This window comes from Acinonyx jubatus, chromosome A1, assembly GCF_027475565.1.
Source record: "Acinonyx jubatus isolate Ajub_Pintada_27869175 chromosome A1, VMU_Ajub_asm_v1.0, whole genome shotgun sequence".
Classification (NCBI taxonomy): domain Eukaryota; kingdom Metazoa; phylum Chordata; class Mammalia; order Carnivora; family Felidae; genus Acinonyx; species Acinonyx jubatus.
Window position 1 is genome coordinate 30,177,961 of NC_069380.1, and position 288,358 is coordinate 30,466,318.

Here is a 288,358-nt window from a genome sequence, read left to right on the forward strand (position 1 = left end):
GATATCCTTTAACAGAGTGAAGGGAAGACTTGATATCTTTGTAGACTAAGATAAAGTAAGTGAAAATATCATAATGCCTGACCTGAGAATGGGGGCCTCAGAAGACACTTCTTCCTTTTAGGCAGAGCAGGATGAGTTTTAGAAGAGGCAGGAATATGTTAAAGGTTTTGCTCTGTATTTTGGGTCAGAATAGCAGAGATTTTGTTCATTGGTAGTAATGACAGAGAGACTCCTATAAATAGGACTTTTCTAAGGCACTGAGCCTTATACCTCAGAGGGGCGAAATGGCTCAAGGGATAACTTCGGGAGAGAAACCTGGCCAGTATCATCTGAAGTGAGGAGTACTTTGTTACTGCTCAGCACCCTATATGTGCTTCTGACCTCTGGCTGATTAAAACCCAGCAAGAGGTTTACTTACCTCAGGACCCTACTATGAGGCTTGTATGGCTCTAATACTTTTGCATGTTATAGAAAAAGTTCCTTTTAATCAGTCAGAAAAAAAAATATCATCATAGTATCCTTATCCCCTTCGTTCTTGTTCATTTGACGTCTGTGTCTTGGCCTTAAAGACCTCCATTCCCCAGTGACTTCCCATGGCTGACCAGTTCCTTGACATGGAACATTGTCCCTTGATGACTTATTGACTTGGTTCCTTTGGCATCCATGTTTTGTTATAGCTCAAGTTAGGCTGTGTGCCTTGCTATTCACTGGGCATACAATAACTTTTCTTGGAATCGTGACTACACACACTGCTTTTTTTTTTTTTTTACCTCTGTCAGTCTTCCACCTTCACATTTACCTACCTCTTCCCATCACTTATTTTTTAACTTGGAGTTTCCCTTACATGCTGTCTCTTGACTTTCCCACCTTCACCCTTCTGTTAAATGGAGCACTCTCCCTTGTGTTCCCCTAGTGCTCACTTTTACCATAATATTAATTGTATGGTACCATTGCATTATACATACTTGTTTTCTAGTTTACTTCTACCATTAGCCCTGGAAGATTTATGAAGTCAAGGACAGAGTTTCAGTCATCATTATTCATTGGATTCCAGACACTCAGTAAGCATTATAGATGTTCACGGCATCACAGTTGAATGAATACACAAATGAATGAAGGCAGCAGAGCCAAGAAGCCATATGTGTTTGAAGAAGTGGTTTGAGAGGGGGAAAAATAGTCATGAGCGAAATTGGCACAGTGGACAGGACCAGAATATAATCTTCTACTGATCTGTCTTTCAAAACTCTGCTGTTTTCTTACCTTTAAATAGAAACTGCATTCTTCATTGCAAAAACCAAAACCTATCCCATTTAAGGTGAAAGGGATCTTATAAAGGATATTAGGAGGCATCCATGTTTTCCAAAAGGAAAAAGAGTTAAACTTAGGCGGTCAGCCAGGAACTATGCCCGTATTACACATTAGGCTGTCCCACAGGAAACTCTGCTGCCATTGACCCAGGCACAGGTGACTTACATCAGGGCCTCTGAGCATGAGAGTCCCTGCTTAGACCTCTACCGTAGCTGCCTCTGGGAACTGAACACCCTTCTGCCCTTTGCCCCTTCGCACGATTCTGCCCTTTTTACATCATTTCCTCCCTAAGAAATCTCAGGAGCATGTTTCTGACTATCCCTCGTACAGAACCTGCATATCTGTGTCCCAGCTATAAGGGAGACTGGCAAAAGTCTTCCAGGAGGGAATCAGGACTCACGGGTAGAAAGTTACAAAACCTAGAAGATGTGAATAAGACAAATGTCCACTATAATACCTTGACATGCAGGGGAGCTGGAGGTTACATTAAGTAGCTTTTTGTAATCCTTTTCTTGTAGGGCTCTGGGGCATCCATTAGTTTTTACAGCTGGCCTTCATAGAGCCTGTTTTTGAGTTTTGAATAGACAGTTTTTTTACACAGATTATTGCATCTTTTTTTATGGCTCCTAACATCTCAGTGCTGATGTTCTCTCCTCTATTGCTCTTTGGAAGACATACCAGTAAGTATTTTGCTCTCATTCTGTGATCTCTTAGAATGCCCTGATAACCCCCAATTTTTTTTTTATTCAGTTTGAACAGTGTTATTGACATTTTAAAAGTGAACAAGTTGACACTGAAATTACATAAATGATGGCAAATAGCAGAAGTTCACATTTGGTCATATCCCAAGCACTTGATGGCTATGTCTGAACCTAGGATCTTAAGGGAATATAAAGGCCAAAATTAAGGGCTGACATAGGTAAAGAAGGATTGGGTGGTAATTTTAGCCTTTAGAGCCTCTCAAGGAGTTCCAAGGATGCCCACTTAAAAGGTGAAATTAGAAAATAAAGAAGAAAGTTCCACTAGGTTTGATTTTTTTTTTCTTTTTCTTTTTTTTTTTTTTTACTTCGCTTTCTCCAAGCAGTTTTGTGTGTTTCACTTGGAGTTAGTTGCGTCTCATGATAGCTGTTGAAGTCAGTGGAGCTGGGTTACTCCTCAGCATGCTCACCAATAAACATTTGCTTTAAACAAACACACCATCCTCCAAATTACCTTCTTTCTCCCTATGCAGTCAATATTCTGGTAAGATCATAAATCTGAAGAGAAATTATTTAGCCAAACTCTTCTGTTTTATTAGCTAAAGAGAATAAAGGGTAAGATGGTGGGTGGGGGAGGCGAGGAGGCATTATCAAATCTCTCAGCAGAACCAGATTTTCCAATGCATTGTCTGCAACACCACTTTTTCCCTTACAAATTGACATCCATTGTCTCTACTTTATTGTTGCCTACTTACCGCTCTCGATAGTGCTCTCAGGTCACAAGAATGTCAAGTACTGTGGCATTTTCTTAGGACTCAGGCCACTTTACCTGTGAACTACATTCCTGTTTTGCCTTTTACCCAGAATTGTATGGCATTTGCCTTGCCTTTATTTCCAATTCTGTACTTGACTCTGCCTCCTTCTTTTGTTTCAAAAAGTGGGTATTTCCAGAGTTCTACCCCTGGTTCTTTTCCCAGCATTCTGTGCACATTGACAATCAGATATTGAACTGTCTACAAGTCTTCAATAACCACATCTACTTAGATGATTTCCCAAATTTATGCCATACCATTACTATCGGAATATGGTTGTTCAAGATTTAGGAGATTTGTCCAAGCTGGGTGGTTATTTCCCAGATCTAACCATTATTAGCTGGGCAAGCTATTCAGCCTCTTTGGGTCTCAATTTCTCCCCTGGAATATGAATATTGAAAAAGTACACCTACCTTATAAGTTGTATGAAGATTCACAGTACCTAATAAAATTGTTAATGCTTAGACAAGTGGTTAACATAGTTAAGTGCCATATACATGTTTGCTGAATCAAATGAAACATTGATGCGGAAGTCATAAACGTATAGGTGATAAAGTGGTAGACATGGAAGGAAAACAGACCAGGAGAACCTCAGAAATAAATGTAAGGTCAAGGAGTAGAAGGGGAGACCACATAGTGAAATATCCTATACTGTACCCTATAGTAATGGATATTCTCATGCTTTCCACCCTCCTGACAGCTTAGTTCATTCTGCTCCCTCTGACTGGATTATCACTCACCATCATGTGCACTTGTTTGACATAATACAAATCCTGCTTCTTCAGAGGTCATTCCAACTTGTTTCCTCACTAAAGGGCTTTGTGCTGAGGTCACCATCCCTGTTTTTAGAACCATCTTCACATTGAAGCCTATTGCTGAGTATCTTCCTAAGTTATATGGAAAATTTCTTTGGGCATAAAGTTCATATCCTACATAAGTTTGTCTTCCTCGGGCCCCCTGATGTCCTATCTTCCCTATGGTTGGCATTTAGTTTTCAAATAACCATCAAATAAATGAGTCACATTATGAATTGCTATAAGTTATGGAGGATGGAGTGGGTGAATAGTGAAAATGAGCAAGTCAGGCCACTGTCTTCCTCTCTACAGTCAGTAGGTGATATAACACAGCTGAAATAATTTAACACAGGTGACTATGTCAGCCAATATTTCCATGTTTTCCTGACAACTATTACTTAGTTCTTATAAAGAAATCTTAGAGTTCATGCCTTAGAATTTTTCTGACTCAGTCCTCTCCTTTTTCTGAGGAGGAAGCTGGGTGTGGAGAAATCAAATCCTATGTGAAGTCCCCCTGGGGAGTTATTGACAGGCAGCGGGAGTCATAGAGACTGGGCATCTCAGGTTGCTTCAGCTACTTCATAGTGTTTAAAAATCTCTGAGCCTATTTGTTTTTACTTATGGTAGTTGTCTATTATCTGTGGAATTAGCTGAATATCTGTGTAGTCTTGTAAGCAACTGAATGGGTGTTCAAAGTAACTATCATGGGTTTTTCCAGTAGTAGGATTCAGCAGTGGTGATGTTGTCTACATGAAGCTCACCTAAAGTGACATTACTGATGCTGACTGTGTGGGAGATGGTTGGTCCAGGGTGGGGATCTAGATCTCTTGCTTCTTCATCTGGGGGTGTTTATTATACTATGTTACTGGTGACTTGGTGCATCTCCTAGACTAAAGATTAGGCTACTTGATGTAAACCCCAAAATTTCAGTGGCTTTATAAAATAGCACTATTATTTCTTGCCTCTGTCCCAATCCAATGCAAGGCAAGGAGGAGGAGCTATAATCAATTCAGTCCTCTGTGGACCCAGGTACTTACCAACTTGTCCTCTTGATCCAGCTACAGGAAAGTTGAGGGTCACGCCAGAGGATCTGTGGGAGTAAAGTGGCCAATTGGAGGATCTTCCTCTAGCCTTCATTCCTCCAGTCAGATTTTACCCCCATAGCCAGAATTGTCCAGAAACGTATCACAGCTGGGTGCACAGGAGGGAAATGGAAGTTGGTGAATAAACAAGCTGTTTCTCTTACAAATGCTATTTTTTAAAACTTCCAAAGTGCAATGCCTATAAATGATCCTGTTTGATCTTAGTCTGGGGGAGATTGCAGGTCAGGGGAATTGTATTTGCCTATATAAGGCTTTCTCCAGTGCTGTTAGCATACATTCTTGAAACAGTTGCTAAAACAAGCTGTACCACAAATGATATCATAAAAACTTTTAGCTACCTGGCTTTAATTTTTCAGTTTTTAATCAGGGATACCACATTTCTTTCAGGAGGTCCTATTAGTAGGATGATTCAACTAATGTTCTGCACTTTTTGTGTGTTAACACAAATGTGAAACTAAAAATGTGTCATTTGCCCATTTTTCATCGCGTTCAATGATTTTAGTTCTAATTAACTACATTAATTTATTTGGTTTAAAATTTTTAAATGCCAAACATTAAAAAGTAAAAGTTGGCATGCCTGAAAATGTCTTGAACAATTAGGTTGGTTCTTAAAACCATTATGTCTGTTAGATGAATGTAAGTGTTTCATATGACTTGGAAAACATAGCAGAGAAAATACAACATTGCTTAAATACCTGAGTGTCACAAGAGTATATCAGGACCACTATTTAAAAAAAAAACAAGAAAACAAAAAAACACCGCTACATCCCATATTCGGACAAGAATTCAAAGTGTTTCATCATATCATTGGATATATACACTAGAAATTCACAATTCCCACCTTAACTCTTTATGGAATTAATGTGTTAAAAATGTGATAAGTAATGCAGGAAATCATAAATGTTGCTTTTTAGGAAATGAGTTGATTTAAAATGACAAAGTGACTTTGGAAGCAGAATACGGAATAATTTAGAGCTTATTAAAAGGATGATACATTATTTAAAGAATATAAAAATGTACAGAATTTTTAGAGAGAAATACAATGAAGATATGTACAGTTAACATACAAATTTTACTTTTACTAGTAGTCCTGTAAAAGTGATTTTCATTAAAACTCCATGTAGTTAGCATTTTTCTTTTTAGAATACCAAAGAAAATTAGAAAATAGGATAGTTGTACTTAGGTTTTGTATTAAAGTAACACTAAGATGTTCTTAAAATTTTAAAAGAAATTAAAATGATGCTTACAAAATACCCTAAAATCAAATTTAGCGTTACAAAAAGATATTGGGTCATGGAGAACAAAATGCCTTGTTGGGCTTAGTTACTTCAGTAACAACATTGTATTTGGATTCTAAAAAGATGTTAATTCCCCTTAGTGAACAAAAGTTCTTTTGAATATGATATTGCTTCTATTTTTATGCTGTTAGAGGCCAAAATATTTTTTTTTATTCTTCATTACAAGCACTATTCAGAAAGTTAAGAGCATGAGCTCAGTGTTTGAGTATCTTCCAACCAACAGAGCACTATCATTATCCACCTCCTGAGGTATTTCTTTTTCTCACTGAAACCCTCTGCCAACCAAGGAAGGCCTATTAATCTACTTCACAGACCCAACAATGTTATTCTTTTTGAATCAATGAGGCAGAGCTACATTACATGTGTTAGTAGTTATATATGGATTTAGGCTAAGTAGCCTATTTATCTGTGTTCTCATTCAGCCATTTTGTGTTATGGCATTTAAAAAAAATGAGTAAAAAAACAAATTCAGGTACTGTATAAAAATACAAATAATTAAAAGTAACTTATGTGGGGTGCCTGGGTGGCTCAGTCCATTAAGCATCTGACTCTTGATTTTGGTTCAGGTCATGATCTCAGGCCATGAGATCAAGCTCCTTGTAGGGCTTCATGCTGGGCATGGAGACTGCTTAAGATTCTCTCTCCCTCTGCCATTCCTCAACTCACACAAGCTCATACTCTCTCTCAAAAAAAAAAAAAAAAAAAAAAAAAGAAATGCAACAAACAGCAGTCTATTCAACAACCTCCCATAGCTGAAACAGTTATTTTTTTAAATATTTACAGCTCTCATATTGCTTCTATAACTATAAATAATCAACATTTGATCTTATATTCTCTTTTAAGGAAGGTGAAGATATAGCTTACCAATAATTACCCCATCCATCTCTCTACTTCTTTTCTAAATATAAATTTTTAGATCCTTGTCATCAGTCTGTTGGTTTACTAAGCATACTTAATATGCATAAACTTGAACTTCTTGTCCCAGAAAGCCTAGGCTATTTCTCTCCTATAGTATAGATGAGGATATTAAGTACTTGCATTCTTTCTCCCACCTTTCATCAATGATCAGCATCTATCAGCCATAACTTGACACACTATTAAATCAACACCTTTTAGATTCTTTTCTGTTCCTTTTAGATTATAGAGTTGAAAACTATTAAGTATTTACCTTATGATAATGGAAACACTGCTCCCGAGGAAGCAAGCTGGTATGCCATGATGAGATATTCTTATTCTGTTTGTCTAATAACATAAGCCCTGTGAACTCTATGGAGATGATATCAAAGATCAAGTTCCAACGGATTGTCTTTTCTCACTTTCCATTAATTGATCAAAACTGTGCCACATAGTTTAGCTTGGTTAACATTGGGTAAAGTTAAATTCTCATTTGTTTCATTTTATTTGTTTTTGTTAAATTATAGATTTCCACATTGGATAATGGTTGAGAAGGGTTCCTTGTACCTTCCCTTGACGATAATTTTGCCCCTATCTTACTGATTTCCTGTTGTTTCTTTCTAGACTAGCTGTGTAGGCATCTTTTGGAGATTGTTGTTTTTTGTGTGTGGTTTTTTTTTTTTTGGTTTTGCTGTTGTTGTTGTTGTTGTTTTTTTTTTACCACATACTTACATCCCATGTCTGTTTCCATCCTCAAAAGGTATATGAGAAGTAAGCTCACATTTTTATATATCTTATCTTATATCATATCTTATCGCTCACACACACGCAAAAGTACAAATTGATACATTTGTGTGTGTGTGTTGGAAATTTGTCACTTGCTTATTTTGTGACCCTTCCTCTGATGGAAGTGTTGCAGCTCCCTTTGAGCTCAAGGAGTTGTCAGTGTCCAAAAAGATTCTTCCCAACTACATTACACATTATGTTCCCAAAGTATAAATCCCTGATATTTTTTCTTTCTTTAAACTTGCATCCCTACATTGTTCAAATAAAATCATTATAATAATTTTAAAAGTATTTGACAAGCATTTCAGATTATACATGATTCTCCTTATATTAATCTCATTTTTTTTAATGGTCAGTGACAACCTTGACTAAGAGAAATTTTAACACAGCACTACATCATAACCACTAATTTGCCAAATGTTTCTATGAATAGCTTATTAATGTTCTCAGATCCTACCCCGAATCCCTGAATTCTAATCTCTACGGGGGATATCCTGGAAATAGGTACTTTAGAAAATCTCCCTAGCTGTTTCTAAATATTAGCCAAATTTGATAGGAAAAAAAAAAGGCTACATGATTTGCATCACCACTCATATTCAGACTTTTGGTTATTACTTTATATTTCATGTTTACTTGAGTATTGATTTTTATGTTGATTATCTGATTTATTTACATTGCTTGATTGCAAGGTATGTCATTTTGTACATTGATTTGCTTTACTGTGCCACGTGAGTAGAAGGTGAATTTAGTTTTGTGAGCGGTCATAAACTACAACTCATCAGGACTCAGTATCTATATCTATAGTTATAAGCAATGTGTTCTTTTAGAACCCACAACCAGTGATCAACATTTACTATTTTTATTTCCCTAGTAAAATACTTTTATTATTTAAGAAACTGAAGGAGGGTCTACATAAGTGCAGCTGAACCAGATGGAGCTCAGATATTTAGACCTTAGAACATAAGAAATTATCATAGTTCCTCAGAACAGAGGTACATTCTGATTTCCTATCTCCGACAGGGGCAGCAAGAAGATTGGGGGCATCAGTTGGTGGTAGTTCCTCATGAAATGAACCTCGAAAGTGACAGGACAGATCCTGAACTCTCCTCTTTCTTAAATACTGGTCATGGACTAATTGTATCCATGTATTTACCAAATGCCACTTAATTTGTTTCTATTTCTTAGCTCTTCTGCTCTGCACTGTTAATGAATTCTGTATTTTTATTACCTACTCTGTAAAATAATAGGCCTTGATTTTTGCCCTAATTTGTTTTCTATAGCTTCAAGGACCGTTCCCTCATGTAAACATCCTGGATAATCGTGCACGTTTGTGTCCACTTTAGTCATGCTGTAATGATCTTATAGATACCAATACAGCCTTTTCAGACATTTTCTGTAGAGAAGAAAATTGTTTAGGGATGGAAGCTACTGCATCTCTTTGGCTATTTTAATTTTCTCTTCTGTGGATCTTTCTAAGTCATGTATTTCTTCATTAACGCACTCAACTAATAGGTACACTGAGTCTTTTGTGTAAGGCTTATTCTTTGGGTTTTATGATGATCACTATTAATGCGTTTATGAGCATTTTATATTTATATGTTCCATGTATTTAATCAGGAAAATAGCTAGCTATGATTTTTGCCCTCTAGAAGCTCTCAATGGAAGACTACCATCTTTTAAAAATTTTTTTTAATGTGTGTTTATTTTGGGGGGGGAGGGAGAGAGAGGGAGGGAGGGAGAGGGAACTAGTCGGGGAGGGGCAGAGACAGAGGGAGGCCCAGAATCTGAAAGCAAGTTCCAGGCTCTGAGCTGTCAGCACAGAGCCCGACATGGGGCTCAAACTTAGGAGCCATGAGATCATGACCCCAGCTGAAGCCAGACGCTCAACCAACTGAGCCACCCAGGCACCCCAAAGTCTTCTAAAAACTTTCTTGACTAGGAAAAGAACCATTCGTTCCTTCATTTTTCATTCTACACATGTCTTTTGAGTGTCTATCATGTGTTAGGTCAGTATTCTAGTTGTGGGGATGATGAGGTCATTGATGAGGAAAAAAATGTCCGCATTGCACTTATATTCTCTTTGTGCGGGAGACACAAAAATAAAATTGGACACGTTAACTAATAGTATGATAGGTACTGACAGGCACTAATAGTATGATAGGTACTGACAGGAGAAAAAGTAAAGCAGGGAGAATGTGAAATGTTGGAGGGAGATTGAGGTTTTTGGTAGGTGTCAGGGAAGGCTTCAGAGAGCAGACTTTTGAATGAGGGCCTGCAGCCACTGAGGGGACTGACCTGAGTATTTCAGGCGAAGGAGAGAGCAGGTGCAAAGACCCTGAAATGGGAGCATGCTGGTTTGAGTGATCGGGATGGTATGGTCTGAGCACAGAGAAGGACAGGGAGTGAAAAGAGGTAAGGTTGGAAAGATCATGGGAAGTCAGATCACACAGACCTTCCACATAAAAAAATTTGTATGTTGATTGAGAAGAGAGATCTCTGGAGGATTTTGAGAAAACATTGTTGAGCCTATTTGTAAAAGCATTAGCTTTGCAGTCCCATTCAGGCAAGGATCCAGGGAGTCCAGGAGAGTGGCAAGAAAAGCAGACCATTGTATTAATCCACGTGACAGATGGTGATGGTTTGACCAAGGGGACAGGCAGTGGAGTGGTGAAAAAGAGTTAGAATGCGAGTATATTTAGAAAGCAGAACTGAGTAGGCTTTTTGAGAAAAAGATTTTTAAAGGGATTGTCATGTCTTTTGGCCAAACCAACTAGAAATAAAAGATGCTAACTGAGGTAGGGAGGATTATCGAATCGATTGGTTTAGTAGGACATTTTAGGAGTGACTGTATTCAAACCATAGCATAACTGTAATATAGTGAGTATAGCAGGATTCTTGCATAGAGAGTGATGACACAGAGGCTTTTCTTTCCAAGATGCAACTTTATTCCTGCTGGCACCGCGTAGGTGGGTTCGTACCCAAAGAACTGAGCCCCGAACGCCACGTGGCTTAGTTTTTTTATATATATATTTTTTTACTTCTTTGTCTCCCCAAAATGGTAACACACAAGCATGTTGTCTGATTAAGTGGTCACATGTTAGAAGGTCATGAGGGAATTTGTCACATATGGGTATAGCCAGGTTGCCTTGAGGGTTTTTATTTATTTATTTATTTTTTCCTTAGGGAAGGGACCCTACCACATGAATAGTCTTTTTTTTTTTTTTTTTTTTTTTTTTTTTTTTTTTGAGAGAGAGAGAGTGTGAGCAGGGGAGGGACAGAGAGGGAGGGAGACACAGAATCTGAAGCAGGCTCCAGGCCCTGAGCTGTCAGCACGGAGCCTGACACCAGGCTGGAACTGATGAACCCTGAGATCATGACCTGAGCCGAAGCCTGAGCCACCCAGGTGCCCTGTAATGAAGAGTTTTAAACTGAGAGTAGAATTGTATTCTGCAGATGCTTGTTGGAATATAGTGCTGTTAGAATGTGGGTCTAAGCAAAATCATCACAAGGTAAATTAAATTACAGGCTCACTCTTTAGAGTATCAAGTCAGTTCCTGGAAATGACCTGGAGATACCTGCCGTTTCTGTTTGTCTCCAACTGCTGGGACGTGAGAAGCCTTTCCTTAGTCATTCCATAGATTCCAGGAAAGAGAGCCTCAGGGGATCTTTGAAGTACTGTAAGGCCTTTCTTGAATCCTACTGAGCTGCTTTCGCCCCAGCTCCAGGGTGGCCTTATGCTGGCTGCAGAGATCCAGGTTTCCAAGGAGCTTCTGCTCTCTTGCTACAGATTCTTAGACTATCCAAGAATTTCTCATAAAAGTTCTATTGCTGACACCGGCCATAGCGGCCAGCAACCTGAAGGCTGTGTTGGCAGCCATTAGCCTTAGTTCATGGCCATACCCAATATAACACCACATTGAGTGGCATTCTGGCCCTCTCTGCATTGAGGCAACAACAGAACTCCATGCGGCAATATTTTACTTCCTCAGAAGAATATAGTTTATATCTCCTTCAAGACTTTTCCTATTAATATGCAAATATTAATCCTTAGGTATTATGGCTTCACAAATATAAAGTGACTCTGGGTAAATGCAGGGAAGAAGAGAATTTTAAGAATGTGGGTCTCCCAGAGGGAAACTGAATTCTGAAGAGCAGTTCAGCAGGAGAGAAATTTGGTTTTTCTGGCCCTGCAGGCAGTGGCCTGAAGTAGTAAACTCTTATGGGATCATAGATGAGATAAATGAACTCTAATCATTTTCAGTTCATTACAGGTCTCAAGAGTCCAAATCTCAGAAAACACGTAACTCATTGGATCCATTGGGCGAGTCAGTCCTTATGCCCACACGTTGGGCATGTGACTGACCTTTGCCCGTCAAAAGGTATTTAATAAAATGGTGTTATCAGCAAAACGGAGGAATAAAGGCTGAAAAATCTCACAGGTGTCCACCACAAGGGATGTTTTGAATCAGAGAAGAAAAGTATAATTGTTAAACATATTATTGAGGGCTTTTTGAGGAAGAAAAAAAAAGAATCGCCTAGTAAATGAGAAAGCTTAGAGCCCTATCTTGGACTAGAATGACTTTCAGAGGAAATGAGGTGAAGTATGCAAATTAATTTTTTTAAAAAATCAAGGTAGGGAAAGGCATCCAACATGAAGGAGAAAGTCAAGGAAAAAGCCAGAAGAAACAGAAGTGGCAGAATTCATTATTTTAAAAATGAGTAGGATTAGATTTGTCAAAAGAGGACCAGAATAACTAGAAGGCATACTATAACGTTGGGGAATGTATATTATGTTTAGTAGTCAAAGAGTTAATATTTCTAATAGCTCCTACAAAGCAATATGAAAAAGGTGAACACCCCAATAGAAATATGAGCAAAGAACTTTAACTGACATTTTACAAAGAAGAAATGTAAATGGCCAAGTTTATATGTGAAAATATATTCCATCTCCCTAACATTCAAAGAAATAAAATGAAAATAACAATGAGATGTCATTTTCACCTACTAAATCGTCAAGGATATTAAAAATATTATATCAAGTATTTAGGTGAATACAGTGAAAGGGAAGCTCTTAGTAATGGTTGGGCGTTTTGGGGGCTCAATTGTAAGGACGTCTTTTTAAACTGAGATTTTAATAGTAAAGATTTTGTGGCAGTTTTGTTGTTGAAAATAAACCAAATTTGGGCTACTGAAGCAAAAGAAATCCTTGTTGGGAGGGATCGTGGTATCTCCTGGAATTTAAGATGGTGCTGAACAGCCAGGCCTTGGCAATAGCAGGAATCCGGAAGCTCTAAGAAACAGTTGGAACAGAAGTCTTGACCCTGGGAAGAATCGAGGCAGCTCTCAGGATCTCTTCTCTCTAGAATGCTCTCAATGTCACTCTGCCTTGCTACATAGCCAGGTGCCTTGATGAGATTCCTGGAAGGTTGTTTCCAACCTATGCTAGAGGACTCTACACTAGAGCTTTGTCATGTGTGAAGTGTAGTTTCTAGAGAATTGTGCTGTCTGACATGTCATTTTTAAAAAATATTTTTAATGTTTATTTTCGAGAGAGACACAGAGCTTGAGTGGGGGAGGCACAGAGAGAGAGGGAGACACAGAATCTGAAGTAGGCTCCCAGCTGTCAGCACAGAGCTTGATGCTGGGCTAGAACCCAACAAGCCATGAGATCATGACCTGAGCCGAAGTCTGAAGCTTAACTCACTGAGCCACCCAGGTACCCCTGGCATGTCATTTTTATGCAAACTAAACTAGAGCTAGGAGAGGGGAAGGAATATCTAGAATGATCAGTGGCACTGCCCCTGATAAATCTTAACTCCCATCTGAAAACCAACCAATCAGTATTTTTTTGGTGCTTATTTTATGTTAAGAATTATGGCAGGCACTAGAAATTAACATACTTATATTATGTATAATTGTTAGTCTTTAAGAAAAATTGCCTCTTGATCTCTTGCTAGCTCAGTTCATTAGATGTCTTCAGGCATGCTTTTTGGTGTCCTGTTTTTGTGGTGGTTCTGCATGATTTAACTTGCAATTTATAGACAATATATCATATATGCTTTATACTCTACAGATCCCATTTGTAGTCTTTTTTTAAGAAAAATATTGGAGCTTTATCTTGGCTTGCATATGTTAGGAAATTTTCAAGTTCTCTATAATTCTCTAATAAAAAAAAAGCCACTTGAGAGGTCAGGTTTTTTTTTTTTTTTTTTAATGTTTATTTATTTTGAGAGGAAGAGAACGAGCCTGAGTGGGGGAGGAGCAGAGAAAGAGGGAGAGATAGAATCCCACTCTGACTCGGACAGGGTTCAATCTCCTGAACTGAGCCAAAATCAAGTCAGATACTTAACCAACTGAGCCACCCAGGCACCTGGAGGGGTCAGTTTTTAGTCAACATACATTATTAGTCAACTCTAAGTTACTTATTCAAATATCTGTAGGTAGCAAGCCTATGTTTCTGAATATTTTATATTTCAAATTTTTTATTAATGAAAGCAGCCCAAATCAATTTTTAATGAGATATAACAGAACAATATTAGAAAAGAAGAATGGGGTGGTAATCTATATATGAAAAATGATATATAGATATAAAGCACAATAATTAAAATCATGGACCCTGTCATTTAATAGCTGGATGACCAAAGGTAAATTGTAAACCTTCTGTGGGTCTAATTTTCACTATGTTAAATATGGAGGCATTAATAGTTTATACCTCGTAGTTTTATGTGATAAGTGAGCTAATATATATAAGGAGTTAGCAAAATAACCAGCAATAACTTTAATCAGTGGTCACTTTATTAAATATCAGGTACATTGGAACAGAGATACACATAGATGACAAGTAGGAAGTACAGAGCATATGTATTCTCCTAGGTTAATTTACGATCAACTCATTGTTTAAAGAGCTGGATTAATATGATGGTTCAAAAAACTTGAAATATGACCTACAAAAGTTAGAGTATTGAACTCAGAAAGTGAATATAACACTGATTTAAAAAAAAATTGAAGACTTTATTACATTCTTAGGTAAGGTAAATTGAGATAAATTTGAAAAAAAGAAGGCAGAGATTTTCCATATACTCTCACCCCTACACATACATAACTTCCCTCATTATCAACACTTCACGCCAGATGGTACATTTGTTACAATTGATAAAACTACCTTGAGCCATCGTAATCCCTCTAAGTCCATAGTTTACCTTAGGTTTCACCTGCTGTTGTTTACTCTGTGGATTTCGACAAATGTACAATGACATGTGTCCAAACCTCTAGTTGTTAAGAAGTGTTAGTTGGCATTGAGAATGGTTAAAAGATGGTCTAGAATTGATTGTAGGCCATATTGTCCAAATGGACCTTCTGGTCTTTGAAGCATTCGTTTTCAGCATGAGTAGCATTTGCAATGACCGTTGTGGAGTCTTAAAGATAAGCTATTAAAAAGGCAAGACTTTATTTATTCAACCTTTGTTTACCTAGAAGCAGCTGTTATTTTCCAGAATTACCTCAAAGAGAAGCAGAGCAGTCAGACTGGGAAAGGGGAGAGGAAAACCTGAACAGAGTGGTAAGGCTGTGAATTTAAAAGTGATGAATAAGAAAGACCAAAGATGGGATAGATGAATTTTCAGAGGACTAGCTTCGTGGGGGGATGGGAGGGGCGGTTGTGGAGAGGGTGGAATAAAACTATGAGATCAGATATTCTCATTTACATGTGCTTCCTGGCATTCTTCTGACAGAAGAAAAAATATATATAATGGGAAAAGAAATGTAAGATGTCATCCCACATCAACAAATTTGATATTCAGGGGATTCATCTGAATTCCCATTTAGATGTTGCGTTTAAAAAAATATCAACAGCAAAACAACAAACAGGTGGTAGTGGAAAATTAAAATATCCTAAATTGAGTGAACTCCTGTAATTATAAGATCGGCTTCAGGCCACCTATCAATTATACATTTAAAGTACTGGAGGACAGGGATTGCAGCTGACACATCTTTGTATCCCCCGAAGCAGTGAGCACAGTGACTTGCATATAGCAGATATTCAGCAAATATTTGTGGAGGGAATTCTTCATGGAATGCAAAATAGGTGGGGGACCTGGTCCTTAACATTTCTAGAGCTTCCACTTTTCAGGGACAGACCAAACTAATGAACATCCATTTACTGAACAGCATTTATAAAATGCAAAATGCCTGACGATTTCGGTGATCGTAACTTAGAGTAGTACGTTTCATGGTTTTGCAGAGTCAACAAACACAATTTTGAAAAAAAAATCAGGGGCGCCTAGGTGGCGCAGTCGGTTAAGCGTCCGACTTCAGCCAGGTCACCATCTCGCGGTCCGTGAGTTCGAGCCCCGTGTCGGGCTCTGGGCTGATGGCTCGGAGCCTGGAGCCTGTTTCCGATTCTGTGTCTCCCTCTCTCTCTGCCCCTCCCCCGTTCATGCTCTGTCTCTCTCTGTCCCAAAAATAAATAAAAAACGTTGAAAAAAAAAAAGAAAAAAAATCAGTGTGATTCGGAGTATGTACAAAGGACTATGGAGAAGATAGACACGGATGTGGTCTTTGAGGAACGGGAGTTTTAGAAAGGTGAAATGAGAACGTAAGATACGTAAAATGCAGTTTTAACACTATCGGCTTCAAGGTAAATTACAAAAATATTAATATTTATAGTAATTGAACAGAAAGGAAACAAAGGAACAGTAATGAATGGATATATACTGAACTTTATGAATTCCATATGAAGCTGCTATTTAAAGACATCATAATTTATTTCTGCATGATGGAAATAGTGACTGGCACACTGCTAAATCTATTAGAAGGAAATATGTCTTTTGGTTCAGTTAATTCAATTCCGCAAGTATTTATTAAGCACTTATCTGAGCAAAGCACTATAGAATCATCCATGGACAAGCAATTAAAATTTAACTGGTTCAGAGAATATTTGCTACATTATTTCACTTTAAAAAGAGTTAACTGTTACCATATTCCCTTCTTGATCTTCTTCTAGAAGTGCCCTAATTTAGAGGTTTGAGATTAGAATAAATATAGTATCACTCAAACTGAGCATCTCTGTTTTCATACCCACACTGGGTTTAGAGAAATGGCATTACTAAAAAAAAAATAGCTTGTCTCCTTAGAATGCCATTTACAATATACTTTTACACTAATTACCTCATTGGCTCCTCAGAACAAACCATTAAAAATGACTGGATAGATAGAATTTTTTATTTTGCATGTCAGGAAACAGAGGCTGAGATAGTTAATTTTTCAAGAGCTTTCTACGGGTTGGTTGGAAATCGTGCTTTGAGTGTAAGATCTTAAGAAAAATAAAATTTTCTTTCAACTATATAATGCCACAACAGAAGTAGCCATGTTGCCACATTATCCAGAGGAGTTTAATTTACGGAAGTTTTTCCACTGTTTGTGAGAAGCTCGAAGAGTACTTTGTAAGAAAAACTCAATGGCCTGGTCCTCTGAATGGTCTGCTAGGGTCACGTGTCTAACTATTCAATAACATAGCTAGGTGAATAAAATGGAGAAAAGGACACAAAATTTTCAAAAAAATTGATCAGCGTGGTCTGGTTCTTAGCCAGGAAATTTTGCCCTGGCCAGAGAAGAGGAGATAATCTGTGGACATTTTTTTTTAAAAAAATCATTTTTTTAGTTTTAGCTAGAGGGAGAGAAAGATTGAGAGAACACAAGCAGGGGAGAGGAGCAGAGGAAGAGAGGGAATCCCAAGTGTGGAGCCTGATGTGAGCCTCAATCCCACAACCCTGGGATCATGACCTGAGTTGAAACCAAGAGTTGGATGCTTAACCGACTGAGCCACCCCTCCCCGAATTAAAAAAAATAATAATTTTTATTTTTAGAGAGTGAAAGAGCATGAGCAGTGGACAGTTTTGGTAGTCACAACTGGAAGGGTAGGTCCCACTGACAGATAAAGGCCAGGGATGCTGTTAAGTATCCTACAATGCACAGGACAGCCTACTACCACCACCACTAACACACACACAGCAAAAAAGTATCTGGTTCGAAACATAAATGCTAATGCCGAGGTTAGCAAAACCTGGAATAGACCAGTCCAGGTAAAAATAAGCTAACGTTTAAAATACATGAAAGAGACACCTGGGTGGCTCAGTTGGTTAAGCAACAGACTTCAGCTCAGGTCATGATCTCATGGTCCATGGGTTGGAGCCCCACATCGGGCTCTGTGCTGATGGCTCAGAGCCTGGAGCCTGCTTCAGATTCCGTGTCTCCCTCTCTTTCTGCCCCTTCCCTGCTCTCTGCTCACTCTCTTTCTCTCAAAAATAAATAAACATTAAAATAATTTAAAATTTGTGAAGTATATGAATATTGAGGTGCTTCTAATGATTACACAATCTCTAACTATCACGGTGTTTTTGTTTTTTTTAAGATTATTTATCTTGAGAGAGGGTGCAGGTGTTTGCACGTGGGTGAGTGGGGGGGGGGGCAGAGAGAGAGAGAGAGAGAGAGAGAGAGAGAGAGAGGCAGACAGAGAATCCCAAGCAGGTTCCTTGCTGTCAGCACAAAGCCCCTTGCAGGGGCTCCATCCCACTAACTGAGATCTTGACCTGAGCTGAAAAAAGAACTGGGCACTCAACCCACTGGGCCGCCCAAATGCCCCTCATATTCTTCTTGTTAGCCTTACATCATCTGAGATTTGGGAGTTGCCAAATTCACCTATTTCCCTCCATAAATATTTACTTCCTCTGTAGTGACAGTTTGAAAAATAAAGAAAACCATTCCCTCATGATTCTTGCCATCATATTACCGTTGTTACTATTTCTTTGAGCATCAAATAATGCTGTAGGCTTGGTGTACCACTTGCCTTTGTTCAGTTAAAACAGGCATTCAGTAAAATGATTGCTAGTCAAGGGAGGGCAAGTCACCAGACTCATGACACAAAACAAAGGAAACACACATGTCCTGGTCAATCCATCGCTTCTTGTTTGGATTTCTTGTTGAAATAGTTTGAGGGCAACTTGCTTTGGTCGGGTCGCTTCCATAGTGCATGGATACATCTAGTAAAATTGCTTAATTTGGGAATCATCAAACAACTGCTGTTTGTTCCCATCAATGTAATCTTTACAAGCGTGGATTTGGAGGACAAAAGGAAAACACCCAAAATGAAAGCAGAAGCCAGTTTGTGGAGATTCTTGTACAACATACAAAGGAGTGTGAACTTTATCCCATAGCTGGCAGAAGACACAACTTGGGTTTAATTACAAGTGTGTCCAGGGTGGTCAGCTCTGTTTTTTAGAAAATCAATTTGATGGTTTATGTGGATGATGGATTCTCATCATCAAGATGAAAGAGGAGAACAATGAGCGAATTCTAGGTCTGTTATTACACCAATAAATATTTGTTGACTATATTAAATGATTAAATTGTATGCAGTGAACTTGTGTCAAAACACATTTGGCTCTTGAGCAACACGGATTTGAACAGTGCAGGTCCATTTATGTGTATATTTTATTTGATAAATATAGTAAGAGTACTGTAAATTTATTTTCTCTCGATTTTCTTACATTTTCTTTAGCTTTATTGTAATACCGTATATAATACACATAACATGCCAAATATGTGTTAATTGACTGTTAGCAGTAAGGCTGTTAGTAAAGTTTTGGGTGAGTTGGGTTATACATGGACTTTTGATTGCACAGGGGAGTCAGTACCTTCACCCCTGCATTGTTTAAAGGTCAACTGTATACAGTATACATACTATCTCAGCTAACTTTTACTTCATTCATTCGTATAAACAACAAATATCGAGTGACATATTTTGCGACAGTCTCTGGACAGTGGCTGCATGCAACTCGTTGTAGAAATCTATAAACTGAAAAAAAAAATTACCATCCCACTACATTTTCAACACACAGTACAAAGGAAAGCCAAATGTAATAATCACTCCTATTCAAAGAGGGGAAGAAAGGGAATCACACAGTAGTCCTTGATACACAGCTATTGTGAAAGGCCACTGGGTGGATGCTGTGAGACCCTTTATTCTGGGTATCAGTGATATTCTTTGATAGGCTCCACTTCTGTCCTGTGACTAGCTCTCAAGTTCATTGTTCTCCAAGGCTTTGACTCAACCCTCTCGGTGGTCTTTCCTGTTCTACGATACTTCTTCCCGACATCTGAGGGAGGCATGGAAGAAAGGCCTCCTCCTTGGTGCTGAGCTGCATTCTCAGTCTGCCACCTGTCCTTACAAAAGTTGGGGGCCAATAGTTGTTTTACTTCAACACTCAGTCTTTTTTGGTCTAGCTTTACAGCACTTTTGGCAATATAACTCTCTCAAACTTTTTAATATATTTGATTCTACTCACCACCATGTGCCAATATATCTATAGACTTACAGACATTTTGAGATTATTAGACTTCTATAGATTGTGTTCTTAGCTACTTTTCGCTGAGCCATTTTGTTGGGGGAAAAAAAAATACTGGAAGACCTCTTAATCCAATCAGAGGTCTTAACAAAAAGTCCCCCAGACTGGTATTTCTTCCCAGCTCTCTCTCAATGTGAGTCATTTAAAGTCTTGAAGAGACTGGAGAGGAGAATCGGTTGCATCTTTGAACTTTGAAAGTTCAGGGATATTTGGATTCTCTCGTTTGCTTCTTATGCCTTCTTGTAAATAGGCCAATCATTTCCTGAGCTCATTTCCTTCTCTTGATGCTTATCAACTGCAGCTAGTAACAAGCTACTTGCACTAAGAGTATTCTGTCTCCAAATCTCCTTGCCCAAACCTGCAGATTCCGGAGTCTTCCTTCTGAGTTACTTTGGGTGACAGTGTTGCCACGTATCTGGCCATAAAATGTCACCATTTGCCTGGCCTCAAATAAGTTCCTGTGCTGCTTTCCACTCAGCCGCATAGCCACATGACCCGTTCCTCAGGTTTTTGCTCTGCCAGCACCCACCTCCCGGGTATCCATTTCGATATACCCTATTGCTACAGTGGTGCTATGAACCCAGTACTCCTCAGATGCCAGTGGTTTGCAAAAATCTGTATTGCTTTCTCATCCACAGATCTGGATTGGCTGCAGCAGCCCTACTCCAGGCTGTGGGCCAGTTGCTGGTTTGCACCACATACCCTCTCGCTCAAGAATGTAGTCTGAAGGAGCAGCTCTTACGTGGGCACACTGTTGTCCTGCTACAGCAGAGAGGCCAGGAGGGATTTCAGTGGACCTTTTCAGTGGATCAGTAAGCTTGTAGTGACCCAGAAAGAGTCCACTCAAACATGGCTCTTGGACTTTTACCCCTGTTCCATTGGCCGGTGCACATCGTGTGGCCAAGTGCAACATCAATGGGATGGGCGGTGAGTATTCCTCCCAGGGCAGGTGCACAGGGGAAAGTGGATCTTACTCTAATATACTAATACTCTAATATAATCCTCTATAAGAATTCAGTGTGTGTTGGGGTGCCTGGGTGGCTCAGCAGTTAAGCATCCGACTTCTGCTCAGGTTATGATCTCGGTTCCTGGGTTTGAGCCCTGCGTCGGGCTCTGTGCTGACAGCTTACAGCCTGGAGCCTGCTTCAGATTCTGTGTCTCCTTCTCTCTTCCCCTTGTCTCTGTCTCTCTCTCTCTCTCTCTCTCTCTCTCTCTCAATTAAATATTAAAAAACAAAAGTCTGTGTGTGTGTGTGTGTGTGCGCGCAGGGTATGTGTTGGAGTCTATGTGGATCCATAGGAATCAATGTTTCCCTGGATTTGTAAACACTTGTGTTTAAAGACTATACTTTCAGGGATCATTTCTATAGTTGGTAAACACTTGGGTTTAAAAAAGCAGTGGTATTTGAAAACACCAGCATTTCCTTTCTTCTGAGTATTCAGAGTAGGCATATTCACAAAACAATAAAAAAGAATAATTCACCTAATTCTTTTCATACACCATAAAATATAATTCAGAGGGTGAGGATGTATCCACTTTCTGTCAGCTGTTTAAAAAATATGGCCTGGAGTTATTGTGTGCTCTTTAAGGTCACTTAGACATTATGAAACTCGTAATTAAATTTAAAGTTTGGTTTGCTAGCTTGATGCTTATTCTTAATTGAAAGAGATTAATTACCTTTCAAAGAAAAGTTTTAGAAAAGACTGGTTCAAATTCTACACGTCCATAAATATGGCATGTTTGCTATGGAACAAAGAGCATAATTTGCCACAGATTTTGAGAAATAATACTTAACCTGAACATTTCTTTGATGTTTTAGCTTAATTCTGGCGCATCAGCCAGGAGAAAAATAGAGTACTCAAGTATCAATTTAACATGGAAGAGAGATGACTTTGTCATTAAAAATCAATCAAAAGTAAACCTTCAAAGTTCAAAAAGGAAAACTATTAAAATGAAAAAATGGCTTTTATAAGTAATTTTACTTTAAAATTTTAATAAACGCATTAAAATAAATATAATTTAATGAAAGAATAACACTGATCTGTTGCCATGGAAAAACCTCTTTGATACTATAATGACAAAAAAATTTTAGATTAAAAGAAAATCTTCACGAGCGAGAAGAAAATGATGTATTGTTGAGGAAAAAAAAACACGGGAAGGAAGAAACTCGCATCACAGGAATAAGTTACTGTTCACCAGACATCCGAGGGGGCTGCAGGGCTCCACAAGGAGAGCAAGAATCCTCTCCTAAAATGGACCTTAGTGGAAAGGACTTTTTTCTTCCAGCTCTGGGAAGTGTTCTAACATAGGTTAAGTCTCCAGCTTAAGACTGGAATGCACAGACAAGGGTCTGTGCCAACTCCCCGATTTTGTTTAGTAGAACATCCAAACTAAATGTGCTTGAAACTCCTGCTGTAGGTAACTGTTCACTTGAGTGTGACGGGTTCTTTCTCACTAGGCTTTCAACTTCTTTTCTCGTACATGACCTCCTCCGTGTTTGGCCTGATGCATTCGCCTGCCACCAGGAGCCTGAGGAATGTCACGGCATGAATGCAAAGACAACAGGAGAGAGGCTATTCCACGGATGCCCAAGATGATGATTTTTCAGGTCCCCAGTAAGGCCATAGGCTTGGGGTTTGGTTTTACCTGAAGGGAAAAGTATTGTCTAAATTTCTCCATTGACTTCTCTAACTTTCTCCAAAGCCTGGATTTCTTAATAGTAGAATTTTCATACTTGAGGGAGCGGAAACAACAGCCCAGAGCCCTCTGTCCCAGTTCATCTCGGTATGGAGGTGGAGTGAGGAAGGAGAGCTTGTTTGACCCCTGTTCAGGTCTTCCACCTTGTGGGAGTCAAGTGACTTATGCCATCTGGCAGGGTGGAGGGGAAAATGTAGACAGGAAGGTCTTTGATCTCATTTCCTGTCAGGACACTGTGGGGAAATCGCTGTGGGGGCTAGAGTACCGGCTGTAGGGTGGCTGCCTCAGGTTGGAAGAGGCAGTTCACTGTGGGAAGACAGCCGTGTGCAGGAGGGTAGGCTCCAGTGTTGGTAAAGTGATTCAAAGGGAGGGTACAGAAGGAAGCCAGGTGGGCTGGCTGATAAGCATGTTGGGGAGATGTGGGGGGAGGACGGTCATTGTAACTGAGTGAAAAGGCTCTGAAGTCAAGAGCTGCCCTGCAGCTCACCTGGGTGAGGAACCACATGTGAATTATTGCTAGACTTTTAGAGCCAGAAAGAGCTAAGTGGACTTTGTCAGCAAATGACGACTTCCCTTGGAACACTGCTTGAGTCGGTGGGCACTCACTAGGGCACCAGCCAAAGACTCAAGAATATCTTCGGGGTGTCCACTTACCCCTATTGGCAAATGGCATCACAGCAGATGACCAGAGAGCTAGTGAAGAATATCTAGAGAGAGCCAGGCCCTCCTCATATAGGCGCCCTTCACCATGTGATCAGATACCATCTCAGCAGAGCTGGGGGATGAAGAAGTAATTGATAAGACAGCATTAATCTTCTTAAAGATGAATTGTCTAAAGAGTTTGCAGTATTAGATCGGAATACTTTATTTTTTATCTATACTATCCGGTTGAATCTGCTTCTGTGAGGAATGGTCAGACTGGTTACGTGGTAAAAAAAATTTTAAACACCACATTTTTCTTGCACAAAGGACTATGTGTGAGTAACTCATGACCCCATAACTCAAAAGTATCCAACCTAGTCTATGTGAAATTTAAGATGTCAGTCATATCAAATATGAAAGAAAACAAAATGTCCTCAAGGGCTTTCCGGGAAGGCCAGTGCAAATGTGTCTGATTCTTTGTGTTCATAATGGTTCCAGATAGCCAATGAAAGTTGAAAGCAACGATTATAAATGTGTGCTGGGGCCTGCATTTGGCTTGTGGATGTGTTCTCTTTGGCCTGCACTGTGTTGTAAAGCCTTGAATGGGTATTTATCAATACAGAGGTTTGAAACAAAAACTAAAATTTCTGGATTTCTTCTGAAAGCATACAGAAATGGTGGCAAATGGCTGGAGGGGAGGAGAACCTGTCCCTTTGTAAGGAAAAAAATGCCTGTATTTTCTGCAGTCACCACTACTTTTTCTAGGACTTGTTTTTTTTTTTTTTTTTTTAAATGTCCAGCTCAGAACACTCATTTGCATTATTTGCCTAGTACCTTATACTCTTTTAAAATTGCGGACCTTGGCTTAAAGCACATGGAGAAAACAAGGGCTCATGGACCAACTGGCACCACTGATTTTTATTTCAGATTGTCGTTCTTGTTTCTCAGAAGTATTTCTGAAGGGTGGAATATTTTATTTCCCTTATTTGCTCTGAGGTTTGTCTAATTAACTCAGCTTCACTTTCCAAGACGTGCCCACTTGAAAGTTATTATACCTTGTAGGGATAGGGTTTGGAATCTGGAGTATATTAATGTAGTGCTGCTTAGGTTATAATTCTGTATTTTACAAATGCGGAATTTGCAAATAAGAAAAAGTATGATTTTTGCCATAAAGAAGAAACAATCTTAGAGGATAACTTATTTTTGAATCCAAAGAGAAGTTGAATAATCTCAATGTCCAGGGCATAGGGTTGCAGTCCCACCTTGGGAGTGTCTGAAACTAGAATGGCCAGCACTCCAAGAACTAGGTATCTGCCCCCACATCCCAGGTCCTCCATATTTCTTCTTCCTTCTTGTTTGTATCTTTCTGCATGAGGGATTCTTTTTTTTTTTTTTTTTTTTTTTTCCTTAAGTAGGCTCCCCACCCAGCATGAGCCTAATGCAGGGCTTGAACTCACAACCCTCAGAGCAAGCCCTGAGCTGAGATCAAGAGTCAGACGCTTAACCAATTGAGCCACCCAGGTATCCCTGTTGTTGTTTTACAGAATGATTCTTTCCATGTAACTGAAAACCAACCTAGTTGTGTGTTCCTTCATAGCTTGTGATATTACTAGTTGAGGTGATTTCAGAGGAAGGGCAGTGATTGGCTAAGCTTAGACAACTGTGCAATTTCAAACTGAATGCAGTCAGATTGTGAGGTCATGGGTAAATATACCAATTCCTTCTAGAGCCGTGTGGATGATAGAGAGCTGTGAGTTACCCAGTGAAGGGAAGAATGCTAGGCAGTAAATGCCATGGAAGTCCACAAAAGTAACCAAAGTGGCAACAGGTTTTAACCAAACAGATCACTAATTGATCATTGAAGAGTGGGGGCAAAATCTCAATTGGAATGGGCTTACCACAAAATGAGAGCAGAAGATTTGGAGTGGGTAGGTTCAGGTGACTGTTAGTGAGTTTTGATGCAAAAGAGGTAAAGAGATAGGATAGTAGATGGTATAAAGAGGAATATATTTGTATGCTGAAGGAGATGATTCAGTAGAGAAAAAAACCTGATGTAGAAGAGAGAGAGAATTTTTGGAGCCCTGAACATTCATAGGTAAGAAGGGATGGATTCACTCACGAAATGGGATTGTCTTTATATATTTAGAGAGGAGTATAAATAATTGATCTACATATCTAGGATAGATGGCTACCTACTGAGCAGTGAGAGTCTATAAAACTTCTTTGATTTCTATTGATTTTCAGTGAAAGAGAAAGAGTGAGGACAAGAAATCATTCTTAAGGAGAATAAGAAAGAGAATGAATGGCTCAGGGAAGTTTGTGGTCATGGATTTAAAACGGTACAAGTTGTGAATTTTCTCCAGCTGTGTTCCATGCATGGGGTAAGGGCCAGAGGAAGTGGACATTCAGAGTGACCCACAGTACACTAAGAAAAGGAGTGTGTCAATTTCCAGGGCCTGCTGTAACAAATGGCCACAAACTGGGTGACTTAAAACAACATAAATTTATTTTCTTCTGGTTCTAGAGGTCAGAAGTCTGAAATCAAGATGTCAGCAGAGCTGAACTCTCTCCAAAGGCTCTAGGGGAGAATCTGTTCTTTGTCTTTTCCAGCTTCTGGTTGCTGTTGGTATTTACTGACTTGCAGCTGCATCACTTCTGCCCCCATGGGCACATTCTTCCTCCTCTTCTCTCTGACTCGTGGCCGCATCATTCAAATTTGTCTTCACATCACCTTGTCTTCTGCGTGTCCTTTCAAAGGACCCTTGTCATTGAATTTAGGGCTCATCTGGATAATCGAGGATGATCTCCTCTCAAGATCTTTAACATATCTGCAAAGATAGTTGTCCCCACAAATAAGACAACATTCACAGTTCTTTGGAGTTAAGACATAGATATATTGGGGGCCACCAGTTCAGTCACTCTGAGGAGCCAAGGAGCTGAGATTGGGTACAGTCACTCACATGATTACATAAACTATGTGAAAAGGAAAAGAAGACTTCAAGGGGGTGACTAATATGAGAACGATGTTGGGATCAAATGACAGCATTTATGTGAGGTTGATTGGAACCACCATGCAAGAAAAAATGACATCAATAATTGAGGCGGCAGAGTGACATATATCAAATTGAGACCTATGTTCATTAAAGAAAGATAAAATACTGAACACAGCATAAATTAAAGAACTTCCTACTATAGAGTAGTAATTTCTCTTCCTACACTATTTCACTGCGGCTGTCACAAAGACTCCATTTTGCCTGACTGTTACTACAGCAGTATGTCTTAGCAAATGTGGCCATAGGAATGTGAGAGCTTTACTCTTCAGGAGCTTAGAGGCCTAAGTTAGATTGGATCTGTGTTTAAAAATACAATTAAAGGCATTCCCACCTGTCTCTCAGTGGTTTCTCTCCTTGAGCTTGTACTCTAGGCAGGTGCTGCCTCAGGAGAGTGTTTTCCCAGCTCCTTTGTATTTTTTCCCCTCTACAGTCCTGCTACACAACTCGTCTGCATTCTCTCCATGGTCTTTAATAACTACATGAAGATTTTTTTTTTTAATTACAACTCTTTCTTTCTCTCAACTCAGTTTTCCCCCAAGAAGTTGAGGTCAAATGCCCTTAATCAACTTTCTAAGAAAGAGCTTCCATTTCTGGTTATTCCAACCCTATATATGAAGGGAGTTTGAAATTCATTTTTTCATTCCAATTCTCATTTAACTGGTCCAAGCCTGGATTTATTCAGCAAACAAATGTTTACTGAGCACTCACTATGTGCTAGCTCTGGGAATACTAACACCAAGAAGACATGACTTCTCACGTCAGCTTACTCACTGTCCAGTGCAGGGATCAGCAAACTGTGACCCTCAGTCAAATCTGATACAGCCTATTTTTGTACAGCCCTTAAGCTAAGAAAGTGTCTCACGTTTTTGAGGGGTTGGTTGTAGAAAAAAATGGAATATGGGACAGAGACCATCTGTGACTCACAAAAGCATAAAATATTTGCTCTCTGGTCCTTTGCAGAAAAAGTTTGCTGACCCCTATTCTACAGGGAAAATATGTGGGGATGATAATACCAGTCTCACAAAATTGTTGGAATTTGTCATGGACGGTGTGCTGTTTTTTGCCTAGCCAGCATAAACCTCTCTCTTTCTGAGACGACTTTATCTTTTGGTGACAAAGCCTACCTGCTCTCAGACTGTGAGCTATGGGTGGGCCTGATTCCATTACCATTTGCTTAGGGCTGGGTACCTCGCCTGGTTAATCTTGCTTTTCATCATCCCTGGTCACGAAAATTATTCACATGGCCCAGGTAGGTTCGGTAAGATTCAGTCATGAGACTTTTGCTACAATTACTAGGAAGAAAAACTCTTTATTTCTCCTGGAATTAATAGATGAATAATAATGGTGAGCTTTAGCAGTTCAGAGCACTGTTTCTAAGAGATTAACGCTAAGGAATGTGGAGACAAAAATGAATCCTAGAACAAGTGCTGAAGATACTGACTGAGCCCTGGATTCTGTCATACCTGGAGCTAATTCTTGTTTCTAGAGGCTTCTTGTGTGTGTGTGAGATAATAAAGTTATTTTTTCTTAATTTAAAATATTTTAAAGTAAGCTTCTGTTAACTGTAACATTAGGTATTCCCACTGGTATCGAATTAAATGAGATAATGAATGTTAAATAATTTATACATAATAAATGTTTAAGAAAGCAATACTCTTCTTTAAAATCAGTACTTAGTATGCTATCAAAAATATAAAATATTTACACTCTGAAGGTATGTTGAAGGTCATCTAATCCAATTCCCTTGTTCTGCTGAATTGGAGACTGTAGGGCCCCAGCAAATCTAAAAGAAACTGAAAACTTAGCTTCAGAATGGAAAAACACAGTGCTGTGTACTAATTACGAATTGAGATGTATTTAATTTTGTATGGTAACTGGTATGAGCCACATCTGATACATCCGTGGCAGTCAGAGAAGGCTTCCTAAAAGAGATAGGGCTTAGCTGGACTTGAAGGAAGAATGTCTTTGCTCAGTTAAAAGGGGTGGGGTCAGGTGGCAAGACCTAGAGAAAGGGAGTTTATCCCCCATTGAGGGAATATGGTCCATAAAGGTCTGAACATGAAAGACAGCACATAACCTTCTGAGAACTGCAGGGAGTTAAACGCAGGGAGAGGATTGAGTGTGGAGCAGGAGGGCGGGGGGTGGGGGGGTGCGGGTAACCCAGGGTCAGATCATGACAGTCCTTATGTAAAGAATGTGGGCCATGAGAAGAAATCCAGGTTTCTTTCTTTAAAAACAATGAGTATGGTTGACACAGTGTTCTATTAGTTTGGGGTGTATAACATAGTAATTCAACTTCTGTCTACATTGTGCTATGCCCACCACAGGTGTGGAGAAATTCAGGTTTTAAATTTATGTTTTAGAAGGAAAATGGCGAGGTAACAATTCGGCCACTGTTCTAATACAAGAGAATAATGTGAAAGATCTAAGGTGTGATTGATCTGGGGATAGAAGGGCGGGGAAAGGGTAGGAGCCCAGACGGAGATACGGAACATGGGAGAGGTATTTAGCAGATGAGCTATGGTGGCTAATTCCACGTAGGAAGAAACCTGGACAGAAGAATTGCTCCAAGAGCTTAGGCTTTGGGCTGCTGTCTAGGATTAGAGAACAAAGGAAGAGAAGCCTGGCCTGAATTTTGTTTAGTTCGTTTTTCTTGTAAGGTGTGGGTGTGGGAGAAACATGATGCGTTCTACTTTTGGTATTTGGAGTTTTAGGTGCTCACAATCCTTAAGTGAGGGCTGGAGTCCCAGAGAGAGGTTTGGGCTGGAGATGCAAAGTTTTCAACAATCATCATGTCAATGGTAGTTGAAAACATGCTATGGAATGAGATTTTGTAAGGAGAGGGAGTTGCTTCTGTTGATTTATTCCAGATCTTTCTCTTTATAAAATTGAATATAATGAGCAAAATACTTATTTTAAATATAGGCTATAACAATGAATTTTGAGCAAGTTTTCAGTGTAGTTTCTCTCTACATCTGTACACCTGGGAATTCTAAAATTTCTGTAAAGAACTGTAGATATTATAGCAATTTTTCTTAGGGACTTTGAATTCTGTAAAATCCACAGCAATGCTATGTTCCTCTTATTGAAGAATGAAGAAATAGCATAGCATTATGGAGAGAGTCCCAGACTAGAAATCACTACAGGCATACCTCATGCTATTGTGCTTTGCTTTATTCTCCTTTACGGGCACTGTATTCTTTACAAATTGAACTTTTGTGGCAACTGTGTGTAGAGCAAGTCTACCGGTGCCATTTCCCCCATAGCATTTGCTCACTTTGTGTCTTTGCGTCATATTTTGGTAATTCTCACAATATTTCAGGCTTTTTAAATTGTATTTGTTATGGTGATCTATGATCTGTGATATTTGTTGCTATCCTCATTGTTTTTGGGTGCTATAAAATGCACATACAGGATGGCAAACGTAATAAATGTGTGTGTGCTGACTGCTTCACTGGCCGGCCATTCCCTCCTCTCTCTCTCTCTCTCTCTCTCTCTCTCTCTCTCTCTCTCTCTCTCTCTCGCTATCCCCTAAGACACAACACTAGTGAAATTAGATCAGTTGATACCCCTACAATGGCCTCTAAGCGTTCAAATGAAGGGAAGAGCTGTATGTCTCTCACTTGAAGTCACTCACTTTAGAAGATGGGAATGATTAAGATAGTGAGGAAGCCATGTCAAAAGCTAGCATGATGTAGAGATAGCAAGACAAATGGAATTGGACATGAAGCCTAAAGATGGGACCGAATTGCTGTGATCTCATGGTCAAACTTCAACCGATGAGGAGCAGCTGCTAACGGAGGAGTAGAGAAAGTGGATTCTTGAGATGGAATCTACTCCTGGTGAGGATGCTGGGAAGATTGTTGGAATGATAACAAAAGACTTAGCGTATTACAGAAACTTGGTTGATAAAGCCGTGGCCGGTTTTGAAAGGATTGACTCCAGTTTTGAAAGAAGTTCTATTGTGGGTAAAATGCCATCAAACAGCATCACACGCCACAGGGAAATCGTTTGTGAAAGGAAGAGTCAATGTGGCAAACTTCTTTGTTCTCTTATTTTACGAAATTATCACAGCCACCTGGCTCTCAGCAGCCACTACTGCAACCAGTCAGCAGCCATCAACATCAATAGTGACTGATGGGTAATTTGTCTTTCTATAATTTCATCCTAGTAACACTCTTGACATTGACATGTGGTAAGCAGATCTGATGAGCTCAGAGTTGGTGCTTTAAAAGCAAACGAGAGATAGGGGTGCCTGGCTGGCTTAGTAGGTGAGGGTTAGGTGTTGGACTCTTGATCTAGGCTCAGGTCATGATCTCAAAGTTAGTGAGTTCGGGTCCTGCATCAGGCTCTGTGCTTGCAGAGTCTGCTTGGGATTCTTTCTCACTCTTTCTCTCTGTCCCTCCCTTGCTCTCTTTCTCTCCCAAAATAAATAATAAACTTAAAAAAAAAAAGCAAACTAGAGATTGGTAGAAATTACAAACAATTTTAGACCAAAATATAAGTGCAGTTTGTGCTGGTGTATCATTTTAATACTTAATGTTGAATTGCCTTTATTGAAGTTCTCAGCTAAGGGAGTCAGTATTGGTATAGCCTGAGAAACCATTGTCTCTCTTAACTCCATGCTGCCCCGTTGCCAGTGGCTCAACACCCAGTGTTTGATTTTAGGGCTGTTGGGTGAGACAGCTTTGACGTTTAGTGTTATGTGAGTTCCTTGAAGCCATAATTATAAGTTGTTCAGAATATTGAAAGCAGAATTTTTGTCTTCTGTGGATGGATTTTTAGCCAAAATGTTTAATATTCAACTGTAAAAAAAAAATTCCAGTAACTCCCTAATTGGGTATACAGTGCATATTCATTTACACTAAAGTAATTCAATTACAAAATGTATTTTCATTGTGAAAAACTGACAACATAATGGATAGAAATTGTGTAAGGAAATGAATACATTCTCAAAGAATGATTGACTTTTTAGACGTCACAGAACCTGAAATGTATGAAACATTATAGGTAAAATGTCATTCACTTTTGCAAGTAGGCAAGCAGATTCAGTTGGAATATTTTACTCAAATACATCTAATCCTGTCCTTAGTAAAGTAAAATAACAGATTTTACAGAAAGACTTATGTGGAAACTCAAGACAGCCGAGCGTGACTCCTAGATGTCCTATGTAAATTACAAAGCACCTGTTTGTTTCCAGGTCCCGGCAGAACTGCGGCATTAGTGAATAGAGGCCATATACTGGATGTAATATGTATTGATCTCAGTGAGGCATTTGATGTAGTGTTTAATGAAATCTTATTCCCCAAATAATTTAAATTGGCTTGGCTATGAGAGCAATCACATGCGTTGAACACTGGCTGAACAAAAAGGAATGGAAGGTGGTGTGAAATGCCCACCTGTCGGTAGAGAGAACTACATTTTCGCCAGCTTTTTGTTAGGCCTGCAAAAGAAACAGAATGGAGGAACACGTCTTGGAAAACCTTTCAGAAATAAAGTGTATGTTTGGTAGATCTTTTTTCTTACCAGGATAAATTGAAAATCATACAATGCTCTAATCTGATGTATTTTTTTTTTCCTATTAACATTTATAGGAGCCTTTGCCTGTGCTTTAAATAGGAATGGAAGGAGGACCAGCATAATGAAAGGGATCTTTTGTTCACATTTTGAGATACTGAAGACATTGTTTGTGTTTACCTTTTGGCATTTATAAAAATCTGGCTTGTATTAGCATTGTCTTACCTCTGTACTTTTTTTTTTTTTTTTAAGTTTCTTTATTTTGAGAGAGACAGTGAGCAAGCACTCAGGGAAGGGACAGGGAGAGAGCAAGAAAGAGCAAGAGAATGAATCCCAGGCAGGCTCCATGCTTTCCGCGCAAAAGCCCCACATAGGGCTCGAACCCCCAAACCCTGATTTATGACCTGAGCTGAAATCAAGAGTCAGATGCTTAACTGACTGAGCCACACAGGTGCCCCATCTATACTTTCTTTATTCAAAGAAGGTTCTTAGTAATTATCCATTGAATTACCACAGCCATTTCCTGCCCTCATTTGTAGCTTTAGGTAACGTTAAATAAAAAAAAGAATATAAAACCTTTACTGAATTATTTTATAATCTTAAGCATGGTTGTAAATGGAAAAATTGGTGGTGCAAAGGAATAAGGAATCTGGTTTAATTTATTATGCAGACATCTTGTATAGCACTAAAATTTTAAATGTACAAAGGTAATTTTTTTAATCCTTCAACCCAAGTACATACTATTGTCTTTCTTGATATCCTAGAAGAAAAACTGTTTGAAATAATTTTAAACAACACATGTTCTGGTAATAATATTCATGAGACTGAAATGTAATGTTAATAGAATGAAGGTCTTAACATTTATATAGAATAAGAGAACTACATTTTTGAAATCAGTGATGAATTATTCATGGTGTTAAATTTATTGTGTTTTCCTAAAATTTTTGCACAGAAGATTCATAGCTTTTGAGCCTATGAGTTTTTATTTCTTTCAAATATAGCAGTATTCTTTCCATTTTATAAAGACAATTGGACATAAGATGAGTAAGCTCATAAGGTATTTAGAAGGACGGTAAAATGAGGCCTGAAATTTACATATAATCTGTAATTTTTTGATATTGTCAGGAAAGTAATCTTTCAAAAATCAGTAGGTGCGTTTCCTTCAGTGGCCACTTCTTTAACAGTAGTCTGTTTTTATTTTTCTTAATGTCTATTTTATTATTTTTGAGAGAGAGAGTGTGTGTGTGCAGGAAGGGGAGGTGTGCAGAAAGAGAGACAAAGAATCCCAAGCAGGCTCCAGGCTCTGAGTGGTCAGCACAGAGCCCGGCGTGGGGCTAGAACCCACGAACTGTGAGACCGTGACCTGAGCTGAAGTTGGACGCTTAACCGACTAAGCTACCCAGGTGCCCTTTGTCTATTTTCAAATATTTGAGTTTTGCCTCTTTGTCACGGCAGCCCAATATAAATTGCTATTAAGTTACCGTAATATTTTCAATCAGTAAAATTCTATTTTGGTCCTTTGAAGGGCTACTTGTTGGGTTAATTTCCACTGTTTAATTTTTGGCAAAATTCCAGGTGATCCACAAGGTAACAAGAACTATTATTGGAGCATAAGACATGAAAGAAAATGCTGTTGTCTTAGAAACAGACTTTGCTGTGTTATTTTCCTGTAGTGGTTGGTACACAGGCTGCGGGAGCATACAGTGCTAGCATGGTGTTGGGAGAGCACTTTGGAAGCCAGAAGAACATTCTTTTCTTGTAACTTCTATCGTGTTTTGCATCTCGGAGAATAATTTTTTTAAAGCGGTGAGATAAAATGTGGTTAATTTTCTCTTAGTGTTTTATCAGCTGTATATCCTCGCTCATGAATGCTTCATCAGAGACTGTAGGTTCCAAATGACACGCTTGAGAAGATTTTTGAATACTGCAGTGATATTAGGATATCCTGATGCAGATGCTTATCATCAGCGAAGCTGTGGCAACATTTAGTGGAGATGAGTAAGAATGCCAAAACCATTTAGAGAATGACCACTGAAGGCACTGACCATTTCAACTATGATATGTTTAAAAAAAAAAAAAAGTGTCAAGAAAACAAAGCAGGTCAGAGGTCACAGGATAAAAAGGTCCTATTTTGAGAGAGTCTCCAAATCAATGCAGTAGAAGACACTCATGATTTTGGCAGTCTTTATTGAGTACCTCCCACTTGCTAGATGCTGTTCTAGGCACTGCTAAGGCACATTAAAATAACCTAAACAAAAACCTGCCTCTCCCCTCATGAGACTTAGACTTTGAGAAGAAGAGAAAGGCACTAAGTCAGTCAACAAGTAAAATAAATGGGGTGTTATTTAGTGTTGTGATGCAGGGATGATGATGTAGCAGGAAGGCATCTAAAGCCGAGAAAGAAAACGTGTGAGTGTGTGTGTTGGAAGGGGTAGGTCCGGGGATAGGAGCTGCCATTTTAAATAAATGGTCAAGAAAGCCCTCTCTGTCAAGGTCGGCTTTGAGGGGAGAACGGAGTATGTCCACTGTTTGTATCTACATAACAACATTGCTCTGATCCTTCTTAAAATCCTCAGACCTGAAAGATGACTCAGATTTCACTTCATTCCAACTATTAGGATTTTTCCCCACAAAAAATCACTCCATATATACTACCATATACTGAGTAGAATCGAAATGCACAACATTTCAAGGTGTAAACATACGAACGTAGCATTGATTAAATGCATTGAAATATAACCAGTTACAAAGTCAAGGGCTTAGCGCCTGACACATATACACATCGTGAAGTATAAAGATGTTGAATTCCGTTTTATAACACGCTGAAAGTGTAGAGGTGATGCTTTGTGATCCCTTTGTTTCCTTCCCATCACGTTTTCACATGTTACAGGGAAATATACTCTGAGTTGTACAGTTGTTGAATTTCTTGTATTCAGTAAGCACACGGAAGGATATTAGCAAACCAAAGAGGGGCATGAGGATATTCTTTTTGAGTCTTAGCCTTGCCTTTAATCATTTCCATGGATATTGGTTTCACTGGCCCTTACATTAATCTTCTTAGCAAAAAGAGATGAACAATACTATTACCCCTGTTTTGTAAATAAGAAAGAGGATGATAGGAAGGTTAAAAGATCTGCCTCAGGCCATTCTAACTATGAGGCTTTGGTAAAGTCCTTAGAAGAAGCTATTTGTCTTAAACGACAGTTCTGAGTTTTAAACACTAAGGTCCAGAGTAAACCTAATCTGAAACAGTATATTGTAATAAAAAGATAACAGGACTGGGAATCAAGAGTTCTCAATTCTTCTTGCGTTTAGACCACTAACTAGTTCTTTGGCTTTTACAGTTGTTATTATTTTTTAAGTTGGAAAACCATTAGATACTGTTTTATCGGAACCATTTATTGACAGCCTCTGCGGTACTGGGCACGGTGTGAAGTGTTGATAAAGTTATGTTCCATATCCCGAAAGAGCTCATGTACTCGTGGAGCAGACTTACAAACAAGAGCGGTGTGCTGAACAGTACATCAGAGGCAGGGACAACGGGGAAGGGGAGGAGAAAGACACAACCAAAGCAGAAGTTAGGACAGCAGAGAAGGCTGCTCACATACTCACCCACAAAGTCACCAGCTGAGATAAACTAGACTTGCAGTTGATTGATGCAGGAACATATCACAGACAGAGGGAACCAAAGTGCAAAGGCCCAGAGGCAAGAAATAACAAAATTTTAGACGCATAGTTATTTCGCTACGGCTGGACGATTGAGGATAAAGACAAGAAGGGTGAGAAAAACTAGATTTTTCAAGGATGGGTCAAGAAATGCCTACCGACCATGCCTGCAAAGGGATGTTGAGGGACGCAATTGTGCACAGACAAGGGACCCATTGCATTTGAAATTTACAAGGCCCTGCTACAGGTGGAGTAGAGGATTGATTTGACATAGAAGAATTAGGAGGCTGTAATAAGACTTCAAGAAACCAAGTTATGAGGGGCTGAAGTAAAATAGTGCATGCATAATAGTTTAGAAAAGGTTGATTCAAGAGATTTGTCAAGTAAGATGCGTACGATTTGAGAAGAAACCGTACGTAAAGGAGGACAGGATGAACAGTGAGGATAGTTAAGGTAATTTTGAGTAGCACCATAGAGAAGGTTAGGAACTGGAATTAGCTGGTGGTGGGAGAGAGCAAGGTCTGGAGGCCTCTGTGCTTTTTCAGCGGAACGTCATTGAGCAAAGGCATAGGTTAGGATGCACTTGGCCAATGTGCTGATGTTTATTTAAACGTCAGGGGCTCTGGGATTAGTGGACCCCATGGTCTAAAGTCATCATTGCAGGCTCAATTCCCTGCATCCCCTACAATCATCCTAGAGGCTGCTGGATTGTCATAGGAATCCGGAGTTGGCACCCTACTTCTTTAGCACACCTCCCGTGACCTTGGGAACACCTGGGTTGTATACCCATCCTCTAATCAATGAGATGATGATGATTAGTTTTGGCAAATTGAGATTTAGTGCTGGGGAGAGGCTGGCTTTGTCTTCTGAATTAAGTGTGAGAAGAGAAAAAAGAAAAATCCGGGCTCTGCCCATAAAAGGAGGGGAAATTAGCATTATGATAAAATCGATATAGCTTAAGAATACTTACCTTGAATGTGTATGAAAATAGGGAAAGTGAGGAGCCCCTGGGTGGCTCAGTCGGTTGAATGTCCAGCTCTTGATTTTGGTTCAGGTCATGCTCTCAGGGTTGTGGGACTCGAGCCCCAAGTCGGGTTCCATGCTGAGTCTCCAGGAAACTGCTTAAGATATTCTCTCTCTCTGCCCCTTGCACTCTCTCACTCTAAAATAAAAATTAAAAAAAAAAAAATAGGGAAAGTGAATCTGATTTGCCAAAACAGATGGGGCAAGGTTGTCTATCTCTGGGCCTGGGGGTGGAGAAGGGGGACAGAGAGGAGAGTATCAGATGAAATTCAAAATAAAAATGAGATTACTTAAAGGTCTTTGATTTTTTCTCCTTTGTCACTTTCCTCATTTCCCTAAAACAGAAGGGAAACGGCGTTTCTCGTTTTTAATCTAAACGTGAAGAGATCTCTAAGTGTGAAGCAGATCCAAGGGAAAAATAACCCTCTTAGATATAGATGTTATTGCCATTAAATTACCACCTTAAGGAGATGTACATATAGGAGGTACAGTTAATTTCACATGACTCTGGGAAGGGCCACTAAGGTAATGAACTTTATTGAGAGTGCTTTTAATCCCATTATGCACATTTGAGAAGCTTTCTAAGCAGGGAAGACCACTGAGTTGATAAAAGAAGCATTTAGTTAGCAAATACCTTTGTGCTTCCCTGCTCACTGGTATATTTGCTTTAGAAATGGATGTTACTCACATGGTAGGTACAGACTGGCTTCTCTGTCTCGTCTCAAAGAGTGAATGAGTGTGTGTGTGTGTGTGTGTGTGTGTGTGTGTGTGTGTGTGTGTGTGTATACCCAAGGGACCATCAGTGTCATGAAGTAACTAAGGAATACATTAAGCAACTTTTCATGGATATGTGGATTGCATAATTTAAGACTATCCTGGGGCATCCATAAATGATGCATAGGTTTTGTTTTCTTATTTTACATTTTTAGAGGGGAGAAGGATACTTGATTCTGCACTTTCTACACCTTTAGCATTATCTAAATCTCTCTCCCTGTTGAACGTTGAACATCCATAAGGAGCCATGCCATCTGCTGTTGACACTGTTTTCCTAAGATCCTTTTAGAGCATTCATTCTTCCTCAAACCCGTTTGAAGAGGAACGGTTAGGATGCTTCCATTAGACCTCACCCTTACCTGTGTTAAAACAGTGCTGGAGATCCAGTCAGCAGGGATTTGGAAATGACTTAACTGTGTTTTTGCACTATTTCTGTAGACTGTGTTGTCATTTAAAATCTTATGAAAATAGGATTCAGTCTTATTGTGCATTAGTTACGTAGAACCTGAATTTTCCAGTGGTTTAGGACGAGTGACACCTTCTGTGGCTGTACATACTCTGTGCTAGGACGTGAACTGTGTGTTTGTGAAAGCTAATCTCCTTTCCACTTGTAACCGCACTCCGAGCCTTCTCTGCACGCTGGATCAGTATAGAGCTAAACAACAGATGGTAAAACAAACAAACGAGCTAAAAAAAAATAACCCTGAGAATCTGGAGAAGGAATTCAATATAATGATTTTATTTGCTTGGGTCACTTTGTTTTATAAATCAACGATTAAGAATGCTATAATTAGTTACCAGCAAGAGGGCAATTTTGTTCGGCCGTTTCCTGTTTAAAGATCTGGTATCATTAAAACATTACTTTTAGGCCCCTTCTAATCGCGACACTCGAGGACACGGGGTATATGTCTTAATTGTCCCCTTTTAAACTGGAGCCAAAGTTGAACAAGTTGATACTCTTAGCCCTACAGACAGATTTACGTTTTTTTCTGGTGAGTGCGGCCCTTGATGCACCGCTAGGTGGCAGCAGAGTTTTACAGTTTCTGACTCCGGGAGGCAGAAGCTACCTGCGCTCTCGCTCTCCGGGTCTCTGTTCTGCAGCAGCCGAGGCTGATATAAATGTATAAACAAGCAGAAGCTATGTGTGACACACACCACTATTCTTAAAGCAGAAAGCAACAACTCCAAGCCAGGTGTTTGGCTTCCGATGGTCTGGTGAAGGCAAGGCTTTGCTGATGGGCTGAGTCAGAGGAAGGAAAAAGACGAGTGTTTCTGGAGGTTAGGTTCTCTGCGAGTGTGGTTTTGTGCCATTGTCCAGGGCTAGTGCGTCAAAGCGAGGCGGTTGGCGACTGCTCCCCGCTGCTGCCGGAAGGGCTGCCGGTGCCTCCACCTGGCTCTGCTGTGGGCCCTTATTGCCTGACCCCCGTTGGCAGAGGAGCAATGAGGCAGCAGAACGAGGAAGAGTAGCGACACGTGGAAAACCCAGATCTTTTACCTTGAAAGCGCGTGGCTCTGAGGCGTCTTAACAGCGAGAGGTTAGTTCCAGAGTTGAGCAGGAGTAGAAAGCGAGAGTAAAAAACATTTGTGTATAAAAAGACTGGCTCAGTTGCTATGCAGACTATTACCCGGGAAATCTACAAACTCTTGCAACACGTGCAACGTTCATGGTAAATTCAGAGAGATGCTTGGGTCACGCATAAAGATATTTGCGATTAGAGGCGATAGATTTAGGAGTTTGGGAGAGGGTGGGTTTTCTTTTCTGAATGAGACCACTGTATGCCAGGATGAGCAAAACTTTTCCCCTTAGGAAAGCACCAGAGGTGGTAAAAACAGAGGGCAGAGTGTGTCCCCACAGGTAGGGGAGAGACACAGCAGCTGCATTGTTCTAGAAAGGCAGTAATCTGTAGGTTGTATTCTGAGTTGATCCACCTACATCTGCCATCGCAGCCGGCACCCGGTACGGGGTGAATGACACACGATACTCCCCAAATGTCACTGTCCAGCCGTGTCCACCAATTAAAACTAATAAACATTCCTCCCCATGCTGAAGATGTGCTGCCAGCCCAGCAAGCAGCAGGGCAGGCAAAGGCAGAGCATAATAACAGCAGTCGCAACAGCGGCAGCCAGAGCCCTGGGCAGCAGGTGCACTTGGCTGGGAGCACGGAAGGGCACAGTGTGGCGCTGGCATTGCCCGCTCACATATTATGCAGGCAGAGCTGAGTTGTTTACAAATTGATAGCAGAGGGGATTTGGTTGGAGACAGAGCCGAGCACGCTGCATTCTGTGCTCAGAGAAACCTGAGTGGGGTTCCCTGCTGGTTGGTTGGGTGCCATTCACCAAAGGGGGGGACCTGCCTCCCATCCCCCATCCCCTTCTGCGCCCCCCCCCCCCCCATACATACCCTTACCAGGTAGCACAGGCCCAGTTCTACAGGCAGAACCTGGTGAGAAACTTAAGGACGTTTGATGTGGAGGACCAGGAAGTCTCTTTCTCAATGACTTTGTCTCTTCCAGGTCCCATGGATGTGCCAGATCCCAGAGCAGTCCACTCGGAATGTAGCTGGAAAATGGGAAAAGAAAAGACCTAGAATAAACAGGGGCCACTGAAGAAGGTAATAAACCTCCAAGAAGGTAAGGGCTACACGAATGTAAGAGGCTACGAGAAGGTAAGCAACCTGCTGAAATGTCTTTGTGTTCAGCGTACCATGTCTTACCCACTCCTCTGTGCTGGATTGGAGCTTCTCAGGGAAAGAACTGGAAAGTCCTAGGAGAGAGACGGTGTGTGTGTTGGAATCATGGGTGCAGGGGTCTGGAGTGCCAAGTGTCACTGGGTGGAATGGAGGGGCCGGAAGCACAGGTGATCAAGCTTCCCACCCACAGTCAGTTCTGGATGGTGTTCACACCCAACAGTGAGGTACCAGGGGTTTTTCTGGGTTTCGGTGTTATTTCCACCACTTGCAGTAGGAGTGTGTCCTCTTTTCCATCTTGTTAGCGGTGCCGCAACCTAGGTCAGTCTTTGTTTTCACCTCTGCCGGTTTCAACTCTGCTGTCGCATGGCGTCAGTGCTGTCACGTAGAATCGTGCCTCTTTGGCGAGTGCTGTTATGATACAGGACACCTGAAGGTGTCATTTTCCAGTGGCTAATTAACCTTGAGACCAGAGGCACACCAGCGTAGCCCCTTAATTACTTTTGTGTGTAAACCTGCAAGCACAGAGTGACGAAGGGCCGGGAGCCCTGCTGTCATGGTCCCGTCCCGCCTGTCTGACCCATAGTCTGGGGACTGTTACAGGACACTGATTTCTGTCTTCGCCATGGGTTGTGCTGCATTCTGAGTTCAGATGGCAAAGCTTTGAGTGTCCGAGTGGAACTTTTGGACAGGTGTATGCAAACACTTGTAGTGTTTTTATAATAATAGAAAAGGGGGGGGGTCGCGACTCCTTTGCCTCTGCCTTCCATGGTTGCTTGACCAACAGCTGGAAAAAACAGGATGATCATGACTGTGGTAGCAGAAAGCCGTGAGAATACGTTTCCGGTAGCACTGCTTTCATAGGCTCTAAAATGGTGTCTGTTCCCTAACTGATGCCCTGGTCTCTCTCTTTCCCACAATCTGAGTGAACTGAGCCAATGCTTTTTTTTTTTCACAGCGTTAGCTGCCAAAAACATTTGACTCCAGCCCGCTGTGTCTTGGGCCACAGGGATGAATTGGTTTGAGGCTGGGGATTGGGGTGATGTGGAGGAAAAAGAGAGGAGAGTGTCACATGTGGTGTTCGAACCTGAAAAAAACAAAAAGTGGGAAAGAGAACAAAGAAAGCAGATGACAAAGACCTGGAAGTTCTAAACAAGACCAGGGAACCCGAGCCCCGACTAGTAAACCCGAAGAGATAGATTGAAACTAAGGATAGAGGAGCCAGAACCAAAACCTAATCGCACACACTCGCACGTGTGCACGCGCACGCGCACACACACACACACACATGCGCGTGCGCACACACACGGTGGTTGGTTCAAACCTGGACAAGGGTCTAAAAAAGTAAAGTGGGACGTAGAATCAATAGTGGAGACTGATGTTATCAAAGGGCATGGTCTGTTGACACCTTTTCCTGTGACATGTAAAGTAGGTTCGTCCTTCCTTTCAAAACCACAAAAAAAGCACTGTAGGCTCACTACACGTGTAGAAAATAGAAACAAGAAAAATTAAATTCCACGAGGTGTAAACCAGTCAGGTTTTCGGACTTCACCGTTACTGCCACCAAATTGCTGTTCATCTTCGGCTTAAATACATGCGGTGACAGGGTCCTTTCTAGTTATTGGTGGTTTCTGTGTACTGATGGCAGTTTCTTTTGTTGATTCCAACATGACCTTTGCCGTGTTTCCCCTTCCGGGACTCTGTTCTGATTCTGGAGCTATATAAGGCAAACCCACCACTCCATCATGCAGAAGTACTTAAAACCATTGAAAAGAGGGCTCATGGCCCATGCTGTAGCTCATTAAGTACCTCATCAATGCCAAGTACTTTTCTAAACTCTGGAAATATGAGATGAATAAAGCGGGACATGGGTCCTCCCCTCCCGCCATTTGTATTCTGGCTCTGGAGCGAGGAATGTGTCCACACTGCAGCATGCACAGTTATCAAGACTCACAGGTGAATCTAAGAAGTCCTAGGGGGACATAGAGAAGGGTAGGACTGACTAGTTCTTACTTGGGAAGACGATGCAGGGGGACATCCACCTTAGAGGATAAGAAGGGGTTCCTTAAGCCTAACAATGGAAATTGTACATATTTGGAGTTCCAAGGGAGACAGGAGGAGAAATGCCTTCTCCTCTTGAGCAGAAATAGAAAAATAGTCCCGGTTCTCTGTTCGAAGACATTAACCCTGTGAGCAGCGCACAGGCTTTTCCCAGAGGAGCTTGAGCTGACCGCCCACTTCTTTTGGCTTCTGAGATCTCTTTACAGAGTAGTGATTGCAGTTGGTCCTCTGGCATAAAATGGGGTTTACTGGCTATTAGCTCTGCTCCAAAAGGAAGTTTGGGGAGAAGGCAGAGAGAGGCTGGCACGTTTGTTAGTTTTACTTTTTGACTCTGTTTTGATGGAGCTGAAATGAGAGAGTAGGAGAAATTCATAAAGGTTTTTAGTCTACACATTTTGAGGGTAGGGGTCATATCTTCGGTTTTCTGTTGATGTGAGAAATTGTGCACCAATCGCCAACAATGATATTTGTTGAATGAATGTTTTAATAAATTAAACAGTAAGGTTAGTGCTGTCATGCTTCTTTTATGAATTGAACTGGCTTTCCTTAGAATTGTAGTTTTATTATATGAGTTATTACTATAAAACACATATGCTGCTCTCACATGCCTTTGTGATTTAACTTTCAAATCTACCCCTCTCTGTGTTACAAATGGATCATGTGGAGATAGTAATGCTGGCTAATTTAAAGAGTATAGGATGTTAAACTGTACAGGGTTTATCCCAAGGAAATTCAGAAGGAGTCATAAATCACCATGGTGACATAGCACATTGTGGTCCTTAGGGGGATAAAATACTATAAACCTTTTCTAATGATTTACAAATCTCTCAAATGAATTGTCATATTGACACAACTCGGGCCACAGCAGGGAATAATTATTCTCAGTTACGCATCCTAGAACAGAGGGGAAACCTTACACTAAAATCATGCCCGATAGCTCAGACCATGCTTTCTGTACTGTTGGCTCTTAACTTGCCTAATAGTTTTAAAAGAGAAATACCATCCCTTCCTGCAGGGATTCTGACTGAAACCAGATTTTCCTTTACAATGAGGCGATACAGTTCACAGCATTTTAAACAGTCCTAGTAATTTCTGCTTTTGTAACACTTCTTTTTTTTTTTAACGTTTGTTTATTTTTGAGAGAGCGGCAGAGTGTGAGTGGGGCAGGGGCAGAGAGAGAGGGAGACACAGAACCCAAAGCAGGCTCCAGGGTCGGAGCTGTCAGCCCAGAGCCCGATGATGGGCTCAAACCCATGAACCGGGAGATCATGACCTGAGCTGAAGTCAGGCACTTAACTGACTGAGCCACCCAGACACCCCTTCTCTTGTAACACTTATCTGATGATCCTCACGTTCTTAAACATTAAAATTTTATTAGGTCTGGATCCTGGAAGCATCAAAGATCCTCTGCACATCAAATCACAACCAAATCCATTTCAAAGATAGCTACGCTGAGGAAATTTATCTCTAAAACTACAGCCTGTAACTTCTACGTTTTTCTTCCCCCCAAAGCACACTTAGAACCTTTTCGTGATACCCAAGTTGCTTTTAGGTCTCCGGTTACGTAAACGTAGCAATTGACAATGGGAAATTTTCAGTTGTAGAAATGTAAGGAGATTGTAAAAACCAGTTCATCATTGAAAAAGTAGATCATAGTTGAGGGAAAAACTTCTTTACTTAATTTTACTAATTAGCAAAAATCAAATCTGTAGCAGATAACGAAGGCTGTCAGGAGAAGCAGGGAAGTGTTTTCCTGGAAAGTGTGGTAAACTTACAGAAATGGTCCTGAATATTTGTAGAGAAGGGGAGAACGAATGATTAGCTTATGTACCAAATCGTACAGCCTCAAGTTATCACAGTGGTCCACAAATACAGTTTCACTGTAGCTGATATACAGCTGTTTCCTGGCATCCCTTGGAATTATTCTACTTCTTTAATAATGCAAGGTACTCTGGGGACCTAATTTCTGCCTTAAATAATTCATAATGCATGCTTTGTATTAAATGAACAATTTTAATGAGAAAACCGTATCTATTTGACTGGGGAATAACTGTTGATTCGATTTGAATGTTATTTTGAATGAAGCAGCATTGGATTAACAAGATTTTACTATATTGTGTTCTCATTTATACCCTAGCCTTATTTTTTGGTCGTAATTATTTATCTTACATCATAGTCAGTTGAGAAAGTGACAAGAAATCGAGAGAATGAACTTTAGACGAAGAGATAGAAAATGTACAGGGGAGAATCATCGAGGAGAATAAATAACATGCAAACACAAACTTATTTAATTGGGTTTTCCTTCAGTTCTCTCTAACCTTGAGAGTCTCTGGATGATAGTTGTACGTCAGGTCTGTTTCTCCACACAGAGAAACAATGAGGTCCTTGTAGCATGAACCCACTCTTCTTTGAACCACTTATCAGTCAAAATTTTATATTTCCTTGTGAGATAATCGGAATAATGGCATTAAAACTGTAACACAATAGAAGATATGGTTGCGAATGCATGGTACGGAGTTAAGAGTAACAGTAGAAATAGGGTAATTAACTACAAAATCCCCGAGAACAGAGATGTATGCTTTGTGCGACTAGCACCTAGGTCAGTGCTTTTTTACATAGTTGGTCCTCAGTAAATATTTATGAAATGAAGGAATAGTGGGCAAAAGTTAAGCAGCATTAAAGAAAGCATTGATAATAGGCTAAAACTATGATTCTCAGTACTATCAAATGAAGAATAATCATGTGCAGACACTGGTCAAAGCGTTGCATATACATTAATGTACGACCTTTGCCGGACATATCCAATGAGATAGGCGCCATTATTGTTCCCAATCCATAGAGGAGCCTGAGGATTAAATGGTTGAAGTAGGTTGTTTGTGTTCACATAAGAAAGTGTGATTTTGAACCTAGGTTTCCTTAACTCTAAACATTACACTCTTAACCCTTGGACAGTACTGTCTATCTTAAAGTCCTATAGGATTTGGCCTTCGCGTGTTGTCTCCCAGACACATACTGGAAGATGCAAGTCTATGTATCCCTCATCAGCTGAGGCAGATGGTGTGCGTGTTCTGAATCGTGTGAATTAGACGTGATTCCTACTTAATATCAGTCCACTACTGAAATGTTCTTCTGCTTAGCTCTTGACTTCATAAAGTATGAGGAGAACATGGAGATAACTAACTAAACTGCCTGTGAGGTACTTACAACCTACATGACTAAACTCAGACAACCGTGTTTTACTAAGATCTCACTGTCTCCATCTCTCAGTACTTATATTATGAGGCATCGCAAAAAAGAAAAATATGGTTCCCATCAGGAAGGTGTGTACATGCTATTTGAAATAAAGAATGAAGCGTGTGGAAAGATTTAAGAACATTCACAAAGCAAATTACAGATTGGGGTTTATGCTGATGAGTGATTAAAATTGTTACACATTTATCAAAGTTGACAATTTACATACGGAAAGTTGAGGTTGAAAGTAGGTCTGTGCTGAATTGTAAAAATATTGTTTAATTGTGAAAAGTGACCCCAAGTCTTAATTATTGGATGTGAAAACAATTCCTTTGTTCTAGATGTGTGTATACATACTTACTAACGATTCAGATAACTCGAATTCTTTTTATTTTAACTATATCTCTAATTACTGCCAATTAGACAAGGAAATATAGTATGGAAGTAATATAGGACATAAAGAAGCTCTGGGTTCTTGTCCCAAGTCCTTTGCTGTCTTCTGAATCACCATTAAAATAAATACACTTGCACATATATACACATTTATAAAGTATGACCATCTTACTATGATTATCAACACTAAATAAAAACAATGACTAATGTCCCTTTCAGAGTTTTAATTTAAATAGCAATGTTACAGATTGTCTGTTCCTGTCTATTTTCAGGTCACAGCAAAGGAAAAAAGCATGCCTCCTACTTCATTTCTCCTTTCAGAGAAAATTAAAAAAGAAAGGAGTTCTGTGTAGTGTTTCTGACAGCAAATTTCTCAGAATCCAGAAATACTTCTCTCTGTAATAAGTTGCTGCAGATACAAAGGAGCACTTATGATTGATTACTATCTCTGTTTGCATGAGCGATAATTCCTGAACACACAGTTCTCGATTAAAATACAAATGCATTTTCGACTGCATTTCTTTATCTGTGTTTTATTTTTATATGACAAAATATGAAACGAACCAAGTGAAGTTGGGTTCGAGTATATTGCAAAAACGAAACTAGAAGCTGAGGGGATTTTTCAGTGGTGAGGCAAGTTCTTTGGCCATCCATCCCATCGGCTCCTGGGTCCTGATCTGGGTGTAGTTAGGGGGCGCTGAACGCTGGGGGAAGGGGAGAGTCTTTATGTGGCTGAAGTATCTTATTTCCCAAATTGCTTTTTAAAATACAGATGATCTACATTAAAGTCAAAACATTCTTGTATGATATTTTATTTAGAGATTTGAAAACTTGGTATGTGTGCATTTAAGAACATTACCAAGAGGACCACCATTGCCTCCTACATTATAACATGCTGTGCATGCTGAGCTTTAAACAGACTTGGCACTTGATGCACTCGAAAGAGGGTGGTGGCTTTCTCAAGGAAATCAGCTTTAATTTTAGCACTTGTACATGGAAAAGCAGAGATGAAATTAAAGAAAACAGAAATTAATATGTAGTGGAGCATCAGAAACATTGAACATACCATTCCTATGTGAATGACCAAAATGATTACTCTTACGTATAAGAATCTTAGACTTTTTCATCTGATCCCTTTAAGAACATGTAGGATGTACTGCTATCATTTGGAAGTAGACAACTAAAACCCAGACTTGATGAGTGAATGTACAAGGTCTCAGTGCCAGCAAGTGTCAAAACGGAGAACTAGAAGAGAGGACAGTGTGTGCCTGACATCGTGTTGGCAACATCTGCATCTACCATCCATTTAATTTCTACTATGACCTTGTGAGATGAGCTACTAATTCGTAAGTGAGAAACAAAGGCTTGTATAAGTAGAACACCTCGCTGTAAAGGTAGTAATCAGTCAGTTTGGGGGAGGCATCTGTCCGTTTGACCTTGTGAGTTCCATTCTTCCCACGGCAATATGCCACCCTTCAGATCTACCTGTGCTTGGCTTTGTGGCCCTGCTAAAATATGGAACGTGTATTAAGGCTCATTCGAAACTATTTACAATATCCAATACCATGAACAAAGTAGACAAATGTGAAGTTGTCCCTATCGAGACAGTGCTTGTGAAATTTTAGGCTGAGAAATAGCTTCCGTGAATGGAGGAGGCAAAGAGAAGGAACATAGACGTTATTTGGGTTCCTTTGAGCTCTGAGGTGACAGCCCTTATGTGGTGGAATGCCTTTATAAATGTCTCCTCACATCTTATAAAGCCGTTTGGGTTGTTTGCACATAGGTGCGACCATTTGCATACTTCCTCACTTTTACATGTGGAGCATTTGCTACCCATTTGAAAACACTAGAGAAAAAAAAATACGCGTTGTCTTATTTACCTTTAAATTCTGAAAGATATTTAAGAAGCCCTGCCTTGATTAGGGGACATGATTGAACAGTGATTATTAAAAATGTGTTCGAATTCTTGTATGTTTGCGTTTTATAAGTCTTGTCAAGAAACCAGGTTCGCTAACTCTACCTTTTGATAACGCTTGCAATCAAACTTCACTTCCTTGATAAGCAATGACTGAATGAATGTAAATAGGAATTGAGAAGAGTACAACGGGTAAAACCTCTGTTCCACATGTGTACCTCAAACAATGTGACAAAATAAATGATATCTTAACATATTTTATGAAATATTAGCAATACATAATACGGGGTTTTATTTTAAACCTAATGATGAAAATGTTTATGGCACATCTTTTTCTTCCTCCTTTATCTCTTACATCGTTTCTCATAGGTCACTTCCATTCATTTACTCTTTGAAAAAATGCTTACTGATCGCTGCTGCATGTTATGAACAGTCCAAGGCACCGGTCATAACAAGTTAGCAAAAATGACCAACTCCTTGATCTCAGGGAGCATATCCCGGAAATGCATATCCCAGAGGCAGACGACAATAACCAAGTAAAATGAGCAAGATTATGTCAGAAAATAAATGTAATGATAAAAGTAGAACAGAGAGATGGATAACGGAATGACTGATTTAGAAAAGAATGTCAGGGTAGGTCCCTCAGAAGATGCTTTCAGAGGAGACGTGGGCGGAGAAGCCAGCCATGCGAAGATATACGAATGGTAAGCATCTACCTGGCAAGTACAGATTTCGAGTATTCAAAAAGGTTTTAAAAGCCAGCATGGCCAGGGAAAGTACTAGTCAGACAGGCAGGGACTAGAGCTCAAAAATCAGGGAAGCCGGGACAAAGAGCACAGATTTTATTGGGAGTGCTATGCAGAGAATGGATGGTAGTGAGGCGGTCGTCAGCAAAGCGACCAAGGCAAAAAACTTTAAGGATTTGATGGACAGTATATGACAAATCAAGACTGACTTCACACGTGGACCCTCTGGCTAGGGAAACTTGATGCAAGCTGATGCCACTTATCAAGGAGGGGAAGGACTCCTTTTATGATTTAAAATTCTTTGACCATGATGACTGTGTCTAAATCCTTTTTCTTTCTTTCTTTCTTTCTTTCTTTCTTTCTTTCTTTCTTTCTTTCTTTCTTTCTTTCTTCTTCCTTTTTTTTTTTTTTTTTTTTTTTTTTTTTGGTATAACAAGACTGGACTATAACTAAAAGGTTTTCAAGGATCCCGGTTGTCTTTGTTCATCATCCTGAAGATTTTGCCCTCGTAGCCAGCAACTGGCTTCGCTCTTTATGGAGAGTGTCGTGTGGGAGGTTCTTGGAATGCATGCCTGTGAGAGATGATATTGGCAATGAATCATATGGTATCACTAGCTCTGCACAAGAAGGTTATGAAGATATTTCCAATTTGTTTTTTGCTTAGTTCCATAAATGGTAAAGAATTGATGAACAAGCCAGGGAATAAATCAGAGATAATATGCAATTAGTCACTTTAGGCACTGCTGTTTTACAATGGGGCCCGCTTTTCTGGTTCGAAGCACTATCTATATCCTTCTGGATGTAGTGAAAGTCAAGGGTATTATAGGATAAATTTATAAGAAAGCGTAAGACACATGCACCACATAACTTGGTGAGGTAGGAACCATCTGTTCGTAGAAAAATCTTCGGTGCTTTGCAGCCACAGTTGTGAGACTGAGCGCACAGTTGGGTTGCTGTCTACACCTACTCAGAGCTCCTCAAGGCTACTTAATTGTAGCTTCAGTGCCCTTGTTACTAGACTGTCCTACTCAAAATTCCTCAAGGACCCTTGACTCTTCACCTTTTTGACTCTGCTCTGTATCACGGATCTTTTTGAAAATCAGTCCAGCATTTAAGATGAAATATTCAGGGTGAAGAAGACAGGGGTCAGCAAATGGGCCGACCCCACCATGACACTGTCTCAACACAGACAAAACCGCTGTCTGCAAAAAGCCAGCTTGTGCTCCTCATCGGAAAGGAGCTGTAAGGTTTTATATTTTGGGGTGTTAAACCTGACGAGGCTGGCGTGTCTCTCCCCCGGCCATTGCTCTACTTAGTGTTCACCTAGCATTTCAGCCCAGCCCTCTAGCTCAGCTTCTGCAACGTAGGCACAGGGACCAGAGAGGCAGCAGGCTCAGACGGCCGCGAGCGCTGCACTTTGCAGAGCAGGGTCGCCTGTGACACCCAGTGTGCCTCTTGTGGTCTTGGAAGGGCTGTACCCAGCCGGCTTCGGCAGACCCTCGGAGTGCAGCCATTCTGCCCAAAGCGAGGGTGTCGAGCTCCTGGAGGCTGAGCGGCCTGTGCAGGAGGGAGAGGCGAGCAAGCCTTGTACGCCTTATGTGCGTGAATGGAAACGCGGCCATCACCAGGAAGGGTAGGGAAAGGAATAACGCAAGTGAGATTATACTGATGTGTCCCTGAGAATGAAGGCAACATGTCAAGACCGAAACTAAGTACGGGGTGCTTTACACCGACCCGTTTGGGACAGGTGTCTGTTTTTTATGCTTTGAGATGAGTTGAGATGTCTTGGGCTACTTTGTCATGTTGCTTTGCCAGCCCTCTGCCCCCAGCAAAGTTTTCTGTTTGCTCGCTCTGAAAAACAAGAGCCCTCCCTTCTCCCATCTCTTAAGGGGAGGAGTTTCAGTTGGCCGTGGCCCCATTTAGCACGGCCAATCCATGAAGGTTTGCATCTTCTGTAAAGGTCCGAGTAAGCTCCAGGGTGTGGGAGTACAGACTGGTCCCTGCCCAGAGGCAGTTTTGTTCCACTGGCTACATAACCTTGTCGTGTTGGCATCAGTGTATGGTCTGTTACGCTCAGACATGATTACTCCTTTAATTACAGAATACTGGGATTTATAATTTTTATTAAGAATGTCCTAATTAATTATATGTGGTGCGTTGCCACACTTACCATAGTCCTCACCCCATCAAAATAACTCGCTTTGTAGATTTAGAATATGAGGAATAATAGATGAGAAAATAATGTTGGTGATAGAGACATAATTTATTCATTTGGTTCCGTTTTCAAGGTATATTAAAAAGAAAGGGCACCAGAGAAAGGTCTGTGCCTTTCCTCATTGAATATTTTATTATCCTTTACAAAAATTATGCTTGGAAGAGAATTTCAGAGAACAGAAAAATTTATTACAGAAGATGACAAGTATTTTTCCTCTTCTTATTAGGCCAGAGAACAGAAAGACGGTCTAGAAATGCATGTAGCACATGAAAACATATTCACAAACAGCTGGTCTTGATGAGAACTTACTCTTAAACTTTTAAAAACGTGCCTTCTAAGACTCACCCATGAAATGGCAGTGCATTAGTTGTCTATTGCTGCCTAACCAATCACCACACGACTTAGTGGCTGAAAATAATAATAAACCTTAATCATCTCTGCTGGTCTCTGTGGTGGGGTTAGGAATTCAAGGGCGGTTTGGGTGGTTCTGGCTTAGCGTCTCTTACGAGGTCACAGTCCTAAGACTTCTTCCTTCTCCTATGTGGTGCCTTGTCTGGGACAATTCAAACGACTCTCTCTCCAGGTGGGTTCCCCACGTGGTCTCCCTCCCCTGGTAGACTCAGGGCACCTGGACTTCTTACATGATGGCCCAGAGAGCCATATGTTCATGTCGCTTAGGGAGAGATCCAGGTGACAACTATATCACCCTTTATGGCCTGATCTCAGAAGTTAGGTGATGTGAGCTGCACCACACTCTGTCTGGAAAAGCAGCCGGAAAGTCTCGTGCGGGTTCAAGAGGAAGGTAAATAGATTGCCTCTTTATTGCGAGTAGCAACATTATAGAAGAGCATGTAGGACCAGAAATATTGTTGTGGCCCTTTATGGAAAATACAATGTGTCATGGGTAAGCATGATCATCTCTAGAGATAAGCTAACCTAGGCCCGGTGAGCTAGAGAGACCCAAAGTCACCTGGTAATACCTGGCTAAGGTATCTCAGACATGCAGTGCTATACTTCTTTGACTCTGTCAGTCACGCTCTCACCTACACTCCCTGCATCACTGAAATCCTTTCTCCCAAGGACCACCTCAAAAGGCGTACGACCTCTCCCATCCCTGACCTCACGAAAGAGCACCTTTGGAATATTTAGGTGACTTCACTTCTGTTTCGCTAGCCTTTATCTGAGCCAGAGGCCCGATTTCATCATCTTCCTTCCTGCTGGCTTGGCTGATGGGGAGCAGTGAATAATAGTGTTCGAAAAATTTTAACTTGTTCTTTGTACCTCCAAATTTACGTTGGTAAGTGTGCCCCACAGGCTTATGTAGAGGGATTATCTGATGTGCGCATTGTTGCTTAATGAAGGATGCAAATGCTCCTGGATGAAATTATAAAAGAGGCTATAGGAGAGAAAATGAGAGTCCAGTGAGAAACAAAGAGAAATTAATTTTTAAGGGATGCCAGATTATACCTTATATGATTATACTTTATTTTAATAGAAAGAGAAAAACTGATACTTCCTGAAAATAGATCTTTTTAACAGTAAATAATCCTATGAAGTCTGCCAAGCTATTTGCGTTTTATTTTAAAAGCTTTTGTACCTTTCTAAGCTAAACAAAGTACTTTAAAGATTATGTGGACATTTTAGAACACCGGGCTTAAAAACAGAAGAAAAATGGAAATCAAGAATTGATTCAAATAGATGTTGAATTTAACGTTCAGATGTTATTTAAATCTGCGACTTCTGTATAAATCTTCATAGTCTAAAAGTAAAAACATATTTGTTAATGAATTCTACCTAAAAGTTTTTTTAGTATCGTTTTTTTCCCCAAAGTTCAATTGGCTGCTTTTATGTTGGTGATGAGTTAGAAAAATGAAGTCTGTTTTTCTCCCAAAGCCCCATCAGAATGGAAGCCATTTATAAACTACAGAAATGTCTTACTAACTTACAGTTCCTGGTCTCTCATTCTGTGACCAAGAGTAATGAGAAGTTCAGAAAACCACAGATTATTTGACTTGTTCAAGTGTGCCGAGGTAGATAACTCGTCCTTGTCTGGGGAAGGGAGTGATACTAAAGAAATAAGCCACATACCGTCTCTCTTGAGAAGTTCACCACCCAACAGCCAACAGGTAAAACTCCGTCAGTTTCTATCAGTTTTCCTACCCTGAGATCTCAGGATCTCACAGAGCTACACACGTCCTCGCCCCCTTCCTCTTGCTCCAGAACAGATGATTTGTGTGACCACCTACCTAGACTCAATCCCTTTATCACGGTTCTGAAGACTGTGGATGAGGTACAAAAGACAGTAGAAGAATACCTACTGGGTGGTGTATCCAAGGTGGTCCCCAGCACTTCAAAAAAGGCATTGTTCCTCGTATTGATGACACACACTGGTATCACACGTTATGTTTTTCAACGCACCTTATTGCATTTAGTATTGCTTCTGAGACTAACGCCACGTCCCAGCTTGCGTGGAGCCTGTATCTCTGCCTTTATTTGCTAGTTCTGGTTTGATACTGTACCTAGCGTCTGAGAAATCTCTTCCCACATTGGATGAGCTGCATAACTATAATGGTGTTTCGTACGCTCCGAGTAGGTACTGGGTGTGTCGTTGTGCCTAAGCACTTTCCTGGCGTGACATGACGTAAACTCGGCCGTGACCCTATGAAGTAGGTGGCATTATCCCTGTTCTACCAGTGCCGAAGCGGCAGCACAGGGAAGTTTAGTGATTTTCGAAGCACATGAAAGTAGTGCCAGAGCCAGTGTTTGAAACCATTTACCCCAGAACTCACGCTCTTCGTTACTGTGAATGGCATGCTGAATGACAGAGATGTAAACAAAGTCAAAATGGCCGGAAAAGACAAAAATTTTCATTTACTGTCAATACGTTAAGAGGCGAAAGCGCTAAAGTGTCTGTTTCACTAGTTGCCCCCAGCGTCCCTTTTCTCTCTATATATAATCTATTGCTCCTCACTCAGGGCTTTCTAGGTGTCAGGGATATTCCACAAACTGTTTTTAAGCAAAATAGAATTAAGATAAACTGCCATGTGGTAATCAGGCTTTGCACAATCTCCTTGACCATAGTTTGATTTTTGGATCCCTTTGGTGTGTGCTGTCAGCTTAGGCACAGGCTAAGCCATCTTGCTAACAAAATTAATGGTGCCCAATGTCACGAGGCATTCACAAAGCTCATTTTTTTTTTTAAATGAACTTATTACAAGGTATCTGTAGATGCTGCCTTTGTGTTTTTAGGTTACGGAGAAAAGTGGGAAAATATGATTGCTTCGAGCACTTTGGTAGTTCAAAACTGTCCCACGGAATATAACATTATTATTATTTTTTTTTGGTGGGGGGGCAGAAGTGTTAAGCCTATAAGCCAACATTATTAAACCATGGTAGCACAGATTTTTTTATGAATAGAAAACATGGTGATGGATATAGAAGTTTATAATAGTGTAGCCAAAAAACTTCCAACTTTGAGGCACTTTCACACTGCAGAGCAAAAATCAATATTCAAGGCTACACTTCGGAGAATTTCGTTTATTATGAGTCCTATAAAGTGTCTTATTCTAACATATCTGTGAATTAATCTTTGTGCAAATATTCAATTTAGTTGTACTGGAAGCACAGTATCAGGAGGAAAAAAAATGATTCAGCCCCATATCAGATTTTTTATTTAATTATTTTTTTAAAGAAAAGGATCATTTCCCACATAACGTATTCCTTCTATTTTGTTCTTATTTCAAGAAGTTATCTCCTGAGATTAGGTATTGAAGTAATGGGTAGAATGGAGGTGTCAAAGATGGGAGACCTGTCAATGGACATTTCTTGAGTTTGAATGATCAGTAGTGCTATTTTAAAGTATTTTAAAGATGAAGCCAAATTAGGTATTTAGTTTAAGTTCAGTGGACACACGGTTTATAATTTTAACTGAAAGCTAGATGTAATAATTGATGATAGTCATTAAACGTAAATTATTTCTCCAGAATCCTATGGTTAGGTCTGTGTTTTAAATCGGTCCCTTTGTGGGGTGCCTGGGTGGCTCAGTTGGTTAAGTGTCTGACTCTTGGTTTCAGCTCATGTCATGATCTCATGATTCCTGAGTCTGAGCCTCCTCACTGACCCTTTGGGGCCTGCTTGGCATTCTCTTTCTCTCCCTCTGTCTCTGCCCACCCCCCCCCCCCCCCACTCTCTCTTAAAATAAATAAACTTAAAGAACAATAAGTAAATCGGTCACTTTGGGTATAAGGAGGAAGTTGAGAAAAGAAGAGAGAAAAGAAGATTTTAGGGTCCAGACAAGCAACTGATTACCTTTCCCATTCTTTAGAAAAGAAAAGTGATTATATTAACTACAGGTTGCAGAGAGAATAGATGAGGTTCAGGAGAAAGTGTGAATGAAAACGAACAGGAAATATAAAGCAATATGGTTATGAGGATTATACAGATATGAAGGAAAGACTTTTGTCTATCCCACATCCATTTGTTTTTCTTCTGAAAACAATAGCTCAAATAACTCATGAAAAACGACTCTCTGTCTTCCACTAGGTGAAGTTCAGTTTACCCTTGGGGGTCAGCTTATTACTCAGACTTGACATACCATGGGTCCAACTGAGATGGACCAGTGCCTGTGTTGAATAAGCCTGGTTGAATAAAATGTAGATCTGCTGAGCCTGTGATGTAGCAAAAGTCTGACAAATTATGTTACGAAGAGAGCTAATTTAAGTATGAACATTTTTTTTTTTTTTTTTTTTTTTTTTTTTTTTTTTTTTAGTTCCTGGACCCAGCCCTTTCTGGAGCCATTATGCCCCAAACATTATTTTCCTTGTTCTTTTTTAAAGGTAGTTGGAATGATGCTTTTGTCACTGGGAATATCAAGAATCCTGACTATTCCATGATGCTGGTGGGTTTTAATTATTTCCAAAGTTGCTGATGTAAAGCATTATGGGGAACGTAATAAGGTGTAGGACAGAGACCTATAATAGAAGACTTTGATAAGTCTTGGGGTTTTTATTATTAACATACTGCAATACACAAGATTTATTTTGCATTTTGCTTAAAGGTTTATAAAATCTGAATTGAAATTTCTTATAAGAACATAGTGTTTGAGGTTTTGCTTAGTATATTATATATGTCTTCATCATAAACTTTTTGTTCAAGTAACTTTGTAATCATGCTTTTTAAAGACTTGCATTTATGTAAAATATTCTAAAATTAATGCTGATGAGAATGAATGGAATTCTCACTTAAGTTCTTTTCTATTAGAGAAATACAATGTATACTAGAAAGGTGAACTGAGAAATACTAACCAGTAATGTTACTTTGTTGTCTTTGTAGATAAAGAAGTGCCCTAGCCATCACAATTAGTATAAATGTGAATGCAACCAAAGTAAATTTGTATTGTGCTTGACTAAAAGACAGGGGACCACTTGAAAATGGCTTCCTGTAATCTTTGTGTTTTCTTTATATTTTAACATATACAAAAATGAACATGGGCTATTGTTCTAATTTGTATCAAAAGAGGAGTCTGTTGACATATTGAAGATTCTCCTCTACTTATGGCTATTGCTTACTTATTTAATCCAATACTGTGCTGGGAGAAAACAACTTTTTTGTTTAAGCAGTATTTTAAAGATGAAGCCAAATTAGGTATTTAGTTTAAGTTCAGTGGACACACGGTTTATAATTTTAACTGAAAGCTAGATGTAATAATTGATGATAGTCATTAAACGTAAATTATTTCTCCAGAATCCAAAATCCTCAAAATGGTTAAGGTAGTATTTCCCTGTCCATTAGTAAATTCTTCCCTGTAAGTAAGCTCTTTGTCTACTGCTCTTGATGTCCAGGTGACTTTTTACATATACAACAAAAATAGATATTTGCTTTGGATTTTGATTTTGATTATGACGGAGTGTCCAATGCAAAGTGTTTTATTAATTTTTATGTAGGATAAGTTATTAATCCTTAACTTTATGACCTCTACATACAATTTCATACTTAGAGAAGACATTTTATTCTAAAATTATTCAGATTTTCTTCCAGATTTTTCCAGCATATTTTCATTTACTATACATTCGAATCACTGGGGTGTGTGTGTGTGTGTGTGTGTGTGCACGCACGTGCCTGTGTGTGTGTGTATGTAAGATAGGTTTCAATTCAAGTTTAGTTTGTTCTGGATTGCTAACCACCTCTTCTAGTGTCATTTATTGAATAATCTGTCTTCCCCCAACTTACTTGACCCACCATCTCTTGCTACTTAAAAATGGCTTTCTGTAATCTTTGTGTTTTCTTTATGTTTTAACGTATACAAATATGAATATGGGCTATTGTTCTAATTTATATCAAAAGAGGAGTCTGTTCTCATATTGAAGATTCTCCTCCCTGAGAGGATGCACACAGGTGAATATATGCTTCCAGAACAGAAGGGTGTCTTTTCTGTTTTGTTTCTGTTAATACTCTATCACTACCATCCAGGACAGAGCCATGTCTGGCTCATAGAAGATGTTTAATAAATACTGAACGAACATAGGCTGCTTGTGTAGGGCACCATATCATCTGATGTATTCAACTCCCTTGAACTTCCTCATATGCCCCAGAATATTTCCAAATGAGGATCCACATGAAAAGCATACAAAACAATGAATGGGGTGAGTAGATTTTCTGGACCTCCACGTGAATTTTCTTAAGCTTACCTTTGGGTTCTCTGTTTCACTGTTTCTGCTGAAATATTCTTCTCCTATTTTCCAAAGTATTAAAAACTCAGGGAAATTCAAGGACAATCCATTGGAGATGTGTTTGCAGCCTCTGGAATGCAGTACATACACTTAAGTGATATTTGTGTCTACTGTGAGAGACTCCCTTGGAGGGCACAGGGCTGTGGGAACTCCCAGTGCCAGGGCAGTACTGGTAACTCAACCCCTTGCATTCCCATTCAAAGTAGCGTCTTCCAAGTAACTTGCTCACACCTAAACCTTGAGACCTTGCCAATGTATTATCAAACATAAAATCACTCACTGGTATTGGTACTTTCATCGTTAGAATCAAATTGCATAAAACATGCCTGACAACAGAATGAGAGACCCTTGCAAATACGAGCAGAACAAGACGTTAGCCACTGTCTGTGAGACGAAGCTATAGTGAACCCCCTGTCTGTAGTTAGGCATTCCGATGCAGTATATTTACTGACATTTCCTTTAATTCCCACAACAATCTGCAAGGGCCAAGGAAGATTAAATTGCCTGAGATGGTTTACCTTGAAAGGGGTAGAGTCCAGAACTGGGGGGCGGGGGGGGGGGGGGCTTTTCTGATTGCAGACACCAAGCCCAGCATAGTGGGCTATCCTACGGATCCCTTTATATATTGGCAGTAGTTCTGGAGGTTCTACTCCTTTTTGACTCTTAGCATGGTTCTCTCATTAAGATAACGAAGCTCTGAGAAAGAGCGTGTCTGGAGCCCGAACATATTTCTGAGTTTGATATAATGCATTATTAAAGTAATATATGAAATACTAAATAATCTATGTATTTTGTGATGTAAACGTACATGTAGAAAATGCCCAGTTCTTCTGGATTGTGATTTTTATTTGTATGTCTTTGAGGAGTACACAAGGTTTAGGCCAATGCAGAACACTCATTTTAATTCTTGAACATGTCCTGCCATTCTGGAAGAAAGGTTCCAAAATGCCAGATCGTTTTCTTGGTCTGGGCGTGGTGATGCTTCTCAGCTACAGCACATGGGAGCCGTGAGGTTACCGGTCGGACTGGCTGTGAAAAGTGAATGCACAAAGGATTGAGCTTCAACAGGAAAGCAAGAATGGTAGACCCAATATGGCCAAATAGCAACATTTTTAGTATTCTAGAAGTGTCTCTGTATTAATTTTTCTGAGAACATATAGATAATTTTTAGGGAAATTGTAATGAAATTAAGTATATACCTTTGAAAAACTATTATTGACACTGAAAGAAATTCAGTGTTTAATTTCTATTAGATACAACGGAATCTGTATCATGGGGGCTATAAATTTCCAACCCCAGGAATTAAAAAAAAAGATAAAGTCTTAAAGTGAGTGCAGTGTATTTATTTAGCATCCATACTGCCCTGGATAGCTGCAGTGTGTATTTATTGTTGGTTCTATACAATTCCCTTTACATGTTACAAGAGCTTTTTTAAAAAAAATCTATAAATGACCCTTTACAATGACATTACTGAACACCTCTTCACATCTTTTGTCGTATTCACAGTGTATCTTTGGATATATCTATTCAAAGTTGATGAGAATACCTTTTCCATCTACTTCATTCTGTTTCTCTGAAAACATCTCATCACTGAGCAGTACATTCGCATTCATCAGTAATTACTTGTACACTGTCCAATTTGTATCCTGTGAAGGCTTATGGGAGAATAATTGCTGTACTATGTCAAGAGAAGGATTTAGCCGATGCTAGCTTACAAAAATCCAAGCATTCTCCCACTCACGAATGACCCCGAAATTCTTACTGGCTTTAAGATGTCTAATTATATCACCGCCTTTCTATAGAGATCATTTTGACTGCAAATTATTCACTTCTTTAATCCAGCCTCTCATAATTATTCCATTTTCATAGCTGCTCGCACTTTATTCTTCCCCTCACCTCTTCCTTGCAGTCACTGTGATATCCCTGGTAATTTGAAGAAAGCAGTCAGGCCAGCCATTCAGAGCTTCATGAGCAAAAGGAACTTCACTCTCTCTTCTGCTATTTTAGTTTCATTGAATTATGTTCTTATTGTGTTGGAGGAATATTATTCAGGCTAAGGAATATAGTCACAATAACTTTTCTTTTTTCTTTGGTGTGAAACATCATTTAGATGTTTAATCACCTGAAAAAGCCATTTACCGCTTTATATATACCTTCCCTATGAGCGTAATCCTTTAATTATTAATTGAATTCATAATTCTGGACTTAAATATGGCTTTGCGTTTGACTGTGCCAAGTGTTATGGAGTTTCTATTTCTTAATCTCAAATAATTATGTGTAAGTTTTTGTTTTTTAAAAAATGTTGAAAGCATACTAGGTTAACTCGTCGGTATTCTTTATGGATCATCAGTAACTTATTTTATCCTATAGCTGAATTTATTTTATAGAACTTAGTAACTCAAAACTGCCTTTTCAAATTCCGATAAAGCATACCTTGCTTTATACTATGGACTCTCCGTGGTGTTAGACAAAGTGCTTCCTTTCCTGATGAACTTTGGGGAAAATTGGGAAATGAGAAAAACTACTCAGCGAGTGCATGAATTCCCCAAAGATCACAGGAGCTGCAAGTTAAGGGTAAGTCGGAGGACATCAGGGAGAGGGCTATTGTGAGCCTGCCTTCACTCTCCTTTTCTCCCACTCTCCAAATTGACACAGTCTTCCTGAGGACAAGATTTGAAATTTTAGAGCAGTGACACAAACCACCAATCCACATCATTGCCTCTTGTTGGACCAAGTGGGGAGGAAGAGAAAAAGGGAAATCTCTGTGCTCAGAATGTTTGACAGGTTAGCTTCTCCCAGAAGAGAGATGTGGACCAGTATTAACTATTAGCAACCAACCAACCCTTCACTAAGGTTGGAGGCCAGGGGTGGTTAAGGAACATCATACCTCAAGGAAACAAAGAGTTTTAGTAAAGCATTTCCCTCAGAGTTTGTTTTGAAAAGGTTTCAATGAATCAGTGTTGGGCACTTGCATTATAGAATAAGTATAGAGTGTAAAATATTTCTCTCATACGTATGGGTGTTTGTAATGGATTATCTCTAGGGAAAACTAATTCTTTATAATTGGGCTTCCTGTGAAGTGAAGTCGTTTTTACGAATAGTGGAATGATTGCTCCTAGCTTTTTCCAAACTCTGGTGTCCCCAAGATGGCAGTGCAAAAGATGCCCCCTGCTGTGTGTCTGGCTAGGGGCATCTGGCCTTTATCATTCACAACTTGAATTTAAAATGTATTTTTCCAGAGGACTATCTTGCAACACATCAGTCAATCATTGATAGGCTTGAAAATTAAGTTCCACACATTTCAAACATATGCTCATTATAGTCAGGTAGTTCGAGGAAGAAATGGGTGAATTTCATATAGCATGCTATCATAATCAGGGTTTGGAGGCCTAAATGTCTGAGATTTCTCTAACAAAATAAGTATCTGTCTCTTGGAAAAACAAGGAACATGGGCTCACCTGAACTTCCTGGAGATTGCTGGAACTTGTGAGGATCCTGAAGATCTTGATGGAATCTGGAGTTAGAGACCCTCTGAGGCCTCCCCTCCCCCTCTCCCATTTCTCTATCTCAGTCTTTCCCTGTCACTTGCACGCACTCTACACACATACCCCATCATCATCTGTGACTTGGAGTTTCTTTTTCTATAAAATCTGACTTCAAAAAATGGATTTTGCCTTGTCTCACTTCTTCCCTTTGCCCTTGATGAAAACCATGCACTGTAGACTCTTCCCTTGAAAAGCTTGACTTTTAATTTTCACAAAGAAAAAGTAGGCCACATAAGGAAGAAACATAGCCAAGTTACAAAGCTTTCAGAAAGCTTCCAAAGTTTGTGTGCTTATCTGTCTGTAGACTTACTTTCTTAGGTTGTGTATTTTAGTCATGAGGTTATAATTCATCATAGCAGCTTCTCCTCTTGGTGATTCTCTAAGTAACATAGGTCGTTCCTGAATGAAATTCTTTAAAGACAATGTGAAGACCCATGAAAGAGCTGGATTGCAGTATTTTGCATACACATGGTGATGGGTACACTGTGTGTGTAAAGAGCCGTAAGAGAAGGGTATACACATGTCCTAGACATGGCATATTTATGTCCAAATAATTCTAAATAGCTTATCAAAAGGGTGCTTATTTTAAGCAAACAGCAGTTGACTCCAAGGAAGAGAATGAAGTTCATCCATGCTACAGTGAGGCTGGAAGTAGAAAGTGAGAAACTAAGGCTATATTTTCCCTGGTCTATAGAGACACTTGGCCACGTTCTTTGTTTTCTATTCTCTTTTTCCCCTCTCCCACCTCTCTTCAGTTAACCTGAATTCTAGGGAAGAATTGTACATTTTTTTAAAAATAATATTTCCTTTTTTATTTTTTATGTTAGAGAAAGAGCAAGCGAGGGGAGAGGGAAGGGAAGAGAGAGAGAGAGAGAGAGAGAGAGAGAGAGAGAATGAATATCTCAAGTAGACTCCAGACTCAGCACAGAGCCCTGTGTGGGGTTCAATTCCATGATTCTGGGATAATGAACTGAGCCAAAATCAAGAGTTGGACGCTTAACTGACTAAACCACACAGGAGTCCTTCCAGAATTCAGTTTGTATATGCTATTAGCTGACCATGGCTCTACCTTTGATATGACTACAAGACCTTTCAGTTAGGGATGTACCATTATATAATAGTCTTAGTTTTTCAGTATCCTCATTCCAAATTTCTGGCAGAATCTGCCTGAGAATTTTTTAGTGTGATCACAGGTCCATACCAATTAGCTTTTAGTCCATTTAGTTGAGGTCATTTGATACCTCAGCTGTTTGTTCTACTAGCTTTGGACGATGAACTTTCTGCCCACATGAATGGTTAGAAAGTTAATCATGTCTGCCACAGAGTTTGACACAAGCTTGACATCTTTCTTCTGATTTAATCCTCTCCAGGACTCAGTCTGCTTACTTCCCTGACCGGGCAGTTTCTTTTCCTCCCTTCTGCACCATTTAATACTGAGTATGGTGGGACTACTTGTGAATAACTCACATTTATATGGCACTAATAATATTTAAAGTCGTTCCCTATTTGGCCTATCTTTTTTTAATAGCACTTGAGGATTTCAGATTTCTCCAAATGGGCTATTTGATTTCTACAAAGAATCCCACCAAGAATCAGTGGCCAAGACACTGAAGTTTAGATGAAGGGCAAGATGGGACCAGAGTTGACTTTCCTTCCCCACTCTTCTTATGGAATCTGGCATGATTCTAGAAAAACATGAGCTAGCATCTGGTGTCTTTTTATAATAAAGAAGCATCTAATAATTCTCTTCATTTCTTCTCTTCCCTTCACTTTAATTATGCATGCTTATCTTTTTGTGGAAGTGAAAATAAATTAGTTTAAATATATTTTTAAGTATTATCTGAGCAAAGGATTAAAAATATGAGCAAAGATTTATGACTCCTCCTTGACTGCTAGTGTATACTAATCTGAAAGAGTGTTGCTTTAGTCATGCTGTATTTCACAGATAGATGTTGAGGACATGGCACTTATAATATTAGCTTCACCTCAAATGGCAGTAAGTGCCCAGGGCAATGGTTCCTACTCTACCCTAGGGGCTGGAGTATCACAACAAAGTAGGTTTTAGGACAGTGAGTGACCCAGAGTCCTTTTTTGCCTTCAATATGCCTTAGTGTCTTCTCCTTGAATACTTTCTGGCAGGTTGACCTAGAAATAACCTGTATTTTTCATTTGGAGTGGGAAACCATCAGTGGTTAGGGGGAAAAAAAAAGAATGAAGAAGCTAAAGAGAATCAGCTCGATCTCACCCCCAGGGAAACAATAATAATGCATAGTTAATTTAGTGTTGGCATCCATAAAAATCCCCTCCTAAGGTTGTTTTATTTCCCTATGCATGCACACATGAAATGCACTCACAGTCACCAGAGAATAAGTATTTTGGAACACACGTTGAGTTCCCCTTTTCCCAGAACCTATAAAAATGCCTTCACTGTAAAAATAATTTTAACTTTTTTAGTGCAATCTATAAATGTGGCCTTTGGGCCCAGTGTTTATGGCAGATGGAATGGCTCTATTTGGACTAGCTACGAAGATATCAGTGTTCTGTAGGTATTGACATAGCAGCCATAAGCTTCCATCTGGCTGTATGCCTGTGCAGCCAGGATGATTTAGCGTAAAATTTGAAAACATATCTTAATGTGTAGTTGCACAGGGATTTCCCCATTGATACAACAATTTAGTCATTACAAGTTCTGGCTACATGTATATGCATATGTTATATGTATATATATATACACACATATATACATATATGTGCGTACATGTACCCATATATACGTGTGTAGGTATATAATAATTTAGAATTCGTCTTAGCTTGTTTTTCATGTCTTGTCATATATTTTAGAATCTGTGTCTATTTCTTCTTGATATCTCATGTCTTTAAGTGAATTTAATATCCAACTTTAAATCATCTCCTGTTTTTAATGAAGTAATTGATAGTGGACTTTCATAGTCTTTTATTCTTGGGATCATAGTAGATTCCTTCACACCCCTAGCAAATTGACGTACAGACAAATGCATTTTCATTTTATTTTTGTATTTCACTTACTGCATTGAGCATATTTCTGACATGGTTAAACCTAATTTTCCTCCCCATTGTTATCAAACCCGCTGGAATTTAGCATCCTTTATCTATGTAATAAATAGAATTCTCCAAGGATGTGATCAGATAAGGCTCCTTTCAATGTATTTCTAGAACTAGCTGCCCTCAGAAGAAAATATTGCTGTATGGCTAAATATTCATTAGGCAATATTAACTCACATTCGTTTCTTAAACCACAAGTCGTTAGACAGTTGAGAAATTTGGGGTAAAATTTAAACCTTTACTCAATTGCTTCAGTCTTCTTATCTGTGAAAGAACACATGTCCACATAGGCAATGAACTGGTAGACATAAGAACATGCGAGGTTGTACTGTCTTGGTGCTTGCTGAAAGATGGAAATTCGTTACTCACTAATACCCAGTTTTGTCACAAAGAATGGTCTCTACTAGATAATCTTTCTCCTCTCAGCTAGATTTTGCTCACCCATGCCTGCTCCCCCCAAACTGAAATAGTCTGTAGCGTATAACGCAGTTAGGTATCCTGACTGGGAGAGGGGCTGGAAATGGACTTGAACTGGCTTTCGAGTCAGCCCCAGCAGAAGTACGCAGAGGACCGTGATTGCCTTCCCAGTTAATTTCTCCCTGCTGCTGCCTCTCAGGAGAGGGAGGAGAGTTAATTTTCCCTTTTCCATTTTTAACATTTGATAGCCACAGACTTAAAGATTCTCTCTTTCTCTCTCTGTGTTTTGTTTTGTGTTTTTGGTTCCCTTTTCTTTCCTTCCTGCAGTATAAGAGAGATTGCGTTTGTCAAAATAAACAGCACGGGACTGTAAACATTCCCTCTATTCTGAACATTATCTGAGGCTGGATTGACACAGCTAAAATGTACTGTGGTGTTTTTTTGTGCTGAAGACCACCCTGGAAACTATGTTTAGGAGGCATTAATGAGTTACATGTAGGCTTTAAAATATGCTAAACATTCAAAAAAAAAAAGGTTATAGGATATCTGCAATAAAAGCCAACTTTTGTTGAAACAGGTCTTTACTTAATTTTGACTCTAAGATACATAAAGTTGAATTTTAATTTTCACCTGCAACTCCCATGTCACAGTTACCTTGTGAATACGTGTTGAGGTTGAGACCTACAATGATATTTTTATGATTTTTATTTGTAATCTTAACTATGATCATATCACAAATCTCTAAAATGAGAATAGGGTGGAATAGGAAAAGAGTAAAGGAAAAGGGTATTTCTGGGGGAGAGGCAAAAAGAGAGGCTATCCATTTGATGACCAATTTTTTTATTATCAGGTCACTTACTAGGCTACTGGGCTTTGTGGTAATTTGTTCATTCTTGTTTCATTAAATTGTAATTACTTCTGATATCTCTGGCTTTATCACTTTGGCTGGCTCCTCTATTAATTAAGTCTTAGGATCCTTTAGGAGATGAATAATTCTCCACTGGACAGTGTTAAGTTGAAGTCAAGAGGTGATAAAAGAAAATTAAGAGTAAAGTTAGAAGTTCTTAAAATAGTTTAAGATGTAAAAATGAGAGAGGACAGTGTACTTTCTTCTCTTTCCTTATTCATTTTTTCCATCATTTTCATTCTTTCTATTCTCTTATCTCTGAAAACACCTAGAGCCTAGCCTCTGATGAGTAGTGTGTGTGTGTGTGTGTGTGTGTGTGTGTGTGTGTGTGTGTGTGTGTGTTTTGCTATGTAGTTTCTTCTAGGAGCCAGATGAATTGCCTTAGTGCATTAACTTGGAACATCTCTCATACCTAATTACTAAGACCTTTCTGGAGATAGAATTTTAACAGTTGAATAAACACCATGGTAGGTGGCAGATCTAAAATCTGATACCAAGCTTTGTAGATTAAATGATATTGTTCTACATGCTTGAATGTTGATTTACTTGGAAATGTGTGATGATAATTTTTCATGGTTGTCTACTTCGTTTATTTTATAGTATATATTATAGGGCTTAGAGGATTATACATAATCTTAAAGGTGTAATTTCATCTATTTTCATGTTTTTGGTTTATTTCAATTTATAGAACTCCAGACTTTGAAAGGCTCTTGGTAATTATCTCATTCAACTCTTTTATTTTTGAGGAGAGGAAATCAAAACACAGAGCTTAAGTGGTTTGCCCTAGTTTTAAGCAATCTGAAAGTTCATGACTAACAAATAATAACAACAACATAATATTTAAGATTTTTAACTCTTGAATAAATGATCTTTCCATCCTGCCTCTTGGAAGGATGATGTGACAGTCATAAGCATCAAGAGCTTTCAATCAAACTATAAATGCACAGCAACTCCCTTCAAGGAAGAACTCCTGACCACAATGTAACCTGAGAATTCTTGAATATGCACAAATGTTTGGGACACAAAGATGAATTGTCCTGGGAAACTTAAGTGGGTAGTAAAGAAGGTGTGCTGATTCTAGAAGATTTCTTTACCAGTGACCTTTGATCAGATTTTTTCTTACCTGGTTGGTATGTTGTCTTAATATACAAATGAAGACCATGAGATCATTTCAGGCTTAAAAAGGAGATAATTTTCTTGGTGTCTATTCTTTAATTCCTCACTCCTTCCATCAACTTGAATACCATATACGTGAAATCCCAAATTCATGTTAAAACTCCCAAGGCCCTCTGCAATCTTCCTACTTCTCTAGTCTCAGTTGATATTTTAAGGTATCTCCTCTCTACCCTCCACACTCAAGTTATACTTGGTTATTTTAGTTTCTCAAGTGTTTATTCTTTCCCCTAGAATCCCTTGCATATGCTACGTATTTCGCATCCACGGTTTACTCAGGCACCTGTTATTCATCTTTTAGGACTTAGCTAACATATGCTTTCATCTGGAAGAACTTAGCATAATCCCCAGACTCAGTAAATTCTTCGTGTATTCAGTTTCTATAACTCTTGGTATGGACGTTTTTGCCACAGTCATCAGGATAGTGATGGTGACAGTGAACAGGAGCGGGTACATTAAATATTCATTACGAGATGTTATATAAGGCACTGTGATCAATTTGCTGTATCTAGTGAGTAAAAGGGGAGTGAAGGATAATTCTGGGTTTTTGGCTTTGATGATTGGGTGGGTTCTGGTGTCACTCAGTTTAAAAGAGAGATAATATAGAGAAAGTAAGTAACGTGGGAAGAAAATGACTTCAGATTTTGTGATGTTGATTTCAAGAAAGAGATACCCTTTCAATAGTTGAATGTATGAGACTGACCTTAGAGAACATATTCATAATAGAGATACAGATTGGGGAATCACCAGGATAGGAGTAATAATATAAGCCGAGTTGGAAGAAAAGAAGGTGCCAGGGTCAGGAGGATGTTTAAAGAATGTGAAGTGAGGACGATTCAAATTAGAACCCTGGAGGAAAACCACCACTTAAACATAGAGGCTGGGAAGAATGTCTTCTGTTAGCTCCTTCAGATTCAGTCTCCATTCCTCTCCATTTTTCCCTGTGCCTTGAGAAGCTGCCTGACTTGTTTGGACCACATAAAATGGCTCCTTTAGCTGTAGCTTTTGATATTGTTCACCCAGTTAAGGAGGAGGCACTTAAAATCAGAAGGAAGAAGAGTGAGTGCACAGCTTTTGTTCCTCACATCCATCCTTGTGGGTTCTCAAAGCATTGACACGACCCATGACCAAAGGTCACCTTTCCTGTGGGGCTCAACCAAAGCCTCTCTGTCTCAAGATTCTGGCAACCTTTTCCTCCCTTTGTACTATATGCATGGGAGACATGACACCCACAGATATTAAACCTAGAGAACTGCACTATCCCATTCGTCTCCCTTGCTCACATTTCTGTAAATAGTCCCTGTATTAAGATCTTCTCAAATTATCCAATTTAAGTGTACCATCTGTTCCCTGCCATGACCCTGCCTGACACATAAGCAGAGATGCAGAAAGAAGTGTGTCATAAAAGGCGAATGTGAAGTTTCCGAAAGATAGGAATGGTCAACAGTGTCAAATACTATGGAAAGGTCAAATTGGACCTGACAATTGGGAGGTTCTTGATGATCTCAGGAAGTAAGTGTCCAGTTGAGTGTTACAGTAGGATTATGAATGAATTAATTAGGCTACGAATTAGCAGAAAGACATTGAAGAAGGGCAGACGGAAGCTCAAAGTACTGCTTTGAGAACTGTAACTGCAAAGACCTGGAGAGAGCAAGAGAGCGGAGTTAGAATAAAAAAATGGTACATTGGAAGGGACTGGAACATTTTCAGATGTAGAAGGAAAGGGGCAGATTGAGAGGAGAGGTCGAATAGAGTAGAGGAGCAAGGAGATTTGCAGGGAACCCCTTGGGTGGATCAGGTGGGAAAAGGTAGGTCTTTGGACTCTGCTGGAGGCAGGAGAAAGTGAAGTGGACTGAATCCAGTTACATTTTAGAAATAGAAGCAGAAAGCAGGGGAATGGCGACTTGGCAATTTTTGCACATTTCTCCAAATTACTATAGAATCGGCTCCCTTCTATATTGTTAATTTAGACAGGCAGTCATTTATTTCGGATTGGAGTGCCTCCTATTTTAATTGCCAACTTTTCAAAAAGTTAAAATTACATTTAATGTTGGTTTACGTGCTTAAGTTATCTATAGGCGGAGTTGGTGAAAGCTCTTTATGTTTGTATTTCAACACTTGATTTTTGGGAACTTCTGCAGCTTATTCTGGTCTTTAATGAAAAAAGTACACATTGATCTACTATACAGAACTCTATAAATCAAACTATATATACTAGCTGTGCTGTTAGCCTCCTGTATAGCTTTTAAATAAATTCCTGTGTATTTTTTACTATCGTTCCTTGAGGCAAAAAACCCTCAGCAATTCTCATTTTACTAATCTAAGGGAATAATATTGTTAGTAATCGTGGCTGCGGAGGCTAGGCTGGAACTGAATAGCACCATGTTAAAAGCAAAATTGCGATCTAAATAGACTACTGGCATGAGAAAAAAGTTCAGGCTGCTGTTTTTCTCCCCTCAGATTAACACTTGGGAAGCTAGATGTTGAAGGAATCATGGATCGTAGGACTAAAAACACCGCAAAAATAACGAAACGTCTTGAGAAATTCTGGGAAGACTGAAGGCTTTCTAGAATTGGCAAGTGATTCTTTCAAGAAGAAATCCTGTTGGGGGATTTTTCAGAGTGTTATCTCTGCCTCCTCATAGTTTGAGTTGGGAGAAAAAAAAATCCCAAATTTTATATAAAGACATTGATGATAAACATTTTTGACCAACACCTAATAAAGATGGTAACAGCTTTGAGTCAAAGAAAGTGAGAGATGATTTTTCTCCTCCACATGGCTTAGTTGAAATCAACATATGTTTAGGATGGCAAAGGTGACTGCAGACAGTGATTGCAGAAATAATGTAGCATTTGACGGTGCTCAGAAAATATTTCAGTGCGTGTCAAGAGTTTTGGAAGTGGACTTCTAAATTTTCAAAATACAATTGTAATAAAGTATTTCCCTAAAGGCAAACATGGCCGCAATAAAAGTAATTTCTATTTACCATGGGGAATACAGAAAAAAATACACTTGCGCCATTTAGAGAAGTAATACTCTTTAGACTTCTGGGCTTTCTCTGTTCGTTTCCTGTATGTTTTCACACAGCTTTGATCACGGGTCTCACATTCGTGCGTATTGAGCAAAACCTCTTTTGCCAACTTGATTATTTTAGTTAACTGGGAAGAGACTAACCCTGAAATAATTGACATCTGGTTCATTGATGTTGGCTTAATGAACATCCAGTCATTGGGCACTTTAAAGTTTATCTGAAATGACTAACATTGTCTGTGAACAGATAATGCCAAGAGTGTTCCTTGGGGAACTGCCTGTCGTAGTTACTGCTTACTTGGTCCACTCCCCCGCAAAGACTGCCAGATGCTAGATTGTTGGATTTTGATTATTTAAGTGGCTGAGAATTTTGGGAACAAGTACAGGGATAAAGGGCAGTTAAATCTGCCACAAGCATAAGATCTATAGCGTGCATGAAGCATGAGAGACTATACCCTTATTTAGTAGAAATCCAGTGTGTTACTGGATATATAAATAGAGCAATATAATATAATCAATTATTATAACAAATAAATAATAGTTATTATAATTAATAAACAATAATATAATAAATATAAATTAATTACTATATATACAGGGGTGCCCGGGTGGCTCCCATCTTGACTCTTGATCCTAGCTCAGGTGTTGGTCTCAGGGTTGTGAATTCAAGCCTCATGTTGGACTCCATGCTGGGCCTAAAGCCTACTTTAAAAAATAATTTAAAAAATAAATAACATACAAAGCAAATTAAACAGCAGAGAAGAGAATATAATGAAAAAGATCCATTCTGAAGCTTTACTGACCTAACTCCTACCTCCACAGTGTCTGTAACCCCTTACCAGTCTCACTGGGTTTTACGTTGCACTTTTAGCCTGTTTGAAATATTTGTAAACTCTGCTAGTCAAACTAAAGGAAATTTAGCAGAGAGTGTTATTATTATGATTATTAATAATAATAACACTTAGCATTACTGAAACGTTACTATGTAATAGACTGAGTTAGTTCAAGCACTGAGTTTCTCCATAATCTTAAATGCAAATTGTGGATATTACATTCAAATTGCTGTTTTTTTTCTATTTGTGATATGAGTGAAGACCGCAAAGTTTATTTAAGTTGCCTCATTAGCCAGAATATTTCACATAATTGCCATTAACTATCACAATCTCTTCTCTATAACATGGCTGAAAGAAAAAATTCATTCTTTTCTCAATTATTAATCAATTTCAGTACTCCTTTCTTAATAGGGAATGCTTAATAGAGCCCTGCTTCTCCCTTCCTTGACATTTTCCCCTTTCGCATCACTGATGAATGGGAATCAAACTACAGACCACTTACTGATTAGCTGAAAATTTCTAATCGTGTCATTTTGGAGTGCGAGTAATTTGTGCAATGGGATAATAATTTCTCCATAGTAGAATGAATATTGAACAATGATTGGTAGGGAATTAAAAAAAAAAGCCTAGACTTAAAAGGAAAATAAGAGAATGAGGTTTTTTGATTTTATCAACTGCCTGAAAGTTTGCATGCAGCTGTGCTGGTTTTTGGAATGATACTCCATAGCAGCTCCTAGAAATAAATTTTATATGTATATATAAATAAATATTATATATATATATAGAGAGAGATAGATATAGATAAATATAGATAGATATAGATACAGATATAGATGTAGATATAGATGTAGATATAGATATAGATATAGATACAGATATATAATGACCTAGGTGTAGGATTGCAGGGCATGGGGCTAGAACAGAGAAATTGGAGTCATTTTGCCTTTCCCTCATCTGCAGTTTTATTCTTTTGCCTCCCATATAAGGGCAGGGCAATCTCTATATTATTCCTGCCATGTTCCCCGATGTGTTCTGAGTCTAGCAGATAGTAGGCAATGAGCAATTATTTATGATTAAATGAGTGAGCTAATTAATTGGTACCTTGGATTAAAACTTAGTGTGTTTTTTTTCTTTCAATTCAAAGCACAATTAAGTTTCTTTTGTGTTCAATTATTAGATTAATAAGCGTGTTAAAAAAAAGTTACCTAATTTCAAAATACTTCAATCTCCTGCTCCAGAAGAATGAAATCTGCCTATTATAAGATGGTAGGGAAGATACAATGAATCTTTGATAGATTTTAAAGGGAAAATTGGCCATAGGTTCTCTGGTAGCAATGTTTGAAAGTTTCATGAAATGTGATGTTCCTCTATCAAGGGCAGTAGAAGTGATTGTGAGAGAGTTGAACCTGATTCTAGAAGACAGATGGAGTTAAAGTTTCTGGAATGAGAGAATATTGCTTACAGAATAGTCCCAAGGTCATCTCTTAGAACTCTGGCAAATGTTTTTTTGTGAATAAAACAGTTCAGATAAACCTGCTTTCACCTTCATTGAATGACCAGTTTTATGCAGCAACCCTTTTGTCATGTGCCAATGGAATCGATCTTCTCTCACAGTTTACACTCATTTTAATACCAAAAAAAAAAAATAATTGACAATGTCAAATCTGATTTGAGATCATTTTCGGGAGAGTGCCAAGTTATTTCCTGGTATCAGTACCAATTACTTTCTGATAATTTAGAGAACTTTATTCAGAGGGGTTCTGATTATCAGGTCCAGGAAGTTTCCATATATATTAGAGATTATTATTTATCCAAAAGGGTTGGAATATATATACTTCAGCACTTACTTATCTAAAAGGCTAGTTCTGAATAATTTAAATTGATGTCTTTATTTGACTAGCTTTCTTGGTATTGAATCACAAACTATAGCGTTTTTATAGTGGTAGGGTTATAGTTAAGGAAAGTTCACTCAGGGCCACAGAGTATCCAGCAGTCTCTCAGGTAGTGATGAAATACACTGGTCTTTTGCAAGTGTATCCTTGTACTTTTTAAAGCACATAAGGAGTAATTTAGATGCAGGTAAAATAGCTAAACAAATGGGTTTTTTTTCCTAAAGACTTTCCAGATGGCATTTTTCCTTTCACTTCAGAGAAAACTGAGGCAATAGGACTTATTTTTTTCCAAACTAGTCCTTGAACTACAAATTTAAGCATTATATGGTACAGTAAACACTATCTGATAAAAAGAAAATCTCTTTTTGAACCGATAACTCTTTCAGGTTTTCAGGGTGACCATATATTACCAAATCTTTATTATCCCACCTAAGACATTTTGAGAATGAAAGAGTGCTTTTTATTTTCCATTATTTTTTTTCTTTGAGAGAGAGAGAGAGCACAAGCATGAGCAGAGGAGGAGCAGAAAGAGAGAGAGAGAGAGAGAGAGAGAGAGAATCTTAAGCAGGTTCCACACTCAATGTGGAGCCCGACATGGGGCTCAGTTCCACGACCCTGGGATCATGACCTGAGCCGAAACCAAGAGTTGGATGCTCAACCAACTGAGCCACTCAGGAGCCCCTAAAAGAGTGTGTTTCATTATTAGTTCAGGACAGCAAACCTAAATGAAGACCTTTCTGTAATTAGAGATGTATCCCCACCCTGTGTTTTGTTGGAGGCAGGAACTTACATGTAATCTAATCATTACCCCACAGAATAAATGCCCAAGAATGAGATACAAAATTTGGCTTGAAATCTCTATCCTGGTTGATTTCTTTCCTCCATTTTTGTTGCTACAGATCAGTTTCAGGGCATCTGGAATCTGAGAGGGAGAATGTGTTGCTGAATCAACGGGTAAATGTTAAGACAATAGTCTGTTTTAGTTTAGCCGAAGAAGCACCTTAAATTTGCTTTCATCACTCTGAAATGAAAATTGGCTTCTTTGACTCAGCTCTGAAGTAAACAAAAGTTCAGAAAAATCCAGCTTCATGATTAAACTGTATCCTTCTTCTAACAATGTGGGCCTTCACCTCCTTTTAGATTATTTTTAAGAATGCCCTCAAACAGAACAGATTACATCTAACTCCTTGCAGAGCAAAAAAACAACCATTTGTCACAAGTCTTTTTCCTCCTCCTCCTTCCCCCCGCCCTCGTATTTTGTATTCCACTGTTTTGTTTCAATCCCCCTTTGTTTTATTTGGCTGCTGAAGCCAGAGTGCCTTGCCTTTGGCAATAAAAGCTTATGAGTAAACATTCTCTGTGCCTTGGAAAGCAAAAGCGTCACCCCAGTCTGCACATCCAACTGTGCCCCTCTCTAAAGTCCTGAGCCTGTTCTTAAATTGGAACCTGAGGAGCTCTGCCAAGATTGCGTGCTGCCAGGCGGGTTCCATCGGGCCGGTCTGTATTGATCCGCGTTGGTTCCCCTGTTTTCTGTCGGTTAGCGAACCTGTCGTAAGCTTTGATTCCTCATTATCTCAATTGCAAATTCCATGAACACATCATCATGCTGCCAGTGCACCCAGGATTTGAAACTGACAATACTGGATCAATGTTTCAGGGGCGCAGCCCTGAATTTCAATAATACAATTAAATTCCTTGACTGTGAGATTTACCCAGATTGTTGATTCTGCATTTTCTGCACGTTCAGTATGTGAAGCTACCCACCCACAGAACCTGAGCACGGTGTTCCTGTCAGTGCATAACGAAGGAAAAAGACTTGATCGTGAACCTGAGGGAAAGATAATCAAATGTTGAACCTGCTGAGCCTGTTAGATGAAACTGTTAACAAGGCTTGCTCAAATCACCAGGGAAATCCTGTGCAGGGATGAAGATTGGGGTTCAGTTCTGAAATATGTAAGCAGGGTTAGGCTGGATAAGGAGGTCTCCAGGCTTGTTGCTGAAGCTGTATAGCAATCCTTTCGAAGGATTTGTATTTTCCCTCAGGAGTCACTTCACATGGATTCACTGGAATCGGTTAAGCTCAATTCTGAGAAACGTGCTGACAGTGAAAGTGTCATAAAAGGCTACCACATGTTTAAATTCTAATTCTCACCAATACAAAACAAAATAACAAAGTAACAAAGCCAGAAAGATTACTTCCCTTTTTGTGAATTTAGACAGTAGACTAGGGAGCAAGAGATGTGCAAAGCAATAGTTACTCTGAACAGGTGCTGTGTATCCTTGATAGAATCGGAATGGGAAGACTCAAGTAACATAAAGTGTTTCTTTCAGTAGACTTGACTTTCAATTTACTTACATACTTCAGACAATGAGAACTTTATAAACCCGCATCCTGCCTTTACTGCACAAAACTCTGTATTCGTTGCTTTTATTTCCCTTGCTATCCCCCCTGGAGCTCCTTCCCTCCCTACCTGTGACCTCACTGAAGGATATTAATGAATACAGTCGAATTTCTGCATCTGGTGTGAGGCGACTAAGCCTCTGGGACTGATAAAGCATTTCCAGTCCTGGAGTCATTATCAATTTTTATTCGAGATAGCACACCACTGAAACCAGAGCACGTGTTAAAGTTCCTCTACCTCTGAAATTCCTACTCTAAGAAACCTTGGCCATTCAGATTTGACATCCAAGGTCATTTGAAATAGACATTTAGCACTGAACTGTAAAACTATCTATTATGGAAACATGTTAAAATTTTATTTAGGCTATGAGGCTATGGGTGCCCGGTTACTATTGAGAGCAGTGATCTATTTTCATAACATTAGAATATTTAAAATATTTAACTTCTCAGGTTGGATAAATGATATAGAAATGTACTTTAGTACTATGCTACCATATCTTGAAATGTCCCTGGCTTATTTTTAATGCATATGTAGAATACTATGGGGGGGAACTATTTTCTAAACAACATCCATTCTTAATTTTTATTTATCCATATCCAAGCATTGTGTGTGTGTGTGTGTGTGTGTGTGTGTGTGTGTTGAAAAATTCTTGGAGTTTAGGGTGAGAAAATTTGGCTTAAAATTCAGTGATGGCACTTTTATCCTACATGATATTGAGAAATAACCTTTACCTCTTATTGCCTCAGTACTCATATATGCAGAATGGAAATAATAATATTTATCTGTCTTGCCCTTTCCTACGTTGTATGAATTAAATAACATAATTCTCATGAAAGTGTTTTGTAATTTTAAAGTACTATACAAATGTCTGTCTTAATATTAAAAAAAAAATCAGGAGTCACACTTCATGTGTTTTCCCAATACTGTTTTCTTCATTATACGTTTTTGACTGAGGGATTGCGTTGCACCCTATTTGTACCTGGTGAGTTCATTGACTGATGGAACAGATTGCCTTTGACATCCAGAGCTTCCTCATCTGTGACTTCTGAGTACCCATGAATTCTGACCAAATCAAATTTCTACCATCTTGATGACTTCTTGAATATTTCTCTGCTTTCATATTTAGATCTTAGTCCAGAATTTTTCATCTCACATAGCCAACTGTCTACGGACACTTTCAAAGGTGTTACACAGGTTTCTGGCTTACTATATAAAAAACTGAAATTATTGTCTCTTCTTCCCCCAAAGCACCTCTGATATTTTCTGTCTCTCTTGGTGCCAGTGTTTCCTCCTTGTTTAAGTCAAAAGAAGTCCAAGCATAATCTTTGACTTATCCCCATGTTCATGATCTCACAGCTCCGTAGTGGTATAGTTGTATCCAATTCTACCTCCTAAACATCTTCTATAATTAGCTCACTTCTCCATCTCATGGACAATATTTTATGCCCATCCATTTGTCTGGAGCCTTACAACAACCTCCTATTTGGATTCTGATTCTGTGCATTACATTATATATGTGTCCACTACAACTATAATCTTCCTAAACACAAATTTTGTGTCCATTGTCAAGCTTAAATTCTTTGAATGATTTCTCTTTGCCCTTAGTATAAAGTCCCAAGGCATGCGTATGTTTTAATCTGGTTTATACTTCTACCCTGATTTGTTTGTCCTTGGTATCTGAAATATTTTATGTACTTACTTCAATTGGAAATTTAGAAATCCTCCTTTTATTTTTTCATGAGTCAATGAATGAATGAATGCATGCATGCATGTCTGAATGTGTGAATGAAATTTGTAATTAAACCTATGAGAATTTAGACGAGTAGAAAGCTAAACGATTATTTTAGGCTTGGAGAATAGGGTTTAGCAATATAAAATAATGTAACTCTATACTATTTCCCTTATTTTTGTTCACCTACATCAGAATTTCTCAACCTTAATACTACTGACATTTGGGGCCAGATAATTCTTTGTTGTTGGGAACTTTTCTGAGCATGGTAGGATGTTTAGCAACATCTCTGGTCTTTACCCATTAGCACAATACCCGCTCCCCCAAGTAGCAATAATTTTACAGGTCTCCAAACATTGCCAAATACCTCCTGGGGAACATACCCCCAGCTGAGAACCACAGCTTTACCTGTTTAGCTCCCCAAAGTAAAAAAAAAAAAAATAAAAAGAGGGGGTAATAGGAGAAGGAATTCTATTGCTACACCTGATTACCTGATTATCAGTGATTATTCACACTGATGCCCTAGCTATTAAACTCTCATTTAAAAGATTTAAAAGACCCTAAAAAACAGAGTGAATATGGCACTGTGCAAGCTTAGTCTTCTCAGCTCTTTTTTGGATCAGTCTGTTGGATTTTAGAAACTCCCTGGGATCAAAGACATGAAGCATAGGTTCTGAATCAAAATTATTCTATGTTAGTATTTTGAGCAATGGGCTTGAGAATACCACCTTCGTATGATATGAGAAAGATAAGTACTTTATGTTTTACAAATGACATGAAAACATAGACAAATTAAGCTAAATGGGCGAACATGTCCACAGAGCCTGCTGTCTACTAAATAATGTCAACCCTCCACAAGGTATAGAAATCATAAGGAGAATCCTGAATACATATTAAAAACAAACAAAAAGCACTTTAAGCAACTCATTTAAAAAACTGAGCCAATTAGAACTCAAATAGTTGTGAAGCCTCTAAAATTATAAAATATTTATAATCTTTGAGAGGGATGTGCACAATGCAAGAAATTACATTGGTGGTGGTCCTTTAACTGACCTACCAAGTTGCATTCTAGGATCTTATCATGGACGAAGTTTACTTTTTAATATCTATGCTCTGTGACTGCTCATCATATCAAGAAGAATTATATTGCAAATAATCATGATCTGGATTGCTTTTGTCTGTGGCTGAAGCTGAAGCCATCCAATTAAAATATGGTGTTCAGGGAAAATAGCTCATTTTAAACCAGGGTCTTAGGCAAAGGAAAGGACAGCCTTTTATTAACTTTGTCCCTTGTCTCTAGACATATTTATTGCATTCTTCTGGAACAGAAATAATAGAAGCTCAGGCATAAGGCCATGTGTGCAAAAAAAAAAAAAAATCTCTCAGCTGCCATGAATGTTAATGGCTCTGTCATTTGATGGGAAACACCATGGTTTTAAAATTCGAAATGACTCACAAGATTTAGAAATCTCTCCTATAAAATGTAGACATTTGATGATTAAAAGAAGATTACATGAAAATGATAGTATCTTGTTTTTGTCCTTGCACATAGATGCATATTTGAGTTTGGTTTGTATCTCTGCTGCCAGCCATTGTGGTCAATAAATTTTTGTTCTTTAATTTGTCTGTCTATGAAATGGAACAAACATTCCCCTGTCACTGTGAATTTAAATACGATTTTAATGTATTTATTTGTCACAGGTTCACAGTTATCTGTGCTCCAATTTCACTTTAGATTTTTGTGTGTGTGTATTATGCAATGCAGGTCTTTATCTACTATTATTTTTAAAGATACTGTATCAACTACTGTAATCAATTTTCTGTTTTTCCCAAATGTGTCAAAAGTTTTCAAATATGTCTGGATATGGGACTGTAGAAGAGAATGTTGATGTCAAAAACCTTAACATAAAGTGTTGTTAACATATCTCAAGCAAAATACTGCCTAAGTTGTTGAGTATGTGGGTGCAGAAGCCTGGGCCAAAAATTGTAGAGCTAAAGGCAGCTATCTAAGAGGCAGGATGTTGTGAATAATTTTAAATCTACACCAGACAGAGTAGGAGACTAGGAATACATTCTTCCTAGTTAAAGTTATCCTGATAGTAGATACAGTTAGCGAAACAGAGGCCCTACACCTGACACACTGGTCAGACATAAGTCATGTGTTAGTAATGGACTAGTGGGTGGGATAGACGGACCTATAGGATGAGGTCTCTCTTGCCCAAACAATATGGCTTGAAAGGAACTGATTCCGGGTGATATAAAACAAAACAAACAAAAAAACAAAACAAAATGATGGACTTGAACAAAGGAAATGTCATTTTTTCCTTTCCACTGCCACAAATTTAAAAAGGAAATGTAAGAAATATTTCGAGGTTGGTTCCTTACCTATACTTTTTCTTTTTTTTTTTTTATTTATTTTTATTTTTTTTATTAAAAAATTTTTTTTTTCAACGTTTATTTATTTTTGGGACATAGAGAGACAGAGCATGAACGGGGGAGGGGCAGAGAGAGAGGGAGACACAGAATCGGAAACAGGCTCCAGGCTCTGAGCCATCAGCCCAGAGCCCGACGCGGGGCCCAAACTCACGGACCGTGAGATCGTGACCTGGCTGAAGTCGGATGCTTAACCGACTGCGCCACCCAGGTGCCCCTACTTTTTCTTAAAGGATTTGATGTAGCTCCAGGAAGGAGATAACCTACATCAATAAATGTATCCAAATCTGCTTGGTTTTAGCTATTTATTAATTTGCTACTTTCTAGAAAAAGTAGAAAATGTCAGCAGGGGTTAATTGTGGGACATGAAGGAAGGGTATTTTACATTTCTATTTTGCAGCCTGCCATGTTGCTTGAAATTTTACAATAATTTTAATAAATTATTTATGAAACATAACTGAATGAGATATGGAAACAAAACAAATAGAAAACACCTAGAAAATTATTCTGGTTCGTTGGCTTTTATTGGAACAGTGAATAAAACTTAAAAATAATGCTAGTTATCCATTTCTGTTTAACCTTTAAGACACATAAGGACAGATTCTCAGAGATGGAAAAAAAAGAGATTATGCATTGTACTTGCTTCCTTGTTGAATCAGTTTGTTTTTATTATTATTGTTATTACTCTTATTTTTTATTTTATTTTATAGAGAGCGCATAAGTGGGGGAGAGAGACAGAAGGAAAGAGAGAGAATCTTAAGCAGGGTCCATGCTCAGCACAGAGCCCTTTGTGGGGCTTGAACCTACAACCCTGAGATCATGACCTGAGCTGAAATCAAGAGTTGGATGCTCAACCAACTGAGCCACCCAGGTGCTTCTGTTGTTGTTGTTATTAATTATATTAGAAAGAATCTTGAATTTTTTATGTGAGGTTGTGCATCATGAGGTCTTTTCTAATGTCATCAGAATTTGGCATCAGTCTTTAGGGATGAGTCATGAGTTCTAGATCATACAATGATCACAGGCAGATTCAGGCATATTGAAAATGAGATCTTAGCTCCATCACTTAATGGTCTTGGTAGGGTATAAAGGGAAAGTTATCCTTTTTATGCTTCTAGAAAAAGACTTGATTCCTAACTCACAGGATTTGCTGTTAAAACACATCAGTCTTTTTTGGTGGAATGTTTTCTCTCCACCTTGCCCCCTCAATTCTTGGTTCTTTGCAATCTGTCATCAAATAATTTTTATTATTTATTGTCAGACAATAAATATGGGAATGACTACTGATTTCTTGAAGAAATTACCCAAAATATTTTCTAAGATCAAAGAAGCATTAATTTTCTACTTTTACCAAGGGAATATTTGTCAAATGAGTAGAATTCAGCTGGAATTGTTGCAACTCCAGTTGAAACAAATATTTGAAGATAGCATGCATCCTAAAATAGAATAATTTACTAAATGATCTGAAATATTTATGGAATATTTTTTTGTCTGTGTGTAATTTAGAGAAATTGGAGAGAGTTTAGCTTCTTTTTGTTTGTTTGCATGCAAAGAAATTCCAGTCATGAAATGTTAGAAATGAGGACATTGTATACTTAACCTATGATTTTTTTTTCTGATTATAATAGTCAATATATTATGAAATGAATACATTGGGGAAATTTTAAAAATTTCCAAGGTTTTGGTGTATTTCACTACCTAGGTCATATACTTTGTTTCTTACAAATGGACTATTGTTATCAATATTATTTGAAAATTTTTTTCCAAGAGTGTCTTGCAATTAGATATTAGGAAATCATGTGATTATGAATATTAAGATTTTCAAAATTAGAGCAAAAACATAAATAAATTCATCTTCAAATGAGTCATATTTTCATAAATATAAAGAACAGAATCATGTAGGGTGAAGAAAGTGTAAGATTCAACCTGTTAAAACCTCGAGTGAGGGGCGCCTGGGTGGCTCAGTCGGTTGAGCATCCTACTTCAGCTCAGGTCATGATCTCACCACTTGTGGGTTCAGGCCCCATGTCAAGCTCTGTGCTGACAGCTCAGAGCCTGGAGTCTGCTTTGGATTCTGTGTCCCACTCTGTCTCTGCCCCTCCCTTGCTCATGCTCTGTATCTCTCTCTCTCTCTCAAGAATAAATAAAACATTAAAAAAATAAATTTAAAAAACGAGTGAAACAAATGCAATGTTTTTTTCCAATTTCATATTTTAAATTGATCAAATGAAAGTGAAGACATGTGATTAGTAAAAATAACACAATGTACCAGAGTGCTTAGATACCAGAAGTGACTACCTACTAGGAACAAACGTTGGGAAAAAGTTATTCTGCTGCTGCATACAACTAATGTTGTAACTAAATTATTATGTAAGAAAATGTTAATAGAAGTACACTTATTTTTAGAGAGGGGGCAAAATGATATTAGAAATCAAATATACCTCAGAGCATTATGACAGCTGGAATATGAGGCCTTCCAGAAAGTATTTGGTTTTAGTTTGCACAGTCTGAAAAGTGAGACTAAAAAAAAAAAAAATTAAGAATAAAATTTTAAAAACCTTCAAAAACATACTGGAGGACTTTTTTATTTGTGAATAACATAACAAGATCCTTTGAATCCACATGATCAATCCTATAGTAGAGAAATTCTGAATTAAGTAAAACTAGGAGATACAAAACCCAGAATAAAGTTTTTGGCAGAAAATTACCATCTAGTTTGAGAAAGCGTATGTAAACCAATTAATGGTCTCATTTTCTGCACTCTAAAATCCTATGGGAAAATTTCTGATCTCTCCACTATATGTATATGTAAAAGGTAGAGCTTAATCTTCTCCATTAACATTCTTAAAATCTGTAAGACATGATGAGTGTCCCAGTTCCAGGCAAGTTGGAGTGAAGTTTCTAGATTTATTCTCTCTTCTAAAGCAATTTTAAAATGGACAAAATATATGAAACTATGGTTTTCAAAACACTGGACTTCAGGCAATGAAAGACAGCTATAGCTGAGAAAGAGGAAAAAAAAAAAGAAGGTACCCCAGTTCAGTGATTTGAGAGCATTCTCAGGATGTGGCACATAAAGAGACATTACAAGTGGAGCCTGGGAGAATCCAGAAGTTGAATGTTCAAGAGAATCTGAGTAGAATGAGGAAGCTAGAATTTCCAAAACACAGAGAAAGTACACTTACACTCCAGTGAACTGCAGAGTTGCACTTGAATATTCAACGGAATACTGAGTAGCACATGCTTGTTAGAAATTTATACAAAGGTGGGTAGTGAAACACCCCCCAGAAAGAATTATGAGGAAATAGTACCCTGTGCTCACACAGGACCAGGATTAACCCCTGTTCCTGCCAGCCAGGCTGGAAACCTCATTATTTATGTGGAATTGGATAGGTTCCTAAGACTGTGTTAAATCTCTAGTCTTTCCTAACAAACCTTGAAGACATTTCCAAAAGGATCAACTGTTTATAAGTAATCTAATCACATCCCAGAACAAAGCTCAAGAATAATTATAGAAATATAAACATATTCCTCACATTGGGGGGTGGGGGGGAGTAAAATCCACAATGTCTGGCACTCAAAATTACCAGGCAGGCAAGGGAGGTAGAAAATCTGGCTAATAATAAAGAGAAAGAACAGCCATTTGAAACTAATGTAGAATTAATCCAGATGTTAGCATTTGCAAACAAGGACGTTAAAACAGTCTTTATAACTAAATTCCATATGTTCAGAAGTTCAGAGACATGAGTGATTAAAACACATATAGACCCTGATGAAACTTCTAGAGGTGGAAATATACTAGATGGAATTTAGGGCAAAGTATGCAATGCAGAGAGCAGAACAATTAGCAAAATTAAAGATACAGGTAAAAAAATAATAAATAAATCAATAAATGATTCAAACAAAACTATCCAAAAGAAAATATTCAGAGAGAAAAGAATAAAAATTAAAAAAAACCCAGAATATGATCTGTGGGTCAGCACAAAGCAATCCAGTGTTCCTAAAATTGGAAGGCAGGAGAGAGGGTGTGTGTGTGCATGATGTATATATTATTTATATAACATATGTACATGTAATTTGTAGTTATATTCATATATAAAAAACATATTGTCTAAAAATATATGTTGTATGTGTATACCAAATGCATTTTAAATATAAAATATTAAACATAGAAAATACTCATAGTTGATATATATTAAATATATATATTTGAAGACATGTATGATATATACAGTGGAACAAATATAAGAATGATAGATTTGTTGCTGAAACAATGCAAGGGAGAAGAAAGTGGGCAGCAATTTAATGCACTGAAAGAAAAAAAAGTGTCAACATGAATTTTTATACCTAGAACAAATATATTTCAGAAACAAGGGCCAAATGAAGGTGTTTCAGGCACAGGAAAACTGAAATAATTCATGTCTGTCTGACTTACACTGAAGAAATGTTTAAGGAAGCCATTTAAGCATAAGGAAAATGATACTGGATTGTAATCTGTATCTTTTACACACAAAGTAAACATTTCAGACAATGGTAACTCTGTAGGTAAATATATAACATTACATATAACATTACCTCTTATTTTTAAATACCTTTTGTTTTAAATTTTTTAATGTTTATTTGAGAGAGACAGAGCATGAGCAGGGGAGGGGCAGAGTGAGAGGGAGACACAGAATCTGAAGCAGGCTCCAGGCTCTGAGCTGTCAGCACAGCAGTCAAACTCACAAACCATGAGATCATGACCTGAGCTGAAGTCGGATGCTTAACCAACCAGGCACCCCTAAATACCTTTAAAATACAAATAGAAATGTGAATAAAATATGATAATGTGTTATGAAGTTTAGTAACATATGCAAATGCAAAATATATGACGCTAGAAGCACAGATCAGGACTGGAGAAATACAAGTATGCTATGATAAAGTTCTTGTATTCTATGCAGAGTGGTATAATAGAACTTGAAGAAACATTGTGCTAAAGTTAAAGATGTAAACTATATCTAAATACAAAAACTACAACCAAAACAACAAAATAAAGTTATACATAATAAACCAACAAAAGGAATAAAATGGAATTTCAAACATACTAGATTGCAATGATGGCAGAAGGGAAAAAGGTAACAAATATGTGAAATTATCAATGAGATAAAAAACCACAAAAACAATCTATGTAGACACAGATAAAATAAAAATAGATTTAAAAGATAGGCCATTTAAACACTAGTCAAAAGAAAGCTAGAGGAACTATATTACTATCAAGTAAAGTAGATTAAATACAAAGTATTGCCAGGGACAAAGATAGTTAAATAGAAACGGGCAAACAACAGAGAAATAGCAATGAAACAAAAACTTGGTTCTTTGAGAAGGTCAGTAAAACTCTAGCAAAAGATTAGGCAAAGAAAGGAGGAAAAAGATGACACATGACAAATACAAAGAATGAGATGGGGGGTAGTATTAGAGATTCTACAAATATTAAAAGGTAAAGGAATCTCTTGAACAAGTTTATGTCAACAATGTGTCTGCTTACATGATATGGGCACAATGACCAGAGCTCATAGTTACTCCACATTCTTGTCAAAACTCGTTACGCCAGGCTTTTTAATTTTAAGCCTTGTCACAGGTTTGGTTGCGATGATGTAAACCAATTGGAACTCTCATATGTACTGCTGATGGAAGGGAAAATGGTTCAGTTACTTTAGAAAAGAGTTTGGCAGTTTCTTAAAATGTTAAACATAACTTTCCTTATACCCAGCTATTTTTCTTCTATGTCCCTATGAAACCCTATGTCCATGCAAAGATTTGAAAACAAATTGATAGTGGCATATCAAATTAGGTAGACATGACAGACTCTTGAAAGAGAAGCATATTTGGTTTTTTGTGGGTTTTTTTTTAATCTATTCCAAGAATGGGGTTTTTTTTTGAAATTTTTTCACAAACAATTTTAATTTAAATTTTAGTTAATATACAGTGCAATATGCTTGAATTAATGAGGATAGACAACTACATTCCCTCCACTGTGGAGACAGTTGGGCCTTCGTGTGGGCCTGGTGCCAGATAGGATGCTCAGTAATCTCTCAGTTGGAGGGAAAGCACATAAACAGTGGAATCAAATGATACCTAAGATCCAATATTTGTGCATAAGCCCTGGCGCCCGAATTGGGCCTCTCTTAGAAATGTGGCATGCAAAATTATGGAAAGAGCCCAAATGTCCATTGACTGATGAATGGATAAAGATGATGTGGCATATATATATAGAATGGAACATATATATGTATATATATGGAACATATATATATATATATATATATATATATAATGGAAAAAGATGATGGGGTGTGTGTGTGTGTGTGTGTGTGTATATATATATATATATATATATAGAATGGAATACCACTCAGCCATCAGAAAGAATAAAGTCTGGCCATTTGCAATGATGTGAATGGAGCTAGAGACAATTATGCTAAACAAAATAAGTCAGAAAAAGGTAAATACCATACGATTTCACTCATATGTGAATTTAAGAAACAAAACAAATGAACATGGGGTGGGGGCCAAGAGACGAAAACAAAGAAACAGACTCTTAGCTATGGAGAATAAACTGATGGTTACCAGAGGGAGATGGTCATGGGGCAGTGGGTGAAATAGGTGATGGGACTTAAGGAGGGCACTTGATGTGATCAGCGGTGGGTGTTATATGTAAGTGTTGACTCACTAAAGTTTATACCTGTAACTAAACTTATACTGTTTGTTAGCTACCTGAAATTTAAATAAAAACTTAGAAAGGAAAAAGAAAACAAATTGATAGTGGTTTTATGTACAATAGTCCAAGCTGGAAACACCCCAAATGTCCACAAGAGGCGGATGAGTAAAACTCTGGAATACCCATATAATGCGGTATTACATAAAAAAACACAAAGTGAAAAGAGCCTATCTCTATAAGCAATAACATAAATGAATCTCCAGATAGTGTTTATGGAATATGGAGCTAGACAAAAAGTAAGTCTATTCATTTACATAGATTTCTAGAACATGCAAACTAATCTATAGTGACAGATCAGTGGTTGCCCGGGTAGTAGCATGAGGGTCATTACACAGGGACACTAAGAAACTTTTGTGGGTGGTATATATATTCATATCTTGCACAGATGGTTTCATAGGATTTGCATAAGTCAAATCTTATCAAATTACAAACTTTGGACATTTGTACTTTATATAGATTTTTTAAAAGTTGTTTAAAAAACTAGTACAGCTCTAACTTACGGAGCCTTCAGGTGTTTGCAGTTCTACAATTTCCAAATTTATAAAATAAGATCTGGAAATATTTTTTCTTAATTGAATCTGGTACAGGTCAGTCTCTCCAAAATCTGGAGCTCTTCACATAGTCTTTATTAAAGTGAAATAAGTCAGCAATTAGATGTTCAAGAATGAACGATGTTAGGTCATTAATAAAATATACTATTTTATATGTTGATTTCAATTTTTTTTATTAGTCATTTTTTCTTATTGTAATTCTTAAATAGCTTTTGTTTAGTCTTTATTCTGTTATGACCAGTTAGTTGACATATTTGCAACTAATGCATGACTGTGGGTAGCAGTTTGCCTGCATAAAAATATTCCATTACTGCTGTATTTTATCTTATTTTTTTATTTATTTTTTATTTTTTATTTATTTATTTCTTTACTGGGTTTTTTAATTAGATGCTTCGTAAAGCACTTTGGAATGTATGTTTTTTAAAAACCCCACATTACCAGAATTATAGCTTATGAAGAGATATATATCTAATTAATTAGTGTTTTTTTATCCATGTTGCATTGTTATGTTCAATGATATACTTCTTAGTTTTTTTTCTGCTATAATAAACCATAATCTAATAGTTTGCATTTTTAGTTTTTATGGTTAAAATGATCTTTGATAAAGTTTTTATAACAAATTATACCCACAACTCGGGTGTTCTCATCTTTTCATAGTAGAAACACATTCATAAAGATAACTGATGTCAGTGTTTCCTCATGATATGTCTCACGTGACCTTAACATGGACTTGAGAGCAAAGGAAATTACAGCGATAGTACCCGATCTTCGCAAGTTTTCTAGGGGCTCCTGGATGGCTTAGTAGGTTAAGCGTCTGACTTTAGCTCAGGTCGTGATCTCACGGCTTGTGGGTTTGAGCCCCGCGTTGGGCGCTATGCTGACAGCTCGGAGCCTGGAGCCTACTTTGGATTCTGTGTCTCCCTTTCTCTCTGCCCCTCCCTGTGCCTCGTGCTGTGCGCGCACGCGCTCTCTCTCTCAAAAATAAATAAACATTAAAAAAATTAAAAACAAGTTTTCTGGTTGGCATTGTACATTTCTCTGTGGTAATTCTTAAAATAGATTAGAACAAGGAGATTATGGCGGCCATGATACCAGTTCTTGTGTTTATGCAAGCCATAGCATGTTACATACACGGTGCTTTAATGGTCTTCTGGTAGAGTTCAGAGGAGAGAACTGGGAGAACTGGGATGACCTGCTAACCGTGCTTTGGAGATGAGGGGGAAGAGAGGGATCTTTTGTGATTTGGCCAATAAGTATTTCTTTCTTTTTTGGTGACACTTGAGGTCTGGCTTTTAAAACATGGGGTGTGAAACGCTTGGTTAGAAAACGACTCCTTTTACAAAAATATTTGGGAAATTAGAATGGAATGATACTATTTTGACCTTTAGTGTTGTTCTGAGAACTATTGTCATTCTGAAATTTCACAACAGGGTGGAAGGATTGAGGGAAGACACCAGTTAGGCTGCTGAATTGTAATATGTATATTAAGTATAGCAACTAAGTCATGTTGCAAGTCATAAGCCTCTAAACTAGCCTTTCAAATCCTTTTCTGTGTCCTTCCCTATTGATGTCACTGAATCCTGGGAGACCATAAAAATTTGGTTTTTTTAAAAAAAGGCGATTTGAATTTCTAAGTATTGACTAAATCTGTTTTCTCTAATCTCTCAATCTCAGTGAAGACCTTCGTATTTTCTTCCTATAATTTTGCCGTCATCATTTAATTAGTCTTACTTTGGGTTTGCCATCTTCAGTTTATCGTACGTGTTTCTAAAATGACAGCCTTATCTTCTTGATTCCCTACTTAACACTCTTCCATGATTTACAGTACCTATGCACCACCCCCCCTCACATTCTTCCACCCTTGTCTTTAGCTAATTTAATAGTCTCCTAATTGGTCAGTATCCGCTCTGGCCTCATTCCAGACCTTATGTCATAGCAAAGCTACTGTGATATTGTGCAATCTGATTAGGTCAATGCTTGCTTAAAACTTATTCATGCTTTTAAGATAAACCCGAAGTTCCATGGCCTCTGGGTCAGGTTGGGTGTGGCACCTGCTCCATCACCTACCCTTCTCTCCTGCCACGTAGCTCTTGCTCTTTTTCCTTTTTTTTCCTGTTCTGTTCTCTTTTCTTCTGGAGCGTAGTTGACATACGATGTTACCTTAGTTTCAGGTTAACAACATGGCAATTCAACGACTATGTATGTTATTTATGGTGATCACACACATAGCTATCACCTGCCACCATATATTATCATTACAGTATCATTGACTGTGTTCCCTATGCTATACCTTTTGTTCTCATGACTTACTCATTCCGTAACTAGACATCTGTAACTCCCATTGTCCTCACCCATTTTACCCACCCCCAAACCCCCTTCCCTCTGGCACCCATCATTAAGTGCTCTGTTTGTATAGGTCTGATTCTGACTTTGGAGTAGGTCAGACAGACAGAGACAAATACCCTGTGATTCACTTACCTGTGGAGTCTAAAAAAGAAAAGAGTGAGCAAATCAAAAGGTATTTCATTGGGTGTGTGGGTGTGATGTTGAGTTTTTCTCAAAAAAGGAATAAATGTAAAGTTTTCTCATGATTGCCAAACTTAGATATACTTTTTGTTAGATGGAGAACAATGCTGTTCTATTTTTATAGAGCATTCTGTAATCTTTTTGACCTTTCTTGAGAGAGCAATAATTGTCAAAATTACATTTATCCAAGAAAACTATGTAGAAGAAACCAGTTGAACACTTACAGTACAAGGGAAATACTCAATGACAAAAGTAAGGATTACACTCTTAGAATAAAACCTTATTTTATTCATCAGTAAACCTTATCGTATTCATACAATATGTCATTGAATAGTTAAGGTATGTGGGAGTATATATATCAGCTGACATTCTTTAGTTGTTTTATGGTCATAGCTACCAGAGGAAGCCACACTGGCACATTTATTCACACAAAGGCATAGACCCTGAGAGTCACAGAGCTCACAAGTTTCGCACTCACTTGTGCCAGAAAACGTAACGAGATTTTCAAGATTTTCTGCCAGTAAAATGTAGCAGCTTCCACGTGCATATTTTGAAAAGGAACATAAGAAAATGTCATCTGAAATTATAGGCCATCTGTTAAAGAGATAATATATAACCTATGGATCCAGAAAACACAGATTCTATTTTACTGTATCAACCAAATGTGGTTGATGTTAGTAAAGACAGAATCTCTGGTGAAAGGACTGAGACTAAAATTCGTTTTGTACTTCAGAATGCCTAGACAATTTGCAGTTGTCACATTTTCTAGACAGCCACACCAACTAGCTGGTTGGAAGATAGTTCAAGGAACCTCTGGAATCCAGAAACAATGTATATACTTTTGCTAAAGATGTGAAAGCACAGTGTGTCCTATTTATTTTAGTAAGTATGTTGAATTTTTTTTTTCAGTTCCAGAACTGGGTTATTTGCTCATACTCTGCGTGTATAAATAATAACTGTCATATAATTTCTTCCATGCTATCTTAAAGTGACAGGCCTAAAAATAGAATATCATTCCTTTCTATTTTGCTATTTCTGTATGCAGGTAAAATCAATATGCTGGCCTCCACTCCTCTAGATAATCTAAATTTTACCTTGAGATCAGAAAGTCTGTATTCTTGGATGATATTTATCTTAGGCCCTTGTAGAATTGCTACTGGGAGTGTGTTTGGTAATGTCATATTTTCACCTTTTATCTGGTAACACTACAGGAAAATACATTATTACTACATTTGTTGCAGAAATATTATTGAGGCCATTGTTTGCTTTATGATACCAGACTGCTCTCTGACATAAAATTCAACCGGAGAAGCTTGAGTCAGCTGCTAAAATGCACATTACTGCCTCTTACAATATCAAATGTTTAACAATTTTTTTCAAAAAATCAAAAATATGTGGATGATTACCTCTCATATACATTTTTAAGTTTCTTGTTAAAATATTGGCATAATTAATCTATTTCTTTAGTTTATCTTAACTTAATTTCCAACTCTTACTTATAGCCTGTTAGATTTTGGCATAGTGGAGATCTACTTATGTGCCACTTTGTAAGAAGTCATGACTGATTTTTGAGTACTAAGGTTTATGGAAAACTGAATCCAGAGAAACTTAAGAGTTGTGGTTCTTAAGATGGCTCACCTATAAAACAGGGACATATTTTAACTGCTGTTTCTTTAAAAATTCTTACTGTTTTGGTTTTTTTTTTCTTCCAACATCTTAATTATTTGAGGTTGTTTTTAAAGGAGCTGGTAGTTGTATAGAGGGTATTAAGTCAAGTAATCTTTTCTACATTGATAAAGATTATTTGTTGATTTGTTTCAACAAATGATTGGGCCTATCAGCTACTTGGTTTTTTTCTTTTATAGTAAATGTTATTTATTAAGGCATAATTAATTTATACATAGTAAAATGCTGAAATCTTAAATATACAAGGTGGATTTTAACCTATGTTTACACATGTATCAAAACTCCTATATCTCCCCATCTTTTCAGTATTCTCTCTGAAAGGTACCATTATTCTGACAGCTATCACAATAATTTTAATTCCACCTCTTCTTGAACTTGATGTACACAGAACCATACAGAAGTTATTCTTTTGTGTTTGGCTTCTTTTACTCAGCACAATTGTACTATCTGTATTGTATTCCTTTTTATCTATGAGTAGCACATTTTACAATTAAATTTATTTAATCTGCTAGTGATGGACATTTGGATTGTTTACAATTTGGCAATGTTATGAATCAACCTACTGTGAACATTCCTGTAAAGGATCTTGTGTGGGCACACTTACTTTTACTTAATATATATTCCTAGCAGTGGGTTACCAACTGGGTGTGTGTCAAACTTTATTCGAAATTTGTAGCTGTGTGACATGATGGATGTCAACTAAACTTACTGTGGTAATCGTTTTGTAATATATACCTATATCAAATCATTATATTGTACACCTTACACTAATACAGGTTATATGTCAGTTATCTCTCAGTAAGACTGGAAAAAAACGAACAGAGGTGATTGTACCATTTTACACTCATATCAGTAATATATGAAAATTTTAGTTGTTTCACATTTCACCAACATCTGATGTTAATTTGTAAAATTTGAGATATTTTGGTGAGGGTATCTTATATTTATCTTAACATGATTTGAATTTTGCATTTCTCTGGGGGCACCTGGGTGGCTCAATTTGGTTAAGTGTCTGACTCCTGATTTCAGCTCAGGTCATGATCTCACGGTTCGTGAGTTCGAGTCCCATGTGTGGTCTGTGCTGACAGTGGGGAGCCTGCTTGGGATTCTCTCTCTCTCCCTGGCTCTCTGCCCCTCCCCCGCTCATTCTCGTTCACGTGCGCGCTCTCTTTCTCCCTCAAAATAAAAAAAAAAAAAACTTAAAAAAAATTGCATTTCTCTGATAACTAATCTTTGCATATATGTGTTGGCAGAAGATATGGATATCTTCTTTTGTGAAATGTTTCTTCACTTCTTTTGCCCATTATATTGGACTGTTTGCCTTTTCATTACTGATTTATAGGAGTTAAAATTTTTTTCTTAGATATATTTTAGGTAAGAGTTCTTTGCCAGGTGTGTGTGTGTGTGTGTGCGCGCATGCGTGCGTGGTGTAAATATGTATGTATGTTATGTATATTAAATATATTTATATATTAAGATTTTGTAATGTATATGTGTATACATACATGAATATGAATATGCATGTTATATGTTACATATATGTTTATATGTATACGTGTTATGTTTATGTTGTGTTTATATACTCATTCCCCATATGTTTGTAAATAGTAAATACCAGGTGATATATATGTGTGTGTATATACACATATGTAGACACACATGCATGTACATGTATACATACATGTACACAAACATACATTCCCTATAGGTCTGTAAATGGTAAGTTCCAGGTGATTTTGTTTTAACAATAAGCAATTTAGGAAAATCCCATATATCCTGCTAAAAACCTTTTTTCCCCCTAAGATGAAGTTCCCCTGTATTTTTCTTTTAGTAAATAGTACTATTAGCATGATTACAAATAGGTTTGGTCAGAGTTAATCATTTCTTTCAATATTCCTCAGTGGAGGAGTTAGGAATTCATTAGTAGTTCTTTCCTTCCAGGTTCATTGTTAATTCTTTCTAATTTCATTTTCAGTTTTATTCAATTCAAAACATTTCCTAATTTTCCATTGTAGTTTCTTTTTAGACCCATTAGTTACTAAGAAATTCATTACTTAAATTCCAAATACCTGGAAATCCAGGTATCATCCTGTTACTGATCTATAATTTAGTCTGTTGAGATCAGAAAGCATACTCTGTATGACTTAAAGCCTTGAATTTATTGATTCTTGTTTTAATGACCTGGTATCTGTCTCTCTCTTTCTTTCTCTCTCTCTCTCTCTCTTTTTTTTTTTTTTTTTGTGAATATTCCATGTGCACCTGAATGTGTATTAAGTAATTATTGGGTACAATGTCAGACAGATATCTATTCATTCAAGTAAATCATTAGATTGTTTAAATATTTTGTAAACTTAATGATTTTGTTTGCTTGTTCTGTCTATTATTGAGGGAGTGGTGATAAAAATCTCCAGCTCTGATGGAGGATCTATTTCTGCTTTCAGTTTTTTCACTTTTGTTTCATGTATTTAAACCTATGCTAGTAGGTATACACACATTTAAATTATTATGCATTCAAGAAATAATACTTTTAATCAGGATGATCTATGTCTCTCTCAGAATACTCTGTCTTAAAATGTATTTGTTCTGATAATATTATAGCCACAGCTGCTTTATTTTTCCGTCTATTTGTTTTCTGCATATCCAAACTTTATATTTGCCATTTATAAAAAGCATGTAGAGGCAGTTGGTTCTCTTTTTATATCAATTTAACAGTCTCTTTGAGTGTTGTGTTTATCTGCATTTAATGTGATTTTTATTTTGTTAGATATAAGTCTGTTGTCTTATGTTTGTTTTTATTTACTCTACCTTTTCTTTAGTCCTTTTATTCTTCCTTGCCTTCCTGATTTTGGATTAATCAAGTATTTTTTCTCTGTTTATTTTAAGCATCCAATCTTCTTTTCTTTATTGATTTTCTTTAGTTATCCTCTTATCTTACAGTACTAGAATTTACACTGTGCATTTTTAACTTGTCCCAGTTTATAGTCAATAGATATTATAATAAGTCCTGAAGTATGTAAAAATTGTATAATGGTGGGATACCGGGGTGGCTCAGTTGGTTAAGTGTCTGACTCTTGATTTTGGCTCAGGTCATGATCTCATGGTTTGTGGGTTCAAACCCTGCTTGAGGTTCCGCACTGACAGCACAAGGCCTGCTTGGGATTCTCTTTCTCTCCCTGTCTCTGCCTCTCCATCCTCTCAAAATAAATTAATTTTATAAAATGTATAATGGAATAATAACATTTAGCCCTTCCTCTCATTTATGACATTATTGATATATTTTACTTCTCCACACATGTCAAAGCCCACAACACATTGCTAGTCTTGCTTCAAATGACCAATAATTATTATTCAGTTTATTTTTTCAAAACAGTATCTTGTATGTAACTGCATACGTACTGTTTCCAATGTTTTAAAATTTCTTCATACATGTATGGACCCCTCTCTCTGTAATTTTCCTACAGCCTGAAAATATCTTAGTATTTTTTAAAGTACAGATCTGCTGGTAATGAATTCCTTCAACTTTCTCTGTCTAGAAATTTCTTTATTTGCCCTTTATTTCTTAAAAACACTTTATCAAGTTATAATTTATGCATATACCATGAAACTTGCCCCTTTTAATTGTATAGTTCATTAAAGTTAGTAAACTTAGAGTTGTACATATCACCATAGTCTACTTCTGGAACATTCCCGTCACCCTGATAAAATCTCTCATGTCCAGTTGTCACTATTCCCACACCGAGTCCTAGACAATCACTCTTTTACTTCCTGTTCCCATGGATTTGCCTGTTCTACATATTTCGTATAAATACAAGTATGAATATGTGGTTTTTATGTCAAATGAATCTCTTAGAATAATGCTTTATGAGTTTCTTCCATGGGTAGTATACATCAGAATTTCATTCTTTTTTATTTAACATTATTGCATTGAATGGATGTACCACTTAGCTTTGAAATCCACTTACCAGTTGATGGAAATTTGGGTTATTTCTACTTTTTGGCTGTTGTAAGTGCTACTATGAAAATACGTGTGGAAATTTTTGGATGGTCGTATGTTTTCATTTCTTTAGTTAGGTATACAAAGCTGGAACTGGTAGGTCATAAAATATACTTATGTTTAAAATGTTAAGAACCTGCCAAACTGTTTTCCAAAGTGAAAATGCAATGTAATATTCTCACCAACAGTATATCAAGATTATTGTTTTTTTCCATGTTTTTTTTTTTTTTTTTTTGCCTCAATGTTGTTGAAGGATGTTTTGATGGATTTAGAACTAAATATCGGAACTTTTCCCTTTCAGCATTGAAAAACATGTTCCATTATTTTCTGTCTTCCATTTTTTCTTAAAATACATCAGCTGTTTTCTTGTTTTCTGGCATGTAATGTGAATTTGTTTTCTTTGGATGCTTATAAGCTTTTCTGTTAATTTTCAGTTATTAATGGTTTTACTCTAATGTTGCTGGATGTAATATTTTTGAAAAATTTAACGTTTTCGGGATTTGCTGAACTTCTTGAATGTATAGATTGATTTCATTTATTAAATTTGGAATTTTCAGTTTTAATCTCTTCAAATATTTCTTCTACGTAGGTTACATTCCCCTCTCCTCCTGGGACTACAATTACACATAGGCTAGATCATTTGATAATGTCACTCTGACATTGTATCCTGTATATACTGTGCATTAGTTTTTTCTCCTTGTTCTTCACTTTGAATAACTTCTGTTGATCTGTCTCTGAGTACACTGATTCTTTTGTTTCACCCTGTGTGCTGTTCAGTCATCCAATATATTCAGCATTCCAGATATCTTATTTATCAAAGTTAGAATTTCAATTTGTATTCTTTTAGTTGAAATTTCTCTTCTGAAATACTTCATATTTCACCCTATTTCTCTATCTTTTTCCACTTTATTTTTCACTTATTTCTAATAGGTATTGCATTAAATCAGATGCTTATGGTAACTATGAAATCTAAGGAAAAGTACCACCATTTTCTAGCCAGTGTCATTGCAGACAAAGTTCATGTAACCTAGGAGCTTGGTGAATCCATTGGAGTATCTTTGGATATAAGCAACAGAAAATCTAAGTCAGACCATATGCAGCAAATGGAATTTATTGACTTAAAAAAAAAGTCCAAAAATATGCAAGTATCAGGAAGGTTTGATGAGGTTGTACAGACACTAAAGTTCTACCTTCTCTGTTTCTATTTCTTTGTTCTTCTGTGGTGTCAGTGCATTTTTTGGCAGACTGTCTGCTCATGTTTGACAGGTGGCTGCTAGGACATTTGTAGCTTTCTCATTTACATGTAGAAATTTAATCAGTTTTCAATTGCTGTGTAACAAATTGTCACAGACTTAATAGATTAAATAATGCAAATTTGCTGTCTCACAGTTTCTATAGGCCAGATGTCCAGCGTGGTATGTCTGGGTTTTCTGCTCTGGGACATACAAGGTTGAAATTGGGGTTTTAGCCAGACTAAGTTCTCATCTAGAAACTCGAGGGGAAAACTGGTGTCTAAACTTCTTGTTGGAAGAAGAATTCAGTTCCATATGGTTGTATGGCGTGAGGTTGCCATTTCCTTGCTAGAGGTCAACTAGTCTCACTCTTTCATAGCCTACGCATATTTCTTACCACATCATCCCCTCCATCTTCAGGCGAGCAACAACATGGCAAATCTTTCTCATGCTACTCTGATTTTCTTTTCTTCTACCAGCCGGAGAAATCTCTTTGCTTTTAAAGGACGTATGTGATTAAGCCACGTCCACCTACATAATCTCCTTACTTTAAAGTTCATCTGATGAGTAACCTTAATTACATTGCTGCATGCTCTTGTATCCTGTCCTATAATCCTGGCAACAACACTAGAGGATGGAGATTGTGGGGGCCATATTATAATTATGCCTAGTACAAGAAGGGTACTACTTTGGTAGCTCATTGTGTTCAATACTGAACCAATCCTGGTTGCCAGAAAAGTGGTATATAGTGATTTTCTTTGACCAGTTAAAGCCCATCTCCATATATGTGGGAAAGTGAGGGTCCTGTTAAGCTTGGGAAATAGACCCTGAGAATGCAACCAATCAATGTTCACTGCACTTGAGTTCTGGTCCTTTCACTGCCATTTATCAACCATGTGAGTTTTGGCAGAAAATGCTCTGTTTTTTCATCTGTGACATAATGATAATCCAAATGTAGCAGACATTGTGAGTGCTCTGGTAAACATCACATCGCTTTTCCCATTCTTGTATGGGCATTCCCCAGGTTACATGTGTTTCGCTTCTAAAAGCTGTAGCTGTCACTCTCATCATAAGACTGAATTTGCACTACTCTTTTTCCCAAAAGGCCAGAGAGAAGCCGTACATTCCCGATGTTCTTAGTGTTAAGAGAGAATCCTTCATCGCTTTCTATATCCTAGTGGTTAATGGGCATAAATTCAGATGCTTTAAAATAAAATCATTTCATTTTGCAGATATTCTTTTTAAACATAATTCCCAAATAGAATTTTAATTTTCAACTCATTCATTTTGGAGAATATACCAGGAAGTTAGAATATTTTTATTAGAAACACGATGGGGACTTTCTTGAAACAAACACACGACCATCTTTTTTTCTTTAAAATTGTGGTTGTTTATTGATGATACTAACCTTCAGAAACTTTCAAAGTAACATTGATGATGCTTTGTCCTAGTCAATTGCTCAGTTACCTATTTCCTGTTGTAGACCCAGGACTAATTTAAAAAAAAAAATGTAAAAACTTCATCAGGTGTATTCCTCTAAAATGGTTGGGTGGAGATCCGTTCAGGCATAAATCTTCATTAGAATCCTTATTTTGTATTTAGTCTTCTCAGTTGGTTGGCAGAGCATGTGAAATGTGCTTTGATCAGAAGAACAGAAGACGTTCTCTTCTCTAGATACCTGCCAAATAATATAATCTTGAAATTCTGCTGTCAGGTAGTTATTAAATGCCTATTGTGAGATATAATATTTATGGAAAATTTCCTAAAGGCCATGCAACATAGGCTCTTCTGGCTGTCCTGAACGTTACCTTTGGATAAAGTCCAACCATCAGAGGTCTATTTTACTGTGTTGGACAGTATTATTTTGAACCCCATTAGGTTTACTTTTACTGAATTCTGCTTTAGTACTGGGTCATTGACCTATACTGAAAGACTTTATTTGAAATGGCTATGTGAAATGCATTTATTATTACAGGAAGTATAAGGAAGCATAGGAAACATTGAGTTCTTTATCACAGAGAGTCCTCTTTATATGAAAACAAAGTAAAAATTTTCCTTAGGCTTACCAATCAGAACAGCGCTGTTCTACTGGAAAACTGATGTGATTTCATATTATGGGCCCTGTGAATCTGGTAACAGATCACGCTTTAGTCACTAGGAATGATATTTATGGACCCTTACCCTCCCCCCTACTCTTTTGTGATACAGCATAGAAAGCTTTCTTAGTGTGCTTATCCAACCCAGGGTATGATTATTTCCTCTTTGTAATGATTCTCTTGACTATGTATTTCATCTTTTGTGTTGAAACATTTTTGTAAGATGCTTCAAATCCTTTGTGAGATGCTACTGCTTTATTTGCCTTCTTTTGATTTTCTGTTTCTTTTTAAAATTTGGTAATTACCTATTACATATGTTGCATATATTCACTATTTAAAACCTGTTGTTATTTCAATAAATAGTTCAAATATTTTTATATGGCTCCTGTGCCAAGCTCAGTGCAGGGAAAAAGAAATGAAAGATATAAATCCTGCTTGAAAAAAAAAAACCACAAATTTCCATGGTAGAGGAAAATAAGCAAAAAAGCATAATGTGAGAGGCTATGAGAACAGAAAGCGGGGGGGTACCTGACTCAGAACTGTGTTTAGCCAAACTAGTCTCCACAAAATATGTTTGAGGTGAGTTTTGAAGGATTTCTTGTAGGCAGGCCAAAAGGGGAGAGAGGGAAAAGCCTATGGAAATTCACCAAGACATAACAGATGACTGGTGGTCATTTCAGAATAACTTGAGAGCAAGCTACAAGAGACCTGACAGTAAATGAGACTAGATCATGAAGTGCCTTCGTGTCAAACTAAGGAGTCCCCCCTCCTTTTTTTTTTTTTTTTCTTTGAAGCACCAGGGAGCCACTGGAGGATCCCATGGAAAGAGATGAAGTCAAACAGATAAATTTCTTGTATCCTCCCCAACAGTTGGCATTGTGTCTTGAAAATATGAGGTATTCAACCAATGTTGATGAATAAGTTGGGTACTCCAAGAAGTATAACTGCATATCTCATTCATAATCTTCTCAACTTTGTTTCTTTCATAAGCTTTCCCGTTCATGAACTTTGTTAGAAAAGGAAGACTGTTATTCCTCTCCATTTGGTCATTTTCCCCTTTCTGCTCATTTCTGTAGGTGATTCCTGGTGAAGGTGAGCTCTAGAATCACGTAACCAGAAGTTGTATCCTGGCTCTGCCACTGATAAGGTGCACAGCCTGGGAAAAACAACATACCCTCTCTGGGCCTTCCTAATAAGGCAGTTGAGAGATTTAATGAGATAAATATGTACTGAAGGACGTACCTAGTACCTGGCCTACAGTGAGTTTACAGAGTTAGTGCTTTAGCAGGTTTATCCGATTTCCTATCACTAGTTTCACAAAATGTCTTTTCCTTGTTGATGCGTTTGCTTTGCCAAAGTGAAGTGCAGTCTCTTCTATAGAATGTCTGCAGTAAGGAAACTGTGTCGGCTCACAAGCTTCTGAAGGAGATATGTAGTCAGTGAAATTTTTAGCATACATGACACAAAGACAAGCTTTTGTCTCAGGATCTCTACGTTTTGGTCTGATTCTAAAATTTTTACATTGTTGTTTTTCATTTTCATTCTGAGGATCTGAATCGTTGCAAATATTTCCCAGTTTTCATTTCTACTAGGCATATCATAAGTATTCCCTCAAAGGAAACTTCACGTGAAAGCAGTTTCTCATCTTACACAACTGACTCATGAAACTAATGGTTCTTTTTAAAGGGGGTCACCCACCCACCCTTTTCCTGTGAGAATATATATATTGATATACGCACATATATTTATATTTAATATATTTTATGTAATAAGTATTGATTTTAATCTCGACTTTCACTAGCTTGAAAAACCTAGGGAACACCAAGATTGGACGGTATTTAAAAAAACATATTATTTATACCGTGCTGTTTCCCAAAAAGGATTTCAGGTCATTTACAATAAAGAAAAGCATAGTTACATAAAACCCAAACCCATAAAAATCAGTATAAAACAACAAGAGCCCTGTCATAAAGGAGAAAGGAGAATATTGGGATCTGTGGAAAAATACTCTTTAAACATTTTCTTGGAACAAAGAATCCAGAAGGTTCAGTGAAATGTATTCTCTGGAAAGCCTTCTTTTATCATCACTAACAGCTTGTTTTAAATTACCCTTGTGCGGGGAGTTTGGGAAGAACACTTTTTTAAGATTTTTGCTAAGTCATTATCTCATGGACTCCGTTCTGTCCCACCCCAGCTTTTAGAGGCTAGTCTTTTTTTTCCTCCCTGACAGGCCCACATTTCATTGCTCTCTGAAGGGGCCTCCACCATGCTTCTCTCACTAGACTTTTGCCTATCAATCTTGACTCTCCTTTCTCCAGATACAAAGTGGTATTTCCCTTCTAGAACAGGGATCTATTGTCCTTGACAAGATACTTTTGTTCAACAGTCTTTCTACCGGCATTTTCCTTTGTCTAAAAGAGAAATAGGATACGCAGACAAAACTGGGCTGGGAACTATATTTGCCAATCCTCTCTATGTGACCCTTCCTTTAGTACTCATCCCTCGTGTCCATACAAGGGTTGTCCATTTCCTGTTCCCACTCTCTGATCCTGGACTTTGGGGCATTTTTCTTCTTGGTCTCAAGTCCGGGCTGGAAGTCTGATTGGATAGAAAGACAAAAGGGAAACATATACAACTCATTATATGTAAATCTTCATTTTGCACGTGGGGGTCAGAGATGCCATAGTTGTTATTTACTCTAACACAGTGATATGAATGCAGAAGCTTCTGATAGATTCCTGTGCAGGTTGGTGCCAAGATTGGACTTTCATGTTTAGTCGTGCAATATATCACTCGTAATGATTGTGTCCAACTCAGTACTTTTCACACTGTTTGCTGCTCCCTGATCTTTCAGCACAAGCAAACAGTCTTCTGAAAATACCTCTCTCAGTTTGAAGGGCAATTAATGAGAAACATACCAGAAAGGTTATTATGCCTATTTTCTGGCCAGAGCCCTTTGAATCACCCAAAGGGAAGCTAAGTATTATTTTGACATTCATTATTGGCTGAACACCGACTATGTGTTTCTGAAGATAAGATTGGCAAACTGCTTCCACAGCCGGATCCACACAGCATGGCATGTGCTTGAGAAAGGGACTCATCTGGTCTAAGTTCTCCTGCCCTTATAGCATGCAGAGTTCAGCTGGAATTTGAAGCTTGAGTAGTATTTCTTTCCAAAGGCCATTAACTGTCCATGAGACCCCTAAGTTATTATAAGCTGGAATATTCCATCCATCCTAGACTATTGACTTATTATGTGACTAAGTGCATAGTAACACAGTGGACCACAACTGTTAGGATTTCACTTGGTAATTCAGGGATTTTCTTTTAGGTGAAAAACATCAAATCCAAATCACTAGGTAATAATAAAATAAAATTTTAAAGAATGCTTCAAAGAGAGAGAAGAAAAGCATTCAAACTAAAATTTGTTTCACAGTCCTCAGGTTCTTTCCAGATGCCAGCCCTTGTTTTCTATTCTTGCTTCCTCCCCGCCCCCCAGGTTTCTAAACTTCTGTGACACTTCTCCGTGTTTACATTAATCCTTGTCCTGCATGCAGACCCCAAGGAACCTCTACTTTCTCTCATGCTGCCTTCGGAATATTTAGGATAAATCCTGCGTGGTGATTCTCCATGCCTCACCGTGTCACACGCTCATTTTGCAGAGCCCTTTTACCCCACAGTAAATAGCCCAAGAGGGTGCTTGGAACAGGTGTGACAATTTAAGCTTTCTTCCTGTTCCATTGCCTGCTTCCATCATTTCTCATCTTTTTTCTTAAGCTGATACTCCGCTCCATCATGCTGCTTTTATAGCTGCTGTTCAAACTTTAATGAGGACAATCAATGCTTGCTCTGCCTTACAAAAAAAAAAAACAAAAAAAACCCACAAAAAACAGATTAGAACTCAGAAATTACAATGTCCAACAACTCCAATTGAGTCAACACAATTATATTAAAACTGTGAATTAAAAACAGTATCTTACAAATTTAATACCTTAATTTACAGACAACCAAGGACCAAATGTCTCTGTTTGACTGTTATGCATCCTGGATTGCTATTCAGCCGTGGTGACCTTGCTTTGGCAAATAGCATTCCAACCCATTTATTCATTTTCCACCCTGAGACCAGTTACAGTCCGTCTCCCATAGGGATGATCAGTATCAGGGCAGTTCACCTCACATCTGTCATTATAAACCTTTTGAAGCCAGATCGTCCATGTCTGAAGCACCAGGTATAACCATAGAGATCTATGGCATGAGTGCTTTTTTCTACCGGCTGTATTTCCCAAACAAAAGACCTACGACAAAAATAAGTTGAGTGCACTGGCATTTGAACATCACCATATACCCACCTTACCTGGTAAATGGACATCAGTTATAGTTGTCATTTGTTCCTGTCCTTTTATTCTGTGGCCTGACAACAAAACAAACGCAAGAATGGAGGTTCAAGTTAATCAGAAACTGTAGCACCAGCTCTGCCTTTTCTGGGCTTCGAGCCAAATTACCCAGGGATGGCCTGGGGGTTTGATTCAGGTGAGGGTGAAGGCGGCTTCCCCACCTTCGATCTACAACCGCTTTTTGATAGGGAGCGCTCATACAGATGTGGCGAACCTCTCTTTTCCTTTCTGAAGTGTTGAGGATGGAGGAACCCAAGTTTCCGAACATCATGACTTTGTCTCCAGTGGCAGGGATGGCGCACCCTGATTGCCGAGTGGTTGGAGAGAGCCACAGGTTTGTTTGACATTGTGAGGATTAGATATAAAACCAGGACCCAAACACTAGCACTCAGAAAAATGGCCCTGCATCCCACAGGATGCCTGCTTTATTGGCACAGTGTGCGGAGCATCTTACCGAAGCATAGCTGAGCAGACAGTACACGTTATCAAGTACAGATCCTTCAATGAGGGCTAGGGAATTGTGCATGAGCCTTCCCCTTGCGTGCATCTGTCTTGGCCTTCTGACTTAGGCTGGCTCTTTTGTGTCTCCCTGATTTTTCACGCTGTTTAAACAGGGCCTCCTGCTTCTCTGGCCGCTCTTCATATGATGATTAGAAGGGAAGGCAGTCAGGCCCTGGGAGAATAGGAAGAGACTGAAGCGTCCCGTAATCAGCACCACCTTGTTAGACAACCTTGCATCCTTCTCTTCTCCATTAGGAAGAGTGTTCTCAGAATTTACTGGCTTCCCTTCTCTACACATGGTAGCTGATTTCCACCCTTTGATTGTATTTTTGCTTCTGTCTAAAACGCATTTGCTGCTTTTCTACTCCATTTGACTCTTTCACATCCCACAAAGTCCAGTCCTATCAGACATACCCTGCCCACACCTAAATTCAACAAGCCCTAAATCACATCATTCCTCACACCTACCTTGTAAACTGTCTTCTCCTTGTCCTAAATTTCACTGCCAATCCTGCAAGGTTCCCTTGGTGGCCTCCTTTTCCCCTGTCCCATCTTGCAGATGGCGAGGCCTCTGCAGTGGGTCTCATCTCTTCTTTCCTTCCTTCCTTCCTTCCTTCCTTCCTTCCTTCCTTCCTTCCTTCCTTCCTTCCTTCTGCTCCCCAGGTTGCCAGTCCGATGATACACCTCTGGTTCCATTTGATGTCAATTACCAGCTTAATATCTCAGAAGAAGGGGTAGAAAATAGAGTTCAAGTTTCCTACTCGTATTTTTGTGTTGGTAACAGCTGCCTGTGTTGAGATAGATTTAGAGAGGCTGGTGGGAACGAGCCTTGACTGATGGGCTGTGGGAGCCACAGGTCTGGAATCAAAGAGGTGACATTGGCATCACCTATGTGGGATTCCACCCTGAATCACAGGTATGATCATGTTAAAAAGAAAACATAAATAGCCCTCAGCTGGAGGTATGCATCTTCTGCCCTCCCCGTGGATCTTGACTAACATTTTTCTCTCCCCCCCCATAGCTTCTCTCTTCTTAAGCCAGATTGAAGCACTGCCATTACCTAAACACATTTTGTCTCTTTGTTTCTCCTCATGCCTTTCCCTCCAAATCCCCCACCCTCCGCTACAAGCAAGAATCCTGTATTACACTGGTTTAAATCTTCCTCCATGATGTATCACACAATACACTTTTTCTCTGCTTCCCTGTTCTATGGCATGTATACAATGCCCTTATGGTGTTCTGTACTTTCTGTCCCTATTCTGTCATTGCCAGATGTTTGTGTCACCATGTCACAGAATTTTTGAACCTGAAATCTCTCCTCACGCAGCTCCACCCTAGCCCGTCCTTTGCCCAGCACCAATTTACAGTGGAGGAAACCAAGACCCAAAGGAGTTGCGACATAGGCACATCGGATGGCTATTGACCGGTTGGAATGAGAACCAGGTCTCCCGACGGTTGCTTTTCCCAGTGGTCTTACTCAATTGTGAAAGCAGACCAGTTCACAACAATAAACAGTAAATGACTCCTTCATCAAATGATCAACTCCTGAAACACTTGGGGTATTTTTCTGCTTTCTTTTGTGTAGGGATTTGTCAGTACAGCTTTTTCAAACATCAGTTTCTCAGGTATTAACGTTTCAGGATAAATCTGCTTTTATTTATGCATATTATTCTTTTCTACTTTTTGAATTTGCATATTAATATCTTGTCCACCATTGTCCTTTGTTCCTGCCCTTTCTTCTGTCTCCAGCTGTTCTTGCCTGTTTTTTAGGTCTTGGTCTCCATGCTTGCCTCCTAGGTTTGCCTCTGTTCCTTCATTGTCTCTGATCTTTCCCTGCCCAATATGTTGACTAGTCCCCAGCTCTGATCTCCAATGGTGAAATGGATTTATCAATTGTCTTAGATCCATGTTATAGGTATTGTGAGATAGTGTTTACAATTTGTTTTTCAGTTAATTGTTGTGCTACTGCTTTTCCACTAAATTGACCTAAGGCGGTGAATTATAAACTTTCTGCAGAAAGGGTAATTTCTTGTTCATCTTTGAAAGACCCAAAATACCTAATAGAAAATCTAGTAAATGTGTCCAATAAATGCTTGTTGAAATAGGAAATAAGTGCAAGGCCGAATTTTATAATTATGAGGTCTTTGACTTAAAGGAAGATCAACACAAATTAATGCCTCTTAATAAAAAGAATTTAGAATATTTCTCTTCTAGCTTAGTATAGAAATGTGATATGAATCCATTCTTATTTTATTTGTTGATTTAGCTTTGCCAAACAAAACTATACCTAAATTTGCAAATCAGCTTGAACAGTGTTGAGATCATGAGGTTAAGTGCTTTAATGTTTTGAAAAACTCATGTCTCCTTTCTCATTTGAAAAAGGGAAGGAATAACGATAATAATTACAGAGAAAAGAAAAAAACTCTGATTGAATTTACCTGACCACCATGCATCCACTCATTAGTGTTGAAGATCAGCCATGCTTCTAAATCTATGTGCAACTGAATTCAATATGTGCAATGAGGGAATAGGTAACATCATAAAACTTCAAAGCTTCGGTTCCTGGAAGCCTCCTGGGTGCAGACAATCACATCAATGGTAGTTCCTACTTCTCCGGACAACACATTGGCCGTATTTTCCATTTATTTCCAATATTGCTACCAGACAAAACTTTGGAACTAGCTAAATTTAAATGTAGAGGAAAGCAGCAACCAAAGTAATTAGTATAGTTAGTGTATCTGTAGAACAAAATCCTAAAATAAGTGCTAGAACTCAGGACTTTGTCTTTCATTTCAAGGCAAGGGAAATTCCTGTGTCCAAAGTTAATTAATGTCTTGTCTAATGTTAATGTTCAAATGAGCAGGAAAAAAGGGGCACCGATTAGTATAAACCGTACCAATTTTATTTCCTGTGCAATACTGGTTTTGGTTGAGAATTAGTTCTTGAATTGTGGCTCTTCTGCTTGTTGTCAAGTCCGTGTTCCTCACACTCAGGGTAAACAGTGGAGAGATTATGAGAATGTCAGACTAAACACTTAACTGGAAGTTTATGTGATGGAACTATGGTACTTGGTACTTAAATAGCTCTACAAGTGATTCTACTGCACTCAGAAGTTTGAGAACTCTTGATGTGTGTGATTTGGGGAAACTTTCCCAACCTTTTGAATCTGTTTCTTTGTGTGATATTGAAGGAAATAATACTGATCAGGTTGTGGGAAGGCCGTATCAGATCACATATGTAAAATATGTAAACGGGTAGTAAAAGGTGACATGTGCCCTTTTCTGCCATCCTGTAGCTTGACCATGATCTTCCAAAGTATATATATACCCAAGCTGGACTTATGGTCATGCCCTACCTCATCAGGGTTTTTTATTTTACTTTATTTTATTTTACTATTTTTTTGAAGTCCTGGCCTTTATTTTCAGTTTGACTTTGTCATCTTCTTTTTTCAGTCATTAGTCTATTCCTTATTAAGAAGAAAATGCTTTCCTGTTAATGGACAAAATATTACTCTATTTCCAAAGCTATTAAATTGAGACTTTTTCATTATTGGAAATGTACCTAGGAAAACTCAGCAGAAATCCCAACTGATAGAAAAACCAGGAAAGAGAAATTTTGAGCAAGGGACAGTAACTCTGCAAGCCTTTAGAACCATTTATTTCTTAACTTATTTCTGTTCCAATATTGTTAGTTTAGTAGGTATCATTTGTGTTGAAATGTTCTCAGTGAGAAAATCTTGATAAATGCATTCTGGTTTGTATATCAGGTGGATAAAAGTTTACTTATTATTCTTTATCAAGGTATTACTTTAATAGCCATAAATTAAATGTAATAACTACTAAATGAATAGTATTATTAAATTACTACTAAATGAAATAACAAAGAAATCCTAGTCATATCATTTCTTAAGGACAATAAAAGAAACTTAACTAAAGGTTAAGGAAGAAGTTCTAATTTTTGTTTCTAAATAGTTGCATCTTTAAAAAAAAATTAGATGATACTTCCTAATTTGATATTTAACTTTGAAATCATGAGATAGTGTCACGAACACTTAGTAACTGCACTTACCAGAGTACCCAAAGTAGAGCTAAACTGTGTAAAACTCTCCTTTTCATGCCCAAAGTTACTGAAAAACTAGCTTAAGTAGCAATCTCATGAAATATACTTGCAGGTTTAAGTTTAGGGTCTCTTCCTGTGTCAACAACGGAGTGATCGGTACTGAGTCATGACTTCAAAACATGGAGACCAATCCTTCATACGTCCCTAAAATACTATGTTTTTAATTCACAAGTAGGGGTGTTAGGGAATATTTTGTTTACTGAATAGGCCTAGATTTCCAAAGTTGGAACATTACTGTTGGGACTTAACATGTTTAAGGGGAACTTGCATATTCAACCATCTAGCTATCTGGTCATTTCTTCTTAGGTCAGTTCTATGTCCATAGTTGTGTTGAAATGAGGAAGTTAATGGTAGCTCTGCATGGTAATTTGAAATGCAAAAGCAGATTCTCTTTTACTTTATGGGGAGAAATCTAGCATGCATGCCCCTGAAAGCAGCTTAGATAGCATGCTTTCCAAAAACTAAGGAAGGAATTTGTTCTCTCTTATGTTCTAAGCTACATTTACCTCTGAAGAAGTCAGTATTACTCATTGCACATCTTCAGTTCCACCACTATCGTTATGAAGACAGAACCTCAACTTTCTCTGGGAGGGTGAATCATTGTCATTGGTGATTGTATATCCTGTGAGTTGTTGGTAATAGAAGTCGGTTATTTACTATCCAGCTGACCACACTCATAATTCACAATTTAGCCATTGTTAGAGCAGCTTGTGCAAATTAGTTTTCAAGTTTTGTGGGATTTCTTCACAGGTTAGATTCTAAGCATGCAACACTTTCTCTTATATGTTTAGCAGATCTTTAATAATTTGTTATTCAAAGCTGATCATTCATTCTAGGCAGCTACCTAATCTATCCACAAGCTAACATTATATTGCTAATTAAAAGGAACAAAACAAAATCAATACATGTGTTTTCCTGGAAAAGAGAAATGTATGTAGTCATTGTGGCCATGAAATATGGATGTGTCCATTTTTTAAAAAGTGGGCTATAAAAAAACACATCCTAGGTACTGTTCTATTTTCCTCTGACTTCCCTGACTCCTGGACACTCAGCCTCTTGCTCCTTCTCAGCAGCTACCCTGACCTCCTAACCTTCTCTGGGTCTACACAGTTTCTCTGCCTGAGGCCAACCAGACTTGTGTCTTTGGCTCCTTGAAATACTAACAAATTTAAATAAAATACCACACCACAGGATTTAAGATCTGACTTTTCAAGCAGTTTCAGAAGAACCAAATAATGCAACCAGAAAGTTCAGGGGCATCAAATCCCCAAGCAGCTAACTTTGACCAAAGGGAAACATGAGATACGAACGAGCAGAGTAGATCAATTTGCTTCCTTTCTCCCTCTAATAGATTTGAGCCAAGGTAAGTTTTCTCCATTTGGCCTTTCAGGAGATGTTCCATATGCTGAGCAAAATCACCTATGAAACAGTCCTCTGGGTCTTTAAGCAGCTCTTTGCAAAGCAATGGAGAACACTGTAGGACATCACCATGTATGGCTTCTCATAATATTCTCATTCACTTGATTCTTTCCTCATTATTAATGAAGATTAGACCTTCCATATGAAGTATTGTTACTTCATGCTTCCCCGAGTCTCTGTTCTAGGAGATTCAGGTTACAACATAAATTATCCCAGTCAGTTGAATGCAACTGAAGTTGAAGAGAGACAATCCCTCTTTTAAGACTTAGCTACTTTCATTCTAGATGTTATTCATTGAAACGGTGTTTGTAGGACATCTATATAAAGCCATTGATGTAGGTTTGAGGAGGTAAGCTGTCTTCATCGAGGGTATATTCTGGTGTGAAAAGATTCTCAGTAAATGAGTTATGTACGGACAGCATATCAATCTTATATGTCATAGATACTTGTAAGTGTTATGGTGAACAGTACTTAAGGGAGGTGTATAGAAAGTGGATTAGTGGATGGTGTACAATTTATAACAAGATAGTTGAGAAGGCCACATTTAGAAAGTGTCATTTATGGAAAGATGCAAAGATAATGAGGAATCTAAGTGTATTTCTGGGGAAGAACATACAAAAAAATGGGAATAGCATATATAAAAAGTCCTAAAATTGAATGGTGTCTTGTGTGTTCAAGAAATAGCCAGGAGGCCAATATGGCTGGCACAGTATGAAAGATTAGAAAATAGCAGTAAATGAGGTTATTGAGGTGTTACAGGGCTAATCCTCATACTTTTTAAAAAGTGTTTATTTATTTTGAGAGAGAAAGGTAGCATGAGTTGAGGGAGAGAGAGAATCCCAAGAAGGTTCTGCACTGTGAGCATGGTGCCTGATGTGGGGCTCAATCCTACGAACCATGGGATCATGACCTGAGCTGATATCAAGTCGGATGCTTAACCGACTGAGCCACCCAGGCACAACCCCCTTTATAAATTTATGTTTAATATAACCCATCACACTTTTGAAAGTGAAAGGAGATAAGCCTAATGATTATATCTAAGCACTGCCCTAGCAAACTGGAATGAATGGTCACCCTATTTCCAGGCTATTGTAAGAATTTTAGACATTTGTTAAATAGAAAGCGATTGAAGAATTTTGAGCAAAAGAGTGGCATGTTCGAGTTTATGTTTTGATAATATGATACTGACCTTTGAAGGAGAGAAAAGGGTAAAAACAAAATACAATGGAGGAAAGCAGTTAAGACCCTATGGCAATCATATGTGTGCCTGGAGGTCTGTAATGACCACATAAATCTGAAAGTTGTGTTAATCAGTATAGACCAAGCTATATGCTATGATAGCAAGGAAACCCCCATATCTTACTGGCTTAAACCAGAGCTCAGCAAACAATGGTCCATAGGCCAAACTTAGCCACCACCCTTTTTGGTAAGTGTGATTTTATTGGGACCACAGCCACACCTATTTACAGTTTATGTATGGCTGCTTTCTCTCTGTAATGGTAGAATCGATACCTGCAACAGAGATGGTATGGCTGTAAGCTTAAAATATTTATCATCTGTCATTTTGCACACAAAAAAATTTGCTGACCCTGTGCTTAAAGAAAACAAAGCATTATTTCTTGTTCAAGGTCTGTTATCCAAACACTCTTCTTGGAGCAGCTCATTTCCAAGCACTGGATTCGGACATTAAAGTCAGTTCCATCCCAGAACTCCACTCTTCCAATATGAGGCCATCACTGTCACCAGGTATCACCACCATCATGAGCGGGAAGATCTCAGACCAACTCTTAGATGCTTTGCCTAGAAGAGATAGACATTCCTGTTGATGATGGTCAACCCAATAGACTCACGTAACTGAGAGGGGTCTGGGCAATTTGAGGGAGAACATAAATGATTGGTTGACAGTAAAAATTTTTGCCTAACAGTCATAAGTCCAGAAATGAGCCTAGATTAGCTCACTGAAGGAGAGAGTTTTGGTAGACGAGAGAAAATGTTCAGGAACTATGCTGGGCCATTCCGTAAACAACAGCAAGAACTCCAAAGATTAGGAGCTAGAAAGGAGAATGCGGTGGAGCAAATGTGTAAAGCCAGTTCCTTGCAAATGTCTTGCATGGCAAGTGAAGGAAATGTATCAAGAAGGAAGGAATTATATATGCCAAAAGCTGATGAGCCATGGAAGAGGAGGACAGAGATTGGATGACGGATTTGGAGATCCCATCGACTACCCTGACAATAGTCATTTCAGTTAATTGGAGTGATTTTGAAAGTCTTATTGGAGAGAATTTAAAATAGATTGAGAAGCAAGGAATCAGAGACTGGAAAAATACACAAGTATTTTGAGGAATTCTGCTATGAAGAAAATGAGTAAAATGGTGTGGAAGATAAAGAAGTAAGGAGTTAAAAGGGTGGGTTTTTCCCCTTTTTTAAATGAGATTAAAAATTTAATGCGTTAATGGATTTTTTTTTTCATTAAACTTTTGTTTTAATGGGTCTCAAAATTCTGTGACAGATTTTTGGTCAAAGTTGTTTCCATTAAAAAGTACTGATTTTAGGGGTGCCTGGGTGGCTCAGTTGGTTAAACATCCGACTTCGGCTCAGGTCATGACCTCCTGGTTCATGGGTTCAAGCCCCATGTTGGGCTCTGTGCTGACAGCTCAGAGCCTGGAGCCTGCTACAGATTCTGTGTCTCCCTCTCCCCTGCTTGTGCTTGCTCTCTCTCTCTCCCTCTCCCCTGCTTGTGCTTGCTCTCTCTCTCTCAAAGGTAAATAAAAATTAAAAAAATTAAAAAGCACTGAGTTTAAAAACTAATAACTTAAAACTGCCACACACACAAAAAAACAAATGGTCCAAAAAACATTCTCCTTTCCTTCTGAAGGTTTTACGATGCATTGTTACCATTAACCAGTCTTTTACTATTAAACTTAAGTGGCCAATTGACACAAACAGTTCTGAGACCGTTCTTCCACCACTGATTAAGACTGGGGTGGCAGGTATTGGGGGCAGTTAAGTAGCCTTCTGAGCTTTCTGGGCAGATTTGTTGACCTTGCCAGGTCCAGCTGCCTTCTTGTCCACTGCTTTGATGACACCCACAGCAACCGTCTGTCTCATGTCATGAACAGCAAAATGTTCCAGAGGAGGGTAGTCAGAGAAGCTCTCAACACACATGGGCTTGCCAGGAACCATATCAATGATGGCAGCATCAGCAGATTTCAAGAATTTGGGACCATCTTCCAGCTTTTTTCCAGAATGACGGTCAATCTCCTTCAGCTCAGCGAACTTGCCGGCAGTGTGAACTGTGTGACAGTCCAGCACAGGTGTATCCGGCACTAATTTGGCCTGGATGGTTCAGGATAATCACCTGAGCTGTGATTATCCTGAACCAGCTGCTTCCATTGGTGGGTCGTTTTTGCTATCAGCAGCCACATTGCCACGACGAACATCTTTGACAGATACGTTCTTGACATTGAAGCCCACGTTGGCCCCAAGTAGAGGCTCACTCAAAGCTTCATGGTGCATTTCAACAGAATTTACTTCAGCTGTAACACTGACTGGAGCAAAAGTGGCCACCACGTCTGGCTTAAGAACACCAGTCTCCACTCAACCCACAGGACAGTACCAATACCACCAATTTTGTAGACATCCTGGAGGGGCAGACGCAAGGGCTTGTCAGTTGGATGAGTAGGTGGCGGAATGCAATCAAGCGGTGTGGTTCCACCGCCATTGCCGTCTTTACAGGTGTCTTTTCATCCCTTGAACCAATGCATGTGAGCACTTGGCTCCAGCGTGTTGCCGCCATTCCAACCAGAAATGGGCACAAATGCTACGGTGTCGGGTTTGTAGCCAATTTTCTTAATGTAGGTGCCGACTTCCTTAATGATTTCCTCGTATCTCTTCTGGCTGTAGAGGGGCTCAGTGGAATCCATTTTGTTAACACTGACAATAAGCTGTTTTACACCCAGTGTGTAAGCCAGAAGGGCTCATGGGTCATGCTCACGGGTCAGCCCTTTCTTGGACATCCTGCTTCAAATTCGCCAATACCAGCAGCAACGATCAGGACAGCAGTCAGCCTGAGATGTGCCTGTAATCATATTTTTGACAAAGTCTCTGTGTCCTGGGGCATCAGTGTCACATAGTACTTGCTGGTCTCGAATTTCCACAGGGAGGTATCAGTGGTGATGCCACGTTCACGTTCAGCTTTCAGTTTATCCAAGACCCAGGCATACTTGCAGGAGCCCTGTCCCATCTCAGCAGCCTCCTTCTCAAATTTTTCGATAGTTCTTTTGTGGATCCCACCGCATTTAGAGATCAGATGACCAGTAGTGGTAGACTTGCCCGCATCTACGTGTCCAATGATGACGATGTTGATAGGAGTCTCTTGCTTTCCCATTTTGGTTTAGGTTTAGCAGTGGTGTTCATAACACCTGTGTTCTGGGGGCAAACCCATTGTGAAAAAGCTGGAATTTTGTTGATCCAGAAAAATCTTGTTGCAAATATGAGAGAGTGCAGTTGTGATGTCCCTGAGTGCCAGAAGTGGAGGATTATGGGAGACAAGTACAGGGGCTGCCCTGAGTAGGGGCTTGACTAACACTCTAAAAGGAAATGAATTAACACTAGGAATGTCTAATCTCTGTTACAAAACAAAAAACAAACAAACAAAAAACCTCAAAATACTCTTACTTCTCAACTCAACTTTCAGAGATTAATATTCTCTCTCTCTCTGTCTCTTTTTCCTTTAAAAAAAATTTTTAGTCTTATTTTTGAGAAAGATACAGCATGTGAGCAGGGGGAGAACAGAGAGATAGGGAGACACAGAATCCGAAGCAGGATCCAGGCTCCGAGCTGTCAGCACAGAGCCTGACGTGGGGCTCGAACTCAGAAACTGTGAGATCATGACCTGAGCCGAAGTCGGACGCTCAACGGACTGAGCCACCCAGGCGCCCCATCTCTTTTTCCTTTTGAGAAAAGTTAATTCCAACATATTCCCTTGTTCTGAAACATTTTGGGAAAAAGCATCTCCAATTAGGTCAACAGATTTCTGACTTTTAAACAAGAATGTTTTAACCCTGGTAACACTTTATAATTAGTAAAACATTGACTGGATTTCTTTTAATTACTATAATCCTACTTCCATCCCCCTGGTGCTAAGATGGCCAGATGTTCAGCTTATATTTTACAATAATTGTGTAACTGAACCTCTAAAGATGGTTTAAGTTATTTTTTTCTGTGGAAAGTAGCTCTTTTCATGGTGAGCTATAAAATTTCAAGTGGAAACTACGTATTCCCTCTCTGAATGCTATTTAATTTCTCCAGTAGCAATGCTTAGCTACTGTATTTATTTCAAACCATAACTTTTCCTTTTAGTCTAAATATGAAAAAGTAATTTTTCACAATAAAGAAAAAGTAAAATTAAAAGTCAGTGATAGTACAGGCCTGTAACTGTGCCTAAATTTTTTTACCGTGTTTGTGTGTGTATGTGTGTGTGTGCACGTGTGTTTTAATCGTGAATAAAACAAAGGGTAGAATTTAACAAGCCCTTTTAGTTAGTATGTTAATTTCTCATTTTAACAAGACTTTTTTTTTGAGAATACAATAGTTGACATGAATCCCATAAGTTTCATTACCTTTTTTCTTGCCCTTTTTTAAAAAACAGCTTGCACATCTCCAGCATTGCATAAAATACCCATTTGTAATTATGCTTAACCTTTCCAAAGCCTCTGAGTATAGTCTGCTCATTAATCTTTAACCTGACAAGCCTTGGGGGTTGTGAAATTAGTACCTCCATGTATTAGAGACACAGAGACCATAGACAAGGGGTACAAAAGGGGTAATTAAGAGGAGGTAAGAAAAGAAATAGAACAAAACTAGGGGGATATGATTGTATTACGGTAGGTGTCAGTGAACAGCAGGGACCATGGAATGCAAATCATAGACAGAGTTCAGGAAATAAACCAAGCTATACATTTATAGAACAAAACCAATTTAATCAGATCCTGTCCTGTTCAATGAAAATAACTTGTACCAAATTGATCTAAAATAAAGATTTACAAATATAATCATACAAAGTATGGACTTGGTGTGCTTTCATAGAGCATTCCCCATATGCATTTTCCCATGCTATACTGAAGTGTAACAAAGGATGTATCTTAAGTAAAACTAACACTGTTGCCTGAAAAGTTACCCTTTTGTGATGAAAGAAGTGTCATATTTTTATCCATACAGATATTCATTAGTTTTGTATTAGGTGTTGATGAAAAGAGCTAGTATGAATAAGATTTCTTTGTATCCTATTTTTCTACATAGCAAATTTTACCTAGGAATTTTTGTGTTAACTGTTGAAGATTTGTTGCTATAAAGATGCATATACATTTATGCAAATATTTACACATATTATACTATTGCATCTGCATAATAATGCAAGATTTTGAAAACTTTTGTTTATTTTTAACAAATGTTGTTCTTCAGAAAAGGGAGAGTCACATTATGATAGTTTTTATAGTCATATACAAAGAGAAAGAAATGGGGAAATATCTTTGTCTTTATGTTAAACAAAAAAATAGTATAAGCCAACCATGTAGTCCCCTCCTCCTTGAATTTAGTGGTGTTTAGAATAACAGCTAAGTTGCTATAATAGACTATAAAGTTTAGTGAGTAAAATAAGTTAGAAATTGATTTCTCTCTTGTATCATGAATCCAAAGGGGAATTGAGAAGGGATGGCAGGACAGCTCTGTCAATGTCAACCAGCCACTACTGTGCTTGACATTTCTCACCCAGGGGTTAGGAAGGATATGCAGAGGGGTGCCTGGGTGGCTCAGTCAGTTGAGTGTCTGACTCTTGATTTCGACCCAGGTCATGATCTCCTGCTTCGTGGTTTCGAGCCCTGCATCAGGCTCCATGCTGATGGTGCAGAGCCTGCTTGGGATTCTCCCTCTCTGTCCTTCTCTCTCTGCCCCTCCCATGCATGGTCTCTCTCTCTCTCTCAAAATATATAAACTTAAAAAATAAAGGAAGAATACACAGATTCCTAGACAAGCTTCTTTAAGGACATTTTCTCGAGTTCCATTGCTACTATTTATATCCCATTGGCCCCAGTTTAGGCACATGGTTAAATCAAACTATAACAGGAACTGAGAAATATTGTATGTAGATATCCAACTAAAACTGGAAGATACTATATACCTAGATATTTTTAAGTTTCAACTCCTTAGGTTTGTATAGTGCTGTGTATTAATAATTAGAATTTGGTAAAATTAGAGAAGTAAAGAAAATACAAGTTGTACACCTAAAAATAAACCTGGTTAAACATATGGATGTATTTCTGGTGTTCTTTATAAAATATATCTGTGTATACTCATCTAGTCTGTGTGTGAGATAATTAAGTATTTAGACTGACTTTTTATGTTTTACCTTTTCATTGTCTGCAATTATCCCTTGGAGCCTTTTCTTGCCTATTCTGTGTCCTTTCTTTCTTTTTCTTTTTTCTTTTTTTTTTTTTTTTTGATTTCTTCATCCAGTAGAATATAATTTTCGGACTCTCATATATTCATTCATCAATTTGATAAATATTTAGTGAACATCTAATATATAGCAGACATTATTTTGAGAACTTGGGATATTGTAATAAATAAGACAGATAGAGATCCCTGCCCCGTAAACTCCTGTTCTTGCCATGGAAGACAGAGTGGAGTGGTAAATTTAACAAATAAGCAGTCTATAGTCAGAAAGGCTAGAATAGAAGTTCTGTCGTTTAAATCAGCCATTGGCTTGCCAGAAGAAAAGAGAGCCCAGAGTCTTGGCCAGGTGGTTGCTTGGCCAGGTGGTGAATTACTCTGGCCAAGAAGGACCACATCTCAGTTCCATCCAAAGGTCATTGACAAGAACTGTCATATGGTCCCTTCCAACCATAAGAGCATCAACCAGAAAGTATAGTTTTATCAATTGCTTCATAGCAGGGGGAGAAAGAACTGTATGGTACCTGCCATGGCAGGTATATTGGATGCTAGAATTCAGGTTTATTGGGAGTTGGGCACAGATCTCATTGAGAGGGTGACATTTGAGAAAAATTAAAGGAAATATTGAACTCAGTCATGCAGATGTTTAGAAGAAGAATCCTTAAGGCCAGTAGAAACACGTCAAGGCCAGACTGCACCTGTCCCATTTGAGGACATTTAAGAACATTTATGAGTCCACTGTGTCAGGTGCAGATTGAGAGAAATTTGTGGAGATGAAGCCCAAGATGTACGGAGGCCAGAACATGTTGGGCACGATAGGCCACTGGAATGACTTTGCCTTTACTACAAATAAAATGAGGCATTATTGTGGGGTGTTGAAGAACCGTGTGGAAAAAACTGTCTACTGTTGTATTGAAAATAGAATTATAGGAGGGGTGCCTGGGTGGCTCAGTTGGTTAAATGTCTGATTGTGATCTCGCAGGTCGTGATCTCACAGTTGGTGGGTTTGAACTCTGCATCTGGCTCTGCAGTAACTGTGCAGAGCCTGCTTGTGATTCATTCTCTCTCTCTCTCTCTCTCTCTCTCTCTCTCTCTTCCTTCCCCCCTCTCAGTCATTCTCTCTCTCTCTCTCTCTCTCTCTCTCAAAAATAAATAAACTTAAAGGAAAATGAATCATGGGAAAGCAAAAGTAAAGGCAGGGGACCAGTTTAGGGGCCAATTTCACTCATCCATGTGCTGAAGAGGAGACTGTTGTTTTTCAAACTGCCTTTTTTTCTGGATACTCAGCTAGACCACATTCCTCAGTGTCCTTTGCAGTTAATATGGCTGTGGCTTGAGAGTGAAAGTAACATATACCCATGTTAGGTTTGGTCTATAACAAAATATACATAACTAACCACTTCGTTTCCCACTGCCAGCTGAGTGGGGAAGATGCCAAGGGTAGGACCAGTAGGTACAAGAAGCCTAGATTTCTCAGTGATTTCATGGATTTGATAGTATCCCTTTCCCCAAACTTGCTGTCTAACATAATTAGAGTACGACATAAACCTTTCCTGAATGTAGCCACTGAGATTTGGGGTTGTTTGTTGTAGCAGGTAGGATGACACTACCTACATTGGAGTAGAGTTCTGCTTAATACATGGCCCTGGGTTAGCAATTAGGAGACAGGTGACATGGAAAAGAGCCTAATATAAGAGACAGAGAATCTGATGGTTCATGTTATAGAGTTTTAAAAACACTTGGTAAAACTCCCCCATGAGTAACATGGAAGCTAAACCACACATCTCCAAGCATATAGCTCTAGAAAGCAATTGGGGGAAAAATTTTTTTTTAGGATATGTTGGCCATGATTGGTCGCTTTTTGCCAGTGTGTTACAAGAGATAAAGTGAGGCAAGAATTGGGTGGAGTCAGGCAGAGATGGGGTGATATAGGGGAGGTCAGATGTCAGGAGTAGGCAAAGCTATTGTTTGTGGACTTAAAAGAGTGAGACAGATGTTTAAACATGGTTTCAAGAGATGAACACCCACTAAGATTTCTCTGTCGAAGAAAGAGTTGACTTTGCAGCAAAGATCAGATTAATGATGTTTCCATCCCATCAATGCCAACCAATCCACATGATTACAGGGTCTTATACATTAAGTTGAGAAAGCAGAGGACATGATAGAAGAGGGATGATTTGAGAACAAAAAACTGCAGATTTGAGAACTATAGGAAAGAATGTTGGTTACCAATAGGAATGAAATTGATAGGAATCAAACAGATAAGAAGCCTGCTCATTGTTTTTAGGTACAATATTACTGAAGAAATGACAAGCCTAGACTAAAAATGTATTTAATATTAAAAAAAAGGTAGACCTTGAAACTTGCACAAGAAGGAAATATTAAAATATGTATATTAATTTTCCATCTAAAAGGAAAATTAAGCTTAATCACCTTTTAATGTATTGATTAACAACTCTAGTGCTGTCAAAGGTCCTGAGGTCAAACCATTAGTCATCTGTCACCAACAGCACCTGAGCGATCCTTTGGGAAAAGGGGGAGTTTTGCAGTGTGGAGGGATGGACACTGGTACACCTGTCCGTTTGCCTTCATTGTATTGCTTCATATTGCAATATACATGTGATCATTTGAGTGGATTTATAGTAATATTTAGTTTTGATAAATTCACGTTGCAAGATGAAAAAGTAGCTTTAAATATTCTTGCACAATTTTTTTTCAAATTGAAATAATGTTAATCATACAAGCATAAGGAACCAATAAGGGAATGGCCGATACTTTTTATTTTAGTATAAATTCTTTGTAAGTCACATTATAAAATAAATAAAATGATGACCTCATTAGAGCTGATATATGGCCAAAATTTTGAAAATTAAAATTATCAACAATGCTTTTGAAAATACAGACTTATATACACCATTCACTATTCATTACATATGACCCTTATATGTGTATATTGCACCTTGAGACATTAGCTAAATATTAGTATATAAATGTTATTATGAATATATGTGTATTTGTGGGGGAAGGCAGATGGAGGGGAAAGACAAAAAAATTTTGGAGATTACAGCTCTATATAGGATGTAGGATGTTAATTTTGTATTGTGTTAAAAAAAATTGACCACTTTAACCATTTTAATGTGCACAGTTAAAGTAGTGTTAAGTATATTTACATTGTTGTGAAACAGATCACCAGAACTTTTTCATTGCAAATCTGAAACTCTGTACCTATTAAACAACTCCCTTTTTCTGCCTCTCGCCAGATCCTGTAATGACCATTCAGTCTACTTTCTGTTTCTGTGAATTCGACTACTTTAGATACTTCATTGTTAAGTTGTTTTGTGACTGGCTTATTTCACTTAGCACAATGTCCTCAAGATTCACCCATGTTGTTGCAAATGGCAGGATGTCCTTCTTTCTCATGGCTGAATAGTATTCCATTGTTTGAATATACCAGATTTTGTTTGTCCATTTATCTGCTGATGGATATTTGGTTTGCTTTAGTGTCATAATGATTGTGAATGGTACTCCTGTAAACATGGGTATAAAAATATCTCTCAGCAACCCTGCTTTCAATCCTTGTGGATATATTTCCAGAAGTGTGATTGCCTGATCATATGTTAGTTCTATTTTTTATTTTTAAAGAACTTCCATACTGTTTTTCAGAGGAGTTGTACCATTTCACAATTCTACCAACAGTGCATAAAGGTTCCAATGTTTCTACATCCCTAATACTTTCTGTTTTTTTAATGTTTATTTATTTTTGATAGAGGGAGGGAGGAGGAGCAGAGAGAAGGGGACAGAGGATCAGAAGTGGGCTGTGCGCTGATAGCAGTGAGCCAGATGGAGGGCTCGAACTCACAAACTGTGAGATCATGACTTGAGCTGAAGGTGGAAGCCACACTGACTGAGTCACCCAGGTGTCCCTGTTGTTGTTTTTAAATAATAACTATCATAATGGGTATAAGGTGATATCTCATTGTGGTTTTGATTTGCCTTTCTCTTATGATTAGTGATGTTAGCATCTAATATGCTTGTTTAGTCATTTATATACCATCTTTGGAGAAAATCAAGTCCTTTGCCTGTTTTTAATTGGGTTACTTTATTTCTTTTGTTGTTGTAAGAATTCTTCCTATATTCTGTATTTTGACAATTTACATATACGATTTTGCAATGTTTCATTTTATAGGTTGCCTTTCACTCTGTTGAGTGTGTCCTTTGATACACAAATGTTAAGTTTAATATAGTCCCATTTGTTCATTTTTGTATCCATTGCCTATGCTTTTGGTGTCCTAGTCAAGAAATCATTGTCAAGTCCATTGTCATGGAGCTTTTTTCCTATGTTTTCTTCTAGGAATTTTATAGTTTTAGATCACATTAATCCAGTTTTAGTTAATTTTTGTACATGGCATAAGAGAAAAAACTACCGCATTCTTTTGTATGTGAATATCCAGTTTTCCAAATAGTATTTATTGGAAATGATCCTTTCCTCATTGAATGGCCTTGGCACCTTTGTGGAAGATCATTTACCATATATACGAGGGCTCTCTATTCCACTGGTATATTTGTATGTCTTTATGCCAGTATCACACTGTTGTTATTACTTTAGTTTTGTGTTATGTTTTGAAATTAGAAAGTGTGAATCTTCCAACTTTGTTCTTCCTCAAGATTGTTTGCCTCTTTGGGGTCCTTGGGGTTACATATGAATTTGAGGATTTGAGGATGAAATCCTCAAATTTCTATGAATTTGAGGATAGAATTTGTCTATTTCTGCAGAAAGTATCATTGGAATTTTGACAGTGATTGCACTGAATTTATACATCACCTTGGGTAGTAAGACCATCTGAACATTAAGTTTTCTAATTTATGAACACTAGATATATTTCCATTTATTTGTTCCTTTTCTTTCAGATTTTGTAATTTTCAGTGTACAAATCTTTCTTACCTCCTCGGTTATGTTTATCCCTAAGTATTTTATTCTTCTTTATGCTATGCTAAATGGAGTTGTTTGTTAATTTCCTTTTTGGATGTTCATTATTAGTATCACTGATTTGTGTGTGTTGGTTTTGTATCATGCAGCTTTGAGAAATTTGTTTATTCTAACATTTTTTTGTGGCATCTTTAGAGTTTTCTATGTTATAAGATGATGTCATCTGTGGACAGAGATAATTTTACTTCTTTCTTTCCCATTTTGATGCCTTTGTATCTCGACTAATTTCTCTGGCTAGGACTTCTCATTCTATATTGAATGAAAGTGGTAGGGATTTCATCCTTGCTTTGTTCCTGGTCTTAGAGGGAAAGCTTCCAGTTTTTTCACCATTGAGTTTTTAGCTGTGGGCTTATCATAAATGACCTTCATTATGTTATATTTGTTATGTTATTCCTAGCTTGTAGTTTTATATCATGTATGAGTGTTGAATCTTGTGAAGTGATTTTTCCCCATCAGTTAAGATGATCATTTGGTTTTTGTCCTTTATTCTGTTAGTATAGTGCATTACATTGATTGGTTTTCCTATATTGAACCATCTTTCCATTCCAGGAGTAAATTTCACTTGGTTATGGTACATAATCCTTTGAATGTGCTGTTGAATTTTATTTGCTAGTATGTTGTTGAGGTTTTGCATGGAATCAGGGGTATTGGTTTGTAGTTTTATTCTACTATTTTTGTCTGGCTTTGGTACCATGGTGAATGAAGTTGAAAATGTTCCTTTGTCTCCAAATATTTGGAAAGGTTTCAGAAAATTTAGTTTTAATTCTTTACATGTTTGGGAGAGAGGTCCAGTAAAGACATCTGGTCCAGAGCTTTTTTTTTTTTATTGAAAGGTTTTTTAATTATGAATTTAAACTTTTTACTTATTAGTCTGCTTAGAGTTTGTTTCTTTATGATTCAATCTTAATAAGCTGTGTTTTTCTAGGAATTTATCCACTTCTAGGTTATCCAACTTGATGATAATTACTCATAGCATTTTCTTATAATCCTTTTAATTTCTGTGGCGTTGGTTGTAATGTCTCCTCTTTTATTCTGAGTTTATTTAAGTAAAACTCCCTCATTGATTTGTTTCTATTGTTTTTTCTATTCTCTGTTTCATTTATTTTTGTTCTCATAGTTATTATTTCCTTCATTCTGCTAACTTTAGATTTAGGTTTTTTTCTTCTTATTCTAATTTGTTGAGGTATGAAATTAGGTTGTTGATTTGAAATATTTTTTTTCTTTTTAAATGTACACATTTACATCTATAAACTTCCCTTTTAGTACTACCTTGGCTGAATTCCATAAGTTTTGGTATATTATATTTTAATTTTTGTTTTAAAATATTTTAAAGTTACTTAAAAGTTTATTTACCACCATTAGCACTAAGACACTGTCATAAATGCATATATATACAAACTGTATCATATATGTTGTATTTGTGGTATAAAAATGAGTTTGGATAAATTTTTAACTTGTTAAAAAAAGAAGAATAGAAGTAAAACAGGCATGCACATTCATCAGTGATATACTATCCTAACGTCTGAGCATGTGGTTTGTCTTCAGTTGGTCTGAGACTTTTTGTTTGGATCTGATACTATCCTTATGACTTCTTCCTTGACCCACTCATTGTGTAAGAGTGTGTTGTTTAATTTATACATATTTGTGGATTTTCCATTTTCTTTGTGTTATTGATTGAAATCATATCAAGTATATTTTCTGATCATAATGGAATGAAACTAAATCTTTACTTACTTAAGGTTTGGTTTGTAGCCTGACTTATGGTCTGTCCTGAAGAATGTTTCATGTACATTTGAGAAGAATGTATATTCTGCTATTGTTGGGTTAAGTGCTCTTTTTTATATCTGTTAGGCCCATGTGTCTACTGTATTGCTTAAGTTCTCTATTTCATTATTGATGTTCTCTCAGATTGCTTCCTCTGGTATTGAACATGAGATATGGCAACATCGTCCTATTATTGCGTTACTATCCTTCCCTTCAGTTCTGTCAATATTTATGTCACATATATATGAACTCTGAGGTTTGGTGAATAAGTATAATTGTTATTTCTTCCTGGTAAATAGGACTTTTTATCATTATAGAATGTTTTTATATCTTTTGTAACTGTGTTTTATTTAAAGTTTAGTTGATAAAAGTATAGCCACTTGTGCTGTCTTTTGTTTACCATTTGCATGGGAAATCATTTTCCGTCCTTACTCTCTGCCTATGTAAGTCCTTAGGCATAAAGTGAATCTCTTAGAGATGGCATATAGTTGGATCCTGTGATTTATTTTATTTTATTTTATTTTATATGTTTAATTTGAGAGTGTGTGCATGTGCACAAGCACGAGTTAGGGAGGGACAGAGAGATAGAGAAGGAGAGAATCTTAAGCAGATTCTACGCTGTCAGCACAGAGCCTTACATGGAGCTCCATCTCATGAACCATGAGATCATGACATGAGCAGAAATCAAGAGCCAGATGCTTAACCAACTGAACCACCCAGGCACCCCCTGTTTTTTTTTTTTAAATGCAATTGAACCAATCTATATTTTTTGATTGGTAGTTTAATCCATCTTATTTATTTATGTTTATTTGGTGGGGGGAGAGAGAGAAAGAACGTGAGCAGGGAGGGGCAGAGAGAGCGGTGGCAACACAGAATCTGAAGCAAGCTCCAGACTCCGAGCTGTCAGCAGGGAGCCTGACATGGGGCTCGATTTCATGAACCACAAAATCATGACCTGAGCCACCCAGGCACCCCTAATCCAGTCACATTTAAAGTAATTGCTGTAGGGAAGAACAACTGTTACCAGTTGGTTGATTTCTGTCTGCTTTATAGTTTTTTGTTGCTCTTTTTTTCTCTCTCTGCCTCCCTTCCTTAGTGTTTCATTGAATTTCATAGTGATATACTTTGAATTCTTTCTTATTTTGTGTGTAGACTGTAGATGCTTTCCTTATGGTTACCATTGCAATTATATAAAACATCTTAAGGTTATAGCATTGTGTTTTAATGTGATAACACTTCTGTTGCAGACCAAACTTCCACTCCTTTATAGCCCCCCTGACATACTTTATTTTATTGATGTCACAGATTACACCTTTATATACCCTTAACATAGATTTATAGGTTTTTTATTATGTTTTTGTCATTTAAATTTTACGTACTAATATTGCAGTAGTACAGGCTAGAATATTTGCTCATGTATTTACCTTTACTGGAGAAACTTAATATTTTTTTAAGTTTATTTTTATTTAGAGAGGGAGAGAGAGAGAGCATGCACTCACAAGTGAGGTAAGGGCAGAGAGAGGGGGACAGAGGATCTGAAGAGGGCTCTGCACTGACAACAGAGAGCCCAACATAGGCTCAAATTCACGAACTGGGAGATTATGACCTGAGCCCAAGTCAGACACTTAACAGATTAAGCCACCCAGGTGCCCCAACTGGAGAACATTATATTTTAGTATGGCTTTGTGTTGTCTTCTATCATTGGTTCATTTTAATTTGAAGAAATCTCTTTAGCATTTGTTGTAGAAGAGGTCTAGTGAAAATGAACTTCCTCTGCTTTTGTTTTTCTGAGAAAATATTAATTTCTCCTTCATTTTTGAGAAATAGTTTTTCTGGATACCATATTTTTGGTTGATATTTTTTCTTTCAGCACTTTGGCTATATCAACCAACTCCCTTCTAGCCTATTTAAGGTCCCTAAGTCTAAATACAATTATATATTGGATATTAGAACTTCAGAGAATGAATACTGAAGGAACACAATTTAGTTCATAACAAAGAGTTTAAGAGATTATAAAGTTTTTTGTAAATTATAAAGTTAACATCTTTGCTTTTTTTGAATATATCTAAATTGTTCTGATATTGTCAATCAAATGCAATTATTTATAAATCAAGTATCTTGTAATTTCAAAAGTATGAAACATTATTTGGATTGAGATGGGTGGTAATGACTAAAACCACACACATTATCTGATAATGCTTGCTTGGGGCAGTCACCTACATATTGGCAATATTCCTAATGAGATAAGTCTACATCAGCATTCAATAAACAGACATTTATTTAGACATACACTGATAACTAAAAGGTTGCTTTCTAAAGAAAATCATTCCTTCTCTGTTCATCATGTAAAAATGGAAGTGCTTGCTTTTAGTACTGAGGCCAAACACGTTTGGTTATTAAGAGAAATCCTGATGCCTGGAGAACATGCCCAGATACTAGGTGTTATGCACAATATACTTGTAAGGTTTATTTTTGTTTGTTATTATCATGAACTCTTAGAGGCCTCTTAGATGATCTCATATAAAAGTTGTGTGGACCCTGCATCTTAGGTCTTCAAGATAAAGTCCAAGTATCAGTTAAGCTGGACATATGAAGGCACTAACAATATTCTTACTATAACCTGCCTTGGATGGAGGTTGAGCACAGTGTTTCACTCACTTTGCACTACATTTAGCCTTTGCACTTTGTGCAATTAACACATAGGAGGAATGACTAGGATGATGGTGATGATGATGATCTCTTATTATTATATATTGCTATTGCCCTATGAGGTTCCCTTTTGAATGGCCTTTGTGAATAACCATTAACTCCGTATGGCTCAGAGAAGTTTGTCCCCTCCACTAATTTGGATGTATCATTTCTGGTTGTAGTCACATATTTTTACTCTTTTCTGTTGATGGTTTTTTGGAATTGTCTTTAATTTAATTGCTTGGCTTCACCAGACAATTCGTCAACATCTTCTCTTTCATTTAGAGAAATCAGTGAATTTTCATCCCATTGGGCTTTTACTGTCAAATCCTTTATTCAGGACTTACATTCTTTTTTCATAAAATTTTCATAGTTCGTGTGGATCATTTAATATAAAGTATCCAAATGCTATCCTCTAAGATCTTAAAACTTCTAAAAGTTTACATTTATGTAAAATGTATCAACAAACACAACTGAAGATGGATGTGAACGTTAGTTGGATATTAGACGAAGGATAATTGGTATATGATGCTGATTGACTAAATTTACTTCTAACTGTGATGTCGCAACTGAAAGATACACTTCTTTCTGCATAGCACTTTCAACAAATGTAATTAGACAATTGTTATTTGTTTAGAAATTTTCTTCTGCACCAGATTATGTGATCAATGAGGGCAGGGATTTATCTTGATCACCTTTTATCTCTAGCACTTGAGCTTGAGCGTCGTGTCTAACACATATTAGGTTCTCAATAAATATATACTAAATGAATGAATAAAACATCAAGTGAATGAACATAGGGCACAGATTCCATGATTCATGGTTGGAATGTAATTCTAAGTTCTTACTACATTCCAGTGGTGGTTCTTCCCTTTTTTTTTTTTTAATAGATTTATTTATTTTGAGAGAGAGATAGACATAGAGTGTGAGTGGGGGAGAGGCAGAAAGAGAGGGAGAGAGAATCCCAAGCAGGCTCCAAACTGTCAGTGTGGAGCTTGACTCGGGGCTTGAATTCTTGAGCTACGAGATCATGACCTTAGCGGACAGCAAGAGCAAGAGTTGGACCCAACCGACTAAGCCACCCAGACACCACTATATTCCAGTGTTTTTAACTAAAGGTGATTTTGTTCCCCATGGAACAATTGGCAATATATGGAGACAGTTTTGTCACAACAGGGGCATGTGCTACTTGCATTTAGTGGCTGGAAATGTTGCCAAACATCCTTCAGTAAACTGGTCAGCCACCCACCTCAAAGAGTAGCAATTCTGTCAGGGCGCCTGGGTGGCTCAGTCACTTAAGCATCTGGCTCTTGATTTTGGCTCAGTTCATAATCTCATAGTTTGTGGGATCAAGCCCTGCGTGGAGCTCTGTGCTGACAGCATGGAACCAGCTTGGGATCCTCTCTTTCCCTCTCTCTCTCTCTCTCTCTCTCTCTCTCTCTCTCTCTCTCTCCCCTTCTCAAAACTAAATACATAAACATTAAAAAAAATAAAAAGACTAGCAACCTATCAATAGTGCCAAGGTTGAGAACCTCATAATGGCCTGATTGGTCAGGCTGCTATATCCATCCAACAATATCTCTGGCTTATTTCCCTTTCTTTTGCTTATTTCAGGCTATCTTGAATTTCTTGCAGAAGCTTGTCCACACTAAGCTTTTAGGGCCTTTACACATGGTCTTCTTCTGCTTGGAATTTTTTTCTTGTTATCTTTTGAATGGCTATTCATTTTGTTTTTTCAGTTTCAGCTTACCTCACCATCCATGATGTATTTTCTGTCCTAAATCCTTGTTTATTTCCTACATAACAGTATTAAATTCTATAATTATATGTATGTATATATGTATCTGTGTCACTTTCTATTAGACTCCATAATCGTAAGTACAGGGACTTTGCATAGCATAATAATATCACATAGTAAGTGCTCAAAATTTTAAGTAGCTGAAATAAGATTGGTGTTATTGGAATATAGTTGAGATATTGATAAGATATATATACAGTGAATATGGATAGTTACACAAGGCCCAGTAGGCCATGGAATTTATTTCATTTGGAATTTATCCTAAGTGCTATAGGAAGCCATTAAATTGTTTTCAAAGTGAAGCAGCCAGATTTTAATTAATTAATTTGTTTATTTATTTATTTATTTATTTATTTATTTATTTTTTATTTTTTTAAGATCACTGACTGCTCTGGAAAGAATGAATTAGAATGGGAGAACATAGGAGAAGGATAACCAGTAAAGAAGATATGAGAATAGTCTATATAGTAATGGTGGCCTGGATTCTTAGTACCAAAAGTGAAATGGCAAGAAGTGAAGGGATTTTAGATCTATTTGAAAGTAAAAGTAAGGGCATCCCTATATTGGATACAGGAGATGGAAAAATAGTAAGGATATCATTAAGGATAATTTCTTAGTTTTTAACTTGAGCAAGTGGTAAGAATTGATTCCAGTTCCTGTTTTGGAGACAGCTACAGAAGAAAAATGGTTTTTTTTGTTTTTGTTTTTTTATTTTCTAGTTTATTTATTTATTTTAAGAGAGAGAGAGAGAGAAACAGAGATTGAGATGGGGAGGGGCAGAGAGAGGAGGAGAGAAAGAATCCCAAGCAGGTTCCATATTGTCAGTGCAGGGCCCATACAGGGCTTACTCCTACAAACTGAGATCATGACCTGAGCCAAAACCAAGAGTCTGGCGCTTAACTGACGGAGCCACTCGGGTGCCCCAGAAAGAAAATGTTTTAAAGGATAATAAATAAGGAGCACCTGCTGGCTCAGTAGGAAAACCATGTGACTCTTGATCTTCGAGGCATAAATTCAAACCTATGTTGGGTGTAGAGGTTACTAGAAAAAAAATAAACTTTAGAAAAATGTATCAGGTTTAAATAAAAAAGATAATAAATAATGTCATTTGAGCCGCATCATGTTGGTGATGCCTTTATAACAATGAAGGTGAAGTAGCAATTTATTGGATGTCTGGAGTTCAGGGGTGTAGTATCTCTCGATAATTTGAATTTGGTGTTTATCAACATATAGGCTCTGTTAACAACTGAAGCCTATATGAGATTTTTACAGAACGAGTAAAGTTAGAGAAATGTTATATACCAGAACCAAAATCTGTGACATACTAACATTTAGAAGGGAAGCAAAATAAGGGCTGCAAGTGTAAAAGACTGAGAAAGAAGTCAATGAAGAGAACAGGAATTTATGGAAATCCACAAAGAAAAGTGTTTCCCCGGGTGAGAGAGTAGCCATCTGGGGTGAATGCACAAGGATTGTTAGCACAAAGCAGGATCTTTGGATTGGGTAACACTGGTGAAAATCGGTATTTATGGAATTGTGCTAAAGGATGGGAGTGAAAGCCAACTGAAGTGGCTTAGTATTCGAATGGCAGTAAGTGGAGTGGAAAGTAGACTTCTGTAGAGCTCTTTTGAGAATTTTTGTTATGAAGGGGACTCGCAATTTGGCATAGTAGCTGCAGAGAGGCATGTGAGGTCCTAGGAGAATTTTCTGGACAATTTGAGAGTGTCTTGGAACGCTGATGGAAACATATGACAGAGAAAAAGAAACAAGTTGTAAGAGAGAAAATAACAGAATATCCTGGTTATCAATCTGTTGTCTCTCAACTCTAGACCCATTCTATGAGGCTTGCCCAGCAAGACTGCAAACACTTTTTCATTTACCTTCTGGTTTTTTACTATGTTGCACCCATTGGAGACACTAGAGGGAGCCTGGAAGTAGGACTAATGGAAGAAAGGACTTCTTTTGCGTTTGTTGTCCCTGTCAGTGCCCTCCCAGCATCACCTGGTTCCAGTGTCTAGCTTCCTGCTCTACCTTTACGGTCTCACTGAACCCACCTGAGCTGGAGGCCCACAGGGAGCTCATAGCTGAGAAGTGTCCCATCCTCAGCAAACCAGACTTCACCGCCACAGGGCTTTCGTTCCAGATTCATGCAACTCCAGGCTTTGTCCTGTGTTCTTCAGCTGTGGAGAAGCTGCCTCCTGTAATCTTGGCCAAAGTGTTCTCTTTTGGCCTTTCTATGTTCTTCAGCATGAGCGTAACTGATGAACATAGTACCATTCCCCCACTATTGTTCATAAATCGTTGTATTATGTCCTTATGAGCTGTATAACACCAGGTAGCTACAGATAAAAGCAATCTCTATGGTATGTGTCTGAGTCAGCTCTAACTGCCATAATAAAATACCATAGACTAAGTGGCTTATGCAAGAGAATTTTTTTTTTTAACAGTTCTTGAGGCTACAAGTCTAAGATCAAGATTCCAGCCAATTTGGTTTCTGCTGAGAGTTCTCTTCCTGGCTTATAGACCACTACCTTCTTGCTATATCCTTACGTGGCCTTTCTTCAGTGCGATACACAGAGGGAATGAGCTTTCTGATGTTTCTCCTTAGGAGGATATTAATCCTAGTGAATCAGGGCCCACACTTATGAGTTTAGTTAACCTGAATTACCTTTTTAGAAGCCTTATCTCTGAATATAGCCACCCTGGGGGCTAAGGGTTCCATTTGTGAATTTTGAGGGGACACATTGAGTTCATAACAGCATGTAAGTTGGAACATATTTACTCCCTCTTAAATAAGGAATTTTAAATAGATGACTATATACACACATATATACGTGTGTGTGTGTGTGTGTGTGTTCATATTTTTTTTTCAGAAGGATGTCCTTTATGGTGGCATGGAGCATAAATTAAATGAAAGGTTAAAATAGAAACAGAGTGACTACTTGGGAGGCAATAGTAGCAAAAAATAGGAAGTTCGGAACTAAGACACTATTAAGAAAAAGCATACTGCCTTTATTTTCTCAAGTTTTGATCCAGCTTATCTTTCATCACTGACTTTGAGGAAATAAACCAGTAAGTGACACACCCAGTTTTTGAAGTAATATCCTTGTAGAAAAGAATGAATAAAGAGCTGGCCCTGATCTAGTGGGTAAGAATGGGGAATGGGAGTTCTATAAAACTCAGACATACAGGCAAGGCAACCTGTTGCTTGTGAATTTCTGGAGCAATGATCTGAGCCTTTTTAGATATAGTTACCTTATTTTTGTGGCATGCCATGAGACCACTGTTTTACAGAATTAAACTTTGAAAGATGTTAATTTAGAAGAAATCTGACTGTATACAACCTCTTATATAATGGCCTTCATGCTGGACTCTTAAGCCCTAGGATGAGCAGTCTCCTGGAAATGCAGTCTTATTAACAAAAATACATATGGAACGGAAACAGGAACAAAATGCCCACTTATTGGCAGTAGGAGCTCTTGTACACAGACCAGAAATGTGGCATTTCATGGCAATTACTGTATGCGATGTATGTAGCTTGAATCTATGTAAGCTACATTAGGAGGAGATCATTTATTAATTTATCCTGGGAACCACTGCATGGGCCTACATAAATTATCATTATAATAAATTATATTTTGGAGCACTTACTGCATGCCCATCATTCCACTGTGTTACATCCATGTGATTCTCCCCAAAACTCCTTGAACTAGCCACTGTTATTAGCCCATTTTACAGATAGGGAAATTGAGTCATGAAGAGTTCAATGAACTTATGCAGTTATAAGTTGATTTTTAGTCACCTTTTAAAATGAAAATTTACTAATTCAATATATTGTTTATTCTTGCATTTGGATACAATATTCACTGAATATTCACTTAGACATTCCTAATATGTAAATTTTGATAATTACATAGTTTTATATTAAAACCAGAAGTCAGCATGTATAATTTAATTTCTGATCACTAGGCAAGTCGGCTTAATAATTCTAAAGAAATACCATTTGTCACCTTCTAGAGAAAAGAATGATCAGGTAGGTTCATGTAGATGAAATTTTCTCTTTTAAATTTGGTGATTCTATAGAGGTATACAGAGGGCAAAACATATGGTTTATATTCACATCATATTAGGTTTAGATAGTGTCGCTTTCTCCATCTTCTCTAGACTGAAGTATAACCTTTGCATATTTATACTGTGAAACTCTTCAATGCAGCTCTTGTCAGGAGCTGATTTGTGACTCTGAGATTCATCTCGAACTTCTGCAACCAACCCTCGCTTTATCCGCCCAGCCAGGTGCTTTTGTGTTTCAAAAATGTGACATTTTCCTATCCAAATGGATCGGTTATTTTTAAAGGAAACCTTACCTGTGTCTGATGCGTCTGGTTAAGTTGATAAATATTTCATTGCCACATAACATCTGTGTGTGTGTCTTTAACATCCAGCCATCACTTTAATTTGTGAGTGGAAAGGGAAATCATTAGGGTGGCCTTTCATCTTATTAGGAGATGTGTGCTTGGTTTCTGTTAGAAAATAAATATATTTGTAATCTGCTAAAATTCCCAGCATCACAATTTTTGAAGTGAAACTACCCATAGCAACATTTCCTTAAACAGAATTTACAAATGTGTCATAAATATTTATACTTATCAGTAGGCATTCTGAATGTCTATGTGTGAAAAACTCTCCACTCAAGATACACGCGCAAGCCTATACATACACAGATCAGTGATCGGCTGGTTTATGTTACTTAAATCCAAAAACCGAGCTACTTCAACATCTTGCCCAGAAACGAAGGGCTATAAATCATTCATTTTCATTTTTGTTGTCGTCCTCCTAAGACTTAATGGAAATAGCAGGATTTCTTGCCCTACACTTCTCTCTCCTTCTTCACTTGTCCCTTTGTTAATTAATGGGTAAAGTTAAGGAGTCTACAGGGCTTATAGCTAATCAGGGAGTTTCATTTATTGGTTTAGGTAAAAGCTTTCAGAATGTTAATGCATCACCCGAGGTGAGCCTGGGAGCATATTTTTGGCAGGAAATACTTCCAAAGAGAATAGTCTGGAAAGAATGCTTAGCTCAAGCTTGGAATTTACCTCTCCAGGAAACTCCCATCCTTTCTTGTCTTTCCCTATTAATAATTCATTTTATGAACTGATATTTATTTAAAATGGGTAATTTTAAGTAGGTTCATGTTTTTTAATTTTTACTTATATTTGGGTGCCCAAGAAGACACTATTTTCCTCTTCGTTAATCCTTCCCCTCATCCTCCCAAAACCAACCATCAATCTTTTGATATATTTTATTCTCCTGTTTGAGACTTTGATTTGGCAAAGTATTATATTCCAGACAGAAGTTTCCAATGCCCTTTTCACTGAAAGACCTTTACCTTGGCAGATGTCTTCCTAACCTAAATATTTGCTTGCGATCTCGCCACATGTTCCGACAATGCTGGGCAAAGTACAATGCTTTTTCTCAGCAGAGATATCAATATCTCTTTTGGCCATTTGATGAAAGATTATCATAGCACCCTCTGAGGGCACCAAAACATGGCAGATTAGAACTTCGGTATGTAACCGACTTAATTTTACTTCTTCCCCTTTCCCAAAGAGGAACCATTGTGTACTATGGCCCCAGAAATGCTGCTACTCCATTTCTTCAAACAACTGCAGATTTTTGAGTATTCAGATTTTATGGAAGTTATGCCACAGGCAGAAAAGTTCCAGAGAAAAGCAGCTCTCAAGACTCGGTTTGTGGAGCACACAGGCTGCTGATGCCTCTTTGGCTTTGCAACTCTCTTTTGGTGAAAGTACTGGGTTCTGCAGTTGCTGGCATGCCCCACCTGTTGGCAGTTCTTCCCAACCCCAGCTAGCTTCTTTCCCCCTGGGTTTGCTGTTCAGACATGGCTGGCAAACCCCCATGGTACCGAGGCTCTGTCACGTAGCAGAAAACACACGGAGCAGGACTCACCCACTGATTCCTTTGGTTTCTAAGTTTTTGAGACAGCTCCGACTTGGAGAGCTCAGTAGCGGAAAGTCTCTACTCCGCAGTTGTTAACTATTTTGCAATCCAAGTACATAACCACACTTCTCTACTCTAAAGACACACAGGCCACCTGTTGCACGTGAATTTCTGGAGCAGTCAAGGATTTAATTTCAGGCGTGTATCTCGGATTTTTGGAATAAAGACAGAGTGATTTGGTGCCTGCACAGATACAAGCTGTGTCTCCCTCAGGGTGCATGCCCCACAGAGACCAAGAATGTAAATAAAGGAACAAGCGCGGCATTTTGAAATTGATGTTAAGTATTTCTAGAATTGTTTCCCAGGGGGCTGGAAAGGGGGCTAAACGAGAAAGTAAGGGAGTTTTAAGGCTATATGCGGAGGAATTTATGGTAACTTACTGAAGTTTCTAAAGGATGTCTTGACTCAGGAGAAATATCACCTGCTTAAGAGCTTTTTGCTCAATTTATTCACTAGCAGAGAGAGAATAACAACGCACATCTTACATGGCTGAGGAAATCCAAATTAAAAGACAAGAGTATTTATTGTTATTAATGCCAAATGCCCACTGAGGAAATTACAGACAAGTGTTGTCATGAACACAATTACGCTATCGGCTGCCGTGGGTGACTGGGCCTTGGTGGGCCCCTGACTCAACCTCTTCCAGTCGAGATTCTCACGGCTTTGCCACATCGAAGATGACGTAGATTTCGGTTCAGATCTGTGCAGGTCAAAATTCTGTATCTGCTTTTGTTATCCTTCAGAGCAAGGCCAGCTTTGGCACTTCAGGATTCTCTGGAGTCCTGATAGTTGCCGAATTACCCTGTTTCTTTGTTTTTTCCGTCCCACAACGCAATTTCAAGTCTTAAATTTGCCCATTTGTTGCTTTTGTCAAGACCCCATCTTTACTAACCATCTTCATGGGCTGTGGCTTCTTGCTAACCAAAGCTCCGATTGCACGAGCATTTAAAACACTCGATTCTAGACCCATGTTGTCCGGTAGTAGTCACTATCAACATATGGCTACTTGAATTAATTTAAGTTAAATGACATTTAAAAAATCAGCTTTTATGAAGTATCTAGAAGAGTCAAACACATACAGTGGTGGTTGTCAGAGGAGAGGGAAACAGAGTTGCCACTGAGGCATTAAGTTTCAGGTATCTAAAACAATTAGGTTTTAGAGTTCTTCTGTGCATCTTTGTGCCTATGGTTAACAATAAGGTATAGTACAATTAAGATTTCGTGGGGCGCCTGGGTGGCTCAGTAGGTTGAGTGTCCGACTTCGGCTCAGGTCACGATCTCGCGGTCCGTGAGTTCGAGCCCCGCGTCAGGCTCTGGGCTGATGGCTCAGATCCTGGAGCCTGCTTCCGATTCTGTGTCTCCCTCTCTCTCTGCCCCTCCCCCGTTCATGCTCTGTCTCTCTCTGTCTCAAAAATAAATAAATGTTAAAAAAGATTTCGTTACGAGGCTAGATCTCTTGTTTCATGTGCTTACCTTAATAGCAATTAAATAGTTCAGTTTCTCGGCCACATAGCCAACTTTCAAGTGCTCAATAGCCACAGGTGGCTGTGACGACCGTATTGGACCGTGCAGACTGAGAATATTTCCATCATTAGAGGCACTTCCATCAGACTGCACTGACTAAACTGTTGATGTGTCTGGAACTTTTTTTTTTTTTTTTTTTTAACGTGACAAGGCAAAGCAAATTCTCTGAATCGGGGCACACAGAATGTAAGTAACAGACAACATAATTCAAACAAGTGTCTCAAAGGCAGCATATTCACTCATGAAGCAGGGAGGCCTCCGAATTGGTCTGATTCAACCACATAATAGGCGTGTCAAAACCTTGGGATTTTTTGTCCTATTCTGATGTGTGCCTGCTTTAGTCTAAGGGCTATCTTTTCCACATAGCCACAGGGCATTTTCCCACAATTCACACAGCTAGATAGTTCTAAAAATCTAATAGAATTATGTATCGTCAGAACACTGAGGAAGGGTTTTTCCTTTAGATGTGGATGCAAGTCTTTCCTGCAATTCATCAGCCCAAATTGTATTACTTTCCAGCCTTCAAACGAATCTGTGGCTTGGGGTGCCTGGGTGGCTCCGTTAGTTGAGCGTCTGATTTCAGCTCAGATCGTGATCTCGTGGTCTGTGAATTCGAGCCCCACGTTGGGCTCTGTGCTGACAGCTCAGAGCCTGGAGCCTGCTTTGGATTCTGTGTCTCCCTCTCTCTCTGCCTGTCTGCTCATGCTCTGTCTCTCTCTCTCTATCTGTCAAAAATAAACATTAAAAAACAAAACAAATCTGTGGCTAAAGAACAGGATTGCATGGTTTAGTTCAGTCATCAATGCAAGGAATGTGTGGATGCATGAATGAAAAAATCAGGATAGGTAAAGAGAGGAAATGATTGGTAGGAAGGTGCCCAAAATGTCTATTAATGCTCTTTATTAGTAGCTCTCAACAAAAAATGATTTTACCCTGCAGGGAACACTGTTAATTGTCATGACTGGAGGCGCTCTACTGTCATTTAGTGGGTGGAGGCCAGGAATTCTAACCATGCTGCAGTGCACCCGACAGTCGACAAAGATCTAGGCCATTGTTAACAAGGCTGAGGTTAAGAAATCCTGTTTGATGAGATTGTATCCTATGGGATCTAGTTTAAATTTAAAAGTTAACCTTCATGACTTGCGTAACTGGACAATACAGTGTTAGAGCTGGCTTCAGGCAAGACCTGATCCAGAAGTCTTCACAAAGTCTTAACACACTCCACCTATCCTTCCTTGTAGTTGTCTTGGCTCTTCCATCATCTGGATTCTCAAGTTATCTTCTTCATGGTAGCACCAATAGTTGTTACATTCCAACTTTGTTACATCCATGCAACCAGCCATCTGGTGAACAGAGACTTGTTTCCAGCAACTTTTCTTCTTAGAACTGGCCAGCAAATAGCATCTTTATTCCAATTAGCCAGAATGGCATCACATGTATCACATTTCTGAACCAGTCTGTGACTGAGAACTTGGTCACTTTCACCCAAGTGTTACGCAGCTGCGAATAAGAGGTGGGTAATTTTATAAGGAAAATCCTGGACACACTGGTGGGATCGTGGGGAGACTTGATTCTACACAGGCAATTAACAAATGCTCAGGTGTTGCTGGATTGCATTAGTATTAACTCTACACAGCATCTAGAAGACTAGAATTTGTGTGTCACTTCAGCAGAACTCAGACCCATAACTGCAGAAACGGGATGGGAGAATCAAGTAAATTTGCAGTAAACTTCAAGTGTGTGCTTGACCAGAGAGCTGCTTTCCTGCTGGTTCCTTGGCATCTGATTCTTCTAGAGCATCTACTGCATTTTAGTCCATTTCAGCAAAGGGAGCTAATTACCTGTAGGGCATTTTTTACTTCCTCATGTGAGATTTTTAAGTTCACTTGTATCTCTACCTTGCATTAGTTACAAGGCGTGGAGAGGTTGCTGAATCCTGAGTGACATTAATTTCCTCATTTGACAAATGGAAATAGTACCTGCTTCTTAGTGTTGCTTTGAGAATTAATGTAAAAAAAATGAAAAATGAGTAATGATTTTAAGAGTAACCATGTTTATAAATGGCTCATCAATATTAGCTCTGATTATTACTCAGTGGAATTCAGTTACCAAGGCCAGAAACATTGTTGCCATTTCATTGTGTTTAATCTAAGAATTATTTGGAAATACTTCCATGATGCTTATTTCTAAATTACAGCTATTGAACTCTGTAATATTTTACACCACTTCTAATTATTCTACTGCCTCAAAATTGTCTTTTTCATTCCTGTTATTTAATAAAGGCTCCTTTCTGGAATCTTTGATTTCATATTTAGACAGATGGATAGATAGAATTACTTAGCATATTTTCTATTTTCCAAAGTTATAATCTTCAATTAAAAAAAAAAAGAGATGAAACATTAACCATACTCCTACTAAGACTGAAAGGTAGAAATGCATAGCAGGTATGTGCTGTTGTTTTTAATTTTCCTTCTTTTACACATGAATAAGCAGAAAAAGAGAATTGAATGTGGCTCGAATAGTTAGAGACAGTTTTCAATTTAACTTCTCCAGGAAAGAAAAAATAGTTTACTTCTACATTTGAATGGTTGGAGATAGTCCCTAGACCCCTTAAAATGAAAGAAAAAGTAACTAACATTTCTTGGGTGCCTATCTGTTATATCTCAGGCAGATATTAGGTAATTAATTAATGCACGAGATGCTCTTTTCGTTGGGAGTTCATAATATTAAATCTGCAAAAAACCAAGTAATTTGCTGAAACTTGAGCAAGTAGAGAAACAGGGTGACCAACATGGATTTGATTGGCTTCGAGTTCTGTGGTTTTTTTTCTTCCCTTCATTCTGGCTGCCTCAGAGACCTATCCATATGCACCACTATAACTTTATCCTGTCGTGAGCTTAAAAAGGATTCCTTGTGTTTTATGACTATGTTCATCTCACTGTTTTTTACAGGGAATGGTGGATTCCGTGTCTTTAGATAGGATGTATATATCTTCCCTGGGAGGAACTGCTCATCTCGTAGGAAGGCGTAGATGATGTTGAATTTCTTCTGCTTGTGTTTGCTTTTTGTGTATGTACTCTTATTTCCTAACCCTCTTGAGAGCAGTTCTGAATTCCCTGTGCCTCTCAGATTTTTTTTTTCTTACACCACACACACAAATTAACTCAAAGTGGATTGAAGCCTTGCACGTGAGACCTGAAACCATAAAACTCCTAGAAGAAAACATAGGCAATAAGCTCATTGCCATTGGTCTTGGAGATGCTTTCTTGGATCTGACAACAAAAGCAAACACAACAAAAGCAAAATTAACCCCTGGTGGGACCCCATCAAACCAAAAAAGTTTCTGCCCAGGAAAGGAAGCCAGCAAGAAAATGAAAAAGCCACCCACTGAATGGGAGAAAGGGTTTGTGAATCATATATCCAATTTAGTCTCGAAAATAAATGAAGAGCTCCTACAACTCAATAGCAAAACAAACAAAAAACACACATAATAATACTGCATGAGCAGAGGATCTGAATGGACATTTTTCCATAGAAGACCTACACATATGGCCAACAGGCACATGCAAAGGTGCTCAACATTGCTAATCATAAGGGGAATGCAAATCAAAACCTCAACGGGCTGTTGCCTGTTAGAATGGCTTTCATTAGAAAGATGAGAAAAAAGCAAGTTTTGGCGAGGAAATGGAGAGAAGGGGACCTTTGCATAACGTTGGCAGGGAGGTAAATTCGTGCAGCCACTTTGGAAGACAGCATGGAGGTTTCTCAAGATATTGAACATAGAGCTATCATGATCCAGTAATTCTACTACTAGGAACTTAACCCAAGTAAACAAAAACGCTGATTTGAAAATTATACATAGCCCCATGTTCATTGCCGCTTGGAAGCACCCTAAGTGTCCATTGATAGATGAGTAGATAAAGAAGATGTGGTACACACATGCACATGAGGGATACGATTAAGCCACAAAATAGAAATCTTGCCATTTGCGACCGTACAGATGGACCTAGGGCGTATTATGCGGGGTGAGATAAGTCATACAGAACAAAACAAACACTGTGTTATTTCTTACGTGTGGAATCTGAAAAACAAAACGGATTGAGCACAACATGAATCATAGATACTGAAAACTGAATGCTGGCCGCTAGAGGGGGATGTTTTGGAGGGTGGGCAAAATGGGTGAAGCAGGTACAAAGAGGTACAAAGTTCCAAATATAAAACAAGCCATGGGATGTGAGGTATAGCATGGTGAGTACAGCCAATAATATTGTGGTATATTATTGTCTAAATTTTAAGCATAAACTTAGATGTTGCTAAGAGAGTAAACCCTAAAAGTTCTTATAAGAAAAAAAAAGTGTATGTACCTCTGTATGGTGACCGATGGTTATTAGACTTCTTGTGGTGATCATTTTTCAGTGTAGACAACTATCCAATCATTATGTTGTATAACAGACTAGTAGAATGTTATATCTCAATTATACCTCAGTAAAACATGTATAAACAAGTTTATTATCGACTCTTAACAAATAAATTTATAACAATATAGTATGTGAATGTAGTATTTTACATGACTTTCAAAGATACATAGTACAGGATATATGTCATTTCAAAACACTTTCATTTGCCTGAGAAAAGGTCGTTATTACTTTATCTGACTATGAGTTTTAGAATGAAAAGAAAGAAGAAAATAAAGAATGTCAATGGTAAGGTTTGTGCTGAAGAGGGAAAAAATGGTGGGTAGTCCTTAGATGGATGAAATTTACATTTATATTTATTAGTAGAGATAAATTGGCAAAAACAGATTTATAGCTGAACAATAGAACAAAATTTTTGCAGTCTCTAAAAAAATTAAACAAACAAACCAAAACATGGGCACATTGTTTTCTTATTTTGGTTTACCTACTGATGCATAACCAACTATCCCAAAACTTAGACCCTTGGAATATCAGCCATTTTATCATGTCTCCAGATTTTGTGGTCAAGAATGAGTTCAGGAGTCTGCCGTCGGAGTTTTCTACTCTACGTGGCACCAGCCAGGGTAACTTGATTGTATTCATCTGGTGGATGAACTGATTTGTGGAGGGTCTAGGATGGCTGCACTCGGATATATATGACATCTTGGCAGGAATGCACTCTGAAGGCCAGGCTCAGCTGGCCAGGCACCCGAAGGTCTCAGCAATGGTCTTTCTAGTGCTGTGCTTTCAAGGTAAATAACTTCTTACTTGGAAGCTCAGGACTCCGCAAGAGTTCGTTGCAAAAGACTTGGGCAAAAGCTGCAAGACTTCTTTTGATTTAGCTTCATAAATCCCAGAACATTCCTTCTGTAGTGTTTTATTAAATAAGTCACACATTTCAGCCCAGATCCAAGCCAAGAGGGATTGGCTCAATGGGAGGAGAGTCCAAGTATTTTTAGCCATCTTTAATCTGTGACCTTCATTCTTTTGCTCTATGCTATGTACTCTAAATTAGGTAATGGATTATTTGTCAGCAACAGTTTCTAGCCCTGATACAGTTTTAATTGTTGAGATGGGCACAACATATAAGGCAAAAACCAAAAAAAGGCCAAATACACAAAAATCACCTAGGCACTTACAATTGACATCACTAAGATTGCCTGCATTATGACCACAAACGAATTTCTAATATTTGTATAGATGAATCAACTAGAAATATGTTACCCTGAAATGGAAGAGATGATAATTCTGGTGTTTACCCCTCAGAAGAGAAACTTACTTAGAGTTTATATTTTCCTGTACTTTAAATTTCTCAGTTCTGGTAATGCTCTGATTTGCATATCCCATGCTTCTGTGCCATGTGACAATTCAGTGAGCAGAATAGTCATTTTTAGGAATATGACACCTTTTTAGAGAGGAAAAGCAAAGGGATGTATAACCAAGAGTCCTAAGTAGTTGACAAACTTTGACCTCGAGGCAAATTTCCCCAGGATGCCAAAATTGCATTCTTTTATTCTTGTCTCTTTAATGAAGTTACTGAAGGGTAGACATCTCAGGTTCTTCCTCCAGATGCCATGGTTCCTGTTCATAAATTTTTCACATTTCTACTATTGGCTAAAATGAAACCTACTGCAAAAATTAAACCCAACTGCCAGGAACCGAGGTTAGATGAGTCCTCATTGTTCTTTTCTAGTAGAACATTTGTTGGGCCTTTCTATAAGGTTAAAAAGCATTAGAGAATGAAATGAAGATGGCCCAACCTGTTTTGATAATAGCTATAGAATGGTTATGATTGTATTTAAATTTACATAAACATGAATATATTAAGCTAGCAGACAAGAACTTTACAACTAGAGAAAATTGAAATAAAGCCGGAATACACTTAATTATCTAAATTGCTATCGATATCTATCATTGCAAAGTAGCAACAGCAGTGTAATTTTGTCCTAAGCCTCTAAACACTCAACAAAAGAGCGAGACTCCATATATTCCTATAACCCCCAGTGGAGGTATTGAGATTACACATGCTTTCACTAATTTAAAGAGGGACTTTCACACTGGGATGCATTAAAAAGAGAACATTTAAATAAAAAGCAATTTGCTTTGCCTGTAATTGAATTCCCCTTGCTGTTATTGCTAATTATTGACAATATTTGTGATTGACTAAGAAGCTTTTGCATTCAGAGACAAAATTATTTTTCTGCTGGATCTTAGAAGACAGCGGCTGTCTTTTCAATATCACAGACTGTTACCATGGAAATGATTGTGATTTGAGAAATGTATCGGCAACATGCAAAAAATTGCTCTGTTCAGAGAATTCCCTTCCCTTTACTGCTCTGGGCATTGTACAGTCTTGCATAGTAAGTACATGATAATGACTTCTCACATTTATATAATGTGCCTTTGTTTTACAAAGTACTACACAATAGATAGAGCATGGTATATACAACTATAAAGGAAGGAGTAGAAAAGTAAATTGAAAACAATGAAATGGAATTATTTTATATTTTAGGACAATTTTACAGTTAGAATAATTGAATGCTTTTTTTTTAACGTTTATTTATTTTTGAGACAGAGAGAGACAGAGCATGAATGGGGGAGGGTCAGAGAGAGGGAAACACAGAATCTTAAACAGGCTCCAGGCTCTGAGCTGTCAGCACAGAGCCCGATGCGGGGCTCGAACTCACAGACCGCGAGATCACGACCTGAGCCAAAGTCGGACACTTAACCGACTGAGCCACCCAGGCACCCCATACAATTAGAATTATTGAAAAGATATTTGTAATCATGATCTCAATAAGAAAATATCAATGTTTTATTTCAAAGCAATTTCCTATTCCTGGGGCTGTTACCATTTCTTTCTCTCTCTCTCTCTCTTTTTTATTTTTTGCCATTTATTATTTTTGATGTGAATGGCCAGACTTGTTAGCCCACTTCTCTGTCAAGACAAACATCATCTCTGCTCAGATTATTAGAAGAGGATCCCCCGCCTTCCATATTATTTGGTCTAATTTAGAGTTAGATTCTTAAGAGTTTCTCTAAAAAAATCTATGCCATAGAGAATTTATCCTAAGATAGTCTTGTTTTTTAGAAGACTAGTTTTTTAGAAGACTAATGCAGACAGATCATACTTGGAAAAAGAAGTAATGGAGAAAATAAATGGAATGCCTTAGGATGAGTGAGAAACTCAGAGATTAGGTATCCACAAGATACCTAATCTAACTACCTACCTTTCTGGTTTCTTGCCGTGACACCTAGAAAGTAGGATTGTCCTTCCCTTTTCAACTGAGTTCTGTGAGTGGATATTTTTTAACCTTGCAACTTTAGAAACTTTAACTCAAACTGAAATATATAGGAGTATGAGATAGCAAGCAACATTAGAAAAAAAAATTGCAGAATTAGATAGGAAATAGCAAGAGGGCCAATGAGAATTCTTCTGCTTGGGATCTAAATCTGAGAGTCTGTGATGTACAGAAGTGAGACAGCTCATGATATCCTGTAGCTCTTAGAACTCACACTGCGTACCTGATCGGGGGATTCCAATTCCATGTTGCCAGGCATGCTTGAAGGAAACACAGACAAGGACAAAATTTATATATAAACTCCGCAGTGAAGCCCTTTTGTACTTACGGTCAGTTTCTGTGCCTAATCCAAATGTGCTGACATACCAGGTGTTTTTAATTAGTGCTTTTGCTTTTTTGGCAAAACTAGACACACTGATAATTAGAATGTCAGTGTTTGGACGAAAAGGATGATTTGAAGAATTGCATGGCACCCTCCAATTACTGCCAACCCCAATCAACAACCATTAGTCAAGAAATAGGGTGGTCTCTTCTCCTAGGATGCAGGACTAGAGTTGCTATTCAGTTCATGTTCATTTTCCCAAGTGGTGTTTTGGAGAGAAGATACTTTGTTGCAAAGTTGTAATATATGCATGATTCCAAGGATCATATCAGTTACTCTGTAACCCTTTCCGGCAGCAACTTCCCCACCCTTGCATTTTGCCACAGCCCTTTTCCAACCCTAGAACTATATTAAGGGAACCTATGATTCCCTCAAAACTTGACTAGGGGAGAATTTACTTTAATAAAACAACAGTTAAGTAATTATAAGAATCCAATATAGATACGACTTATTAAAAAACACTAGAATAATAAAAAGAGCCATTTGAAGGATGAAAAACATCAAGAAGGGAGGTAGAGCCAGAGGAATTTAATTCCAAAATACTGCAACATAAGAAAAGGAGAATTGTGACTTTCTGATGGGAAGGTGAAATTGCTGGCTGAATGCTGGCTAAGCTTTGGGTATACCTTACCAAACAGGGCATTCAGAAAAGCTACAGTCTTACCAGCTACAGTTACAAAGTGCAAAAATCAGGGCAGTGGTAGCTTCTGGAAATTGAAGTGAAATCAAGGCAGCAGGAGACCTGAAGAAGGAATGAGATCTAAATTCAATGCAGAAGCTGCCCCAAATCCATGACTGACAGCTAAACTACAAGTGAGTAGTTGGGGCTTCACTACTCATGTGTGTGAGACACATCTAAAGATCAGAGAGGGGTCGGAAAACATTTGATGATTGAAAAATAGCACTGCACAGAGCCGTATCCTGATGAGAGACAATACGCCAAAATACAAAACGGTTGTAAATATTTATTCACATGATTAACAGTTTCAAAATATATAAAACAAAAACTCTTGGTAAATAAGGGAGAAATGGGCAAATTTTAAGTCAGTTTTGGAGATTTGAACATATTTCACTCAGTAATTGACCAAATAAAAATAATAAGCCTGCAGAAAATCTGAGTGACCTTCTTAACTGCTATATACTCAACTGTACCCAACAGCTATAGTATATACATTATTTTTTTCACAAATTATCTTTAGAACATATGGAACCAAGTTACACAATACAGTATGCCATAAAACAAATCACAGTGGATTTCAGAAGACTAAAAGCTTACAGAATTCAGAAATCCCTCTTATGTGCACACACGTGCACACGTTCTCTGTCTCTCTCTCTCTCTCTCTCTCTCTCTCACACACACACACACACACACACACACTCAAGCTAGAAAAATATGCAATACTTGAAAAGTTACACTCTAAATAGCGTGTGGGTAAAAAAATAATAAAATTAATAATATTTTGAAATTATAGCTAATGAAAACTCAAAACGCATGGGATGTAGTTGAAGCTTCTTTAATGGGAAATTTGTACAATCAAATATACATAAGAAAGCCCGGAAGATCTCAAATCAGTGATCTAGTCTTGTATCTGAAACTAGGAATAGAAAATAAAAAATAGAAAAGCAAATAAAATCCAAATGAAACAAAGGAAAGGAAATACTACAGATAAGAGCAGAACAAAATAAAACAGCAAATAACATCTCGTTACGTGAAAAGATCAGTAGAATTAAAAAAACTTCCAAACAGACTTAACAAGAAAAAGATATGAGAGAGAGCACAGGTGACTAATGTCTGGATGTTAGGAATGAAATAGGGATGACCAGTATGGAACCTACATCCATTAAAAATCAAATAACGAGGGGCGACTGGGTGGCTCAGTTAAGTGTCTGACTCTTGATTTTGGCTCAGGTCACGATCTCTGCTATGTGAGATGCAGCTGACAGCATGGAGCCTGCTTGGGATTCTCTCTCTCTGGCCACCCTGACCCTCCCCCTACCCACCCCCCCGCCCCCAGCACCCTGCTCACTCACGCTCAGTCTGTCTCTGCAAACAAATAAAAAGTATGTGTGGAAGCATTGTGAAAAACTTGCCAGTAACTAAAAACTTTTGAATGTACAAACTTTAAATGCTCACTCTAGAATGAATAGGTAACACGAGTAGCCATGTAGCTTTAAGATGAACTGAAGTCATTTTTAATAACCAAGCACAAAAACACAGCTTTTACTAGTGACTTCTAGCATACATTTAAAGAAGAAACAATACCATTTATACATGAACTCATCCAAAAAATTAGAAGAGAAAGGCATGTGTACTCACACATTTCATAGGGTCAGCACACAAAATCAGAGATCAGAGAGATCTGTTACAAGGAAAGGAAAATACACACAAATACAGTATAAACATAGACAAGATTCATTTACAATGCTAGCAAATTGAATCTCGTGATTAACCAAATGGAGAAGATACCACAACCAAATGAACTTCATTCCAGAAACACAAAGGCAGTTTAACTTTCCATCGTCAATCACTGTAATTCCCAATACACACAGTATAAAAAAAAAAAACAAAAAACAAAAAACGATATGTACAACCATCTCAGTAGCTGTGGAGAAACCTACACAATTCAACAGCAACCCATGATAAAAATCTCCAGCGAACTTACCTGAGAAGGGACTTCCTGAAGCTAATGAAGTGTAGCTATGAAAACCCCACAGCTGATGTCACATTTAACAGTGGAAGACTAAATGCGTCCACTGAAATTCAGGACCAACACAGGATAGCTAATCTCTGTATTTCCAATTAACATTGTACTGGAAGTTCTAGTCCGTGCAATAAGGAAAGAAAAAGAGATACATAGATGGAACAGGAAAAAGAAAATCTCTGCTGACAAATGATAGAGACAAATCTTCAGAAATACTATAAAATATAACAAAGAGTAATAGAAATTATAAATGTGTTTAGCGAGGTGGTAGGAATCAGATCAGTATTCAAAAATTGTTACTGTCAACAAGCAAATAAATTAAAAATGCCATTTACAATAACATAAAATATTAAATACATAAGGATAAATTTTACCAAAAAAATTGCAAGATAAATATACTGAATAATCGCTGAAAGAAAATGCAATACGGGATGACTCACTTTGGATAAGTTGTCATGACTGTCTCAGTTGATCTGTAGAGTCAATGCAGTCTCAAAATCTCAATAGGCATTTTTATAAAAATTGACAAAGTTATTATAAAATTCAAGTATAAATGCAAAGAACCTAAAATACCAAAATCAACACTGAAAAACAAAATATTGGAGAACGTGTATTACCTGGTTTCAAGACTTGATATACATCTATAGTAAGACCACAAAGCTTTGGTGTAAGATTTGATACATTGTTCAGTGAAACAGATAATCAGGAAATAGACCCACACATACTTTCAGCTGACAGTGTGTCAGTGAAGCTTGATTCTTACTAGTACATATAAAAATACTCATTCAAAGTGGGTCATAGACTTAAATGAGAGAGATACAATTGTATAACTTGTAGACAAAGACTTCTCTAGAAAGAGGACAAACCAAACATGAAAGAAAAAATGGATTAATTGAATTTTATTTGAATTAAATACTTTTTATATTCAAAACACACACAGTTAATAAAAAGTTAAAACCACAGACAGGGAGAATATTTAGCAAAACATATCAGAAAGAGACATATCCAGGGGTACCTGGGTGGCTCAGTCATCGGTTAAGCCTCCGACTTTGGCTCAGGTCCTGATCTCACAGTTTGTGAGTTTGAGCCCTGCGCGGGGTTCTGTGCTGAAAGCTCGCAGCCTGGAGCCTGCTTCGGATTTTGTGTCCCTTTCTCTCTGCCCCTCCCCTGCTCGCATTCAGTCTCTCTCTCTCTCCCAAAGGTAAATAAACAATATATATATGTATACATATAAATATATATATGTATACACATATATGTATATACACATATATGTATATATACACATACATGTGTGTGTATATATATATATGTGTGTGTGTATATATATATACATATATCCATCCAGAGGATACATAAACTACTCTTTCATCTTATTTAGAAGAATGCCAATAACCTAACTAAAAAGAAAATGGCAGATGATTTAGACAGTTTATCAAAATATATGAATAAAAAGTATTATTGCATCGTGTTCAATATTATTAGTGTTCTCACCACCTTGAATGTGTCTTCTGAAAATACGTGTGCTGAAGTCCTAATCCCAAAGGTGATGGTTTTTGAAAGTGGGGTCTTCGGAAGGCTGTTAGGTTATGAAGGGACAGAGCCCTCGTGGGCAGGATTAGTGCACTTGTAGGAAGAGATGTGAAGGAGACCGTTGCTTTCTCTGCCATTTGAGGACACAGCTAGAAAGCAATGGTTTGCAAACCAGGAACAGGACTCTTACACCAGCCATTAATTAGGCTGGTACCTTCACCTGAGACTTGCCCAGAACTGTGAGAAATAGATATTTGTTGTTGAAGCTACTGAGTATATAGTAGTTGTTAGAGTAGTCCAAACTGAGACCATAACCATGGATGCGCATTGAAATCACAATAAGATAGTTCTGCACACTCACTAGAACAGCTGGAATTTAAAAGTCTGATGATTCCAATTGTTGACACAGAATTAGAACAGTAATGCCACATATTGATGGTAAGAAAGCAGAATAGTTCAATCACTTCTGAAATTATTTGATGGGTTTTTATAAGTGCAATATACAATTCCTGTATGATCCAAAAATTGTGTTTCTTGATATTTTCTCGAGAAAGTGAAACCTGCATACACACAGACTTGCACGTGTATTTATAGCGACATCATAGATAGTTGCCAAAAGCTGAAAATAATTTAAATGCTCATCAAGGAGTGAATGGATAAATTGTGATATATTCATACAATGGAATGCTACCCAGCAATAAAATAAACATCAAATTGCACATCTTAAAATGGTTGAATGTTTTTTTTCTTTCTTCTATTGTAATTTAATACACATATCATAAAATTCACCGTCTTAACGTGTACAATTCAGTGGTTTTATTGTATTCACAATGTTGTGCAAAGTCACAACCATATAGCTCCAGAATATTTTCATCACTGCAGAAAGAAAACTCCTCATTCCTCCCAACTGACATATCCAACAATAGCTAATCTACCTGTCTTTAAAAATGTGCTTATTCTGGACATTTCATACGAATAGATTCATACAATATGTGACCTTTTATAGCTGGCTTCTTTCACTTAGCATAATGTTTCTGAGATTCATACATGCTTATAGCGTGTATTTGTACTTCTTTATTTTTTAGGGTCGGATAATATGCATTGTATGCATATTATATATCGCAATTTGTTTATCCACTCCTCCATTCAGAGGCATTTGATTTTCTACTCTTTAGTGATTTTGAATAATGCTGCTATCGACATCCGTGCATAAGTTCTGTACGGGCATATGTTTTCAAGTATATTGAGTATATATCTAGGAATGCAAATGTTGGGTCAGACAGTAGCTGCCAAAGTATTTTCCAAAGTGTCAGCACCAGTTCACATACACCCTAGCAATTTATGAGGGTCTCATTTACTCTAGGTCTTTTACTCATTACTCTTACTCATTCACTCTACACCAACATTTCTTGTTATTGTTATTATCGCCATCCTAGTGTGTGTGAAGTACCTTTGTGGTTTAGATTTGCATTTGACTAATGTCTAATGATACTGAGACCATCAAGTGCTTATTTGCCATTTGAATATCTTCTTTGAAGAAATATCTATTCAAATCCTTTGTCTATTTTTAATTATTATTATTATTATTTTTTACTGTTGTGCTAGTTCTTTATATATTCCGAACATTGGATCTTTACTGTGTGCATTATTTACAAATATTTTATCGATTTTGTGGGTTGACTTTTCACTTTTTGATAGTATCCTTAGAAGCAAAAAACTATTTTAGGCAGCTCTCCTACCTTCTTTAAGTATAAAGGAGCCATTTCCATTTCTCTCTCTCCTAGAAATTATACATTTCCTCCAGGGATGTCTCTGAAAGGAAAGGTGAAAGATATTTTTTTCCCTAATGGGGGTGGAACTTACAGCAATCAGATCTCACCAGAGAACAAACTTCATTGTTAATTCAGAGAATAAAGGCACTACATCTATTTTTATACCTTGATGTCCGCAAGTGACTTGTTTTTTCCTACCTCTCAACAAGTTGACATTCCAAGGCTAAGGTATTCTTTTGCCTTCGCATCAGTGTAGGTTTTGATTAAATAGATTAGCACAACCATAAACTCTCCCTCTCTCCCATGTGCGATCTCTTCTATAATACACTTATTTTTACCTCTGTTAAAGATGAGGATATATTACTTGTTAACTTACCTAAAATTTCAACTTCATTGCCATTTCCTCACTAGCATATGTGCTAATATTCTTGGTGGAGATTAGGTATACTGTTTGCTGTTCTTGATGACAGATTGGCAAAATCTTGATGCGACTAAATACGATCAACTGACAAACAGCTTTTTAATTGGCCCTATACCATCACTCTGAATATAACAACTGATTCAAACATTTATGCCGTTTTTGGAGAAGACTATGGATGTTTGCTATGCACACACACCTTTATGAATAATATACATATGATATATATAAGAAGTGTATATATATATATATATATACACACATAGATATATAGATATATAGATATATATAAGAAAAATATTTATAACTGTCTGGATAGGGAGTGATGGTGCATCGCAGGCAGCTAGGTATGATGTGTCACATTGTTTTGGATCAGTTGAAGTTCATTGGTAACTTATCCTGGCTTTATTCTCCAGGCCTAAATTGACTGGTATTAAATCTGGGATGGGAATTAGATGGAAATCAGAAATATGATCTAAGAATAAGTTAGCCCTAAGTTGGGCTAAGTGAATTATTCTATTTAAAATTGAAGTGAAAAACGGAATTTTTTTTTACCATATTGTATGATCTTGAACTAAAGAAAAGTTGAAGCCAAGCAAAAGGAAACTGTAATGAAGAGTGGACCATGCTCAAGAAGAAGGACAAGAGACGGGCACCTGGGTGGCTCAGTCAGTTAAGCGGCTAACTTCAGCTCAGGTCATGATCTCGTGGTCTCTGAGTTCGAGCCCCACATTGGGCTCTGTGCTGACAGCTCAGAGCCTGGAGCCTGCTTGGGATTCTGTGTCTCCCTCTCGAGCCTGGAGCCTGCTTGGGATTCTGTGTCTCCCTCTCTCTGCCCCTCCCCTGTTTGCTCTCTCTCTCTCTCTCTCTCTCTCTCAAAAATAATACACATTAAAAAAAAATTTAGAAAAAAGAAAGACCAGAGAAACCTGTGACCTTTTCATGTCACACCTATTAATATCTAATCGAATCCAATGGGGGATATATTTGGGTCATTAAAGGAGCTGGCTTAGAACCAGTTAGGAATGTGTTACAATCCTAATTCCAGGACATAGAGGCAGTATGATATTAGAAATGGGACTTTAGGGTTTTCTGATCTTCCATTATTATAATTTTTAAAATGCTTTCTCCAAAACTTTTACAAAGAATAGATGATATTTTAATATGAAGAGAGGGACACATAAATACTATTTAACCAGTTAGTTGCATGTCATTTTGATTACATCAAATAATACAGCCATTTGTTTATAATTGTGTCATGCCTAAACATTGGATGCCTTGCACAATTACTAGCTTGGAACGTATGCTTCTAATAATTAAATCTTGATTTATGGAAATAAAAACAGAGCAGCTAATATCTATTATGTCTTTTGAAAGAAGATAGAGAATTAATGATTTTTCCCCCTATGAGTTCACTATGGCACCAAATAGAAACCAGTAATTGTGGAGAACAACTATAGATACCATAGACAGTTAATATGTAATAAAGTAAGAAATTACAGGCTACCATCTAGAAAAAATGGATTCGTTTCTGAAAAAAAAATACTAGAATTGGAGGGAGAATAAATATTCTAATAATCAAAAAAATTTCACTTCACCTCACTACATACTATGTAGACCACGTATTCGTCTACATAGAAAACCTAGGAGATTCAACAAACCATTAGAATAATATATTTCAGTACCCTTATTGAATAAAAAAAATAAGCTTTCACCCACGAATAACACCAGTAACAACAAAATGAAATGAAATGAAATGAAATAACATTCCTAAAAACAATCAGAGCAGAAGTTATCTAAGAACTCATTGAGAATGCCAAAATTATTCATCGAAAAAATTGTTTATTGCTAATTTTGAAAGATTAAAGGAGGAGGTTCACAAAGAACACGGTGTAGATATTCCCATTGGGTTTTCAGAGGTATCCAACAAAATCATTCTAAAATTTTGGGTTTACAGAAGGTACAAAATGAACCAGAGCAGGTCATTAAAAGAAGAACAAAGGGAGTAGGACTTATCCTACCATATCTTAAGACATAGTACAAAGTCGTTGCCATAAAATTAGCATCAGCACAGTTATAGATTAACAATCCAATATTACAGAATATAGGGCTCCAAAATAGAGCTGCATAAACACAGGAAGTGGAAATATGGTGACACAACAGAGCAATGGAGGAAAGGCAGCTTATTTATTTCATGTCTGAAAAACCTTTTTCCATGGAGAATAAAGCTTAATCCCTATTGTACCACATATAAAGGTAAGCATCAAATGGATTAAAGGAAGACAGTAAAGCTAATTGAAGAAAATGGTGAAGAATATCTTAAGGAGCTAGGGGTTGAAAGACTCTCGCAAGACTCAGAAAGCACAAACTTGATTTTAAGATAATGCATTTTACTACATCCAAACTAAAAATGTGTTGCTTCATCAAATTTACAGATGGATAATATACTGGGATAAAATATTTCCGTGTCGAAAACAGGCAATATCTAGCATACCTAGGGAACTCTGGCAAATCAAAAATCCGGTAACTCAAGTACCAATAAAGCATGGAAAGGGCTTGGAACAGGGGTGTGAATCTGCAGAACGGGTGCTCAAAGGCTAGTAACTGCATGGGCGTATGCTCAAACTTGCTAATAATCAGAGAAATGCAAATTAAGCACTCACTTAAATCCCTCAGTCACAAAAATTGCAATGAGAGTTCTCAATTTATTGTCAAGGATGTACAGAGAAAGATGCTCAATAGCTCTCTTTGTAAATGCAAATAATATGCACATGCTTCTAAGTGATATGGCAGTATTTACCAAAATGAAGAATGTCTATTCCTTATGGGACAGCAGTTCCTTTCCTCGGAATGTGCATATGCACACATAATTATAATCATCTGTATACCCTTATAATTCATTATATATTTCTAATTATCCCACAAGTCTCTAAAAAGATAAATTATATTCATCTTTGTATTTTCTCTGAGCGCTAAGAGTTACGAATTAGAGATGTCTACCACTAAGTCAAATACTGGTAAAATGTGGAATAATATGTGGCAGTTAAAAGCACAGCAATTTGGAAAGAGCTTAGAAATAGAGTGTGCAATGAAACCAGTATAAAAAAGAGAAAGAGGAATATAAGAAACAAATGAATTAGAAAAAGAATGCTGTAAATGAAACAATGTGTTAAGAACAATAACAAGCCTACATGCTATATAAAGATGCATACATATTTAAAGTAGTAATTTAAATACATTAGACTGGTCTTCATCAAGTAGGAGAAAATGGGATGAAACTAGAAAATAAACGAAAACTGAGGCATGGCACCAAGAGGTGGCAAGTGTATGCTGTGAACTGAGAACACAGTTATCTGCGTATACATGGTTATAAAATTTGGAAAAAAATCACAATCCATACAAATGTTGCTGATAGTTCTAAATTTCACTGAAGACTGTCATATAAATGCTAACTTCCTAGAAAATTGTGTTATTAATTATCTTATTTAAATATGTAATTCTGAGAATTCACAGAAATGATTTTAATACCCAGAATTCATTAGGCAAAAGAAAAGGTTTTTCAGTGACATCACTGTGTGATTTATCTGCATTGTCTCTTCACATTACCATCTGTGTGTTTTGAATAATATGTAGAGCGATACTTAGTAGGTGTGGACATAGATTAGTTATTTATTTGTTTTTAATGTTGGTTTATTGTTGAGAGAGGGAATGGGCAGGGAGGGGCAGAGAGAGAGGGAGACAAAGATCCAAAGCGGGATCTGTGCTGACAGCAGTGAGCCCAATGTAGGGCTAGAACTCAAAAACGATGAGATCATGATCGGACTGAAATAGACAGTTAAGCCACTAAGCCACCCAGGCACCCCTGTTAAGGACCCAGTTTAGATTTAGTGTTTTTGATTCTTATTATTCTGCTTATGTGGTAAGTGTGATCTACTGTTTAAAGGAAAGGGATTTCTTTTTAAGGAAGGGCGTAAACAGACTTTTGAAGTTAGAAAGTTGGTTTTTTTTGTTGTTGTTTTTTGGGGGTTTTTTTTGGTCAGGTTAGTCTCCAGAGAGGAGAAAGCGACATCTCTGTTTTATAAGGGATATAGGAAGCAATTGGCTTTAATAGCTCAAGCTGCACATTAAGAGGCAGAAGACAATTAAGTGTTAGGTGTTATATTTATGTAAAGCAATTTCTAAGGTGGTTCTTAAACTATTTTGTGTGCGCTATTGCATATTTCAAATTTGCCTTTATTCAATTTCCTTCACTTTTAGTGGCTGAATATAACATTAATGAAAGAGAGAAAATGAGACTAGAACTTACAAACCTCTAAATAAAACCTTAATATTTGTTTTGTTTGAAGCTGCACCACAGCTTTGATGCACCACAGAAACCTTAACCAGAAACTTCCACACTTCCTGGGATGGGCAAAGTTCATTGATTCATCTGTTCATCTTTACTCTTTTTTTTTTCCTTCTTATTAAGATAAGCTATGTCCTAAATCTGTTTTAGAAAACGTAGAATATAAAAAAAAAAACAAAAAACCAAAAAACCAAAAAACGCCAAAAGCAATAAAATGACCCATAGTCCCATCATTCAGATAAAAGTATGGAGATGCAGAAACCTGTGCTAAGAGCATCTGGAATGACATTTTTGTAATCTGCTTTTCTGACATTATTTTTTAACACTTTCTTACATCTCACTTGCATGCTGCAAATGATATCCTTTCGGATGTAAATGCCTTAAGTTATTCACCAAGGTCATATAGACTGTTTAAACTTGTATTGAGGGTTTTGCTGTTGTCAATTACATGGTGATAAGCATTTAAACACATAATAGGGTCAGCAAGTTAGCCCTTCCTTGCCTTTTATTTTAGGTATGCATGTTGCCAAGAGTATATCATGGAATTTTGATTCTTCCCCCCCCCCATTCGAAGGGTCTGCGTTTTTATTATCATTTTTAGAATTAACTTAGGGTTATCAGGGAAATGGATATGCTTGGCCATTAAGTTTGCTTTATGCTTTCACTTATTTCCTATTTTCCTCCTTTTAATGTATTGATTTGAAAGGTAAATATCTATGTTTTTTTCTATTAGTGGTTGCCTTCAAATGTTTAGAAAAACACATCCTTGTTTTCCTAATTACAAACAACAGCATATATTCTCTTGTTTAAGACTTCACCTGTTTAATTTCTTCCACCTCCCTCAATTCATAGTTTGTAGTGATATAATTTACACTTAGACCCAGACTGTTATAATATTTTATTATTTTATACGGCATATTTTTATTATATGTTCTAAGGCAAGTTTTCTTTCTAATTTGTATTAAGTTAAAATCAAACTAGCAATACTTTAAAAATACAACTCCAATATTTCCAGGGATTCTTTGTTGACCATGATCCTGGTTTTACATATGTACCTTCCTGTTTTTGTAGTCTTTGTTTTAATTCTTCAATCTCTAAGCATATATGTTTTAAATTTTTTTGAATTTTAAAATATTTTTTAAATTTATTTTTGAGACACAGAAGGACAGAGCACGAGCAGGGGAGGGACAGAGAGAGAGAGAGAGGGAGACACAGAATCCGAAGCAGGCTCCAGGCTCTGAGCTGTCAGCACAGAGCTCAATGCGGGGCTCGAACTCACGGACTGTGAGATCATGACCTGAGCCCAAGTAGGATGCTTAACCGGCATAGCCACCCAGGCGCCCCAACATCTTGAAATATTTAAAGTAATATTTGAAAATTGTGATGTATCTTTAGGGGTGCCTGGAGCCTGCTTCAGATTCTGTGTCTCCCTCTCTCTCTGCCCACTCTCTTTCTCTCTCAAAAAATAAGTAAACTTAAAAAAAAAACCAAACTTTAAAAATAAAATTTTTGATGGGTGCCTGGGTGGCTCAGTCAGTTGGGCCTCTGACTTCAGCTCAGGTCATGATGTCACAGTTCATGAGTTGGAGCCCCATGTCAGGCTCTGTGTTGACACTGCGGAGCCTGAAGCCTGCTTCCAGTTCTGTATCTCTCTGTCTCTGGCCCTCCCCTGCTCATGCTCTGTCTCTCTGTGTCTGTCTCTCTGTCTCTCACTCCCCCAAAGTAGATAAACATAAAATAAAATAAAACTTTTGATGTATCTTTAAATTTCTCTTCTCCCTGGATTTGTATGTTCATCTATAGTTTAACTTTCTTCTTCTTCTTCTTCTTCTTTTTTTTTTTTTTTTTTGATACATATTAGTCTCTTTATCACTTTGTCCTAATACTTAGGGAACTCATTCAATTTGTAGATTCAGTTATTTCTTCAACTCTGGAAAGTAGTGTGGGGGGGGGGTGGGGCAGGTTTCTCCTGTATTTTCTTTAATTATATTTTCCTTTGTTTTTGGTTTTCAAGCTGTAGAATCCCAATTATAAGTATATTGGATATCCTGAGTCTGTTGTGTCTATTCATCTTCTTTTTCGCGTGTTCACGCATCTCCTTAGTTCTGGGTGAATTCCTTGAATGTGTGATTTAGTTCACTATTTCAGTGCTGCACTTTTCCATTGTCTGTAGCATAGTTTAAATCACAACCATGGTTTTCATCTTCAGTATTCTTTCCTGATTTTAGATCAGTCCTTCACGGTGACTGTGCGAAAGTTTTGAAGCCCCAAAGCAGTAGTTTCTGGAACATTTTGCAGTACATCTATTTCAGAGAGTGACATTTCTCTTGATTCTTCTGATTGTGCATAGTGGCCTCTTCTACCTTGTATCTTTTCACAGGTCTGATGATTTTTACTGCTTGCTCATTTCTTCCTGTTGCAATCACCCATGCCAGAAAGGCATCATGACTCTGCAGGCTTGTAGCCCCAGACAAAATGAATTTTGACAGTGTAGACTTTTTGCTATTCATCTGATGCGAAGGATACCCTACTGAACTGCTGTTCTGTCACTTTAAGAAGAAGTTTTGATATGTGACTTTCTGCTCATTTTATGCAACCTCCATAATAGAAAGTCTTAACTTCGTACTGGCATTCATTCATGGTCTGCTGTCTCCCTTTCAAGTTGAGAAGTAGCTATGAGGCTTTATCAAGATTCCTTCTGCTTGCTTTCTAAGCTCTTTAATGAAACAAGTTGGCTCTTTTATCCTGACTTCAATTCAGCCTGTACCTAATCTGGCAGAAATGCCTTCAGGTGTATGAAATGTGAATGGTAGATAACCTTCTAACTTCCAGCACTGATACATGCCCTCTCCCATTTGTGTATTTCATTGCTCACACCTATAGGATTTGAGAGACATGTATGGTGGGTGAGCAAAGGTCGCTTGCCTCTGGTCACATGACCCCATTTGTGCCTAAATCTGCCATTGATTTGTAATCTGACCAGCCAGCACAAAACTCCCGGTTTGGGATATCGATCAGGTGTGATGAGAACTAGAATTAAGCAGTCATAAAATTTCTAACCTGCTCATGTACGTGGACGTACGTAGACAAGTGACAGTTTGCTTTCTGGCGGTGGTGATGAACTCGTGGTGTTCTGTTAGCAGTGATTTGCCCTGGTTGGTCTTTAGCGGCTGCCAGAAGTTTTAGTCAATTTAGAAAGAGACTCTGTATCGACACCAAGATAAAGGCTTTGCAAATCAAGTCAAACTGTGGAATATCCCCAGTTTCAGCCCTCTCATTTCTCCTGGGGTTTGTTTGGTGGTCCTCTGTACCACAGCCCTTTGAAGACAGGCCCCGATATCATCAGCGACTAATGATCAGTCCTTGCATTGGGAGCTGAAGAAAGTACCCCAGATTCAGGCCTGCTTTTCCTAATTAAAAGTGGTTAATAACTCTTTTATTGAAACTAGATTAAATTCTTATTTGGGAAACTTAATTTAAAGTATGACCTGTCAGCTCCGTGGCACTTCTATCCAGTCGTATCTCCACACAAATTGAAGGAGAGTGAATTGTGTTTTAATATTCTCTGAAAGGACAGAGTGAGGAGAAGAATTAGAAAGCAGAGAATAAAGCAGAGCTGTCGCTTTCACTTGATGGGCAAAGAAAGTGTGTATGACGAAGCCAAGCAATACAGTTTTCTGAATTTGTGTAGATGTTTTTTTTTTTTTCTAAAAATGCTGCTGTGACAGCCCTAGGCAGGTGATTCTTCTATCGGAAAACTGCTGACTGGGCACCTCTCTTTCACCTGTTTTTAGCAGCGCCCATCTGGTTTGAATCCTTCTCTCCAGACTTATTAAAGGCTATTCGATGCACACAGGCTCTGGCCCTGACTTAGATTTTTGAACCTCCGGAATAACACTCACCTCTGTTTGTGGGAGGATCATTCAGATCAGAGCAGTGTGTGGCTAGATTCATGCACTACTTTGTGAGAGCGGCACATGTGGAATATTTGTGGGTGAGGAGGCAGAGCACAGTCCTAGGGGTCGAAAAGCCTGACAGGGAGACCTCACAGCCCCGACTGTGACCTCAGAACCTCTGAGAACAACCGCGATAAACGATGCTCCTACTTTGTCTACACAAAAGTCTTGTGAAGAGGGTCAAGGCACCATTCATCTCTCTACAGAAATGAGAAAAATAATGTAAAGAAGAAAAAACTCTGCCCGAGTCATTGCTTCGCTTCATGGATCAATGAGAGAAGAGAACAATTCCCAAAATTGTTCCTTTTTATCCTTTTCTTCTTCTTTTCTATTAACCAGATGCTGAACCATTTTAAAATAGAAAGTTATACCTTCAAATCTTCCACGGAATATTTAATGAACTGATTTTATATTCTTATGAAAATATATTCTTACAATGTGAGTGAAACTTTTCCACTAAAATATGCGTAGACATTGACACTATAATTCCACCCCTATATATTTCCTATTTATATAATTCTTTTTTTTTAATTTTTTTAAACATTTACTGATTTTTGAAAGATATAGAGAGACAGAGCATGAGTGTGGGAGAGGCAGAGAGAGAGAGGGAGAATCAGAATCTGAAGCAGGCTCCAGGCTCCGAGCTGTCAGCACAGAGCCCAGTGTGGGGCTCGAACCGGCGAACCACAAGATCATGACCTGAGCTGAAGTCGGACGCTTAACCAACTGAGCCACCCAGGTGCCCCTACAATTATTCTAGATTTCCATTATCATGTCTCTAACTTCCAATACGCTTTCTGGGAATTCCCATTTGCTTTCTGAGTTGTAAGTACTCTAGTGTATGCGTTTTACCATGAATCGTCTACCACTATTGTTTTTATTTTATTTATTTATTTTTTAATGTTTACTTTTGACAGAGAGGGAGACAGAGCATGAGCAGGGGAGGGGCAGAGAGAGGGGGAGACACAGAATCCGAAGCAGGTTCCAGGCTTCCGAGCTGTCGGCACAGAGCCTGACTCGGGGCTCGAACTCACAAATCGCAAGTTCATGACCTGAGCCGAAGTCAGAGGCTCAACCAACTGAGCCACCCAGGCACCCCTGGTTTTTTTTTTGTTTGTTTGTTTTGTTTTGTTTGTTTGTTTTTATTGAGAAGCTACTTTTCTTGTTACAGCTTTTATTTTCTTTCTCTTATTGTTTTGAATGTGTTCTAAATTATGCTTGTATATTGTCATTAACTTATTTGCATGTAAGTTACCAGTCTATGGAGATAAATTACCCAGGCAATTCGATTCTTCAGTTGACTTGATCATTTCTTCTTTTTATGTTAAATAAAAATTGCATGTCTTTTTATATTTGTGGATTTTTAAAAAATCCCCTTTCTTTTTCAGGCATATATGTTCTTACATGTCTACAGTGGTATACAAGTTGTCATTTTTACATTTTTTAATTTTATGTAATTTTTGTTTTCATTTTTTACTGTAGTTTGGGAGTTGTTTAAGTTTCTAATGATAAGAATGTTTTCTGCCTTATTCTCTTGCTTTCACTTGGCTCTAACTGAAAGCAGAGTTAGGATGGTAAAGAATAAGGTGAGTCTGGCTCTGACACACAAATGTGTTTCTAATGTTTATCAATTGTATATTCTTCTGGGATAGGTCTCTTGGATGTAAACAAATGCCTTTCATGTATTTGAGATATTTGTTGCTCATGATAACATTTACTCATTCTTTGATAACCATTACTTGTTTCTGTATTATTCTAGAATTCATCTCCATTTCCTAATTTATAGTCATGAGTTAATCATTTTTGATTTCACAACTGCTCATAATTATGAAGCTTGATAATGCTAGTTTGTGTCAATTTTATTTTCCTTCTTACTGGCCCACTTCACTTGGGGCATTCTGTTCACTGAAGGCTTGAAAATGTGTGTTGTCCCCTTGAATAGTTGTATATGGGCGTAGGGATTCATTCTAGACTTGGGTGATAGGTTAGTATCACTTTGGCAGAAAACTGTTTGAGGAAGCAGTTTGAGTTCTTTTTCCTCACTGCTGTTAAAACTCTTATAATTTCTCCCTTTCCCTCCCCCCATCTTCTTTTTTATAGTACTGTTCTGTTCAATACCATTATTATTTTTTTTTAAATACGGAATCATGAATTCCTAGTGTACATTCTTTTTTTTTTTTTTTTTTTCCACTGAAGTCTCAGTCACAGAACTTCCAATTCTGTAAGGATCAGCCAACATTTCCAAAAGTTATCAAGTGGTATTACCTGGTTATATCATATTTTCTTCACATTTAGTGGTACCCCCTTTGTTAAAATGAAGGGCTATATTTTACCCTAGGTAATAATTTATTTATGGGATTATGCATAAAATTAGCAAAGTAGAAGAATACTTAGCATGTGTGTGTAAATATTTAATTGACATATGAAATGAATATCTCATTGTTAGTGACATTTCTCACCATAACTTCCCTACCAATAAAGTATTTTCTGTTAAATAGACATTAAAATTTTTTTTAAACATTTATTTATTATTGAGAGACAGAGACAGAGCATGAGCAAGGATAGGGGCAGAGAGAGGGGGAGACACAGAATCTGAAGCAGGCTCCTGGCTGTGAGCTGTCAGCACAGAGTCCAGTGCGGGGCTCGAACCCATGAATCGTGAGATCATGACCTGAGCTGAAGTCAGACGATTAACTGACTGAGCCACCCAGGGGCCCCTTAAATAGCCATTTTTGAGAACTTTCGTATGGAATATGAATGACCACCTTTCTTGGAAAGTTATTATTATGGCCACATTGAAACCAACAGTGAGATATCAATAATAAGAACCAACTTTTAAAAATAAATTAAATTTAAAATAACTATTTTCCTGTGCTTCTTCCGTGTAATTTCTTTTTATTCGGCTGGTAGCCCAAATAGAGTTGTGACAGAACACTGAACTAGAAACTAGAATTGTTTCCAAGGATGTATACTTATTTTATATGAGAGAGGCTCATTTTCTTCCTGTGGGCTAGTCAGACCTGAGGCATCATCTGAACTGGAATAAAGACACCATAACTCACTCTCTGCCCATTTTTAGCTAATGAGTTATAAAAGATAACAGCATTAACAAAGAACATGAGGACAAACTGACAACTGATCAATCTTTAGCTCTGTAATTTTATATTTCTTTACTAAGATGAGTCTGTTCACACGCTCCATCAATAGAACCTGTACCTTGACCTGCCTTTTCAGTGGGGAGTGATAGATTTGCACTGTTCCATCAAAACTCTTTCACTTACGTCCCATTGTAACTGACAGCCAATGTTTCACGGCTTCCTATTTGAGTTAGAGGTGAAGTCCTTGGTCTTGGAACACAACCAGAGGAAGTGTCCACTCAGGATCCTAAAGCATGGCCTCATTACCATTGTCCTCTAATAAACCGAGCTGCCAAGTTCCTGAAGCACTGGTGTCTCCAGAAATCCCGGTATGGCTTTTTGATTTACTTTGGATGGTGTTTGAGATTTTTGAGTAACCTGAGTTAACTCCTTTTTTGCCGTGACCTCATTTTTCTCCCCCCCAACTCAGGGCTGTCTTTTTCTTTACGTTGCTCTTGTGAGTGAACTTTTCCAGTTTTTTTTTTTTTTTCTTTTTACAGGCTGATGTGAATGGCTTCAGTACAAGTTCTGCCTGTCTATAGAATTCTGCTCAATAAAAAAGCAAATCTGGCGGCAGTCTTGCAGGCATAGTCTACCTCTGAGTTGGAATCTTGATTGGCATGGCTTCAGTCTGGGATTTATATGTGACTGTTAGAGGTGAACATTTTTGGCTAAGTAAATAAGCCCTCCATTAAGACAATTATGGATCTAGACTGCTACTTTTTCAGGAAATCAGGTGGGAGCAAGTGAACTGGATGTCTGTACTGCACATAAGAAAAATATGTAAGTTCATTAGCATTTGCAAATTCCAAGTAGAGAGATAAGTCACAGTTCAGTAGAGCCTTTTAATCAGAATCCTATTACCTGCAAAGGAATTATTACCTATGCACTTGCATTTTCAAAGGACAAGAACAGGAAAATAAACCACCAGTGAACCAGACGGGGTATTTTCTTCTAGTGGTTACAGACTGAGTACACGAATGCATACCTGACATTCCAGCACATTTTCGGTCCTTGTGTGAAGCTTCTCTGTTCACATCCTGTTGGCAAAGCAAATCACATGACCAAAACCAAAGTGAAAGACTCTCATTACAATAATTTCTTACATATTACTATTCTGGTATTCTGGTCCTTTCTGTTTCTCTCGTTTTCTCTGATGCTGTACTATTTAATGAGTACCGAATGTCTAGGCCTTAGAATCATTTCAGAAAGAATCAAATCATATGTTAATGTTGTGTTTGGTTTTGGTGATTTTTTTACTTGCCTTTAAATTCCATCTAAAAGTGGGTAAGCGTTGTTCAGAACCTTAAGGGTGTAATCAATTCCTTCCCTCAGTGAGCTTATATTTTAGTGGAGAGTTGGAAAAGTAAGCAAACACTGGCAATTGATGTTTTAAATGTTGATAGAAAGCTGTCCAGAAAGTGAGGGGAAGGAGTCCCCGCTTACCCCACAGAAGAGACAGTGCTTACTCTGCATCTCATAAAGATGAGAAAAACTTCTGCTTGGGAACAAAGCTCTCTGTAGTGGTACATCTCTTGACAGGGAAGTGGCATAGATGGGTGCATAGAGGGATGAAAAAACAGGAGAACGTTTTAGGGAGCTTGAAAGTATTAGAACACTCAAGACCTTGTGTATGCATTTTACTGATAACATCGGGAAGCTGGGGAGAGGAAGAAGCTCTTGGCATGCCATGCCATGGAGTGTTTATTTTATTCCAAAGAGAGTAGAAGTCATTAAAGCAAGAAGCATATACTCAGATTTGCATTATAGAAAGATTGTTTTGAAGAAATGTCGAGATTAAAGCCACAGTGGAAAGAGAAATACCATCGAGAAGGATGGCTCAATACTCCAAAGAGGGAGGGAGAGTGGAAGGGAGAAAGAGGAAAGGAGAAAAGCGTGGGTACACTATATTTCTGAATGGAAATACTATACCTATAATTGCTGAATGCCAGATAAGAGATGCAGTTCCTGGCACATAACTGCCCAATAAGAGTTTGTTGAGGGTATCTTGCTTGAGGTAGCGGTATAATTTTATTTTTTCCCATGTGAACATAATTTGTCCCAGTATTATTTATGGAATTGTCTCGAGTGATCTGCAAAGTCATTTGTGTCATATATTATTTTCCTTCATATATAGGTTGGTCTCCTTTGAATTCCTTTTCACTGGTCTCATTCTGTTCTCCATGTCTCTTAACCTTTTTTTTTTTTTTTTTTTTGGAAAAAAACATATATTTTCCATATTTGTGTTTCTATGGGCCAAACTCTGAGTCATTTCTGAAGATCTTTCTCATTTTTTTTTTAACCTGTCTTCATTTCAGCTTCTTCCTCAGCGTTTTGGAATAGTCTATGCAGTTAATTAATTCTTTTATTATCCATATCCAGTCTGCTGTTTAACTTGTTCATTGAGTATCTAATTTCAATCATTTTCTTTTTTCTTTTCTTTTTTCTTTTTTTGAGAGAGAGAGAGAGAGAGATACAGAAACAGAGAACACAAGCATGAGTGGGGGAGAGGCAGAAGGAAGGAGGGAGGGTTCCAAGCAGGCCCCACGCCCAACACGGAACCTGATGTGGAGCTCAAACTCATAACTATGAGATAATGACCTGAGCTGAAATCAAGAGCTGGAAGCTTAACCCACTGAACCACCTAGGTGCCCCTCATGATGTTATTTTTAAAGTTCTACTATATTCTTTTCCAATTATGCCAATTGGTTTCTGAAATTATTATGATGCTTGATCATAGTCATTTTGTGAACTCACATTTTTATGCTTTTAGGGTTCATCTTATATTTTTCTAAAAATGTTACTATCTGAAGTTCTGGAGAATCTTAATCATTTTCATCTCTTGATGCTCATTCAGAGTGATTTGTATCCTTGTGTATTTGTTGATTCTTTCACTTGAACTCGTAGCTAGTGTACCTTTCCCATTGCAAATCTGAAGACCTAGTTATTTCTTCTGGTGCAAGTGAAGAATGCATTGTACACGAGAGACCACTTTTAGTTCCCTTCCAAACTTTTTTTTAATATAAAGTTTTATTTTTATAAAAAAAACTTTTATAAATAATGTTTTATATTATATGATATTTTGTATTGTATAAAAATACTTTTATAGATGAAAATAATATATTTTTATTTTTGACAGAGAAAGAGTGTGAGCATGAGTTGGGGAGGGGCAGAGAGAGAGGGAGATACAGAATCCAAAGCAGGCTCCAGGCTCTGAGTTCCCTTCCAAACTTAAAATGTGCAGCTGTACCAAAATTTAGCATCGACTTGTGGTAGTCATCGTAATAGGCATTTGTCCTCAGAATAATTCAGGGTCTAGTTTCGGTTCACTTTTTTGTTTGTTTCCATTTTTAACACTCCTCTGAAACTGCTTTCAATCCAGATGACCTCCTGACTGTCACTATATTTGTCTTTCTTTGAGTTAACCTCTTAGAATTTGTTAGTTTGGCTACCCCTCCTCCACTTCTCTCTCAAAATACTTGTTTTTGTGGCTTCTATGACATTGCCCATTTTAATTTTCCTCATGCCTTTCTAGTCACTTCCCAGTCGCATTTGGATCTTTTCCCTCTGATTCCTGGTCCTTAAATATTGCCGTATTTAAGATCCTCTCCTTTATTCTTCCTAGACACAATATCGAAGTGAAACTCATCCAAAAATATGAAATTGATGCTGGTATTTCTTACCTTTATTTCTGGTTTCAATCTCTTTATTGAGGTCTGTATTAGTTAATTATTGTTTCATGACAAATTAGCCCCAAATTTAGCAGCTTAAAACAGCAAGAATTTATAGTCTCACATAGTTTCCGAGGATCAGGAATCTAGGAACAGCTTAACTGGATGCTAAGGCTCAAAGTGTCTTAAAATGTTATAGGACATTGGGGCTCCTGGGTGGCTCATTCCATTGAGCTTCCAACTTGGGCTTAGGTCATGACCTTGTAGTTCGTGAGTTTGAGCCCTGCATGGGGCTTGTGCTGTCAGCACAGAGCCTGCTTCAGATCCTCTGTCCCCTCTGTCTTACTACCCCTCCCCTGATTGCTCTCTCTCAAAAATAAACATTTAAAAAATATATTATAGGAAATTTGTTGATGGGGCTTTAGTTATCAGAAGACTTGACTGGGGCTGGACGGTCGTCTTCCAAGATGGCTCACGTGACTGTTGTCAGGTGTCCGTTCCTTGTCGTATGGAGCTGTCTTCTGTGCCACCCAAGTTTTCTTAAAACATGGCTGCTGTTTTCTTTTGGAGTAAGTAATAAGACAGAGCAAGGAGAGAGGCCATGATGCTTTTGATGATCTAACTTCTGAAGTGTCATATAATCTGCCATATTCTGTTGGTCACACAGACTGATGTTGATACAGTGTGAGGAGAGATTGCGAAAGGGTATGGTAGCAGGAACCATTGTGGAACATTCTGGAACCTGGCTCCCATAAGGTTCAAATTTCATGAGTGTGTTTGTTTAATTATAATAGGTACCTCAAACTCAGTAGGTATAAACAAACCTATTATATTCTTACTCAAACTTTTTATATCAAAACTACCATCACTTACTCCTCTGATAGTCTCAGTCTTAGTTAATGACACCACCATCCACACTGTTACTAAAGCGAGAAATTTGGAATTACCTTTAATTTGTTCTTCCCTCCATTCTACTGATATATCATCTAAATAATTTTTATTAATTTTTTTAATGTTTGTTTATTTTTTTGAGAGACAGAGCATGAACAGGGGAGATACAGAGAGAGGGAGACATAAAATCTGAACCAAGCTCCAGGCTCTGAGCTGTCAGCACCAAGCCCGACATGGGGCTCAAACCCACAAACCCGAGATCATGACCTGAGCCAAAGTCTGGCGCTCACCCAGGACCCCCAATTTTAAATGCATTTAAATCTTTTTATTCCATTTTAATTTCCCTAATTCAGGTTACCAACTTCTGCCACTTATAACCTCTCATTCTCTCATCCTATTCCCATCTAATCCTGCAGAGTGGGCATTATAAAAAAGAAATAAAAAAAACACGTCATTTCATTGCCTGGAACGTGGATCAAATTTATAAATCTACTAAAAATGAAAAATACATTATTTTGGGTAATGGAAAGGGAATAAAAATGGCAAAGGTTGGCAGTACAATAAGCTTCCAGATGAATCTAAAAGCCTTTTATAATATTGACTGAAAATGAAGACTTGAGTTAGTTTTATCTTTAGTTGGACTCTAGATATAACCCCCTAATAACCTTATAGTGCAGCATCATTCAGCTGCTTAAGCTGAATAAAATAAAGTATAAAGTAAAAGTAAAACATAATAAATACCCATGGAAAGAATGCCATTCTTTCTGCAGTATAGATCATTCAAGAGGGCAATAGTTGCCAACAAAATTTCACGATTTTTTCTATGATGGAAAATAGATGAAAATGCAATAAAAATAAAATTATTACATATTTATTGCATCTTCATAAGGAATATCATCATTAGTTCAAGCAATGCCTGTGGCCCTTTTCTACCTACCCTCTTTCTTATCTGCAATGTCTTCCATATGTACGAGTATTGCACATATTAAAAAAGAAGAAATAGAAATATCCATCACAAATGTTTTCAGTGCATGCGCTATAGGTCATAGCACTATGTTATTTACACAAGCTGCCTCAATATTTAATATTAATAACATTACAGATGTGATAGAATGAACCAGGAGAATTGTGTAATCATGCAGCCTTGTGATTAGACATAGACTAATGTCTTCTATAAGAGTCAGAGGATTCATTGACATTAGTCCTGAAGAGACTTAAGAACACCTAGCCCCACTGCCTCATTTCATAGGTTAAGAAACTGGAATCCAATTTAAACAAGAAATAATTAGAAACATGAAGGCAAGGGGCTAACTTCAGAAACGTACTTCACACAAAGAACCAGCGGCCTAAAAGAAGTCTATTCTAATAAATGAGAGAAATTAAAAATATATAATCATATCATATTTTATATAGATGATAAAAAATACTTTCAAATAGCAGTCTAATCTAAATAGCAGTAAAATAGGGAGCCCTGGGGGGTGTGTGTGAGAGGGGAGAATAATTGATAAGATGATTCATTCTCACAATTATTGAAAATCTTTCTAATATGGTAGCCAATTAATAAAACATAAATATGAATTGTTTCAGCAGATCATAAAATAAATTCAGCTATTTATTTTAGGAAATAAATACTACTAACTGTGAACAACTAAGCTAAAAAATTCATAATTGGTAATGTTAATCTAGAGAAGGAATCTGCTGAGTGGTAGGGCATTGCGATACAGGAGTCAATCAGGAAACTGTAAATTTACCAGAGAAGATAGTTCTGTGTTATGGAATTTATAACAGTGTTTTATTTGACAAATGATAATCCCAGATTCTCTGCTTGGGAATATATAGGAGATGATACGAAAGGCAATATACAGTTTTTTGCCTTGTTAAATAAAGGGCACCTGGGTGGCTCAGTGGGTTAAGCATCTGACTCTTGATTTTGGCTCAGGTCATGATCTCATAATTCATGGAATGGAGCCCCTGGAAGACTCTGTGCTGACAGCATGGAGCCTGCTTGTGATTCTCTGTCTGCCTCTCCCTCTCTCTTTCTCTCAAAATAAGTAAGTAAATAAACTTGAAAAATTAAATTAAAAAATAAATACCTTGTTAAATAAAAAAGTGACATACCATTATTGTTAATAATAGTATTTTTATACTGTGTATAAGATAGTTAAGAATTGAATATCATAAAGAATACTATCACTCAACTCCTACTTCTTTCCTTCACAAGAAATTCTCCCCCAAGCCTTGTCTCCACTCTTGACTTCCAAAACCCGACTTATCCACATCATCTCGAAACCAGCTCCTCTAAATTTTCATAAAGCTAGTGAAGATTTAGCATCTTCTCAGGATATTCAAGCTAATCACCTGGAGCCAACTTTTCATTGTCTTTTAACTATATTAGCTAAGTCTTGGGGATTCTGTTTCCCTATTTGCCTCTCATGTATCCTTCTTTTTTGATTCTCCCACCATCCCAGATCCTATCTTATATCTTGCATCAATGCCTTCTTATTTTTCCTACTCTCTCTCAGATTAATGGATCTAGAGCGTCAGATTAATAGATCTGCAAAGTTCTAGTGGCTGTATAGTCTCAAGCAAAATGAAAAAGTCAACATGTATTTATTGAATATCCATGGAGTACCATGCACTGTGCTGGACTTAGATGAGGGTGGACCATAAGAGTTGCTTTGTCTTTAGTGCATCATCATCAAGTTAACTCAACCACCCTATTTTTACTGCCTTTTAGTGCCTCTTACACTTACACTAACATTGTCCCTTGCTTAATGCTCTAATACTGTCTCACATCTCAAATTCCATTTCTGTTAGAGATTGTCTAACTGATCTGGTCAGTACTTCCTCTACTCGCTGAGTGCTTTGCACCAGCCTCCCTCTTAGGCCACTGCCCAGCGTACAGAAGAGCTGCCCTTTGGCAGATGACCACTGGTTTAATCCCCCATTAAAACAGGAGGGGGTTTCAGGGTTCACCAAATGGTCTTCTCTATTTAATAAATTACCCCAGTCTCCTCCCTTAGCAGGTTCTTTTTTTTTTTTTTTCCTTTAATGTACAAATGGTATGCTTAATAGAGAAACGGCTTTTCATCAAAGGAAAATGATGGTGTTATTAACAAAGTATAGAGAATGAGCAAGTGGAAACATGTTGATTTTGAGGTGCTTTAGGGCTATTTGAGATGAATAACCCATAAGTTAGCTAGAAATGTGGATTGGAGGCTTAGAAGTGGGGTTTGGACATTGGAACTGGACAAACATATTTGAGAGTCATCAAAGTGTCAGGGATGGTTGTCACTATATATAAAGGTGGCTAGTCCCAGCAACCATAAAGAATGTCTTGAATATTGGGTCAAGGATATAACCCTGGAGAATATCAGAAAAATAACAGCCCAGTAAGGACCCCGAAAAGAATCAGAGAAGAATGGAAAAAGCAAAGACTCTTTTTACCGTGCACATCCTCAGTGTGACCAAATCTTCTGTAGATTTCATCCTGTTTTTTCTATCTTCTTTTTCCTCTTTATATTTCTTTCCTATGTGTATTCCAATGTTCTTCCAACTCTTACCTTATCATTTCTATGCTTCTTGCAACTTTAGCTTTCCCTGTGTTTGTAATTCTCCTCTTTCAGGTTTGACTGATTGAAATCAACTTTATGTTGCAAGACACATCCCAGATCTGCTCTCTGAACTTACTTTGTGTGCTTTTTTATTTTTTTTTACTTTTCTGTATGGTTTACATATGTTTCTTATCCCTTTAATAGGTTTTGTTTTTTGGTTTTTGGTTTTTTTTGAGAACCCAGACGATACTTGTTGTTGTTGTTGTTGTTGTTGTTGTGTCTCTTCTATTGCTGGTACTGAGTAAGCATTCAAAAATACTTTTGGGAAGCACCTGGTTAAGGGTCCAACTGAACCTCAGGTCATGCTCCCCATTTGTGTGTCGGAGGTCTGTGTCAGGCTCTGTGCTGACAGCTCAGAGCCTGGAGCCTGCTTCACATTCTGTGTCTAACCTCTCTCTCTGCCCTTCCCCTACTCACACTCTGTTTCTCTCTCTATCAAAAATAAACATTAAAAAAATTTAGAAAAATCCAACTTTTTGGATAGGGTGCGTGGGTGGCTCAGTCAGTTAAGCTTCTGATTTTTTATTTGAGATTAGGTCATGATCTCAAGGTTCCTGAGAATTTGTGAGATCATGACCCACCTTTCTGGCTCTGTGCTGACAGCGCAGAGCCTGCTTGGGATTCTCTCTTTCCACCTCCCTCACTCATACTCTCTAGCTCTCATTTTCTCTCTCTCAAAATAAATACAAATTAAAAAATAAAAATACTTTTTGGATTGACAATATTATCAAGTATTCTGCCTAAATCATTGTTCACCTATCACACCTTTACTCTTTATTGGCCTATTTCCTAATAGGAAAAAAAAAAATCTTTGAAACACGAGCATGTTACGCCTTTCCCACAAAAAGCTAGAGAAAGAAAAAACCAAGTCCTCTTAAGCTGATGTTTGATAGTAATCTGAGAAGTGATATTTTGTTTGCTCATGTAGATTAAGTTGTAGGATGGTTTGGCAATAAAAATAAACACTTCCCATGCTCCTTCCAAGTCTAGTATTACTGGTTATTGAAGCATGTTTGTTATCAGGATTTTTTTTTCTGGTTTTTCAGACCTAAACACAGACTGCATGCTAAAATTGAATTCAAAAAATTAAAATTGATATTTTGGACTATCCCATACTTCTACCAGGTGCAGGGACAGGAGTTGAAATTATTATGGTAACTAAAAATAAACTTGGGGCCCCTGGGTGGCTTAGCCAGTTAAGGGTCCAACTCTAGATTCCGGTTCAGGTCATGATCTGTCCATTTGTGAGTTCCAGCCCTCCACTGGGCTCTATGTTGGCAGTGTGAATCCTGCTTAGAATTCTCTCTCTCTGCACCACCTCCCCCCCCCCCCCCCAGCTTGCACTTTCTCTCTCTCTCAAGATAGATTAAATAAATTTTTAAAAATGAAATAAAAGAAATAAACTTTTAACACTTTCAAAAGTTTTATTTAGAAAGTGTCTATGATAGGAGCTTTAATACATTTTTAGGACTTTATTGCTTTCTTTTCTTCTTTATTTGCTAGGGCTGACATTCACTATTCACAACAGCAGCTTCTTGAAGGACAAGATGGTAATTAATTTTGGTGTGTGTGTGTGTGTGTGTGTGTATGAGAGAGAGAGAGGAAGAGAATGCACAGAATAGCTAACTATACATACTTCCCTTAACAACAGGCTCTTAATTGTTACCATTTTATTTTCTGATAGCTGCCTGTGTTGCATTATTTACGATTATTTATTTATTCATTGTTTGCAATAGCATACAGCTCATCCTACTAGATTCTTCCAGTTGTCTATTTCTGCAGTTGGCATTCCAATCAATTAAGGGTTTCTATTGAACTGTCTCCTAATTTTCCTTCAACAGTCTTTCCTCCATAAAGAATGAAATACAGGACTAGATAAAAGCCCGTGTTTACATATGTATGCCCTTGTTTTTTTCCTTGTACTTGAATCAAGTTATTTCTTTTCTTCTTTCTTTTTAAATTTTTTTTTAATGTTTATTTATTTTTGAGAGAGACAGAGACAGAATGCGAGTGGGTTGGGGCAGAGAGAGAGGAGGCACAGAATCCGAAGCAGGCTCCAGGCTCCGAGCTGTCACCACAGAGCCTGACGCGGGGCTCGAACTCACGAGCTGTGAGATCATGAGCTGAACCAAAGTTGGATGCTCAACTGACTGAGCCACCCAGGCACCCCTCCTTTTTCAAGCTTCCTTATCTCAAGCTGAATTTCCCGAGCATCACATCTTTAGTGGTGTTTCCTTTCATTCCAACCAAGCCAAAAAGCAAATTTCAACGTATTCACAATCCTAAATATCTCCAGTGTTTATCAGGCCATTTTGTGATGTTATTTCAGCAATCTGTCCCTAATTGACTCTGTGTGATAACCAATGTTATCATTAGACACCAAATGCCTAAATTCTCCTTTAAGAGCCATAAACAATTTTCGTGAATGTGGTTCCTGCCCAAATAACTAAAATGTAGTTGGATATCTCCACTCCACAGCTCAGATTCCCAATCACTCCATTATGACATATATTCGCACACATATCTCAGCACAATCTCAGTCTGCCAGCAACCGTAGGATACTGGTCGTCAGTCTCTACGCGGGTTGATGAAAGTTGCTACCTGCAGTGTTTGAGGGTCTTAAAGTTCGCTGCTGTGGGTCTGGATGTATTTTAATTATGGCTGGCATATATGACGAAGGGCCGTTTCGTTTTTATGAGAAACAATATATTGTCTGTATAAAACTGACCTTGTGCTGGAAGAGAAAGAATGAAAATAAGCATAGTGAACGCAAACAGACAATTTTTATGGGCAAAAGGAAAACATTTTTTATGAGAGAGACCAATCAGTGAAATGTCCTCTAAATATTCCTCTTAATAAAGTGTAACATTTATTTTTTCGAACTCTCAGTTTTAGCTGTGTCCTTATCTAATACAAATAGTTTGAGGTGCCATATGTTTATCATTCTGCCCAGTCATAAGGAACATCACAGACAGAGGTGACCCTGAGCCAGACAGAGAATCGGGGCTTCCTTTTCACTTCCCCGGTAATAAAATCCCCAGGATAGCATTCCTGATGCCAATAAGATAACCTTTCTTCCTTCCTAAGACCTTCTAGAGCATTAAAGACTGTACCCAAGAGCATTGGGTTAAAAGGAGGAAGAAAATCTTCCTTTTGTTTTCTTCCCCTTTCCTATTTTTGAGATTACCTTGCTCATGTTTTGTTTCGCCTTTTCCATTTTCTGTTTCTGTCATATCTTTGATACAGCCCTAGAGTCGCATGGGAATCAATACAATGAACTAAATGGCCTTAAAATTCCTGACGGCAAGTTGTGCCATTTTATAACTTCAACTCATAAGTAAAAAAAAGACTGTCTTTAAAATAAGGAGAAAATAGTTCTAATCTCATTCCTCTACAGTGTGGATGGTGCCCGTTTGTTTAAAGAATTTAATGCTGGGGAAAGAGAGCCCATTTTGTAAATGCCCAGTCATTTGCAAAATCGAGGCACACACACTGGGTTTGGAAACTTGGGGGAAATGGCAGAATTTGCCATCAGTCGTTCACTGCATCCCTGTTTCACAGTGCTCCCAGGGAGAGCTGGTGTTCCATGTTCCAGGTTAACAAAGCTTTTAATGTTGAAACTTTTAATGTCTTCCAAACCAGAACAGTCCTAGAAATAACATGAATGTAACTGCATATCGGATGAGCGACTTGATAAAATTTTGCCGGAAAGTGTTACAAAGAAACTACGTACGGACGGAAATTCTGTGCCGTTTTGCTTACTTGCATCATTTAAGATATTTGTATTTTCTGATAGGTTAAGATTATCACAGGGGGAGAAAAGTTTTATTTTCCTTATCTTCTGAGTAAAGTTTTGCATTTTCTGAATGAGAAATTTAAAACAATTGCTGTCAAGAATCTCTGACCCTCTTTGTCACCCAGTAGGTTTTCTTTTTTATTGTGACTATGCCCGGTGGTAATAACTTCTTTGGAGGAATAATGTTATACTTGCTACTTATAAAAATAAAAATTCAGAACTATGTTAAGAAGTAAAATTCATCTGTATTTCTTAGGCCCAGAAATAACCATTTTATAATTTGGTTGCATATTGTTGTAAGTGTCATAGCTAGGTAGGTGGATAGATAGGAAAGTATTTACATTTGCACCCATGTATATTATTTTTGACAAAACTGTGCTCATGCTAAGCATGCTCTTTTAGCTGATTTTTTTTTTAAATATATTGTCTTTCTGAATCACTCTTGGCAGAATTTCCCATCAGAGAAATACAGTGCCCCTGCCGGACTGACCCCCGGTCCCATTTCTCTGGGATTCCATACCGGGTCACACTCGGTGAAAGTCTCTTTCCTTACCAGCTGCTTTGATACTGTGACCAGACTTAGTGCCAACAAGCCCTAGCTTAGAACAGTTCTTCCCCATGCATCATTAAGGCAATTCTGCCTTTCAGAGCTATACCCAAGATCTGGGGACTCACCGGCTTACCTCTGGTCATCCTGGATGGGGCAGAAATGTTAGCTCTTAGTCTGACCATGGAAAGGAGCATCCCAGCCCAGGGCTCTGAATCCAAGCGCTGCGGGTAGTGGTTGCATAAGGGAAACACAAAAAAGAGTGCTTCAGGAACAGTTGCATGCGGGAGGGTAGCCTGTGTGGCAGTGAGCGGAGAGATGCGTGGTTCTCTGTGACTAGCTAAAGCCAGAAGAGCTTCTGAGTCATCTGGAATCCTTCCAATTAAAAAGGCTGGGGTGTGAGAGTGGCAAAGGGCTTAGCAATTATATTATTAACCTGGCATAACTTAATGGGAGTCCATGCCAACGTCTCAGGAGTAGTTATCATTACTTTGAACATATTCATTGATTTTTCTTTCTCCATTTAGAGGAATCTGGCAGGAAGAATGGTCACGCTGTCAGAACTGCTTTTGGAGCGTAGAGGCCACATCAGCAGATGATTGAAATCATCCATCCTTTCATTCACTCACTCAGCAAATACTTAGCCTGTACCACGTGGCAGTCTCTTTACTAGGCACAGGGAATCAACGATGAGTCGTATTGCCTGCTGAACCTCCTTGAAACTTGGAACGGCAAGTGGGCTTTGTTACATATCGAAGTCAGTTGCTAGTGAAGCCGAGTGTTAAATATAAAGGAAAGTTTAGGATAGATCTAGAAATAGCATTGCTGTCGTCTGCAAAACCTACTGACATGAAATTCTCATTTAAGTACATGAATATGGGGAATCTGGGGCATACATAAATAAAGAATTCACCTGATACATTTCAAAAACTGCCTTCTGAACTATTTAATTAACAACCTATGAAAAATATACTCTTGAGACCTAAGTGGATAATAGATGTCACCTTTGTTCTATAAAAATGCTTTGCTACCCGTAAAACTTAATTTTAAAATGAACAGTCAGCATTTGCAACAAGCTGTCTCTCTAAAAGTTCCACCTATCCTGGTTTGACACAAATAATGAAGAAGGGCAACATTTACCCTCATAGCTACGGCAGGCAATTTTATTTATCATTGGATTGTAAGGTGGAGTATTGTCTCCAGAGTGTGAAGATTGACAGGGCAGATGGTCTTTATTGTTCCTAAAGGTCTCTTTAGTAAATGACACACTAATTCTTTAGTACTTTCATCTATCTACCCTCCCCATGCAATTAAAATTTGGTGACACATTTTTATGGTCACTAAACGGGCATAAATTAGCATTAATTAGGGGTATTGTAAGGTAATTCCCTAATCGAGAAGTTACATGCACATGGGAGGGGCACAAGGACTACTAATAAAGTTCTCAAAATCACCTCTAACACTTTCACAGCAAAGAGGTTATGCTCCTGTCTTAGTAGGTATAGGCTTTCCAAAAAAAAAAAAAAAGTTGAATTTTTATACTGGTCATATGTTTGCAGACACTTACCGTCTGTCTCCTTGTCCCCATGCCATCTGAGCCTGAGACACATAGATCTTTGGTAAGGAACACAGGCTCTTTGGATTAATTAATTCATTAGTTAATCAATAAGAGACCTGCCTTTTAGAGGGTACCAATGTCTAAGGACTCTTAGGCCGAGCATAATGGCTTCAAGAAGCCATTAGGTGGAAACCACAGTGAAGCATTTAAAAAGGTTTTGAAATTAGATCAGAGGCTAGCTGTCATCCTTAGGAAATTTCCCTCCTCCCAATATCTGAGGTATCAATTTAAATTGCTGCTATCAGATGGGCAAGAATTATTTCTACCTTTTAGCATTCTTGTGGTCTTATAAAACGCAAGTGCTTGCCTCCCAAGTAGTCATTCAATGCATTGATATTAACAAAAGGAAATTAATGGTAAATCAGCTGTTTATGTTCTCAAATATAAACCAAGCTGTGGAGTAAGGAAGTCTTCTAGATAAAGAAAAAGATCTGCTCTGGGGCAAGGCCTAGCAAGATATGTTAACCCAGTGTGTCCCAGCACTCACCCAGGTATCATGTGACTCAGTTTCCAAATTAACAAAGCAGAAGTATCGCTGAAATATCCATGGAAGGCAGTAATGTCGTTTTGTAGCAAAGTAGTACATTTGCTTATGCCAAATGCTGTTCTTGACCCCCTCCTTAGAGCAAATAGAGCAAGGAAAAGGATGGCAGGTGTGTGGTCTAATAAGCTTACCTTTAGATTGTGCCCAGTACATGTGGAAAATCACAGCTCTCTTCTGACCTGGCTTCTGCTCCTGCCAGCTTGCCTATGCTTTCCCTTTCAAAGATAAGATTGGTGGTCAGCAGCATTTTATAAACTGCTTTCTCAGATGCTTCCCTTTCAAAGCTGCAAAAACTGTATATGGAGAGAGCATCAGTTTTGGACTGGGAAGAAGTGATAGAGAGTCATTGGGGCGGCTGCCCAGTTCTCCTTTACAAACATTTGGTCTCATTTTCTTCTCCATGGTCATTTTTTTTTTTTTTTTTCCGCTTGAGCAAGTAGGAGAGAAATGAAGTATTTTTTCTTGGCTGCTACCATCTTTTTTCTTTTTAAGTTTAAATTTATTTATTTTAGGAGAGAGAGAGCGAGAACAAGCAGGGGGGGTGCAGAGAGAGGGGGGGAGAGAGTGAGAGTCCTAAGCAGACTCCACACTGTCAGCACAGGGCTTGCAGACCCTGACGCAGAGCTAAATCTCATGAGAACTGAGAGATCATGACCTGAGCGGAAATCAAGACGCTTAACTGACTGAGACCCCAAGCAAGGCACCCCTTGGCTGCTACCATCTTGAGTTTGAATGATAAACAAATTTCTCATGTTAAACAGTGAAGATATTTAACATGTGCCCATTCCTCAGAACCCCTCCTCTTGTGTCACAAAATATTTTATATTAGCTAGCTGTCTTAGGTAAATTCTAAATGCTGATTTCAAGATTTGTCCCTCAAACAGAAGTTCTTATGCATAAAAGGAGTCTCTGTGCTTTTAAATCTTTCATTCTGTCCACTTTTCAACTCATCTGGTTTAGTGGAGCTCTTGTAACTCTTTGATATGATTTTCACCACTTGTAACCTTTATACCTTTTAGAATTTTGTGCATGATGCTTAGTCCTTACCTTGTCAACAAGAAATAGCAGTACTGGTTTCTGCTGCTGAATATTTCATATTAAAATTCACAATATTTAATGTTTCTTAGGGAAGAAATTGGCACAACATCTCTATGGCGCATCTGCTGGATATGGCTGTCAGTTATTATAATAGGGTTTCTAACAAATGACACGTCAAAGCCTTGACTTTCAAAGCCCTTATGCAGAGTGTCAATCATTTACTCTCTGCCTCTTCAAATGAGCATTCTTCCAAGAGCACCTTTAAGGATGTGTGCCCTGACTTTTCATCAAAAATTCTTTCTGTCCTTATTTTATCTTGTGGAAAATCTCTCCCATAATGGAAATGTGAAAGGACAAAAATGACCAATTTTGAGTAATAATGAAGCATTTTTAACACTAATGTTCCATATTCTTTGTTCTGTCCTTTGAGCACATTGCTTATTATCTTGTCTTTACCCCCACTGTCCCCTCCAACATGTACTACTTTCTAAATATTCTATAAAATTTGGACAATTGTTTACAACGAGAGCCTCTACCAAATTGACAAAGTTTCACTTTTAAATTTAAGAATGGGAGCACATATATAAAAAACAGAAATAAACAGAGGTTAAAAGTGCATCTTACTTAGAAGCCCTGAAAAACTATTTGGTTTACCAGGATTCTGAAACAAATTAGATGACCAACAGCCATGACTATATGTAGTCAATATTACATGGCATGCTGGTGATGGTTACTGGAGTCTGAACTGGACTTTGATTGGGAAAGTAGGTATTAATTTTAGAAAACTTTTTCTGGAGATGGTTACTTAAAAAAGGAAGCGCAGTATAGTTTTAAGAAAACATGATTTTATTCTTTCCCTTAATTTGACTAGTATCAGGCAAATATTTTTCATTTAAAATAACGAATAAGTTATACACTAATTTTATGAATCCTAAACAAAGTAAATAGTTTTGAAACCAGTAACATACTGACCTCCTTTCTTCCTTCCGCAAACAGATTCAATGCCTACTCTGTGCTCCGTACCAGAAATGCATGGACTCTTGCTGTAGGTCTTTGCAGAGATACAGATTTAAACACAAATAATATTAAATACTGAGCACTGTTGTTAATAGCTTTGCTTGTATCTTTTTCTTTCCTGGAGGTGAATTGAAGGTGATTTGGACAATTCAAACATTTAAAAAAAAAAAAAAAGAAGAAGAAGAAGAAATGTTCTACCCAGTAACACAGAACTAACAATCGTTCCCTTACAAATGCACCCTCCTGGGTGCTCTTTATTAAATATAGAATCTCTTTCATTTGAGTTGGCTCACTAGGCAATAAACTTGTTTGCCTCACTGCTTTTTATATTGCCTGGCTGTTAGTAAATACTGGATAACAAACAAGAAGAATAAACTGAAACAACCTATTGATGATATTGAGGACATGCTACCCCAAATATGGCGCCTCGCCAGATTATCTTAAAGTGGAGGGAGTTTGAGAGAAAGGCAGAAGCAGAGAGGTCACCCTGACCTCCCCACCCTTGCCCTTCTTCCCTGAAGGGAGGAACAAAATCTCTCCTGTGAAAGATGCCCACCCAGTACCATGAGGATAGAAGATATCCTTATCACTAGAGATAGGGAATTTAGAGCCCCAAAGGCTGTTTAAACAAATCTTGTTAAACTGACTCTTATCTTTTTAAGTTTTACCTCTTCATCATTTACTACCCTAAGCCTAGACCTCCTTGTCTTGTCAATTCTTCACAAAGGTATTGTTTCTTTGTCTAAAAGGCAGAAAAGCTCCCTGCTCTGGTCACTTCAGGTCTTTATTCTCTTGTGAAGGCTCCCATGTACATATAAAAATTCAATAAAATCTGTATGCTTTTCTCCTGTTAATCCGTCTTTTTCAGCTTCATTTTCAGATCCAGCCAGAGACCCTAACAGGATCCAGGAAAACTTTTTTTTTCTTCCCCTCCTCTATTCTCTTCTGTAATCACTAAATTTAACCTTTTAAAACATTGATTTACACTTCTAGACTTTCTGGATCTAAGATCCAAATCAGGAGTATCAGATTCCCACAGAAACTGTTCTTTACTTGCAAAAGTATTAACAGAAAACCTAAAGAGGAATCCTTCAGACAAACTTTGTGGGCTCAAGAGATTTGAATATAATCTGAAAAACACTTTTTTGCTTTCTTGTCTAAACCAATCCTATAAACCTCATGAGGTTTGGCGTTCACTAATGTATATTCCTTTTCCTTGGTGACAGGCGCAAGTCCCTCCTCAGGAAGCACTAAGTATGCTTTCAGCATGTATTAAGAAATAACTGTTTATTTACAGATACTTCTCAGTGAGTGAATGAAAAAGGGAATAGGAAGAATTGGGCATCTCTTGCCAGAATCTGACAGCTTGAACTTTATGAAAGATTAAAAGCTATATATATATGTGTGTGTGTGTGTGTGTGTGTGTGTGTGTGAGAGAGAGAGAGAGAGAGAGAATGCACACACGAGAGTAAGTGAGCCAGCCATGGAAACCTTGGTTTATGATGTGAAAAAAATATTTTCCATCCTCAAAAATCTGCTCAAGAAATTTATGAGAGAAGGTAACTTAATTATGTAAATGAACAGGAGATTGACCCTGCCATGAATTTTTAATAATATACTAATTGCCTGATAAGGAAATAAATTAGGCTTTAGTGGTAAATTTTTGTCTGAGTGTGCTGGGAGTTAGAGAGTCAACTCTGCTTTTCAATAATAGTCTTGGAGCTGATATTTAGTTTGTTAGATGAAAATATGGGTCTCTCTTCTGGCACGTGTTCTCTTGGTTAAGTATTGACTTAAAATTTCACTAAGTCCATCTCAGTTCTTTCCTAATGATCTCTAAAATGAATCCCACTTGTCTCATCTGCTTGTTTACAAGACTGTAGAACAATGACAATTGGTTAACCATGAAAGCTGAGGGAGGATGACTTTTTTCCTTAAACATTAGTAAGGAAGAAATTTTGCTCTTATACAGTCAGATTGGCTCACAGGAAAAGGGGTCATTTGCCTGTTGGGTTTTTGTTATGGAAGAGCTACTTGGAACTTTGAATAACTTTTGCAGAGTACAAAGCTCTTCTCCGTCATGTTTCCGTAAAATAAGATTTTTTTTTCTCTTCACTTTGCCTTTACTTCAAGAATTTTAGAGAACAGATCAAAATAATTTCAGAAGAACACCTTGACTTCTTAAATGGTAAAAGATTTTTTTTTCTCTTCCTATAAAATCAAGACAATGAGTGGAGGGAAAGATTTAAACTTAGATTTATAACAGACAAAATTTCCAGGAGACTTAATATGAAAATATAGTGAAGAGGAAAGAAGAATTTACTTTTACTAAATTAGTCTCACTTTACCAGGCCTATTTTCTTAAAACATAGTTCTTCCATCTTTAGAAAATAGCTAAGCACTGGAAGTAACTCATTGTACAAAGTATTTTGTCATTTCTTGTTGAAATGACTGTTGGGGTCTACTTAGCTGAAAGGTACAGTATTAAAGGGGATAGGAGTGGAGTTAAAGAGGGGAAAAAGGAGCACCTGGGTGGCTCAGTCTATTAAGTGTCCGACTCTTGGTTTTGATTCAGGTCATGATCTCACAGTTCTTGAGTTCAAGCCCTGCATAGGGCTTTGTGCTGACATCATGGAGCCTGCTTGATAGCATCTCTCTCCATCTCTCTCTGTTCCTTCCCTGCTTACTTGTGCATGCATGCTCTCTCTCTCAAAGTAAACCTAAAAAATTTTTTAAAAGTGGGAAAAGGAAGCAGATATGTTTGATGAATTCATGGAGGTTATAGGTTAGCAGAAAAGACAAATGCTTATACATAATCAATTGAACAATTGAAAACATGTAGAGGACTCAGAAGCAGAAATATAGGAATTATGCAAGTATACTATGGGTGCTTACCTAAGTCTGGGGACTCAAGTTTTCTTAACAAGTTAGATAAAAATTTTAGGGGCACCTGGGTGGCTCAGTCAGTTAAGCATCCGACTTCGACTCAGGTCATGATCTCACAGTCTGTGAGTTCGAGCCCTGCGTCAGGCTTCGTGCTGTCAGTTCTGAGCCTGGAGCCTATGTTGGATTCTGTGTCTCCTTCTCTCTCTGCCCCTCCCCCACTGATGCTCTGTCTCTCTCTCTCTCTCTCTCTCTCTCTCTCTCTCTCTCTCAAAAAATGAATAAGCGTTAAAAAAAAAATAAAAAAAAAATTTAGACCTGAAGGACCTGCAAGATCTGTAGATATTTGCTAAAAGGAATAAAAGGGAAGACATTCTAGTTTGAGGGAACAGCATATGTTAACGCTCTGAGGTTGAAACCAGCAAGACCTGCTGCAGAAACAGACAAGTCCTGTATGACTGGAATACACAGCCCATGAATGCATAGCAAGGTTTGAGGCTAAGAGAGACTGGAGGAGTAAGATCACACATGACCTTGCAGTGACAAAATGTATCTTTAAGCATGACTTCGTGTGACCAAAAAGCATAGTATTTCAATTTCAGAAAATACCCTTAAGCCTTCATATGTGAAAATAATTCTGAATAATAAAAAATGTCATGTAAATCATTCTTATTCTCTTAAATATTCTTATTTAAGAATATTTGTTCAAAATATAAAAGCTCATGGTCGGCTAAACTCTGACAACCCAGCATTTCCATATTCCTTCCTTGACTTCGAATATGATGAGAAGACACTTTCCTTTCTCAAATGATATCTTACTCAGTTCATCTAACAGACATTTTGGGAGCTCTGCAAAGACTATTACTTTAGAAACTATGGATGTAGGAGACACTGACTCTCTTGGGGGCTGTTACTTTATCTGTAAGAAATGTAAAATAATGCCTTCCTTTCAGAGTTTTTATGAGGTTTGCCAATAGTTTAGGTAATGGCCAACGCTTATTATATGGCAAATGCTGTTCCAAATGCTATTTGTGTAAGATTGACTTCTTTTATCCTTACTACACCACTATGGGGTAGGAGTTATTAATCCATATTACAGCTAGGTGAACTGAAACACAGAGGGTCCATAAATTACTGCAGATGATACAGGCGGTAAATGGCAGAGCTGGGACAGGAACCACCATACTATACTACCTCTGACACACGGTCGAATAATAATGACAGATTGTTTCTTATCCAAGGTATCCAGTATCTGTAAATTTAATTTGTGCATTTTATTAATGCTTATATATTTTAAACAAGCAATCTATTGGCTGGGCTGGTCAGCTATTTTGCATATCACTTATAGAAATAACTTGGGGCACGTTAGCAAATCTTTGAGTGGTTGGGTGAGGTCAGAGCCTTGGGCTGCTCGTTTTAATGGTCCAGGGGAGGGGACAAGGCTGAACACAATGGAATGAGAATCAGGTCCCACACTTCCCAGAGGAAGGAGAATAGTGGATGTTGGAAATCACATATGCAAACATGAGGCTGGATCAGAGTTCTGTTAATTAGTGACTATAAACAAGTTTTATTAAACAGAGAAGACAAGGGAATGAAAACCCTAAGATCTTGGGATTGCCATGAAGATAGAGTTAATTAATATCAGTAAAGTATTTAGAACGGAACCTGCAATAGAGCGAGTGCTCAATAACTGTTGTTACTACCTTTTTCAGTATTGAATTTCATCCATCTTTTTTTTCAGAAACAGGACCTTTAGTTATTGTGGATGTGGAGAATTTTTTTTCCCTACTCTAATACCCTATGCTCATGAAGAATCAAGAGACAGTAAAGGAAATTCTGCTCTAAGACAATGGGACTCTAAGATGCCCAAAGACTTGCCATAAAAAAATGGACAATTATTTCATACGAGAGGCATGCCCTGTTCCTGGTAGAAGATTTGAAATTTGAAAAGAAAAACCCAAAAACCAAAAAACACAAGCCTCCAAAAGATAAAGAATAAACTTTGATATTTCTACTTAAAAAGGATTTTTAAAGGGCTTAAATCAAGAAGGGCAAGGAAAAAGGAAAGAGAGATGACAGCCACCACATTGTGGAAATGAGCAACAAAGCCCTCAGTGTGGATGAGTGGGGGATAGGGTAGGAGGTACAGGAGATTCAGAAGCAAGCTGGTCCCTCTACAGAATACCAGAAAGCACGAGAATCAGAACCACTGATTATTTCAGAAAGTGAAGGTACAAGGAGGTTATGTGGAAATCGATCTCTGAATTACTTTACATATTTCAGTATATTTAGACAGCGTTTATATCTATATCTGATGTAGACTAATTAATGCAATAATAAAATCTTTTGAAGAAAAGCAAAAAGAAATTTATAAAAGAAGGGCAATCACGATATGAATAATGATATAAACTCAGTTGCATCTATATTAAAGGATAAGGTATAAGAATTTTGTGTGTGGGAGGGAGGAGGGAAAAAGGGTTAAGCCTTCAATTTCCATAGTAGGAAGTCAGTAGATACTACCTATAAGGGGGGTGGGGGGCAGCGATGAGAAACAGCAAACCATGTTATTTAGAAACATGAAAGTTGACGCCAGAAGAAACAGTCAAAGGAGCTGAGAGTAGTTACCTCTGGGGAATGCAGATCAGCTCTGGGACGGTAAGAGAGAGAACAACTACGTTTTATTTCCAACCTTGGAGAACTATTTGATTTATCTAAAACCATAGGTATCTATATCTTTGATAGATATAAAAATTATATCAGAAGGAAGAGAGAATACTCTGTGTGGTAGGAGTAGAAATTCTCACAACAAAGTAAAGCTAAAAGGGGTGTTAACAAGTACCCAAATTAAGGTAGAGTAAACAAGGCTTGTAAATGGTGGAATGCATTGGGGAACGTAGACATATGTCAGGGGGCAAGTAGAAAAAATAGAGAAAGAGGTTGTGAAAAGGTATTTAACATACTTGTGCTGCTTTAATGCTTTGTGCTTAAAGTTGCTTTAACATACTTTCGATTCTTGACAACTGGCCTGCTGATACTGGGGAATGCAATAAAGCAGTCTAGTCCAATGAGTCTGGTCATATATCACATTAAATCCCTTGGCATGTAGAGTTGGTCACAGCTTGTGCAGTTTCTATTTCCTGTAAAATTATGGCAGTGATATATGTAGATATATTTTCGAGCATGCCCAAGGGTAAAATTTTTATTGTTTTACACGACAGATAGCTTATCATATAATCAGAGAGGTGGAATGGACATTAAAGGTTATCTGGTTCTACTCTGTTTAATTCTTAAATTTCCTGAGCAATATCCCTATTTGGTGAGAAATGCTTCCACTTATCTTATAGAATTCCCTCCCAGTGACTGTACAGGGACATCTTGGTTTCAAGATTGTTCAGGATTGAAGAAGATGTGAACAGAGTGATCACTTACCAGAAGGCAGTGTTATGGTCATGGCATGGTCCTTCTAAAGGAGATTGATACAGGGGCGCCTGGGTGGCTCAGTCTGTTGAACGTCTGACTTCAGCTCAGGTCATGATCTCACAGTCCGTGAGTTCGAGCCCCACGTCCGGCTCTGTGCTGACAGCTCAGAGCCTGGAGCCTGCTTCCGATTCTGTGTCTCCCTCTCTCTCTGCTCCTCCCCTGCTCATGCTCTGTCTCTCTCTGTCTCAAAAATAAATAAAAACATTAAAAAAAATTTATAAAGGAGATTGATGCAGATGATTACTATAAATGGCAATAGGAACAACGATTACTTATTAGGTAATCATGTTGTAAACTTACTGGTCCCATTAATTTAATTGACACCAATATTTTCTTCAGTCCTTGTTAACATGGACTTCTCATTACATTCTCGATTTTGAAATGTTGTTTTTGGCTGTGGACGTGAGTAATTTTCTCAAGAATTTACACAATTTCCACATTGTTTGAGCTGCATATTTAAGAAGGTCCTCTGTTGACTTCAGAAATAAATGAAAATAAACTGGCTGGGCAGCACATTTGGGGCTGTAGGCCTGGCATACTATACAACTGTTAAAAAGAATGGCACAATTTTGTATGTTCTAATATCGTAAAACAAACTGCTACCATATATTTCTGAATTTATATTTTAAAAATGCCCAGTAGCGCATACAGAATGACATAAATTGAGATGCTAATTTTAAAGTCTTTAGAACAGTGCTCTGTACACAGTAAATGCTATAAAAAACATGTTTTAAAGTATGAAATGTATCTATCATACTATTTTTAGTGGAATATAAACAAGTAACTGCTAATATTGGTTAACTTTAGGTCAAGGACTAGGGAACCAGAGAATAAAGGAACTTAATTTTCATTTTATGCCTTAATATACAGTGTGAATTTTTAACTTTGCACATGTTAGTTAGCTTTAAAATACTTTAAGAAAAAAACATAAAAGAAATATCAAGCAAATTATGGAAACAATGCTTTCCTTTTAAAAACTTAATATTCTAGAAAATAATTATTATTAAAACTTTATTTTGTACCCTTGTATTTGGTTTTTCTGCTTGTTTAGCTCTATATATTTTTCTTAATTTAGAAATTTTAATAAGGACATGTTCTACTTGGTTATTGTACATGTTGCTTTAATCATATTGACATTTTTTATCTTGTAAACTTGAACTTCTTCAGATTAAAAGAAGTTTTTGTCTTTGTTTCCTGTTGCATGATTGATTATGACTTCTGTTCCATTTTCTCTTATTTTTCCTTTGAGAATACACATACTTTATAATTTGGAACACCGTTCAAAGTCTGTCAGAACGGTCACTTTCTTTTTTTCTCAAGGTTCTTCTTCCTTTCGTCTTTTCTACTGTGTTCTGGATGAAGTGTTTAATTGTGTACTACCCATAACTGAGGTTGTGCTTGACAACATCTGATCTCTCAGCTGGCACGAATGGAGATTATTTCACTGTTGGTTTTATTTCCTTCTCTCATTTATTTCTCTCTTCTGTTTGCCTTTTTGGTAGTGAGTTCACTCAGTATGGCTCTCTGCTCTTATTTCTAAAGGCCATAGAAATGATATATCTGATGCCAACAAATATATGTCCTAAAATGTTCTGTTTTATGTATAATCCCCGTATATACGTGTGCGCGCGCGCACACACACACACACACACACACACACACTCCTCTATTCTAGGTAATTGTTGTTTCTTTTGTGGGATAGTTTAAAAAGAGCTGGGTAATTTTTAATTATTCAAAATTAAGCCATGTGTTCTGGTTGACATTTGCAAATAGATTTCTTTTTTTTGAATTTCCATTTGCACTTCCCTCTTCTGACGGTGCACCTGGATCCTGACAGATTACCTTTCCAAGAATAGATAGGCTTTGTTCAATTCCTTGGACTTCTCAGTTATTTTTTCCTGTTGTCTTGGGTTGAGTCTCTTTGGTTGTCACGTTATTTCCTTTTGCTTTGGTACTGTCGCCAGAATCTAATTCTTCTTTGTTCATAGCAGAGAATGTGAAAGACTGTAATTCTCAGCATCCGCTATTCAGAATATTCTTTGTGTTTTCACTCTCATGTAAATGGTGTTTGTTTGTATTTGTTTTTCTATAGAAAGCCTTTCTCAAACCAGGTAAGAAATCCTTCTTACCATTACGCCATCATGACATTTTTACTTTGATAGTTTTCATATATCATCTATGGCTTTACTTTTACTAGAATATACTTTAGTCGGTCGAGAAAGTATAATGTTTACTCGTAATTCTATTTTCTTCTAAGATGTGTTTTTTGCACCACGTGTGGAAGTCAACATCCTTGTTACATCTTTTTTGTGTGCTCACAGTTTTTCTGAAATCTATTTTTGGAAGTGAATAATGGAAACCTGTACATTGTTGGTGGCACATAAAATGGTGCAGCAGCCATAAAAAACAGTTGGAGGATTCCTCAAGAAATCAAAAATAAAACTATTATATGTTGCAACAGTTCTACTTCTGGTCATTTATTAGAAGGAATTGAAATCAGGATTGTGAGCAGGTATCTGCATTCCCATGTTCGTTGTGGTGCTATTCACAATAGAAAAGATACAGAAACAACCTTAATCCTAACAATGGATGCATGGATAAGGAAAGTGTGGTATATACATAAATGGAATATTACTCAGCCTTTAAAAAAAGGTGACAATGGCAGGTGACAATATGGATAAACCTGGAGGGCACTATGCTAAGTGAAGTGAGCAAGTCGCAGTAAGACAAATACTGCATGATTCCACTTGTATGAGATATCTAAAATAAACTCATATAAATAGACAGTAATAATAGTTGCTGGGGGATATAGGAAGTCGTTCAGTGGGTATAAAGTTTTAGTTCCACATGATGAATAAGTTCTAGACCTCTGTTGTATAACATGGTGTCTGTAGTTAATAATACTATATTGTACACTTAAAAAAATTTAAAAGGAGGAGATCTCATCTATTCTTTACTATGAGCAGAAAGGCCTGGGGAGGGGGGGCACAAGGAAGCTTTTGGAGGTAATGGGTAGATTACCTTGATTTTCATAAAGGGTCATGTCTACTTGTATGTACAAATTCATCAAATTAAAATATGTTAAATAAGTTCAGTGTTTGTATATTGGTTATACCTCAATAAAGCTGTTTGAAAAAATACAATGACATTAGAATGGAAAATATAATAGAGAAATATGGAATGAAAAAAATTATACAAATAAACTTTTTTTTTAAATTTTTTTTAACGTTTATTCATTTTTGAGACAGAGAGAGACAGAGCATGAATGGGGGAAGGTCAGAGAGAGAGGGAGACACAGAATCTGAAACAGGCTCCAGGCTCTGAGCTGTCAGCACAGAACCTGACACGGGGCTTGAACTCACAGACTGCGAGATCATGACCTGAGCCGAAGTCGGATGCCCAACCGACTGAGCCACCCAGGCGCCCCACAAATAAACTATTTTTGAAGTAAAAAATTTAAACACTGAAGCATTTTTCTAGAGACACAGAATAGCATGTATCAGTTCATAAAAGAAATTAATCAAGTTAGGCATGATTATCATGCTTAAGTGTGTGTGTGTGTGTGTGTGTGTGTATATATATATATATATATATATATATATATATATATAAAGAAATAATTAGGATGTCTGGAATTTCTTTCAAAATAATTGAGAGTATTGGAAGTAGCTTGGGATACAGCTGAGATACTGGAGACTGGGAGTAGCTGAAACAGTTGGGAATGGAGTTTGGCCCTGTTAATACTCATTCAAGCCAGGTGAGGAGGTTCCTTATATCATCCACTATAGTTTTCTATATGGCTGAAATTTTCTATCTTAAAAAGTTTAAAATACAAATTAAGAAATATAACTCAGATTACTGGGAAAGTGGGCTTGAGTTTTTAAATAAAAACAAATTACATTTCTTTTAAGTTTGGTGGGGTTATATTGCTTTAAAATCCACAATATATCACAAATATTATTTTACCCTGTAAAAAATGTGTCTGATGCTCTCCAAATACAAAGTTCCCAGGATTATTGAGTCATAAGACATAAATCTACTGAGAATTTGTCATTTCAGGATAAATAAGTAAATATATATATATATAATATGCATACAATAATATATAATATATACATATATTTGTATATATAATATATAATATGGATATAATAATATATAATATATAAATATATTTATATATATATATAATACTAGATATAGTAAAGTTGTCCTTGGAAGGCAGGGGTAGAATGGTTGGGATAAAGTAGGGATAATGAAGATCTGCTGTGATCACACCTCCTGGCTCAGAAGAGAATCAGCTCATATGGCTTGAGTATGTATTCTGCAGTGTGTTTTAAACACATTATATTTATTGGCCCATTTTATCTTCCCAAGATTCCCGTGAGGCATGTGCTATTATTGCCATTTTATATATGATGACATGAAAACAACATGGTTTAATTAATGGCAAAATTTTGGATTAAAACAAGAGAGCTGGCTCTGCTTTTTATTCTTTCCCCCCCCCCCCATCTTTCCAAGTTTTTATTTAAATTGCAGTTGGTAAACATACAGGGTAATATTCATTTCAGGTGTACAATATTGTGATTCATCACTTACATACAACACCCAGTGTTCATCACTACTAGTGTCCTCCTTAACTCGTCACCCATTTAGCCCATCCCACCACTCACATCCCCTCCAGCCACCCTCAGTTTGTTCTCTGTAGTTAAGAGGCTGTTTCCTGGTTCGCCTCTATTTTTTATTTTATCATATGTTCATGTTGTGTTTCTTAAATTCCGCATATGAATGAAATCATATGATATTTGTCTTTTTTCTGACTGATTTATTTCACTTGGCATAATACTCTCTAGCCCCATCCATGTCATTGTAAATGGCAAGATTTCATTCTTTTGATCGCTGAGTAACATTCCATATATAGACCACCCCCCAACTTGTTTTTTAGTTTATTGTCAAGTTAAGTAATATACAGTGGTCTTGGCTTCAGGAGTAGATTCCTATGATTCATCACTTACATACAACACCCAGTGCTCATCCCAACATGTGCCCTCCTCAATGCCCATCACCTTCCCCTCCGCCATCAATCCTCAGTTTGTCCTCTGTATTTGAGAGTCTCTTATTGTTTGCCTCCCTCTATGTTTGTAACTTATTTTTCCTTCCCTTCCCCTCTAATCTTTTGTTAAGTTCCTCAAATTCTACATATGAGTGAAATCATATGATATCTGTCTTCCTCTGACTATCTTATTTCACTTAGCATAATACATTCCAGTTCCATCCACACTGTTACAAATGGCAAAATTTCATTCTTTTTCTTTGTTGAGTAGCATTCCATTGTATATATATATATACCACATCTTCATTATCCATTCATTAGTTGATGGACATTTGGGCTCTTTCCATAATTTGGCTATTGTTGATAATGCTGCTATAAACGTTGGGGTACATGTGCCCCTACAAATAAGCACTCTGATATCCTTTGGGTAAATTCCCAGTAGTGCTATTGCTGGGTCATAGAGTTATTTTATTTTTAATTTTTTGAGGAACCTCTAAATGTTTTCCAGAGTGGCTGCACCAGTTTGCATTCCCACCAGCAATGGAAAAGAGATGCTCTTTCTCTGCATCCTCGCCAACATCTGTTGTTGCTTGAGTTGTTAATGTTAGCCATTCTGACAAGTGTGAGGTGGTATCTCAGTGTTGTTTTGATTTGTATTTCCCTGATGATGAATAATGTTGAACATCTTTTCATGTGTCAGTCAGTTGGCCATCTGGATGTCTTCTTTGGAGAAGTGTCTATTCATGTCTTCTGCCCATTCACTGGATTATTTGTTATTTGGGTGTTGAATTTGTTAACTTCTTTATAGATTTTGGATACTAACCCTTTATCTGATACGTCATTTGCAAATGTCTTCTCCCATTCCATCAGTTGACTTTTAGTTTTGATAATGTTTCCTTCACTGTGCAGAAGCCTTTTATCTTGATGAAGTCCCCATAGTTCATTTTTGCTTTTGTTTCCCTTGCCTCTGGAGACATGTCAAGCAAGAAGTTGCTGCAGCCAAGGCCAAAGAGGTTGCTACCTGTTTTCTCTTCTAGGATTTTGATAGTTTCCTCTTACACATTTAGGTCTTTCATCCATTTTGAATTTATTTCTGTGTATGGTATAAGAAAGTGGATCAGTTTCATTTTTCTGCAGGTTGCTGTCCAGTTCTCCCAGCACCATTTGCTAAAGAGATGGTCTTTTTTTCCCATTGGACACTCTCCCCTGCTTTGTCGAGGACTATTTGGCCATACATTTGTGGGTCCATTTCTGGGTTCTCTATTCTATTCCCTTGGTCTATGTGCCTGTTTTTGTGCCAATACCTACTGTGTTGATTATAGCTTTGTAATATAGGCTAAAGTCCAGGATTGTGATGCCTGCAACTGATTTCTGTACATTGATTATATACTCTATGATTTGCTGAATTCATGGATCAGTTCTAGCAAGTTTTGGAGAAGTATTTTGGGTTTTCCGTGTAGAGTATCATGTCATCTGCAAAAAGTGAAAGTTTGACTTCTTTGCCAATTTGTATGCCTTTTATTTCATTTAGTGTTCTGATTTCTGAGGCTGGGACTTCAAACACTATGTTAGAAAACAGTGGTGAGAATAGACATCTCTGTCATGTTCTTAATTTCAGGAAAAGCTTGGGGAAAGTTTTCCCCATTGAGGATAATATTAGCTGAGGGCCTTTCACTTATGGCTTTTTTGAAGTTAAGTATATTCCTTCTATCCTGACTTTCTTCAGGGTTTTTATTAGAAAAGGATATTGTATTTTGTCAAATGCTTTTTCTGCCTCTATTGACAGGATAATATGGTTCTTATCCTTTCTTCTATTGATGTGATTTGTCACATTGATTGATTTGCAAATATTGAACCAGCACTACAGTCCAAGAATGAATCATACTTGATCATGGTGAATAATTCTTTTAATATACTGTTGAATTTGATTTGTTAGTATCTTGTTGAGAATTTTTACATCTGTCTTCATCAGGGATATTGGTCTGTAGGTCTCCTTTTTAGTAGGGTCTTTGTTTGGGAATCAAGGTAATGCTGGCTTCATAGAAAGAGTGTAGAAACTTCCCTTCCATTTCTATTTTTTTTGGAACAGCTTGAGAAGAATAGGTATTAACTCTGCATTAGATGTCTGGTTATATTCCCTTAGGAATCTATCTGGACAAGAACTCTTACTTGTTGGGAGATATTTGATAACTGATTCAATCTATTCACTGGTTATGGGTCTGTTCAAGTTTTCTCTTTCTTCCCTTTTGAATTTTGGTAGTGTGTAGGTCTCTAGGAATTTGTCCATTTCTTCCAGATTGTCCAGTTGGTTGGCATATAATTTTTCATAGTATTCCCTAATAATTGCATTTCTGTGGTGTTGGTTGTGATCTCTCCTCTTTCAGTTCATGATTTTATCTATTTGGGTCCTTTCTTTTTTCTTTTTGGGAAGTCTGCCTACGGGATTATCAGTTTTGTTTATTCTTTCAGAATCCAGCTCCTAGATTCATTGATCTGTTCTACTGTTTTTTGGTTTCTATTTTATTTCTGCCCTAATCTTTATTATTTCTCTTCTTCTGCTGGCTTTGGGGTTTCTGCTTCTAGTTCCTTCAGGTGTGAGTTTAGGTTCTGTATTTGGTACCTTTTTTGCTTCTTGAGATAGGCCTGGATTGCAATGTATTTTCCTCTTAGGACTGCCTTTGCTGCATCCCAAAGGGTTTGGACTGTCTTGTTTTCATTTTCATTTGCTTTCATATTTTTTAAATAATTTTTTAATGTTTATTTTTGAGTCAGAGAGCACAAATGGGGAAGGGGAAGAGAGTGAGGGAGATACAGACTCCAAAGCAGGATCCAGTCTCTGAGCTGTCAACACAGAGCCTGATGTAGAGCTCGAACTCCCGAACTGTGAGATCATGACTTGAGCTGGACCTTAACTGGCTGAACCACCCAGATGCCCCATCATTTGCTTTTATATATTTTTTTAAATTGTTTTCTTCAATTTCTTGGTTGACCCATTCATTCTTTAGTAGGACCCATTCATTCTTTAATCTCCATGTATTTGGGGGCTTTCTAAATTTTTTCTTGTGGTTGATTACAGGTTTCATAGTGTTGTGATCTGAAAATATGCATGGTATCATGTCCATGCTTTTATATTTGTTGAGGGCTATTTTGTGACCCAGTATGTGATCTATTTTGGAGAATGTTCCATGTGCACTTGAGAAGAATGTGTATCATGCTGCTTTTGGAATAAAAGTTGTGAATATATCTGTTAAGTTCATCTGGTCCAATGTGTCGTTCAGAGTCGTTTCCTTATTGATATTCTGCCTAGATGATCTGTCTATTGTTGTAAGTGGAGTATTAAAGCTGTCTACAATCATGGTATTATTAACTATACCTGTATTTATGTTTGTAATTAGTTGATATATATATTTGGGTTTTTCCACATTGGAGGCATAAACATTTATAATTGTTAGCTCTTCCTAATGGAGAGATGCCTTAATTATGATATAATGCCCTTCTTCATCTCTTGGTACAGTTTTTGTTTTAAAATCTAGTTTTTCTGCTGCACACCTGAAAAACAACTAATCCAGTGAATAAATGGGTAGAAGACATGAATAGACACTTCACTAAAGAAGACATCCAGATGGCCAACAGGCACATGAAAAGATGCTCAACGTCACTCCTCATCAGGGAAATACAAATCAAAACCACAGTGAGATATCACCTCACACCAGTCAGAGTGGCTAAAATGAAAAAAATATCAGGAGACTATAGATGCTGGAGAGCATATGGAGAAATGGGAACCCTCTTGCACTGTTGGTGGGAATGCAAACTGGTGCAGCTACTCTGGAAAACAGTGTGGAGGTTCCTCAAAAAATTAAAAATAGATCTACCCTCTGACCCAGCAATAGCACTGCTAGGAATTTACCCAAGGGATACAGGAGTGCTGATGCATAGGGGGCACTTGTACCACAATGTGTATAGCAGCACTTTCATGAATAGCCAAATCATGGAAAGAGCCTAAATGTCCATCAGCTGATGAATGGATAAAGAAGTTATGGTTTATATATACAATGGAATACTACTTGGCAATGAGAAAGAATGAAATATGGCCTTTTGTAGCAATGTAATGGAACTGGAGAGTGTTATGCTAAGTGAAATAAGTCATACAGGGAAAGACAGATACCATATGTTTCCACTCTTATGTGGATCCTGGGAAACTTAACATAAGACCATGGGGGAGGGGAAGGGGAAAAATAAAGGGAGGGAGGCAAATCATAAGAGACTCTTAAAAGCTGAGAATAAACAGAGGGTTGATGGGGGGTGGGAGATGGACATTAAGGCGGGCACCTGTTGGGATGAGCACTGGGTGTTGTATGGAAACCAATTTGACAATAAATTTCATATTAAAAAAAATAAAATCTAGTTTGTCTGATATAAGTATGGCTACTCCAGCTTTCTTTTGACTTCCAGTAACATGATAGATAGTTCTCCATCCCCTCACTTTCAGTCTGCAGGTGTCGTCACATCCAAAATGAATCTCTTGTAGGCAGCATATAGATGGATCTTGGTTTTTTATTCATTCTGATACCCTATGTCTTTTGATTGGGGCATTTAGTCCATTTACATTTCGAGGGATTATTGAAAGATACGAATTTAGTGTCATTGTGTTATCTATAGGTTCCATGTTTGTGGTGATGTCTCTGGTCCTTTGTAATCTTTGCTGCTTTCCACTCACAGAGTGCCCCTTAGGATCTCTTGCAGGGCTGGTTTAGTCGTCATGAACTCCTCTAGTTTTTGTTTGCCTGGGAAAGCCTTTATCTCTCCTTCTATTCTTAATGACAGCCTTGCTGGATAAAGGATTCTTGGCTGCATGTTTTTCCTAGTCATCACATGGAATATTCCCTTCTGGCCTGACAAGTTTGAGTGGACAGGTCTGCTACTACCCTTATATATGTACCCTTGTAGGTTACGGCCCATTTGTCCCTAGCTGCTTTCAGAATTCTCTCTTTATCTTTGTATTTTTCTGGTTTCATTATGATATGTCATGGTGATGACCTGTTTTTGTTGATTTTGAAGGGAGTTCCCTGTGCCTCCTGGACTTGGATGTCTGTTTCCTTCCCCAGATACGGAAGCTCTCAGCTATAATTTGTTCAAATTAACCTTCTGCCTCTCTATCTCACTCTTCCTCTTCTGGAACTCCTATGATACAGATACTATTTTGTTTCATTGAATCACTTTGGTCTCTAATTTTCCCCTCATGGCCTAGTAGTTTCTTTTCCTTCTCTTATTTAAGCTTCATCATTTTCCATAATTTTATCTTCTATTTCATCTTGTCTGTCTTCTGCTTCTGCCATCCTTGCTGTCACTGCATCTAGTTTATTTTGCATCTCATTTACAGACATTTCTTAGATCTTTGATCTCTGCAGCAATAGATTCTCTGCTGTCTCCTATGATTTTTTGAAGCCCAGCTATTAGTCTTCTTTAAGAAAAAGTTTCTAATGGTTATTTACTTTTGAGAGAGAGAGAGAGAGCGAGCGAGGGAGGGGCAGAGAGAGAGAGGGAGACACAGAATCTAAAGCAGGCTCCAGGGTCTGAGCTTTCAGCATGGAGCCTGATGCAGGCTCAAACTCAAAAACCTCAAGATCATGACCTGAGCTGAAGTTGGATGCTTAACCAACTGAGCCACCCGGACATCCCTAATCCCCCCCAATCCCAGCTATTAGTCTTTTGGCTATTATTCTAAATTATTGTTCAGATAAATTTTTCATATCTGTTTGAGCAATTCTCTGGCTTTCATTCTTCCTGGAATTTATTTTAAGGAGAATTCTTTCATTTTGTCATTTTGGCTAGGTTTCTGTCTTTTGTGTGTTTCAATGGCTTGTTATGTGTCTTGTACCTGTGAGTGCTACTATATTAAAAAAAGGGTGATACACTGTCCAGGGCCTATCACTTCAGGAAGGGTTTGTGTAGCGTGTTGCATGCACTCTGTTGCATCTTTGTTCTATCCCACTGCTCATAGTGGTGGATTGTTTGGACCTTCCACCAGGTGTGCCTTGATTTGTGTGTTGAAGTAATCCTGCAAAAAAGAAAAAAGGGAGAGGGAACTTTATCCAATACAAAGAAATGAAAGGGGGAAAACAAAAAAACAACCCTAAGACAAAACAAAACAAAAACCATGGAATCAAAGAAACTATAATGCTTAATCCAGAGAAAGAGAGAGAGAGAGAGAGAGGAAAATAAAAAAAGAGGTACAGAAAATGTGTAAAAAGAATAGAGTAAAAATGCCTGATTAAACATAACAGAGAAAGAAAGAAAAAAGATATTTTATATACATATACGATATGTATCATATGTATATTTTAAGAACTGACCAAAAATCAAATCAGAAACTGAGTCTGATTCCAAAGGGAAGAAGAAAAAAGGTTGAGAGAAGAAGGGAAAAGAGAAGAAAAGGAAAGAGATAATCATCATCAGTATCATCATCATAATTAAAAAAAAAAAAAAACACAGACTAACATACAAAACCACAGGACGTTTGTCTGTTGATGCCTGGGATGGGTGGCTGTGCTGGTCTGGAGGAGACGTCACCTGGCTCGGTCAATGTCAATCTCGCTCCAATAGATAAGCAGTTACCAGGTATGGAGGGGCAAGGTTTGGTGTAAGAGGGTCCCACTTCCACTGGGAGTCTGCTTTCCTGTCCCTGAAGTCCCACCATGGGACATCCACAGCCTCTCTTTCTGTTCCTTTTGTCTCTCCACAAAAGGGGCCCCTTCCCCTCCGTGCTTACACCACCTGTTGCTTTTTCTCTCCCATTTCACAAACACACACCTCTGTCTCAGTGCACCCTAAGTTAGCCCTGGAGACAACAGTGTTGGCAGGAATAGTGCTCTCCACCCCAAAAGGGGTGGCCCCCAGCTCCAGAGCCACATCCATGGATCCCCACTCCCCAGCTCTCACCTGAGATGGCCCTGCTCCCAGAAGATCTCAATCCCTCCAACAATGCCAAGCTCCCTCCAAAATCTATACCAACCCTTCTTGATCCATTTATCTGTCAATGGACATTTGGGCTCTTTCCATAGTTTGGCTATTGTACATAACACTGCTATAAACATTGAGGTCCATGTGCCCCTTTGAATCAGTAGTTTTGTATTCTTTGGGTGAATACCTAGGAGTGTAATTGCTAGGTTGTAGGGTAGTTCTATTTTTCACACTTTGAGGAACCTCCACACTGTTTTCCAGGGTGGCTCCACCAGTTTGAATTCTAACCAACAATGTAAAAGTGTTCCCCCTCTGTGTATCTTCACCAACACCTGTTCTTTCCTCTGTTGTTTATTTTAGCCATTCTGACAGGTGTGAGGTGGTATGTCATTGTAGTTTGGATTTGTATTTCCCTGATGATGAGTGACGTTTGGCATCCTTTCATACATACGTTACCCTTCTAGATGTCTTCTTTGGAAAAATGTCTGTTCATGTCTTCTTCCCATTTCTTCCTGGATTATTTGTTTTTTGGGTGTTGCGTTTGATAAGTTCTTTGCAGATATTGGATACTAACCCTTTATTAGGTAGGTTATTTGCAGATATCTTCTCCCATTCCAAAGGTTGCCTTTTAGTTTTGTTGATTGTTTCCTTCACTGTGCATAGGCTTTTTATGCCTATGCCTATGCCCCTTGATGAGGTCCTAATACTTCAGGTTTGCTTTTGTTTCCCTTGCCTCAGAAGATATATCCAGTAAGAAGTTCGTATAGCTGATGTCGTAGAGGCCTATTTTCTTCTCTAGAATTTTGATGGTTTCCTGTCTTACATTTAGGTCTTTAATCCATTATGAATTTATTTTTGTGTATGGTGTAAGGAAGTGGTCCAATTTCATCCTTTAGCATATTGCTGTCCAATTTTCCTAACACTGTTTGTTGAAGAGACTGTCTCTTTTCCATTGGATATTCTTTCCTGCTTCGTCAAAGGTTAGTTTACCATATTGTTGTGGGTTCATTTCTGCGTTTTCTATTCTGTTCCATTGATCCATGTGTCTGTTTTTGTGCCAGTACCATAGTATAATGATCACTACAGCTTTGTAATATAACTTGGAGTCTGGAATTGTGAGACCCCCAGCTTTGCTTTTCTTTTTCAAGATTGTGTTGACTATTCAGGGTCTTTTGTGGTTCCATACATTTTGCATTATTGTAGCTCTGTGAAAAATGTGGTATTTTGATAGGGATTGCATTAACTGAGTAGATTTCTTTGGCTAGTAAAACATTTTAACAATACTCTTCCAATCCATGAGCATGGGATAGTTTCCATTTCTTTGTGCCATCTTTGATTTCTTTCCTATGTGTTGTATAGTTTTCAGTGTACAGATCCTTTATCTCTTTGGTTAGGTTTATTCCTAGGTATTTTAAGATTTTAGTACAATTGGAGACACAATAGATTCCTTGATTTCTCTTTCTGCTGCTTCATTATTGGTGTATAGAAATGCAACAGGTTATCATGCATTGATTTTGTGTCCTGTAACTTTACTGAACTCATGTATTAGCTCTAGCAATTTTTTGGTGGAATATCTAGATAGAGTATCATGTCTACAAATAGTGAAAGTTTGACTTTCCTTGCTGATTTGGATGCCTTTTATTTCTTTTTGTTGTCTGATTGCTGAGGCTAGGACTTCTCCTATGTTAAATAACAATGGTGAGAGTGGACATCCTGGTCTTTTTCCTGGCTATAAACAAAATCTCTGTTTCTTCCCATTGAGGATGATATTAGCTGTGGGTTTTTCCTACATGGCCTTTATGATATTGAGGTATGTTCCATGTGCCCCTATTTGTTGAGGGTTTTTGTCAGCATGGGTGCTGTATTTTGTCAAATGCTTTCTTTCATTTATTGAGAGGATCATATGGTTATTCTGTTTGTTTGTTCAGAAGTAGAATTTAGTGACTCATCATTCATGTTTAACACCCATTGATCATTCCAAAAAGTGCACTGCTTATTACCCATCACCCATTTGACCCATTTGCCCACCCAATATGCCTCCAGAAACCCTCAGTTCTCTGTTTTGAGAGTCTCTTATGGTTTGCATCCCTCTGTGTTTTTATCTTAATTTTCCTTCCCCCCCCTTTTATGTTCATCTGTTTTGTTTCTTTTTTTTTTTTAATCTTTTTTTTTTAACGTTTTTTATTTATTTTTGAGACAGGGAGAGACAGAGCATGAACGGGGGAGGGTCAGAGAGAGGGAGACACAGAATCTGAAACAGGCTCCAGGCTCTGAGCTGTCAGCACAGAGCCCGACGCGGGGCTCGAACTCACGGACCGCGAGATCATGACCTGAGCCGAAGTCGGCCGCTTAACCGACTGAGCCACCCAGGCGCCCCCTGTTTTGTTTCTTAAATTCCACATGAGTGAAATCATATGATTTGTCTTTCTCTGACGTTATTTCACTTAGCATAATATAATCTAGTTCCATTAATGTTGTTGAAAATGACAAGATTTCATTCTTTTTGACTGCCAAGTAACATTCCATTGTATATACATACCACATCTTCTTTATCCACTCATCAGTCAATAGACATTTGGACTCTTTCAATACTTTGGCTATTATTGATAGTGCTGCTGTAAACATCAAGGTGCATGTGCCCCTTTGAATCAGCATTTTTGTATCCTTTGGCTAAATACCTATTAGTGTAATTGCTAGGTCTTAGGGTAGTTCTACTTTTAATTTTTTGAGGAACCTCCACATTATTTTCCAGAGTGGCTGCACCAGTTGCACTCCCACCAGCAGTGCAAAAGGGTTCCCCTTTCCCTGCATCCTTACCAATATCTGTTGTAGCCTATATTGTTAATTTTAGCCATTCTGACAGGTGTGAGAATGTATTTTTGATTTTTCTCATACAAATCATTGTGGTTTTGATTTGTATTTCTCTGATGATGAGTGATATTGAGCCTCTTTTCATGTGTCTGTTAGCCATCTGGATGTCTTATTTTGGAAAGTGTCTATTCATCCCTTTTGCCCATTTCTTCACTGGATTATTTGTTTTTTGGGTGTTGGGTTTGATAAGTTCTTTACAGATTTTGGATTCTAACCCTTTATCTGATTTGTCATTTGAAAATACCCTCTCCTACTGCATAGGTTGCATTTTATTTTTCTTGATGGTTTCCTTTGTTGTGCAGAAGCTTTTTATCTTGATGAGGACCCAATAGTTCATTTTTACTTTCGTTTCTCTTGCCTCCAGATACGTTTCAAGTAAGAAGTTGCTGAGGCCGAGGTCAAAGAGGTTGTTGCCTATTCTCTCCTCTAGGATTTTGATGGTTTCCTGTCCCACATTTAGGTCTTTGTTCATTTTGAGGGTTTTTTTTTAGTGTTTATTTATTTTTGAGAGCAAGAGGGTGAGCAGGGGAGAGGCAGAGAGAGAGGGAGACACAGAATCTGAAGCAGGCTCCAGACTCTGAACTGTCAGCACAGAGCCCGATGCGGGGCTTGAACTCACAGACTGACTTCATGACCTGAGCCAAAGTCAGATGCTTTACTGACTGAGCCACCCAGGTGCCCCCATTTTGAGTTTATTTTTATGTATGATGTAAGAAAGTGGTCCAGGTTCATACTTTGGCATGTTACTGTCCAGTTTTCCCAGCACCATTTGTTGAAGACATTGTCTTTTTTCCATTGGATATTCTTTTCTGCTTTGTCAAAGAATAGTTGACCAGACATTTGTGAATCCATTTTTTGGTTTTCTATTCTGTTGCATTGATCTATGTGTTATTCTTTCTTTTATTAAAGTGGTGTATCACACTGACAGTATTGATTTGTGAATATTGAACCATCCTTGCAGTCCAGAAATAAATCCCACTTGGTTGTCATGAATGAATCTTTCAATGTACTGTTGGATTTGATTTGCTAGTTGAGAAGTTTTGCATCCATATTCATTAAGGACATTGGCCTGTAGATCTCTTTTTTACTGTAGTTTTTGGTTTTGACCTCAGGGTAATGCTGGCCTCCTAGAATGAGTTTGGAAATTTTCCTTCCATTTTTATATTTGGAATACTTTGAGGGAGTTGTTATTAATCTTCTTTAAATGTTTGGTAGAATTCTCCTGGGAAGCCATCTGGCCCGGGACTTTTGTTTGCTGGGAGTATTTGGATTACTGATCCAATTTCTTGGCCAGTTATCTGTTCAAGTTTTCTATTTCTTCCTGGTTCAGTTTTGGTAGCTTATATGATTCTAGAAATTTATCCATTTCTTCTAGATTGTCCAATTTGGTGGCATATAGTTTTTCATAATTTTCTTTTATAATTTTTTATATTTATGTGGTATTGTTTCTCCTCTCACATTTGTGACTTTATTTGGATCCTTTCTTTTTTTTTTTTCTTTATTAGTCCTGCTAATACATTCCTATCAATTTTAATTTTTTTTTTTTTCAGAGAACCAGCTCTTTATTTCATTGATCTGTTCTACTGGGTTTTTTTTTGTTTTTTTGTTTTTGTTTTTGTTTTGTTTTTATGTCATTTATTTCTGCTGTAATCTTCATTTCCCTTCTTTTGCTGGCTTTAGGTTACCTTTGTTGTTTTTTGTCAGGCTCCTTTATGTGTAAGTTTAGGTTGTGTATTTGAGACTTTTCTTCTTGAGGTAGGCCTGTGTTACTATATACTTGACTCTTATGACTCATTTTCCTGCATCCCATTGGTTTTGGGACCGTCATGTTTTCATTTTCATTTGTTTCCATGTTTGTTTGCTTGTTTGTTTGTTGTTTTACTTAATTTCCTGGTTTACCCATTCATTCTTTAGTAGCATGTTCTTTAACCTCCATGTATTTGTGTTCTTTCCAAATTTTTTCTTGTTGTTGACTTCAAGTTTCTGGCATTGTGATCAGAAAAGATGCATGGTATGATCTCTGTCTTGTTGTATTTGTTGAGGCCTAATTTGTGACCCCATTTGTGATCTATTCTGGAGAATATCTCATGTGTATGTACTTGAAAAGAATGTGTATTCTGCTTTAGGATGAAATAATCTGAATATATCTTTTAAGTCCATCCAGTTCTGTGTGTCATTCAAAGCCATTGTTTCCTTGTTGATTTTCTGCTAAGATGTTCTGTATATTGCTGTAAACGGGGTGTTACAGTCCCCTACTAGTATCATATTATTATCAATGAGTTCCTTTATGTTTGTTATTAATCATTTTATGTAAGTGGGTGCTTTCAAGTTGGAGGCATGAATGTTTACAATTGTTAGATCTTCTTGTTGGATAGTCCCCTTTATTCTGATTTAGTGGCCTTAATCCCTTGTTACAGTCTGGTTTAAAATCTAGTTTTTCTTATATAAGTAGGCTACTCTTTCTTTTGACATACATTTGCATGCTAAATGGTTATCCACCCCCTCACTTTCAATCTGCAAGTGTCTTTAGGTCTAAAATGAGTCTCTTGTAGGCAGCATATAGATGGGTCTTTTTTTTTTTTTATCCATTCTGAAACCCTATGTCTTTCAATTGGAGCATTTAGTCCCTTTACATCACAATGATTATTGATAGATATATATTTAGTGCCATTTTATTACCTGTTTTGTCACTTCTGGCATTTTTTTTCCTAGTCTGTTACTTCTGTTCATTCCTTCCCACCCAAAACCAAAACAAAACAGCTTTAATATTTCTTGTGGGACTCATTTAGTGGTCATGAATTCCTTTAGTTTTTATTTGTCTGGGAAACTCTTTATCTCTCTTTGTATTGTTAATGATACCCTTGCTGGATATAGTATTCTTGGCTGCATATTTTTCCCATTCAGCACATTAAATATGCCACTTCATCTGGCTTGCCACGTTTCTGTGGAGAGATCTACTGCTAACCTTATTTGTTTTTGCTTGTAAGTTAGGGAATTCTTTTGTCTTGTTGCTTTTAGGATTTTTTCCTTATGTCCATATTTTGTAAATTTAACTATGCTATATCTTGGTGTTGGCCTGCTTTTGTTGATTTTAATGGGAGTTCTCTGTTGCTCCTGGATTTGGATATATGTTTCCTTCTTCAGATTAGGGAAGTTTTTAGCTATTATTTCCTAAAATAAAACTTTTGCCCTCTTTTCTCTCTCTTCTTCTGGGACTCTTATGATATGAATGTTATTATGTTGGATGGAGTCACCATGTTCCTTAAGTCTACTCTCTGATCCATCATTCTTCCTTCTCTCTTTTGTTCAGTTCAATTATTTTCCATAATTCCTATCTTGTGTATCACTTATTCATTCCTCTGCTTCTTCTGTCATTTCAGTCATTACATCCAGTCAGTTTTAAATCTCAGTTATTGCATTTTTGTATTCTGCCTGATTGTTCTTTAGCTTGATTATCTCTGTGGTAAGGGTCTCCGTGCTGTCTTCCATGCCTTTTTCAAGCCCAATGAGTATCCTTATGATAGTTGCTTTAAATTCTACATCAGGCACATTACTTACATCTTTTTCAGTTAGATCCCTGGCCATGATGTTTTTTTATTCTTTTTGGGGGAATGAATTTCTCTGTCTTGGCATTTTGTCTGGGTTTCTGTCTTCTTCTCTGTGTTACAAAATCCTATTATGTTTCCTGCTCCTGAGAATAATGGCTTTATGAAGAAGAGATCCTATAGGGCCCAAGGCCTGGCACTTCAGGAAGTATCTCTGGTGTGTGCTGCATGCACTCTGCTGCTGTGTTTTAGCTGCTGTATCCCTTAGGTCAATAGTCTGCAGAGGTTATCCTTGCCTGTAGTGGGCAGTGTTTGGACCTTGGACTTAGTGTGGTGAGTTTTAACCAAGTGTGCTCTGGTCGACTTATTACATGAGACCTGATGCTACTTCCACTAGAATAGAAGTTTTGCAGAACTCTATGATCAGTAGGCATGGTGTATATAGGAGTTTGTCCTGGTCTTCTGGGGAAAGGCCCTGCTGCACTGGTCCTTGGGCACACTTGCCTGAGAAAAGCAGTTACAGCAGAGCTCAGAGGGGAGGGACTTGGGCAGGTTGGGCAGCCAGTTTTGGCTCTGTGCTGCTTTTCTGAAGTTAGTTGGTGCTGAGGGGCAGGGGAAGGAAATGGCACCAACCAGCTCCTTTTACCCCAGAGAGGGAGTTCGTTTTTGCTACTCTCAGGAAAGCCCTCCCATAAGAGCAAATTATTTCCCCTCATGCATCCTAGGCATTTTTTCAGATCACTGTTTTCACATTGTCTTTCTCCATGTTGCTTGCCTACCTGGGGCAGCACAGCACACATTGAGGTCTATCCTAGTCAGGCCAGCTGACTTTTCAAAATCCAAACTTCAAAGACCTGGTATGGTGAGGACCTGTGCTGGTTTTCTGGTAGAGGGTCTCATTGTGCTGGGACTGGTGCAAGAGAGCACAGGGTGAAGGGATTTGGGGCAAAGCTGGCTAAGTAGTCCATGTCTGGGTTAGCAGCTATCAGCAGGTGTCTTGGCACCTACGCTGAAGGGCAAAGGAGGGAAATGGACACTGTGGGTTCTTTTGTCCATGGAGACGCAATGGTAGCTCTCACAGATGTGTTCTAAGAAGGGGGAACAGTCTCTCCCCATGTGCCTTAGGTGATCCTCAGATCATGCTGTTCTGGGGTTGCTTAGGTGCCTTCTCTCCAGGAATAGGGAAGAGCTCTTAGGGTCCTATCCCAGCCAAGCCCACGGACCTCTGAAATTCCAGTCTATGAGGCCTCCATAGCACTTGTGATTCATTTCTCCCCCATACTCTGTCTCCATACCTCCTACCTTCTTCAATGTGGCCTCTTCTCTCTAGTTGTGCAGTTTGTTCTGTCAGTCCTCAGGTCTATTTCTTGGGTATTCAGATGAGTTGATAGTTATCTGGCTGTGTTCAAGGTATGAAGCAAGCCTAGGGTCCTCCTCCTATGCTGCCATCTTAGCTTCCCCCATTTTTTTATTCTTAAGCATGATCTGGTCCTGCCTCTCTTGGATCATAGTACTAGGAAGATGTAGTCTGCATTTGTTGTTTGATGCATCTTCTAATACATTGTCTTGGTCTTGGAGTTTAGGGTGAAGATATGATTACATAAAAGATTTTATATACACTCCTTATTTTTGTGTTTTGGTAGATAATGTGTATGCTTTTACAAATTTTTTTTTCTAAACATACTGTCTTCAAAATTATAGTGAATAAAAATTCTCCTGGGGCACCTGAATGGCTCAGTCAGTTAAGCATCCAACTTCAGCTCAAGTCATGATCTTGCAGTTTGTGAGTTTGAGCCCCATGTCGGGCTCTGCTCTGATGTCTCAGAGGTGGAGCCTGCTTCAGGTTCTGTGTCTCCCTCTCTCTCTACCCTTCCCCCACTCATTCTCTCTCCCTCTCTCTCTCTCTCTCTCTCTCAAAAATAAATATTAAAAGTACTAAAAAATAAAAATTTTCCTTAGATGTTTTTTTGGACTCATATCCACTTTTCAATTGTGATATGTATTCTTTCTTCGTGTTACATAAACAGATGTAGTTTATGGGTATTCTTAGACTACCCTATCTTACCGTAACACACATGCACCCATACATGCATGGAGACATCTTCGACCCATTTCTATATCTTCTCTTCCATGGCTTTTCATAGAGTCTGGCCTTGCCAGGTAGGGAACAAAAGTATCGAAGGGAAAGGAGAGAACAGTAGGATCCAGCTTTGACAAAGGTTATTATAGGAAGACAATTCTCCATGGATCTCACATTTTCGCATGTCTTGTGAATGAGGCACTCGATGTTATTTGCTCTAGACTATGTTTGAAATGTTTAGATAGTGTATAGCCTTGGTGGACATAGTGTCTCCCTCTGGAGCAAAGGGAAGGTGTGTTTAATGTCCATTAAAGTAAGATAATGTCTTTCTCTGGAGCAAAGGACAGGTGTGCATTATAAACTCTTTTAGTTCCCTAAGTTCAGTGTTCCTCTCCTATGATGCAATCCTCTGGCTTGTTATCTGGCATTCTTTGCATCACTTGCTTGGAATCGGGATTGGAGAAATGTGTGCAATGTGGACACTCTGGCTATTACTTTAGCTGTGAGTGATAAATTATTCTTTATCTCTGACCCAAGAGTCTCCCATCTTCTGCCAGCCTCCATGAAACTGTGAAGGCTAACTTTTTAGCTTGAAAGTAGGATAAAATCTGAGATGCTTTACAGTTGTTGACAGTTAAATAAAATTCTTTTGGTTGAGGAGATGAAAGAACAGGTATAGTGTGTGAAGGCAAAAAGGAGAAATGAGAAATACTGAGGTCTGTGTTTACTTTGTAGTTACCAAGAAATACATGTAAAGGGTTTTAGTTATTTTGGGGCTACCTCTGGAGGCATGATATATATGTGTAGATCTATGTGTATGTGTTTTTTTTGAACTACAAGAACATTTCAGGAATGATTCAGTTCAGAGCTTTATAAGCATTACATGGGTATCTTCATTGGCATTTTAATGTGGAGTTGAAGAAATTAAGGTATTATTAGCTGGGTACCTTCTTAAACTAAAAATGTCATGGTTCTATTTAATATTCAATTATAGTTTCAGTAGCTCAGATTCTGTCTTCTTTCACTGTATCATTATCAGCTCAGCACTTTCTCAAAAGAAAAAAGAACTTAATCTCTGTCCAGAACTTATACATGTATACATGCATTGAGATTTCCTGTATCCTAGATCTACCAAAGGAATAATAGTCCCTTAAACAGTATTTATTGAAAGACCATTGGTATATGCAATTAAATCAGTCACTTGGAAATAATATAATAGGTTATTATCTCCTAGGGGTTTACAATCTAAAGAAGTTGTGATAAATTATTAGCATTAAAAGAATATACTAACATATTAAAACAGAGAGTTGAGAGTCATTATCACTCATTATGCATCCGACACTAAGAATGACTAAGATGAATTAGGCTAGAGACTGTCAATGCCTTTGGATTTACCAATAACCACTTATGCCACATTTAATGATTGATTTTTTAAGTGTTTTCAGAATTATAAGAAGATGAAACAGATAATTCTCTATGGAAAATTGAATACATTCAGTCTTTGAAAGCCATTTGTGTATACAGTTTAGTGAATTTTAAAAAGACTTATTCACCTGAAATATGTTTCCTCTCCCTGGAGCCTCTCCCTCCACCCACCTTCAGCCAACTGCCTTCTAATTCTTAGCTCCCTTTGGGCATCTCAGAGAAAATCTCCCCTTCCACAAACTATCTTAGCCTTCTTCCTAGCTTCCAGAGTCCACTGTGCCTCCTACTATCATAGCATTTACCGTGAGATGCTACCATTGCCACTTTATTTTTTGCTTTTTCTATTAGACCATAATATTCATGAAGGCAAGGATGTCTTGTATACCATTTAGATCCACAATATGTGTTTTTGAATTAGTTACTCTGTAATTAAACAAAAGCCATGCTAAATGCCACGTGCTGTTGTAGACTTAATCTGTGAACAGTAAAAGGGCATTAGTAGAAAAACTGATGTCTGAATAAAATCCATTAATAATAAAGTTGAGTTAATACTGTGTCAATGTTTTTTTTTCTTAATTTTGATAACAAGATGCTAACATTAGGGAAAGCTGCATGACAAGGATAATGGATCTAAACTAAAAAAAAAAGTTTATTTAAAAATATGGGAATAATAATAACAACAACTACTACAACTATTCTTACTGCTACTACTGCATTGTCAGATTTCATCCACAAAATTCCACAATCCGAATGGTCCTGCGCCTCACCTGCTCTAGCTAGAAATGAAACACGTTGCAAGTTTCTGATCTTATCTTTTATTAAATACCACTGTTCCCCCACTGAATCTATCTGGCTGTGTGTAGAAATACTCAGGGGTGATGTACAAGTGATCGCACACATTCTTGACTCATGTTGTCCATCCTGGCAGCTCATGAGCTCTTGCCATCCAAGTTTCGGAAGGAGTCCCCTGTCTCTGCCACTGATGCAGTTTCTGATGGAAGTCTGGGTCTCTAAAGGCCCAGGGATCAGTGCTGCTGCACTCTGCAGGTATTAAGAGAAGGCTCCTCTCACTCACTCCTTGCTGTTCTTTGGTATCCGCTGTAAACATGGTTCCGTCACTGCCCTTTCTTCTCCATGGAATGTCAGATCTGGTTCGGTAGTCTAACTAGTAAGCTCATACCATTCCATTCCTCTGATTCAATTTGGGATACTTTTGACCTTCCTTTAGCCAAAAAATAATAAGCCCTAAGCCTTCAATGTACCTGGAAATGGGCAGGGGCTCTGCTTGATATGCTCAGCTAGCCCACTGTGCTATGCGTTAACTTCCAAATCTAAGGTTAATAGGCAAGTGAAAGGAGATGCTAAATTTAGACTTGACTGTGGCCTGGCCTTCGGACTGGACTCTGTCCACTTGGTCATCCTGACTGGAAAACTAATGACCAGTGGCAACCATGTAATATGGTGCCTATCTGCCTGTCCATATTGTCAGAGGGGAAGAGACCTCCTTGTCCACTTTAGGAACTCTATTCAAAAAGAAATTCTGTCTAGAACATGTTGTTGACTGTAGCTGTACACATTTTAAGGAGTTCCTGAAAACTAGTGTCTTCTATCCCTGAAAATAAAGATCAATAGAGGTAATTTTGGATGTATACTTGGAAAGCTTGAAATAGCTCTGAGGTGACTGTGGGTCATTTTCTACTTTCATGCATTTAACTGCTCTTGTCACATTCCTGTCAGTTTCTGCTGAAAGCTGAGAGCCTTTGCAAGTTTCTTGTTCCATAGACTCATATGTGTTAGCTGAACAGGACAGTGCCTGATAGAACCTTGGTTAATTTCCAGAGCTAAGAACATGGGTAAATTTGGACATCTAACTGGATATGGTCAGTGGACATAAAAAGTAATTCTTAAACCAACCTCTTTATGCATGTCTCAGCATTCTGTAGCTTAGTATTTCCCCTGGATTCATCCTACCATTCTTCATTCTTGGGTTATAATCACGTTGATTTCTCTTATCAAAAGAATTTCCATTTAGAATAATGCCAAGGGATTTAATGAATATAATTTGTTCTTAATGCCTTTTCTAATTGCCCTGGTTTCCCTAATATTTTATTCCATGTTTCAAGAAATTAAGAGGTTGTTTTATTCCATTTACATGTCATCTTATTTTTCAGTGTAAAGTTTTTCATGGCAAACATAAATAGTATACAAGGCCTGAAAAATGTAGAGTTAACACAAACAGGAGAATTCTGTGGCTCATCAGAGAAGGGATGAGGATATTTAAATTGGAGCATGAATAAGAAATGAAAGAACTATATTATACCTGCTGTAAAATGACTAGAGTTTACCACACCTAACATATTGTTTGTACTCAATAAATATTAAATATTAACATTTACCAAAACGACAGTGTAATGAACCAATATGTTTATGGAACATACAAAAAGAACAAAACAAGAAAAATTGCCTCCAGCTATTTCATTCAATTTTGAATAAAGAGCCTATATTCATTTGCAGAATAAGTATTTAAGACTACAAAGGAAATTAAGGAAAAATAGATTTTTCCTCCAAATTAAAAATAAAAAGTAATGAAAACAAAATTGAATTAAACCTCCCTGTATGTCAAAATAAATCTATTTACTTTTCTTCCAAAATTATGTTTTAATCCTGACATTTTGAAGCTTTGCTCTTATATTTATTTCACATCATTCAACATTCTTATTCTCTAAAACTTCCCCTAAAGTTTTGATATGCTTAACCAACCAAAGGCAGAGATATTCTAATTGCGTTTCCCACCCCTCAATGCATATCAGAATCATCTGAGGATTTGTTTTGTTCTGTTTCAAATACAGGTTTCCAGAGCCCTCACTTAATTTCTGAATTACAATCCCTGCCATTGGGGCACAGGAATCTGTTTTTTTTTTTTTTTTCCATAAGTTCCCCAGGGATTTCTAATTCATTGTAATTTGAAAATGATTACATTTATTATTATTTAAAAAAAAAGATTCAATGAATAGAGTCCCATAGTTATTAACAATTTAAAATCTGACAAAAGTGGCACTTGGGTGGCTCAGTAGGCAAGCCTCCGACTCTTGATTTTGGCTCAGGTCATGATCTTATGGTTGTGAGATCAAACACTGCGTTGGCCTCTGCACTGAGTGTGGAGTGGAGCCTTTTTAAGATTCTCTCTCGCCCTCTTCCTCCCTTCCCCACGTGCTGTATCTCTCTCTCTCTCTCTCTCTCTCTCTCTCTCTCTCTCTCTCTCAAAATAAACATTTAGAAAAGTAAATAAAATCCAACAACAACAAAACCCTCTCAATATAGTTTAAAATAATCCAAGTCTTTATTTTTACTTTTTTTTTTTTCAAAAGAAGGTAGACATTTCTCTAGGTGCCCAGCCTTAGAATCCAGAATAAGCCTTTGCTTTCCCCTTCACATGCAGGCAGCCCCTCATTCCTACTGATTCTATTGTCCTAATGTCTTCCATATCAGTCCATTCCCTTCTGTTTTCCACTAATGCTGTCCTAACTGCGGTGATCATTATAGTTCTGCTTTGACCCTTTTGATTTCCCTGTGCAGATAAGAAAATCCATATACTTTAGCTTGGCCAAGGGGTCCTTAGTAGTTTCGGCCCAGTGTTTCTCATTAGCTCTGTCTCTGAGTATTCATGTCACCTCAGCATGGCACGCTAAGCTGATTCTTTCCTTGTTTTATTTTTCTGTTAGATTTTGGTCTAAATTGTGCATGGGCACTAGCATAAGAGACATTCCTGAGGACAGTGAGAGAAAATGTGATGTAGGAATTATTTAAATTTATATAGGAAGAGTAGGATTTTCTCCTATGAGGAGGAGATAGAGAAAAGCAGTTCTATGTATGGGGCCTCCAACACTTTATCCCTTCCGCATCAGGGACTCATCCTGGGTTGAACCTAGACCAGGTCAACAGCATTTTCCATCATAAATTCTATCTAATTATATTGAATATGTGTAATCTCAGAGATATTTCCAACAGTAGAACAGATTAAATCTGGCAAGTACATTTTGCAAAATCTGCCAAGTTCATCTATGACCTTGTGATTGGGTGCCGATGCCCTTCCACTAGATGCAAACTTGGGCTATATTTCTGCAGAGTGTCATAGTTTTCTCAGATGTAGCATGGAATTCTTTTTTCCTAATCCTGACCCCAATATCTCTTGATATATCTAAGTAAGTGTGGTTCTTATTTCCTGATTGTGTCAGCGATCATATTTTTACATAGCATAATTGAAAATAAGGCACAAGTATTCAACATATAATAATTTCTGACCAGAAAGTCATAGGCCAAGTGAACTTAAAAAAGCAAAACAAAACAAAAAACCTGTGGCATTATCTTAAAACCCTTCATTTTAGATGAGAAATCCAGGGTATAGCCAAGCTCTGACTGGTAGCATGTTTTCTTACCTTTCAAATATTTTCTTTTGCTTAAGGCAAAGATTTTCTCTCACCCCTTCCCTCTGAGTCAGTAGTTACTGGAATGTTTACCTTCTTTTCTCTCCACCCCATCACAGTTATATACAGTTTCGTTTCTGATTAACAACTGGGATGCTCTGAGATAGTAACACTGATCTCTCTAATTATGGTACTTAAGCTCTCTTGTTTTAGGTTCTCAGAGAATACATCCTTTCTCTGACTGTATACCTGTATCAAAACAAGCTTGCATAAAAATGTAAACACTTGTCTACCTCATGCTACTGCTCCAGCGTAATTTTTCACTGTCAAGCATCATATTCTGCTTCTACCTAAGATGACTGACCACCTCCATTTGTCCAGAGAATGTATGTTTCCTAGAGTGCTCCCTTGAAATGAGGAATGTGGATCATGCTGCTTCTACCCTACCTTCTCTCTCCCTGCCACTGCTAATATCTGGTCATGGTTTGAAAAATAAGGTGGCTTTTCTTCATGTAGCCTCCTCATTCTTCCCACTCTTCTTTTGACACAGCTTAGGCAGAACCTCCAGGAATTTGTCTCTGAGCTCTTAAATCATTTGGTATAAAATGTGCTTTCCATATACTTGCAAGGCATGGATTGTAAGCTTCTTGACTGCAAGGTCCATATTGTTCCTCAAAGTGTCATTTAGGAGTTCAAGAAATATAGTTTGTAAATAAAGGAAAGAATTTCTGTCCTTGGAGGAAAAGTAGTACTCTTGGCCTCCATACTTTCTAGCATCACGTTAGTGATAATAGCTGCCATGTAATGAGTACACAGTATGTCCCAGGCACTTTTCAACATGACCTTGTTTACTCTCCCCACATCTGTACGGTATCATTATCCTGGAGGCAAGTGGAGCTGCTTATCCAAGGTCAGGGTGTTCATAAATACAAGTATACAGAGAGAGGTCCTGCCCTTCCTCTAAACCCTTCTGGATCAATATGTTTAGGAAATCAAAATCACCCAGCTCTCAAAAATCTGCTACAGTATATGTGCTTTATAATATGGAACACCCCTGAGATAGTCTGGATAAACTCTACCATTAAACACATGGCTGAATACACACAGCAAATGGCGCACAAGAAAGACCCACATCATTTCAGACTAGGTTTTGTTGCCAAATGTATTTTAGAAAAGAAAATTGCTTCTCTTTGAGATTTTATCTGGTGGTGGTGGGTGGTCATGGACATGAGATGTATGTAGGATATGCATTCAGGACTGTCTGACACGTGAGCTTAGGACCTCTGTGGTGTATTTCCTGCCGGTTTACTCTGCTTAACTGTCATGTTACATAGACCGTTCATTTCCCGGCACCTTAGCTCTTATTCTGTGTGTTTCCTGAAAAAGGAGCAACTTTTTCAACATTATAATATATTGTAAACAGATGGTTGTGAAAATTATTTTTAAATATTTTTAAGTATTTTAACAGAGTTTTCTTATAAATACCTAATGAATCGGAATGTGGTATTTCTGACATTGGCTAGATGTACCCAGGAGTTTTTGGAATTTCAATATCTTCTTCATCAATAATTATTTAAACTGACAACTGCTATATAATAGTACTGTGCCACATAATGGAATGTGTATTCTCTAACTAATGGTTTCTTTGTTTAGTTTGGTGATTTCATATCCCCACGCATAGATCTGTTAACATGAATTGTATCTTCAGAATATTTTGAGGGTTTCCTTACATCCTTTGGGAAAACTTAGAGCTCCCTGGAGCCACAGTGAGCAGGCCTCATAAACCCAAGGATTGTCTAATACGTAGCTGAGCATATGTGGAGGATTTGTCATTGGAAAGCCCAAATGCAGATTTTGTTTAGATTGTTCTCATATTTTGCTTTACTGTAACTGCTGCAGAATTTGTCATTTCATCAATCATATTTATTATGATTTCCTACCCTTAAAATATTCTCCAGTTGATCTCCAATTGCTTTAACTTCAATCCTGACTTTTTAGACCATTCCAGGGAAAATTAATACATCTTGATTAAGTAGTCATTAAAATAAAATGAGAAAACAATCCTTGAGAGAACTAGGTGGGATTATGTTGTGAAGGCTGGGTTATTTCCCTCGTTCATTCATCTTTGTCCTTGTAGCTCAGTTCTCAGTGAGTCTCCCCTTTTGTGTTGGTAGGAATGAGATTGTGGATAAAGGATATAGGGGGTTGGAGTATGCAATAATGTTTACCGATTCTGATTTTGTGTGAAGGATGCTTATGTGGCCTTTAGTTTATTTACATATTAAACATAAAAGTATTATATGTTAGAACTTAGGTATATGATAGTTATCATCTCTCTTAGTTAGAAAAACAAAAATGGCTCTTGACTATGCTCTTTATTCTAGTTATGTTTTTATTTGTTGTTACAGTTCTATGTATAATAGATATACACTCACTTTTCACATTTCAGTAAGATATAAAAAATACATTCAGCCATCCAGTTGGTTTAAAATGTCCAGATGTTTGACCTCTTACAGACAAGCAGCCTCATTAAATTTCTCTTTTCCACTGGGATGTTTGTCATTGTTTTGACAACTTGTTGTAGAAGAACGTTACTTGTAAGGCCAGCAGATATAAAAATTGTCTTTAACTCATTTGCAAACTGCATGATGGTGGGCCCCTGAAATGGTATAGGGGGGTATCTAGCAGATTATAGAAAGTGGATTTGGCTAATGGAAATCAGAGCCAATACTCCAGGTATGTCCTTAAAGAGGTCCTTTATCTCTGTGCCTCAATTGCTGTGTCCATAAAATGGAGATAATAATGTCTAGCTTAAAGATTCTTGTGAAGGTTTACACTGACAATACTTGGAAAATACTCCATATAAGATATTTAATAAATTCCCAGTAGGAGCTGATTCAGCATGAACCTGAGTCTCAGTCTCATCAGCTATAAAGTGGGAATAATAATTATTCTGGAGCTTCTACCTGCCCATGCTTAGCATTTGTCTTTGTTTTTTTCTTATTCCCTTTACAGAGTGTATATGAGGATTAAATCATGTACACTTTGTGAAATTATTTAATAGAGTTATAAAACCTATCTAAATGGAACATGTTAAGATGTAGCCTGTGTATTTTATTGTTTAAAGTTTTATTGTTCTACTTCTGTACTTTGCTCAATCTTTGTTTTCCAAATTTGAAATAGTTTTATGAGTTGGCAGTAGGCTATTGGGTTGTTCAATATGAAGGATGCTAGATAAAACCGTTTATTTTTCATGAAAAATTTTTTAATGTTTTATTTTTGAGAGAGAGAGAGAGAGAGAGAGAGAAAGTAAGTGAGGGAAGGGCAGAGAGAGAGGGAACCTGCTTCAGATTCTGAATCAGGCTCCAGGCTCAGCACAGAGTCCAATGCAGGTCTCGAACCCATGAACCTTGAGATCGTGACCTGAGCCAAAGGTGCATGCTTAACTGACTGAGCTGCCCAGGTGCCCCTAGATACAACCTTTTAAGCAGAAGTATTTTCTATGACACTTACCCAGCTCTGAAAGAGCAAATTTTGGAATTTTTTGTTGAGTTATTATATAGCCTCCGATTATTAAAATGCAAATAATATCAGAGTGGTAATGTTTTAGACATTTATGCGTTACTGCTTAACTATTTATTAGTTTAGAGACACTTGAGAATATTGATCTGGGTACGATTTAGGAGGCAGAGGAAAGGGTACTTAATAGGAAGGTGGGAGGGCCCCAAGGATAAACTTGATTATCTTGAACTATGGAACAATAACTAATTTTCTTGTAGTATCCTTGCATTGGGTCTTCACTTGAAAACTTGCTTGACAATTATTTAGTAGCTGGTTTGTTGAAGTTTATTTTTTAATCAATTTCCAGATAGTGGTTCTACCAGGAAAGAATTAGAGTCAGGATTTCCTATCTGTACTAAAAGCTATCCAAATTGATATTAAAAAAAGAAAAATCAGCCCTACATACATTTTCCATACACTCTGTCTAGATGGATGACATTGTTTGAACCTAGTTGTGCCATCCAGTTAATGACACACACAAGTTCATTTTGAGACGATGTAGTTCTAATGCTGTCCTAATTCACAGAGGAAAGACATGATATTTCTACTTGTTATACTAGAAAGTAAATTAATTAAATGTGATTTTAATGACTATTCTGGAATTTGTAATCCTAATGTTTTTCAGAATTGCCTAAGAATCCCTGAATTGCCAGCCTAGAATCTATGTTGAGTGACATACACTATAGTGCATTGTGCACCGGGTTAGGAATTAGAAAACCCAATTTCTGCTATTTTTCTAACACTGTGTTTTTTTTCATTTGCACAAATCATTTTATCTCAGTAAGTCTCAATTTGTACTACAGTTTAAATTCCCTTGCAGGCATTTGCTATGGAAAGATATTTTGAAAAATGTAAATTACCACACAAAAGCACTATATTATTACATTTTTTTAGTGTTTAGATGTTTATAATCAGCTTGTATATTTTATACCTGCTTTATCTTGGCATTTAAATGCTTGGTTTATTGAAGCTGCTCACGTTCCCACCAACTCCCTTCCCACTCCCCTCTAAAATTGTTGGTTGAAGCGCCCATTACTGTAACTCTCAGGCTTCTGTGTAAGTCAGTCTTGTTCTGATTCTAACGGAGGGGATTTATGAAGTTTCTTAGCTCAAGTTGTTTCAACATGGAAGTGATGGAAGGAAAGTTTGTTCATGGCACGTTTTTCTAGTAATTGTATGAAGCACTGCATGATCTTGGGACTGATGAGCCTGCCTGTGACCGAAATCTTCAGTCATTACCCATGCAAGTTTGGGACCAGGACTGACCCACCTTTATGGAAATATTGGGCTTAGAGGGTAGCATTTGCACTGTCAGAAAGTCTCAGGTGATTCTCATTGACTCAGAAGTCATTACCTGCACCGTGCAGCCTCCGGTGCGATACCTGGGGTCCTGATGCTGCTACCGTCCCCTTCTGAAAGAAAGTTGATGATCTGATCAGACTTTCTTCTGCATCTAACAGGTAAATGAATCATATTAAGTTTACCCAAAAGGCGTTGATGTCAGATTTTTTCAACAATCTGAGACTAACATTGGCATTTGTCAGTTTGATGCTTGAAATGTTATTACGTTAAAATAATGAAGTAAATACTAATATACAAATATCTTTTATTGAATGATAATACACGATACTTTCATGTGAATTTTTATTCCTGGGCCCTTGTAATAAGTAAAAATTGGGTCTGTTGTCAACTATAGGTCCCATTGAAGTAATTTGTTTGTTTCTTTTTTGTATCAATAGAAGTTTGACTCTTTAAATCAAATAATTGCATTTTTATATAAAAAGTAAAATCTTACCTATTTCCTTAAAAATTTTAAAATGAAAAAAAAAACACACAAATTATTTCCTTTAGGCAGGGGTTGTTTTTTCATCTTGATCTGATCCTATAACTAGTAAAATAGGCTGCTGCTGATACCATTTTTCTCTTTTACTTATCTTTGATAACCAGCACCTACATACATCCGTCATATTTGTGAAATCCCTAATATTATCAGGTAAAACTCATCTTCTTTTCTGAAATTCAAAAATGCCAGATACTTAATTTTCTAGACTAACCTTGCAACTAAAATATGAATCTGTGACCTGTTCTCCATAAGTAAGATATGTCCACTCCAGATTTTGAATGTGCCCCTGGTGACACAGAGAAGCAAGCACTAAGGAATTGAGTGATGGAGGCAACAGGGATAGTCAATATCCATATTCAATAGCAGTGATAGCTCTGGTGGTAGCCTCCTGTGACCAGTATTTCCAGAATCAGTAGGAAAACCATGGCCTTTGTCTACTGATTTTGGCAGGTTTTTTTTTCCCCCTAGGATCACTTTTGTTTGGAGTTAGTGAATTAGTCCTAATTGAGTATTCTTCAAGATTTTTTATAGATTGAATGAGTTACGCACATAACATTTAACAAGTAGTTTCCCTTTCTGTTTAATTATCTAAATTTGATTTATTTTCTTTAAAAGTTAAGATGCTTAATCTTACAGATGCACAATTTTCTGCAGCATCCTCCTGAAGTTTAATGTCTGTAAAGGCTTTCATACTTGATATGTCCTGTTGATGGTGGTTTAAATCACTCTCATGCAGTCCTCACTGGCCTGAGTTCTTTATTACCCCCCTCAGCTTGGCCGCTGCTTCATGTGAGGAGAGGAAAGATTTTTAAATATTTCTATATTTTAACAGCTTTGTTCTTTTCTTTCTGGTGGCAGAGAATGTGAGCTATCAATCTGCCATTTACGACTCGTGTGCACAGCTCCATTTCCCAGCCGCCTTTGCAGGCAGATATAGGAAGTTTCTAAATTCTCTCTAATGAAATATATATGTAATAAGCATTCAGTGACATGTGAATGGAAAATCTGGAAAACTCTTAACTGAGCTCCTTTATGCCATTTTGTCTTTTCTGCTGACCTTCCGACGTGAAGCCTAGTTTTAAAGATGGTAGAATGACCAATCAACCTTGTAACCTGAATGGCAATTGTCCAAAAAGTTTTAAATTTCTCTTCAACTTGTCTAAACTTTAGACAGCCTTCTTCTGGTCTCTAGATTCATTACTACCCTTTTTTCAGAGCATTTACATTAGAAAACTTATAATTGTAAATTCTTTTTTTTTCTTTGCCTCCTTGAAATGTAAACTTTTAAAAGATTTTTTTTGACAGTTTTACAACGCAGGGTTGTCTTTCTCAAGGACCAGAGGCCATCTTTCTGAAATGCAATCATAGAGGAACATAGAGCTGCCATCTACCAATTTCTGTGGGAGGTTAAGAGCCTAATTTCACCAAGTACATTCCTCCAGGTTGTAAAACTACCTCCTGTCCTGAGGACAAGATAAAGTTTACTTTTCCTTTGGGTAAAACCAATTAGGAAACACAGATGGTCTATGTTCCTCCACTCACCCAATTCTCAAAACACCTTTTGTTTGAGCAGAGTTGAGTTCAAAGTGCATTTTGATCTCTTTCCCCAACAATAAGAAAAGTGCCTTATTGCCCTCTATCAACACCATGACTGAAAAAGAAACTTCTACTGTATTTAGACACTGAGATTTTGGAGTCTACTAAAAGAGGCAAGCAAACCCTAACTATTATAATGTTATTGGTAACTTGAAGTAGGGCACTGTTGTAATTTAAAAATGTAAAAATACTAACCTGTATTGCATTAGCTTAGTGGTCATGCAAGGGTGGTCATGGGTGGTGAATACACATAGCCGGCTGGAAATCTGATGATTCATATCATGCTGTGGCAAAATATTTGGTGAAAGTGTGCCTATGACAACTTGGCAGGTGGTGTAACTATTCTTCAAGACTGTAGTTCTATGCAAGGAGGTTGGAAAAACCCAGGAGATTATTGTGTATCAACAACTTGTAACCTTTGGCAGGATCTTGTAGAAAAAGTTAGGATCAGGCAGTAATTGTTGGTTTTCAGAGATTCAAGAGAATGCAACTTTCTTGAGACTAAAAGTCGCAAGTCACTGGAAAAGCCATTGACTAATGGACCCCCAAATTCAGGAAATAAAAGTGAAAAAGTGCTTGAAGAAGCAAAAGTATCTGAAGAACTCTCAGTTAAAAAAAAGAGACTCTGTTTTGTAGTAAGCATAAGAATAGGTAATCACAAAGGTGTTTCGTTTCTTTCACATCCAAACTTCACACAACCACAAGGTAACCATGGTTGAACAAATTGAGAGAGAATGAGAGAGAGTGAAACAATAATGGATCATGGAGTAGAATCTGAATTTAATCAAAGAATCGCTCTCCCCGCCCCCCCCCCCCACCATTGCCAGGAAGGGGTTTATCACAGTCCCTACCCAGTAGAAGTCAATGTATGTTAAGTTTACTAACTGCTATTTTTTTCTGATTTTCTTTTTAAGAATAGGAGTATTTACTACTTTTATTTTACTCCTTCTTCCCCCTCTATGATGTGTAAATTGCATGTAGGGGAAAGCAAAGAGCTTGTTATTATTTTATAAGTTATTAGACCACAAGGACACATGACCAGACCTGATGGAAGAGACAGCGAGTCACCCAGAGACTCTAAAGTTTATATGGATGTAGGCACTGAAAGGGACATTGGCTCTTCTCTCCTGAGAAGAGACTGACTAGCTGTGCTCTTTTTTCTTATTTAAAAATTTATTTATTTATTTTGAGAGAGAGAGAGAGCATGAGGACAAGCAGGGGAGGGGCAGAGAGAGAGGGAGAGAGAGAATCGTGGGGCTCGAATTCACAAACTGTAAGATCATGACCTGGGCCAAAACCAAGAGTCGGATGCCTAACTGACTCAGCCACCCAGGTGCTACTAACTATGCTCTTTTTATAGAAAGAAAGGTAAAGGTAGATACCGGGCGGCTGGAGGGGCTGCCCTTGGCAAAGATCGCCCGTTATCTACCAACATCATGCCCCTCTTTGTTCAAGTGTGGGCGGTTATTCTCAGATCCCTTGCAAGTGGATGTGGAAGATACTCCACTTCACAATGGAATGAGAGCAGCCTGATCATAAAGTATCCTTCCAATGAAGGAGCTCCCTCGTACTTTTTATCTTCTACCCCGCTGAGTTGTAGATACCTGAATTTCCTTGTAAACTGAGTTGAACACAACTGCTGCTGTGACTGTGGTTCCTGAATAGTTGTATGGAGGAGAGCTGTTCTGTTTATCAGAACACCCGCTCTAGACTGTCTATGAGTAGGAGATAAATTTGCTGGGTTAAAATACTGCAATATTTAGATTATTTGTCGCTGTAGACAAACAAGCATTATTATAATGACTTCCCTAACAAATTATTATGACTTCTTTTTCTTAGTCAATGAATGAGGACTTTACATGCAATTAGATGGCTGTTTTTTTTTTAATTTCCAAGCCATTTTACTCACATTTTCTTACTTAATCCTCATTAATCTCTCTTTAACCCTAAAAGAGAGATCTCTGTTGTATGGCAAATACACTAAAGCTAAAACAAGTTTTATCGCAGATCTAGAAAATGGCAGATCTAAAAGTGAAATCAGAACTCTTTGAATCCCAACCCCCCGACGCATTAAGTATTGCTCTGAACATAGCTGCCGTTGATTCTACAAAACAAAATTTCAAATTGAATGGGAAGGAAATTCTATTTTCTTTTCTCTCAAAAGTATCAGCTTCTTCTACAGTTTTTTTTCCTTCTCTAATGTGTTGTTTAGTCATACTAACCCTACTTTTCAAAATTATCGCATGGTACTTAGATGATTTAAAAATTTTAACTCCTTAAGCAGAGTAGGCTTTCTCTTTCTATGTGTTGTACTTGGATTCCCCCCACCTGACATGTTCCTCAGAGTAGACCTTACTATCTGTACGCAATGCTACCTTTACGTAGTAGCCTGAGAGTTGGTCAATTCATCACAAAGAAAAGGCAAGAAAAGCACAGCCAATGCAGTGCCTGCATTTTTCTTCTGTGGATATTTAAGTGGTACCAGGAAGGCAATATGTGCGACGCAGATGTACTTTGTATGTGGCAGGCATCTGTTAGTCAGAAGACTGTGTCTACTCATGTGCTCTCCTAGTGTGCTGTTCAGCACAGGTTGCGATTATACTTCATTGAAATTTCACCCTCTGGATTTGTCTTTTCAGAAATAGCTACATTTTAACTCCCAAGGCTCCATTTTAATTAAAGCCAACCTTCCTTTTTCCCAGTATTCCTCTGCTCTTCCTCTTGTACTTCACCATTATATGAAATGCATTTAATATCATTCTGTGCTTTGCGTACCCAGTTTGAGTTTTTTTGAGCGATTTTAAAAATAAAATTTATAACTGGCCATTTTCAAACCTTCCGTGAATAGGCGGGAGGTTTCCTGAGATACACATAACTGCCACTAACGGCTAAAAATGGATGAACTAAAATTAGACTTAGTTTGATTTAGGGTTCAACGGTGTTTGATATATAAAATAGAACAATACTATCCAGGTGAACTCTTCCTATGTCCTAGGCAGTCATATAATGTATTTTAGGAAGTACATATACTAATTTTTAAAAGTACGTAGCAACTTCATTCTATAAATACTTGGTGAGCATTCTTTCAAAGAATAATAGTATTCTAAAAATATTTAATTACATAGAAATGTGACTACTTTTGTTTTTCCTAATAAAACTAATAGTTGTTGGGTTTCTACCATATGCAAATCACAGTATTCCATACAACAATTTATTTATACACAATAAACATAAGACAGTTAGTTAAGCTGCTTCTGATTCCATCTGACAAAAAAAGCTCAGCCCAAACTGGTTAACACCACAAAGGGAATTTATACAGCTGAAAAAATCCAGAGGTTGATTGAGTCAATAAGAACCCTCACCTTGTTCTCATAAGCTTCTCTAGACTCTGCTTTTGAGTGGATTTTAACTTATCTCTGGCTTTCTTGTTTGTCTTTTTAAAGTTTATTTACTTGCTTATTTTGAGAGAGAGAGAAAGAGAGAGGCAGGGAGAGAGAGAATCCTAAGCAGGCTCCACTCTGTCAGCACTGAGCCCAACAAGGGGCTCAAACTCAGAAACTGTGAGATCATGACCTGAGTTGAAACCTAGAGTCATATGCTTAGTGGACTGAGCCACCCAGGTGCCCCACTTTGCTCTGGCTTTGAAAGATGGTTTCAGGCAGCAGCTAGATCTCTAACTTCCTTAGCCACATGAGGCAAGAGAGGCAATGGTTCTCTGTACACCATCATATAATGTCAGGCTTCATATTGATCTCCCTCTCTCTCTCTGTCTCTCTCTGTCTTTCTCTCTCTCTCTCTGTCACTCTCACACACACACACACACACACACACACACACACACACACACCAGTGGCCTGGGATACCACGCATTTCCATACATTTATTGGCTTAGATTTTATGGACCAGTCACCATGGCAAGAGCCCACGGTTGGGACTAAGAGAGGCTCAATCCAGTCCACGTTGTGTGGCTGCTAAACATGGGAGAGAAGCTTACACAAGGAAGCAACAAAGTGCCGGGTGTGTAAGGTACTATTACTTTTATCATGTTATGGGTGGGGATCTGAAGGCCAGCAAATTCAAAGGATTTTCTTAGGCAACACATTTCTGAGCTGGTACATGAGACGAAGACTGACTCCAAAGACTATACTAGCAATCAGATCGCTCTTTATTTTCATTTTCTCTTACTTGATGCATTAATTAGGAAGGAGAAAGAACAGAATCAGTGTAATGCTGTTTTCCTAATGTCACACCTTACTTCCTCTGTCTTTTGTGTGGCAGTGAGGTGGAAAGTGAATCCGTGTAAATGTTAAATGAGTAAAGGGTAAATACCTAATCATGAATATTGGGATTCCATTTAATTTTATAAGTCATTCTGAGTTCTCAGTACAATGGTATTTTCTGGTGTCTTGGTGGTTAAGCAATTGATAACAACCATTGAAATAATAATAGGAAATAATTTTATAGAATTTAGTATTTGCCAGGCACTGTCCTATGTGCTTTACACTTACTGGGTCACTTAATTCTCATCACTGTACTGTGAAATAGTGTATTAGTTATGGTAAAAGGATAGGCTGAGCTTCTAGAAGAAAGAGAAAAAAAAATGACAGTGCCTAAAGAAGTTAGAAGTTATTTTCTTCTCTCCTTTTCAATTGTTCATGGTGGAGATAGGGACTCTTTTGAGTTATTATCCAGAAGATCCAGTCTAGTGTAATGGCTCTGTCATCCTCATTCAGCAGTTTCCAGTGAGGTCCAGTGCAGTTGCTATAGTTATTGCCAATTACTAAACAGCGATGGGGAAAAACAGAAAAACTCAGCAAGCTACTTGTCCTTAAGGGGAGATGTGGAAATAACCTCCATTATTTCTCATACATTGTCGACCAGAGTTCAGACGCAGGGCCATACCTGGTTGCCAGGGAGCCCAAGAGTTTTAATTCTGCAGGCTGTTGCTTGACCAGTTGGAACTCACAGGATCTTGCTACTGAAAGAGAGGGAAAATGGATATTATGAAACAGAAGATTTTGCCTCGGTAGGTGGTGGTGTTCCATATTGCAGGTGAAAAAACTGATGTACCAGTCCCACACTTAGGAATGGTGGAGCCAGGATTTATTCGAGGCGGAAGGCTCTGGCTTCAGAGACTGCGGTCTTAATCACCATGCAATGTTACCTACCTTAAAATGTTTCATATAGAGAGATTAAGAGACGGCAGTTTTTTTTTCCTAAAAATCTTTCTCTCACAGGTACCAAGTGACCCAGTTTCATGACAGAAGCTTTTTATTTTCCAAGAGTTTTAGGAAATCATTGGTACTTCCTTATTCCTTGGAAGGGTGTGTGTGTGTGTGTGTGTGTGTGTGTGTGTGTGTGTGTGTGTGTGTGTGTAGTAGTAGTAGTAGTAGCTTAGATGTTCTTATTCTAAGTTACTCTATAGTAACGAAAAGAAAAACCTTAAACTTAAATTATGTTAGCCTTCCAACCCATTTGATTTATTTTTGAAACTGCATGGTTGCAAGTTGAAGTTTACTAAATGTATCATAGACATAAAAGAATAAGTAAGCTAGAGTTCTTCCTTATAATGTGTTTGCTTATTGTTGAACTTTTACATTTCCTCATGGCCTGCTGAACCTGTTTCCATTCTTTTACTTCCATTATTGCTGCACTGTTAATGACCAAGAAAGCATCGTCTGCCTAAAAACTGTAGTCACAATAATTGCCTGCATGATGCTTGATGATGAGGTCGCTATGTATTTTTGTCACTTAGCACAATATGAGAAGTGTTGAACTGATCACAACTAATATCTATGACATTAAACTATAGCTGTTGGCTGCATGTTCAAGATAAATATTTGAACATCAAGACCAATGCATTTCCCAAGTATAATTTATCATAAAGGTTAGCTTGTTGAATAAATTATGAGTACTGGTCCTGAAAACTCACTTCTTACAGTGATGCCATGTGTCATGCTCTAAGGTTATAGGATTCCCTAGTGCGCTGATATGACACATGAGATAATGTAGGGCATTGTTAGGTCTCCATCTAATTTCTGCTGGTTATCTCTCTTCATGGTTTGGTAGTGGCTTAGTGGCTCTTGAATGTGGTATAAAATAAGTAAATCAGCTTTCACATGACATAACTCCCACATTGAAGCCACTTGTAAAAAGTCATTTATTCATCATTCACTCATTTTGCATATCTTTGCATTTTATTATTTAGTATGCCTCTAGTATGAAATATGAAAAAATAAGGCACATTCATTGTTCTAGAAGAATTAAAATATATTTTTGAACACAGGACATACATACTTTAAGAATTAAATAAATGTAAAAGAGAGATATAATTTGCTGATTAATGAAAACTACATTTAATTCTTTCCATAGGAGATCAACAATTAAAGAAACCACTCTTGGTTGGCATCCTTAGAGAATGACTCCAGGAGGTAGTGGGAATATATTTGAGGTAGGGTCAAAAGCTATTGGAGAGAGAAAGGAAATGGGAGAGGAGGTTCGTAGGCATGAACAGGAGAACCTGTGCATAATGTTACAAGAGTAGGAAAGAGTAGGTTTGGGTGGGGAATGAGTGAATAAGGAAGCAGACTGGAATGGAGGCTCCTGCTAGGAGGGAGAAGACATGGTTTTCCAGGTGATTTGCAACACACACTTCAAAAGCCTGAGTAATTTATATATTTTGCTTCCATTGGCTCCCCATAAACCTTTACATAAATTGTGATTATTTATTTATATCCTATATAATATATTCTACATAAATATATATTTACATAAAATTCTAACATTTGTTGTGCTGTGAATTTGTTCTTAAAAGTTTCTACTTAATCTGGAAATGTTAAATCTAATTGGGTTGCTTTTTATTTTCAATTTTCTATATTTTTCATTTTGCCTTGAGTTCTATACTGCCATGGGCTATGATAGTGTTACATTTTATAAGCTAAGTGTTGTTAAGTACGAGCAGTATTTGGATGAGTATCCTCCAAGAAAAGCTTGTGTCTTATTGGACATTTGAAAGCTATTATTACTCACAATTAAATGTGAGCCTTCATCAGAAGGTTCATCATATTTTTTTTACCTAAAAATGTGTTGAATCTATTGTACACCATCCAAATTTCAATGCAGCTAAACAGACAGTCATAATCAAAACCAATTTCAAGTCAAAACCCAGGTAGTTGCCTATCTTCAGTGATAATATAGTAACTAGATTGTCTTTGTTGTTTATGAATCAGTTTGAAAGTTACATATCACTAATGGTGCCCACCATATTGAGTGCTTCTTGGGTAAGTGCATTTTGGTTGGTCATTTCATATTGCACCTGACTAGATTACAAAATCCTTGAAAACAAGAACAATATTCTATTCATCTCTTATCTCTATCATCTAATATATTGTAAAACACATCATAAGTGCATAATATATGGAGTTAAATTTAATTGAATCAAATTTAATTGCAGAAGTGACCATAACCACATGATTTAATCACCATATCCAAATTTTGCAGTTTTATATTATAAATTAATTTCATATTCAAGATCTCAGATGTTAGTATACTGGCTTATTTGTAAAATGGAATAAAAATTCTAATGAAGAAATTATTTAAAAGAACATACAAATGAAATAAAATATACAATAGAAATATTTTTTTTGATATGAGATTCTTATCTTCCATAAAAATCATGGGGAATGACAAGTAAATTATATTATTTTCCTTTTATAAACAAACACCAGATGATATAACGGAGAGTACTTTAAATGTGTGTTCTTTTTACATTGTAAATTGTAAAAATATCCATGTAAAAATATGCATATGATAGAATCTTCAAACTGGTGCTTGAGGACTTTTAATGTCAAAGTCACTAAGAGGATGGGGTACTGGATTTCATTTCAGCATAAACAGATTACTTATCTGTATAATCAGTATATATAATCTATATAAGACTCCAGTCAAAAGAACGTCATGTCTTGTGGTGGTTTGGAAATATGAAGAAACACCACTAAGACTAATGAAACTGAAATTTTGAATTGCACTATCACATTTGAGTAAGACAGGAAGAATTATAGTGTAAGAACATTTTTATAATTGATGGAAGATGATACATTTTAAGATTTGATGACCTCTTTAGCCATGGCTTATGATAGACCAAGATTTAATGTTAATTAAAATACTCTAAAGAGGATCCTTTAACACATATATAGGAGGAGGTGGGCATTCACTGCCCCCATGGAAAAGGTTTTGTTTTGTTGTTGATTTATTTGTTGGACAGTATAACCATCATGTTCCTAATCATAGTTTTGCCCATTATTTTTAGTATATTTTGATGATATTCCCTGCAACTTTATTATCATGGTGTTTACCAGATGGTGATTCTCTATTTCCATCCATTTCTTCTACATTAATTGGAATTATACTGTAGGGAAGAGTTTTCTCTTTTCCTCCATTAATGAAGCTAGTTAAATAATTACATATTTACATCAGCACATAATCATAAATATGTAGGTTTTTCTTGAAATACAATTCGCATATGATAAAATTTTTACTTTTAAAGTGTATAATTAAGCAGTTTTAAGTATATTCATGAGGTCATATAACCATCACCACTGCCGAATTACATAACAATTCCATCCTGCCCGAAGCAAGCTCCTTGTCCATTAGCAAAAACTCCCCATTCTCCCATGCCACCTCCTCCTAGCATCCACTAATTTATTTTAAGTACCTATGGATTTGCCTATACTGAACTTCACCTTGGTACTCCTGCTCTTTCCATGACAACATACACAAAAATATATGCACATACACCCCCACACACGTGCACACCGGTTTTCCTTGAAGAATTTTTTTTCTGTTCCTCTATTGCAAATAACACTGTTGCCATCTGTATGATCTTAACAATCAAAATTTTTCTCAAACCCAACTTCCTCCTTGAAGCTTTTCCTCTGACCATCTGAAATATGGTTTTATCTTCCAATAGTAAATATTCTCACCCTTGTGAAGATCAACAATGATATGGTAACAGATAAAGTCTCAGATAGCAATATAATAGCATTTCTATAGGATGGACGTATCTATAGGATTTTTGCATATAATTCTGTCTGTGGTCCTTTGATTTTTCTAACAAGTAATAGTAAAAATAGATTACTGTGGGACATTTCACATAAGGAGAACAACGTGACAAATTCTCCATTTCAATATGGGGATGATTTGTTTCCTATTCATGATGTTTTTCATTCTTTTCATTTTTTTAAGTTTATCTGTTTTTATTTTATTTTTTTTTATCTGTTTATTTTTGAGAGAGAGGGAGCCAGGAGAAAGCAGGAGAGGAACAGGGGCAGTAGAGAATCCCAAGCGGGTTCTGCACCATCAGCACAGAGCCTGATGTGGGCCTCGAATTCACGAACCATGCGATCATGACCTAAGCTGAAACCAAGAGTCAGACTTCAGCTCAAGTCATGATCTTGTGGTCCATGAGTTTGAGCCTTACACTGGGCTCTGTGCTGACAGCTCAAAGCCTGGAACCTGCTTCAGATTCTCTCTCTCTCTCTGTCCCCCCTCATGCTCTGTCTCTCAAAAACGAATAAATGTTAAAAATTTTTTTAATTAAAAAATAAAGCGTAGCTATTATTATTTGTAAATGAGCTAGCTGCAGCCACCTGTATTTGAAATTCAGTTCCCTTGTTCACTAAAATATGTGCTATCATAGTGTATTTGAAATCACATTTCTAGAATTAGAAAATTCAGTCCCATAAGAGTGAATATTATTTCTAAAAAGAAAGAGTAGAGATAGCAAAACCATCAATTTAAAAATATTACTCTACATTTTGAACATTGGAATAATGCAGAGATTCAGTTGTAAGGCTTTTGAAGTATGCAGTAACCCTAGGAAGCTCTTTAATTACCTGTTACCTTAAAATATTTTATAATTTCTAACTAGTAACAAAGTTTTATCTTTTCCGATTATTTTCAGCTGCAGAACAAATTCACAACTAGTGTTTTGCAATACTGAGCCAGATGTTTAAAAATCTTTTGTTTTTGAAATATTTACCCAGTTAACAATTATAAAAAGTATCCAGACAGAATGCACTAACATTAAAAACCTTGTTGATGAAAAAATGACTTCTATTCGCACATATAAAATGTGTGACTGTGGACAGACTTGACAGATTTTGTTACGTGTGATTCAGTCGGAAAAGTCAAAATCAACTACTTGAAGTCATACTTGGCATATACATTTCTCTCGTGTCCAGCATACTGTATACAGTTTTGAACCAACAACAGTAATTGAGAATAAGAAGTCAGCCACCCTCAGTGAGTAGCCGAGTTTGGCCCAGAGGGGCCCTCCGCCATCGAGAAGGAGCAGGAAGGGTGAGTGGTCAGGCGGCAGGCCTGCTTTGTGCAGGCCTTCAAAGTGCGGGCAGAAAGCTTAAACAAGCAATGGAAATGGCTGGTTCAGGGTGCCACTGCGGTTGCGAAGTTTCCCATCTGCGTTCTGCAGTTTCAGTTTTTAATCTGAACAAATGGAAAACCAGAACGAACACAAAAACCCTTGGAGGCAGAGCATTGGCTGTAATCACATGACTTTGCATCTCCTTATCAAGCAAGAGTTTTGTTGTCCATTTAACTTGTCAGTTAAGTGGCAGCTGGCTTTTGTTCTTTGTTTTTCCTCCTTGCTTCAATATCTGTACAAAAGGCTTTACGTTCTTTCTGGTTTGAGAGGTGGTTGAATCTGTAGAGGTGTTTCTCGTCTTGATTTGAACATAGCAATGCCCATTAGTGCAGTTTCCCCTGGCACCTTTAGGAGGTTAGCAACACTACAAAATACCTTTCCAAATAGTAAGAAATGCTTGATTTTAGAATTTATTAAAGGGGATTAATGGGCTATGTCTTTGCTCTTACAGGTATAAAATAGGTCTTTTTTTAAAAAATGTTTTTGTTAAGTTTTGAAAGAGAGAGAGAGCAAGTGAGCACAAGTGGGGGAGGGGCAAAGAGTGAGGGAGACACAGAATTTGAGCTATCAGCACAGAGCCTGATGCTGTGCTCAGACTCATGAACCCTAAGACCATGACCTGAGCTGATGTCTGACGCTTACCTGACTGAGCCACCGAGGCACCCCTAAAATAGGTGTTTAGAATGATTTTAAATAATAATAAAAGTTGTCAGTATTATTTGGATCAAGTTTTAATCGGTTACTCTTTGTGAACTTCTAGCTTGAGTAATTCAAACTCTTTGCCACTATACAAGTTAAAGAATATGATGTTAGACTTGTTACATACTTTGTCTTGTACTCCAAAACACAGGTTTGTAAGGTGCTAGGGAAAACAGTTTGGTTCCCTGTTAAAAAAAAGAAAAAAAAAACACAAAGGAGGGAGGAGCAGGAAAAAAAAAACCTGGATTAAGTTTAGACCCTTGAAACAACCTTGAAGAGAAAGAAGAATCAAATCAAATAGCCTACAAAATTTCAGCTGCACATATCATACTTTTCCAGTGATGAATCGAAAACAATGAAATACCAGTGCTAGATTTTGTTTTCAATCTTTAATACAAATGTTTGCCACACTGGTCTTACTTAATAATTGGATTTATTTCAGAACAAATGGTACAGGTCCATGCTAATTAATGGAAAGATTGTCTTTGAGGTTACTCTTATGAACCTTAGGAGTATGAAGAAAACGTATAGCAGGTTTTTTTTTTTATTTTAAGCAAACTCATACATTATGTAGATTTTCCAGTCTTGTGTTTTTTTGTTTTTTTTTTAATTTTTTTTTAACGTTTTTTTATTTTTGAGACAGAAAGAGACAGAGCATGAACAGGGGAGGAGCAGAGAGAGAGGGAGACACAGAATCTGAAACAGGCCCCAGGCTCTGAGCTGTCAGCACAGAGCCCGACGCGGGGCTCGAACTCACAGACCGTGAGATCATGACCTGAGCTGAAGTCGGACGCTTAACCGACCGAGCCACCCAGGCGCCCCCCAGTCTTGAGTTTTTATGGGGTAGTAAATAACAAGATGAAAGAATAGAGTACTAATAGTCATGGACCAGTGTCTGGTGGTTTACAAAGGATGATGGTTTTAGGCTTCCCAATATAATCCCAGAGGAAGTTTCTTAAGTCTGTAGCATTTACTACAAGAACAAAGTACCACAATCAGTTCCCAATGAGGCCAATATTTGAGAGATGTTGAATGATAGTAATGATAGCATAGTTTTAAATATTTTTACACACTGTGCCATTTCTAAAACCACGGGAAATCAGGGTGCCTGGGTGGCTGAGTCGGTTAAGCCTCCGACTTTGGCTCAGGTCATGATCTCACATTTTGTGAGTTCAAGCCCTGCGTTGGGCTCTGTGCTGACAGCTCAGAGCCTGGAGTCTGCTTCGGATTTTGTGTCTTCCTCTCTCTCTGCCCCTCCCCAACTCATGCTGTTTCTCTCTCAACAATAAATAAACATTTAAAAAAAATAAAAATAAATAAAACCATGAGAAATCACATGCCGCTGACCAGTTACAGTTCACTGTATACCTCCTGATTGTGTTTTCTCTCGTGGGGAGATGATTATTTTATATGCATATGAATGCTTATTCTTATTTTAGAAAAGGATTTTTACCCACACAAGGATAAAGAAGGGAAACGCAGCCACAAAAGAAAAGAAATGAAGCATATTCCACATCTTAACATAAATGCTGATGTAAAAATGATATATTCACATTTCTAATGACAGATTCACCCATTAATAGGTTGGAACAAGTATTAGCTGATCGTGTAGTACTTCTCTTTGGTGTCTTGATGAAGGTTGACATTTTTGACATTAAGGGTTAATTAGTTGCCACTCAGAATGAGGTCACAAATGGCTAATTGCACCTTCAGCTGGGTAATTACTGTCATGTATCAAATTCTCATTCCATGTAATTATACAGGAATCAGGTGCTCTGACTGCTCACCTAGGGATATGTTTGCCTTCCAAGTCCTCTCTGTGGGAATTCCAAAGTTTTACATAGAAGGTGAATTCACTTGCAATTTGACCTGATGACTAATTTGATATGCGGAAGATTCCAGGCCACCCTTTAAAATCGTGGTCCTGAGGATGTCATCTAGTTACGCTTTAATGTTTCCGGCTTCTCTGATTCTGTAATTTTGCTGCTGTCAGCTCCGATATTCCTGCTCACAAGTTAGATATTCATTAAATTCATCTGCGCTATTCCAAACCTTCATCTTCTTTCCCCAAAATAACTGCCGAAGCTTAGCTTATCATCAACATTTACACAAAATGGCTGGATGCCTCTTAAAGAATCAGAGGCAGGGCGCAGGTATGTGAAATAAAGATTTGTCCTGCAGTGATTCTATATGCCATGGGACTGGCCAGTGCCTTGATCTTGCACCATAGCTCAGATGAAAATGAACGAGCTCAGGCATTTTATGAGGAAGAGGACATAATACTTCTAAATTTATGCCTTTCCTCACATCACTGGAATATGCTCCCGGGGTAGACCGGAGAACACATTTTCCTGGCTCTCAAAGGACATGCTATAGGTGATTAATTTAGCTGTTTCTGTAATCTCTAATCTGATGCAGCAGTCAATATTAATAGTTATAAGCATTAGGTTCTGCACTAATAGGCGTTACTCCCTCATTAACCAGGCAGTTTAAATATCTCACGGGACAACTGAAACTTGAAGTTTATAGGTAGGCCAATCAGCACCCTTTCTCTGGCTTGAAGAGGGAAAAAATGTCGGTCCAGTTAGAGAGAAAGTGAGTGTGTGTGTGTGTGTGTGTGTGTGTGTGTATAATTTCAGTGTGTCATATAAAGGTTTAATTTGTATTTCATAATTACAGTACTTAAATTTGTGACGTAGGTGTGTACATTCACACCTTGTGCACGGGCAAGTCAACACACTTGTAGTTGCTGCATGCACGTGACCTTTGGAATGACAACGTTTCCTCTGGGTCTAATAATGCATTTCTAAAGCAGCCCTAGGCCAGGAGAATTCCCGTGGAAGGTATAGACAGTCTCATAAATGTCTTTCAAGTCTGTGTCCATCAGAGACATAAAATTATTTCATCTCCTCTCTGTAATGGACGCACAGTGACTGACATCTGCATGGTTTTTGAGTTTATAAAGAGATTTGAAACCTGTTATCTCTTTTATTCCTTACTCTAAACCTGGAATGAAGGACTTTTAAAAATAATACATACTTGACAGATGGGATAGAGGAAGTAGGTACCAAGTTTCTTGTTTCCATATCCATGCTTTCTTCACTGTGAGAAACTAATCATATTTAGTTAGCTCTAGGATGTTTTGAAGTTCATGATCTAATGACACTTGGGTTTCCATGTGCATTTATTATGTTAAAAATATGTAATGGTGTTGTCCATTATTTTAAATTTGGTATCAATGAAAATCATCCTGAGTACTGAGTAGTCAACTATAAATTGAGATCATTTGTTTATCTATTCATCTATCTTTATTTTTAATTTAAATTCAAATCAACATATAGTGTAACAATGATTTCAGGAGTAGAATTTAGAAATTCATAATTCCCATATAACACCCACTGCTCATCCCAACAAGTGCCCTCCTTAATGCCCATCATCCTTTTGGCCTGTCCCCCCCTCCAACAACCCTCAGTTTGTTCTCTGTATTTAAGAATCTCTTATCTCTTATCTCCCTCTCTGTTCTTATCTTAATTTTGCTTCCCTTTCCCTATGTTCATCTGTTTTGTTTCTTAAATTCCATATATGATTGATATAATATATCTTTTTCTGACTGACTTATTTCACTTAGCATAATATACTCTAGTTCCATCCATATTGTTGCAAATGGTAAGATTTCATTCTTTTTGATCACCGAGTAATATTCCATTGTATATATAAACCACATCTTCTTTATTCATTCATCAGTCAATGGACATTTGGGCTCTTTCTGTAAATTGGCTATTGTTGATAATGCTGCTGTAAACATTGGGGTGCATGTGCCCCTTCAAATCAGCATTTTGGATCTTTTGGATAAATACCTAGTAGTGCAATTGCTGGGTCTTAGGGTAGTTTTATTTTTAATATTTTGAGGAACCTCCATACTGTTTTCCAGAGTGGCTGTACCAGTTTACATTCCCACTGAGGTGCAAGAGGGCTCCCCTTTCTCCACATCCTTGCCAACATCTGTTGTTACCTGAGTTGTTAATTGTAGCCATTCTGGCAGGTGTGAGGTGGTATCTCATTCTAGTTTTGATTTGTATTTCCCTGATGATGAGTAATGTTGAGCATATTTTTATGTATCTGTTAGCCATCTGGATGTCTTCTTTGGAAGTGTCTATTCATGTCTTCTGCCAATTTCTTCGCTGGATTATTTATTTATTGGGTGTGGAGTTGATAAGTTCTTTATACATTTTGGATACTAACCCTTTATCTGATATACCATTTGCAAATAATCTTCTTCCATTCTGTCAGCTGCCTTTTAGTTTTGCTGATTCTTTCCTTTGCTATGCATAAGCTTTTTATCTTAATGAGGTTCCAGCAGTTCAATTTGCTTTTGTTTGCCTTGCCTCTGGAGACCTGTCAAGTAAGAAGTTGCTGTGGCTAAGGTCAAAGAGGTTGTTTCCTATTTTCTCCTGTAGGATTTTGATGGCTTCCTGTCTTACAGTTAGGTCTTTCATCCATTTGGAGTTTATTTTTATGTATGGTATAAGAAAGTGGTCCAATTTGGGGGCACCTGGGTGGCTCAGTCGGTTAAGTGTCTGACTTTGGCTCAGGTCATGATCTCACTGTTCTGGGTTTGTGCCCCAGATTCTGTGTCTCATTCTCTCTCTGCCCCTCCCCCACTTGTTCTCTGTCTCCCTCTGTCTCTCAAAAATAAATAAATGTAAAAACAAATAAAAAAAAAAGAAAGTGGTCCAATTTCATTCTTCTGCATGGTCTGTCCAGGTTTTCCAACATCATTTGCTGAAGAGACTGTCTCTTTTCCATTGGATATTCTTTGCTGCTTTGTCAAACATTTAATTGGTCATATGTTTGTGGGTCCATTTCTGGGTTCTCACTTCTGTTCCATTGATCTGAGTGTCTCTTTTTGTGCCATTACCATACTGTCTTGATGATTACAGCTTTGTAATACAGCTTGATGTCCAGAACTGTGATGCTTCCAGCTTTGGTTTTCATTTTCAAATTACTTTGGCCATTCAGGAACTTTTCTGGTTCCATACAAATTTTAGAATTGTTCTATCTCGGTAAAGAATGCTGGTGTTATTTTGATAGGAATTGCCATGAATGTGTAGTTTGCTTTGGGTGGTATCAACATTTAACAATATTCTTCAAATCCATGAGCATAGAGTATTTTTCTACTTCTTTGTGTCTTCTTCAATTTCTTTCATAAGCTATCTATAGTTTTAGTGTACAGATCTTTTACCTCTTTGGTTCAGTTTTTCCCTAGGTATCTCATGGTTTTCGGTGCAGTTGTAAATGGGATCTATTCCTTGGTTTCTCTTTCTGCTGCTTCATTATTGGTGTATAGAAATACAACTGATTTCTGTATGTTGATTTTCTATCCTGTGGCTTTACTGAATTCATGTATCAGTTCTAGCAGGTTTTTTTTTGTGTGGAATCTTTTGCTTTTTCCACATAGAGTAACATGTCATCTATGCAAAGTGAAAGTTTGACTTCCTCCTTGCCAATTTGTATGGCTTTTATTTCTTTTGTTGTCTGATTGCTGGGACTAGGACTTCCAGTACTATGTTGAACAACAGTGCTGAGAGTGGACCTCCCGATCGTGTTCCTGACCCTAAGGGTAAAGCTCTTAGTTTTTTCCCATTGAGATCATTTTTAGATTATGTTCTTTTTCTTATCAAACACATAAACAATTATGTATATTCTCCAGGTAACACTCTTGGGCTTTAACGAATGGGAACATGGCCAAAAGTACCATGGAACTGTGGGTCTTGAGGACAAACACCACATAACTAACATCCAACTTGAAGTGAAATCCCTGATCAACATCTCCTCAAAGCCAGTGGTATCATTAAATTCCCAGCACATGGGAATTAACACTTTCCGAGGTTTACATTTTAGTAGGAGACACTGACATTAAATAACAAGTTATCCAATTAATAAGTACGATTCCATTATGCACTCTGAAGGAGAGATAAGTGGTAATGAGAGATCACACAGAAGAGACAAGAGATTGGCCTAAGAAGCTTTCACTAAGGAAAAGCCATCTCATCTGAAATCTGAAGTACAGCTAGAAAAAGTTAGATGAATGTGGGAGTGAACATTCAAGGGTAAGGAAATAGCAGATTCAAAAAGCCTGCCTTAGGATAAAGCATAGGGGAGACTTGAAAAAGCTAATATGGCAGTAGTACAGAGCCTGGGAAAAGGCAGCCACAGATAGAGCAGGTAGATTAACAGGAAACAGAGCCTATATGTTTTAGGAATGACTTAACTAATTTCTGTAAGTAAAGTTTGGCAATTTTCATAAGCATTATGGTAAATCTATAGCTCATTTTGGGAAGTATTGCTGTCTTAATATTGAGTTTTTCCATTGATGAGCATGGGATTTGGGACCATTTGTTTAGACATTCCATTTTCTCTCAATATTTTATATCATTCAGTGTATAGGCCTTTAAAAAATGCATCTGCAGATTGTTATATCAACTTTAAAATAATTTTTGGTCTTGGGGCTTCTGGGTGGCTCCATCAGTTGAGCAACCACTTCTTGGTTTTGGCCTAGATCAAGATCTCATGGTTTGTGGGTTCAAGCCCCATGTAATGAGAGATCACATGCTCTGTGATCTTCAAGCTCTATGTTGACAGTGTGCAGCCTGCTTGGGATCCTCTGTCTCCCTCTGTTGAAGCCCATCCCCTGCTCGTGCATGCATGCTTGCTCTCCCCCCCCCCCACAAATAAATAAATAAACATTAAAAAAAGATTTTTTGGTGTTTATTGAGGTATAATTGAAAAATTGTAAGATATTTAAAGTGTACAATGGTGTAATTTGATATATGTATATATTGTAAAGGGATTTCCCCCCCCTCAGGTTAATGAACACCTCCATTGTTTCACATATTTATCTTTTTGTCCCTTGCTGAAAAAAATTAAGTTCTACTTTCTTAGACTATTTCAATGGTACAACACAGTGTTGTCAGCTCTAGTCACCATGCTGTATGTTAGATCTCAAACCTTTATCATCTTGTAACCGAAAGTTTGTACTCTCTACCGACCTCTTCCCCTTTTCCCCAGCCCTCAGTTGCTGACAACCACTTTTCTACTGTTCGCGAGCGGGTATTTTCTCATTGATCTGGTGTTTAGGAGTCACTCAGCTAGTTTCTGGATCTCTTTCAGAGGGAATTGCTCTGTGTGTAGCCATACATTTATAGTGTCTGTGGGAGAAGGAGAGATCAGATTTTTCCTAAGTCATCATTTTGGCTAACTCTTTAAATACTGTACCAGTCAGGGGCCTGACAGGAGACCAATGATGGCATGCCAACTTTGTACTCCCAGAATAAATCTTACTTGGTCATGATATTTAATCTTTTCCATATGTTGTTGAATTTGATTTAATAATATTTTGTTAAGGATACACGTTCATGATCGATATTGGTCTGTAGATTTCGTTTTTATTGGCATCTTTAGCTTTGCATTGCAGTATTTTAGTTTTCTATCACTACCATAGTAAATGACAACAAATGTAGTGGCTTGATACCATACACATTTACTGTCTCATTTTCATGGGTTATGGGACCAGTTAGTTGAATCCTCTATTCAGGCCTCATAAGCTGAAATCAAGATGTCTGTTGGTAGTATGGTTCCTTTGTGAGGCTTGGGTCCTCTTCCTAACTCTCATTTTGTTGGTAGAATTCACTCCTTTGCTATGTTGCAATACTGAACTTCCTATTGTCTTGCTGGCTGTCGGCTGAGGGTGAATCTCAACAAAGCATCTGCCCTTTTCATCTGCAGTTTGTAGCATAGCTGTTTGCTTTCTTCTTTATGGTCAACGGGAGCCATTGCTTTGAGTTATTCTTCTACTAGCTGGAAAAAAGTGCTTTGGGATGGTTCACGTGAACAGATCCAACCCACCTGGATATTCTCAGTATTTTAAGGTCAGCTGACTTGGGACATGCATTCCATTTTTAAAATTATCTCATTTCTAGCACTTAAGTTATAAGTTGACATAATAGAGTGGGGAATTTGGGGAGAGGGACCATCGTTACAATTCTGCCTACCACACAGCAAGTGTCTTGGTCTATTTGGACTATTAGAATACCATAGATTGGATTATAAACACCAAACATTTATTTCTCACAATTCTGGAGGCTGCCGAGTCTTGTTGTCTAGGTACCAGTAGATTTGAACTTCCTGGTTCATGGATAACTGTCTTCTCAGTGTGTTCTCATGCGGTAGAAGCAGCAAAAGAGCTCTCTGGGGTCTCTTTTATAAGGCCATTAATCCCATTTCTAAGGGTTTTACTCTTACAACCCATTTACCTCCCAAAGGTACCACTTCCTAATACCATCATATATATTGGCGATTAGGTTTCAACATACAGTTTTTGGGGACACATTTAAGAAGTGTTCCTTCTCCTGTATTTTCTGAAAACTTTTGTGTAAGATCGGTATTATATCTTCTTGAAATAATACTTCTTAAAATATTATTTCCTCTTGAAATATTATATCTTCTTGAAATAGAATTCACCAGCAAAATTATCTGACCTGAGCTGTTCTTTCCAGCAAGTTTTACAATCACCAGTGCTATTTCTTTACTTACAGTACGTCTATTAAGATTTTCTGTTTTTTCTTGGGTTAGTTTTGGAAGTTTGTGTGTCTCTAGGCAATTGTTCATTTATGTTTTCTAAGTTTTTGGTGCAATATTGTATATAATATTCCCTTAAAATTTTAATTTTTCAAGGTTGCTAATGGTGCTCTCTTTTTCATACTGGCTTTGGAAATTTTTGTCTTTTTTAAAATCTTTTAAGTTTGTCAAGCAAATTTTTTTTTTATCAGTTCTGCTGATTCTTCTCAACCAAATCTTGATTTAGTTTTCTCTTTTTTATATTTTCTATTTCCTTGATTTCTACTATGATCTTAATGTTTTCTCCTTTCTGTTTGCTTTGGGTTTAATTTGGTCTTTCTAGTTTAAGATAAAAGCTTAGCTATTGACTTGAGAATATATAGGTGTATAATGCTCTGATTTCCATTTTAAGTCATATTTTACCCGCATTCCTTCAAGTATGTTGTATTTTTATTTTTTATTTTTTTTCTAATTTGTGAGGCTATCCATTAGAATAGTCCATGTGTACTTTAATGAATGTGTATTCTACGGTCAGTGGGTGGAATGTTTTTTAGATGTCAGATCAAGTTAGTTAATAGTGTTGATGAAATCTTTATTCTTACTGATGTACTGGGTTGTTCTTCTTTCATTATTGAGAAGGTGATATTAAAATCTCCAAATATAGGGGCACCTGGGTGGCTCACTTGGTTAAGCATCCGACTTCGGTTCAGGTCATGATCTCATGGTTCATGTGTTCAAGCCCCACTTCGGGCTCTGTGCTGAAAGCTCAGAGCCCGGAGCCCGTTTCATATTCTTTGTTTCCCTCTCTCTCTGCCTCTCCCCCACTTGCGCTCTGTCTCTCTCTCTCAAAAATAAACCAACATTAAAATTTTTTTTTCGATCTCCAAATATATTTTTTCTCTTTTCAGTTCTGTCATTTTTTGCCTCATGTATTTTGGTACATTTTTGTTAGGTGTATATATATATATATATATATATATATATATATATATATATATATGTTTATAATTGTTATATTATCTATCCTCTTCCTCTGGGTTCTTCAAATTGGATAATTTGTAATACTCTATCTTCCAGTTTACTCATTTTTTTTTCTTCTGTCCACTCAATTTTCTGTTCAGCTCATCTGTTGTATTTTCTATTTTGGTTATTTTAGTTTTCAACTTTAGAAATTCCATTTGCTTTCTTTTTATGGTTACTATTTCTTTGTTAAAATTCCATATTTTTTGTGAATTTAGTCATATTTTTAAATACTTCATACACGATTTCTTTTAATTCTTTGACCATAACTATAGCTGATTTGAAGTCATTGTTTACTAAACCCCAAATCTGGCCCCACTTAGAGTCAGTTTGCTTTTACTGTTCTGTGGATGGGTCATACCTCTCTGGGCTTTTACACTCTCATGACTTCTTTTTTGGCTAAGTGAATCTTTAGGTATTACAAAGGAGAAGCTCTACATTCCAATATTTTTTTCCCTGAATTTGTTAGAAAAAAAAAGTGTTTGTATTTAATTTGCAAATTCTTTCCTCCTGTGATGTACAGCCGTTGATGTCTCTTATCTGTACTTCTTTTAGTCTTATTTTTAAACACGAATTCCTAGGGATTGCTTCTGTCTATGCCTAGCTTAGTGTTTAGCCAATGATTGGGCAGAATAATAACTTCAGTCTTGTAAGACTTTGACTCTCTAACTATAGATCAGTGTGTGGGTTGAGGAGTGCATTTAAAGTTCAGGCAACTTTAATGCCTGCCTTAGGTTTCACTTTGTGCTGGGTCTCTTGGTTCTTCTCAGGGCCTACCTGTCATTTATTAGTTATCTGTGTATAGGTAAGAGCTTATCTAGCTCTTCTTTGGATCTCTTATTAAGCGGCGATCTTTTAATTTCTGGGCTATCTATCATGCATCTCCACTGGAACCTCTTATGTGTTTCCTACCGGGCTTGCTACTTTTACTAACAATGCTGCTGGCTGTGGATTTTGTTCTTTGCTTCATGTCGGCTCACCCTCCTCTGGTAGCAAAGCTGCTGATTTTCAAAGTTAGCCCCACTTGGATAAATCTACTCTGCTGTTAAAAAGAAACAAAGCCTGATAAATCTACTGTGCTGTTAGAAACAAAGCCAGATCCTAGTTACAGTGTATAAAGACCGATTTCATTCAAATTCTACTATGGTAGGGGAAAGAGACTTCAGTACAGAAATGAGATCAATTCCACCAGAATAAAAAAGCAGCAGATCTTTTAAACATCAGATTGTGCTAAAGGAGAAGAAGTGAAGAGCTTTAAGGGTTACGGTGGATATTGGTCCACATGATTAAGCCATCTGGGTTTGTTAATTGGCACCATGCAGAGGAGAAACAAATTTCTTGTATCTTTATGACAGGAGGCAGCTGTGCAAGTTGGAGCAAGACACCTACAGAAGTTAGGCACTTACGCCCGTACGGGGATTAGGAGGGAAGAGAACAAGAGTTATCTTTACGGATGTTTGTGTTTTGATGAGATAGCCCCTTGGTCCTTAAGACAATTTGGGATGGTGGAAGATTCACATCTCAAAGAGGGAGGCAGAGACTTAGAATTGCAAACTTTCTCAGGCAGGCATTTTAGGTATAAGTGTGGTCATCCTAGGAGCACGGCCCTAAGCTACTAGAGGTCATGGTGGAGTCTGGTCCATATTCTCAGTGCAGGGATTTGGTTAGGGTTGTTTTTTTGCCGAGTATTTTGCAATTCTTGGCTCCAAATGAGGCGGGTTAGAGGGTCATCACAGAGAAAAGACACAGACCCTTGCCTTCCTTACCTGATGTTCTAGCAGCTTTTTGTTTGTGAGCCCTATTCAATTTGTGGTTTGCCTTTATTCAATTTCCAGAACCCAAAAGTGGTTGTTTTTGACAATTTGGGGAAATTTTATACTTTTGTTGCTGCAATGGGGGAGTTGCCAGTCTTTTCCCTCCACCATAGATTGGTTGATTTCAATATTGAATGAATGTGTTTTTGAGGGAGAAAATTACCGTGGCGAAGAGTCTATCTGATGTGCTGTAATGAGCAATGGATTAAGACTCAGAACATACTTACCCTGGTGATGTTATTAGTAAATTTGAAGTGTTGAGTGGATGACTTAATCTATTTAAGGGCTCCATTTCTTTTATGTAAATAGTGATATTATAGATACCTAGGATGCTTTTTGGAATTTAAGTATAAATTAGAGAATAAAATTATCTAATGTTTCAAGTTTGTTTTATTATAATTTATAAAATGCCTCAGAATTTTGACTATATAGGCTTTGACACGTTTTAAATAATTAAAGTCTGGAAAATAATATGTACATATTGTTTACCTTGAAGTTATTCATCCAGTAATTAATTTTAATTCCATCCTTAATCATATTTCATCGGATTTTAGAATCTTAGGAGAAGAAGTAAATTTATTGTTAGATTTATTTCTTCTTCTATTACTCTACAAATTATGAATTATTTGCTATTTGTCTTTCTTTTTCAGCCTAAATAGCCTTGTTAGACATTGACCTTACTTTCCATCTGGGAAATAACTACAAATCTGTTTCAGTATTGTAGAATGTTTCATTTCACCCCTTGAAGAAAAATAGGGCTTAGGGGAAATTTTTGCTCAAGTGTTAGAGCAACTAGAGAGCTATGGCTGAATATAAATTACATTAGAAATTTCCTTCAAGTATTTTCTACTTGCCACACTCTGGATTTTGGAAAAGTAACTACTGTTTACCATGACTTAATTTCCCCCTTCCTGTAATGAAAGTAAGGAGTGAATCTTTTCATACTGGTAATATTTAGAATTGGGAGGGAAGGTATTGGTATAAAACCCACAAGAATTGTTAAGCCCCACTGAACCTCGTGGGGGATATAGACACACATTCTGATTTCTATGAAAACATCATTGTATACTTTATCTATCTATAAAACTGCTGATTATGAAACACTTAAATATGACAACAACCACATCTGCAAATTTATTTAATCAAGTCCAGATTGAAAGGAAGACAAGAAAACTTTAGGATGTTTTATAATACTCTTTTGTACACATCTTTCCCAGCGAACTACAGGTAAATGGCACCAATTGTGTGTGCTTTCCCCAGATTTTCTGAAGACTGGCGGCTTTGAGGTCGCACAGATGGGCAACATGCCAAAACCTTAGAAGACACATCAGTCATGTGAATTTATAGTACATGGCAAACATAGCGTTTAACACTAGAAAGACAAAATCAACATTTAATGTCACTTCTCTACAATTTTTCTCCATTTATTTCTAAAGTATCTTTATCTTAACTCCTAAATAGATTCATTTCAGGGCACCTAAGGTGTTCTTAAAACAAAGACTCTCTTTACCCATTCTTCAGCAGTTGTGTCTTTTCCTTGTGTTTAACAAATCAAACAAGCACAAGCAGAGTGGGTCCAGTATCATCTAGGCAGTGATTTCGATAAAATTCTTCACACCTGTAACAGCCATTTCTCAGTGAGGGTTTCAAAAGGTATTAAGATCAGAATGGGCACCATTCCAATTTTCTTCACAAACTTGACTTGTTAGTTTGTATAGATTGCCATATGGCTGTAGCCTATATCCAAATATTAATTCAGTTGTGGTAGAAATTTACCGAGCTTAATTTCCAGTGAGTCCTCTGATAGTGTAGAGAAAACAAAAACAAGAAACAAAACCTTCCCTTAGGGGAGCATAGTAATTCTCTAACAATAGCGTAATATTACTTTGTAGACTTTGTTACTTACCTAGATGAAGGAAAAGTTCTTAATGTCGTGTATATACTTCACTTACAAAATATTACTTACAATAATAATTTCAAAGTTATTACTGTATTTTTGAGTTTATTCTCTGCAGCCCGAATTTACAGTAAACAAATGGCTTCCATAATTTACAAAACTAAAGTCTTAGATTGCTTTTCTTTGGAATATAAATCTTTAAAGATATTTCTATATTGTAAAGTCAAGAAGTGTTGCAGACTGAGAAAGAAGGCACTTTGACTTGGTGACACTCTAAACCCTTGTCTACTTTGTTATTTTCATATTTAAGAGGTCATTCTTAGAAGTGTTTATTCTCCCCACTTAATTAAAATTGAAAATTGTCTTTAAATACTGGCTCGTAAGAAGGCTTCTACACCTTAAAACACCCATTTCACATGAGCACTGACAAAGTTTTATGCAGATTAATAAACAAGAGAACAAAATCTGCCATTATACGTACCATTCTGACAATTGTTTAGATAATTCAATTTTACTCTTTTAGCATATTGAACAATTATCTTCTTGAGTAGCTAACTGTACTACAAAGCTCGTGGGCTCATGAGATTGGTATTTAGAATTAGAAAACCAGTACTTCAACAATAGCTGCCACTGATAAAGCTAATTTCTTTATTTATTATGCTATCATCTTGGAAATTAAAAGGGAAGGCATTACAGTGCAATGAAAAGCACAAATGCCATTTGTATTTTGTAAATCTTATTATATAACATTCAGTAAAGCCTGAGTACAGTTACCACTCATGTCCAGATATCACTTAGAAGCAACCTTAACAACCTGACAATACTTTCATAAAGGGGAAGAGAGTATGTGGACCAAAATAACCTTTGTAGTTAAAAAAAAGCAAGAGCTCCCCTGACCTAAAATGATTTCTCCTATTTTAGACTACTCATAATAAAAATCTTCACCAAACTTTCTAGTTCAGAGAAGAGTACAAAGAGTAAATTCACTGAGATGGACTTTCTAGAATTAGCAATATTCAGTATCTAATGACACCAGTGTCTATAATTACACAGCGTTTTATAGTTTTAGCAATGCTTTCATGGATTTTATTTGCTTCTCAGAGCCATTTTGTGGGGGAAAAATTACATGGGATCTTTACTGTTGAGATGCCTTGCCTTAACCTCTTATTTCAACAAATTACACAGTTACATACATATTAACTGAAACAAGGACCTTGGTATTTTTGGTGTTTATTTTTAATCAATTCTGTATTTATTTCACTAGACCAACAAAGCAAGAAGTCATGCTATATAGCCTAACATTAAGAGAGGAGAATGAAAATGTCAGTAAATTTCAAAACCCAAACAAACATCATACACCTAAACACACACATCCCCTTCTAGAGATAGAGTGGAGATAGACATCTCCATGCACCTAATTCCATCAATAAAAATTCCAATTCCATAGCATCAAATTCCAGCAATAAAAATAAAAGTTAATGTACCTCATGATGATTGAGCCTTTAGGGGTAGATTAAATTATTATGATTTCTCAATTTAAGAAAATAGTGAAGAACACATTTTAGAAAGATTTCCATATAAATTGTTACTAAAGATAAAATTTGGATACAGTAAATGAAATCTTCTTCTCTCTGCCACGTGTGGTTTTGCCCGTCATCAGTGACCTGTCATTTTGTCAATTCCAGTAAATAGCGCTTTAGCTTAATCCCTACTCCTCGATTTCAATAGCCTTAGATTCAGCTCTTTCTCCTTGAAATACTTTTTTAAGTAAAATTCTCCGTTACTCTGTTTTATTGAACACTCCTTTACCTCCCTCCCTGCCCGATGGGAGATCCTCCACTTTGACCACTAAATATTGAAGGAAACAGGGTAAGCTATTTCTTATCTGGACTCTCTCAAGGCATATTCACTTATTACCAAGCTTTCGGTGATGAAAGTTCAAAAATTTGTATCTCCCGGGCAGACTTGGTTTTGTACTAAGAATTCTATACAGATTGTAAGATTTCCAGGTCTCACACTCAGGCAAACTTTCCAACATATTTCATTCTCACTGAAGTTATTCTTTTACTTCCTAGAACTGAATGAAATGTTCTCCCCCATGTCAGGACCATTGTACTCACTTTGGCTTCTGGGATGTCTGTATTCAGAACATGCTTCATGGGATCTTTTTATGATCTGGCCTTACATACTAGTTTAAATGGTCTCTTAAGTGAGAGATTATCCTGACAAGCCCTATGGTTGTCCCTAGCAATCTCCATCACAGCAGACTTTTTGTTTCTACATAGGATGCATACACACACACACACAGTCACATACACACGGTCTAGAATTATGTAATGTACTGTTTCATCAGGTACGGATGTTAAGCTCCTTGGATAGGAATATTAACTGTCTCATTTTCCATTTTATCACTGGCACATATCCTACAGTAGCTATTAAACATATAGTTGGCAAAAAAAAAGAAATGAGTGAATGAAAGATTTCATGATTGGCTAACTAAAGAGTGATGTGGCCCTTAATGGAAAGACAGAGAACTGTACAACTAAATGTATTTCTTAAGGAAAGGAATATGCTGGATTTTATGTTAATTGAGGAAATATATGCAAAAATATGGAAGAAAAGTTTAAAATCACACCAGGAGCTCAATAATAAAATTAGGACTAGAGATGTATATTTGGCAATTATTTATATAAAAGTGACAGCTGAATGTAGCTGAAATTGGCTAGGAAGAAAAACCAGAAAGAGAAGAATAAGTTCCATGCTTACGAAAAACTCATTTAGAAGGCATAGGAGTTTGAAGAGGAGTGAGAAAAGTAGAGAAGGAAGAAAATTGTATTAGTACTGTAATTTGTATGGAGAGGTGTTTGTTACTCTCAGGAAGTATAGTTTTCTGCTTTACCCACAATTAAACTCACCGAATATTTTACAACCAAGATAAACTCAGTCAAACCTTGGAGGGGGGGCATAAGCAGAAATCAGAGTATCTAGAGGCTAAGTCTTTGGGCTCTCTTAGAACTAGAAGATGCAGCTGCTCCTGTTCCTGTAAATATTAGGAGCTAAAACTTGTTCAGCAGCTTTCTCGAAGTCTTCTATGAAGACTTCTCAGCCAAATAAAGGGATATACCCTGGTTCAGATATCAGACTCAGGGTACATTGCTTTCCAAAACGCTTATTTCACAGAGTGGGAAGATAGCCATTCCTCACTGCAGTGATGGAAAGAGGGATAAGTCAAGCAAAGGCAACAGTAATTTATGACCATCTTAGGAAATTGTACTGTTAATGAAGTGACAAGCCTGGATGGCCAAAGCCTGTGATTGATTCATCCCCAGAGCCAACTTCACTCCCTCCAGTGTGCTTTAGTAGGAAAGACCCTCTCCAAACCAGAGCCCCCAACTAACCGTGATTTGGTGTCAGCCTTGAGTAACAAGATGGGAGGAACATGGGAATGTCAAGGAGTATGTGGTCATGCTGGGATGGATCACTAACTATGGGATTTAAAATTCAGAACTGCAGTTTTAGATTGTATTTTTGATAGAAACTTAGGCTTTGCTTTTACACCTACACTAGCTTTCAAATTTTACAGGTTGTTAAACCTATACAGTGCCTTTCTTAGCATTTTACTTTTTGAAATGATTTATTATTTGTCTCTTGCTATTGATGGGAATCATCCATAGGAGGTCGTATGCAAGTCCCAGCTTAAAGAGTCTTGATTGTGGATGGTTTCATGGTTATTCAGTGCGTAGACACTGGGTAATATGTTTGTTTCTCAGTTCATGAGTTTTACGACCTGTAGATAACACATTTGCAGATTTCCTCACTACAGTGAGGAAAGTGTTAAGTGTGCAGTGTTAAGTTTGAAAAGTTCTCTATTTTAACATGTGTGTTCAGATTAGACTATTGGAAATAAAATGTGTAATTCATGCTTATGGTTAACACATAACCTGTAAGTTGAACTTAGAACATAAGTTTTATCACACAAAGCATTTATGCCGTGCTTACTACTGTCTGTCATTGTTTTAAGGGTTATATGTGTTTTTCTGACTACTAATGTGGGGAGCCACTTTCAATGCTCTACTGTTTTTACAATTGCAGCATGATACAGGCATTAACATTTACGCTAGAACCAGCATATGTAAGCTGCCTCATCAGTCGTGCAACATGTATATGGCTAGAACTCCTGACCAGTTTGTCTGAATGTTTACTCTTTGTTTCTAGACTGCAAAGAATTCTCTTTTTCTTCTGTATCTCACAATATTCCATCTAGCATTGTTATATGTTTGAGGGAGAAGAGGAGATCTTGCCATCTGCTAAGTCCACCTTCCTGTCCAGGATTTCAGGTAGAAATATGAAGTAGGGGCACCTGAGTGTCTTAGTCGGTTAAGCGTCCAATTTCAGCTCAGGATACGATCTCGTGGTTTGTGAGTTCGAGCCCCGCGTTGGGCTCTGTGCTGACAGCTCAGAGCCTGGAGCCTGCTTCAGATTCTGTGCCTCCCCCTCTCTCTGCCCCTTCCCCACTTGCACTCTGTCTCTCTCTCAAAAATTAATAAAACATTAAAAAATAAAAAAGAAATATGAAGTAAAAGTGAAGGAAATAGAAAATAGTTCCAGATGTCCCAAATAATTTTTAAGAAATCCAAAGGAGGAAGCAGGAGGTAAAGGATGAAAATGCTAGACTTGACAAAATAGCTATCAAGAATTTTAAGGATACAAGCAAGACATGAGATCAATGCCAGGATCGATAAAAGCAAACCCACACCCTAACCACAGCTTGATGAAACTTTAATGAATCAAAGATAAAGATGAAATGCTAAGAGGTATCAGAAGGGGAGGTAAGTCACCATAAAGAAATGAGAAACAGAATAATATCAGAAACAATAGATGCAATAAGACACAAGAGATAATATCTCCAAAGTGCTAAGGAAAAATAACTTTTAACTTGAGGTTCATTATCCACAACTACTATTCAAAAGTGAAGATAAAATAAATATGCCTTTAGGCATACAAAAATTCATAAAATTGACCAATCATGGACTTTTGCCTAACGAAATACTGAAAAATGCACTTCTTTAAGAAAATTAAAAACTAAACAGGGGCGCCTGGGTGGGTCAGTCGGTTGAGCGTCCGACTTCGGCTCAGGTCATGATCTCTCAGCTCGTGAGTTCGAGCCCCGCATTGGGCTCTGTGCTGACAGCTCAGAGCCTGGAGCCTGCTTCTGCATCTCTGTCTCCCTCTCTCTCTGCCCCTAACCCACTCGCATTCTGTCTCTGTCTCTCTCAAAAATAAATAAACATTAAAAAAAATTTAAAAACTAAATAAATTAGTTGATGCAAGAACCAGTAAGTCATTCTGGGTAAAAGCTATGTATGGTGACAGAAGCTAGACATTGTGGTGATCATTTTATAATGTATGTAAATACCAAACCACTATTTTGTACACCCAAAGCGTATATAATGTATGTCAGTTATACTTAAATTCATTCTGGCAAATTTAAGTTAAAGATATGTGTGCGTATGCACATAACACCGTGTAATACTTCTATGACCTTATTAAAAATTTGGAAATAATAGATGGTGAGAAAGGATCATGCTGAAGTAAATAAGAACCTGTTATGAGTCCTATATTGTTTGGGAAATGGTTAGCTCATAATTATCAGTATTGGAAAAATAGTTGGTTCCCTACCGCATATGGTGAAAAAGTTTCCATAGAAATACAGAAAAAGAAAAATAATGAGTCATGGGATTATTTATCTTGGATCCATCTGATCCATCCCTGCCATAGATTCCACTCAGCTGTCTGTCACTGGTACCTGGCTTCAGCTTTCAAATGAAACTTTGTTTATTGTTTTAATGTTGTAGATTAAAAAAATTCTACTGTATACTGACCACATTGTAAGTATTCTTGCTTTCATGATCTGAGTAAAAACCCTTGTGACTGTAGTCACAAGACCTTGATCTAAAGCCTGAGTTATCAGGAGCACTTGGGTGGCTCAGTGGGTTGAGGGTCTGACTGGACTACGGCTCAGGTCATGATCTCACAGTTCGTGAGTTCGAGCCCCAAGTCAGGCTCAGTGCTAACAGCTCAGATTCTGGAGCCTGCTTGGGAATCTGTGTCTCCCTTTCTCTCTCTGCCCCACCCCTGTGCTCGCTCTCTCTCTCTCTCTCTCAAAAATAAGTAAGCATTACAAATTTAAAAAAAAAATAAAGCCTGAGTTATCAGATCTGATGCTAGTTGTATTACGTTATAAGACAGGTAAGGATGCCTATCTCTGCGTTTTCAAGGACCTCTAATATCCTATAACAATTGTCAATGAAAACTAAAACCCTCTTCTTTCATTTTAAAAGCTATCACTGAACAAGAATAAAGCTTTTGACTTTAGGACCTTAAGGTGTAATGCCAAAAGCCTACTATTTGTCTCTCTGAACATACAGGCAGGAAAATAGATACCCTTTTATTGAAAATGCTGTGTTTTTTTCTGACGTAGGACTTCTGCAATGCCTATCATTTAATGCACTTTGGTTTGCACTAATTCAATATGATGAAACCCCTTTGAGACTGTGACTGTGTCTATAAGAGCGTGGAAAAATCAAATTAGACCATAAAATTTGGCCCATTCAATTTACATTAAAAGAGAAAAATGTGCTAAGCAAGATTTTCTGTTGCATGTTTATTGTGGTGAGGCTTTGAAATTTTTGGAGGAGGTTTAATTGGTGAAGCTCTCAAAGATAGCTCATTGAATATGATTTAAAAAATATGAAATAATTTCATTTTTAAATCCATTCTGATAAAATACAATTAAAGTGAACAAAATAGAGGAAAAATAACAGATATTCTGGTCCTAGCCTATTCAGTGCTGCAGAAACCTGATCGTCTTTCAGTTTATAAAGAGATAGTGTATGTGGCATTGATTGACCTTGAGGAATCATACCAACTTGTCTTCAGAGAAGTTGAAGATTATTTATGTTCACCACATGGCAGCATCAGTGTATGTTTTGATGTTTAATCATATGCTTCATAGCATGTTTTGCCTTTACCAAACATCTTTCCTTGAAAAACTTGAAATTCTGTCCATAGTTTCTGCCTAGCATATATATTAAGAAATCTGAGAAGCCAAGATGTAGTGAGGGAATTAATTTCCCTGTGGATGTCCAACAAGAGCCTAGTGAGGCTGCTATTCAGGATTCATTGCTAATGTTGGATCTTCCAGTCAATAATGGAGTTGAGAGTAAGATATAGGTCTCCCAAAAGGAAGAGCTTAGCTACTAAGCCAAAGAGTGTTCTTAAGTGCTCTGTGGTTAGTGATTATCCTCTACTTGCCAGGATTTTGAAATAACCATTCTTCAGGATGAATATTCGTGTAACAAGGGTGTATATGTGAGAAGCCATGGATGTGTGCAAAGTTACCCATTTTTTTGATTCCCAGAAGATTCTACATTTTTACTTATTATTTCAAAAGGGTGTGTAACTTCCTAGCAAGTCAATAAAAAATCATGGTCTGGAAATAGAATATAAAATATATTTTTCACATACCAGATGAAATATTCCACCAATATTAATGTTGTAAGTTTGGCGAAGAGTCACAGTAAATGAAAGATGAGTATTTTTATATTCATTAGACCATTTTATCCAAAGTATTAGTTTAAGATAATATTTCCGTGGCTTGTACTATATTAAGACAGACGTTATGACCATCAAGGTCTCAGGTTCTATAGGAAGAGAATTCTTACATGTTTTCATTGCTACTCTACTTGCAGACCTGTAAATTCTCACCCCTACCCCCACCACTGCCAAGGTATCATTTAGAAAATCTGGGTAGCTAATTGAGACAAAAGCCTTGATGTTTTAACACCTGGATGCTTACTTCACTTTTAATTCTCAGTTTTTCATCTAAGTTGTCAAAATGTTCAATTCTACACACTGTCTTTTTTTAGATTATATATTCAAATAATTTTGATGCAATTTATACAGAAACATACTTTACAGTATGACATAAAGAAGTAGGAAAAATGAAAATGAGAGTTAACTAAACCAGGATAAATTAGATGGATTTATGACACAATGTGTCATCCAGTTGCTAGAGATCAACATCATATTTGGTTCTCTGATCCCTGGCAGCCCAGGAAAGAAGAAAACCTGGGCAGGCACAAGATTCAATGTCAGTGCAACAAAAATATACCAGTGGTTCGTTAAAGGTAAAACATTCTTTTGGCCCTGAGAATTAAAGGAATGAAACCTGGGACTTTCCACAATGATGATACTCGTTAAGAGCCGCAAAAATGTACTCAGCAAAATCTCTATAGAGAAAGCCATACAACTATAGATATAAAGCATGTCACAATTTTCCAGATTCCATTGCCCTGGCAATGTAGACTAGACCCATGATAACCCAGTTAAACTGTAATGCTGCTTAATGTTTGCAAATATACTATTCACTAAGGATGTCATTTCAAATGTTATTTTGAAGAAAACAAATTACCTATCACGGATACATTTCCCCATCTCCCCCCCACCCACACACATCTGTGTAAATTTCTCATATTAAGACCAGAGTGCTTAAAATCAGAAGATAATTAACAAGGTGCTAATATGAATGACATAATTTTCTCCAAGGGTGTGAGGTAATTTAGGACATAGATGTAGATCTCAGATATAGATATATACATATAGAATATAGAATTTTTAATTAGATCTTAGAACTACACTAAAGCTTTCGCTAACATAAAATTTTTTACCTTGGTTGAAACGTTGCAAAAGTTGCCCTTAAAGTTTTGATTGCACCATACATATTTATTAAAATATAGAGTCATTAGTTATAGGTATGTAAGCATTACACCTTATTATTTTTAACTATTTTAAGAATACAGGTAATTTCCATTAATCATTTATACAATTTTACTTAAAGAAAACCAAATTTATGTAAGTTGGAAATGCTTTGTAACTTGACAAAACTTAAATTACCTTTTATGTAATTTACATGTAATTACAGATTTCCCAATGAGAGAAATGCATAAAATGTATGTTTCAGATAGAATAATGACCAGTCCTCCAAAAATGCCTGTGTCCCAATAGCTATAACCTGTGAATTTAGTAGATTACATGGAAAAAGGGAATTAAGGTGGCAAATGGAAGGGAGGTTATAAATCTGCAGACTTTAAGTAGGGAGAATATCCTGGATTATCCAGGTTGGCCCCGTGGTCATCACAGGGGTCTTTTAAAGTGAAAGTGGGTGGCAGAAGTGGTCAGAGTGATGCTTGATGAGAAAGAATCAAATTATCACTGTTGGTTTCAAAGATGGAGAAAGGGGGCCATGAGCCAGGGAATGTGGGCAGCTTCTATTATATTAGAAGAGAAGGCAAAGAAACATATTCTGATGAGCTTCCAGAAAGGAATAATTTTTTGTTTTTTTTTAAACACAAAATTTATACTGATTTTGTATATCAGCATTAAAAAAACATACAGTATGCTTCATAAAATATAGCCGGATGCCTCATGTCTATAATTTTTATATTTGTCTGTAGCAAGAAGATCTCCAAGGATGATAATACGCATTTCCTGCATGGGTAGTATAGCATATAGATAAGCATATAGACAGTTTGCTTTCATGCCTGAATTCAGTTTTTATATCAACTTCCTCACTTTTGATGATGGAGAAACTCTTTCATTGGATCTCCGAATATTCTACCATGAAAATTAAATAATAATGTTCATTCATCATTCTATCACCAGACTTAAATCATTCCATTTGAATCTTTGGATACTCAAAAACTAGGTTTTTTTTCAGAAACACCTAAAGATCTTCTGTTAGTTTCAGGGGGCTACAATTTTAATATTGAAAATGTTTCAAAAGGAAATGTAGGTTTTAGGGTTGTTATTGATTTAATGGCATTTGATATCTCCACAATCAAAGAGCATTTTTTCACATGAAAAAAAAGAAATTGAATAATAATTCTGGGTCTTAAGTCACTAGAGAAGTATATCTCATTGAAATATTGTGAATATTTTGGTCCTAACTTTACTGCTACCTGGCACTTGGGTATTAATGTTCGCCCCTAGTGATTTTTTTAAAACCCAAATGATAATTCAACTTCTTTCTGATGATTTCAATATGTATCTATAAAAGAACTGAGTGATTTGGTCTAAATGATGTGTCATTATGTGGTAAAACTACAGAAACTCTAAAGGGACTTTCTCTTATCTGCTTGTGCTGTTATTAATCTGGAAATTTGCATGATAAAGAAAATTATAATTAAATGAAAAAAATGTATCACCCTCTTGCATGAATGCTTACAGTAAGAAAACAATCAAGGGGAAACAAATCAGACAAAAACAGAACATCAACAGTAAAGGAGACAAAAAGGGTGGGAGAGATAATTATTTATTCACAGATAGATAAATAAAATAAGGAAAGCAAAAGAGCAGATGGAAAAAAAAAAAGAAAAAGTCCAGCAAACAGGCTAACAATGCACTAGTCCCAGAGATGTTCTTTGCCTCCATTGAGACAAATTCTCCTAACTTTTCTCTCAGGTCTAAATGAAGGAATGATATTAGCTCTGAAGTTGTTTTTGTCTCAGATAACCTTAGGAAAGACTTTCCCCTCCTTGTAAAATCCATCCTGTGGAACAAAAGGAGGTGCATTGCTTAGTACTTTTCACCATTAAACTTAGAAAAATCTACTCTTTACACAAATGGATATAGATATAATTTTAGCTTCAGTCTTTGGAGAAAGCAAAGTAAGACCAAGCTGTCATGTTTAAAGTTGATCAGAATTGATAAATCCAGTAATTCTAATCAAGTGCAAATAAATTTCAAATATACAAATTCCAAATGCCTTTGATGCTACTTTGTAAGTGAGGCTACTTTGTAAGTAATAATTCATTTGTAGGACTAAGGATATACATTCTGTAAAGGCGTAATCATGCCCCTTAACCCTGCACACAGTGATGGAAATAGCTATTTCTTAGCCAAGTGATCTCTTTCCCTGAAGATATGAGTTACCCGAAAGCAACTCTGCTTTTGTAATGGTCAAGTCACCCCCTCTTCCTCAACGTGGTCGCTGTCATTTCTCATCGTCAATTCTTCTTGCATGAAGTGTTCTAATATGTCCCCAAATGGCCTTTAGTCTCTATTTTACTCCCGTGCAATATGATTTCCACACTTCTTTCAGAATAATCTTTCGAAAGGACAAATCTGGATGTTTATTTTCCCTGCTTGAAGTTCAATTGCCTTCAGCTCCCATTACCTTCAGCTTTTACTCCAAACATGGTGGCATAGCCATATAAAACCTGTATCACGTAACTCCTTCCTGTGATTCCCTTTACACAACAGCCTTCCTCTAGCCACACTGTATTTCTACAGGGCCATACTATTCAGTGCATTCATTCACTCAACACTTACTGAACATATTCTCTAATAACTTTTATGTCCTTGATATGCTCTACGTCCTGCAACACGTGGTTGTCCCTTTGTCTATTTGACAAGTTTGCTCTAATTCTTTAAACCTGAGTTGAAATGTCACCTGCCTAGTGATTAGTTCCTCATACTCATCTTGACCTCCAGGCAGAGGGTGTGTAGTAATCTATGATGCACTTAGATTTCAAAGTAGAGTTCAAGGAGTAGCCTTGATTGCCAAGTTTCACAACTGGATGACTTTACACAACATACTACACATTTTGTGGGATTTACCCATCCTGCGACCTCTCACCTTTTCTCTCACGCTGAGCCATTGTGGCAGGCAAGTGTTTAATATAGAGTCCTGCCCCAAACTCCCTCCAGCTAATTGGGTCAGGAGTAGACTCCCAATTCCCCATTCCCCAAATTGGAATTGTGACTTATTTATTGTAGCTTTAATTTCTTCACCTATAAAATGGAAACACTAGTAATGCTTTATTATATTTGTTGTGAGGATTAGGTAATGAAGGGCAAATAACTAACCTAGAGTAAGTACTTAGTGAATGGTTCCTGACTTCCCATATTTATTTCATGTGTGGTTTCATGAGATGAGAAGACTATGTCTGAGGACTTTATAAATTTGTTAGTAGCTATTATTTCTGATGCAATCTATTATTTCTGATGTAATACCATACTTTCAAAACTGGTATGTGTGAATTCCTGTCACTAAAATGTATAGTGTTGTGGAACACAGACCAAGGGGAGTCATCGACCCCTGCTGCATATTCTTGTCATGTAAATTGCAAAATTTGCAAAATTGCAAAATTTAGACATACATAGATGTATGTATAAAGGTTTGATTGGGGGGCAGATAACAAACAACTGGAATTTTCCCCCCGTTCCCAAATGTCCTAGGGTATGAATTTATTCTCTCCTATTCTGAATAGAACCTTGGTGAAAAAAGTTTAAAATAATTATCTAAAATGTTACAAAATGCACAAGTAGTACTCTTGTTGAAAAGCTGCTTCAGTTCCACAGTTCTTTGATTCATGGATTAGAAATAAACAAAGGGAAGACTTCTGAAAGTCTACACCAGGAAAAGGAAAGTCAATTTCCTACACTACACTTATCTTGTTCACTTACTTGTAATTTATATTCCAAGAACCTGCGAGGATTTATTTTTTCTCATCCTCAAGGGCGTAGAGTTAGCAGTCTCCAAGATGCAGAAGTGGGTCAAACTAGGACAAAGAAAATAAATCACAGTTCAGGGTCTAGGAAAACCCTGGCTCCGTTTCTTCAAAAAAGGAGGAAATTTCATAAAACATCAGGTTGAAAGGTATAGGTAAATATCAGGAATCTGTTATGAAATGTTGATGAAGCTTTAACAGTTGAATTATATATACAGTTTCTGAAGGCCTCAGTATGAAATGTGACATTTTTATTAGAAGGGTCTCCTGTTATGTAGGGTAATGCTATAAAATCCTGTGAGATTCACTGAGATATTTAGAAGAAAACAGAGCAAGCAAGAGGCGGCAGCTGCATCAGAAGAAGACGGTGTTTGAGAAAAAGTATAACAATATCTTTCACTTTTACTTTAATTTTAATTATTTTTGAGTAAGCAGGACTGTCACGTTGTTCAAAATTTAAAAGATATTCAGGGAAATATCTCCCTGCCATATATGTGCCCGGCCACTCATGCCCTGTCTGCAGAAATAATCAATATTGCCAATTTCTTGTATGCTCTTCCAGAGATATTTTATGCTTATGTAATCAAACATGCTTCTATTATTTTTATCCCTCCTGTTTTACACAAATGGTATCATTTCTTAATGCTGTTGTGCTCCTTGTTTTTTTCACTTAGCAAGAATCATTCCATAAGATTACCTGAACTGTTTCCTCCCTTTACTATCCATCTATCATCTATTTATTTATTATTTTATTTTATTATTTTTAGAAAGAGAGCAAGACAGCATGTGCATGCAAGCAGGGCACGGGCAGAGAGAATCTTAAGCAGGCTCCCCACTTAGTGTGGAGCCTGACAGAGTGCTCGAGCTCTGAAACTGTGAGATCGTGACCTGAGCAGAAATCAAGACTCAGATACTTAGCCACCCGGGTGCCCTCCTCTCTTTTCAAAGGCTGAAGCATATTCCATTCCATGAATGTACAGTAATTTTATTTACTTAGGAAATTGAATACTTCTAGTTTTTATTTGTAACCATTCAAACCACATCTTCTTAAAACAGAAGGGATAATAATTTGTTGATTAGCTGATCAGCCCAAGAAGGCCAGTTCTATACCTAGCACACGTTGCAACCATTTTTCTCTAAGGACTCAGTTTGGGGAGGAGAGACGATGTGGAGCTTCTTCCTCCTCTAGTTACGTCAGGAATACAAACTTGCTACAGATCCCCTTGTGCCTGTTCACAAAGTAAGCTCACCGAGGTGATGGGTTGAAGGTCCCCCAAACCCAAACGAAATCACCCATGAATTATTACATCTTTTTGCTTTCCACAGAGGAGATCATAAGGCAGTTTCAACAGGCTAGACTGTTTTTCTGAAAAAAATGAAGAATCGATTCCATTTTGAGACACAGAAAGTCGTTAAAACTTTTTCATGGTATTTATATTTTTACCCTTTATTGTATTATTTTTTAAAGTTTTTTTTTTTAATATTGACACAGGAAATGACAGTGCAAGTTGGGGGGAGGGGTAGAGAGAGAGCGAGGGAGAGAATCCCAAGCAGGCTCTGTGCTGTCAGCGCTGAGCCCAAAATGGGACTCAGCTCCTAAACCATCAGATCATGACCTGAGCTGAAATCAAGAGTCGGATGCTTAACCAACTGAGCCACCCAGGCACCCCTATATTTTAACACTTCGAATTACTCCAAATTAGATATCCCAGTTTTAATTTGGAAGGCAAACATCTATTTCTCTTACTTTCTGAATCAAGTTGTAGTTCACGTTTCAAAAAATCAGCTATTTTATCAATTATCTGTGTAAAAAGAAACCTACAGAAAAACTCTCAGAGACCATTTCTCCTTGGTTATTTATAAGTTTCCTTAAACAAATGTTCCAGTTATTGGTAGATTCCAACTTGATAAGGCAAATAAAAACTGCATCTAAATTATGAATGCACAACTTCAGTAATAATCATAGCTAACAGTTGAGTGTTTGCTGTATCGACACTCTGCATTATTTTTTTTAACATTCGGAAAAGTGCCAAGAAGTACTGTTATTATTTCCTTTCCACAGATAAATTTTCTCAGGATCACACTATTAGTAAATATCAATAACAGAGTCCAGATGTGGAGAAGGAATTGCCGGTTGTAAGCTCTATGCTTTTAACTATCATTTTCTCTAATTTTTATAAATGTTTCCCTTACTCATATTCTAATTTGGTTGGTCAAAATTATTCTTCGTAGAAGGCACAACGAATTATTATTACCTTGATGTTTCCTTGAACACAGGTATTTCCTTTTATATTGTATAGGAATTAATTTAAGCAAATCTTTGCAGAGTATAAGGCAATTTGTTGGATATTCAGGAGGGGATGAGAAGATCGTTATCATCTGATAACTTTAAGAGCTCATTATTGACCTGTCAGGTCGGCTTTCCAAATGCACACTCTAATCATCAATCAATTCAGTGCATCGTGTATTGCTTACACCCTCTTGAATTGTGAGATTTGGGGGATTTCTTGTGTGTGTGTGTGCGTGTGTGTATGGAACAAACTTCATAAAATTACAGAGTAGTATCTCACTCGGAGTGGTTTTAAAAAACATGTCATATTAGGAAGAAAGATGCATTCGGAAGCATAGAGCCCTGAAAAAGCATCCACTTGGGAAATAATATACCTGGATTCAGGCTCATTGCTAGCCTACACAGTGCTGTCAGTGGATTATAAACAATCACTGGCATTTTCCTCGCCACCTGCTGCTATCCCTGGCCCTTGTGGGGGAAGAGGGAGAGAGAGAGAATCAGTAAGGGGATGGTCCTTTTCTGCCTCTCTCTCCAGATGGGGCAGGACTGAGCCTTAGCACACAGCCTGGTAAATATACGGGCTCCTATATACTGCACAGTCTGTGCAACTAAACATGCTGGCCTTAGGTGAATCGAGTTCTAACTCTGCTACTTACAAACTGGATGATCTAGGGTAAGGTGCTTGCCTGTGAAATCAGTAGTTGGATTCTTTGATTCCCAAGACTCCTTCTAGCTTTAACTTGTGTGAATCACAGAGCATCTCGAAGCACTTAGATGGGTGTTGACAATGGGTCTGCAATCAGCCTGAACACTGCCTGTCAAGGAGTATGAGAGAAAAAGGATCACATGTGTGTTGGGAGGATATAAGCTAAATGTAAACAGTGATTTTCCTTGTGTGGTGAACTTACAGGAGAATTCAGATTTTGTGGGCATCTACAGATTTTGTGCATAATAAAATTATATATATATTTTTTGGATTTTCTTAATACTCTGAATTAAAAATTTATTGCATTTAGGAATCAGAAATGGAACAATAAATGTAATGAAAGAACTAAGAAAACATTGGAAAGGAAGTAGGCACCACGGGTAATACTGAATTTGATTTTTTTATTTTGTCATGTTTATTTGGGGGGGGGGGGCGGGTAGGGAGGATCTCCAGCAGGCTCCACACTGTCAGCGCAGAGCCCAACACGGGGCCTGATCTCACAAACCACGAGATCATGACCTGGGCCAAAATCAAGAGTTAGGTGCTTAACCCACTGAGCCACCCAGGTGCCCCTTTAAGGGAAAAAAAGAAAATGGATTTGCTGGTAAAGAAATAAAGAAAAGAGCCTTTTAGGGACTAGAAATCTGGGCCAAAATAAGACATGAAATGGGTGGTAGTTAAGACAAATGAAGAAGTTTAGTGGCCAAAACATGGTAGAGTAAGAGATGTCCAGTATGGGAAAGTACCAACACTATGACTTGATAAGGGCCTTGGAACGTGTCTTGGAAAAGCAGTCACAGTAGGGATGCGGAGAGTGTGATAGGGGGTTTTCCAAGATTTTTCTCAGTTCCCGGATTATGTGGCTCCTCCTCTTTGGTCACGCTCCCCTCCTCATGTGTTAGTTTTTTGTCTCCAGGAACAGTGAGGCAGTAAGGAGAATGGAGAACAAAACTCAAGCACTTCCTTAACCCCATGCACCCTGAGTGTGAGTGACTTTGATTGGCACCTTTTCTGAGGAACCTGAGATGAAGCAACCAAGGGTTGTTTGCCCATGTTGTGGCATTTCAGCCTCCATTCGGTGGTTATGGTTAAGACCACTAATATATTTAAGAGAATTATCTTTGATAGCACCTCCACATCACACCATCCAGTAGATCACCTGCTCTGCCCACACTGAAAACTGACTCAATAATCTTTTTTTTTAAACATGAAATTTATTGTCAAATTGGTTTCCATACAACACCCAGTGCTCATCCCAACAGGTGCCCTCCTCAATGCCCATCACCCACTTTCCCCTCCCTCCCACCCCCCATCAACCCTCAGTTTGTTCTCAGTTTTTAAGAATCTCTTACGGTTTGGCTCCCCCCCTTTTTTTTCCCTCCCCCCCCCCCATGGTCTTCTGTTAAGTTTCTCAGGATCCACATAAGAGTGAAAACCTATGGTATCTGTCTTTCTCTGTAGGACTTATTTCACTTAGCATCACACTCTCCAATTCCGTCCACATTGCTACAAAAGGCCATATTTCATTCTTTCTCATTGCCACGTAGTATTCCATGACTCAGTGATCTTAGGTACCATTGGCAAATGATTTGTATATCTGAAAAGGGGACACTTATGAATTTAATCTTATTAATTGGTGTACGTTGTATGTTAGACACCCAGTGATGATATTGTCATTTTAATGTTTAATCTCACTGTAGGAATTCTGGGCAGCTGTCAACAGGGAGTATCCCATGGCTTTAGGAGACACTAAGCCCTGTCATTTCTGTTTTGAAAACTTTCACGTTCATTGGGGTGGCCTCATGGTCTCCAATAATTTAAATCCTGCACATTCCATTTATGTGACAAACCCCTACTGTTTTAGAAGAATCTCAGGCACAGTTGTGACAGGTGGCCGTGTAATTCAGAGAAGCTGTGGTGGTTTTTAGGTCAAACTATGCAGACTTAACTTTCTTAGAGTTTCCTTTGACACAGATGTTGCTTTATTCTTTTATTGCCTAAACTTTACCTGTGGAAGCTATTTTTGTTGATTTTCTACAAGTGTTCCTTGAGGCAATAGCAACAGGGAGGGTTAAATCTTTACTTTTCACTGTCAAAACTGATAGCCTATAAAATATCCAGGCTTTTTTTTTTTTCTCTTGAAATTATATTTACACAACTCTGTATCCCTACCCGGGAGTTAGGAACTTGTTAGAGCAGGCAGAGATGACCAATGCTTTTTCAGTCAACCTGGATTCTGAAATATGGGTCTTCATTGGCGTGGCATGTGGAGCACAGCTAGAATTTAAACCAGTGTTAACTAGAATGTCCTTTATGTGCTTCGCAAGAATTTTATTTGTAAAAAATTTTTTGAGTACATTTGAATTTAAAAAGACAAACAGGGTTTCACCATATTTGTTAACTAAATCGGTAGAAGGGAATTTTTTTTTTTAATGTGTATTTTTGAGAGAGAGAGAGAGAGAGAGCAGGGGGAGGGGCAGAGAGAGAGGGAGACACAGAATCTGAAGCAGGCTCCAGGTTCTGAGCTGCCATTGCAGAGCCCAATGCGGGGCTTGAACTCGTGAGTGGTGAGATCATGACCTGAGCTCAAGTCAGATATTTAACCGACTGAACCACCCAGGTACCCCGGTAGCAGAGGGTATTTTATTCCATTCTGGGACGCGTATTTGCTAAAGGACAAATGACAATTTTTCCTATAAGTAGACTTTAAATAGTAGGAGGTAGACTTAATTTGGAGAAGACTTAAGAATTAGAGTAACTTGGGGCGCCTGGGTGGCTCAGTCAGTTGAGCGTCTGACTTCAGCTCAGGTCATGATCTCACAGTTGGTGGGTTTGAGCCCCACATCGGGCTCTGTGCTGACTGCTTGCTCAGAGCCTAGAGCCTGCTTCAGATTCTGTGTCTCCTTTCTCTGCCCCTCCCCCACTCACGCTTTGTCTCACTCTGTTTCTTAAAAAATAAATGTAAAAAAATTAAAAAATAAAAGAATCAGAGTAACTATGTGATGTGATGAATATTACCTGGAGTAATTACTTTGATTATGGAAATCTTTTCATAACATACATGCATATCAAAACATTGTACACCTTGAATATACACAAATGTTGTCAATCATACCTCTGTAAACCTGGAAAAGAATAAAATAACAAAATAAAATAAAATACTCAGGGTAACCAGCTCATTTGGTCTGCCCGGGACTTTCCTCGTTTTAGCACTGACAGTCCCACATCCGGGAACCCCAGAGTCGTGGGCCAACTAGGAAGGTTGGCCGCCTATTCTACTCTTGGCCTTTCTCTACCCTGCTTTTACCTCTTTTTATACAATTCTTAACACCCTAACCAAACAGACTCCATTTAAGTCAATCACTACGTAAAGTATTTGATAGAACCTGGATATTTTTGAGAGTACAATTGTGATACCATTTGCCAAGACCCTCTCAAGGACCAGTTCCAGGAGATGGTGGCCTTTCTGAGGCGTAACGTGGCAGGTATTTTCCACACTGAGAAACTTCAGCTTAAAACTGTAAATGAGCAACGGAGAGCATAAGCTAATGAGTCTGTGACAAGATCACTGCCAAATTGCTCGGCGGCGTGCTGTAAGGCTACTTAACAAGCAACTCCTGTGAGTCCTTGCTGAGCCACCTTATCAGGACTTTTTAAAATGAAAGTGCCTAAAGACAACCTTTCCGAACCTGTTACAGCAAAGCTTTATTACCGGAATATGTGTGTGCTTTTTTTTTTTTTTTTTTTTTTTTTTTTTTTTTTTTTTTTAACGCTGGGCTTGAGGAAGGGTGCTCTGAAGCCAGTGAGGAAATCACTCTCCCTCAGTAGACCAGGGCGTGGGGGCCTTCCTAAATCCTACCTGCAGGTTGAAGTTGACAGGAAAATCTGTGGAATAGTTCCCATTTTATCTGGGGAGCTGCAGCAATTCGGGAGAATATCATAGTTTTCACTATGAATTTACAGCCCAGCCGCCATCAGAGAAAGATAACTTGGTAGGGGTCCAGTAAGTTCAGTTATTCTGAATATCTAGGGTGCTAGAAAACTATAAGCAAGACGAGCCCAGATGTTGTTCCTTGGGTGACTTATGCTGACAGAATTCTCTTTTTTTATTCTCAGTGTCGAATCAGGAAAAGGGCATTTATGGCAGCATGGAAAAAGAAAAACAAAATCAAAACAGCTCTGGAGTCAACAAACTTGAAAGCTTTCTTTTTAGACTTGGCCGTTGCAGTGCATAAAAAAGCGTAGTCTCTTTGAAGATTCATAAGCCCTATTAATGCTATAGGGAGATGCTTTTGCATATGTAAAGCGGATGTTCTTAGGAAAAATCTAGGGGACTGAAGTAAACTTCAATATTGTTTCAAGGAAAAGCAAAATCAACAAAAACAAATGGTGCATTTATTTAGGGCTGCTTTTCTTTGCTTTCGATTCAAACTGTTGGGCTCTAAAATGAGCAAACTACTTTCGATAGATAATTGCCAAGACTATGAGTAACATGCCCCCTCCCCGCAAAGAAAGTGGATTACGTGTAGTGATTTCAACTATGCAAAAAGGTGAAACACAGACCCCGGTTTTGCTTACTTACACTCTTACCTCCTTGCCCTTTTAAAAAAGTTTCTGCAAAATCATCTCTCCAAACTGGTCTGACAGTTCCAGGGATGGAATTGCATCAGTGGTCTTGAGCAAGGTAACTTAGATTTCATTTCTAGAAAATGCTTAGGATGAGTCTATATTTACTCTGGAATATGCTCCAGGGGGTGTTGGGTTGTTGTTTTTTTTTTTTTCCTCCTGGTTAATACTCAATTTCAGTTTGTTTTCTGCAAATATGGTACTGAGTCTTAGAAGCAGATTGCCAAAAAATTAATGTTAATTAAATGTCTCATACTAGTTAATCAGTGTTTCACTGGGCGGGGGGAACCTCTAAAGGGATTGACAAGGTTGTGACTTTTTATTGTTATTAGAATTGCTTGCAGAAAACAGAAAAGGGGGAAAAGTAGTATGATTCTCATTCGGTAAATTTTTGTCCTTGTGATTATGACACTGGTATTTCTCATATTTCTAATAGACATTAATGTAAATTAAAAAAAAATATTTATCTCCTATAGTTTGAAATTGTGAGGGAATAATACTAAGGCTTGACTCAAAAGTCCCCTGCATTCCATTACCTTAGCAGTGGTTAAAGATGTAGAAAAGTTATAAGGGCAAGATTAATGATTTATAACCCTAAGCATGGAAAATATCATGAAGAACACAAAGATTTCACATTTGAGAAGAAAATAAAAGGCACTCAGGTGACTTTAAACAAACATACATTAAGAATGCTGTGGCCACTCTGTGCTCTCATCTTGAATAGTCTCACGGTCACTTTCTTTTAAACTACGTGACCAAGGCATTGGCTATTCATTAGCCAGGAATATTGTGGAGCCCAGAACAAACGCCTAGGTCACTTAGGGTTTAAAATACCCTATGACATGGGGCACCTGGGTGGCTGAGTTGGTTGAGTGTCTGACTTCGGCTCAGGTCATGATCTCACAGTTCATGGGTTCGAACCCCACATCAGGCTCTGTGCTGACCTCTTGCTCAGAGGCTGGAGCCTGCTTCAGATTTTGTGTCTCCTACTCTCTCTGCCCCTCACCCATTCACACTTTGTCTCACTCTGTTTCTCAAAAATAAATAAATGTAAAAAAAAAAAAAAAGAAAAAAAAAGAAATACCCTATGACAACAAATTGAGGTGACACAGTAAAAATGATCCTATTGACAACAAAATGGTAGCATGTGAATTGAGGATATATAGATACTGAAAATCAGAGACTGTGGCATATACGAAATAAGTAAGCCTTCTATTTTCCCTAGAAATGTCAGTATGCTTGCATAATTGTTAAACATTATACATATATAAATATATAAAGTTAAATAATTTTCTACAGTTTTTGGCCATTCCTAGAAGTTTTAATATGTCATTTTCTTTATGATTTGTCATTTCTCTTCGTTTTTTTCTCTTCTAAAAAAGGGAATTTAAAAATTGACCATAGTTTCCCATTTTAAAAAATTTTTATGAAAATTTTTCAAAGAAAGAGGGCTTTTTGAGAAAGAGCTTCAAGAAGATAGAGGGAACCTAAAGTAACCTCTATATCTAAAGAATTGTACTTGGTGCAGAAAATTCCATATATATGTTCTTTCATACTTTCCAGAATCTGACATTTTTTTTTATTGGTCTTTCAGAATATTTTGGCACTTAAAAGATTGCCTTTGCCAAATTGCCCTAATTTTGGGCAAAACAAACTTATTTAGATATAAGGAGTTTCTAGGGACAAATATGACATGAATGAAGATGCAAAAATTCAAAGCAAAATACTAGTCAATCAAATCTAAGCTTATACGAAAATCCTCAGTGAAACATGGGAAAGGGAGTTGATATTTCGATGTGATTATCATCCATAGCCCCTCTTCACAAGGTTCTCTCTGTAATATGGGGAAGGAATAATGACTATGTAATATTTTATCTGTAGCTGAAGCCTTGGTTCCGAACCCCAAGTCAGGCCATGGGTCATGAAGACTTTCTGAAATCCATATTTTCCTAAGTTCATTTAGTTTACTTATCTTCCAAACAAATTTGCTGGAAGATCTGCTCTATTTTCTAGGCCATCTACTATCCCCATCATCACAGAAATGCTCGTACCTGAGACAATATCAGCATCACAATCAAAAGAAGGCACCAACAGTGCACAAGGTTCTAATTTCTTCACATCCTTCACATTCTACACTTTGTATTTTCTGTTTTCTTTTTCCCTTTTTAATAGCCATCCTAAGAAGTGTGAGGTGGTATCTCCTGTGGTTTTGATTTACATTTCTCTGATGATTGACATTTTTTCTATGTCTGTTATTCACTTTTCTGTCTTCTTTGGAGAAGTGTCTATTCAAGTCTTTTGTCCATTTTTAAATTGCGTTGGTTTTCTGCTATTGAATTATCGGACTTCCTTATGTATTTTGGAAATCAGCCTCTTACCAGGTATATGATTGGTTTTCTCCCCTTCTGCCGGCTGCCTTTCTACTCTGTTGATGGTTTCCTTAGCTGCACAGAAGCTTTTTAGTTTGGTGTCCCACTTGTCTATATTTACTTTGTTGCCTTTGCTTTTGGTGTCATATTAAAAAAAAAATTATTGCCAAGATCAATAAAGCTTTCCCCTTATGTGTTCGTATTAGTTCTCCAGAGAAGTAGAACCAATAAGGTGGGTAGTTAAATAAGTAGAAGTGGAGATTCATGGTAGAAATTGGCCAACAGGGTTATGGAGGCCAGAGGGTCCCGAGATCCGCCATCTGCAAGCCGCTGAGCCAGGAAAGCCCGCCTGAGTTCAAAGACCTAAGGATCAGGGGCCAATAATGTAAATTCCAGTTTGAGTCTGAAAACTTGAGAACCAGAAACGTCAATGTCTGGGGGTAGGAGAAGATGGATGTCTGAGCTTGATGAAATAGAAGGGACAAATCCCCCCTTCCTCCATCTTTTTGTTCTGATCAGGCCCTCAGTGCTTGCATGATGCCTTCCTGGATTGGTGAGTACAGTCTTTTTTCGACTGATCACATTTTTCAGCCAGTCTACTGATTCAAATGCTGATCTCTTTGAGAGACAGTGTCAGACACACACCCGGAAATGTTTTACCAACTATTTGATGGCTCTTGACCCAATCAAGTTGACAAATCAACTACCACACTTTTCTTTTAGGGGTTTTATAGTTTTAGCCCTTAATTCTTTAGTCCATTTTGAGTTAATTTTTGTGTATGGTATAGTATAAAGATCCAATTTCATTATTTGGCATGTGAATATCCAGTTTTCCCAGCACTATTTGTTAGAGACTCTTCTCCCAATTTTTAGTTACGGCATTCTTGTCAGAGGTCACTTGACCATATAGGCATGGGTTTAATTCTGTGTTCTCTATTTTCTTATATTTTATGCTATATATTTTATTTTAGTGCCATATTGTTTTGATTACTATAGATGTGTAATTAGTTTCATTTTATTTTTTAAATTTTTGTCAGTTTTTATTTTAATTCCAGTTAGTTAGCATACAGTGTTATAATATTTTCAGGTATACAATATAGTGATTGAACAATTTCATACATCACCCGGTACTCATCATGAGAAGTGCACTCCTTGATCCCCATCACCTATTTCATTGATACCCTCTCCCCCGACCTCCCTTCTGGTAACCATCAGTTTGTTCTCCATAATTAAGAATCTTGATTTGTCTCTCTCTCTCTTCTTTTTCTCCTCTTTGCTCATTTGTTTTGCTTCTCAAATTCCACATACCAAAGAAATCATATGGTGTTTCTTTCCCTGACTTATTTAGCTTAGCATTATACTCTTTTCCTCCATCTGTCTTTGCAAATGTCAAGATTTCATTCTTTTTTATGGCTGAATAATACACACACACACACACACACACACACACACACACACACACACACGTATATGTACATACACACCACCTTTTCTTTATCCATTCTTCTGTTGATGCACACTTGGTCTGCTTTCATAATTTGGCTATTGCAAATAATGCTACAATAAACATAGGGATGCATGTATCCTTTTAAATTAGTGTTCTAGTATTCTTTGAGTAAATACCCAGTAGTGTGATTGCTGGATCATAGGGTTGTTTTATTTTTAACTTCTGGAGGAAGCTCCTTACTGTTTCCCACAATGGATGCACCAGTTTGCATTCTCATCAACAGTACAGAAGTGTTCTGTTTCCTTGTCAACCCTGTTGTTTCTCGTGTTGTTGTTTTTAGCCATTTTGACAGGTGTGAGGTGATAGGTTATTGTAATTTTGCTTTGTATTTCCTTGATGGTAAGTGATGATTAACATCTCTACATGTGTATGTTGGCCATCTATATGTCATCTTTGGAGAAATGTTTATATCTTCTGCCCGTTTTTAATTGTATTATTTGTTTTTTGGATGTTGGGTTTTATAAGTTCTTTATATACATTGAATACTAACCCTTTATCAGATATGTCATTTGTAAATACCTTATCCCATTCATTTGGTTGTTTTTTAGTTTTGTTAATTGTTTCCCTGGCTTTACAGAACCTTTTAATTTTGATGTAGTCCCAATAGTTTATTTTTGCTTCTGTTTCCCTTGCCTTCTAGAAAGTAACTTCTAGAAAGTTACACCTGTGTTCTCGTCTAGGATTTTTAAAATTTCAGGTCTTACCTTTAGGTCTTCAATCTACTTTGAATTTTATTTGTGTGTGGTGTAAGGAAGTGGCCCAGTTTCTTTCTTTTGTCTGGTGCTGTCCAGTTTTCTCAATAGCATTTGTTGAAGAGACTGTCTTTTTTTCCATTGGATATTCCCTCCTGCTTGTCAAAGATGAATTGACCATATAGTTGTGGATTTATTTCTGGATTTTCTATTCTGTTCTGTTGATCTATGTGCCTGTATTTTTGGTAGTATCATAAGGTTTTGCTCACTACAGGTTTGTAATATAACTTGAAATCCAGATGTCTCCAGCTTTGCTTTTTTATTTTCAAGATTACTTTGGCTCTTCAGGGTATTTTTCTCGTGCCAGGCAAATTTTAGGATTGTTTTAATTCTGTGAAAATGCTTTTGGTATTGTGATAAGGTTCATATTAAGTGTGTAGATTGCTTTGGGTAATACAGACATGTTAACAATATTTGTTCTTCCAATCCATGAGGTTGAAATATCTTTCCATTCATCTGTGTCATCTTCAGTTTCTTTCATCAGTGTTGTGTACTTTTCAGAGTATAGGTCTTTTAGCTCTTTGGTTATGTTTATTCCTAGGTATCCTATTCTTTTGGTACAATTGTAAGTGGGATTGTTTTCTGAATTTTTCTTTCAGCTGCTTTATTATGGGTGTTTAGAAATGCAACAGATTTCTGTACATTGATTTTGTATCCTGTGACTTCATTAAATTTGGGTATCAGTTCTAGCAGTTTTTTGCATGGAGTCTTTTGGGTTTTCTATATATAGGATCATGCCATTTGCAAATAGTGAAAGTTTTACTTCTAACTTACTGATTTTGATTACTTCTATTTCTTTTTCTTTTCTTATTGCTATGGCTAGGACTTCTAGTACTATATTCAATAAAAGTGGTGAGTGGACCTCCTTGTCTTGTTCTTGACCTTATGGGAAAAGCTCTCAGTTTTTCCCACTAAGGACGATGTTAGCTGTGGGTTTTTTATATATGGCCTTTATTATATTGAAATAGGTTACCTCTTAACCTATTTTACAGAGGGTTTTGATCATGAATGGATGTTGTACTTTTTAAAATGCTTTTTTATGCATCTACTGAAGTGATCATAGTATTCTTATCCTTTCTCTTACTGATGTGATGTATCACATTAATTGATCTGCGAATATTGAACTACCCTTGCAACCCAGGAATAAATCCACTTGATCGTTGTGAATGATTTTTAAACGTATTATTGGATTCAGTTTGCTAGTATTTTGTTGAGGATTTTTGCATCTCTTTTCATCAGGGATATTGGCCTACAGTTCTCTTTTTGAGTGGTTTCTGTATCTGGTTTTGATATCACGATGATATCATGAATTTGGATCTTTTCCTTCCTTTTCTATTATTTGGAGAAGAATAGCTATTAAGTGTGTCTCTCTCCTTCTCTGTCTCTCTCTTTTTTGGTATTAACTCTTCTTTAATGTTTGGTACAGTTCACCTGTGAAGCCCTCTAGTCCCAGGCTTTTGTTTGTTGAGCGTTTTCTGGATTACTGATTCAAGTTCTTTGCTGGTTATCAGTCTGTTCTAATTTTTATTTCTTCCTCTTTCAGTTTTAGTAGTTTATATGTTTCTAGCAATTTATTCATTTCTTCTACATTGTCTAATTTGTTGGCGTGTAGTTTTTCACAATTTCTTATAAATGTATTTCTGTGATGTTATTTCTCATCTCTCATTTGTGATTTTATTTGAGTTCCTTCTTTTTTTCTTCATAAGTCTGGGTAGAGGTTGATCAATTTTACTTACTTTTCAAAGAACCAGCTTCTGGTTTCATTGATCTGTTCTGTTTGTTTGTTTGTTTCTATATCATTTATTTCTGCTCTAATCTTTTTATTGCCTTCTTTCTACTGGTTTAGGTTTTTTCGTTCTTCTCTTTCTAGTTCTTTTAAGTGTAAAGTTACATTATTTATTTGAGATTTTTCTTGCTTCTTGAGGTATGCCTATATTGCTATAAACTTCCCTCTTAAAACTTCTTTTGCTGCATCCCAAAGGTTTTGCACTGTTGTATTTTCATTTTTATTTGTTTCCACGTACTTTTTTATTTCTCCTTTTATTTTTTGGCTGACCCAAAAAAATGTTTAGTAGCATGTTATTTAACCTCCATGTATTTTATTTCATAGTTGACTTCTAGTTTCATAATCCTCTGGTCAGACAAGATGCATGATATGTCTTTGATCTTCTTGTATTTGTTGAGGCTTGTTTTGTGGGCTACTTTGTGATCTATGCTGGAAAATGTTCCATGTACACTTGAAAAGAATACGTGTTCTGTTTAGGATGAAATGTTCTGAATATATCCGTTAAATCCATCTGTTCCAATGTGTCATACAAAGTCGTTTCCTGGTAGATTTTCTCCTTAGGTGATTTATCTATTGATGTATGTGGGGTGTTAAAGTTCTTTACTATTATTGTATTATTGATTAGTTCCTTTATGTTTGTTATTAACCGTTTTATGTATTTGGCTGCTCCCATGTTGGTTGAATAAATATTTGCATTGGCTTTTTTTCTTGGATTGTCCCCTTTATTGTTAGTGTCCTACTTTGTCTCTAGGCACAGTCTTTGTTATAAAGTCTATTTTGTCTCATATAAATATTGCTACTCTGGCTTTCTTTTAACATCAGTTTTCATGACAGATCTACATCCTCTCACTTTCTTTTTTTTAATTTTTCAAAATTTATTTTCATTTATTCAAGTATAATTATCATACAATTTTATGGTTACATAAAATAACATATTGATTCAGGTTACAACATATTGATTCAACAATTTTGTATGTTAGTCCGTACTCACTACAATAAATGTAATCACTGTCTGCCACCATACAAGTTATTGCAATATTATTGACTATATTCCTTTTTAAAAAAATATATAATTTATTGTCAAGTTAACTAACATAGTTTACATCCTCTCACTTTGAATCTGCAGGTGAATTTGGGTCTAAAATTAGTCTCTTATAGGTAGTATAGAGAAAGATCTTATAACCCATTATAAGATGGGCTTTGGCTTTGGCTTTCACTGGAGCATTTAGTCCATTTATATTCAATGTAATTATTTATAGATATGTATTTACTGTCATTTTATTATTTGTTTCATGATTATTTCTGAAGATTTTCTGTGATACTTTTTTGTCTTTCATGGTTTGCTTATTTTATTTAGTGATACATTTAGATTTTTTTCTCTTTATTCTCTGCATATTTATGAGTGGTTTTGGATATATGGTTACCATTGTGTTTGTATACAGCCACTTCTGCATATAGCAGTATCTTGTGTTGGTTGTTGTTTAAGTTTTAACTCACTCTTTGTTGATTTTGTTGGGTTCACTTTTGCCTCCTGGATCTGGATATCTGTTTCCTCAGGTTAGTGAAGTTTTCAACCATTATTTCTTCAAATAAATGTTTTGCTCCCTTTTCTCTCTCTCTTTCTTTTTTTTTAATGTTTATTTTTGAAAGAGAGCAAGTGGGGGGTGGGGGGGCAGAGAGAGAGAGAGAGAGAGATTGAGGGTCTGAAGCAGTCTCTGTGTTGACAGCAGTGAGGCAGTGAGCCTGGTGTAGAACTTCAATTCATGAACCATAAGACCATGACCAAAGTGATGATCTAATGACCAGTCATGCGCTGAAGTTGGATGCTCAACCAACTGAGCAACCCAGGTGCCCCTCTCTCTTTCTTTTCTTCTGGGAATCTTATCATACAAATGTTGTTATGTTTGATGGAATCACTGAGTTCCCTAAGTCTATTCTCATTTTGCATAATTATTTTTTCTCTCTTGTTCATCTTGATTCCTTTCCATTACTCTTCTTCTGGGTCACTAATTTGTTCTTCTGTTTCTTCCATCCTGTTGTTCATTCCATCAAGCATGTTTCTCATTTCTTTTATTGTATCCCTTATCTCTGCTCTTAGCTCTTACCTCTGTGTTAAGGGTCACATACATGTGTTCCACACTTTTCTCAAGTCCATTGAGCATCATTATGATCATTACTTTAAATTATCAGTTCATTTTAGTTACATCTGTTTTGCTTAGTTCTCTGGCTGTGACCTTGTCCCGTTCTTTCATTTGGGATAAATTTCTTTGTCAGGAACACAGAATGGAGGTTACTCAAACAAATTAAAAATAGAAATTCCACGTGATCCAGCAATTCTGATTCTGGGTATTTTTCCAAAATAATTAAAAACAGAATCTTGAGGATTTACTTGCACATCCCTGTCCATTGTAGCACTATTCACAATAACCAAGATAGAAATGCAGTATATATATATAATGAATTATATTCAGTCTTAAAAGAGAAGGAAAGCCTGTCATATGCGACAACATGGGTGAAACTTAAAGACATTAGGCTGAGTGGAATAAGTCACACAGGAGAAATACTGCATAATTTCACTTCTATGAGGTTCCTAAAGTAGTTAAACTTATAGAAGCAGAGAGTAGAGTGATGGTTACCAGGGGCTGGAGGGAGGGGGAGATCTGGATGTGCTGTTGAATGGATATAGAGTTTTAGTTATGCAAGGTGAAAAAGTCTAGAGATCTGTACAACAATGTGTACATAATTAATGATACCGTGGTGTATATTTAAAAATATAGTAAGAAGTTAAAAATATAGATGTGTGTATAATATTGTGTTTTTTACCATTAGAAAAAAAAGGCTTAGCAGATACAATCATATGTTTTCAATAACAATGTCATCCAGAGAGCAAGAGTAAATAGTATCTCATCATGCTGATAAAAACAAAAAGAAACAATTGATCATTTGAGGTTGAACAATAGAGTTGATTGACTAAATACCAGTAGCTAAAAATCTTTGTTTTTATAGCATACCAATAACCACTTAGAAAATACAATGAAAATGTCAAAAGATCTCCCTCATCATAACACCAAAAATATAAAACACCCTAGGGCAAAGTTACCAAAATATGCATAATAACTACATAAAAAACAAACTATAAAACTTCCCTTGAGAAAGAAAAGATAAATTGAATAAATGGAGGTTGATGTCTGCATTTTTGAGAAAATATGTATTAATGTCTTTTTTCAGTGTTGACAGATGTCTACTTCTACTGTGGTGTCATTGTATTTATTTCAATACAGGCTAAAGTACTCTAACAGCCATCAAAACATAGTGACTTGAGTAAGAAAGAAATTGATTTCTCCTTAGTCTTACCATCCAGAGGTGAGAGGTCTGGGGGTATTAGAATGGTTCTGTCATCCCTAGCATGTGGCTTCCAAATTTGCTTTACATCTCCTATTTTCCACTCAGCTGGAAGAAAGAGATAGAGACATTAGGGCAAGTAATGTTTACAGAGATACCCCAGAATTTGCCCACATCTCATTGGCAGGAACTTTGTCATGTCGCCACATTTGACTGCCAACGAGACTAGGGAGTGAATGTAGTCTGTAGCTATTCCAAAATAGGGTGGAATCTCTAGTAACAAACCAAATAAGAACTTAGTGGCTTCAAAGAAAACAGTCATGTTATTATTTCTCAAACTTTCAGAGGCTCAGGAAATGAGATGGATCGGGGTGGTTTTGGCCTAGCATCTTTCTCGCAGTTGGAGTGATAAGAAATTGGGAGTTAGAGAGAGCTGTGGGGTGATGGAGCAGCTGGTGGCTGCTCAGACATTCCCCTGTCTTGTTATCCCAGAACTTTTCCATGTGGTCCCTTCACATGTACCAGCTGGTGCTTTCTCTCAACATGGCAGCCTCTGGGCATTTGGCTGGCTTACATGGCAAACTGATGCTCCTTAGGGAGACTTTGTGTGTGTGTGTGTGTGTGTGTGTGTGTGTGTGTGTGTGTGTGTGTGTGTGAGAATGTGGCAGAAAATCCATTGCCTTAATAAATCACTTTAAGAAACCTTAAGAAATCACCTAGTGTCATCTCCATTGTATGCTATTGGTAAACACAGACCAGTCTCACCAAATTCAAGAGGAGAAGATATGGAACATACTTTCAGTGGAAAAGTGTCAAAAATCTGAGACCAAATTTTAAAATTGTCATGCTGACTAAAAAGAATGGAAGAATAGAAGCAGAGAAATATTTTTTAGTCTGTGTCAGTGCGCTTGTGTCCCATAGATAAATACACACACACACACACACACACACACACACACACACACACACACGTGCACACACTTTATTTAGAAAGTTAACCCAGTGTTCCACACACTTTCTGTACCTAGCTCACAGCTAGAAATTGAATGCTCTTTTCATTGCATTAATTCCATGAAGAAGTACTAAGAATTGGAAAACTAATATTATCAAAGACAGACGCACCAATTTTCATGAAAGATTAGGAGCAAGAAAGCTTAAATAAACTTTTATTTGGAAAGTAGAAGGTATAGGGACATTGAGCTGTCTATCACAGTCATTAAATCCTGCTTGGAGGAAGACTCTTTGCCCCGGAGGGAGTAGTTTCCTTGGTTAATCCTATTTTGCCAATCTCTATAGAGGGAACCTCCTTCTCAGCAGTCCTTCATAGCCCCTACATGGCACTCCCTTTGCAGGTTTTCTCTCACTTATTATGCCCTGCAGCCATTCTTTCAGTGGCTATTGGAGAATGTGGAATTTGATGACCTAAGAGTTGCTTTGGAGCCAGCACAATCATAGGCTTCTGTGGTTAGTCTTGTAATTTATTTGGCAATACAATTCCCTCCAAAATTTAGTAGTCTCTGGTCTACTTGCTTCTAGTCAGTAATATGTGAAATAACCATTTGCAACGATCTCTTCTGGTACCATTTCCTAAGCTTGCTGAATCTCTTCTGACTTCGGATGGCTTTGGAATTTAGTCAGCCATCCCTCTCTGTCCTATAATTGGGGCTCCCTTGAGGGATTTGTAACCATGATTTCATGTCTGAAGGCCATATCCTTAATCTGATGTTTGCTTCCAGTCTGTTTGGGGGCCCCAAACTTACTTCCTGCTGTTTCCATACAGAAGCAGTTGGAACTTTCAGCCCATTAAGGCTTCAGATTTCTGAACATTCAATCAATTTAAATTTCAGTCCACACTGGCAGACAGAGCCTCCCATAAACAGAGCCTGTTTTCTCTCCATCTCTGCTTACAGATTGGCCAATTTTTGCCTAAGTGTCTCTTTCACTGTATTTTACTAAAAATAACAAGGTGCTGTCATTCTCCATTTTATTAACCAGTGCCCCTATTAGTATGGCTTTGGTAGGTAATGAAACTAGCTTCCAGGTTATCACAAGCAAATGTTCTGCCAGTGCTTTTCCTTGCCATAAAATGGGTGACCAGATAGAGGGCCTGTAGTATCATATGTGTTCGTTCTAGTTCCTAAACAATTGCTAAGGCAATCTTTCATATTCTGTGTTTTTTGTTAGCCTCCTACATCTGAGAATACAATTCTGTTGGTTAGGTTTTGGGCCAATGTAGTATAAGAAATATCATCTACTGTCTTAAATAAAAGAGAAGTTTTTTTTTTTTTTTCTCCCATGTATCAATTATAGGATGAATGGTCAAAGGCAACAAACAGATTGTAATGAAGGGACTCAGAAATTGCACTCACTACTCATTGCTGCCTCTCACAAGCATGGATTTAATCATATAACCATAAAGAGTTAGTTGTAAGGCTAGACAGCCTGTCTGAAGCTAACATTTTGGGTCTTCTAATACAAAAGGAAGAAGGGAGAATAGGTAATAGGAGATGGTTAGAAGTTTCCATGACATCCAGGTAAAAAACTGACAACCTTTTTTGTTTCTTGAGAATTTAATCAAATCATTCTAAAATTGACCTGGCATAATAGACATGTGAGAAAAATTATAGAATCCTACAAACAAAAAGGAATAGATTTAGGGAGGATATTGGGGAAAGAATTTTTCCTAAAAAAAAATAAAGACTTAAGTATGTGAAATAACAAAAGAATACGTTGTCAAAATAGGAATATGTTAGACAAATAGCCTAAGGGGTATAATGCAGAGATTTATATTGCATGATTTATAAAAAATATGGCATATACTACATATGATATTTCAAATAAATAGCTGAAAGATTTATTATTAAATGATATTAAAATCGGGTGTATAAAATAAAACTATAAAAGTTCTAAGGGAAGATATAGTTGAACATTTATATAATTGTGGAGCAGAGAGAAATTTTCTAAGGGTGATAACAAGCTATAAAGAATAATAGAAACCATGAAGGACAATATTGATAGAAATGATTGACCAACTATGCAAGTAAAATATGACCATAAACCTTACTAAAATGAAAATGGAAATCAGGAAAATCTGTGTGATTTATATAATATATCAAATATGTATATCTTTAAAAAGTACACAGTTATTGATCAACACTTTTATGGAGTAATGGGCAAGGACAATAGTCACACACACACACTCTAATAAATTGTTCTAGAAACTTAAGGAAACTTAAGGAAAACATTAAACCCTACTAGTTATTAAGGAAACAAAATGATGAGAACATTTTTCAATTATCAGGAAGTAACTTATTAAAATATCAAATGTTGACAAGTTTGTGATGAAATGGAAACATTCATACAATGATGGATTTTAATTTTACAATTATTAGAATATGATAGTATACATAAAAATTCTTAAACTAGTCACACCTTTTTAATGATCAGTCATAACCCTTGAGGAGTTATAAAAATGAACTGAATTGGAAAAGTTTATTACAATGCTCATCAGAAGCTTTTTGCAACAGCAAAACACCAACTTCAAAAACACTTCCTTAAGGAGGCTACTTATGTGATACATGCACAGAGGGAATTCCTAGGCAATGATAAAATTTGTGCTACAAATATATTTATGCAATATGATACAATTTTTAACTGAAAAAAGTTATGACATGATATATAATGTGTGTGTGTGTGTGTGTGTATGTGTATTTATATGGCATATATATACATACACACGCTGGTAGAAAACATATATATTATTTTGTCTAAAATGATACATACTTAAGGAAGTTTATGGATTAGGGGGAAAATAATTAGGTTAATTGAATTAGCTAGCTGAATCAGGTAAAAAAGAATACCCTTGTGAATTAATTATCTGCTGAATACAATTAGCTATGTAATTGGAAATGATTAAGAGGGGATCTTTTCACTGCAGCTGAGTGTTTTATTGAGATTGTACTTAATTATATTATATTGGTTAAATGTATATCTGAATAAAAATTTAATCAAGAAATATGGAAATGAACAATACTCATTTATACTCATTGATAGTATATACCATAATACTTTAAATGTCAACTTTCATTCTGAAAAAAAAAACATAAAAATTCAAAAATCATATATATGTGTGTGCATATATGTGTGTGTGTGTGTGTGTGTGTGTGTGTGTGTGTCTATGTAAGTTGAAACAAATACTGAGTGATTTTATTTTTAAATATAAGCCAAGGCTCCTTCTGTAAGCATTCTATAGTTTGGCTAAGATGAACCCATAACATTATGTTCTCTGATACCTATGTTCAATTTGAAATGTGTAAGGTAAGTCATCTAGTTAAGCAAAAGCTTGATAACCTAATGCAACAAGCTTGAACGTTAGAAATCAGCTAAAATCTTTTATGTGACAATTGGCTCACAAATGTCTGCCTGGGCAGATGGTATTGGTTTTAAAAGAAAGACATAGTTTGCCTGGAGAATTTCAGAGAAATCTGGGCATCATTTTCAGACTCTGGTAAAGGAGAAAGGTGTCATTTCCTTGACAGCCCCAGCGGTTTCCCTGTTACTGTTTGCATGACAGATGCCATGAACAGATTGATGTGTAAAGAAAAGCGAGGTACAAGAAAATCATACATTAAAACTCATTAGCTGCCGATAGACATGCTCTGCTGGGAGCCACTCGGAAACATTTTTTGATGTATAGAGAATGTTTAACATTCTTAATATATGTGCTTTTTAATGTGGTGGGACTAGATTTACATATGTGGTGCTTGCCTAAATGGGAACAAAAACATTGTAGCTTAAGGACAAGTAGACTTCCATGAATATGTAGCAGAAATGAATCCGTCTTAAATACAACTTTCAGGATAGAATACACTTTATTATTTTATTTATTCTGTTGGCCTGGGTCTGTGGAGCTAAAGCCTGGCAGTGGTACTATCTGTTACTGCCAAAACAAACAAACAAAAAAACCAAACATTACTGAATATATTATACTATGAAGAAAAACATTGAAAGCCGCATTTCTGATTTGTGCTTTCTTCGACTTTTATTTTTATCCTTTTCTCAAGAGTGTAAAATCTAGGCAAGTCCGATCAATTGGTGAAAATAATACACCTCTTTTTGGCTAAGGTTGTCGTGTCATTGACCCAGGATTATTTTTAAGAATATTTTCTGGGGAAAGGGCTAGAAAGATGACCGCTTACTATTAACCCAGAGAATGGTTTGACACATGTACAAACTTAGGGCTTTGTGCTATCTACACCATGTTTGAACGCGTTATTTTCATTCACAACGTGAAACAAGTTTCTCAACACTAATCGTGATCCACTGATGTCTATCATACTGAGCACTCTTTAAAAACCAAGCTACTTACAATTTAGCCCTCCATTGTGAGGGTGGCCACAGGTGCTAAACCCGTGAAGAGGAATGAGACTACTGCCCCTGCAAGCCTCAGAGGTAGAACTGACAGAAATGGCAGCCAGCATTTACCACTCGCTAAACGCCAAAGCCAATTTGTCTAAATGGCAAGTAAATGTGCCCCATTATTCTCACACACACACACACACACACACACACACACACACACACACACACACACACACACTGAACCTCCTGTGAAATTATTTATAGAAATAGATCAACTACAATCATGGATTGACTAAGGCAAATGTTAATGCACGGTAACATAGCAGAAGTGTTCTTCATCTTCAATTTCCTCTTTGACTTGCTTCCATCCTGAATATTATTTTTAGCAGAGAAAATGGAAGCTAAAAGGAGCATGCTTATTCCTGCCTCTTCTCTCTCCTCTTTTTACATCATAACACTCTCTCCAGACAATGGGTGTGTCACTTCTTACTGAGCATCCCAAGATGCTGCCTCCAACTCTGGGTCTTCAAGAAACCCTGCCTCCTCTCCCCGACCTTGAAGCATTGCTTCTCCTAGTTCTTCTGGGTAGAGGTTTATAATCTTGCATTCCATGTGACATCTTCCACGGACCATGTCACAGTTCTGCCTGTGTTACTTCTTAACCCAAACTGTCCACTTTTACAAAACTATTTCCACCTCTGAGGCTCATTTCATCCAGCTGTGATACCCTCAAAATACCTTTTACTCTTCTTTACCTATGTCCTAACTATTCCCTTGCTCATTTTGAAATTGGTCAGTTGGCTGAATTTCTGTGGATGCCTCCATGTTTGACCCAGGAATCCCGGGAATCAACACCAACAACTCTTGCCATCTGTTCTTAAAGCCTTACCATAGGTACTGTTATCTCTTATAACTGCCCTAACTCAAATTCAGACATAAAGATGACTAACCACAGCCTTCTACATACATTGATTGATGTCATTCTGATAACTTGTCCCTTTATTTTACCTTTATATCTTCATTTGTCGCCTCCTCTATGGTTTCATTTCTTTCTTGGACCTTCAGCTAAGGTCCCACTCCTTGATCTTGCTTTTCTGAGACAGCTTCTCTGAAAAGTCTTATAATTTACCACCTTTGTTCATACATCTAGACAGGGGAAAGTTGCCATAGAAATCACATAACCATACATTTTGATGCCGCTAAAAAATGATTTCAATTTCCTTTGGGTCTATAATACTAATCAGGTGTGACAACCCCACCTAGTCAATTTATCCCAGTGGCTGTGTTAATCGGCACTTTTCAATTGAAAGAGACATAAATAAGGTATATAATGGCTCATGTATTTGAAAATTTGGGCAGTGACTTTCAGCCTTTAGCATTCCTGAGAGCCCCCTGAGGGTCTTGTTAAAACTGCTGGGCCTACTTAAGAGTTTCGATTCAGTAGGTCTAAGATGGGAACTAATAATTTGACTTTCCAAGTTGCCAAGAGTGGGAACCATACTTTGAGAACCACTAGTCAAGGAACAGCATTATCTTTCAACATGTTGGGATACAAGTGTTCAAACATATCATATGAATATATCTATTTTCTCTCGTCCTTATTGGTCCTTTGTGTTGGCTTCATTTTTCAGGCAATGTCTAGTCCCATGACAGAAAAAAATGTTACCAAGAGTTCCAGGATTGAATATCCTTTTTAGCTCACACACCCAGAGGAAAAAAAGCCTGTCTTTCCCCATAACTTTTATAAAACCCCAGAAAATAAACTGGAGGGAGTTGGGTTTACTACAGCCAACCTAGACAAGTTGTATCACTAGGGACCTGGAAAGGAGGGCCCCAAAGAGAGAATGTGGGTTAGATTGATGACCTCTTCAGTGTGTTTTGCATCTTTTTACTAGGCTCTTAAAACATTCCTACACTTCTGCCTTCCTTTCTCTTAGTAAAGGATCTTATTAACAATTTAGCAAAAACAGCTGAGGTAACAAAGAAAGTCATGCTTTACCTCTTGGGCCCAACATTTAATTAAAAAAATGCATGTTTAAGGCCTGTAGAGTATGTGTGGCAAAGGGAAAAGTAGAGAAATCCAGAGTACTGGAGAGGAAAAGAATGCAGTAGTCCAGGCTGGATAGCAAAAAATCAAAACAACGATGATTGAAAAGCAAAACAAAACCAAAAACAAAAACTCTGAAGTTGTTTTCCCTGGGGTCAGGAAATTATTAGATCACATGATATATCTTCACCTTATTTCAATCTTTGAGAAAATTGTTTCCTTTTTCATAACACAAATACCATGAAAAGAATTTCTTGTTTCCAAAGGTAATTTCATTAATCAATTTTCCCTTCACATTTCTCCATTTTAAACCTCATTCTTTTATTCTACCAACTTCTAATAAGTCCATAAATTTAGTCAAATCTATCCAATTTACTATATGTGATTGTATGTTTATGAGTTTAGTATAAAATTAGCTTACACTGTACCTGCTTTTCAAAAAACCAAACACCACTTAGATATTCACACAGCAATAAATATCCATGTATTTCATTGTTTTAAAGGCTAAACATCAGGCCTCCTGGGTGACTCAGTTGGTTAAGCATCTGACTTTGGCTCAAATTATGATCTCATGGTTCTTGTGTCCAAGTCCAGAGTTGGGCTCTCTGCTGTCTGTGTGGAGCCTATTTCAGATCCTCTGTTCCCCTCTCTCTTTGCACCCCCCCAAATATATAAACATTGAAAAAAAAAGGCTAAACATTATTTTACTCCATAAATTACAACATAAATTATTTAAACATTTCCTAGTTGTTGAATATTTAGGTTGTTTCCAGTATTTTGTTACCATGACCAATGCTACAAATGACATCTTTATTTATATTTTCATATTCATTTGTTTAGTTCTAACAGTATAAAATTCCAGATGTGGAACTTGTTGGTAAAAGAATTGACATTTTTCAGGCTTTAGATCTATGTACCTTCCAGAACAACCACACTGTTCACCTGAAGCTTAAGGGTTCATAGTCTCATCTATCTGTTCACACTGGGTATTAACCATTCTTTTAATGCTGGCTAATCTGTCAGGTGTAAATTATCCCTTGGTGTCAATTTATTTTGCAGATCTTTGAGAACTTTTGCAGTTGAAATATTTTTCAACTTGCCATTTTTATTTCTGCTTTGCCCTTTTGTTCATTTGGGGTGTTTCTAATAAAATAAATCAACGTTTATTGAGACTTATAATGTTTCAGGTCTATCCTAGGATTTTATAGGCATTATTTCATTTAATCATCACAATAACCTTATGAATATATACTGTGATTCTCATTTTGCAAATGGGATCCAAGAATAGACAGATTAAATCATTTTCCAAATGTCGTAATGTAAGTAGCAATTATAGTCAGTGCTCAAGCATATTGACTTTTAAATTCCATTTTGTCCAGCCTACTATAATTGACTCTTCTTGGGCTATTTTTTATATCATACATGGACTCTTGTGGAAGTCTTCTTTGATTCTCACCTTAAGGGACTCAACTTTATCATGAAGTATATATCTGCATAGATATTTCTATAGTATAAATCTGATCCTAATTCTCCCTGAACTAAAATCCCTCAAATGGCCCCACATTTCCACACAGCAAAGCCCAAACTATGTATCAAGGCCACAAATGCTTCCATGGTTTGGCCCCCATTGGGTGCATTTTTAACCTTGTCAGTTGCATGAAACTCTTCTCAATCTTACTGTCTATTCTCCAACATAACGAAGAAACTTACATTCACACTTAATGTAAGTGTTCGCATTTGTTGTTGTATTAAATACCTACCATCATGCTCTATCCTGCCAGCCACCCCCCAACATGTACACATACATTCTTATCCTACCAATATGTCTTTCATCAAACATTTTAATAGCCTCCTCTCTAAAGCTTTTCTTGTGCTATCCACCCATTTTTGCTTCTTAAGCCCACTGCTTTTTCTATTTAACCTCTTTTCCATTTCCTACCTACTACATTTATTTAGTAATTAATCTCACTACACTTGATTTTAATTTTGAATAATAGGGTTTGCCTAATTAATCCCATATCTTGCATTTTCTAGAAAAAGGCCTGGTGTATATAGGTACTTTAATGAATAAATAAAAGAATGAATATATATTATGTGTTCACTGGCCAACCCTTTTCAAAAGGTCAAAAGATAAAACTAATCCATCACTTCAAAGTAGCCATTGAACTTATACTTTCATAAGTCATAGGTTTATACTTCATAGACCATACTGTCATTTAAAAACATTTTTAAATTAACAACAGTATATATCAATGTGTATTATAACTTAATATTCCAAAATGGGGTATATTAAAAGACCTGCCAAATTAAACAATAACAATAACATCCAAAGGAATTGAATGAATTTTTGATTAAAGTTGCTTTGTCCTTATATTCATTGAAGTACCTATTTATAAATCTAACATCTCAAAATGTGCATTATTCAATCATTTAAACATCATGTCTCATCTAATGCATAATAGTAAAAGTATATATTATTTATCATAAATTCTCCATGAAGTTTTTAAGTGAAAGTCAATTTTAAGTATATGGTTGCAGAAATAGTTGTTTTATCTAGTTACTTTTATTTAGAATCCTTAAAGCACTTTTAAAAAGATGCACTGAAACAAATTGTTTTAGTAAAAATATGTAGACATTAAATTATTGAGCTATCCATGCATAATTTAGATAATTGCATTTAGAAGATATCCTGTTTGATGAAAGTGTGTAAAAGGGAGATTAAATACTGTGTATTCTTAGAAGATTTTCTTTTCAAGAATTTGTGGCATGTTGTGATAATTTGCATAAAACTATCAATATTAGGCCAACTTACCAGTGCTGCTATGAAGAATCTTACGAGCTGCTTATGAAAATTGCCCCATTTCTACTTCAGATTCCTGGAGAAATTGACTTACAACTAGTCAATTTGTACATTAAAAGATACCTTGTGCAATTTTAATTATAAATGGAAGTCACAGAATCCATGAAAGCAGACACTTCCATTTTGCATGGTGTCAAAATAATCAGTCAAGTCAGGGGGAGGGAGTAAAGGGGAAGGGAGTTAGGTTGGTAGTTGCATACTGTAGATATCATCAGTTGGCGCATGAAACACTTTTGAGTTTAAAGTGAACATGGGTAGAAGTCATCAACTTAACCAAAAAATTATGAAACATTTATAAGTCCACAATTTCTCATATAAACAATTGGGACACGAAAAATATGGAAATCTGGAATCTTTCAGATTTTATCAAGGAAACATGGGAAATATATTTTATGATATATAACATCTCAGTGGGGACTGGGACACCCCATAATTAAGCACTTAATTTATTTATATAACATATGAAACATATGACTTTTCAAATATCATAGAATAAAGACTGCCATGGGGCACCTCGGTGGCGCAGTCGGTTAAGTGTCCGACTTCAGCCAGGTCACGATCTCGCGGTCCGTGAGTTCGAGCCCCGTGTCAGGCTCTGGGCTGATGGCTCAGAGCCTGGAGCCTGTTTCCGATTCTGTGTCTCCCTCTCTCTCTGCCCCTCCCCCGTTCATGCTCTGTCTCTCTCTGTCCCCCAAAAAATAAATAAACGTTGAAAAAAAAAAAAAGACTGCCATTAGTCATACGTCAGTTTTGCCAGCAAATGTGTTCTGGTGAAATTAGGTTGTGTTGCCAAATGAGATTTTTAAAAAGAAAGCAATAACAAAAAAGCTCACAACTTTGTTTTTCCTACAGTTTAGGTCTTAGGACTGTAGCAAAGGATTGCTGTCCCATACTGCATGATTGTGGTGCAATACCGAGTGTATATTCAAATTCCTGTGGAAGAGACATTTATATACATGAAAAAAAAATAGACTGTTTGTGTCACTGTAACATATAACCCAGGGCTTCAGCTCTGTGGTTCAGGTAGTATGACAGCAAAGGTAAACTATTAAGTCAGTATACATGGAAGGGACAGTTAAAAGTAATGTTTGTGGTTGCCTGGGTGGCTCAGTCGGTTAAACATCTGACTTCGGCTCAGGTCATGATCTCACCGTTCCTGAGTTCGAGCCCCACATCAGGTTCTGTGCTGTCAATGCAGAGCCTGCTTTAGATCCTCTGTCCCCCCTCTCTCTGTGTCCCTCCCCCATGTGTTCTCTCTCTCTCTCAAATGAATAAGTAAAAACTTTTTAAAAAGTATAATTTGTGTGTTGGTGTGAATAGGGGGTCTTGGCAAGCAAAATTCAGAAAGATCACAAAGTTCTTGCTGCAGTTGCACAGATGCTTATGGTTTGAAAAATCAACAGAGATTCTGGTATCTCCTCTCTCCAACTGAGGTCCTGTGGATGAGTGAGGAGTTCATGCAACAGCACGTTACAGGTATCATATGAGCCGTACGCCTCATCTTCTGTGGCAAGTCACCAACCTTTGCCTCAGCACTGGAGAAGCCCTCACTGAGGAAGTTCAGGCTCCGTTGAGTTTTGGGTGGGTGAATTGTCCTCCACTCAGACCACTTAAGGACAGCCACTGTGCTTTCACGCATGCGTGGGAAACCATGACAGTGGACCTGCTGCTACTGGTTATGTTGGACCGTGGTGACTCACCACCAATGGCTGGGTCTGTGCCCAGATGAGATCGGATAGACCAGTGTGCAGACCGCATCAGCCCCGGTTCCGGCTGTGGTTGCTACACTGAGTACAACCACTGCATTAATTGTCTGCGTTCTGCTTCTTAGTATGTTTCCTCTCTTTTCATATCTTCCATTTCTCTCATTTGTATTCACCTGCATGTTTAGGCCCCCTTGGGTAGAGTGAGATGTGAAATATGACTTGGAATTTATGGAAACAGTTTAAAAAAAGGAGTTAATGTTTTATTTAATAAAGTAACAGCCATGTAAAATATAGAAGAGCATGATTAAACTTGAGGTTTTCCCATAAAAATTACAACTCAGTAAGTAGATGTTGTGAGCCATGGATGGATATTTCAGCTGTGGATGATGCAACAGCTTCTTGTCAGTGAAAAAGAGGAACTCCGTATAGGCAACAGTTGTAGTCACAATATTTGCCAAATTCAATACATATAAAATAATAATGGAGGCAGTCATCTCTAAAGGCTGGCAGACAGCAGACCAGCTGAGTCAAAGCAGTGAAAGAAAAAAGATTTTTCCCCCAAAACAAAAAGAAATTGGGAACCATCCAACCCACTGGTTAAGAATAAAAGCCTCAGTTGGAAGCTAAATGGGGAGCACAGAAGCACTAGTCTAAACAGAATTAAAAAGAAAAAAGTTGAAGAGAAAAAAAAGAAATTCTAAGACCTTAAACATGAGTACAGCTCCTCAGGGTAAAGATATTTTCCCACTGCAGGTGACCTTTAGAATGTTACCATATCCATACAATTTAAAGGAGAACATCTAACATCTACCAGAGACAGTTTGATTTTTATTTCTTAAATCAACTACTGAAAATTTATCCTAAGGGTCTATGACTCTTTTCTGTATAGTGTGTGGACCTAAAACCATTTGACAAACAAAGAGTTGAAGACTCTGATCTTGTGGTTAGATCTGGGGAGTCTTCACTCAATACTTGAGAAAAGAATACTAATAAATTCAATATGTTCTGCCAAAACTATGCTTCAGATATTTAGGTAAACAATTGGTAACTCCAGAAGTTGTAGCCTTATTTGCTTTAACCTTGTTGTTGTTGTTGTTGTTGTTGTTATATTGCTGTTGCTTAAAAAATTACTGAGTAAAGGGGCACCTGGGTGGCTCAGTTAGTTAGGCATCCAAGTCTTGATTTTGGCTCAGGTCATGATCTAGTGGTTTCATGGATTCAAGCCCCACATCGGGCTCTGTGCTGAGAGCCTGGGGCCTGCTTCGGATTCTGTGTCTCCCTCTATCTCTGCCCCTCCTCCCCTCGTGCTGTTCCTCTCTCTCTCTCTCACAAAAACAAACAGTAAAAAATTAAAAAAAAAAAGAAATTACTGGGCAAAGTACTAGTAACTATTTTGTATTATTGGTCAATCCAGGGAAAGATTGTAGTTCTTGCCTTGGTGATGGTATAAAAATGGGAATTAGATTTAGGGTTTTTACGTTTTACCTGACATAAATTTAATATTTTCACGTTTCATATCACCTTTCACATTCAACTGAATTTAAAATCAGAAGAATTGCACAGAAAAACAACACTCAAGGAGTTCTCAAATGATATTTACTAGTAAGTTTATGTATTTTTTAAATGGGCCCAGTTATGTTTTTCTTCAATGTATTCACTAGAAAGTTTCCCTGAAATGTATTCCTAGCAGTTCTACAGTTTCTGTAAATTAAACACACTCTTGTTTGCTAAGTAAACCTGGGCAAACAAGGTACTACTTTTGACTTCATTTTTTCCCCCTTTATTTGAAAGGAACGTTGACTGTCCTGGGCTAAGGTGGCAGAATAAAACCAGATCACAGAAGTTCTCTCACCAAATTCTGACAGATCTGAACTCGTAAGAGTGGACTTTAGCAAATTTTCTATCACTGAAATACAGTTATTTTCCCTAAAAATATGGAGAAGCAAAGGAAAATGTCTTCCTGGTCAGACTGGTTCCTGATTCCCCGCACCAATTCCCAGAGGCTGTACTGGGGAAAAGGGATAAATAGGAAAAATACTTTGTAATCTTCACTAATTCACTTCTCTTCCCAAAGCACTAGGGTCATAGATGAAATGCACTAGGGTCATAGATGAAAAATCACCTAAAAATAGAACATCTAGCCAATAACTAAGGATGTCAGTATCTCAACGTTTCAGGAGTAGATGCAGGATACAGTCCTGAAGCCTGCCATTTCCAGGGCTCCAAGCTGGGAATGGTCCAATTTCAGGGATATTCTCCTTAGAAATAGGAGATGCTTTTATGTATGTTTTAATTAACACTCTTATAGGTCATTTAGCATCATCCCCAAAAAGGTATTATTCCATCTTCTCAAACAAAAACAAGAACAAAAACAAAAAAGGTTGTTTATAGCCTTAGCTTACCATCCTCTATACTCCCTGTCCCATTCCCTTAGATTATGGAAAATCAAGAAGCTAGAACAGGTTTAATGTTACAGATTAGAAAGGCTTTTTTTTTCTGATAAGGTGGAAAAACTCAAGGAGAAATCAATTGAATTTTACTAGACCAAATAAAAGATAAAACTAACTACTATTTGTAAAAGTTAGAAGAAGAAGAAGAAGAAAAGAGAAACCTGGCATTAAAGAATACTGAAGGGGAATACAGTGTACAAAAAAAAAATACCGTAAGTCAAGAAAGAGAAGAAAGTGTAACAAAACCACAAATGAAAAATAACAGTTTACAAATAAGATAATAGCATGAAGTGATATATGTGAGGTAGACACACACTACATATACTCATATGTGTGTACATGTGTTTGTACACACAGTGCATGTGCATGTACACATAAACACATTAAAATTAGTAAAGTTCATTTCCTTTATTTTAGAGCAAGGAATTGATTATTTAAAATTAAACCTTAGCCTATAACATAAACACAATATGTTCTGCCAAAACTATGGCTGTTTGCTTTACTATTTGCTTTAACTTTGTTGTTGTTGTTACATTGCTGTTGCTTAAGAAATCAGTGAGTAAAAGGGCGCCTGGGTGGCTTACAACTTCTTGAGGTTTTTGAGATTTATTCTCTTAACCTAGAGAAATCACTCTCCTCCAGAGACAAATCTGCCAATTCTCTTTAAAATAAATTAAGTTCCCCCCCCGCCCTGGTCTACATGACAGGATACATGACTCCAAATAGATCCTGAATGTGGCATCTTAAAGCTTTATCTACCAGATACACACAGTCATGTGTCTTTTTCAAAACCTCAAAATCTCCCAGGGAAAAAGGCACTGACCCAGCTTGCATCAGTACTTTACTCCTAGTTGAGTGAACATACATGCACAGAATTTTTCTCATTAAACATACATGCCCAGCAGTTGGTCCCATCACAGCCACATGCCTGGGAAGATTAGATATACCTAGTAAATGAGGACTGCAGACTGCTAAACTCCTCAGGTCCCTATTACTACCTGAGTTTTCCACCTGTTTCTGCTGGGAATCGTGATACCTGTGAAATCCATCAAATCCTTTAACTCCAGTTATCCCTAAACACAAGTAGATATACAAACTCAACCTGTCTTGTTCTTTTCCTTCTTGCTCAACCTTCTTCTCCCCATTGTCCTCTGCTTCTCCCTTTTACTGTCACTCCCATACTTCCTTTCTGTTCTCTAGAATCCATCTTTCATTATAAACCCACACCTTAAATCTAAGCCTCTTCACATGATTTTCTCTGAACATAGTTGACATAATTTAACTTTGGCTCTCAGCCTCAGCATACTAATCTCCCCTGCAGCTCTCCTAAAGGGAACACTATATTCTCTTATCCTCCTACACTACTGAGAACACAGGAGTCTGAGATGACATTGGCGTCCTCCCAGGTTCCTATTTCCAATTTCAGATGGTTCTTCGACTTTCCTTACATATAAAGCACTTCCCTCCTGAGGTTCATGACTTCAGACTACACCATCTTCTATCACTACTTATAACTTCTTTTACAGAGTTCCCATCCTTTATACATAACTGATGTTGGCATGTAACTCATGTTATTCTCTATCCAGGAACTTTAATCATTAGGATAAATGTGAACCATCTTCCACATTGAAAATGTCTTTACCAGGAATCAATCAGTTTAACCCACTCACCCTCTTACTGTTTGGGAAGCTCTGGGCTTTGTGAGCAGCCCAAACTATTATACCTCTGATTACAACTTCATTTGTCTCCACCTCTTTCCATTCGTATTCTAAGTAAATGTTTTTGATTTCACTGAAGCCTTGTTTCTCCAACCCAACTCATTTTGTCTCTATCAACTTCCTAAACTAATACAGACATCATGCTACAATTCAACTATTCTGTTGTCGCATATTCAATTCTTTGTACCCTGTTCTCTACTATACTTATTGTAACTTTTCTCTTTGGATCAATATAGCCATTCAACACTTCTAATCTTACACCCTGGCTACTAAGCACTTTTGGAGAAAATCACATGGGAAGTGGATCAGAGCCACTTCAAATTCAAGGCATTTACTCTTGGTTTGTCAATATTACATACGAGCAATTTTCCATATTTATCATCATCTTTTTAGTATTTTTGTAGTTAGGTGTCCCAAATGGTAACTGTTCTTTATAAATCTCTTTCTGGGACTCCTTGATTGTTTTCCTATACCTAGGACTGAAATAAATAAGGTCAGTATAATATTGATATCAGTTTTAATAATTTCTGAAGATCTAAACACAAAGCATTCATATTATGGGTAGCCACAAGTCATCCGATTTATCTTGAAAATTTTTATTTTAATTACCAATTTTAAAATTAGAAATACAGTATCTAATTAAAAGGAACATGAGAGGAGAGAAAATAGAGGCAGATTTTCAAGAATTTTCCCACCTAAAATTACAGCCAATCCTCATTATTTGTGGATTCCTTATTTGCAAATACATTTACTTGTTAAAATGTACTTGTAACCCCCAAATCAATACAGTGCTTTTGCAGTCATTGAAAGACATACACAGTGGGGCTAAAATTCGAGTTGCCAGACATTCATGTTGTCAGCTGAGGAGGAGAAACAAGGTGACACTGCCTTCTTATTATGACTGTAATACTATAACCATGCATCCTTTCTG

General features: G+C 37.5%; 1 long non-coding RNA gene and 1 pseudogene across 1 annotated transcript; one reads left to right on the top strand and one right to left on the bottom strand.

Annotated features, from left to right (window-relative positions):
* Nucleotides 1–15,950: 15,950 nt before the first annotated feature.
* LOC128314258 (uncharacterized) lies at nt 15,951–170,082 on the top strand. The gene is made up of 2 exons (XR_008295754.1): nt 15,951–16,193; nt 166,131–170,082. It is a non-coding gene; the product is annotated as an uncharacterized LOC128314258 (long non-coding RNA).
* LOC106987250 (elongation factor 1-alpha 1-like) lies at nt 110,895–112,607 on the bottom strand (annotated as a pseudogene).
* Nucleotides 170,083–288,358: the final 118,276 nt, after the last annotated feature.